This window comes from Coccinella septempunctata, chromosome 9, assembly GCF_907165205.1.
Source record: "Coccinella septempunctata chromosome 9, icCocSept1.1, whole genome shotgun sequence".
In the NCBI taxonomy this organism is placed as follows: Eukaryota; Metazoa; Arthropoda; class Insecta; order Coleoptera; family Coccinellidae; genus Coccinella; species Coccinella septempunctata.
In genome coordinates this window covers 15,496,999-15,785,356 of record NC_058197.1, presented here as the reverse complement: position 1 = coordinate 15,785,356, position 288,358 = coordinate 15,496,999, and the positions used below count along the sequence as shown (strand labels likewise).

Below are 288,358 nucleotides of genomic sequence, written 5' to 3'. Positions count from 1 at the left end.
TGAGATACATGGACCCCTTGACTGAAGCAAGTGATCCTCCATCATCATGTACGAAGTCAGAAGCTGAAAGATTCTTTGGTCCTCGAATCATCGAATTTCAGTAGGTCCCATTTGTTCTTTTGATCTTAGTCCGAAGAATCCATTTGCTGGAATCACAGGTGAATGAAGACGTCAGCGTTTTGCCATCCACGAAACTTAGGATAAGGTTTTCTGATTGATTATATCATTTATATGGATCAGCAGAGGGTGAGTGATCAAACTGAACCTTTGGTCACTTCAGCGTTGAGTTTAAGACATCTCTTGGCGCACAATTCAAATTTAGCTCTTCCAATTACTGTTGGAGATGGTGAAGAGCTGACTTCCTGCGTGTATGCAACAGATGACCTTCTCCGTATCCACGAACTAGCAGTTTATCCTCCATGAAAGAGGATGGCGGAAGGATTGATTTATAAACGGAACCTGCGGCATCAGCGGCACGCAGAACCGCTCAAACTGATGGCACGATAATAATGCCAGCTAATACACACACATTCGACCCTAACGACATAATTTAGAAGCGACATTTTATGAATTACAACTACGGCCCCTCTAGTACACCGTACGGTCGGTTACCGAGATTTATTGAAACGTGTTGGCCGATAGTGTGTGCCGTTTGTGCATTGTTGTGTTTGATATTGCATATTGGGAAGTTGGTGGACCTGCGACCTGTGCAGAAGACCATCTCTGCAGCGCGGTCAGATGATAAATAATTCACGCAGTTTGGTCCATGTTTGCGGTTTGAATACGAGAATTCGCAAAGTTCGGATAGTTTGTGACGCCAGTTCTGAGGAATTCAGGACTCTGAGGACCGATTTTGAAAGACGGTTGCCCCTCCGAAATTGCTGTCCCTAGTTGAAGTCCAACAGTTTAATCATCTTGGGGAATTCAATCTGTATTTACGTCTTCCTCTCAATATAACTGGACCTTTCTTTCGAACAATTTATTTACATGAAGCTTATGCTCCACTCTAGTGTTAAGTCTGTGGTAACTCTGTATTTCAGCTGCAAGAGGAAGGTCCCTTTTTAAGCCCTTAAACATTCATAAACCAATTTGACTGAAAGGATTCTCTGCCACTGTTGTGAGAACACAAATGTGGAGAAGTCTCTGATGATTTCTACTACGAATGAGGACAGCATCTACGCTTTGCATTATTGAAGTAGAACAATTTGTTTTGAATATTATAGTTTTATCTTTCAAACCTATCTCATTTGGAACTATAAACGTGTCTCAGTTTCCAGATTCGAGAAGAGAAGACAATAAGTATAGGCACAGAGTTGAATTGTACCAATCCACTCAGGTTTTCTGTACTAGTCTGCAGGTAGTATAAATCGCTGCCTTGGAGGTGCATATAAGAGAGACTCTGCCATTTGGTGATGATGATGTGGTTGCAGCTCTTCTTCATGTAAGACAGTAAACATTCATATATTTAAAGCTCGCCATCCAGTTCCTAAGGTCTGATGAACTCCAGCATCAGGGATGGCTCTGCAGGGATGTTCCTGCAAGTCCTTGCAAGTTTCTCTTCCAAAGCATTTCTGCGTTGGCTTAGAAGGTGAGCTATTCTGTCACCAGGTCAACTGAAGTTTTTAGGAGTAGGTACTTAGGAAACTCTCTCTTGTAGTTATTTCTACGCCACAGAAGGGTTTCTGGCCACATTCCTGTCGAATGTATCGGACTTTGGCTGGGAACTCAAACTGAACACTCTCTGTTATTCATGTCTGCTTGGTTCAGTCTCTTTTGGCACTTCCATATCATCTTAGAATCGGTGACGTATAGCTCAGTGCTTTGATCCCAGCCTGACTGTCATAATGTAGCCCTATGTCACATTTTTGATAGTTTCCTCTTCCAGGTTTACTTCCATTCAGCTCTCGATTGCAAATATTTCTGGATGAAAGATGCTTGGACAGTGGCCAAGTTAAAGTGAGCATCTGGAGCCAGCATCGAATTCTCCTGTCGTTCTTTGACCAATTTTATGATTTTTTTATGGATTTGGAGGGTATTCACTCATACTGTCACCACCTTTCCTGGATATTTCGAGGATATCCTCCTGGGCTAATCTGTTTATCAACAGATGAAGAGGTGTGAGATCTGTGATGATCTCCAATGCCATAGTTGGACACGTTCTCATAGATCCGATGATACAGACACAGGCTAGCCTGTGTATTCTATTGAAGGGTTTTCGTCGTACTGTTTTGACTTGCCTTGGCATGCCAGACTATTGCCCCATAAGCGATTATCAATCTCACAGGCATGACGTTGATCCTTTGCAGTATTTTTGGGTTAGATCCCCAAATTTTACCAACCATTACGCCATTAAGGACTTTATTGCTTCACTAGTATGAAGCTGTTTATACCACAGAAGCTCACTATGTTGAATTTCAGACTTCCATATCTCCATTTAGTTAAAGAGAAGATGTATTTCTCATCTGGAAGTTTATTTTTCGACTAAATGGGATCACTGTGGTCTTGAATGGGTTAATGTTTAGCCCCATTGACCACCACAATTGCTTAGTAACTCTGAGGACTCTGTCTAGACTCTCACTATTAGAACTATGTCATCATCATGCTCGATACATTTGTAGGCGTTGTGAGGTAGATAGAGAGATACACTCTTTAGTCCATTTGAGACACTTTTAAGCACAAATGTATACAGCTAGGATCTCTGCCTCTAAGAGGTCTTATGTTACAAGGATATAGAGGTCTTTGACTTCAGTACACATACCATAATGATGATTTCGATTCATCAGTAGGTATACCAAATGAATGACTTTTTGTCCAATTGATATGGGAGGTTCATTGTACTCAGAGAGTCCTGAACACTTTGGTGTTACATACCAGGGTTTTGCCAATCAATTTGCGAATCAATTACATGGATAAGAAGCTCCACTAATGAATGTTGTTGAATTTGCGACCCCCTCCAATTTCGTCCTGAAAACCTCTCGCTCCCTAGGGTAAAATCCCTCATTATTCAACCAAAACCAATTCGGCGCAATCCCAAGGTATTGTATCCCCCCAGAATCGAACCACCCCTTTAAAATTCCGACCGCGATTCGTCCCCAACTTATCAGATTCCATCCAGGATAATTTTTCGTTCAATATTCCGTTAAATCAAACGGGAAATTTCATTAGGCCGTCCCTCCACTCCGTCTGGAGACCGAGACCGGCCAAAAAAAAAAATCGTCCGCTTATAAATGCAAGGACCCGGATCCTGGCGGCTCCGTATACAAGTCCGGAGGAATCCGGGAGGGAGGGGGAGGAAAAAAATGGTTCCGTTCGGATTGTGGCGTTCAATAAGCGGATCCGATTGACGCCCGTGGTTTAAATATTTCTTCGGGTCTGTGGGGAGGGTTGGATGCTTTCGGTTGGGGAATTCGGGGAATTCTCAGCCTTCTTTGATTTTTCGGTTCGTCTGGGCTTCGATATTTAAAGCTCGCGAAGCAATATCCTCCATATAATCTACAAAAAATCATTTTCTATGGGCTTTGAAGACATCAAGTCAAGTGAGCCACATTCGGACACTGATAAAAGACGGGCATATTCTAAAAGAGCAACTCTTCAAGTAATAAATATCGAAATTTCATCGACCTCAGTGCAACCTTTCGGTCTTGAGGAAGTTTTAACTGACCCCATCTTTTTGGGAATTTTTCGAAGGTCAAATTTCAAAACGCGTAACTCCCAGAAAAATCAACGCAGATCTAAGTGTGATACATATTCTAAAAGAGCAACTCTTCTAGTAATAAATCTGTGAATTTCATCCATTTCGGCGCAACCGTTCGGTCTTGAGGAAGTTTTAACTGACCCCATCTTTTCGGGAATTTTTCGAAGGTCCACGTTTGAGTAGTTTTTCTTCCAGGAAAATTATCGTAAATCCAAGTGAAATACATATTCTGAAAAAGCAACTCTTCTAGTAATTAATCTGAGAGTTTCATCCATCTCGGCGCAACCGTTCGGTCTTGACGAATTTTCAAGTGAAATTCGCAATTTTTGAAAAATGTCATTTCCTAGGTGAAAATCTCAACCAAGGAATATAGAGTTTTGAAACTGCTCGCAATAGATTCACCGTGTTCGAAAACCTATATTTTCATACCAAAATTTCAAATATCTGGCCCTGTTCAGGAGAAAATAATTTTTTTTGTTTTTCCACTTTTCATTTTCGAGTTGACTTTGAAGAGCTTTCTAGAGTGCAATTCTCTATTGAATTATCAACTGTTTGGTTTTCTGAAATCTTCAGAACAAATTATATGCACTCCATATCCTAGGATAGTAATAGAACATCCTGATTTTCAGACAGAGTAGTAAATAGGTCATTTTAGGGGGGTCTAACCCCTTGCTCATTTTTGACCCAAAAAATCGAGATTTTCGAAATCGAGTTCTTGTGCTAGGGTGGAAGCCTTGCCGATGCTGATTATAAAACCAGAAATCCCAATTGGATCAGACGAATATAAATAACAAGAGATATGGCAGATTGAAAATTGAAAATTTTTGAAAAATACCATTTGCAAGATGAAAATCTAAACGAAGGGAGATAGGCTTTCAAATTTGTCGCAACAGATTCAGCGTGTTTGAAAACCTATATTTTCATACCAAAATTTCAAATATCTGGCCCTGTTTAGGAGAAAATAATTTTTTTTGTTTTTCCACTTTTCATTTTCGAGTTGACTTTGAAGAGCTCTCTAGAGTGCAATTCTCTATTGAATTATCAACTGTTTGGTTTTCTGAAATCTTCAGAACAAATTCTATGCACTCCATATCCTAGGATAGTAATAGAACATCCTGATTTTTAAACAGAGTAACAAATAGGTCATTTTAGGGGGGTCTAACCCCTTGCTCATTTTTGACCCAAAAAAATCGGAATTTTTGAAATCGAGTTTTTGTGCTAGGGTGGAGGCCTTGCCGACGCTGATTATAAAACCGGAAATCCCAATTGGATCAGACGAATATAACAAGAGATATGGCAGATTGAAAATCGAAAATTTTTGAAAAATACCATTTGCGAGATGAAAATCTAAACGAAAGGAGGTAGGCTTCAAAATTGCTCGCAACAGATTCAGCGTGTTCGAAAACCTATATTTTCATACCAATATTTCGAATATCTGGCCCTGTTCAGGAGAAAATAATTTTTTTTGTTTTTCCACTTTTCATTTTCGAGTTGACTTTGGAGAGCTCTCTCGAGTGCAATTCTCTATTGAATTATCAACTGTTTGGTTTTCTAGAATCTTCAAGACAAATTCTATGCACTCCATATGCTAAGACACTAATAGAACATCCTGATTTTCAGACAGAGTAGCAAATAGGTCATTTTAGGGGGGTCTAACCCCTTGCTCATTTTTGACCCAAAAAATCGAGATTTTCGAAATCGAGTTTTTGTGCTAGGGTGGAAGCCTAGGCAACGCTGATTATATAACTGGAAATCCCAATTGGATCAGACGAATATAACGAGAGATATGGCAGATTGAAAATTGAAAATTTTTGAAATATACCATTTGCAAGATGAAAATCTAAACGAAAGGAGATAGGCTTTCAAAATTGCTCGCAACAGATTCAGCGTGTTCGAAAACCTATATTTTCATACCAAAATTTCAAATATCTACCCCTGTTTAGGAGAAATTAATTTTTTTCGTTTTTCCACTTTTCATTTTCGAGTTGACTTCGAAGAGCTCTCTGGAGTGCAATTCTCTATTGAATCATCAAGTGTTTGGTTTTCTAGAATCTTCGAAACAAATGCTATGCACTCCATATCCTAAGACAGTAATAAAACATCCTGATTTTCAGACAGAGTAGCAAATAGTTCATTTTAGGGGGGTCTAACCCCTTGCTCATTTTTGACCCAAAAAATCGAAATTTTCGAAATCGAACTTTTGTGCTAGGATGGAAGCCTTGACGATGCTGATTATAAAACCAGAAATCCCAATTGGATCAGACGAATATAACAGGAGATATGGCAGATTGAAAATTGCAAATTTTTGAAAAATGCCATTTTTGAAATGAAAATCTTACTCGGAATAGATTCAGCGTTTTAGATAATCCATATTTTCACACCTAAATCGGTATTTTTCAGAACCAGTACGCGTGAAACTAATCATAACGAATAAACATACAACCTACAGGGAAAAAATACAAATGAATTCAGTCGAAAACCTCAGACACAGTCTTGAGGACTGCTGCAGATAAAATTACCCTTTTCAGTATTCTCAAAAATTTTTTTAATTAAAATATGGTGTTGCAAAATTCAAATGGATCACAGTTTACTTTCGGCACGTCACTTGAAGTTCACGTGTGAAATGGAAATGTTCCTCGACGGTCCCATCTGCAAGTATGGACGCACGGCCCCCCCAAGCATAAAAAAAAATGTTAATTCCTGCCGACCAACCCTCACACGCAGCCCCGCTGACTATAAAACTCCCATTTCGAAGCTGTCATCCGATGTTTTTACCGCTATAATCCTGCAGATGTTACGATTCCGATGAGAGTGACGTTGCGTTCGTTAAAAAAAAAAAAAATTGGCAACGACCGACGTATCAGCTAACTGGCGGCATGTTTGGGAGAGTCCCAACTTCGATTCCATGCTTGTACGGATAAAAAAACGTCTCTGGATTTGAAATTCGTCCATTCACACACGGAAATTAAGAGAGAGGTCTGTCTGCTCTTACAGACTGAAAAAATTCAGACAGGAGAGAAGAAATCCATTATTTTTCCGGTAGATGGCTGTAGTGATGGATATCCTGTGAAGTATCCATCGAACAGTTTTGAATCTATGCTAGTAGGAAAGATGACATTTCGAACTTAAACAATTCTCCTGCTGTTTTTTGTTTGGTCCGTTCAGTTGTGAGTTACAGAGTGTTGAAAATGGCAGTCAACAAAAAGAAAATTAGATATGTTTTACAGTTTTTTTTTTCGATAAAGGCGAAAATGCGAGGTTAGCGGTTGTAATTGTGATTGGTGTTCGAATACTGCGATAGCCAATATTAGTTTTGTCGATTCCGTTCAGGTATTTTCGATGTTATAAAGATGCACTGCACAGAGATAGGCCCATCATCAAGAATATCGATGAATCCATGGAAATAATAGTAGCCGATCAGTATGTTATCACTGGTAGTATCCCAATATCGACCATTAAACATTTTTAAACCATTTTTCCAACGCTGTGTTTAAAAGGGATCGATGTTTGGGTGTCACATCACTTGACACTTCGTGCAGAGGCTCAAACGGTGGTCAGAAAGGTTCTGATGGCCAATACGTTCCCCTACAAGAAAAAATCTCCATTCCCTCTTTATCATTCCCTTCTTTCACAGGTTTTCCTCGGTTTGGAAGATGCCTTGTTGACTGTTGCGAAATTTATCAGGCATTTCTACTTTTTACATTGTTGTTTCGAAATGTAATTTATTTTCGGAATTGATTATGAAAACATAAGCGCACTGGATCGTCCATGTCATTGACGGAGTGAATGGGAAAGCGACGGTGAATAAATAAACAGCCTGCAAAACTCCACGGAAATAACGTAACATAACCAGAGGCGCGTGAAGAGGTGAAATGTACAATTTTTACCCTCATAATATCATCATATAATTCAGCCCATTTGAATAAATGCGTTATTCATCAAGTAACGAGTTTCAGCCAATTAGAAGGGAGATCCGGGGGATTCCTATATACCATTTGCAATTCATATTAACTCCATTACAGAAGTGGATTTTATGTGTTGAAAGGAGCATGTAGCGTCATTTCACGAGAAGTTAATTTTTTCATCTGATAAGTCCTTTTTTACGATACCTTATCATATTCTCAAATGACACGTTCTAACAGATGAGTAATTAGAATTGCTGAAATCTTGTAGCATCAATATATCTTTCACCATTGAAATTTCTTGGAAAAATTGAGGTTCGAAGATTTGACATGTTGAAAAATGTTCAGTTATTCAATATTGGTGTTTATTTTTCCCTTTATAATTTGTTTACGTTATTCTCAGTTCATCGTGGTTTCATACAGCTTGAAATACACTGCTATCAGTTATGGCGCGTAAGCCCTTGGGGTACTGAAGGGAAAGTCCCGTCAACCCCCTGTCCGCGTCATAAGTGTTGAATCCGAAATCTCTTCTTTTCTATCAGTCATGGCGCGTAAGCCCTTGGGGTAGAGAATAAGAGATACCGCTCGTCGTCAGTGGAATCCCGTAGTTGCGCTAAAAATAGACTTTTTCTTCGCTATCAGTCATGGAGCGTTAACCCTTGGGGTAGCGAGTAAAAGTCTCGAGTAGATCCGCCCTGGTTGTGTTTCTTTCATTTTTGGAGAAATACAATTAATTACATACCGATACCGCATAGCAAGTCATTTCATTTCGCGAGGTCATCCTTTCACCAGTTTTAAAGTTCAATCCGCTGATATGATGAATATTGGAACTTTTCCGGAAATTTATTCGTGAGATCGTTTGACAGACTCACGTCCATCCTACAACACTTTCATGTCGGATTACCGAATACTTTGCACTCTCCTTTAGGCCCGGCCGACCGTGGCTGAAACACTTTTTGGAACGACGCAGTTCTGTGACGTTAATTGGGGACTATGGAGACAGGAGAGCTTACCGAAAGGTCTTGGAGTGAGGGGGCCCTTTGGGGTCGCTTTATGGAAATCGGACGGGGTGAAAGAAAGGAAAACGGAAGCGCGTATGAGAGAACCGTTATGGAGATGTGGTTGTTTGTGATATTGCCGCTTCAGGCAATGGATTGCGGTGGCATTTCCACGAACGATTTATATCGAATGGGGTTGGAAACAAGATTGATAAGGCTTTTTGTACAGAGTGGGCCATTGAAAAAAAACAGCGGCTCAGTAGGTCGGCAGAACCGAATGATACAGGGTGAGTCTTTGACTCGTACGAATATTTTAACAGTAGATTCTTGAGGTCAAAAGAAACACTTTTTTCCTATACCAATTTTTCCGAATAGGCTCGGTTTGAAAGATACAGGCTGTTGAAAATCCATAAAAAAAATGTTATTTTCAGTTCTATCTCACAAACGGTTTTATCGAATGGAATGAATTTCGAAATATAGTTTTTTATTCATATGATGAATCTTTCTCGAATACAAGATATCACTCATCGCTTCCAGTTTTCTCATTATGACCATTACGTACCATAAAAATACCAAAAATTCAAAGATCCCAACTCTTGAAACTAAGTTAGACGCTATCTAATGAATACTTGAACGTTTTGTAAAATAAAAGTATTCCTCATATTTTCTCGTATAATGCGCCATTTTCGAGTAATTTGTGAAATTCGAAAAATTGGGTACTTTGGCTGAATACAACTCGAAAGATCCACAGATAGAAGTAGTAACCTTCTTACCACCAGTGAGAAGGTGTGACATTTTCTTGCTAAGATCGAGATACTTAGGTCTCGCAGTGTTAAACTTCCTAAGGAATTTCATCCTCCAGATTAATTCTCTATACGATTTCTCCTTCCTCGAAACTCTTGTAAGTACATATCTATGTATATTTTACTTTACCACAGAAAGGTTCCCGACCAATGGAAGGAGTTTGTGCTCCTTTCCTTAGGCTGAACAGACCTTGTCTAATTCGTTGATACTGAAACATATCGGTCTATTGTGACCTGCAAAAAAACCCTATGAACTATGATAAAAACAATAAGAATTAATTCAGATGCATACCACCCGCCGATATGAAAATCAACAAGTGTTACGATCTGAATTGAACTAGCCAATTTGCCATCGTCAGGGCTCCATCGAAGAAAAGCCGATATGGTTTCGGTCTCATTTGACCTCGTCAGAGCAACATAGCGTTTTCTCCGATGGAGAACGTTTGGAATTGATGGACCCTTATTCAATACTGGCAAGCACTACTGAGTATTAGCTAGTTACCTATGAACTATATTTGATCCTTCAGTTTACCACTTTTGTGGGGGACATTACGCAGAAGGTTGAATAGGTGTTGTCTAGGCTGAGATTGAGCCTACAAAAGTGCTGGGGTAGAACAGTCTCAATGACTAGCTCAATAGCTTTTGTCTTCTGGGCAAAAACTGATGCAATAGCTACCTGTGTTTCGAATATATTTACCCATGTTGTAGAAAAAGTGTCTGTATATCTTCCCTTGGTTCTTATGATTGGTCTGATGGGTTTTTACAAGATTTCTTGTGTATTGCTTCAGTGTGACATTAGAAAGAAAGCCCAAATAAATCAATAATCGAAGAAGACGTCAACGGAGGAGCTATGGATGAGGCTGTAAACAACGCGCATCTATAATCATTTTTGGCGTCGAAAGGGCACAGTAAAATCCACGATTTTGCGTGAGGAAGGATCGAACGGGTTCATTCGACTAAGTAAAACGAACGATAAAATGAGACTATGAACGTCCCCTTTATCCCATGGCCGAAATGGCGTCGTTATCTGGTTTGATGGTTGAAGTCCATAATTGGCGGTTATATTTGATCGCCGTGATTTATCATCATCGCAGCCTTTCTGCGGCCCTTTCACAACTTAAAGCTATTGTCCATCAAAGAGATGAATGGCCTTCTGAATTCGGCCGATGAATTGCCAGCAGATGAATCGCTGAAGTCGGTCTTGGGAATTTCGGGCTCGATGATGTGTGATTATTTTATAACCAATTACCTGAACAAATTGGATGGGCGATGTTTGCCCACTGGATTAGCTAGGATATGAAGAGATCGGAAAATAGAATAGTTCTCATAATGACTGTCCCACCTGACTCTTCACCAATCAGAAAATTCCTCCCAACTTGGGAGGATACTTAAAGAGCCCATATTAATGAAGAAGGAATGAGCCCACCTTAACAAGGAGGCAATGAATACAATAATATGGGAGAAGGAGCTTTGTTGCTCTGACGAGGTTAAATGAGAACGAAACCATGGTCAGCGGTGGACCTTTCTCCATTTAGTTATCCTGACGATGGCAAATTGTCTAGATCAATTCAGATCGAAACACTTGTTGATATTCAATTCGGCGGGTGGTATGCATCTGAATTAATTCTTATTATGATATTTGATATTAACTAATCTACATAATTTGCTGTAGGTTAACTGATCTACCAGAATGGCAAACCTATTAGTTGAACTATCTAACTGAAATCCAAATACTTTTAACTGACACACCCATTTCATTAGAAAAGCTGATGAGTCTTTAACTGAGATGGATATCTGTAGATATTTTGCACAAACTATTCAAACTGAAGATCGTCTATATTTAAATTCATTGAACTGTGCTTTTAAGGATCAACCCAATGAAAAATCTACTGATATATACCTCATAGATAAATAAGTGGGTTAACTGATCTACCTTAATTGCAGCACAGACTAAATTGACTGATCTGAGTAAAAATTATTAGGATAGCTGGGTGAACTATTTTTTGGCTTGAAGGGGTATATGAAATCTGTAGATTAGATGGACCTATTTATACTGATCAACCTTAAAAAAAAAATCATGTGGGTTTACTGAATTGCACAAAGGTCAAATCTTAGTTAACCAATCCACCTAAAGAGAGAATTGTTGCACCAAAAAATTGTCCAACATTCTTATGTATTCGAAAGGAGTATCTGTTCAAAAACCTTATACTAGGTTTGAAGAAGAGTCTCATGACTCTCCTCCTACCAGACACCTAGCAATAATTCCATTTGGGATTCGAAATTGGGTTTTCATTCAATTCAAACATTTTCCTAAATTCCCTTTATCAAATTGCCATTCATCATATCATTCCAACTAAATATAGGTCGCGTTTATGTCAATATTAAGTCACAACCTTTGAAAGACTTCTTTGTAACGTCAAATAATAACGGGGCATGTTCTTCGAAGGGGTTTTTCGTATGAGGCTTCCATCCTGACTGAATGAGGAAAATGGGAGATGGATTTGAGCCTGGGTTATCTCAAATTCCTACGAGAAAACGAACGCTGGAATTCGCTGGTTTTTAGGGCAGCCACAAAAATGGGGCCAGAGATAGCGAATGCTTGCGACGTTAGCAGACGGGGAATTATTGTTATCCGCTGAATTCTTCTTAATTGAATTCTTGATTTTTCCCATTTGTTGGCGAAAGGAAACACTGAACGCCATAAATACGTTTATTCGTACATCGGAAGTTCCATGTAGATTCTCTGGGGAAGAATTGATTTGATTGTGGTCTCCAATGTGGATTTTTGATAATCAAATGGATTGTATATGATCAAGTAGGTACAGTTGAAGAGCTATAGAGCAGCAACTAATAGAAATTCACATTTTTCTCGCTTCGGTGGACTTTCCATATGCCCTTTTCAATGTTAGCAGACACAAATTGTGGGATATAACGTATGTATTTGATAGTTCGTGAAGTCAAACGATTTTATACTGTCATACTCCCCTCAGTATGGCGTCGTTTAATCCGGATTCAAAGTATGATGTGTGATTCCACGGGTATTCAAGGGATAGCTGCTGGCGCTGCCACGAAGATTATATTCGTAATCCGTATGAAGGGATAGAGGTTGAGGGAAAGAAAAATGAGTGTGACAGTATGGTTATTTCGAAAAGTGTTCAGCTCGCTTTTCCTTGCTCGGGAGGATTTAACGTGAATAAATCCTTACGGATTTCTTTTTTTTTCTTACATACAAAGTGCTTGAGCCATATACAGGGTATAAATAAATAGAGGCAAAAACAGTCAAAGGGGTGATCTCTTTTGAAAAAGTAGTTTGGGTCTTTTATATGCTCAGATCCAGATACAGCATCTTGAAGATAGCACCGGATTATTATCATTACTATTTGAACCTGGGTTGTGTTGGCTCCATTAGCCTTTCGGGAACTGCTACCATGTAGATCTTTTGTTCCCTACTCTACTCCTTCATAGGAACCCAAGGAGGTCGTCAATGGTGTTGGTAAAACCGACAACATCCCAAGGAGCCTTGGACGTTACCTCGTGAGTATCCAGGACCAGTTTCCCCATTTGAGTGGTTTTTAAGCCAGCCAGCTCTGAACACTTGTACACCATGTGTTCAGCTGTTTCTGCTTCTGATCCACAGAGCCTACAAATCTCATCTGCTGACTCTCCCATACGGTACAAGTGATATTTGTACCGACAGTGCCCTGTCATCAGTCCCACCATCACCCGAAGCTCAGTGACAGGTTTAACAGTTTTCTGGTGTAGGTCAGTGGAATCATCTCGAATTTCTTTGACTGAGTAAGTCCAGGAGTGTTTCTCCAGAGGGTTATTCTGTTGTTCAAACTCCCATTGTTGGAACGCTGCCTCATATTGGTATTTCCCAAGACCACAGAAAGCCTCAGGTCCAGCAGGTGTTAACCTTGATGCTCTTTTTGCAAGTTCATCGACTTTTTCATTTCCTTCAAAACCACAGAGCCGTGGTACCCATACCAGAGTCACTTTACTGCCTCTGGCCAGCTGCTTTATGGTATTATGGCACTCCTATGTCAGCAGAGATGCCTGGCAGTGCGATTCCAGGGACCTCAGCTTGGTATTCGATTAGTATAAGAGGGTTCTTCAGTTGGTCAACATGATATTCGCCTATGTGATGACAGCTGACACACTTGCCTGTACAGGCCTCGATAGAATTCGTCCCATTGTACGATAAGGGCGTCCCAACAAATGTATAGTTCAGAGTTGCACTGGCATATGACGAAGGTTGAGTTAACCTCATTGATGATTCCACCTAACCTAACCTAAGTGTTTCAAGAAGTTCTGTGACCTTCACCACAAGAATCCGGGTTCGAGATTCGTAAGGAAAAAGACTTGAGGTGAGCACCTTTTTCGAAATGAGCCGGATTACCATAAAGTATCAGAACAAACGGAATAAATAAATACAATTCACATTTCCAGCCGTTGCGAGCAGTCCCCGAATCCAATTCCGAAGACTTTCAGCGAAACTCCGCGTATTCGGGCTCTAACATTTTTCAATCAATTCTCCATCAGCGGCCGGATCCAATATGCAATCTTCCCCATCCTTCAGCGTCGCCGGCGTCGGGGCGCTTTCCAGGGAACGACTGCCGAACAAAATCAACATTTCAAATCGAGAATCGATAAGGTAAACCCTTTGGTTCCCAATTTTCGGTTACAATGGAAATTGGCCCTTACCGTATCCCGAAGGACGTCTGAAGTGTCTTTTCCCCCCCTTTATGATTTGCATAAGGAATTGAAACCTTAATTGAAATCGGTATTAAGTGGGATGAGAAGCTGAGATAAACTCTTTCGCTTCTCTTCACCTGGATGAAATGGCGAGTTTCTGTTTACGAAAGGACCATTTAAAAACATCTTCCAACAAGTAACACACCTCTGATCCTTAGCACCTTGTGGAAGTAGTGCAGGAGGACCTACAAGCAGAGATGCTGTAGCTAAAAGCAATCTTTTTCGAAAAGAGGTATCTTATATGTACATAAAACACCTATCAGTCTATCAGTGAGGATATGCCTCTTATGAGAAAAATCCTCCATACCATGCTAAGTAAGAAGGCTGGTCACCGCAGAAACTTCCAAAAGAAATACCATTAAATGATATACTGATGCTTCGATAGGTGCTGGAGTATCATCATAAAGAGTATGGAAATTTCTTCTCATTCGAGAATCGTTCCCAAAGTTGCCGAATTCTTTTCGTACCCAATACAAAACGTTTTTCAGATGATTCAATTAGCGCAAACTGAACATAAACTCCAGGAGTATATATGGCGTCAAATTGCCATTTCCATTTAGACTGGGAAACTTTGTGAACGGTCACGTATAGCAGTTGAATTATTCGGGAATTGGTGAAATACGTTGATAAAGTGGAGCAATAATGCGAGTTGGGAGTTGAAAGAGCAACGTTGTCGGCAACAATCGAGAATTGGAACTTGCGAGGCTGTTTTCGAGAAAAGCGTATATTTAAAGTCAGAACTGTGCTGAAATTTAATTTTCGGAATGAATGGATTTTTCGAGGGGCTCTCCAAATTATGGAAATGCAGGTTCTTGAAAATTCCAATGGTCGATGCAAGAGGCCTTTCAGATTTCATTAAATGTATGGGGTTGAATGCGAGCAAAACACAAACAAAACATTTCGAAATTTCGTGAAAGCGAATCTTCTTGAAGAAGACTCTCTGAACTTTTAGAGGATATGTTAACTGGACTCAAAGGAAGATACTTCTCGAGAGACTGACAATTCGGACGTGATGCAAGGTTACAGCGGTTCTTTGAAAACGCAAAAAAAATCGTTACTACATACACGAGCGTGTCAGATTTTCATACATATGGTTGATTTCAGTGTTACAGACTTGTTGATCCATTAATCTGACAGTAATCAGGGGAGTGTTCTTGATCTGACAGTTTGAAGATGATAACAAGCTATTTTTTTTAAATATCTCCCTTCCTGTACATCTTAACGTTTCTGTATTCATAATGAAAGTTGTAGATAATAAAATTCTATACAACTTTTGTGTGAAGCAATTTTACATACTCTCAACCGTTTTTGAGTTAGAGGGCCATAAGTGCGAGGAGCTTAGCCACACATGCGAAAGGCCAAGGTCATTTTATCTAATGTACATTCATCGCCATATATCTCGAAAACGTTCAAACGTAGAAAAAATTGCTTCGGACGAAATTTGTAGAAAATGTTATACTCTACAACATTTATTATGAATGTGAAAACAATTTGAAGCCCAGGAGAGGAGATAATTCAAAAAAACTGATTCTTGTGACCTTTATGGCCAATTTCTATCGTTTCGACTTGCTGAAACTGTCAGATTATATTTTTTCAGTTATTCTTGAATCATTAACTATAAAGCTAGTATTTGGTTGATTCCCCACGACAAAAGTTGGATCTATCGATGAGGTAGATCTCCTGGCCTACCAGTTAATGTTCCAATGAAACAAAACAGCCTAACAGTCCAATCTGCAGGCCAATTCCCGAAGCAAGCCGAATAGCTGCGGCCTCAGTTACCATGCGGATTTGCCGAAAGTTTTTCATACGATATGGAATTCCGGGAGGTCTAAAATCGCGGAGAATTAAATTCCACGAGCCCGCTTCTCCTCGCCTCCGCTTACGGATATAATGAACTTCAGAAAAACAATGACTGCGACCGAGCCACTGTCGAACAGACTGATATATGAACTTCTATCCGTTTCTGCGGCCGGAAGCGGTCCACTCGAAAGCAGAAATAATATGAATTACGGCCTCCGTTGTCTTTCGGTTCCGTAATTGGACTAGATGATATATATATATATATTTTTTTGGTCTCGCGATTCACTACGAATCGGATTCGAATCGTCCAATCCTTCGAGCCTGATGATTTTCAGAGGTGGGCGCCTATCATCCGCACAAGTCCAATGCGATTCCCTGAAATTTCAAGTACGGATCTGGAAGTGAAAGAACGACCGCGTGGCAGACGAGCCAGGAGTGCCAGGACTCAACATGACTTGCCGACGGTTGGGCTTCATTTGAAAGATGAGAAATCGGGGAAAATTTTCTGGAATGAATCGAACTAACGTTGAGAACCAAATCCAGAGCAGTATCAAAAGGAATTAGATACAATAAATTTGGAAGACATTAAGGTGTAGGTGAACAAATTAACCTCTACAGACTCTACAGTCTGGTGCTTTTGTTGGATTCAACTTTAATTCGTTGTATAATCGTTATTTTCACCTTTGAAGGATGGAAACATTTCCCATCGATATTGCTAGAGTTGAAATGTCTCTCGTAGTGAAATACGTACATCGATGCTAGTGCAATTCATCATAATAATTCGCGCGAGAGATAATACGCGAAGCCTGATAATCAGTTTGTTAATCAATAAACCCCCAACAAACTCTTCGTACATATCATCTATCACGTTTCAGCATGGAAATCAACCGGATTTCGAGCGATGTACAGTCTGGATGACAGTATTCGATGAACGTCGAAATCACTATAGTTAAATGCATCGTCAAATACACGACTGAGTGTCTCTCTGATGGAAATGACGAGGGCAGTCACAACGAAATAACAGATTCAATTCCCAATGAAATAATATCTGCTTGATTCATGTCGATGAATCAAAAGGCGCCCATTTTCCACATAGAGCATTTGGATCCAAGAAGATATCTTCTAGGATGAATCGTTTAAACATTAACTCTGAGAATACAAGGCTGAAGAAAAACCTGCACTGTTAGAAAGTAGGAGAAAACAGCAAGTCTGCCATTGTAAGAGGGTGATTTCTCCCTAAAAATAAGCAACAACATCAACACAAAACCTGAGATTTCTCTAGAAACGGTCCTAATATAACAAATTTTTCAATTTCTCTTCTGAAAACCGCCAAAGGCGTGGGCGTCCTGTAATCACAGCAGGAAAAATGGGCGTGAGGCCTTTCGTCTTTGCAGATCCACCGGTTGAGAGAAGAGTGCCGCTTCCCATTCCGTTGTTGCATAATTCAGGCTTGGGAATTAGGGATTCCGGGATTTTCTACGACTGCAATGCAGCTTCGCGAAAGGATGTGCAAATAATTCGGTTTACCCATCCCGAAAAGGACTGATTGGGATGAGTCTAGCACAAAAAACTGTAATTCGTGAGTTTTTTCCGTTTCCTCGCTCTGTTTTGTAAATATTCATTGAGAATTAATGTTGGTAGAAGTAATAACAAATAGTCCTTGTCCCCAAGTGCATACATATTGTAGCAAGTCATCAGGTTTCTCATTGATATTGGCGCCCAATATCTAGGCAACTAATCAGTGAGGAATTGATGGATAGATGCGGTGAGAACTGTTCTCTCAACAATACAAAATTGGCGCCCAATAAAGAGAGCCAATAATTGGCTACAATCTTAGAGGATGGAAATGATCAAATTTTCTGATGGAAAATCGGTTCGAAACAGTTCTTCGGGAATATTCCAGTTAAACAAACAATATCACTTAACTGGCGCCCATTTTTCATGAAAAAATAGAGAAATAGTGGGCGCCAGTTTTGTGCACTACTTCACTCATCTGCGAGCAGGTAAAAGAAAGACAGTCGTCACAGTTTCATCGAAAAAAATTGATCTACTGTTGAAATTGGCGCCCAGACAGTTAATGGAAACGTGGCATTGAACTGCACTGACACCCTTACAAAATTGGTACACAATAAAGAGGGCCAATAATTGGCTACAATCTTAGAGGATGGAAATGATCAAATTTTCTGATGGAAAATCGGTTCAAAGCAGCTCTTCAGGAATATTCCAGTTAAACAAACAATATCGCTTTACTGGTACCCATTTTTCATGAAGAAAGAGTGAACTGGTGGGCGCCAGTTTCGTGTACTACTTCACTCATCTGCGAGCAAGTAAAAGAAAGACAGTCGTCACAGTTTCATCGAAAAAAGTGGATCTACTGTTGAAATTGGCGCCCAGACAGTTAATGGAAACGTGGTATTGAACTGCACAGACAACCTTACAAAATTGGTACCCAAAAAGGGGCGCCAATATTGGGCTCAACTTCGTTCTCTCATAAAAAAACCGCTTGAGAAGCAACTTCTTCTATCACAAACAGTTTTTCAGTGATGTGAAGCACCCAAGATAACATAACTGGCGCCCAATTACAATGGTCAATTGTTGGGCGCCAATTCTAAAATTGACCATCTTGTCTGTCAGTAAATGAAGAATTTAAATTTAAGTGAAACGATTGATGGGCGCCATCTTCACTCATCTGCGAGTAGGTAAAAGAAAAATTGGATCTACTGTTGAAAATAGCACTATTGGCTCCCACAAAGTTAATGGAAACTTGCCATTGAACTGCACTGGCAACATTACAAAACTGTTACGCAATAAATGGCGCTAATATTGGGCTCGATATCGTTCTCTTATAAAAAATTGCCTTAGAAGCCACTTCTTCTATCACAACAGTTCTTCAGTGATGTGAAGCAGCCACTATAATATAACTGGCGCCCATTTTCCATAGTCAATTGTGTAAATTTCAGTGAAACGATTGATGGGCGCCAATTCGGTTGTGAACTACTTCACCCATCCACAAGTAGAAAGAAGAAAGAGAACCATCACACTTGCACTAGCAGAAGGTTAACTGTTCAAAATAACCATCTTTAGATTAATGGCGCCCTATTTAGAAAGCCAATTATATAGTGATAGATAGTGATTATATAGTGAAACAATGAGCAAATAGAAAATTATTAATATCTTTCATCAGTTGTAGTGAATATTATTTCACGTTAAAGAATTTAGGCCTATAGGGCGCCAGCTTTGATACGTCTCCATAAAGAGGATTTTGTTCCACTACGAGGGCGGAACCGGGTTCGAACACAGGGTTGAAAATAAACCGACACGTTCCTCCGAAACAGCAGAAGTGAATAGGCCTTTTGAGGCCGCATCGAAACCGCAAAAAGGTCTCGAATGCGAAAAGACCGGAATATACGCCCTAATCACCTGCCATCGGGACGGCATTCGCAACGCCCGCCGACCTGTTTAGCGCCCGGCGGGATGCAGGCTGCATCCGGCCAATATTTGAATTACCGGTATGCCGTATGGGTGGACTGCCGACGGCGTCGAAAATTCCGTTTTGTTCGTGGCTACGTGACTTGGACGCAGCAAACCGGAAGTGTTGCGGCAATTTTGCTAATTCCGTGCTATATCAACCGGACTACGTGGCAGAAACGGCCGTAGAATAAAATGTTAATTTTGGGGATTTTGATGGTGGGGAAATGGGAGCAACGAGAATTTGATGGAATCCTTAGGGTAGCTCAGGGAAATGTTATGGAGACCGTTAAGAATTTCCATTTCCCATCTCCTGATGGAGTTGGAATCTTATCAAATTATCAAAAACTTCTTTCACTATCTAACGTCCTGGTGTGTGAAAGAAATATCTGGATTGCTGGCCTTCGAACCCATTCAGTTGGAACGATCTACTTCATCAATCCAGCGCACCTCCTTCTCCTAAACCATGAGATGGGTTCGCCGCAAGTCGATATCTGTCCGTTCGGAGTTCGACGCCCGTGCAAATCGGAATGACGTTACTTGTCACCGTAGTTGTCGATTCCTTATCCAGCCTTCGAAATCCGGACACGTTCTCTCAGTACGAGGGATCGCCCACGGAAACGTCACAAATCCAGAAATCAGCACCTAAGGGAGCGTGTTCCTTCGGACGATAGATGGTCCTGTCATCAGATTTTGAGATGAAGCCACCGGCGGACTGGAAGGGGCAGTCTTGAACTCCGAATTGGCAGATAATCCCGGTATGAATCGGATAGGGCGACAGACGGAGTTGCGAGATCCCCTCGTAGATACGTGTAGTAATTCTTGGATTATTGATGCGCGGATTTATCCGGCTCGAAGGACCAAAAGTGTCTTGGAGGGATTTCAGAGTTACTGAACCATAGGGCCAAATATTCCTCCACAAATGAGCGATGAGGATATTCAAATGACGCTTGATTTCGAGGGAGGTTACACTCCGAGGTACTGAGGAGAATGAGGCAAGTTCTGTTGTTATATTGAAGGAGATGCTAGATGTCCTATTACATACATTTGAAGAGCTACAATTTCTTTAAGTGAGTGGCAATCTCGAAATGTTTTTATTTACTGGATCCAAGTGAGCCTTAGCAATTTCACGTCTTTTGCATGTTCTCATTATAATATAACTGGCGCCCATTTTCTCCTATCACAAAAGTACTGCATTTTAACATAATTGTCACCCATTTTCAATGACCAATTGTTGGGTGCCACTGCTACAATCAACTATCTGACGATCAGCTTATGAAGAATCAGATATCTACTGAAATGAAAGGGCCTGTCATTGTCAATTGGCGCCCATCAAATTGATGGGCGCCAATTTTGTTGAGCAGCCATTTAAAAGTAGGAAAAAGAAAGAGAGCGATTTTGCTGTGACTTATCCCATAGACTTTGACTAAAACCACTGTTATTTGAGAGGAAAATCATCTCTCTACCTCAAAAATAGTTGCTGATCTGATCACATGTTCAAGAAAATTTAGAAAAAGATGGGGTCATATAAAAAATCGTCAAGAACGAACGGTTGCGTTGAGGTCGATGAAATTTCCAGATTTTTTACTGGAAGAGTTACTCTTTCAGAATGTGTATCACTTTAAGATCTGCGATACGAGATACGAGTGTCGAAGTTTGACCTAACTTGAAAATTCGTCAAGATCGAACGGGTACACTATGAGGTCGATGCAATTGGCACCCATTTTCAATGACCAGTTGTTGGGTGCCACTGCTACAATCAACTATCTGTCTATCAGCTTATGAAGAATCAGAAATCTACTGAGATGAAAGGGCCTGTCATTGGCGCCCATCAATTTGATGGGCGCCAATTTTGTTGAGCAGCCATTTAAAAGTTGGAAAAAGAAAGAGAGCGATTTTGCTGTGACTTATCCCATGGACTTCGACTAAAACCACTGTTATTTGAAAAGAAAATTATCTCTCTACCTTAAAAATAGTTGCTGATCTGATCATACGTTCCATACTTTCAACAAAATTTAGAAAAAGATGGGATCATATAGAAAACCGTCAAGAACGAACGGTTGCACTTAGGTCGATGAAATTTCCAGATTTTTTACTAGAAGAGTTACTCTTTCAGAATGTGTATCACTTTAAGATCTGCGATTATCTTTTTGGGAGATACGAGTGTCGAAGTTTGACCTAACTTGAAAATTCGTCAAGATCGAAAGGGTGCACTGAAAGGACTGTGTGTTCAGATACCGTATCGTCCAAAATCTTCAATCATAGGCCTGATATCTTTTGTGGATACACTTCAACTTCCAACTCGGTTAAAACAGCGTCTTTCGCTGAAGCAGGACCTTATCATTCGGTATAAAATTGTGCGTTCTTGAATTTCCATCAAGGATAATAATTCCGAACCAGTGCGCTCGAAAGCTTGGAATCATTAGGGATCAGTATCCCATTCCAGCTATCTCCAGTGGGGACTGAGAGCACCTTTTGCCTCATTTGACATCGTTGTGACAGATGTTCCAGCGGGTATGCAGAGCCGCTGTCAGCATTTCTGGGGTTTTGTTTCGAGATTCATAACTAATTGGATGTATAGAATTCGCGAGAGGGGGAATGAATATCAGGATTTAAGATCGTCCTGGATTTCCAGTCTTTTGTCTGATGGGGGACCCTCAGATATGCTTATTTATTCGAGGGTTGCTTTTTGATAGGTAGGAAAATTAAAATGAGGCCATGCTTGACGGAAGCTTTGGTTATCTGAATATAGGCCCTAAAATATTGAAAAAGACCTGAAAACATCACTTTACCACAGAAATCTTGATGGGGTCATTTTTGTATCTCAGACGTTTCATTAGGAGGATTCGTATAATGATTTATTCTGCATCTCTGATGTTTATATCTTTATGTGAGTGTTTGAAATCCTAAGAATTCGTTCAGTACTTTGTCTACAGATTAACGACGACGTATTCCCCCAAAAATTCCCATTATTTCCATCGTCATTGAAAGAATACGATCGAATAGACCGAAAGAAAGAGGAGAAGAGGTCCCATTTTTTGTTCGGAAATCAAACTCCAAAGCCATTTCATCAGCCCTTCCAACTAACGAGCCGACCCTACATGGCAACATTCCAAATGTGGAAAAAAACACTTCCCTCTAGGCTAACACAATATCAAATTTATATTTTCCCCGGGAAGTCAGGGAGTAATACCCTCAATAAAAAGGACAAACACAATGCGCCAGAGAGCCGAGGGCTTGTAATCTCAGAATTCTCGTAGGGACGTTCGAAAAGACACTTTCCAGAGTCATAATTTCACATTAATGGGCCCTAAAGTGTCTAAGAGTATGACGCACGTCAGAAATAACGAAAGTGTAGAGGTATATATGTATGGTCTGTACACTTTAAGACGCTGAATTTTTTTCAAAATGAGAAAACTGGAAGACGTGAAGAATAATTTTTTTTGAGGTTTTTGTCAGTTTTTCTTTCGATCTCAATAGCCTACTGTAAAATATATACGAATCGAAGACTCATCCTGTATATTGAATAGGGAAGAAGGCTTTTCATTCTATTCATCAAAAATAACCAGTAAAAGAACCGTGTTGCAGATTTTTCATCGTTATTGTTGAAACAATGAATCAAATTCGGTTGATTCACACAGCATGCTTGAAGAATTTTTTTTTAAATAATCAAGACTAAGCTATTAATGAAATAAAATACATATAAAAGATGAGATCTTTAAGCGCCCCCAACGTATCTCTGTTTCTGGTATACAATGAAAAATAATGGAAGAATAAATCATCCGCAAACGACGAGGCCTGCGGAGGGTTAGAACTCCTTCATCCCCAACAAGTAACATTTCATAAGTAGGTCTTCACGAGCGGCTCACTTGATGATATTGCCGTTGGCCCTGATAGAATTTATCGGCCATCATTTAAGGTTTATGCTCCTTTTTGAGCGCCAACATCTTGCGGTGGAACGTTCGAAGGCTCACTTTTGTTGGCCCCAGTGAGGGATGATTTTTCCGCGGGGTGGACCATTGAATTTTTTACGAGGAGATTGATTGGCTGGCTTGATTGATTTTCCCTCCTATTGCCTGGGATCTTGAGGGTGACTCTTGAAGTGTGAGATTATAAGGACAGGTGGAGTCGGACATGATGGATTGGGATATTTTTTCTCGTTTGGGAGAGACCTAAGTGAGCAGGGCCTGATTAAGATGTGGAAAAGTAAATATACACTAATAAATCAATTCCTTATTCTCCTCCTCTCCTGAAACCAAATTGCCTTTCCGAAAATAAATTATTGCTCTCGAAATATTCCACAAGCTGATTGCAGATCAACCTCTCCAGAATCTTCTAAAAGACTGGCACCAGGGATATAGGTCGGTAGTGATCCATGTCATCCATGTCACCCTTCTTATGAACAGGAACGACCCTAGAAAACTTAAGGCTATCCGGAAAGACACCTTGAGTGAGACATTTGTTAATTAATTTCGTTAGAGGATACAAGATGGTATTTATATTTTTTTTTTACTAATGCCACAGAGAGACCATAGTAATCTCTTGAACGGCTGTCCTTCATATTCTCGAAATACTTACATCAAATCCTTGTACCAATCATTCGATAAACTCATTTTTAAGGCTTATTTATTTCAAATGAAAAAGTCACGAATATTCACAAACCACTGATAATTATTGAAAAGGCACAGGGTTATTTGTAGGACTATCCACCTCGTCTGGAGAACGCACGAAACAAAACTGAATATGAATTGGAAAGTAGACGTTATATCGAATTGAATGGTAGGGGTGAGGTATTTCGTGGCAACGTAATCATTATCTATAAAGTTTTACCTAAGACTTCGAAAACATTCTGAGTAACTCTTCAAAGGGCTAATATTTCAGGAAATATCTATATTCTTGGATGACTTTATTTGTTCTAGTTATTTCAATTCCATCTCTGATTCTGAAAGCATGAAGTAAGTTTAAAGAGGAAACTAACGACGAAACTAATCATAGGAAAAAAATCATCATAAAGAGCATGCTATATGATATGAATAATGATTTAAATATTAGAACCTTCAGGAATATTGAATTAAAAGTATCGATCTTCACCTCAAGTTGCGATCAGTATGAGTAGAAATAATTAATTAAAAATATTGGAATTGTATAGAATGCAGCCACGCATTGAAATAACGATAATGTATTGAAGTAGGCATCGAAATAGTTACAGCAAATCCTTTTACAAATCGTTCGATGAACTCATATTCGAAGTTCATTCAACTCCAATGAAAGAATCACGAATGTTTACGAAACTCTGGTGACGATTGAAAAGACAAAGGCTCATTCGTAAAAATATTCACCCAAGCCTGGGAAAGAAAAAAGGAAGAACTGCATCCACCCCTGGATAAATCACACAACAATATGTCTTCCCTCAATTTCCACCCTTCATCTTGTAAAGAAAAGCTCCGATCCCCTTACCGAAACTGTCAAAATTCTTGCGTATCATCCAAATCGTACGTCAAAAGAGAAATCACCCCTACCACCACTCTACGTAGACATTCCCAGCAGCCACCTATCGCAGCCAATATCCCCTTTTACTCCTCCGGCGTTTCTCGCAAAACCGGATCCCTTTTGCATATTTACCGTCCCGGCGAAAATCGACGATGAAATGACATGGGTTCCTCCGAATTTCTTTCAAGATACCCGGACCGCTCGGAAGAATGAGCTGCTAAGATGTTTACCAGATGGGACAATCCTTTGAGATGATGGGGAGAGAGAGTAAACGTCTGGAATCATTCAATCTTGTCAGCAAGGCGGGCTTCCTCGTGAAAGGGACTTTTCTTTATTGTTCGTCGCTTTGATGGAGATTCCGAAAGAATTAGGGTCTCCCATGTTGTCTTGTTTAATAAACTGATAGGATCAGGGATGATGGCATAATTTTTTCGACGTGTAGACCCATTTGTTCGACTTCGCACGCTTCCCACTAGATTTCAATTGAAAATAGTCACAGGAGAAGGAATTAGGACAATCCTCTGCATGAAGTTCTCAACACATAAGGGGCGTAGTCTCTCATAATGATTTCAGTTAGACTTGGAGGGAGATTTCGTTGACTTTCTCAATAATTTCGCCTTCAACCTTATCTTTTTGAATGTACACATAGGTCAACCTTCTCTGAGTACTTGGTCAATCAGGGGTACATGGTGATGAAATGGCAGATCAGCTGGCAAGAGAAGGAGGAACAAATCCCTTTATTGGATCTATTTTGTCGTTTCCTAGCCAGCCATCAAGCAAAAGAGGAAGCTGGTTTTCTGGTTGGCACAGGTCAGAAAACTCTCCCCAATAAATATCATTGTGGCACATCTCACATCGAAAGACTCAGTATAAGCACTGAAGTTTTATAGGCTGACGTTCATCGATTAATCCCAATTAAATCATAACTTAAACTAAGCTCCACTTAATATGCATTTCTAGATTTACACAAAAAGATGGAGACGCAGAAGCCACCTCATTATCTGCCTAGGAGTTAGTCAACAGCAATATTCATCGGCACCAATTAGTATATTATACAACTCCATTCTCATGCGTTAACACTGTACCCGACTCATTGTTCAAAGCGCATAAACTCTTTGTACAGCATCCTCTTATGCATACGATCAACACCGGTCTTCACAAACCCCTTTGTTATCCATCATATGCAAATGAGACAGCTGTATTAATGCTGTTCATAACGCCATTGCGTACCCCTGTAATAACTCCGTTAATTATATTTTGCGATCGCTCCCAATGGAATCGAATTATTAACAACGATTTTAATACAATGATGAGCCTCGTGAGCGTTAGCGGAAGGAGAACTTTCCAACATGGCGACCGGTTCGGAATTGATACATGGGATTAGTTTCGCCATCATTGATTGTACGTATCAAAACGTTGTTTTGGGTGCATTGAATCAGGGTAATACGGGCAGTTTATCTACGATTTGATTTGCCGTATCGTGTCGTGTTCTGTTTGACGTTGTGCTTAAAGGAGGATTCGAAACGAGCTCAAAACAGGCGTACCACAAACTCAACAGAACGTGATACTTTAACTATAAACAGAAACTTTTTAATTCAGTAAGATTGACTCAGGAAATTGAATACAACCTAAAGATCTCTAGCAGAAGTGTAGAGGAAATGTAAAGCCATAACAATTTGACCCCTACAATTATCAGATGGCATATGTATAACACTAGAACAATCTGGATCTGTTTACCGATGCAGCTCTTCCTGATCCACGTACACAGTCTACTTGTTTGGACACCATTGTGAATTGTGGCATCTTTTGCCTTCTTTCGCCAGTGACAAACTTTTCAGCTTACAACAGTCTCATCTGGCATTGAAATACAATGACTTTCTCTAGTGAGACCCAATTCTATTCACCATACTTGATGATGGAGGAGGAGGAGCAACGGCTATGGGCAGAAGTCCCAATGTATCTTCTTGGCGTTACTGTTAACTTGTTCAATTCTTGGGAAAAATATTGCAAAAGGCTAGGAAACAACTCCAAATCGTGTATTTTTATAAAAAAATTCATACTTGAATGATCTACACTTTATTCAAGACAAGGCAGCAGAGCTGCAACATCTGTAGCTCACCCTCTAGCTCTTTCTTGTAGGTTCCTGGCTAATCAGAGGAGTTTGAGTTCTTTTCCTCCTTGACAACTTCATTTCCTCTGGTTTCCGAGTGACCAGGAACCGAGACCAAAGAGACTTTCTTATTTCAAACAAATTAACTACAAGGAAAAGTGTTACTCTGGAGTAATATTCTTCTTTTGAATGAATGACTTCTCCTATTCCAAGATTCCAGGACAATAAGAGGTATGTAACTCAAGGAATAATGTAACAAAAACAAAGAAACAAACGGAGATCGTATTTCATCATATTCCTTCAACGTGTTCATGGCTGAAAAGTCTGTCACATATCGAAGGATGGAAAAACCACAGGGATATGGGGACTAGTGGGTGTTTTATGCGTTAAAGCAGGCACAAGGACGACCCTCAACCCTTATCCTTACCCACATCGTAATATCCACATCAACCGGTATCTTCGAGTGGAAATTTCCCGGTTTAGAGAACTGTGATGCTGCACTCGAGTCGAGTAGCCACTCCAAGATACGTCGCCAAGTCTGCAACGTGGTTGTATCGATTAGGGGAATCATGTCTCATTATGTATGGTAATGAGAAGTGAGGAAGATGCACGCCAGTCGGAAATGGAGTCGGTAATGATGATTCGAGCTGATGCTGGAACAATGGGATTCTCACCGTCGACGTTCCAGATTTTCTTCGTGGAAGTTGGATGAGTTCGGAATAGTTATGATGTTGGGAATGGTGGAGCAGCGGTTGCCAAGCTGACGCTTCCGATTTGAGTAACGATATTCTTCGGGGTAGTTTTCGTATGCATTGGAGTTCGATATCAACAGGGAATAATCTTGATCCAGGCTTAAGTTGAAGTAAAGCTCTATGTTATATGTTACTTGAATGAAGCTTCATGAAGAGTTGATGGCTGGACTACTTAGAAACTCAATACTTCACTGAGCTGCTTGACTCTGCTCAGAAGAACTCAAACCTTCTAATTCTTTTCGATGTACAAGGTCTGGAGACCAACTGGAGAACATTTCACCGAAGAAGAGCAGATGTTGACCATGGTTTCTATCTCATTCGACCTCGTCAGAACAACACATCAATAATCATAATCATATCTGGGGAGATTGAACACTTTCAGACTTTGAGTTGTGGTTTCATCGATTTCGCCGACTTATGCTAAAATGGTCTTCCATCATCATGACCCCATAACCCAAATCTGCTGATTGAACCTTCGAATCTCAAGTATATACGTCTATTCAAGTCACAAAACTATCACGTGGAAATTAAATCCAAACATCCCCTACGAAGTCATCCGCCATTCGATTACCCGAAAGAAATTCCAAGGGGCAAAGGTTTCCCCATTATTTCTAGACACCCTAACTGCAGAGCAAACAGCCCCAGGCGCTCCAGCCTTTCTCCACCCCTTCGAAACACCTCACCCCCGAAATCTCTTGTTAATCATCATCACACTTTCCATTATTCCACCAAGAATAGTCCTCCAGGTGTTTTTTACGAAAGGGATGCACAGACGTAAGCGGCTCAACGCGGAGATCCCCATTCGGGACCACTTTGATGTTCATTACCACCCAGAATCTTCACTTAAGGCATCCAATTAGTGAATAAACTGAAAGGAGAGAGGGGACGGGCGAAAGAAAGGAGGTATTTTCGGCTTCAACGGCGATGTCCGTCAAAATAAATAGGATGCCGCGAAGGGCTTAAGATGAAGCCGGGGAGATTCCTTGCCGTGAAATTCCGCAGAAATTGAATACTGCTCGTGTTCAGAATTTGGAGCAGACGTTGTTTTGACGGAAGCCGGGGTTTTTCCGGGGGCTAGTCTGATGCCGGAAATTAACTGTGGATAAGTTTGGATCGTACCGGGTCGATCAAGATGAAGTGAATTGACTTTAAAGGATGCTCCAATAGATAAAGAATCGAACTGCATCAGTGGAGCTATGGAATGTGCCCACTTGTGATCATTATAGATCTGCTCACACCTCTTCATCTTTTTATAGATAGAAAAGCCCATGGAGCCATTCTAAGAATACCCAGGGAAGGAACATGTGATAAGATAAGAGAGATGGGCCTGTCTGACCAAGTTTATCCCATCAGAGAATCTTCCCAGTGACAAGATAATGAAGAAACCAGCATCTAGGAAACATTCACTACGTCATCATCATCATCATCATCATTATTGCTGTATCCCGTTACCGCGAATAAGTCTATAAAAAGACACAAAACAAAGGAAAAAAACGGTGCGAACAGATTTATAATTCCTTAGGGCTAATTGCAACTGTGTGCCCTCCTGTGACTGCAGAGACCCAACCGTGACCTACAGATCTTTCCACACTCAGGGCATGGACAGTCACCAACCAGATCTGGCCGCCGCTGTATCCTCATTATAACTGTGTGATCTGTCCAACGCTAGTTGTTTCCAGTTATGATTGGCGTAAACTGATTTTAAGGATTGATGTAGTATATCCTTAAACCGCTTATACTGGCCTCCTGGTTTCCGGGCTCCTGGTTTCAATTGTTGTACAACTCGCTCGTTGCAAGTCTTCTGCATTCGAAACTTTGTGGAACCATCTAATGTGCATTATCTGTCTAAGATGACGTTGCGTTTGTTCAAGCTGTTCAATATGTCGCCTGTAAGGCGTCCAGCTTTCGCTTTCATAAAGAAGCGTTGTGAGGACCACTGCTTTGTTAATAGCTGTCTTGGTCTTCAGATTGAGGTCGTGATTTTGAAACACTCTGCCCTTTAGCTTCCAGAATGTCCGTGATGCTGAATACGGTTGTGTATTTCCGTGTCTAGGTTAGCCCTAGTATTTATTAAGCTTCCCAAGTATTTCAACTGCTCGACATGTTCTAGAGTTTCATTCTTCAGGCTGATATCTGTTTGAACGCTTTCTGGCGGACTAACCAGGATTTTGGTTTTGTCGATATTGAGTCTAAGGCCTAAAGCTTCGTATATATGTTTATAGATGTCCAACATTATCTGTAGATCCTCTGAGCTGCTAGAGATAAGTGTGCAGTATAAAAAAGTTTGGGTTTCTGGTCACTGAAGAATCAAATTTGGTAATGAAGAGGCCAACACACTATCCAAAAAGTAGATACAAACTCCTTTTATCAGCTCAGCTTTGTGTAGTATAGGAAATGTACCTACATACGAGGAACAGCTTCAAGAGAAGGATAAGCCTGGAATAGTAATACTCTTTCCTTGAAAACATTTACATTGCGAGATTTAAGAAGTATCTGGATCTTATCAAGAATATGCAGCACCTCCCGACTTGATTCCTCACAGGTAATTGATGCCTCAGCCATCACCTAATGAGAATTCGTCCAGCAGACTCTGACGAGTACAGATTCTATGAGGGAGAGAAAACTTTTGATCAGCTGGTGACGCAAGAAATGCTTGGACAATAAACTTGCAGGAGCCAAGAAGTAACCTCCTTGAAGCCATCCCACATACTGGAGTTCATTAGAACTCTGGAACTGGACAGCGAGGTGGCATGATTTGGAACCATTCGGGAAAATTAACATTCTGTCGAAGACCTGGGTAGTTTGAGATAAGAAGTCGATTATCTTAGTCAGCAATTTCTTGAGCACCACACCGTTATTCCCTAAGTGAAGTATGGCTATAAAATGAGGAAACAAAGTAACAAATATTGTAGTCTAGCGCCTATCTGTTTCCTCAGAAAAGAATGAACATCCTTCAGTCTGAGCTATCATCACAAATAGAGATTAATTTTACGTTCCAAATACTAATTACAATCCATCCCAACCAATCACCAACCTCTATCAAGCGGCAGTCAATTAATATGACATACAGCAGTCATCAAACTGTCATTATTGAGATTTCCTCCTCCAGACTTGAATCCACTAATCCCAACGAAACTTGGCGGCAAGATATCGATTAAGGAATTGGATGGAACTTGCCATTGATTCCAACAGTTTCCCGGATGCAAATATGCTAATTGCACCCTTGAATTATTACATTATTGATCTCGGCCATCGACTGAACATTAATGGATAGGGCGACTCGTGAAATTGGTGGAATATAAGGTTACTCGATTGTTTTTGTCTCCCCCGAGTTCTGCTGGAGCCTATTCGTGGATATTGAACGAAGTTTAGAGTGGAATTAGTCATGTAGATAAGATGGAGGGTCTCTGGGTGGAATTGGCGTATATTCTCTGGTGGTGGATATATGCTGTGATTTATATGGTATATATGGAAATTCGGTTCGAGTAGTTTGTGGATCTATGTATACTGTTATGATTAAATTAAGACGTTGTAATTGAGTAACTTCGACTTGTGGTGTATCAAAGCAGCGAGCTCAATTTAACCATTAATGTGCTCACACAGACTGATATGATTTTTTCTTCTCCTAAGAAACACTAAAATCATATATCTCTACATATACACATATAATAGGTTGGGAAACAAGAAATCCATTATTTTTAGGTAGATGGCTGTAGAAAGATATCTTGTTAAGTATCTATCAAACAATTGGAAACCTATGATCGTTGGAAAGATGTTATTTAACACTAAACTCATGTTTTTCGTCTATAGAAAAATACAGTGCCATTTTAATCAACACAAATCCCACCTAGATGAGAATGGCCTCTTTATTCTATTACAATAGTGAAGTTGGACTTCGTTTCCTGTCAGATGGCGCTAGAGTGTATTCCTTCACCGTACCGACTATCGACAACGAGTATATACATTTTTAACAAGGAACGATTCAGTTTGGAAGATGGTGCTGCTGGGCTTGGACTTTGTCACCACCCTGTATTGTCATTGACTCATCACAAAGGTCGAATAAATATTAATAATTGAGAGAACGTTATGTTGTTTGTTTGTGATGAAGATGCAAGTTCCATATACTCTCCCCCCCCCTATTAGTTGATGCTAACGAGCATCTATCCTTTCAAGGTGCTGTAGGAAACTTTTAATTCGAGTTGAGACTAACTTAGTGCAAAGAATTAGGGGTTCACTTAACGTTCGCTGTACTAGAGAAGTCTAGGAAGTTAGACAGAAATTACCCTCATAAATATGAAATTGTTATTTTCGTCTGTTTATACTTTGCGAAAAGTTTCCAGAATGAGGATATCGCATTCAAGTGACTTGGGAGCTATTAGTATTCGTTTTACTATAGTTTGAAATGGAGCTTGACATCGTATCCAGGTGATTGATTGATATTTCAATCGGAAGTTCTGTCAGTTGACTTCAAAGAGGACAAAATGACAAAGCTTTCAGATAGAAAACAGGGCAGTTTGTGACGTTCACATGTAGTTGAATTCTGAAGAGAATATGTGCAGCTAGAATGTAAACTACTCTTAAAAATCCCAATGTTAGACTGTTGACAACTTGTGAAACTATCTAACTAATAAATCTAATATTCAACCTTTGAAATTATTGGCATTTGCCATATAAATCGAATCTTTCTTGAATATTCCTTGGTGATCGTAAATGCATGGATATAACTTGATGAAAGATGATAATATTCAATCTTTGCTTTTATTGGAACCCACTTCATCGTTTTTGCGAGGTGCGAGGCCATTTCCTTCGTGGAAACTAGACCACTTTTATCGCTTTTCCACGTGAAAAATGAACTTGCTCGTAATTCTTCCAACTCGCCACAATAGATGTCGTTAAAATTGCACCCTATTCTTCGTTGTGACAACTGGAACGTCTTGATGGTTTTTCATTTAGGAGAACATACATCCTGTGGCGAACAGCGTGAAATTAGCTTGTTTTCAACCGGAGATTACAGGAAGTTCACGAATTGGGATAATTTTTTTGGGTCAGGAATTCACAGACATGAAAATTCGCCATTGTCCATTTGTATCAAATCCAGTCTTCTCATTAATCAATTATATATAGTTCATATACGTTGACGTAATATGAAATTCATTGAAAAGTTGAGCAGTACATAGTTCGTTCAGTAAAAAAAGATTATAAGATTATCCCTCTAAAAAGATTGCTTCTCTAGTTTATTTCCTCATCAAGGAGTTGATTTATGGGCGAGGAAACAGAAAAATTCAAAAGAATTATCTAGATGAGAATAAATTGCAAGGAGTAATTAGGAATGACTTCGAAATGAATTGTTGAATGAAGACATGGCTTCCAATTTAGTCTTTGAGCCATGAATTTCTAGAGTATTAAAAGGAAAGATTTGTCTTATGAATTTATTAGCTACAGGATTTGAATGAGAAAAAATGGAAGGGTAATTCTTTTTATAATTTGAGATTTCATAATCCATAATTATTTTTCATGGCGAAAGTACGCCCTTTTGCAATATAGGTATAGATTTTGATGTTTTGCATTCTTATACAGCCTTCAACTTTCTACCTAACGAAGGAAAAAGACCTCTTCATTACTTTCGTCAAATTTTGTCGAAATAAATACAGGTTTTTCTGACTAATCGTAAAAAGGCTGTAACTCCCTGGTGGGGTAGGTTGTTATGGAAAATTTTCCACATTTTGACGTTTGAAATTACGTTATGTGATACATGGTTTCCTGTACAGAATCAGATTCTTTTTCAGTCAGTCCAGTTTTGGTACCCTAAAAATCAGGCCTGTCGGTTTCATACTGTCCAGATGGCTCTGGAATCTTCACCACCTTTCGAATAGAAAACAGGTCTCTGAAGAATTCTTTCTGTTTCAAGGTTCCATTTTCAGACTGTTTAAAAAAATTGGGAGGGTTCAGGCAGAATGTTTTTGGGAATATGCTGTGTTTATTTGCGACTTATTTATAATCATAAACCCATTAAGAAAATCAATTTTGGAGTTCCAAATCCTCCTGAACAGTAAACCATAACAAACAAGCTTTTAAATCCAACTTCTTCTAGATAGTTGATCGGTAAGTCCAGAGTGCCAAGGGTTCTTGATCCAAGCCGAAATAGGATTAAACAACTTGTTACTTTGTGATATTAGTCGTTGGATAATTTGCATCTCTCAAGATTAAGAAAGTCGGTTTATGCCCCACGTCTAATCCTATAGGCGAATTTCGAACTTCAGAAATGCACTTAAAAGATAATTCAACTAATTGAGTTTTCTTCTCGCTGTGTAATTAGTTGGTAACTCCAGATGGCGACTCAGGATGGCTGTCATCTCTGCTTGGTACGTTGGAGAGATTTCGTTTGATAACTTGAGATTCACTCTTTGATGGAGGAGGAGTACTAAGTTTGCAATCAATACTCAGTTACATGGCAGCAAAACCAAATAGGAATAGAAACCGAAATTGCTGACTATCAAAGTAGTAATGAAAGCCTCAAGGCTCATATAATTTCAGCACTGGTGTTTCTGAAAGAAAACGGCGATTTTTTAAGAAAGGAAGGGAGAAATGTATTTCTTACTTATATAATGAATTGGAGACACAAATACACTCTTCACTATTTGTCGTAGCACTGATTCTAGCAGATGGTTGATTGTCTCCTACACTGTTCATCACACCAGCATTTGTTCTGTATAATCAGTATTCTACACAATTCTATTCAAGTTTGCTGTAGGACGATCTTACTCATATCTCCGAGGATATGAGTTCTTAGTTTCATCAGTCGCAGTCTTGCAGTTTGCCCTTTCTGAACCCCTGGGTATTATAGGATGGAGGGAGAAATGGCTTTGTGAGGATGTAATTTAGAACGCCAAAATTGTATGAAATGATTATGATTCAGTTGACGATACATGGAAGAAGGTATTCCACGTGGGTAAACCATGATTCCAAGAAACTTTTGATTGAGGAACGCAAAGTTTTCGAGCTTCTTAGACGGTCATCAGTGTCGGGTAGTTCTCCTCATTTGATACATCTTTCCTCCCAGCAGAATTACAGTTCCTTTGGCAATACTTGATCGATTCCAAACATAATGGAACGTCAAAAAGGCTATGAAACTCGAAATCAATATTTTTTCCTGGACTGAAAGAGAAAGCGCATTGTCCTCTAGGACTAGAAAAGGTATCCATCATTTAAAATACAATATTGTGACGTTTTTGGTTCATTGAATAGTTCAATTCATCACCTACACACTAATTTATTCTCGCTAATGATATATGTAACGATATGATATATTATAACCCCAGAAATAATTTCATGAAGCCCATACCAGAACATTGAATATTATACAGGGCGAGACTTTGACCCGTACAAATATTTAGATACTAGTTTCTCCTCAAGAATCTACAGTTGAAGTATTCGTACGATTCAAAGACTCACCCTGCATAAAATTCACTGGGATTTTCAGGAACCTTTGACAGAGGAAGATTTTCTAATAAATGTTGAATGGATCTCCTGGAGAGGGTTATAAATCATAATTCAGACGAGATTAGTGTTTGCAATATTCACAAGGCTTAGGATGCAATAAAGCACCAAGAAACTTACCGCAAACAACGTGTTGTGCTCCCTACTGGGGAGCATCATTGAGTTCAGAGAAAGGGGTAGGTTAGGTGACAATTAAGGAATTCCTCGATCTCACGAAAGCTGTCTGCAGTGACATCCAATTAATCATCCTATTTCATAATTGAATATGCCTCGAGGGAGGGAGAAATATTTCACTCTGGGAACTTGATTCGGTTTCCTGCGTTGAATTCATTGTGTTTTTCATGGTTGGCGTGTATTGTAGTGTAGAAATTGCAGATTTCTTTACGTATAAGGTATGATGCAGACGACTGCGCACTTATAGCTAGCAGCCCAGAGGATCTACAGATAATGCTGCACACCTATAAACATATATACGAAGCTTCAGGCCTTAGAGTCAATATCGACAAAACCAAAACCCTGGTAGGTCCGCCAGAAAGCCTTCAAACACATATCAGCCTGGAGAATGAAACTCTAGAACAGGTCGAGCAGTTCAAATACTTGGGAAGCTTCATAAAGACTAGGGCTAACCTAGACATGGAAATAGACAACCGTATCAAATCGGCATCACGGGCATTCTGGAAGCTAAAGGATTTAAAATCACCTTAATCTGAAGACCAAGACAGCTGTTTACAAAGCAGTAGTCCTCCGAACGCTTCTTTACGGAAGCGAAAGCTGGACGCCCTACAAGCGACATATTAAACAGCTTGAACAAACGAAACAACGTCATCTAAGACAGATAAGGCACAACAGATGGTTCCACAAAGTTTCGAATGCAGAAGTCTTGCAACGCTCGAGTTGTACAACAATTGAGACTCAAGTAACGAGGGCCCGACTCAGATGGAGCGGCCGCATTCCTAGGATGCAAGACAAAAAACTTCCCAAAATAGCTGTATGGCGAATTCACAGAGGGAGCTCGGAAACCAGGAGGCCAGTATGAGCTGTTCAAGGATATACTGCATCAATCCCTAAAATCAGTTAATGCCAATCATAACTGGGAACAACTAGCGTTAGATAGATCACAGTGGAGGTCTTTGGTCCACAGTTATAGTGGAGACTCGAGAAGAATACAGGGGTGGCCAGATCTGGTTGGTGACTATCCATGCCCGGAGTGTGGAAGGATCTGCAGGTCACGGTTGGGTCTCTTCAGTCACAGGAGGGCACACAGTCGCAATTAGCCCTGTTCGCACCTTTAATTTTTTTTGTCTTTCTGTAGATTTATTCCCGGTTACGGGATACAGCAATGAATGATGAAATGAAATGATGGAGACGAGTGGTTTCAACAAAATAGTTTTATGTTCCGAGCATTCAGTATAAGACGAAAGCAGAAGTTTAGTTGTGCTTGAATATTGAGAATTTTGCAAAAAGTTCCACTAAAGGAGTAGTTGGAGCAAATAACTCAAAGGAAATCACGTTTTGAAACTGCCATCTCAACATTCTGCCTAAATTGAACGATTTTCAAGAAATGGTCTGATGTTTTCGATGAGAATGGATGCAGAATGAATCGAATTTGTACCTTCCACCCACTTGATGCATTTCTTGCCCTTGCCCGCGGGTTCGTGAGGGGTGAGAGGAATGAAACCGCCAATTTCCTATCGGAAAGGGATACCCCCAATCGCCCCCGGCGAAATAGCCACCTGACTCCAACATTGTCAAGGGACAAACGCATCATCACGCACCAGCTTCCTTGAATTCCAATATCCTCGACTCGGAGGTGTCTTGTATCAGATCTCACGTCTCCGGGCTGTGTGCATCGGGCAAACATTGTCTGTCTGTCTGTAGACGAACACCACGCGTCGCCCGAGGGGTGGTTTGCACCTTTTACAGCCCCGTCTTCCATAACCGATGTCCTTAATTGAGGCCCTGTATCGGGTTTGAAGAAGATCCCTCGGGGTTAGTTGGAAATTTCGTGTATCGTGGTTAGTTGGGGAAACGTTCAGGTGAAAATAATGAGGGTTGAATGTAAGGGTGGCGCCCCACTCACGTATCGGCTGTTGCTGGGGAAAAGAATTGAGGGTATGGGTTTTTTTTATTTTCTGATCATCACGTACTTATAATGAAGGCACACAGTCTTCTTGATATACTGTAATGTAGAAGGAGATTCACTGTTGACTTCGAACTGGATGTTTTTTTTACACCACACACAGGGAAAATGTATTTTTTACAGAGGTTTTTCCCTGAGCTCTTGTGTCATACGCTGAATTGTATGCAATCACGTTACTAACCCCGAAAGATACGTGGACAAAACATGGAAAGAAACTATCAAGGATGTGGCACTCAAGGTCACTTTAGTCTTTGTTCCTGGTCACTCTGGAATCAAAGGAAGCTAAGAGGCCAACACACTAGCCAGAAAGTGAGGACAAACGCCACTTACTAGCCCAGAGAGAGGTACCAGGGCACTGTGGTGTTGAAAGAAACGAGAAACCCGATGAACTTGTAAAAAGAGCATCAAAGTTAACACCTGTTGGACCTGAACCTTTCTGTGGGCTTGGAAAATACCAATACAAGGCAGCGGTCCAACAATGGGAGTTGAACAACAGAAGAACTCTCTGAAAAAATACTCCTGGACTTACACAGTCAAAGAAATTCTTGATGATTTCACCCACCTACACCAGAAAACTGCTGAAGCTGCCATGACCTGAGCTTTGGGTGATGGTGGAACTGCTGACAGGGCACTGTCGGTAAATATATCATTTGTATCGTATGGGAGAGACAGCAGATGAGATTTGTAGACTTTGTGGATCAGAAGCAGATACAGCTGAACACATGGTAAGCAACTGTCCAGAACTGGCGGACCTAAGAACCACTCATATGGGGAAACCGGTCCTGGATACTCACGAGGTAACGGCTAAGGGCTAAGTTTCATCAACACCATTGACGACCTCTTTGTGTTCCTATGAATGAGTAGGACAGAGACCAAAGATCTACATGTCTACAGACCCCAGTTCAAACAATAATAATAATAATGAAAAATACTGGGAAAAGTGCAAATTCCTGTGAATTTTTCTGAGAATGTGATGATTCTCAGATAATCATAAGTTTTAACAGTTGAATATAGTTTCCTTTTGGTTTCAAGTGGCTGCCAGTCTCTGCACCAGCTCTTCTTCTCAAATTCACGTTCTCAGCCTTCAGTTCATCCTATCGATCAGTGTATCATCGCACTAAATCACGAATTTTTGTTGCCAACATCCCAAACATCCCCGATAATGCGTAGCCCCAGCAGCGATCCCTCTGGGACAAATATTGTTCAGCTTCGGTTTACGAAATGGACATATGTCTTCTAACGTAGGCATGTTTGAAGATAATCAATCTCGAGTTTAACCGTCATCCATCTCCGTCTCCCAGATCTCCGGCATTATGGATTTAAGGAAGTCGAGCTGCGAATGCCCCATAAGGACACGTATTTCAGGAAGTGGTAGCGGGAGACACAGAAACGCGCTGGACAGATTTTGGATGCAGTGAAATCATCAATTAGTTGTTCCCAAGCGAAAAAATTCGTAGGTTGTTAAGAAATAATTGATTTGTGAAATCTAACTCTCAGCAAAGGATAATGTCTCAAAAGAAAAGAGCGTTTCAAACTACATTGTGGTTGCCTTGATATCTATGGCACATGTCGGAGTATAGGACATATCATTTAAGTGTAGGATATATCACAGTAGTATGGGATATTTCGATTAAGTATACGACATGTCACATGCAGTTTAAGCACATGTATGACACATGTCGGAGTATAGGACATATCACATTTAAGTGTAGGATATATCACAGTAGTATGGGATATCTCGATTAAGTATAGGACATGTCACATGCAGTTTAAGCACATGTATGGCACATGTCGGAGTATAGGACATATCACATTTAAGTGTAGGATATATCACAGTAGTATGGCATATTTCGATTAAGTATACGACAAGTCACATGCAGTTTAAGCACATGTATGGCACATGTCGGAGTATAGGACATATCACATTTGAGTGTAGGATATATCACAGTAGTATGGGATATTTCGATTAAGTTTACGACATTTCACATGCAGTTTAAGCACATGTATGGCACATGTCGGAGTATAGGACATATCACATTCAAGTGTAGGATATTTCACAGTAGTATGGGATATCTCGATTAAGTATAGGACATGTCACATGCAGTTTAAGCACATGTATGGCACATGTCGGAGTATAGGATATATCACATTTAAGTGTAGGATATATCACAGTAGTATGGTATATTTTGATTAAGTATACGACATGTCACATGCAGTTTAAGCACATGTATGGCACATGTCGGAGTATAGGACATATCACATTTAAGTGTAAGATATATCACAGTAGTATGGGATATCTCAATTAAGTATAGGACATGTCAAATGCAGTTTAAGCTGCCTAGATGTTATACGAGTATGGAACTATCCAAATTAGAATGGGGAGAGTCAAATGATTCAAAAGATTATAGAACATATAAGTGTAGGATATATCGCAATGGTATAAGACCTGTCACATGAGTGTAGAACATTTAAAATGAGTATGGGACATGTCATATTAGTGCACATAAGTATGTGTCATGCCAAATCAGTATGAGACATATCAGGTGGTGAGAAGAAGGTGGAATTAGTAAACATGACATGCTCTGGAGTGTTCTTAGAGCTGTCAATACAAATTAGGCAGTGAAAAGCTATTATTTTGATCCGATGAGGTTTCAGCAGAATGTAAAGGACGAATCTTCTTGAATTCTACCAAATGAATCTTATTATCTCGACGTTGTAGGAAAGACTCAGCCGAATGTGCTTTTCGTTTGATTAGTCGAAAGAGACACAGTGAAAATCGATCAGTTTCTGCCGTGGGAGACCATTCCTGCAGCATATTCTCGCCCTTTTGAGCGGGGATGTATTCCATTAGAGGAAATATCACGTACATTGTACCTGATCTGAAATGTGGACGAGACGTTCGTTTTTTTTCTTACACGGGAAATATAGGGTTAGGATAGAGTCGCCGTATCCTGTTTAGGATGCGGAGTACAAAGGGCCGTTATTGATATCGGAAAAAAATGACATAAAAAGCATCCCGATGTATTTTCATTCGGGTGGAATTGAATGAATGTTGTTCCCTTCGGGCGTATTGGATGTGTAACACTGAAAATAATTACGGAAACCTCAAATGAAAACGAAGGCCGCGTTACCAGTATTTTTGCGTTGAGTAGTCTTTCACGTTGTCATTTATTCAATACATTTAACGTGTGAAACATCCCTTGAGATGTTCCTTCCACTGTTCGCTCCAGTTTCTGCAGCTACTTCTCGAAATCATGCTACAGTGGATGTCTCCATCCCTTACAGAAAAGATTCTTTTTAATAGAATCTAAAGGTCGTTATTCAACATTGGACCTTACCTAACAAAGTGCTCGAAGACAAGAGAATAAGAAGCTTGCTTTTGATCTGAATTCCGATACCCAGCAAGATCCTTCAAAGGTTGTTCCTTTTCGTAATAACGTCACAGATGAGTTGTCTCCTCAACAAAGACTCGAAAAATAAACTGTTTCTACAGGTTGTATCACAGCGTTGCCAATTCCAAGGGCGTTGACACGAACCTGAACAGAATTGCTGCTGCACGTCAGTTGGAAAATTACCGAATGCCAACATTCCACCGAAAAATTACTGTATAAATCTGGGAGGTTTGCGAGACACGAGATCGGAAACGGGACATATCCGTTCTGCTGGTGTATATTTCACCGTTAGAGCGTGTACCAACTGCACCACTGTAAATTATGCTGTCCGAGTTGCGCTGACATTGCCGCAAAATGATGTATATGTTCATGTATATAGATCGTCATGCAGATAGCAGATCTGCCAATGTCGTGCCTGAATAAGCCAATCCTTATATCCTACGATGATTTTTTTGCATCAAGCTCTGCAAGATAAGAAATTCAATAATTTATGTTTTCATTGCCAATCAACGAATTGGTTATTGGATGTTCAGTTTTTCAGAAGATCCTGAGTGCAGAAACACTTTGCTTCGAATGAAGGAGAAAGTTTTTCATCTAGAATTCCAGGTCAAATGAGTTTTGAGAAAATCAGTGAGCCACAGATGATTGTTGATGGATTCTCTAGTTTATTCAAAAGTGTTTATTCCAGTTCCGATGAGCCCTCTGTTCCAGGTGATGCACCCAAGCTATGCCTACTACTGCTTTCAAAAACCTAGATGAGAATGTTATCTCTAGAGTCACTGACAGTTTGAAAAATAAGTTGACCTCTGGTGTGGATGGAGTTTCTGATCTTATTTTCAATCAAACTTTCCAGTATCGCCTGGAAAGTTTCCTGACCATTGGAAGAAGACTTAAGTATGTCCTATACACCAATCTGGTTCTAGATATGTTGTTGAAAATTACAGGCCTATATGGATATTGAGTAACTTTTCCAAGGTTTTCGAGATTGTCCGATATACAATAGAACAATTGGTTCTTTGCAATCCTTTATATCACCCTTTCATCATGGTTTTGTTCGTAAAAGATCAACAATAATCAACCCTGTGGCTTTCACACAGTTTGTTTCAGAAGTATTGGATGACAATGGCCAAGTTGATGTTATTTATAGTGATTTTGCTAAAGCTTTCTACATAATTGATGATATTTTCCTGCACAAGTTGTACAATCTTGGTTTGGATGATGCAGCAGTTAGACTCTTGGATTCATATCCGTCCACACAGTATCATTTTGGCAGTTATGATGGTTATACTTCCTTCAGTTACTTTCCAGTGTCAGGTATACCGCAAGGTTCTAATCTTGGCCCACTTTTGTTCATTTTAATCATGAATGATCTTCTTGAGTTGATATTTTGTATTTTGAATTTTCTTAGTGTGCCTATCTAGAAGATTATTATCGTCTAACTCTCAGGGCTTCCAAATCTCATGGATTTCTCCCTCATTCATTTAAGGCATGTAAACCAACGCTTGGGGTAGAGAAACCACATTGTCCTAAACGAATCTACTCCCCTTTTCAAAGTCTTCCTTTCCAAACGCTTTATTCTCTTTCATAATTCATAGTGTGTAAATCTATGGTTAGATGAGGGAGACCTGAATACCCTTAATAGTTGTACATTCTTCTTGAAAGCTCCCTCGTGTCGTTATCACTCAAGACTGGTAAAACCTGTCATTTTCCTAATCTTCTATTCGATTCACAAAATCTACTATGGTGCAGGCCTAGATTCATGTAAATTGTTAAGTGATTGTTAAGTTCTTCTTGAGTTTCTCAAGGCTTGACATGTGTTGAATGACACGCAGAACATTAGAATCCCATTTGAAGTTTTGGGTTGTTCAAACCGAATAGGAACTATCGATTCAATCTCAACAAATTGGAGTATCCCAATATAGTTCGTTAGCAACAAATTTGTACCACTTTCTAGGGTGTCCGAATTTCCAACATACTCCGTCTTCAATTATGGGCCTAAGGCTACATCTAGAAGACGGATCCCATTTACCCAATTCAATCTTGACATGTGTTGAAACTTCTTCACCCCTCAAGTAGGCACATGTTTCTCCAAACTTCCAGACATAAACAGAAACGAGTAAACTTTTCTCGGCCGACATGGACGCTTGTATATGAGATATTCGGATACTTCCGAAACTGGGAAATATTGGCAGTTCTCCTGGTTTCCACTTATACGAATCGGGGATGCAGTTGTTGTTGTCTGGTCCTGATGCCCGTCTGCCCTTTTTATATCCGCGGAGGGATGGTGAGACAATTGAGATATATTCTTCGGGAAGTTTCATAGCTAATGCTCCTTTCGATATCCACTTGAATATTTACGAGTAGTCGATGTGCTTGTTGCACTGGATTGGAATGAACGTAGTTTTCCAGTTGAATACGATGCATCCATCCATCTGGAAAGATATTATTGGGTTGGGAAGCTTGTTGCTCTTTATATTTTAGTTTGAAAGGCTTCATTTCAATACTGTTTTTCCTATAGGGTCTACGGTGTTTTAGACTCTCTCAGAGGTGAGGGGTCAGAGCAGGGGGAAAATCTGCAAGACAGACAAAGACACCCTGTCCTGAGGGGGAACAGTTTGGGGATTCTCACTCTCTTGAGCTCGAGACCCACTAAAAACCCTAAACTGCTTCTTCATAGGTTCCGGGCATTTTTCCTATTAACCAGTTGACTCTTATGGTTTCTGGACTCTCACACGATCATAGTCGTGTTGATAGTTGTATGCTGCCTACATCTTATATAGGTTAAGCTCTTCTTTGGTTACATTTAAATCCTTAACTGATCTCTCGGTCTTCGGTGGTAGGTGAGACCTTCTAGCTTCTTCTGTTGGATCGTAGTCGACTAATCTTCGTAGTTCCTCATTTGGATGTTGTTTGGCTTTGTCGAATATCCTTTCCGCCTTTCTCTTCATAAATTCTGTAATTGGTTCCCATTTCAAGTCTATGTAGATTTGTTTGTTGTAACAAACCAGGGTACATCCATAGCCATTCTAAGGAGTTTATTCTCAGTGGCCTGTATTCTCTTGATGTGGGTCTTGGCTGCGAAGCCCCATGCCGCCGATCCATATGTGAGTTGTGGTCGCGCGATAGTTTTAATCATCGTCAACTTGATGTTCTTATTCATATGACTTCTTCTGCCTATGAGTGGATAAAGTCTACTCATTGTGGCTTTTGTTTTATCAACTGCACATTTCATGAGGTTTTTCCATGTAAGTCCTCTGTCAAGCTTCACTCCTAGGTATGTTGCTTCATTTTTCCACTCAACCTCTTCTCCATCAACTTCAAGGTTTTCTTCTATCCTCAATCTTCTCTTTTGCAGTAATATTGCTTGAGTCTTTCTTCCATTAGATTTTCCATTTGATACACCATTTGAGTAATTCATCTATGGGTTTCTGCAGTCTCTGGTGTATGAACTCTGGGCGTCGATGTTTGAACGCTATTCCTGTGTCATCTGCGTACAATGTGAGCATATTTCTAGCATTCCTTGGGATATCATAAACGTATATCACGTAAAGCAGAGGTCCAAGTACCGATCCTTGAGGCACTCCCGCTTCCAATTGTCTGGTTTGAGAGGTTGCTCCATCTATCTTCACATAAAAATTTTTATTCCTCAGGTGTTTTACACTGTCTCAGAGGATGAACGACTCAGGGGACGTTAGTCAAACAAGTTAAACCAATTGGGTTTTTACCTATTCTAGACGAAGAACCCAGCCAAAAGCGAGAGCACTTTGCGTTGCGCGAAACGTAGCTGACTGAAAAGAAGAATATACATGGTATCTGACAGCAAAGCAGCTTGATTCCCCTTTAGGTCAACCAGGTCCACATTCTGTGGGTATCTGGTCTTTTCGGAGTGGAATGGCAAATCAGCAAGAAAAAGAAGAGGGGGGAAAACACTCGTCATCGGACAAGAGCTATTTTGTGGTTTCGTAAGAATCGTATGATGAGAATGGGCTTATCAGGAACTCATGAGCCTAGTTTTTATGGGGAAGGAGAGGAAACACCAGTTAAGAATTCATCAAGACCGAACGGTTGCACCTAGATGAGTGAAATTCTCAGATTTATCACTAGAAGAGTTGCTCTTTCAGAATGAGTATCATATATCCATCTACAGTTACTTTTATTCGGAGATGAATGACTCGAAAGCTGACCTTCGAAAAATCCTGAAAAAGCTGGGTTCAGTTAAAAATTCGTCAAAACCTGGACAAATGAAAAAAATACTGACGCTTGAAGCATTGCTGGAAAAAGAGTGCAAGAATTTAACTGAGGTGAGATGGAGACAAAATTCATTATTGTAGTCCTTATACGTAGAAATGAACCAGAAAGTTGGGTGATAGCCTCATATAAAATGAAGTAAACCAATTTTCGAGTGGAAGGAAACAGAAAAACGAGCAGTTCGGAATTATGTTCATCCCCCTTGCATATATGAATGCCATCTGAGAGGAGAGTGAAAAAGCTGAAGCTATTTAGTATAATAAACCACCATGTTGAATTTTTCGCGTCAGGAATCGGTTCAAGGAACCTAATTATTCATCTGACGCGACCTATGAATAACGAACGAACGAGGATTCTCGTCTGGCGCAAGGAACTTCAAGGGAATAATTCATTTCAGTGCAGGCCCGCCTTTTTTGCCGCCATCTGAGGTCCCGCAAGAGCGACAGATCGCCTCGGCTACCATCGATCCTCTCTCCGCCGTTATCCTCTTTCAGGTTGCGCTCGGCCCTGTCTAGTTCCGCGGCTGTTTTTTTCCTCCCGTGCTCCAGACAGACTGTTATGAGCCAACTTTGTCCTGGAAGCGGGTGGTGCGTTTTCAGTTCGTTCCTATTGTTGATAGTCGACGGCGTTTAACGTCGCGTGGTTTTGTTGGGAAGTCTTTCTGTTTTTCTGGCAGGGGATTTCTATGTGCAGAGGCCCTCTGCCAGAGGGAAGATGCTGGAGGGTTTTAACTCGAACTCCAAAGTCCTACAATCCTCCAAACTGAGATTTGAACTGATTTTATTATAGTCAGAAGACTCAAGACGAGATGGTGATGAGAATAGTCAAGCTACAATAAGACCACTTCTCACTGAAGATAGTGCAGGAATATCAACATGAAAGAAATGCTCTTATTCCAATAGATAACAGGTAATAGGGATGATATTTGAAACACTTGAAATCTTTGTTTCTGGCAGTTTTCGAAGGTTTTTTTCTCCAAGATCTGATATAGTTATTCCTCTTCAGCTTCCCTACTATCTCTAGCACATGATGCAGCTTTGTATTCAATAATTATTTGGTATGTAGCCTTCTTCTAGTCATGGCTTCTTCATAGCTGAAGGTGCCCATACGTTTTTTAGTAAAACGGGGACTTTGAACATCAAGACTTCATTTGATATACCTTGGATTGTGTGATTTAGGACAATGATGCACCGTATTGTTCTATAATTTCTTGTCTTTAGGATGGTAGCTTCATAATGCCTCCCTCATGTAAGTCTTCATCCCTATAGGCGGAAAACTCTTGAAATAGATTTTCACAATCTTCTCTTGATTCCAATTCCAATTGGATTTCTTGAGCTGCTTCAAGCTCGTCAAAGCCTTCACTTGATTCTAGGGAATCTCAGCAACTAAGATGGCTCATCCATCTCCACTACAATTTCATAGGCAAAAGATTTCTTGACGTGGCTTCACATGGCCACAGAGCTCTATAGAGCTTTAGGAGCTGTGACATGGCGAAGTATTCTGTAACTAGGTGTCTTAGGGTTTTATCCTCCTCCTCACAGAATCTACATTCATTATTTCCTGTCCCCTGAAGCTTGAAGGACCCACCAGAGTATCTCTCTGTCAAATACTATATTCCTGTTGAACTCGGCTCCATTGGTGTGTTTACCTACACCCCAAAAGAAGTCTGGTCCAACTAAGGGGAAAATCCAGCCTTTTTCCTTGCCTCATATATTGACTTTCTGGTTTTCTCCGATTCCATAGTATGTGGGAACCTCTAACAACCCCTTATTTTTGTCAAAACTGGAAATCAAGACTTTATTTGACATGTTTTGGATTGTGCGAGTTAGGTCAGTGATGTACCTGTTTGTCCAATAACTTGTTTTTATGTTTCTTTCATGTAAGTCCTTGTCCCTATTCGCGAAAAACTGTAAAAGATTTTCACAATCTCTTGATTCCACTAAGAAAGTTTTCGAATGCAAAAAATCATGGTGAAGGCTTTGTTCAAGGTCCAGACTCATTATTTATAAGCTGTTCGTCAATCAGGATAGAAACAATGTGCAGATATTGCTCAAAGTATGATCAATGTGTACAGTGTTGGTTCAAGATGGGCTACCAATAATTGGGTCATTTTTCTGTATAAATATGCCGAGAAAACCAATTTAATAAGCAGGACTGAGGAAGAACAAGGTATTTTCAGTTTGGTTTGCCGCTTACTCGAGAACCAAATTAATCCAAGAGAACTAAACACTTGCCAGAAAATGAACTAACGCCCCTTAGAGTAGTTTACACAATCATCTTCAGGGTCCCTTCCATTTGAAGCTTCCTTTGGTCATTGTCTTTTATGACCAAAGTTGCTTCAGATTTGAAGAGACTTGACTGATTATGAATGTGGCTGTCACTGGCCCAAAATCTTCCTGTTACAGAAGAGTGAGCTTTATGTGAAAAAAATTAAGAGAAACCGAGAAAAAATACACTGGACGAATTTTTCAGGGCCAGATCATTCAAGTTTCTTCGAAATTTTGATACTGTGGGATCTGGAAACCATCTGGATATCAGTGGCTTCCTTACTTGCTTAATTGCTGCCTTAGGAAGCATTGGTCTAGCAGCAGCTGACGATTGCATATGTCGTGAGGAAGATTAAGAAATTACAGATCATTCGATTGCAGAATTCAATGGTAGCAAACGCAAAAAAAAAGTTCTGGAAGAGTATCTTTGGACCCAGATACTGTACATCAGAACTCTGGAACTGCGGGATAAACTGTAGAAGACGTACAGTTTAGAATAGCTCTGATGGAGGACACAATACAAGGGATATGTAGGCCCTCAAAATCTGCTTCCAATAAGGTTTGATACGTTGAGCATATCTAGTACAAATTGTGAAAAAGTAGTGCATTTGGTCATTCTCTTTTAGGACCAAAGTTGCTTCAGATTTGAAGAGACTTGACTGATTATGAATGTGGCTGTCACTGGCCCAAAATCTTCCTGTTACAGAAGAGTGGGCCTTATGGGAAAAAAATCAAGAGAAACCGAGAAAAAATACACTGGACGAATTTTTCAGGGCCAGATCATTCAAGTTTCTTCGAAATTTCGATACTATGGGATCTGGAAACCATCTGGATCTCAGTGGCTTCCTTACTTGCTTAATTGCTGCCTTAGGAATCATTGGTCTAGCAGAAGCTGACGAGTGCATATGTCGTGAGGAAGAGTAAGAAATTCCAGATCATTTGATTGCAGAATTCAATGGTAGCAAACGCAAAAAAAAGTTCTGGAAGAGGAACTTTGGACCCAGATACTGTACATCAGAACTCTGGAACTGCGAGATAAACTGTAGATTGCGTACAGTTTAGAATAGCTCTGATGGAGGACACAATACAGGGGATATGTGGGCCCTCAAAATCTGCTTCCAATAAGGCTTGATACATTGAGCATATCTAGTAGAAATTATGGAAAAGTAGTGCATCCTTGGTACAAGATAAGCCTATAGTAGTCCTGCATTAATTTGCTTGTAATTAATCTCAAAGCACTCAGAATTCCATTGTATTTGAGGAACATATCACCCTTTGCTGGCTTTGACTGTGTTAAAAGGTCTTAGCAACATGAAATTCCTTCGAGCTGAGAGAAATGATTGACAGCAACGTTATCCTCTTTAATTATTCGAAATTATCCTGAAGGAGCGTCCTTTCCTTTCTGTGTCACCAGGATTGAAAGAAACACCACAGTAAAATTCAATTGGTTCACCCTGCAACAAGTTCCCCAAGTCTCCTCAACTTCACAAAGTGATACGAGCGATTGGGTTAATGTTTGGTGGCAGGTTACAACTACGTCACTTCGAAATGGGGTTTGTAACTCATTAAAATGGATGCCGTGGATGTTCTGTCGCTTTGGTGAGGGAAGGCCTCAAGTTTCCGGATTTTATGAAAGTAATATTAATAGGAGAGCTCGTGCAGGTTCCATTCATTCCGTCCTGGAAATATACTGAGTGACACAGAGAACAGAACATCAGTTTTTCAACCATATCAACAGGATTTTCGCATATAAAGACTTTATTACTGGAAAATTCGAGGAATAACTAAGATGTGGCATCGACCTGCTCCTTGCGGCGCCCCAAAACATCCCCTACGAATTGCCACCTCCGAAATAAGGCCCGCGTCCAAGACGCGAACCGACAACTTTGAAAAACGCAGTCAAAGTGAATTTCCTTGTAGCGAACCGGGGCTTTTATCTCGATAAGTACCGATCTGAATATCGCGGAATTCATTTCGAACGACGCTAATTCATTGCGGTGACGGAAAATTCTTCTCTCCACCCGGAAACTCTTTATGGTCGTGGACGCTGAATGGGGCGCGCTCCAACAATTTCCGTCTGGTTTTTCTCAAGGCTTTCAACTTACAATTCATGACGTCTGAGAGTAATTACTACTTCTGCAGCGTATTTCCCTTTGAGGGAAATGCATGAATTTTTATGTTTTCCTACGGTAAATACACGTGCTTGTAGGAGACGAGAGGGTTCTTCTGACGAATTTTCTTGGAAATTTCTTTGGGTTTCTCCGAAGTAATTCATTCGAGCTATTCGACGCGAAATAGAGCAGAGATTACTCATGCCATTTCAAAACTTATTATTTCCTCTCAGCCATAACCTTGGGATTCCAAGGAGTCAGTATTCTCTGTAGATTGGTCGAATTATTATGAACTATTAATATTTTCAGTAGCTTTTGCCCAAATACTAAGTGTTGCTACAGCTGGGTATCTCCTATTTGACTTCTAGACATTCCAAAATTGTTGTTCCAGTCTCCTCCAAGCACAATATGCACTCTTGATTGTCAACCAGGCATATCCACATGAGTGAACAACCTGTATGAGCTGTAAAAGGCAATTATTAGATACTCAATTGGGGTATATTGGAATTTGGTGTGGAATGCTTCCGAAAAATAGTATTTAGGAACTGAAGGGCTTTGTCAGAATGAGTTCAGTACGCCCTTCATTCCTTTTTTGTGATTGCAAATGCTCCAGATTCGTGTGAGATGGTTATGTGACAATCTATCATCATTTATCTTCATTTACTGAGAAGCCTCAAGGACTTGGTGTTCAGGAAAGGTGGGTTTATCGTTAACAGGTTTACACCAACCTTCTGTAGGTAGTTTTGTTGTTTCAAACGCTTTTAGTGTAGAGCAGCTGGGTTTAATTGCCTCAAAAGCGATGTGTATGGACAAACAGAATCCTGGAACTACTCATATCAATGACCTTTAGAATGTTTCGGACCTCACTCAAAGATTGGAATGATCTAGCTATAAAAGATTCTGCCAGAGTGTTTCTGATTGACCTTTTCCTTCTTTTGATAACCTACCCCGAAGTTGATTTCCTTTCCAGACTGAAGAAACCTTGTCATTCTTGCCTATTCCATTGGAAATAGTTTGAGGTCAAAAAAGCACTGAATATTTCATACGAACGCGTTCATCACATAGTTCACGTCAATTTGGACATGAGAAAAATTGCTGCCAAATGGATCCCTATATGTTTGAATGTTGACCAAAAGCGTGCAAGAGTAGAAGCATCGCGTTCGATCTGTGCTCCATTTGAAAACGATGTAGACTTCTCAAATCGAATTGTTACTATGGATGAGACTTGGGTAGAACGAAGCAACAATCGATGGAATGGCGACACTCTGGTTCTCCAAGATCTAAGAAGTTTCGTATCCAAAAATCTCCTGGGAAAGTTCTTTTTCAGTTTCTTGGGATTGCCATGGAGTTATCATGATTGATTTTTTGGATAAGGGTAGAACAATTGGAGATTACTATTGGACATTACTGTTTACTCTACGGGAAAAAATTGAAGAGAAAAGACTCAGAAAGCTACCCAAAGCTGTTTTGTTTTTGCACACAAATCTCATGTTGCCATGCAAAAAATTCGTGATGTAGGGTTTGAATTACTAGAACACCCCCCTTATTCACCAGATTTGGCACCATCCGACTATCATCTTTGTCCCCAATTAAAAAAAAGTTTAAAAGGTCGTAAATTTTCTTCCAACGAGGAGGTAATAAAAGCTGTGGAAGTCTGGTTTGCAGGGCGAGAAGAAACATTTTATTTGATAGGTCTAGAGACGTTGCAGGTTCGCTGCAATAAATGTATCCAATCCAGAGGGGAATATGTTGAGTAATAAAATATTTTGACATTGACATTGGTTCTATAGTAGGCTAAGAATTTCTCAATATATCCTCGTATTATACTGGAATCGAAGACATGATGTCATTTCTTCAATCGCAGCCTGGCTATATGTGAATGTATCGCCATTCTACATCTCTGATAGTTTTTGCTAGGTTTATTTCACCTCGTTTTTAAATTGCCAGTATTTCTGCCTGAATGGTGCTCGAAAAAGAGCCTAAGGGCAGTGGGCATTTGATGCCTGGTCTAAACACTCCTGCTCCAGCACTTTCGATAGTTTGAAGGGTGGATTTCCTTTTCCAATATGCCTCTTTACTAAGCATAGGAGATAAGGTCTTTTTTGAGCTCATATTCTTGATCTTTTCCCCATTGAGAGGATTCGCTGATAAGATGGACTCTGTGAGAGACGACTAGGTTCCATTATTTTTACTGTGCATATACTATAGCAGCTCATTCAAGGTTTTCAGCTTTTCCAAAGCGTCCAAAGCTTGAAGTTTAAAAAGCAGCCTCTAGAGGAATACAATTTTCGATAAGAATTCCATCAAGACAATATTTCATTGCAACATATCCTTGCTCCTAGATTTCAAGTAGATCACAAGTCTATCTTGTATTGATATCAACCTTTGAAGAAACGTCTTGCCGGAGAAGCAATATATATTTAAAAATTTTCATCGAATGAACTTTGCTATTGGTTCCTAATGGCCTTTCTCTTCCCGAACAACATCCTTAGAATATCGGTCTCTGAAGATCAACAGAGTCCCATATGAAAACTTCCTAGCTCCCACTTCAGTTCCGAACTTGTGCGAAAGTTCACAAAGGAATAGTCTGAATGGTATCTGAACAGTTGGCAAAGTCGTGGGTCATGATGTGAAGGCTCCTTAAGCGGTCCCATACCCTTCGGATATCCTAACGTCGAACAATTCATCGATATGATACGTATCGCCTTGAATTTCTTGTCTAGTTTCACCATCCTGAGGTTTGGGTGGCAACTTCAACTATTCGGAAATAGCGGAGGGCTGTAATGTTACTTGATGGATCTGATAAAGGGAGAAACTTGTTGGTTTGTGTGGAAGAATCTAGTTTGAATTCTTATCTGTGAGTTGATTCGTTTGACCTATATGTTTGTGGTTTTGAACTCGCCTATATCTGACCTATTATCTGATCCAACGTAGATAGTACAACAGCCTGCCAATGCTTTGATGGCAAAACGTTCCTCAAACTTTGATTGATAAGCTCGTTAAGCGATATCAAACCTGGATTTCAAAGTGTATCTTTCATTATTCTACTAGTGCATCAAGTTTGTACTTTATGCCGATCATTAGTGTGGTTAAAAATCCAACAATTCTGTGATTATGGGTGAGAGATATTCATTTTGGTAATAATGAACTACCGAGTTGAATTGACAGCTTTTTTCAATCGATGGAATCATGAAATCAAGTCACTCATGGAATCCATAATCGATAACAAAACGGACCATAAAAATCGCACCCCTAAAAATACTTCCGACCAAGTTTTTTCATCTGGAGGGCCAGATAGACATCAGCGTTTCCCCCTAAGGAACAATAGCCTCTCCCTCCATAATAAAAAGGGTCATTTAGGCATCTCCAGACACCCGGGCAGTGGAAAATATCGAAACGCCATATCCGTAAAACCAAACCGTCGTAAAATAGGATTCCCTCAGAACGAATAGTGTTTTCTTCATAACTTCCGAGCGTGGGGATGAATTGAAACTCGTCAAATTAGAGTGGAAGTTTACGAAATGAGTTTCCGGATAGTTTCTGGTGCGATTGTTGTTAAATTGCTGCTCGAACTGAATTGCTAACGGGGGCACTTCGAACGAGTGCACGTTTCGAATGTTTACTATTTTCAGGGCATTATTCAACTGGACCTGTATCGAATTTATATCGTGGGAGAAACGGGCAATTTTCCGAGTAATTGAAATTGTTGTTGGTTCGTTTTCAACCAAATGAACGCGACACAACTTGAAGGTTCATACAGTTCGTTAGATGAAGTTATACAGACACTATTGTTCGTTGGAATTTGCAGGTATACATGGTGAGTCTTTGACTCGAACAAATATTTTAACAGCAGATTCTTGAGGTCAAAAGAAACACTTTTTTCCTATTCAATTTTTTCCAAATCGGCTCGGTTTAAAAGATACAGGCTGTTGAAACACGATAAAAAAATTTATACTCCATTTACTTTTATTTTAGCACTCGGTTGGCCATGGAAATTTGACACATTTCACTCTGTATAGTACGGAAATGTGTGGTTATGACGCTTGTCAAAACATTTTTGGGTTTTAAATCAACGCTATGTTGCCCGTTCTACGTAAAAGTTTCTGTTATTACGTATTTCTTCACAATGTCGAATCTCTTCGGAAAATATGTGACGAACATAATTGAAGTTTATACAAACTGATTGAAGGCATACCACTTCCAGTTATTTGCATGGAAAATACAAGAGATCAGTATAATATCATAATATGCACTAGCTTGAGGAGAGTTAATGTTCGTTATCTTCTTTGGCTAAATTTGAATACGTTACATCAGTTGTAGGTTTCAAAAATATTAACCCGAAGATGAAATGCATATGATGCAGTTGTTGGGAATGGTTATCTCCCGAAGGAATTAACAGATAATTACAAGAATGTTAAATTCTTCAACAAAAATCATCTTGCATCAATATAAGTGAAAAGAATTGAAGAAAGTTTCAAGGCAAGATGAACTTCACCTTTGAACAAAAATTTCACATGAATAAACAATTATCAGGACAACTGGCGAGTATTTGTGGCTGTTCATCTTAATACATTGATATAATAATAATAATTAGGTATTTATTGGTACCTTAAGACATTTTCAATGTATAGGACAAGTCAAATGAAAAATGGAAAAATCAGTTTTCGAGAACTTATTCTACGATGACATTCATCGAAAATCCTGTAGTAAACTTTTCGCATTAATTGACTCAAACATAAAATTCTCAAATGCCACCACTTTTTTGGGTCTCCCAATAGAAGGAAATTCTTTGTCATCCTCTTCATTCACAATCTTTCTGATTGTGGAAATATTCAGCTGAAATATAAGTCTTTTAGATCCAGATTAAACAATTCTCTTACATTGAATATGTTCGCTACCGTCTGACGTATTGTGGATTTTAGAATAACAGGGTATAACTATTTGGATGAGAGGACCTGAATTCTAAATAGCACTTCCTGAAACCCTGTCTCTTTTTTCAATCACTTTCAGCGTTTTCGTAATAAAAATTGATATTAGTTGTGACAACGGCGTTACGACATTAACGACATTTCATGTGTGCCAACCTTACTCCGTTCTAGTTACAAAAACTTGATAAAATTATTTCATGGCCAACCGACTGCTACAATAAATGTGAATGCAGTATACGTGTCCATGTCAATCTGACAGTTTGTTATTCTAAAGGGGATTTTGTTTCACCAGGGGTGGCATAGCACATTAAGGAAACCTTGAATGACTATATCTTTTTATCTAGACCTCAAGAATCAACTGACTCCTAAAATGTATGTACAATTCGAAGACTCACCCTGTATAGATTTCCTGCTTCCGCTAGTATCTTTTCTCCTCTCGAGGTATCTCTTATCGAGAATTATAGACCCCACCTAACAATGAACACAGCCCCGGATACAAATCTCGAAATCATCCTATGCAGATTAATCATGCTTTCGAACCGAATTGGTTCCGCCAACACGTTGGAACAAGTGATAGATAAAGGCAGACACCATTGCTTCCGTGTTGTATATCGTCGATTCATGCCTAGCATAGCCCACATAATATAGCTTAATCGCATAACAACGACGCTATTCTGCTCCCATATTCAAATTATGGCGTTTGGTGCCTAGGCAGCCATAGACTGTTAGGTTCTGTTAGAAATTTCCGATAGTTTCACTTGATAGTTAAAGGATAACACGAGTGAGTTAAAATTTACCTATTAATAGCATGAGTCGTGAGTATCAGATACCCTGAGATGCTAAAGGTAGATCCAATGTTCCAATATTCGTATAAAAAGGTAATATGTGAATGTTATGAATGTTTCCTACCTTACAGGAGAAGGTGATCTGGAGTACGCCATGCAAATGTTTCGTTTATCTGTTGTACAGAAAGGTGGAATCAGGCAGGAGTAAAAATGGTGCTTTTGAGTATATGATATGTGGAAAAATCTATGCACGAGACTTCTGCCATACAGGAAACTTTTGAATGCTGAAAATATCCACGTGCTCTGATATACAGACAGATCAAAACTAATCAACAAATAGGACAAACAAAGAGCCACTAAAGGTCACTGAAAAATACATTAACACTTTGCTACTTAGAGCACATATGATGTAAAAAACGTATTCTTAAATCATAGTTAACAAGATCGTGGACTGTCCCAGAGGAAGCACCAGTTTTGATTGATGGCTGAGAAAATTTCATTCAAGTTTCCTTCTGAGATGGGATAGTTCAAAGCTAAGAAATATTTCTTGCCAAATCACTCTACAGTACCTTTATCAGACCAGGACTCGAATACAGTTCTCGTGCTTGTGGCTCACCACCCAAACATTCATTGAAACCCTTGGGATTACAACCTTAAAAGAGACTACCCAACAGCCAGTCCACTGGAAGAATGTTTGAAGGTTGTGCCCATTTCTCATACTAGCTACACCACATCGTGATCATCCTTATGCTGTTCAATTCATAACTCTAACAATGCCTCATCTGTCAACAACTTCTTCATAAGATGGCTAATAGACAAAAAACTTTCCTCTGAATGGAGCGCGAAGACTTCTCAACAAGAGACCGTGCTCTGAGTTTGAGGTCAAAAACTCCTGGCCTTTGAGGAGAAACAGCTGAGTGTGAGACTGGTACAGTGGCTGGCCACCAATTCAATAAACATTTGAAGGAAATGGGACCTCCTGGTTGTTCCTCGTGTCACTTGTGCAGGAGCTCGTATGAAACATATTCTGTTCATATGTCTTAGAGAACAAAGTTAAGGAAAACACACCTAGGAAACGCAACATACACTATTCTAATTGTGTGAGGGACTTTTGTCTGGTGACTTATGGCATTTTTGCCCCAGGGTGTGGGGATAAACAATGAGCCAGAGGGCCTCAGTCAGCTTTTGAGGGACTTATCATTATTATTATTATTATTTGAACCGTGGTCATTGTGGCTCGGTTAGCCTTTCGGGAACTGCGATCATGTAGATCTTTTGTTCTCTACCCTACTCATTCGTAGGAACCCAAAGAGGTCTTCAATGGTGTTGATAAAACCAACAACATCCTTAAGGGCATTGGCCGTTACCTCGAGAGTATCCAGGACCGGTTTCCCCATATGAATGGTTCTTAGGCCAGCCAGCTCTGGACACTTGCATACCACGTGTTCACCTGTTTCTGCTTTTGATCCACTGAGCCTACAAATCTCACCTGCTGCCTTTTTATTTGGTACAAATGGTATTTGTGAAGACAGTGCCCTGTCAGCAGTCCCACCATCACCCGAAGCTCAACTCGTGACAGCTTCAGCAGTTTTCTGGTGTAGGTCGGTGAAATCATCACAAATTTCTTCCACTGAGTAAGTTCAGGAGTGTTTCTCCAGAGGGTTATTCTGTTGTTCAACTCCCATTGTTGGACCTCTGTCTTATATTGGTATCTTCCAAGCCCACAGAAAGACTCAGGTCCAGCAGGTGTTAACCTTGATGCTATTTCTGTAACATCACAATGCCCTGGTACCCATAGTAGAGTCACTTTATTGCCTCTTTCCAGTTACTTTATGGTATTACGGCTCTACCATGTCAGCAGAGATCATTGGCAGTATGATTCCAGGGACATCAGAGTGGCCTGGTTGTCCGTGGTGGTGTAGACATGCGCCCCTCTTAGGTTCACTTCAAAACACTCCTGAGCGCATACGTAAACAGCCAGTGTCTCGATCTGTAAATTGCAGGGTTCACTTCCCAGGGCTTTAGAGATCCTCAGTTTAGCTAGAAACTGGTCTTGAGGAAAAGGATCACTGCGCACTGCTGTAGACTGGGTCAGATTTAGGAGTCTGACCCCAGAGGAGCTCAGAAGATGTTCACCCTACTTAGTCAGAAGTCTTCATTTTTTGAGTTCCGGAGTTTTCAACTCCAGTATCTCAAAATGGGTTTGAGGAGGCTTCGTCCTAGATCCTACAAGTTTATGCTTCAAAGCTTCATTTCGTTTAGCTAGCAATGAGGAGGAATTCTGTGACCAGGTGATACTCCTCCACAGAATCACTCCAAATCTGTTATGTTTATTGTTGTTGACCACGTTTCATTCCCGAATATTTTGTAGTATGTATACGAAACTACTTTTTTTACGACCTTACATTTCAATCTGAACAAGTTGCTCATTTCGCTAGATTGAACATAAAAAATTATTGTTATCGATTATTCTTCCCGATTTATATCCTACATTCGATACGTCATAAAATAAAAAAACGTTGATTGGAACAACCCACCGTTGTTTATGAATCGCAATTTCCGCACAGCTCCCGAAAACCAATCCACGAAATCGTCATCGGTAATTTCAATACAAAATATACTGTAAAATCTATCCAGACAATAAAACCGCCCCCGTATGGTCAATCCCGCAGGGTACAATATCACAAAAGCGACCGGACCGTCGAGGCGCAAAAATAAAACAGTTGATGAAGATCGTCTGTACGGCTTTATTTCCAGCACGGACACAGAATCCGGTAATATACGTGGCGTAAAGTGCAGGTGGAACATTTTAAAACAGCAGGAAATGTACGTTGTCCGCAGGGGTAACGACCGTAAACAGCGTACGACACATAAAGTTAACACACGTACGGATTCACGTGATCTCACTACTAGTCGTGAATTTTTCAAGAGGCCTAATACCTACAGGAATTGAAAAATTGAAAATACAGTACGTCACGAACTATTTCAAGAGCTCACACAATATCTAATTGGCCTGCTGTGCATATTCCCACTTCCTATACTTCTACCTCTTGGGGGTGTGTTACAAACCCAATCGACCTTGAATGTCTCAAGAGAAAAAATCTAGGGGTGTCAAATCTGGAGAGCGTGGACCTCTTCCACCCATCTATTCATCTTGGAAATGATCTGTAAGCTATTGCTTCATTGAAAAACACCTTTCTGGTGTTATTCATTTGAATCTGCTCGAAGAACTAATGGATGCATTAATAAAAGCCGGTTCAGAGAATTGACTTGATGAGGATGAGGATGAGAAGACCTCATTTCCTTCCAACTAGATGGAGCTCCACCTCATTACTTTAATCCAGTGAGGCAATGGGTAACTGTGGTCAATTCCAAGAGAAATGGATTGCTAGAAGAGTGTTAATTGGCTCCCCAGACTTGACACCTTTAGATTCATTTCTCTAGGGACATTTCAAGTTGGTTGTGTACAGGGAAGGCAAAATTCGTTGTCTACTGAGGACATCTCGAGAACTATAGCAGCTAGAAGAAAAAGGATGTTTAATCCAAATCTGAGAACAGAACCGACTTCACATTCCTATATTTCGAGTTATGAACAGACATTTCTGGACCATGATGGCACACACTGGCCCATAACCACTCATTACCCTTTGTAACTGAATGGAAAAGGAACAAAATATCAGGCGGATGGAACTTAGGTCCATGAGCACCATGGTAACCAGTTACTAGGAGGCTCTGACAGCTCTTAGAGGCTGGAAACAAGGACAAGGCTGTGATAATGGATTGTTTAGGGGTAACGCGAGTGTTCTCAAGATGGTGGAGAATGCCAATGCGTACATTCTCCATAGAGAGGCTGCCTCTGATTTGAAGAACCCTACAGAGTTCTTCCTAGTGATAGAGATCATGTTCAACACCAAACAGGCTTCTAGTGCCTGAAGGTTCCACTTGGATCACTCATGGGGAACTGGAGTGATGATTGTGGGGTCTCGTTTCAACTAGTTCATCCCCCTGCTTCATAGTACAGGCTGAACTGTGCGCTGTTTTTTTCTTCACGCAGGGGATACTTCCAAAACACATCTTTACCCAAATGAATGTTTTAACAGTGAATACTTGAGGTCAAAAGAAATACTTGTTTCCCTTACCATTTATTCAGAATCGTCTCGGTTAAAAGGTACAAGCTGTTGAAAAACCATAAAAAATTTAATTTTCAGTTCTATCTCACAAACGTTTCATCGAATGAAATGAATTTCGGGATATAGTTTTTCTTTTATTTAATTAATCTTTTTCGAATACAAGATATCACCCACTTCTTTCAGTTTTCTCATTATGACCATTACGTACCATAAAAATACCAAGAATTCAAAAAAACCCAAGTGTTGAAACTAAATTGGAAGCTATCTAATGAATATTTGAATCGTTTTCGAGTAATTTGATGTTCAAAAATTAAAAAGGATCTGTGATTTTTGATAAATAGGGTACTTTGGTTGAAAACAAGTCTGTTTAAAAGATCCATAGATGTGTAGTGTTACAGATTTAACCAGTTATTCTGAAGGAAACTTTGTTTTGCTAGGGGTGGCACAGCTCATTATGAAAAATCAAAATGGCTTTATATTTTTATCAGGGCCGAATCAGAAAAAATGGTTTAGGAAAAAAGTGTTTCTTTTGACCTCAAGCTTCTACTGTTAAAATATCTGTACGAGTCAAAGACTCACCCTGCATAGGTATGCTATGACAGTTAGGAAACACTGAAATTCCTATCTAGACAGACATACTGGCCATACATTTGGTGTCCAGAACGAAACCTAACCTAACCTAACCTGAGTTGAGTTGTTTCATTCTAGCATATAAATTCCAGAGGATCGTCATTGAAAATGAAGGGTAAAAACTGATATCATCACCCCAAACCCAGTTCCCAGCATGCCAGCCGAGGGAATGCACCGGTCCATACCCAATCAGAATTCCAGGCAACGTAACAGAAATTGCATTTCCAACCATCGCAGGATCTCTGGATCGGGTCGTTACGATATCACTTCCTCCACGGAAATACTCGGTAGTCAATTCCGTTAAATTACCGAATTATTATCGTTACAGAGCTAGATGCGCTTCCTGAATTCAAAACGTTACGTTATACGTTTTTATTAGATACCGATCCGGTATAAAATTAGTTGGTATTCCGTATTCCTCTTCTACGAGACAAGTTTGCCTTTCCTCTCGCTGTTCGCAGATTAGGATCAGCTTGTTATCTTGGAGTAATTTTGCCTTGTACTGAGGGGAATTTGGTTGGTGTTTTCCTAGGATCGTAATGAATATTATGTTACTTCTGATACGTTGGGGAAGTTGAGAATTGTTGGGGAAGTAACTGGAATTGAACAATTATCATAAGTGGTTATTACATATATCTTTCCATAGTTCTGATGGCAATTATATGTCTAGGACACTTCAGACATTCAACTCGAATGGGTCTAATGAACAGTCTAATCCTTACTGAAATCATAGATGTTGAAGTCAGTTCGTTTGTTGGTTCGTCCATTTCATTCCTTCGTTATTCTTACCTCTTTTTAGTTTCTTTTTCTGTTTTTTTTTTTTGAGAAGAACACCCAAGCTAAGGAAGCTGGATGGCCTATTAGACTATCTGGAGAACGGATGATAGGATGTCCGTTCTTCTCCTACGCCATTTTTTCCTATTCCACCCTGATAAAAAGATTAAGACATTTTAAGTTTGCATAATGAGCTGTGCCACCCCTGGAAATACAAAATTTTCTTCAGAATAACTTGCTAAATCTGTGACACTACACAACTATGGATCTTTTAAACAGAGTTGAATTCAGCCAAAGTACCCAAGTTTTCTAATATCACAGATATATTTTTTGATCATCAAATAACTCGAAAACGGCGCATTATACAAGAAAATATGAGAATTTTATTTCACAAAACGTTCAAATATTCATTAGATAGCATCACTCTGTTTCAAGACTTGGGTTCTTTGGATTTTTGGTATTTTTATGGTACGTAATTGTCATAATGAGAAAACTGGAAGACGAAGGTGATATCTTGTGTTCGAAAAAGATTCATCAAATAAATGAAAAACTATATTCCGAAATTCATTTCATTCGATAAAACCGTTTGTGTGGTATAACTACAAATACCTATCATGTTTTTATGGTTTTACGACAGTCTGTATCTTTTGAGTCGTACCGATTCGGGAAAAATGGTAAAGAAAAAAACTGTTTCTTTCCACCTCAAGAGTCTACTGTTAAAATATTTGTACGAATCAAGACTCATCCTTTTTTATGAAAAATGAAAATGCTCAGAGAATCGCTCTCAGCATTCAACCGTACAAAAGTATCAAATTGATTGAAAATTATAGCCAGTTGATGCAACGCACGAAAATACACGCCTGAAATACGCCATACACGTGCTATAATATTTATTCGATAGTTTATAATCAAAATGCTACCATTTAATCTATTTGGGCATAAATTATCGACGTTTCATTTTGTCCTCTTCTAATATGGTTATTTCATAGAGTCCTTTATTTGCTTTTTCGATCAAAATAAAATATTCACGATATCATTTTCGAAATTATGTAGACCACGCTTGACTTGTTTTCGCAAATTGGTTTTTCGTCGATTAAAGCGTCCATTTCAGATTTCACCCTGTACAAGTCATGATGTTTCATTTACTTGTTGAAAAAGCATCAAAAATTTCCATACCTACTGAAAACTAAGGATTCTTTTCGTATGAAAGGGAAAACATTAAAACTGCTGTGTAATTTCGCTTTATTGATAGAACAATGTAAGAACAGATCTAGGATCCTGTCATGTAAAATGAAGATTGAAGCAGAAGTCTGGATCTCTACCTCCCAGAAATGTGGAATGAAAATATGCAGGTAAAATGAAGAAAGTTTCAAGGTAACAAGAGGATAAGTTGAAAACATGAAATATTGTAGCCTAGAGTGTATTTCCAATCTAGATCTGGAAGAAAACAATTGAAGAGAAAATGTTTATGAGGAGAATGTTGAAAACACAGAGCCAGGACTCCCAAAATGAATCAAAGGATTCATGATGCATACAATCGTAAAATGGATGCCGAAGCTTTCATCTTAACCGATGATAAAATGTGCACAATGGATTCCGGAGATGAAAAACCTAATCTATTCTTAGTTCCGATAAACTATCTACCCATACGCTGATGTAGTATTTCCATATCTACTCGCAGCAGCAATTTCTTCCCACATAAGAATTTTACTGCTGCTGCTGCAATGTGACGTTCAGTTCAATGGTTTCATGAAGATCGTAAATACGATATTATGTTGTTACATCCTCCAAATACACTGTCGCCGGTTTGAAAGATATAAAATTTCGTGGCAATAAAATATTTGGTCAACATTGTAAGGGATTATGTCTGATGTATGATAATATTCACTGGAGACAATCAGAATGAAGATGAAATGCTTGTTTACATTGTCTCCATATAGCAAATGCCTTGATAAATTATTGATATTATAATAAATTACTGTAACCTCTATATTCTTTCTGAGATATATGATGACCATATGCAGAATCATAGTCTAACGTACATTCATCGCCATATAACTCAAGAACGTTTGAATGTAGAAAAAATTGCTTGGAACGAAATTTGTAGGAAATGTTATGCTCTACAACTTTAATACTGACTGCGAGAACGATTTGAAGCCCAGGAGAGGAGATAAATCAAAAAAACTTATTTTTCTGACCCTTAAAGCCAATTTTTATTCTTTTGGCTCGCTGAAACTATCAGATTAAACTTTTTCGGTTATTCTTGAATCATTAGCTCTTGGGTTCCCCAACTAATAATGATTGATGAATGGAATTCACTCTATCATCATCAATGAGAATGAAAACAGGCCAGTAAGTGCAATGATTCTCTTTCAATGCAGTGAGGAATTTCCTCTAGATACCTCAGCGTAACGAGCCACGAATGGGAGTTTCCTCCGCATAATTCAATTTTGCGAAAAACTCCCCTTGAGGTGAATAAACCGAAGTATATAAAAGAGAAATTGAGACCAGGCTTCAACTCCCATAAGCCCCTCGTAAATCATCAGGACCCTGTTAGCTTGTAATATTGGCCTATAACCAGGACAATGTCTCCATAAATATTTTCGAAAGTATGGTTATCGAAAGGGGGAGGAACGCTTCGATGATTTATATATTCGATATTATATGAGGGTGAGTGGGGGTGTTGAAAGCTCATGATTAACCTTTTTTTCAGTTATCATTTTCATCCTGATAATCGCGAATTTTCACCTTTACAAGGATCAAGCTGCGTTTCTCTTTATCGATTGAATTCTATACAGGGTATATTTGAAGGTGGGGCTTTTTTTTCAACAGAAGGTAGAACTGGTCAAAATGGAGCCTTTCACCAAAAATCACCTGTACAAAACTTTCAAAATGACAAAGTTGAAAAAAAATTGAAAATGATTACTGAAATAGATCCTTATACGACCCTAGACCGTTTGTTAGCTGAATTGCACAGCAGTGGGCAAAAACTTATATCCTGATTCGATCATGTGGTTTCGTTTAGGATGTTGGCTCGTTCGATATTTACCTGGTAATGAAAATGGAAACACTTTTTCAACAGAACTAACATAAGCACATTCAAGCCTCATTTTTTTTCACCCTAAATTGCACGATACAACATGATTCTCTCAAAAGTGACCTGATGCGTCTAATCCGATGAACTTGGTACTGAACCATTCATTGTCCAGCCATATGTTTAAGTTTTGTTTCGTCACCTTGAGCCGTCACGTACTTGCAATTCAATGAAATTTTGTCGAACTTCTCAGTCATCTTGGATATTTTATAAAGACAATTTTTGGTTAAGCGACTTATTTTGATGAGTTCTACATTCTGTCGAAAAAAAATAATTTTGAAGGGTTGTCTGGAGATATTTGAAAGAATATTTTTCCACCTAATAAATCCAAGAACTCATCTTTCAACTGTCGTAGGTGATGTTCAATGGCACACCTACTTGTCATTCGTATAACCACAATGATTAAACTCATTTGTATGATTCCACCTTACAAAATATCCAGTGGAATTTACTTATTATGAATTCCATTCATTAATTTCTAGCTTCACTGAAATTAAACTTAGTTTTCCTCACAGCATCTTCAGGAATAACTGGAAGGATGCAACTAGAACGAAACTCAACAATACGAATCAGACCATTCAGCTGCGTATGATTTCCCAATAAATTCTTCATCTGGAACTCGCTGTTAACATTAAACTCCATGAAATTTCCATTCGAATGAAATAGAACAATGAAACTTTACCCGTTTTTTCCGTTGAAACTTTGAATTCATTGGTCAGAACTTCCGGAAGCGAACAACATCGATCTATGGACTAGCTCGTGAGTGCAACTGCGGCCTGTTTCTCCTCAGGAACTTTCCTGTTACTGTTTCCACCCCGGGCAAACTGAGAACTTGAAAGCTTTCAACTCAGATTTTTCGGTTAGAGTTCCTGCATTAACGTAAGTTTGGGGGCGACAGCACAGCCAACTGCAGCGCTAGCAAATTGAAATATCGTAGTAATTAGGTGGGGTCAGGGTTGCCTGGTTTCAGATCGCTGCAGATTTAAGTTTTGGCGAGTTGAAACGAGATACCCTTGAAGCTGAAAGGAGCTCGACAACATTTTAAGGCCTGTTTTGCCATAAATCAGATTGGGAAAAGCGTGCAGGAAGTTTTCTTCAAGTTTTTTTTATTCTCCATTGGTGTTTGTTAATTGGAATCTTATATTACCCTTCAAGCCCAGTATTATAACGTCTGCCAATCTGTCTAGGTAGAGATAGACAGAGGGCTCCACAAAAATGTGCTTTCCGGATAAAAAAATTGATATGAACACTTCTGATGAAACTTCCAAAGTTTCGTTGTTGGAACATGGTCCTTAACTCTGTGTACGGAGCGATTCATATTCACGAAACTGGGAAAACTTCGTCTTTGCTCCAAGCGTTCAGCCATACTTGCTTCGATAAATATCGGAATTACCAATACATCTTCAGGTATCGCGGTTTACCAACCCAGTGCAAATATTTCAAGTTGAGCTATTACAGCTTGAAGGTGGAAAGAAAGACGATAAATCAGATGGTAACACCGCGAAGCTATATATGCTAATCGGATTGAGGCACGGTGAAAATCCCTGGTTGTTTGTGAAACTACTTTCCTAAGATTCCGGATTGCTACGTTCCTCAAGTTCAGCGTCGAAGAGATTGGGTTTTTTCGGATGCAAATGTCGATAGTTCGAAAGTTGTGTGCGATAACATGCCGGTTTTGGTGTGAAATACTATTTTCTGTTCGGTAATCTCTCCTATTATCATATAGAGAAGGGTCTGTTGTTCGAAACCCAGGCAAATCCATGGATTAAATGAATTTCGGAAAGTTCAAATGATCACTGATAATAGTATACATTGAATCAGAACTTACCATCAAAAAACTTCTGAATATATCGATGAAATTGTGGGTACATTATCAAGATCAAGATTTAAACTTCATTTCAGCAAACTTCCATATCTATATGAATCGACAGCTGGTTCAATATATAATATTGAAAAATTCTCAGTCTACTATAGAACAAGACCTCCACAGCTTTTATTACCTCCTCGTTGGAAGGAAATTTACGTCCTTTTAAACTTTTTTTCAGTTCAGGAAAGAGATTATAGTCGGATGGAGCCAAATCTGGTGAATAAGGAGGGTGTTCTAGTAATTCAAACTCTAAATCACGAATTTTTTGCATGGCAACATGAGATTTGTGTGCAGGGGCGTTGTCCTGCAAAAATAAAACACCTTTGGATAGCTTTCCGCGTCTTTTCTCTTTAATTTTTTCCCGTAGAGTGGTCAGTTATGTCGAATAGTAATCTTCAGTTATTGTTCCACCCTCATCCAAAAAATCAATCATGATTACTCCATGGCAATCCCAATAAACTGAAGCAAGAACTTTTCCAGCAGATTTTTGGACACGAAACTTCTTAGGTCTTAGAGAACCAGAGTGTCGCCATTCCATCGATTGTTGCTTTGTTTCTGGATCGTAGAAATGTAGCCAAGTCTCATCCATAGTAACAATTGGGTTTAAGAAGTCTACATCGTTTTTGAATCGAGCACAGATCGAACGCGATGATTCTACCCTTGCACGCTTTTGGTCAACATTCAAACATTTGGGGATCCATTTTTCAGCAATTTTTCTCATGTCCAAATTGACGTGAACTATATGATGAACGCGTTCGTATGAAATATTCAGTGCTTCAGTTATCCGTTTCAGCCCAATTCGACGGCCTGATAAAATCATGTCATGAACTGCATCGATATTTTCGGGGTCTGACACAGAAACTGTCCTTCCCGATCGGTCATCATCTTCAATGAAAAATTCACCTCTTTTGAAGCTTGCAGTCCAATTTTTCACGGTCGCATATGAAGGACATTGATCACCAAGTGTATTGAGCATATCTTCGTAAATCTGTCTACCTCTTATCCCTTTTAAATACAGGTACTTGATGATGGCTCGATTTTCACAATTTCGGTGGACATCTTCTTTCTTTTAATTCATTGCGTAACTCTGGTTTACTTTTTTGACCTCAAACTTCACACTGACACTTCTAACGAGTTACTGTTCGTTGCTATGGTAACGCAAAAATTTTTTCATGCATGGAACTGGTCTAGGCTAACTAGATATCATTACATCCTCGTTATCTTCTTTTCATCCTTAGTCCATCTTTCTGCTCAAACTAACATAAAAAAGAAATAAAAGACTCAACTCAAAATATCCCAGTTGTTCTCAATATAACACATGGATAACAGATAAATAAATGCAACAATTGAGTAAACAAATACAACCCTCATTTCTTTTCCAGGACCATCAAGACGATGAGGAAATTATCTTGACGAACAAAAACCACAAATAAAGATGATCAGGGGTGCCCAATCGACTCCCCTCTACTCCGGCTACCTCCCCCATTCCCCCTACCTAAAACGACCATCCCCTACCGGCAGCCCTGTATCGAAACGACCATGCTACGACCACGAGGAATACCAGAGAGACACCATCTTCTGCTGTTGTTACACCTGCCCGGACAAAAACAAGAGCACGTCTCTCCTGGTCACCTTTGGCGTCTGCTGTCTCGTCCTCATGTACACGCTGTTTGGCGCCGTGGTGTTCATGGCGCTTGAGGGGGGGTTCCGGGAGGAGTCTGTTCTTGGCACCTCAAAATCCGCGCAGAATGAGGATAGTTTGGTGGGCGTGTTGAGGACTCAGACGGTCGAACGGTTGTGGAGTATAACGGAGAATTTGAACATCCTGTATAAGGAGAACTGGACTAGGTTGGCGGCGGAGGAAGTGATGATGTTTCAGGAGTCGTTGTTTAAAGTGTTGAACGACTACGAGGGGAATCTCAACCATCTGGGGTATCCACAGGCGCACAAATGGAGTTTCAGCTCTTCGTTCCTGTATTCTCTCACTCTTATAACAACAATAGGTGAGTACACTAGTATTTAAATCAATTATTTAGATCTGGGAATTACAGAGAAGATGTCAATTTAACATTGTATCAGATTAGGTCGTTGCATAGAAAACTATTTTTCTCAGCAATCTCTTGTGAAAAATCTGTACAATGCATTTTTGTACATACGCACGCTTTGTATATCACTATGTTTAATAACCTCCATACTTCTAATTACCAAGTGAGTCTATGATCTGCGTATTTGAAATGATAATAATAGGAAAATCTGCATCATACGTGAGTTCTCATTTTCCTGGATGCTTTCAGCATCAATGATGTACTCGTAGAATAATGGCAAATGTTGCATGCCTTCAATATCAGTTACAGTGGAATGAAATTCGTCTTTATGGAGACCTTCATTCCGAATATATACCCCTACTCACCAGTACATATATCATAAAATAGATTCTACCTTCAGTAATCATATTATCCTTGAGAGCTCACAGTAGGAACTCATTTAGCATAATAGAATTGAGTGTGGGAGACAACGAAGTCCTTGAGATATCGATGAAAATGGGGGATAAACATGCCCTGAGATGTACAAAATAAGCAGGATAAGGCACATTGACTAATTCTCTCATTATTCGTGCACTTTTTAGATATTCTGACTAAGACCTGAATTAGGAAAGTCAATTGTTCGACAAGTTACTATAGAATATAATTCATCCATGTCGCTTTTTTAACAAATGAGAAGAAATAGTGTCAAAAAGAAACCAATATTGAAAAACCTGATGCACCTATAAATGTTTCAATTGAAACCAATACACCAGAAGCGTTTCCATGATTCGATGAGCTCTCAAAGGCTCTCCACAGGTAGACACATTCAAAAACCGATCTTGTGTGGGAGTGATAGATCTTGGGCGTCTCATTCTTGGTTTTCTTTTATAATAAATGCCGTAAATTTATAGCGTACCATACGAATTAAGTTTTGATGGCGTCTAGCCGCTTAAATCCAGGACCTTCTAGGTCCAGATGTAACATAATTCTTGTCTGATAGAATTTACCGTTCCAAAGTAATGCAGCGCTGGGGTATGCCCGGGATTGAAACTCCCAGAAGCACTATAATGACATTAGGGCACGTTTTGCGGCAAGTTGTCAGGAGGGATTTTCATGAGCCAATTGTAACTGCGTTAGAGAATATTGAATTTCATGATGTTATTCGGTATATACGAAATTTCCCGGAGTTTACTTCCTCTTGCTGCATGGGAGTTAGGTTGTTTCTAGCAAAGAAATGATAGTAGATGCAATCGTGATACACACTCTGAAAAAGCAACCTTCTAAGTGATGAAACTCGATATTTCATCCACCCCGTTCGGTCTTCGGCAATTTCATAGAGTTTTTGCGCTAGGGTGGAAGCCTAGGCAACGCTGATTATATAACCGAAAATCCCAATTGGATCAGACGAATATAACAGGAGATATCGCAGATTGAAAATTGCAAATTTGCAATTACCCAGTACATCACATAGTAGGTGTAAAAAAAGCACCCTAGACAGCAACTTTGCGACTTCTCATTTTGGAGGTTTTTGGAACGATTATTTTGACAGAATAAACTACCAAAGTGTATCCTCTATTGAAGTTATATTCATGTTCAATTTGATAATTACCATCGTGGCAATCAATTTGCACTCTATATTCGAGGCGTTCCGAGGAAAAGTGACCCAAGCTACAATTTTTCTGAGATTGAATTAACAGTAAGAACTGCCTGAAAATGAATCAAAATTTTATATACTCGTAAACTCAATTTCAGAAAAAATGTAGCTTGGGCCTCTTCAGCTCTGAACGCCTCATTTGTACCCTGTGTTTACTCTTTACTCTTACCTACATATATTTCGCATTCTGCTTTCATCCTCAAAAGGGAAATTGAACAACTATATGAATTACTGATATCTTTTTATTCAAGATTAATATGTTTCATACAAATCCAAATATATAAAATAAAGAACATATATCTTGTTATAAATCTTCATTCCACTTCAGGAACGGCATGGTCCAGCTGAAGAAGAAAAAATCAGAGCTGTATTGATAGTAATAAATTGAGTGTCATGAAAAATCTAACAACAGTAGAAGGTGATTTTTTCCAGCACAGTATCTTAAATAATAATTTGAAGTTCTCTCGATGATTCAAATCAATTCCAAGTTTGATTTTGAAGGTTGTGAATGTTACTTATCACCTAAATTCATATGAGGTATGTTGAAAGTTGAATGTTACAAAGGTGCAAAAATAGGGAGGATAAGAGGGCCAAGAAGTGATCATGATGTAGTCATTATTTCTATAGGTTATAACTACTCACCTTTTACTGCACGTTTATTAATCAATCAACGTCAAGTAACACTTAACTAAAACGAAATTTAATAATAGAACAGCTCGGTTAAAAAAATTATTCTAAAAATTCATTCATGAAGATTTTGTTTGTTCATTCTCTCAACACAACGCAGTCACAGAACGAAACACGTCACACCACGTTTTGCATAGCGGGATTTAGGTTATGAGTTAACCTCGAGACCACGTGCTGATAAATAGAACATTTCAGACAGTTACTGAAAGTTTTTCTTAGAGAAGTCGCTGGGTAGAGTTCATCGAAATTTATTCACAACACATCATTTCATGTTCTAAAAATATCACAGATTCAATATTTCAAAAATATCAACAGAGAGAAGTCGCATAATAGTAGCTATGTTCACTTCATCGGAACATCTCGATATGATGTTACATGCAACCACTAGGGATCTAAAGTTGAGGAATTCGCAAACTTAACAATATGCGGACGTTAATGTCCTCAATGTTAAATCTTAGGTACATCCATGAAACTTCTCAAAGAAGCGCATCAATGCGATATTTTTGGGTACTCCCTGCGACTTACTGTTACATTTCTGGTTGACTGGGTCAATCTTTGTAAATGCCATTTCCAAGATGAAAATCTAAACGAACAGAGATAGGCTTTCGAAATTGCTTGCAATAGATTCAGCGTGTTCGAAAACCTATATTTTCATACCAAACTCTTCAATATCTGACACTGTTTAGGAGAAAATAATGTTTTTTGTTTTTCCACTTTTCATTTTCGAGTTGACTTCGAAGAGCTCTCTGAAGTGCAATTCTCTATTGAATCATCAAGTGTTTGGTTTTCTAGAATCTTCGAAACAGATTCTATGCACTCCATATCCTAGGACAGTAATAGAACATCCTGATTTTTAGACAGAGTAGCAAATAAGTGATTTTACTGGGGTCTAACCCCTTGCTCATTTTTGACCCAAAAAATCGAAATTTTCGAAATCGAGTGTTCGTACTAGGGTGGAAGCCTAGGCAACGCTGATTATATAACCGAAAATCCCAATTGGATCAGACGAATATAACAGGAGATATCGCAGATTGAAAATTGCAAATTTTTGAAAAATGCCATTTCGAAGATGAAAATCTAAACGAACGGAGAAAGGCTTTCGAAATTGCTTGCAATAGATTCAGCGTGTTCGAAAACCTATATTTTCATACCAAACTTTTCAATATCTGACACTGTTTAGGAGAAAATAATGTTTTTTGTTTTTCCACTTTTCATTTTCGAGTTGACTTCGAAGAGCTCTCTGGAGTGCAATTCTCTATTGAATCATCAAGTGTTTGGTTTTCTAGAATCTTCGAAACAGATTCTATGCACTCCATATCCTAGGACAGTAATAGAACATCCTGATTTTTAGACAGAGTAGCAAATAAGTGATTTTAGGGGGGTCTAACCCCTTGCTCATTTTTGACCCAAAAAATCGAAATTTTCGAAATCGAGTTTTCGTGCTAGGGTGGAAGCCTAGGCAACTCTGATTATATAACCGAAAATCCCAATTGGATCAGACGAATATAACAGGAGATATCGCAGATTGAAAATTGCAAATTTTTGAAAAATGCCCTTTCGAAGATGAAAATCTAAACGAACGGACATAGACTTTCGAAATTGCTTGCAATAGATTCAGCGTGTTCGAAAACCTATATTTTCATACCAAACTTTTCAATATCTGACACTGTTTAGGAGAAAATATTGTTTTTTGTTTTTCCACTTTTCATTTTCGAGTTGACTTCGAAGAGCTCTCTGGAGTGCAATTCTCTATTGAATCATCAAGTGTTTGGTTTTCTAGAATCTTCGAAACAGATTCTATGCACTCCATATCCTAGGACAGTAATAGAACATCCTGATTTTCAGACAGAGTAGCAAATAAGTGATTTTAGGGGGGTCTAACCCCTTGCTCATTTTTGACCCAAAAAATCGAAATTTTCGAAATCGAGTTTTCGTGCTAGGGTGGAAGCCTAGGCAACGCTGATTATATAACCGAAAATCATAATTGGATCAGACGAATATAACAGGAGATATCGCAGATTGAAAATTGCAAATTTTTGAAAAATGCCATTTCGAAGATGAAAATCTAAACGAACGGAGATAGGCTTTCGAAATTGCTTGCAATAGGTTCAGCGTGTTCGAAAACCTATATTTTCATACCAAACTCTTCAATATCTGACACTGTTTAGGAGAAAATAATGTTTTTTGTTTTTCCACTTTTCATTTTCGAGTTGACTTCGAAGAGCTCTCTGGAGTGCAATTCTCTATTGAATCATCAAGTGTTTGGTTTTCTAGAATCTTCGAAACAGATTCTATGCACTCCATATCCTAGGACAGTAATAGAACATCCTGATTTTTAGACAGAGTAGCAAATAAGTGATTTTAGGGGGGTCTAACCCGTTGCTCATTTTTGACCCAAAAAATCGAAATTTTCGAAATCGAGTTTTCGTACTAGGGTGGAAGCCTAGGCAACGCTGATTATATAACCGAAAATCCCAATTGGATCAGACGAATATAACAGGAGATATCGCAGATTGAAAATTGCAAATTTTTGAAAAATGCCATTTCGAAGATGAAAATCTAAACGAACGAAGATAGGCTTTCGAAATTGCTTGCAATAGATTCAGCGTGTTCGAAAACCTATATTTTCATACCAAACTTTTCAATATCTGACACTGTTTAGGAGAAAATAATGTTTTTTGTTTTTCCACTTTTCATTTTCGAGTTGACTTCGAAGAGCTCTCTGGAGTGCAATTCTCTATTGAATCATCAAGTGTTTGGTTTTCTAGAATCTTCGAAACAGATTCTATGCACTCCATATCCTAGGACAGTAATAGAACATCCTGATTTTTAGACAGAGTAGCAAATAAGTGATTTTAGGGGGGTCTAACCCCTTGCTCATTTTTGACCCAAAAAATCGAAATTTTCGAAATCGAGTTTTTGTGCTAGGGTGGAAGCCTAGCCAACGCTGATTATATAACCGAAAATCCCAGTTGGATCAGACGAATATAACAGGAGATATCGCAGATTGAAAATTGCAAATTTTTGAAAAATGCCATTTCGAAGATGAAAATCTAAACGAACGGACATAGACTTTCGAAATTGCTTGCAATAGATTCAGCGTATTTGAAAACCTATATTTTCATACCAAAATTTCAAATATCTGGCCCTGTTTAGGAGAAAATATTGTTTTTTGTTTTTCCACTTTTCATTTTCGAGTTGACTTCGAAGAGCTCTCTGGAGTGCAATTCTCTATTGAATCATTAAGTGTTTGGTTTTCTAGAATCTTCGAAACAGATTCTATGCACTCCATATCCTAGGACAGTAATAGAACATCCTGATTTTTAGACAGAGTAGCGAATAAGTGATTTTAGGGGGGTCTAACCCCTTGCTCATTTTTGACCCAAAAAATCGAAATTTTCGAAATCGAGTTTTTGTGCTAGGGTGGAAGCCTAGGTAATGCCTAGACAGACTAGAAAATAGGTCATTTTATGGGGGTATAACAACAACAGTGAATAGTTAGAGCCTGAGGAAGAAGATGTTGGAAAAGATCGATAGAGATTGGCACTTTCGGGTCTCCTGAAGAAGACCTGCACACTGGGAGAGGGAATATTTAAATGGACAAATTCCTTTACCACAATTAGGATTCATGACCCAAATGTAATATTTCGATGAAATCATCTCCATTGTTCCTCCACGCCCTACACCAACTGGATCTGAATAAAGTATCCAGAATAAAGAGCAAACGCTCTCAAAACACTGGCATGAAAGGGCAAGGGTACGAAATCTAATATTTCCATATTTCACCAACATATATTAACGTTCATTCATGAGCAACTTTTAATCACTTCCCAGCAGACCATGAAATACCTTTTTCTACCCTTCTTGCTAATCTGGCCTGACCTCTGGATGCAATAAATATGTACAAACTGCGTCGAATAAAACAAATTCTCCCTTTTGGACGGAACGTAGTGCTGCCAGAAATGAATTGGACCGCTTATTCTGAATTAGAGCAAGGTCTGGAGGATTTGGTGCTTTCATTGCGGCTGGAGAGATTTCAGATCCCCATTTATACGCGAGTTTATGTATTTCGTGTTTGAATAACGCTCGACGGTCGGATTTTGTGTTGGGGAGATCATTGGCTTGAAGGGTATTTGTTTCTCTTAAGTAACGTATGCTAGTTAATGTGGTGGGTCCAAACCAGAACGCATTCACGAGTGGCAGAACTCCGGCCAGGATTTCAGATCCTGCACTGGGAATCTGTTGAAATTAAAATTGAAGCGCATGACCCATTGGTATAAAGATACTTACTGCATTTATACAGGGTATGTTCAAAGGTAAGGCTTTCTTTCCTTCACAAATAGCTATGAATACGAGGATGAATTGATATCTAGTAAGCCTAGACCAGTTCCATGCATAAAAAATACTGTGTTACCATAGCAACGAACAATAACTCATTAGAAGTGTCAGGGTAAAGTTTGAGGTTAAAAAAGTAAAGCAGAGTCACGAAATAAATTAAAAAAAAGAATATGTCCACCGAAATTGTGAAAATTGGAAAATTGGAGTATCGAGCCATCATCAAGTACCTGTATTTAAAAGGGTTAAGCGGTAAGCAGATTTACGAAGCCATGCTTGATTCCCTTGGTGATCAATGTCCTTCGTATGCGACTGTGAAAAATTGGACTGCAAGCTTCAAAAGAAGTAAATTTTCCATTGAAGATGATGACCGATCGGGAAGGCCAGTTTCTGTGTCAGTCCCCTAAAATATCGATGCAGTTTATGACATGATTTTATCAGACCGTCGAATTGGGTTAAAACGGATATCTGAAGCACTGAATATTTCATACGAACGCGTTCATCATATAGTTCACGTCTATTTGGTCATGAGAACTGACGAAATGGATACTAAGGACCACCTCGCGAAGTGAAATGACTTGCTATACGGTATCGGGATGTAATTAATTGTATTTCTCCAATGAAAAGAAACACAACCAGGGCGGATCTATTCGAGACTTTTATTCGCTACCCCAAGGGCTAACGCTCCATGACTGATAGCGAAGAAAAGGTCTATTTTGAGCGCAACTACGGGATTTCACTGACGACGAGCGCTATCTCTCATTCTCTACCCCAAGGGCTTACGCACCATGACTGATAGAAAAGAAGAGATTTCTATCTCAACTTTTATGACGCGGAACGCGAACAGGGGGTTGACGGGACTTTCTCTTCACGACCCCAAGGGCTTACGCACCATGACTGATAGCGAAGGGAAAAGTCAGACTCGCGAAACAGGGTAAAGTACGATAAAAGATAACAGAAAGCGATACAGTACAGCAGTGTCAAAGAAGTAACCGGTGTAGGTCTAATGAAGAAACTGAACGGTAAAGACGGGGACCTACCTCCTTTATTTCAGGCACTCGCGGAAAACAAACGAAAACTAAAAATTAATTCCTAAGAGCACCATCCCTCGCAACACAAAATTATTTCTAAATTCGTTGAACGGCTTGTCGTGCACACAATTAAAGTCGAATCGCAGAGAAAAGAGAGTACGCAGCGTAAAAGTGACTAAAGAGTAAAAGAGTCAAAGTAAAAGAGACCGTCGCGGGGGAAAATCTGCTTTTATAGGCAAATCCCCCACACGTTAAAATCTGAAAATTCCATAATGCGACAAGAGTGAAAAACGTCGTCAGCTCCGGTTTATCGCATATCAACATCAGAAAAACGTCAAAATCTTCAACGGCATGCAAGAAAAACAACGTTAAACACAGATAAACGGTTTTTTTTACATTTCATTTGCAGCTGCTTTCTAGCTGTATGAACCAATCTGCCCTCGACTTCCAACCAAAGTAAGTATGAACGAATCCACACCATCTCTCCTCGAAAATATTCGAAAAACTAATCACATTTGGCGGATATCCCTCTGTCCATCGATCTCTTCCCATTCATCCAGTGCCAACCCAGGCCCTTTGAAGCCTGATGCATAAATACAACAGGAGAAGTTTCAGCGCCAATACCTCCGCCCAAGTTCGAGCGGAAAATGGGCACACCTGGCTCCGAAACATTAACTGAATACGTTTATGTATGTATTCGCAGCCAGGGGAAAATCGTGAGCGGCAAATTGGAAAAATTCGAATCGGCGTGCGATAAGTGTTTCCCGCTCGGGTTACGATTCATAATGAAACGGATCGAAAGCAGCCTGCTCCACGATACGTGCCTAGCTGGAGGCCTGTGCCGTGTTTCGAATTTTCTAATTAGGGAGGAATTTGCTCCGACGAAACCTGCCAAATATCATCGGGAAGAAACTTCAGCCTATCCCGATGCTATAGCACGTCATGGGAGAGTCATTTCAACAATAGATTCTTCGATTGATCTAGGATCAATCTGCTACCACCATCGTCATGCAATCGTCTTGTAAAACTGAAGAGGTATTACTCCAGGTGCTTTAGCAAAGTTCCAATTTGCTCCACTGATTTAACGAAGAACTGGCTTACGCTTTTCCCACTCTCCATCCTTAACTCAATTTCTGTCTCCCTTCCTAGTCGGGGACAGTCCCCGCCTCAGCGGAAACGTTTGAATTTCTGTCATGTCGAAGATTTCGCTTTTTAAGGGTTCTTCTTCATTGCAGCCACGTTTTCGCCATCGCCTCATTCGCTGTGCGATTGGAGACGTCGAGAGTTCTTAAGGAGGGTGCATTAAGATAATGATATCGTTTCAATTTCGTTTTCGGAATATTTATAGATCGAGATGGAATGGAGCTCTGGGCCAGGGTCTTAACTGTAGCAGTGGGAGGGTTGAATTTCACTTTATTCCCACATATTATACGAGTCCCTCTCTTGATATCGAATAAATGAAAAGTTGCTGGATGGAAAAACGTTTTTAAGCTGAAAATAATGCGATACCAAGAAAGCAATGGTGATATCATTGACAGGCAGTATCACCAGAACTACAGAATTGGCACTGATGGATAATTATCAGAAATGGGCACCATTATTGTTGTATGTGGACCTAAACTGAGGATCTCTGAAGCCCTGGGAAGTGAACCCTCTATTTAACAGACCGAGACATTGAATGTTTACGTTTGTGCTCAGGAGTGTCATAAAATGGACCTCAAAGGGGCGCATATATATCACCATATCACCATATATATCACCACGGACAGCTAGGCCACGTTGAGGTGCCTGGAATCATACTGCCAGGGGTCTTTGCTGACATGGGAGTGCCGTAATACCATAAAGCAACTGGCCAGAGGCAATAAAGTGACTCTACTATGGGTACCAGGGCATTGTGGTGTTGAAGGAGTCGGTGCAAAAAGAGCATCAAGGTTAACACCTGCTGGACCTGAGCATTTCTGTGGGCTTGGAAAATACCAATGTGAGGCAGCTGTCCAACAATGGGAGTTGAACAACAGAATAATCCTCTGGAGAAACACTCCTATTCAGTCAAAGGAATTCTTGATGATTTCACCGACCTTCTCCAGAAATCTGGTAAAGCTGTCACGAGTTGAGCTTCGGGTGATGTGGGACTGCTGACAGGGCAAGTACGGTACAAATATCATTTGTACCGTATGGGAAAGTCAGCAGATGAGATTTGATGGCTGTATGGATCAGAAGAAGAAACAGCTGCAAGTATCCAGAGCTGGCTGGCCTAAGAACCATTCGTATGGGGAAATCGGTCCTGGATACTCAAGAGGTAACGGCCAAGGCCCCTAAGGATGTTGTCGGTTTTATCAACATCATTGACGACCTCCTTGTGTTCCCATGAATGAGTAGGGTAGAGAACAGGAGTAGTTTTCCTTTGGTTTTCTCTTTCTCCTGGAACTCTTTCTTGTTGATACATTTTTCTATGTCACAGAAAGGTTTCAGGTGCACGAAAGGAGTTTGTGGTAAATTCCTAGCATATGTATTAGCCTCTTCATTTCGTTCGATTCCAGAATCACTGGGAACTCAGTCTAAATAGATCTATAATAGTATAGTATCCTTTAGCATCATGGGATAATCTATCTATGACAAGATGAATTGCTGTAATGATCATCAGTGCCCTAGTTGGGCACGTTTTCATAGCCCCAATGATCCACAGAGGCTAACATTTGTATTCCACCGAGAGTTTTACTCTTACTATTCTGACCTATGCTAGACTCTTGCCCCATAAGTGATGACTGGTCTCAAAATCATGATCATCGCAGAATTTTTGAGCTGTATCTCCAAGGATAAGCAGCCAGATTCCTTCACGTCATCAAGGCACAGAAGTTTACTAGCTGTGGTTGCTCTCAGATATCCAAATTCAGACCTCCAATGCTGTCTCCAATTAGAGAAGAAACCTCTCAGTCCTTGCATCAAGTATCAATAAAGAAACTCTGTCATGGGTGCCAGAAAACAGGAGAATTATGGAAAACGCGAGACCAGATAACCTTCTGAACAAAGCTCACAAACCTCGTGTACTGGTTCAGGCCCAGCAATTGGTGTAACCAAAACCATGGCTAGGGCGAAGTTGTAGAGTGGAATCGAAAAAAACATCGAAACTATTGTGCAACCAAATGGCTGGTTTGATTCACAGTAAGCTTCTACTGAGGAATAATACAGTGTCTCTAGTTAAAACCTTTCAAAGCCTGTAATAGCCGGTCACAGTAATCTTAGAAAACACCCGATACGATGGGCGTTTTTTAGGGTGAACCATCATGCAGAATTTGAGGAGATCCCTTTCCTCTTTATCTCTAAGTGCCCGATGGAGGCAGAACAACCTCTACTAGGTCTCCTGGAAGGCGAAGAAAGTTGTAAACGCAGTTTCTAGCAGTTGTCATCCTTTCAGAGACATTTCTAGATTCCAGAAAGACCCCCAGACAACCTTCAACCACCTCTGACGTCACAGAATTACGAACGAGATAACAAACACGATATATTACTCTCATAATAGAATTTCTGAGGAAAACCAAACTGAGTATTGTATGACGATCGAAAGGTCTCGAGCTTAACGTTTATTGATTGAAACAGGAGGCCGCTAGTCAAACTAAAGAGTGCTTTCTGTCGGCATAAAACTCCAGATATTCCATTAAATCTTGCGAGATGTGGGGGAGGAGAGGGAACCTTCGGTGGAATATGAACTTACGGCAGTTGCGTCATAAAATTGATTCTCCGGCGGGCTTTGAATGCACCACCGAGTCTAATCTCATTCAAACGAATGAATTGGAAGGGAATATTAGATGTTCGTTTACAGCATTGAGTCCTGAATGGGATGATTTATGTATTATGTATCACTTCTAAACGGGAAACACGTGATGGTTTCCGGAATGTCCAGTAACGATTTCTGTTATGTAGGGTATACACGGTGAGTCTTTGATTCGTACAAATATTTTAACAGTAGATTCTTGAGGTTAAAAGAAACACTTTTTTTCTTTACCATTTTTTCCGATTCTGCCCAGATAAAAAGGTATATCAATGGTGCTTCCTGATGCCACAATGCCCTGAAAAGATTCCAATAAGGAGATGTAGGATGTAGCATACTCTTGCTCAGTTAAAGTTTCTATGGAAGACTTCTCCAGAGTAATCTCTCTCGTTTTTTTCTCCATGCCACTCTTTCTTGTAGGATTATTTTTTTATACCACAAAAAGGTTTCAAGTGCTCGTAAGAACCTTTCATTTCCTAAGTTATACTCCGTTTTTTCCAGTTTGGAATTCTTGCTGGTGTCACTTAATCTTTTCCAACATCACACGAAGAAAGATGATTATTTTCAGATAGAAAACCATGAGGTATGGATTCATTCGGTCTCTGCAATGAAAAAGAGGAGCATTTTCATGATATCCTCGCAAATGCAGAATGTACGGGGCACACTTTACACTTTTTATGGACAATAATATTTCTCCGATTTTTATGCGCCCCTATTCTCGATCCACCACCCGGTTTTAATTGAAATAGCGCCATCAGGAGGTGCCCTGTTACGACTAAAATGTGAGCATGCAATAAAAACTTCGTTTGGATCCAATTTCCGGTATACGTTTTTCCCGAATATAAAATGCAATAACTCCTGAGCATATAGCTAGCGGAGGGTGTATTAGGGTATATTTCATCGCCATTTTTCGATCTTTCAATTTATTATTCCGTTTCGTAGAAACGATGTTGATATCCTGAACAAGGATATCGTACAAAGAATCATTGTCGGCATATATCACATACAGGGGTTCTTAGAAATTGAGTGGAAGAATTGGAAATTACAAAAATGACATGTATCAGTTCTGCTCCTGCTGTCATCAAGATTATACGATATGATTGTTTTAAATAGATCAAGTGAGGGCTGAGTGTCAATATCATCGATGTTTAAATGAAACTTCTTGAGTAAATGGTTCTTCCAGTAAAAGGAAGAACTCTCGAAGAAGGAAGTCGTCGAAATCCATCCCAAATTTAAGCCAGCAGTATATATATTGTATAGAACACCTTCGCAGTTGTTCTCACTTATTGATAAGGGTTGGTCGTCCACTAAATCTTCGAACTCATCCCCGAACCTTAACAAATGTGGGGTCTGCCCGAGAAAAGGTGAATCCAACCGTTTTCTTGTCGTAAAATTACGCGGATCCCGGGTTTGAATTTTTGAGGAACTCTTGACAATGTGGGAATGGAAGCGAAATGGGTTGTGAGGCATTCGCTTGTAGAATTTGGAATTTTTTATTGGAGGGATCGCTGCAAGGCCGGATAAAGCTAGCGTTGGTTTTATTCACGGGGTTTTTCATGCTTCAATATAAATTTCCGGAGAAAACAGGAATTTGTTGTCAGAGAAGTTCTTTGTAATCTTTTAAGATTCTAGTCCGCTGAACGATGAGCAATTATTATTGATATTAAGCCCAACCAAACAATAGCTTTACAGGGACATTTTTTTTGTTATTCAAGTATAAAATTTCTTATACTGTCAATTAGAGATTTTCATTCTTTTCAGAAAGAAACAAAAATATCAATTGAACATACTATTATACTATCGTTGCCCCTTTGGGTTAATAGTGCTTATGTGCAGAAAACTGATCCACAGCTGAATCTTTCTATGTCTCCTCTTGGTCTCTTGGCAAAACCATGGGATGTTATGCCAATCATCTGCGATTTCGATGCTCTTTGATACGGTCATAGCTGACCGTCCTAGTGCAATAAGTTTCGTGAATCATTTGGACAGAAAGTCATCCGTGGTTTACTGATGGAACAAAATCAGGAAGGGGCACTGGCATTGGCGTATATGGACCTAAACTGAAGGTCTTTAAAGCCCTGGGAAGTGAACCCTCTATTTTACAGACCGAGACACTGGCTGTTTACGTATGCGCTCAGGAGTGTCTCAAAATGAACCTCAATGCGCACGCATATCTATATCACGGACAGCCAGGCCACGCTGAGGTCCCTGAAATCACACTGCCAAGGATCTCTGCTGACATGGGAGTGCCGTAATACCATAAAGAAACTGGCTAGACGCAATGAAGTGACTCTTCTATGGGTACCAGGGCACTGTAGTGCTAAAGGAAATGAAAAAGCCGATGAACTTGCAAAGAAAGCATCAAGGTTGACACCTGTTTGACCTGAGCCTTTCTGTAGGCTTGGAAAATACCAATATGAGGCAGCGGTCCAACAATGAGAGTTGAACAACAGAATAACCCTCTGGAGGGTTTGTGTTAATAGTTCTTTTCTGCAGAAATTTGATGCACAGCATAATATTTCTATGAGAATTATAAATGAAACTATTAGATCTTCACCTATTCAGTGGTTACCAGTCCTTTCAAACATTCTACCGCTTTATATTCGTAGACAGGCTGTAGTTATGAATTCTTGAAATAAATTTTACTCCTTTTCCCAATCATTTCCAATTCTGTACTTTATGCCACAAAATACAAATCCAAGACTGAAGTTGAGTGGACCCTTCTGGTCCAACTTTCTTCTTAATTCGAAAGTAAGGGACAAGGCAGTCTGAAGGGAATACGTGCACTATTTTCAGCCAAGAATTAGTAAGTGATCCCTCGAATAGAGTTCCTGGTTTTGATCCTCCCAAGAAAATAACCTTAGCAAGTGTAACCGAGAATATTCATCAGTTCCCATAAACCGAGGAACAGCCGACATAAGTTCAACTTCCCATCGACAACCCCCATCGCTAAATCTCCCCCGCGATCCTCCACGATCTCCGAAACATCCGGAAACTTTTTCCTCCCCGCAGCAGCAGCTTTGTCTGTCGCCATACCCATTCCAATCAATCACCGGAAATCTGGACTGTTAATCCTCCATATCCCTGTTCCGGACCTAGCGGGGGCTATTAACAACTTCGGGCCTTTTGTGAACCGTCCATCTTCTGCCGGATCGTGGTCGTATATTACAGTTAGTGTCAAAGCCAAATATTTTCAATTTCATTGAAGGGATCCCGGAGGTATTCCGGCGGTGTATTCCATGATTCAATCTCGATAACACGCCGGATTACGAGGAGCGACTATTGGAGCTTTCCGTAACGGTATCTGAGCATTGTCGCAGTTTGCGGATGAGTTATGGCAGCGTCCGTTGCAGTACCTGTCATATCGGAGATGGAAGGGAGGTTTTTCCGGGGTGCGGAAAATGTATTTGCTAGAATATGCCTCGGACGGAGAGACATCGTAATTCTATGATAGCAACACCCTTCGAAACGATCATTGATGACTGTTTCACTGCAACAAACTTTGTGAAAAGACAGCAGGGTGCGTCAGAACCGATTGACCAGTTTAGAAGGGTCATTGCTTGGCTGTGGTGGGGTCGGTGGGTAGAAAGGGCTCTTTGTCTTCCATAGGGTCTGTAGTTTTGATGTTTTGAACCCTCAGCCTGAAATGGGAAACCTTGCTGATCTGAGAGACATTCGATTTCTGCAGAATGGGGCTACAGCCCCCACACTGCTCGAATTTCATTGCCTGTTTTGAGACAGGCTGGTCTGACAGATAAAAGATGTGGGACGGCTAGTGCGCTCACTTGATTTCAATTATTCGAATAAATAAAACAGTTTCTCTTCAACTTTAACTTTTTTTATAGCCTAGTCGATCGGATCTGCCAAATCCTCTATAGTTATGGATGAAAATCCGAAAGAGGTGTAGGCATTGAGGTATGTGAACTAAAATTGGGTATCTATCTAACAGGCAGAGACATAAGCTGTACACAGATGTGCTCAATCCACATCACAACAGAGAGCTCAGCAGAGCTTAGAGCTCTGGATTCACACAGCCAGGATTCTTTTGTCCAATACCATAAAGCAACTAGTTATAGCTAGTTGCTCTATAGAGGCAAAAAGTTAACTCTCTTATGGATGCCAGGACATATTGCAGGAAATGAAAGAGCCAACTTGTGAAAATACACATGTGCTCAATCCACATCACAACAGAGAGCTCAATAGAGCTGAGAGTTCTGGATTCACACAGCCAGGATTCTTTTGCCCAATACCATAAAGCAACTAGCTATAGCTAGTTGCTCTAACGAGGCAAAAAGGTAACTCTCTTATGGATGCCAGGACATATTGCAGGAAATGAAAGAGCCAACTTGTGAAAATACACATGTACTCAATCCACATCACAACAGAGAGCTCAGCAGAGCTGAGAGTTCTGGATTCACACAGCCAGGATTCTTTTGCCCAATACCATAAAGCAACTAGCTATAGCTGGTTGCTCTAACGAGGCAAAAAGGTGACTCTCTTATGGATGCCAGGACATATTGCAGGAAATGAAAGAGCCAACTTGTGAAAATAAACATGTGCTCAATCCACATCACAACAGAGAGCTCAGCAGAGCTGAGAGTTCTGGATTCACGCAGCCAGGATTCTTTTGCCCAATACCATAAAGCAACTAGCTATAGCTAGTTGCTCTAACGAGGCAAAAAGGTGACTCTCTTATGAATGCCAGGACATATTGAAGGAAATGAAAGAGCCAACTTGTGAAAATACATATAATTGGACCAGAACTCTTCAGTGGGCTTGAGAAGGACCAATGAAAGACGTATTAGGAGGCTAAGAGAAGACTTTTCTGCATTTGATTCCAAATAAATACCACTTTCTATAGGGCGAACGTATAGGTAAGTGATTGACTGAGAAAAGTTGACTCCAAACATCACCCTGCTCGATTCAAAGTTATTCTGAAGGTAATTTTGTTTTTCTTGAGGTGGCGCAGCTCAGTATAAAAAGTTAAAATGGCTATATCTTTCTATCAGGGCCAAATCGAAAGAAATGGTAAAGGAAAAAAGTGTTTATTTTGACCTCAAGAATCGTTTTTTGAAATATGGAACCATTGCACCAGAAAAAGATGTCCTCAGATTCAATCCATCCACCTTCGCCATTCCAGTTGCAGAATCTAATCCCATCAATAAAACGACGTCACTATTGGCGGTGCATTCCGAGCAAAACAATATCCTCGAATAATTAAAACTTCCTCTCATCTGGCGCTGACGCCCGAGACAAGAAACGCCTAAATTTCCCGCCTAATCGCTAATCTCTCCTATACCGAAACCCGTCACCATTTCCGTGCCCGGCCGACCCTCCAGAGTTTCCCATCTTTTTCATCGGAAAATTCGGCGTTTTCACAAAGGCACAACTTTGCCTTCTGCTGGTGACAGCCTGCTCCGCGTTAAATGGAACCGGATATAAAAATTTTAATGACAAATCGTCGAAGAATGCTCTTGATTGACGATCAAAAAAGGTGGAAAACCTCGATATGCCTCATCCGCTGGGGCTCGAATGTTTCGATTTTCTTTTGCGCCCAACACACAACTCCAGTTGGGTCGCAGAACGGTTTTAAGCATAGAGCAATCGGAGTTTTCAGTTTTTAATTGAACTGATAGAGATTAGCATGATTTGGAGCCCTAGTGATGCTTGAGGATCTGGCAGCAGATGGCTGAGAGCAGCCTATCTATAGTGATAACATCTGTAGAACAGAGACAAGAATGAGAATCTTCTCTAATGCTCGAAGTGCTGTTAAAATTGAGAAATGTATCAGTCTAAATGATCCAAGAGTTGCAATGAGTGTTTGGGTTAGAGAGCAGTACCCATATTGGAAAACCTGATCAGCACTGATGTCTTCATTAAACTGTGAAACAGCTTTGAGCCAAATTAGTTCCATAAATTCCCACATCTGCTCCATCCTTGCCAAAGATGAGCTATTCTTCCTCTGGACAGGGTCAATTATTTCAGCCGATTATAGCTATATTGGATAGGAAAGCACAAACGGCCAGCGAGCTCCATCTAAACCCCAAGCTTCGTTATTATTCACAACTGACATTGACCCCTGCACAGACGGTTTGCATACCGTTGTAACCCGAACCCTTTGGCATATAATATAGGGGTGATTCCTGGATGGCGATCTCAGATTTCAATAATTTCAGATTTGCGGGTGGTCGTATTTCAATTAGAGAGCATGATGGCTGACATCACTCGTTGATATTGTTCGTTAATTAATGACAGGGGATGTTGATCTGTCGATTCATCTGATACCATTGGGTTGATCTTCTTACTGTTTCTCGTGGGTAGGTGAGTTATATGATTATTTTATTGGAATCGAATTGAATTCTCGAACTCTACTGTATACTCATCTGGATTTTTATCCTTGTCTTTCCCTTCGAGGAGAAGATCAATTTTTGCAGTGTGAGATGCCCTTCAATATCGAATATTTCAGGTTGGTGAGTTCAGAATGGAGTTTTTGCCTGAGCTCTTGCCAGAGCTTAGATTTGGTACAATGCTTAGCTGTGGTACAAGTTGGTACAATATCAAATTGTATGGTACTCCTTTACGATAACCTCTGGTGAAACTGTATCTCATACATATACTATATAATGATTATTGTTTGATGTTAAAAATTGTTATGCTCTTTTTTCAAAAGAATATATACCAGCCAGATTTCTGCAAGCGATCATGGCTTTCATTGGTTTAGCAGCAATCTCAATTTGCTTGCCATCAAAAGTTTTTACCAAATATTTAACGATTTACACTCTGACGTCGTCATTTAGAGAGATATATTTCATGTTTTGAAGTTTTTCTCCGGTTAAATGGGAATACTGTGGTTTTGGTTCTGTTAATGATTGGACCCACTGACAAGCACCATTAGTCAATAATTCTAAGGCCCTTTTGCATTGAATTACATAAGGTGCTCTTGAATTATCTTCTTTCTATCAGAACTATGTGGTCAGCTTTCACTATACATGTAATAACCTGACCAAAACGAGTATTAAATCAATTATTCGTTACAACTTCAACAGTTTTCTCTAGAGTTCACTTCAAAATCCCGGATTTTGTCCCTTTTTACGAGCAGGTTAATTATTCACAGAACTCGAACGCTTCGCTGTTTCAGCTTCGAAAAATCCTAAGCTCCTGGAATATTACGAAACCACGATGAATTCACCGTGTCCCTGCTAAAACACGAACATATAAAAACGGATTTTAGGGTCTTAATAGACGTTGCAAAACCCCAATAATAGTCCGATGTTAATTAAACACAATCGGAAGGAAACAGCGACCATATATCAGCAAACCTCTCCTTTCCTTTTAGAAGGCGCGCTTTGTCGCTCCCTTCGAGGTCCGCTTCTTCTCAATGCAGCCGTTCCTAAAGGGCATCCTTGCAATTACAAGGTGAAATGGCCTTCATGAATTCATCTATTAACGAGTGGAATTCGAGAAAGCCGAGTGCCGCGCGACACCTACAGAATCGTCCTGGGTGAAGGACAATTCAATTAGTTGGAATAATTGATCTTAATGCTCTTGCAATTTTCCACCGGGGCTTTTTCGTTCCTGATCCTACCGAGGGTGGTTTCGTGCGTTATTTTGGACGGAATTGCCTGGAATTTTTCGACTTCGTGAATCCGTTGGAACATTTTCAATCTGGTGAAGAAAAGGAAACAAATTTTGAAGGTTGTTGTTCTCCAGAACAAGAACCATGAAATTCCCTCGATCAGTTGGAATTGATGCTTCATGATCAACTTCACTGAGGTTCTACAAAATGAAATTTCCTCTAGGGCTCTCCAACTATCACCACTACTGTGGAGTTTTGTCCTGGATAGGGTCCTGGCTGAGTTGGCAAGGGTTGGGTTTTTTGTTGTGGCCTATGTAGGTGACCTTGTCCTACTCCTTATCAGTTTCATTTTCGATCTGATCCAAAACGACCTTCGAAGGATTGAGAGATAGTGCTTGGAAAAGAACTCTCAGTGAATCCTGTTGAAACAGGGATTTTGGTTGGTTGTTCAAAAACAGAGGAAGGAATATTTTATTTTCATAGAAATACATCATCATTTTCAGGATAAAAACTGGTGAAATGTTCGCAAATGAAATGCATAATTTTCAATGAGGATATTCGAAAACAGGGTCGTTGATTTCACCCCTCTCTAGATATGAGGGATGAAAGTTAGTTTCAGGTGCATCGAAATTCCTCTGCAAAATTTCATTTGTTCGTCTTGGTCCTACATTGAAAACATTGAATAAATCCATAACCTAGAGTTCATCTTTGAAGTAACGTCAGTATTCAAAGAAGCCTCTCCAGCCATACCTCCATTGAAACTTTTCGTCTTATTTTGAGGTTCTGACCCTATATCCAACTTTATTCCTATTAATCCTAGGATAATCTGCAAAGTCTACAATAAACAGGCTTCTTGTGCCTGATGGTCCCACTGCGTGCGGATGAACAATGGACTCGGGTACTGATGGTTCAAAAACCACTACAGGGGAAAGCACCAAGCACCTAACTATCGTTAGGCTTTTGTTCGAGTCTTGCAATCGAAAGATACGTAGACATAAACCTGGAAATATACTATCAAGGAAGTGGCATAATGTTCCATTCTGATATTCAAGATGCTATCAGAGCACTGATCTATATCATTGACTTAAAGCTGATATGGCAGTGCCAAAGAAAACTCAGTTACATAAATAGGCAAGAACAACAAGGTTTCTTTAGTCTGGGTTCCAGGTAACTCTGGAATCTATGGACACGAGGAAGCCAACACTCTAGCCAGAAAGGAAGCACCAAGGCCACTTACTGGCCCAGAGTCTTTCTGTGCTATAGGAAAATGCACCTTCAAGAAAGATTTTCTGGAGAAGGAAGAAACCAAACGAGAAATACTCTGGAGGAATCTCCCAGGAATAGATCATAGGATTTTGAATCTTTAGGTTCCAAGAAGTTGCGTCTCCTCAGTGGCTTCATCACAGAATAATGTAGCCTTAGAAGGCATATGATGAGGATAAGCTTATCAAATACTGACTAGTAGATTCTGTGGAGAAGAGGTTCCTCCTCTTCTGTTTACCTGGTAACAGAATGCCTCACCATTGCAAGCCTGTGTAAGGGAGGAAATTATAGGAGGAATGAGGACTTAGCCTCTTTGAAGCCCTCTCAGATACTGGAGTTCATTGGTACTCTGGAGCGGGAGGACGAGCTGTAGAGGATTCATTTGTGTGAACAGCTCTGATGAAGGCACAATAGACCTTGAGGTCGCATTGAAAAAAAAACCCTTACTAAACTATAAGTCCTTGATTCAGACCAGTGGAGGCACTGCACGTAAAAGATTGGCCCCTCCAAATAGTCTATTTCCACCTGTTTCTTCAAATGAACCCAAATTCAACCCTGCCATCCTCGAATCTCCCTCCATACCACTCACTATTCCAGAACTTTGCACCAACTGTATCATTTTTCCATCCGACTACACAGCTCGAACCGTTTCCGCGTTAATTTTTGTTTTGCGGTAGCGTCGCGACGCTCCCATGAGTATTTCCCCGTTTCCCTTGGAAGAGGCCCGAGCGTAAATCCGGGTAATTTAACTTTGCAGAACAGGTGAAGGAAGAACTGCGCGTAATCTCGGACAAGCCGCAACTATTCCTTGATTTGTTGGATGCCGAAGTTCGGGATAGGGCGGGTTTTAGGGTTGGAAATTCCATCTCGCCGGTAGTTGGTTTGTTTTTGTTTCGAACTGACATTCGGAATGAGCATGCAGAAACGGTATTTGTTCGGGATAAGGCCTTAGTTCAATTTCAGGTCTCATGTTTGACTGCTGAGTAATGGATCGGTTGATGAGCTGACTTGCTCCAGGTAATCGATACAACAAACTGTTGTTGTTACTTCGAACTAGCTAACCAAACCAACAGAATGTTCATTTCATCGAGAAGAGTACATACTGACCGTGGTTTTAGTGTCGTTTGACCTCGTCTTCTCACCCTAGGCATAATAAACAAATTAAACTCATTGTAAGACAATATTACATTAGGCCTTAAGTGGCCTATTCAAATGGAAATAAATAAACCATAATCTCAAGAATATTCAACGACATCTTCAACTTCATTGTCGTCAAGCTCCTCGTCAGATTTCTATATCAAAACTCTTCCAGAACATCAAATTCTTCGTTACCTGAAACCTCTTCGACAATATCGAACATATCGCTGAGCATTTAATGACAGCTTCTTGCAGATGGAGCAGATGTTGTTGAGTGGATCATCTGAGACTGGAAAAAGATCAGTGGCCACTAGATTGAGAACAGTTTAGATTGTATAATGTATACCAGCCCCAGTTCTTTGGATATGATATTTTGGATTTCCACATCAGCACTTGTAGAGAGTCAATAACGGTTACTGAATATTGAATCTAGAGTGGAATGAAGATAACTAGTGATCAACCTGCAAGTATGCCCTTTGAGAGTTCTTTTGTGAAGCTGCTTCTGTTTGTGGCATACATGCCAGGTTGAATTTGGGTCTGAAGAGGGGCTTCTCAAGCAGTTGCAGCCGAATGTTGTTCAATCTTTTGTTGCTGGCTCCTGAGTAGATAGTAGCAATGCATTGTACCCCTCAGTAACTTTCTCAGCTGTGGCGTTGGGTCCATGAAAATAGAAAGTGTTACTAACTGAAAAAGGCTGACAGTGTTGCACCCACCGAAGGCTTGGACAATCATAATAATTGATTTCTTGCGCTTTTGACAACCTACAGTCGTTCGAACTATGAATACATGTGCTCTGCTGTCCTTTTCCTGGCCCTTTTTTCTGATTAGAATCATGTTTATTCCATCTTTCTTTCAAACTGAGTTGGAAAAAACTACGAAATTTTGGCGATTGATTGTGGCTGAACCACTTGTATGATTCAAATAATTTTGATGTCATTTGAAAGGCTATTTCCTCTTCAACGAAAGAAGCACCAACAAATTCATCAAAAATTGGCCAAAAACAAAAAAAACTGTGGATTTTTGGCCCTCAAAAGTTAAGCCCTTGTAGAAAATTGTCGCAAACTTCACTTTTCCCCTATTCTAGATGCCAATTTCGAAGAATCACAGCTCTTCTTCGACCTAATTTGCCTAGGCTATTAATACTGGGTGTGTCATTTAACAACCCCTAATATTATTTGCATAATTTAGAGGAAAACCTATGTATTGGACCATGGAAAGGAAGCTATATTTTGAAAAGAAAGTATAGGATAATAATTGAAAGTCCTAGAATGAATCTCAGAGCGCAGTATGTCGATATCATGAACCCGTTCCGTAAATCTTTCAAGGATCTGTAGAAGACGTAGCAGAAACTGCGGTATGTCTATAGCAAATCGAATCGTTCATCTTCCTTCAGGACCCAGGCTGTGTGCCAAACCCAAATATGTTGGTCTGATTGTGTTCGAAGGGGAGATATCCAGCGATAAAATGAACAAAACCTTTGGGGGAATCTATAAATTATTGACAAGGGTTTCCATCCGAACACCCGGTGTAATTCCAAAATGAAAAGAAAAGGAAGAAACGAAAGAGGAGCCTTCAATATAAATATGTCAGCTCATTGTGTAATCAAATCGAATATAGGCAGCTACACTTACACGTTAAAACAGAGTTTTGCTTCCCGGAAACGTAATGTTATTGAAAGAATGCAATATGTACAACTTCTCAAGTGGTTCCTTCCATATTTCGGCTTCAAAGGGGGCATATTTGCCATTCAACATACGTTCAATAAGCGGGATGAGTTACCTGCTAGGATTCCATTTCGACGTCAAATTTCCTCGAATGTATTCGGTTGAAACTGGAGTAGAGTTTGTATATTTCCATTCCTTTACGATTTTCCCTGAAAGGAATTGAAATGTTTGCTGGCAGTTTTCGTAAAGTGGAAGTTGGTACACGGTTTTTATCCTATTTCTGACTCTAACCCAATTTAATGGCGATATGTTTTCAGGAATGATCATTATGTTGACTGCGTGGTTTCACTGGATAAGAATACATTACTCAAAACTTCAATGGTATGGTATACATTATGGTTAGGCTTCTGCTTGAGTGTTTTTCAGGCAGCAATGCTTACAATCGATGCGTAAACATAAACCTGGAAATAATCTATCAAGGATGTGACATAGTGATACATTCTGATAGTCAAACGGCTATCCAAGCATCGAACTGCTATGTCATCGACTCAGAGCTTATCTGAGCGTGCCGAAGGATACCTAAAGAAATAGGAAGAAACGACAAGGTCTCTCTGAAATCAAAGGCCAACACACTCACCAGAAAAGGAGCACAAATGCCACTCACTGGCCCAGAGCCTTTCTGTGTAATAGGAAAATGCACCTGTAAGAAAGAGAGTTTCTGGAGAAGGAAGAAACACTCTGGAGGAATCTTCCAGGAATGGATCATTCCAAAAAATTCCGTCGGGATTTTGAAACTGCAAGATCCAAGAAGTATTTGGATCTCAATAAGGATAAGTTACGTCTTCTTACTGGCTTCCTCACAAGATATAGTCGCCTTAGGAAGCATATGATGAGGTTGGGCTTATCAAAAACTGACGAGTTTAGATTCTGTGGAAACTCCTGTTTACAGAATGCCTCGCTATTGCAATCCTACACAAGGAATGTCTTGGACTAGAAAAGTTTAGGAGGAATGAGCCTCCTTGAAGCCCTTCCAGATACTGAACTTCATCGGAACTCTGGAGATAGAGGGCGAGCTGCAGAGGGCATAGTTGTGAGAACAACAGATCTTATGGTCGCAGTGGAATCTAACCCCCTCACTACACTATAAACTAAACATGTAACCAACATTGTCGAGTCCACTGCAAATAGACAGATTCTTCTAAGAATCTCTGAGGCTCAGGTCAAACCAGCACCCAACACTCATCGGAACAGAAAGAATCAGTGCGATTGTTTCATTTCCCAACATCAATACTACGACTTTTGATGCTTTAAAGGCGTTTACTCTGTTGGCATTTGATAGAGCAAATCTGGAAAGAGAACACGGGGATTTCACCTCACGATAACCCAACATATCACGTTAGCAACGTTCTCAAAAACGAAGACCATCAAGAAAACGTGAATATTCCTATCGGTAGTGGAACTGTCACCAATTAAGAGCCTCCAAAACATCCCAACGCTCGATTTCCAGCCCGTGCTCCACGTCGTTCTCTTCCCGCCACTCGGCGTAAACAGTAATAATCACAGCCATCCGATTCCCTTGTTTCAATTTCAGGAATTACGTGGCGATCTGGCCGTCGCTAATCAAGTCATTTTCGATGAGAATGTCGACGCGACGCTTTCACGTTAAATTCACGTCGTCTGTGCCTAATGTCCGCTAACTTGGGCGGTTTGCGCTGAGAGCATTAGGCGGCCATTTTGGACGTGGCGGCGGAACGACCAAAGGCCCGATTGATGTCGATTCGATATTGATGGTGCTTCAGGCCTTTTCTGATGGGAACACCGAAGGACGTCGAGGATCGGTCTGGGGGAATGCGGATAAAGAGAAGTGAACAGTGGCTAATGCCATTTTGTTGCTGGTGGGGAAATAGTTGGAGGTTGTGTGTCATGGATTGGGAAGCATCCTTCTGTCGGCAATCAAGATTAACGAGCGCCTTGTATGCAGAAGTATATGGTGCTCCAAGCTATTTCCCAGCTTAAGATGCATGAGATATACTTTCACACAATATTCTCTCTCAATAATAAAGTATTATGCAGGTTTCATTCTTTCTAATATGATTCATAGTTGATAGTTTGGTAAAGGGGTTACATTTAACTAAGGCTTAAAGGTTCATTGTGCCCCCATCAGATCTGTTTTCATAACTGTATCGTCTACAGCTCGCACTCCATCACCAGAGTTCCAATAAAGTCCAGTATCTAAGAAGGCTTCAAGAAGTCCTGATAATTTCCTCGTCCAAGACATTCCAGTGGCTAAGCAGTCCGTAACCAGATGAACAGGAGTTTGATCCTCTTCCCCACAGAATCTACACTCGTCAGTTTCTCATAAGCCCATTCTCATCATATGTTTTCTAAGGCGACAATGTCCTATGAGGAAGTCAGTGAGGAGATTCAAATACTTCTTGGATCTTGCAGTTTTGAAAACCCGAAGGAATCTTTGGAATGATCCATTCCTGGAAGAATCCTACAGAGTGTTTCACTTCTGGTTCCTTTCTTCTTCTGAAACTCTCCCTTATAGGAGCATTTTCCTATGCCACAGAAAGGTTTTGGGCCAGTTTATGCTCCCTTCCTAGCGAGTGTGTTGGTTTCCTGGGTTCCTTTGATTCCAGAGTGACCTGGAACCCAGACTAAAGAGACCTTGTGATTCTTGGCTATTTCATTGAGTTTCATTCAGCATTCCCATTGCATCTGAGTCGATGTCATTGGAGTTCAGTGATAGCAGCAGAATTGCTAACTGTGTTACATCCTTGATAGTTTATTTCCATCTTTATGTTTACGCATCTTTCGATTGCAAGCATTTCTGCATGAAAAACACTCGAGCATGAGTTTAACGATATTGTACACTTGTTGCTGGCCCCGTATTCATTCATTCATTGCTATATACTGTTTTACCGGGATGAATCTACAAAAAGACAAAAAAAAACAGATTAAAGGTGCGAACAGACTTGTGATTTCTTAGGGCTAATTCCGACTGTGTGCCCTCCTGTGACTGAAGAGACCCAACCGTGACCTGCTGAACCATCTATATATTATCAACTCTGAAATTTTGGGTGGTGTATTTTTCTGTTCTTGCTTCAAAAAAAGCACTAGATGATTCTTTTATATTTTAAAAAGAGGAACCATAACATCATCTTTTCATAATCATGAATACAGATCTCTTATATTTATAATAATTAAGTCAGGATGTAAACATCTATAGTTAGCACTGCGGAGACCGTCCCAAACAATATTTAATTCATCATTACAACTAACTTCTGACAGTGGATGATAAAAGACGATTATATAGAACAAATTAATCGTTCAAGGAAAACGTTGGAATACCCTTTACGTAGAAATAGAGTCCTCATAATCAACCTAACCATCCAAGAGATGTAATCAACATCATCAAATGGACCATTCAATTAATATAAGTGTAATAGTACGGGGTTTACTGCTAGCAGAGTGGACGTTATGCTTTATGTCCTTGCATATTACGAGAGCCATTTGAAGACACGAATGTTTATGTGGACAATGTATTCCACCCTCTAGAGCCCTACGAGTATATGCTCCTATTTATAATTGGATGACTAATGTCCAGAGAGATGACTGGAATTATAAAATTATACGTGCATTCCACACGTCTCTGCATACAAAATATATACAGACTACTGAACAGCAGAACTTTTCCATATTTCCACGTACGAAAATAGGTTAATGTAGTTTTAACACAACTAGGAGTAACTCCAAGGTTTTCAGCTATAAATTTGCATCTTACAGGAAGTAGAAGGGTGCTTTCAACAGGTATTAACCCCTGAAACAAAATGTATGGGAGTGGTCTTATTTTTTTGTTTGGAATAACTGAAGATTATTCACATGAGTATATTGAGCATCTTTAGAGAACACCCTGTAAAGGGTTGCTTTTATCATGTTGTTTCACATTGTCTCAGTTATTTTGCTAGAATGTGTTCATCAGAATGGTTTCCTCTTCATCAATATCATCCACATCGTACAAAGTATTATCCTTCGATAATAATAATCAAATTCATTAGGGAACTAATAACCGGCAGTAATAAACCGCTGCATTCGGCTTTCAAGAAACCTCACCGCTGAATATTCGAATCTCGTAATCTCACAATTAGTATTCGGTGCTCCTTTGGTGATTAGGAAGATATATGCATCTGGGTGAATACATCTTCGTTTTATTGCGATGATCAAGGGGTCTCTTTGATATATCCCTCGCTCTGATAGCGATTCAATAGTTTGTTCCTGAACACATTGAGGTTTCCGTTTCCAATGAGGGATCCAGTCGTATATAGGGTGAATCTGCTCATACAAATATTTAACAGTAGATTCTCGAGGACAGAAGAAACACTTTTATTCTATACTATTATATCAACTAGAGAATGAAACTCTAGAACAGGTCGAGCAGTTCAAATACTTGGGAAGCTTCATAAATACTAGGGCTAACCTAGACACGGAAATACACAACCGTTTCAATTCGATATCACGGACATTCTGGAAGTTAAAGGACAGAGTGTTTCAAAATCACGACCTCAATCTGCAGACCAAGACAGCTGTTCACAAAGCAGTCGTCCTCCCAACGCTTCTTTACGGAAGCAAAATCTGGACGCCCTACAGGCGACATATTAAACAGCTTGAACAAACGCAACAACGTCATCTAAGACAAATAATGCACATCAGATGGTTCCACAAAGTTTCGAATGCAGAAGTCTTGCAACGCGCGAGTTGTACAACAATTGAGACTCAAGTAACGAGGGCCCGACTCAGATGGAGCGCCCACATTCTGAGGATGCAAGACACAAGACTCCCCAAAATAGCTCTGTATGGCGAATTGACAGAGGGAGCCCGAAAACCAGGAGGCCAATACAAGCAGTTTAAGGATACACTACATCAATCCCTAAAATCAGTTAATGCCAACCATAACTGGGAACAACTAGCGTTAGACAGGACACAGTGGAGGTCTATGGTGCACAGTTATAATGGAGACTCGAGAAGGATACAGCGGCGGCCAGATCTGGTTGGTGACTATCCATGCCCTGAGTGTGGAAGGATCTGTAGATCGCGGCTGGGTCTCTTCAGTCACAGGAGGGCACACAGTCGCAATTAGCCCTGAGAAATTATAAGTCTGTTCTTTGTTTTCTTATGTCTTTTTGTAGATTTATTCTTTATTCTTTATCTGCACTTTTCAGTTTCCAGTAACAAGGTAAAGCATGTTCTTGCTGAGATCTAGATGCTTCTTATATCTCGCAGTGTTGGAGTTTCCAAGGAACTTTCTGTAGTTTTCTAGTCTCGATTCTAGATTCCCTAGAATAATTCTCTCTTAGTTTTTGCTCCTACTGAAACTCTTCCCATACCACAGAAAGATTAAGGTCTGATGCAAGGGGTTTGTGTTCCTTTTTTGGCAAGTGTATTGTTCTGTTCATTTCCTTCGATTCCTGGATGATCAGGTGCCTAAGTCTGGATCGGGCATTAGGCTCAAATGTCCTGAATTCATCAGTTTTATCTCAGAAAACATTGCGTAGATTACAACAATGTTATTTCACTTATACTGTCTTAATTATGTGGTTCGACTGAGAGCTAATGAAGACAAGAACCCAATTATTCTATTCTGATCTAGAGTCTCGATACAATGAAAACAACTAGTCTACATCAGCTCTATTATTCCACTCAGACTTGCTTAACCCTTAATAACCTGAGTTATGATCACTATTCTAATTGAATAAATATTCTTTATAGAGTGTACAAGACAAAAACAACTCAATTTCTGTTTGAAAATTGTATAGTTTGTGTTTGAGAAAAATGGTGTTACGTATATGTAACGCTAATAGCTACAGTTACTGAGAAATAAAATAGATTTGCCAGTGAAATCTGCGTTACATATGTGTAACACTAGGTTATTATGGGTTAATTATGCAGTACTAATGAGTATATAGCACCCAATTATTTCGATGTAGAGCTCATTTCGGTGAAAACAAACATTTTTTTCCAGACTTAATCAAATCCGAACATTTTCATGCAATATAAAAACAATATACACACGCCCACCAAATATACACACGTTTCAGTATAATTATGGATGTTCCTTAAAGTGAACTGAAGAAATAATCAATATTTCTATTGATTCATATCGGAAACTCATAATCGCATCAAGTAGACAAGGTAGTTAATGTCTGGTGAATTTTCACTTGGAGGAAAAGTTCGAAATTACGCCTGAGGAGCGTTTCTGATTTGATGAGTTCAGAGTTCATTTCATAGAACAATTGAGTCAGAGGCAGTTAGGGTAGGGGTGTAGGCATACTTAGCTGAAACTTTTGACGTGAGTCGAGATGATTTTACGCAAAATTAATATTGCTAGCTGAGGTAGCTTGCCTTCATGGCTCCTATATTTTCCTTGATCATCAAGTGTTCGTTAGTTGACACTAAACCACCCACGGTCTTGTTGAATAATGGAACTGTGGAGGGTTTATATTGAAATATAAAACGTGAAAAGTCCATGACAATGTTTGGTTATCTTAAAGAGTTGGCAGATTATGAGGATATAGTGTATTCAGTCTGAAATACCCAAAAATTACACTATTCTTGAAACATCTGCTATGCAGGTTGTTCCTGAATTGGAGGTACAAACGAAAAAGGAAGGTTCCTCAAGTAATTTTAAGAAATTCAAGAACACCTTGTGCATATGTTTTTCAAGGGATGACTGTGATATTTCCAGTTGTTTTCAACATATTCCTTCTTGAAAAGAAGAATGCTCGAGTCAAGTTGAAGGGTCTACTAAGCATATTCTAGCATCTGATCAGAATAAACATCTTCTAGCAAGAAAAGAAGCCAGTGAAAAACGCCAATTACATAAAGTGAAGTATCATTAGATTATTGATATTTTGAAGGGATTTTTTCACTAAATCACACGCAGGTTAGATCTTAATGCTGGCAGTTATATGGATTATTGGAGTAAAGAGAGATGAACCCTATTTTAGTCATTGAAGTGAACTTGGGAGTCGTTGAAGGTCTCATCTATGTTATGGGCACTTCATTCACATTACAAGCAATGCCATCAACTTAATTGAGAGCAATGTTGAACCAAGGTGATCACGCTGTAAATAAGCCTATAATCTAATCTCTTGGGAGTGCATCACGCCCAAGCATCCGTTCCAAACTTTCCAGAACAGAGACAACTCTTTCCACGGCTGCTCCTTTATCATAGTTTCGAACAGAATACCCCCGGAAGTTCATATATATTTCACATCCAGTTTATAAGACTCCTTGCACCTCCTTTGAGCCCAGAAATCCGACATGGAACAAAGTTGTAATTTCAACGAGGACCAAGACGCAGTTCCTTACCATCCAGCGTCAGACGGAAACGCTGAAGAAAAGAATAAGACGAACAATGCGGCCTCAGTCGAAGTTCCTGCGTCGCCTTATTTGTACTTCAATTATTTAACAACTTCGAAAAACGGAGACTTATGTAAATTGTAGGGTTTTGTTGAATAATTCAGACGTTTTCCGAGTCGGCGAGGCCGTGGAGTTTTACGTGAATAGTTCTTCGTACGGCTGAGGTATTTGAAGATGGGACATGGGTATCCGACGACGAGGCTGCTTTGGATACATTTATATTTCAGTTTTCCGGACGGTTCTTGCCTCGTTGTCGTTTCAGCAAGGCCATTTCCTTTCCGTATGATCTACGTAAAGAATTCACGAAGAAAAACGGCTTTTGGGTCTCCAAATCTATAATCTTCCTCACATTCTACCTCTATTTCGGATATATGTGCTCTAGACTTTTGCAGAATTACTCAGGGGTGGTAAATATACTCGAATACATATCAATTTACCACTAGAAGAACTGGAGTAGGGTAGGTTGGAACCCGATGCTCAATATCGAAGGTTTCTCCTTTGAAGCTTCTTTGGAGCAAAAATATCTGCTGAAAAATCAACAGAAGTGAACCTAGAAAGAAACTATAAGGACATGATGGTCCATTCTGATAGTTAAGCTTCTATCAAAGTTTAAAGCTCAAAAAAATAGAGTAGACTTTCAATCTGAGTCCTGCTTCCTCAGATGATGAAGAGTCTAATATTCTGACAGATATTTATATTATCCTCCTCTTAATTGGATACATTTATTACAGCAAACCTGCAACGTCTCTAAACCTTTCAAAAAAAATGTTTCTTCTTTCTCTACGAACCAGACCTCCAAATATTTTATTAACTCCTCGTTGAAAGAAAATTCTTTCAACCTTTTAAACTTTTTTTTAGTTGAGGAAAGAGATGATAGTCGGATGGAGCCAAATCTGGTGGATAAGGGGGGTGTTCTAGTGATTCAAACCCTAAATCACGCATGTTGCATTCTTTTAAGTATTAAAGTATTATTTTCCAATCAATTATAACAATTTCCAGTATACATAAACCGAAGAAGCCATGAAAACGTTAATCCTGGAAAATCCTCAGATAGTAATCGAAAAAGCATACATGTAACAACATGAATAAGTCTCTACATATGAAGTTCGGCATCCAATATCCGGTAAAAATAACGAGAAATCAAATCGCTATCTGGAATTGGAAACTGGATACAAGAATATTACCTTTCCATCCAACGACGTTGTCTTTATCAGTTGGAAATGTCATCAAGTTTCGAAATGAATAAGAGGGTGGTAGCGAATAAGGAAAATACTGAAATAATGATTTCAGCGCCAATCAAATGGGGAAAATCCTCAGGGTCCTGAAAAACCAACGTATGCTTATTCATTTCTCTTTGTCAATATTCTATGGCATTCTCTATTTTCTTCCAATTTCAAAAATACGTACTGGCTCTTTCCTACCTGATTATCGAACGATCGAGGAAAAATAAAAAATCACAAATTAACACTTAGCACTAGTCATACAAGAAACAAGAAAAGAGTGAGAATTTTTAATGTCTACCAGTACTTCGAATTGAAGGCCAGAATATCTTCCATATAAATCTCGCTTGACTGATTTTAATCTTTCCCTATCCATTCACGAAAAGCTGTGAGGAAAATTCGGTTTCTTGCCTCCACCACAACACAATCAACCTCATTTTCTAAATTTCCCATTATTTAAACAATAAATTGGCCTTCACTAGGATCGGAATTCAAATTGGATCACCGCAGAATTGGGATCTGAATTCTCCGGATGTCTAGAGCAGTATATCCATAATGAATATGGCAAGATTGTTTCACTTTGGAATTAATTTGGCGTTGTAGAGATTTACCAAATATTTTGTGGGGAAATTCGAACACTCGCCTTAAACTATGTGTATTAATAAGCTTAGAAAAAGAAATGTTTGAAACATCAATCTTTATTGAGACCAAAAGCCTTCCAGATCTAGAGTTATCAAACCATCAGCTTTTATGCTAGTAATATGAAGTAGGTACTACACGTAGGTATTTCTATATCTTTCCTTGATTTTATATCGAGTAGTTCTTTGGGAAAAATGAAGAAGTTATTTAAAATATATATTTCCAACATATCTGAGAATTTCATCGTATATTGGCGGTCCTAGGACGCTTTAATGATCAGATATGTCACTTGGTATATGTGGAATCTTGTCTCATTAGTTTTATCTGCCTGTCAGCTATTCTTGCTGCATATCTGAGGGTTGATATCGACAGTATTCACCGAAAATTGACAACTTATACAGTAGATCCTGGATAAGGAGTTTCCAGATATGAAGTATACATATTCCAATACGTGATCTTAGAAGTGGAAAAATGTAGAAAACTCCAATTTTATATTCACCCTTTTAGAGTCAGTTCATCAGAAACTTATATTTTACCATTGTTCTATCAAAATTTTGATTACTAACTCTGTTTCGTGTCTGTGAAAATTTTTATTGAATAATTTCTTGAGAGGAGCAAGTATTATCTCTGTGTTTATATTTGATGATTTATTTGATTGAAATCTGGGAAAGGATAATATTATGGAAACATGAATGGAAGTTAAAAAAAAGTGTGAAAACTTCATATCTTTATTAACATCGTACATATGCAGACGAAACAAAAAATATACAAACACAATAATCACAATTGAATTAATCGAAATAGTTCAGAAATCTTAAAACAATTTATACCATTGTTTGAAATTATCTATGAATAAAAATGTTGAATAATGATAGCATATTGCGTCAGTGTTAAGTTTAATATATAGTCTGTCAATTATTCCAACCATTTATGAGGATTCATAGTTCGAAGTAAAGTATCAAAAACAAACATTGTGTAGACATCACATGCAAGAAGAACATTTCATATACTTTTCCAAATGAGCCAGTGTTTCCTTTTTATAGCTTGCTCGCCATTTGAAATTCACAAAAACTTACCATCCTAGAAATAAATCTGATTTGAAATATCAAATTCTAGTTTCTAAAAGATGTCAGTTTTTCGAATATCTCACAGGTCTCTCACTGCTCTCTGTATGGTTTAAAAAGGGGTGGTGGTACCACGGTTCCATTTCCCAAGATAGTAAAGACGATATTATGTGTCAAGCCAATCATTAAACCGATCAACATGAATATTGGCCTGATGAATAAAAAAAATAAAAATTGTAGGAACATAGTGAACTTTGAATGCGAAATTATTGGAAATTAAAACTATTGTTGAGGAAATACCGAGTACTGTACTACCACTAATGGCTCGACAATGACAGTATGAGAGGACCTATTCCACACGCAGTCGCAGTACATGTAAAAGTAGTAGTTCTTTTCAATTCATTGAAGATTTTTCTTTGTCATGGTACTTATTTGATAATCGAATCGATCACTTTACTTACACAATTCTTCCTTAAATTTACTGAGATCTTATCGATTGAAACTATCTTTGAGATTTAGGAATCGAAATTCGAAAATTATTTGCCTTTGTTTTCATTTTGGACAGTTGATTATAATAGTTCTTTGATGAAACTGGATGAAATACTAATTGAATATCATAATATACCAAAACCCATGTATTTCTGGAAATAACTGCAACAATCTTCTATACAAAACTTAGAAGTAGAAGAAATAAAAAAAGAATAAGAGTTAGGTTTTTATTCTGAAATGAATAAATTGTCAATTACCTCTAAAATTCGCGGATGAGAGTGTCAATAGGTTAAAATCTTGATGAAAATTTAAAACAGTAATTACAGAATAGAAATATGAACATAGGCAAGCATTAAAATAAAATATCACAATATAAACAACTCAAAAAGAACATCTGACGAAAACAGCAATCAGCTAACCTAACTTTGAAGAGGTTTGAACATTTCACTTTCATCAAGACGTGTAGTCTCATTACTGCTTAATATGTATATTCTATATGTCGATAATAACTATTCCAAGGTAGTTGATCGTCATTTATCAATTTCATTTTCTTCTAATTTATTATGCTGGAAACTCATCAGTACTACACACAGTGTACAGTCATTAATTCTTCTGGAATTTTTTATTGTTTTTAAGTTTTCTCAAATTATTGTTATGATTTTTATCATTACCTTGTTCGTGTATTTCGTATTGAACAAGAACACTCAAAGTCATCCAAATTTGGGGAATATCCGAAATAATCCATGCACTTTTGGACCTTTTCAAATATCCAAAGCATTGTGTATCGCATTACAACCGTAATACAATAGATCAAAGTCTGAAAAATAAGGGCGTATAATGTATACGTTAAAAAACTTAGAAAAAGCCTCAAAAACATCGTGAATGTTATTCTGTTAACAAGACAAGAAAGCGAAACTTCATACGAAACGAATATATATTACACGCAGAATCATTTCTTATTATTTTGAAGAGGGGATTGAGTTAATTTATACAGGGTGAGTCTTTGACTCGTACAAATATCTCAACAGTAGATTTTTGAGGTCAAAAGAATTAGTTTTTTTGATATAGTATCAGATTGTTGGCACCATTTCATTTTTCTTTCACAGGTTCTGATATTTCGACTTATATGCATATCGAAAATAATATATTATTGTGACTATATTTAATCTCATCGTTATTTCAAATGGTTGAAAGGTTGTATACAAAAATTTCTTGAAGGGTCGAAATATCGATGTTGAAAAAACATCGACTGTCTTCGCCCATCCCTCGGCCTCACTGATTTTGTAGGTCGCGAGTTCATTCAGCGTGTTTTCAGTCCGTATTTTGTTTAGAATAGCAAACAGATCCTTTCTGCCGTTATTCACAATCGTTATTTACAAGTCAATGAGAGGCAACACAAAGGAGCCCGAACTGGAAAGGAAAGCACTTTTCAAGGGAAGGAAGGGAGGCACGAATTTTACTTTCATAGCGTGGAATTGTACAGAAAATACACTTAAATAGAATGTTCGTTTGGGATGCTGTCCGGGAGATGGCCAATCTATGGGGAGCACGCCAGCACGCCAATATTCTGAAGAATCTGGAAGTTCCTCACAATTGTTCATATTTTTTATGGACTACAGACTTGAAGTTCTCAACTACCTCCAATCACTCCTCTAAGCACTGCTGGACCTTGTTTAAAATAATAAAACGTGTTCCCAGACTTCTCAATTCGTCATACGTCTGTTGTTCGCAAAGCGAATCGGCGTACTGAATTAGGGAAAATATGGGACATATTATTCGTCTTGGTTTCTATCTGGAGGGGATTGAATCGGACACTGTTTCATATTGGGTGGCGCTCTGGGTAAATGTATAGTACCCAGTAGCACTTGCCAATATTAAATAAAGTTCCATCAATTCCAAACGTTCTCCATCGTAGAAAAATGCTATGTTGCTATGATGAGGTCAAATGAGACCGAAACCATGGTCAGCATCTGCTTTTCTTCGATGGAGCGTACTCCATTTGGGGCCTTGACGATGGCAAATTGGCTAGTTCAATTCAGATCGTAACACTTGTTGATATTCATATCGGCGGGTGGTATGCATCTGAATTCATCCTTATTCTTGTTTAAAATTTTTACATAGAGTTAACTCTTTAATCTTTGGTTATATAGTCAGAGATAACAAGATCGACTTAAAATCAAGCAGAGCTCTTGAAAAATCGAGCGTGGAGATAAGCTCCAAATTCCTTCTTTCACAGAACTACAAAATTGGTCAACACCTTTGCATCTCAAATGTTTCTGATGGTATAAAATCCCCAGTAGTTCGAAATGAAAAGAAACATCCTCAAAAACAAGGTGAAATAAGTCCTTCTTTCCCTAATATAAAAAAAAAATTGAAAAGACAAGATTTTGTTGACTGGTGTCAGTGTCAGTGTGTTGTATTCTGGATTTGAATTCGAAGGATTGTGTTCCTTAGGGACCAACGATCGGATGCTGACCTCCCGTAGAAGGGAAATATTCGGAAAACTGGAAGGCTTTCGCTGAAAAGCATTTCAAACGATTTAATGGAAAAACCGTGAATGGAAATTGTATGGAATTCGAATATTGTGGGCAAACATGGCACGGACTTGTTTTTCAGATGAAAATCAATGAATAAACAACTTTGCATTTTCCGTACAGAATGAAGCGGAAAATCCAATCAGCAATGTCGTATACACAGTGATGTAATCTTGTTTTCACTTCTCAATGTAGCACAATGCCTTCTGGCCATTGGATATTTTGATGTTTATGTTTTTTACCAAATTCTGTCAGAATTGGCGGTGCTTGAATGTATGTTTGCCTTTATGGAGCACAATGGGACCCTCCATAAACAAAATTCTCAAAATATTATCAGTTGTAGGAAAACTGCTGAGCCACGTTTGGTATTAGTGTACGACTGAAGCTTACATAGACTAAATACCTGATTTTGAGGGACACAATTTTGATTTTCATTGAGAATTCTCCACATATTGGGTGTACAAATAAGTTTGGTCCATTTTTCTTGGACCAAAAACATTTATTTCAGAAAAAAATTTATAGATAGGGTGAGTCTTTGACTAGTACAAATATTTTCACAGTAGATTCTTGAGGTCAAAAGAAAAACTTTTTTCCTTTACCATTTTTTACGAATCAGCTCGGTTTGAAAGATACAGGCTGTTGAAAAACCATAAGAAATGTTAATTTTAGTTCTAACTCACAAACAGTTTTATCAGATGAAATGAATTGTGGAATATACTCTTTCATTTATTTGATGTATACTTATGAGGCACTCACATCTTCCAATTTTCTCATTATGACCATTACGTTCCATAAAAATACCACAAATTCAAAGAACCCAACTCAACCTCAACTAAACTACATAAGTGCTATCCAATAAATGTTTAAACGTTTTGTTAAATAAAAGTATTCTTCATATTTTTCCGCATCATGTGCTGTTTCGAGTGATTTGGTAATAAAAAATAAAGAATATCTGTGGAATTTGATAAATTGGCTACTTTGGCTGAATGCAACTCTATTGAAAAGATCCATAGATGTGAAGTATAAAACATTTTGCTCGTTATTGTGAAGGAAATCTTATTTTTCAAGGGTATGGCAAAGCTCATTATGGAAATTCAAAAAATGCTATATCTTTTCATAAGGGCCTAATCTGAGAAAATAGTTTAGGAAACAAGTGTTTCTTTTGTCCTCAAGAATCTACTGTTGAAATAAAACTCTTTTGTTGACTGATGTGTACAAATGTAACCAATAAATTGAACGTCATCCTTCTTCCCCTTCAGTTATTGAGCTCTTTGCTGGTGTGCAAGCCCGGGAGGAGCCGTAAACATCCTGTAACTTTTGAGGCTAAGTGACTTTTTCGTTGACTGATGTGTACAAATGTAACCAATAACTTCTTCCATCATCGTTAGTCTCGGTACACATTGGCTACGTTCTCATGCATTCTCTAGGTTCCCAGAAGAGAACCTTGTGGTACACCGTACGAATCCACTCCCACTACAACTACTTTTCTTGCTTTCCATGTTAATCTATCGCATTCCTCCCCAAGACCTCCAATTGAGTGCGAAAACAATGCCGTCTCATCTTGGAGCACTTTTGCCCTGCGCAAATTCCAACAAGTCCCCAAGTATTTTACGTTTTCGCTTCATCGGAGCGTGCTCAGGTTGTTAAAGTTCGAAAGTTCGTCGCAGAAGGCGCCAAGTTATTTCTCGTATTACATAAAGAGGCGAAAAGTTGGGCAACTAATTAACCCATATTCACTGCAGCTAATCCTGTTTGCGAAAAGGTTTGTATTGTTGCGCGTTTATATTACTCCCGGAGTTTTCCCGCATTGTGAGCCTTATCGACGCGTTGTTCGTGTGAGCGACAATGGAAATGGCGCTCGTTGGAAGTATTCGATTTAATTTTGGGAGCCGGAGTTGTTAAAAATACTCGGAGATATTCAACTCTGCTTCTTGTTTGTCTGGAGAATCATATAGGAGGTAAATACGCAAAGAAAACAAGAATCTGGAAATGAGTTTAGCAGAATCCCAGACATCAACTTTGTGGGGATTCAGCCAAAAAGTCGATCTAAGAGAGACGTAAAGAAATATTGCGAATTTCTTTCAAGTTATTGAAAGCGTACTTTCCGTGACTGAAAGACCGAAAATTGGACGCTCAAGGAACAAGATCTAACCATCCTGAACAAGATCGGTTTCTGACTGTGTAGAGTACCTTTTAGTACTTGTCGAATAGTCAGCGTATGGACCCAACGATTCAGGAAGTTCAGAGGTGACACATTTACTGTTTGGGAAGGCGTTTATTTCAATTGAGGTACATTTCTTAACCAACTCTCGAATAAAAAAAGGCTGCGTGTTAGCGCCTTCACTGTTCAATATTTTCGCCATAGCTGTCTCGCTAATTGCTGACATGAGTATGCCTGTGAGAGGTGTTGGAATAAGATTCAGATTTGATGGAGGCCTATTTAACCTGAAGCCCCTCAGAGCAAAAACCCTCTCAAAGTTTATCACGGAACTTCAATATGCAGATAACTGTGCACTTATCGCTAGCAGCCCAGAGGATCTACAGATAATGATGGACACCTATAAACATATATACGAAGCTTTAGGCCTTAGACTCAATATCGACAAAACCAAAAACCTGGTAAGTCCGCCAGAAAGCCTTCAAACACATATCAGCCTGGACAATAAAACTCTAGAACAGGTCGAGCAGTTCGAATACTTGGGAAGCTTCATAAATACTAGTGCAACCTAGACGGAAATACACAACCGTATCAATTCGGCATCACGGGCATTCTGGAAGCTAAAGGTCAGAGTGTTTCAAAATCACGACCTCAATATGAAGATCAAGACAGCTGTTTACAAAGCAGTGGTCCTTCCAACGCTCCTTTACGGCAGCGAAAGCCTGACGCCCTACAGGCGACATATTAAACAGCTTGAATGAACGAAACAACGTCATTGTATTCTATAAAATTGTTTGGTTACTCTGCAATAAATCTATTATTATTATTATTATTATAATCTAAGACAAATAATGCACATCAGATGGTTCCACAAAGTTTCGAATGCGGAAGTCTTGCAACGCACGAGTTGTACAACAATTGAGACTCAAGTATCGAGAGCCCCACTCAGATGGAGCGGCCACATTATGAGGATGCAAGACACAAGACTCCCCAAAATAGCTCTGTATGGCGAATTCACACAGGGAGCCCGAAAACCAGGAGGCCAGTATAAGCGGTTTAAGGATATACTGCATCAATCCCTAAAATCAGTTAATGCCAATCATAACTGGGAACAACTAGCGTTAGACAGGTCACAGTGGAGGTCTTTGGTACACAGCTATAGTGGAGACTCGAGGAGAATACAGCGGCGGCCAGATCTGGTTGGTGACTATCCATGCCCGTAGTGTGGAAGGATCTGTAGGTCACGGTTGGGTCTCTTAAGTCACAGGAGGGCACACAGTCGCAACTAGCCCTAAGAAATTACGAGTCTGTTCACACCTTTAAATTTTTTTTTGTCTTTTTGTAGATTTATTCCCGTTAACGGGATACAGCAATGAATGAATGAATGAGGTACAGAATTGATGGCGCTTGATGCCACAGAAACTCCGCACCTTCACTGTATTGCATCAGAAGATTCGAAAAGAGGCTTCAAAGGAGGAAGTTTCATTAATTTCTATTGTGGAGACGAAGTATGAGAATATCTGAACCACTGCATTTCGAATTGCACCTTGATTGAATCGAAGCATCAAAAATAAACTTCATACTTACCAAGTGTACACTAAGAAAACTTCGGAGTGCAATCATAATTCCTCCTTCTGAGAGAAATACCGCCATCGTGGGACATTTTCTTAATAGAATGAAGAACTCACCAAGGTCCCAAAGGAATAATCCGAGAGTCCATACCTCTTCATATTTAATGAAACTGGTCCGTAATGCAAAGACTGTATGACTTTCATAAAAATAAATTTCGATTCAGCTTCCAGCGGATTTCATCTGGCTGGGACGAGCATTTTTGGTGGGAATTGGCCTCAGAGATGCTGGGGAGAAATGGCACGAAAGAGATCACTATCATTTCCAAGCACTAGGGGATGCTGGTAGATCGGATAATTATGCAGAATGAGGTACGTGAAAAATGAATCGAGCTAACGAAGAATATTCTTATTATGGCTCTTATGGAAATTCGTTGAGTCCCACTGGCACTGAATTTTGATGCCGGGATTCTCCAATGCAGATTATCAATCTGCAGTTTCCTCAGTTCTTAAGATCTTAAGAAAAACTATGTGGAGTCTAATAACTGTTGAGGGGACAGAGAACTTAGCTTAGATAAAAATAGATATTCTCTTCGATCCTGTTATTTCAGGACACCATCCCAATGGGGCCCTGAATTCTAACTGAAAATATTATTTATTCTTTCACCTAGTTGAACGCTTCTTGAAGAGACGACATTTTCCGATATTTCTCGCCTGAGTACGTGAAAGGAATATATTCAAGACATCACACTGAGTTTATGCATGCACGGTTGTTCTATATCGTGTCTAAACATTTCATTCCATGTCATCTGTAACTGCATGACGATGTTTGCTGAACACAAAGTCCCCTAGAGACCCTTCTGTCTGATTTTTATTCCACCGATGTCCAACTGGTCCAGGGTACTGATTGTGAGTTTCTTCATCGTTAGATACGAAAAGAATGGGGAATTCTCCTCAACTTGGGTTATCAGAGCATATGCAAGTTTAAACTAAAGAATTATGAGTTTCATTCATGAATTTTTCAAACGCACCGCGAAAACTATTCAAATCATTCTTCAAATAAGAGGTTTTAAAATTTACTCTTTGGCAACAGCGCCTACTAGAAAATAAAAAGAATAATGGCTTGTTTATAAAATAACAGCTGTTGATTTATAGCCAACATAAGGCGCGTACTCACTGGCGAGCCTCAACCGCAACCGGCCATAAAAATCCCATAAAATTTTACGACCTTCCTCGTCGCAGACTTCATACATAGCCATTCTTGTCTATCTCATCAAGATAGTGTATTTGTTGTCCTTTATTATCAATGCATATTTCAGTCGATGTTGTCAACTTGTGCAATAGAAACACTCACTCTGTGTATTCAAAGGATGATACAGAAAACCTATCTTATGTAAGCTATGACCATGTGGTCATAGCTCAAGAATTTCATCCAATCCTCTCTCTTAGGGTGGCATAATCAACTTCAAATGATCTATTCCCTGAATGATGGACAGATATCTGAACGAGGCAAAAACAAAGTCATGTAAAATCGAGAATAGTTTTTGCATACGTTCCACTCACTTCGAACAGATGACTGGAACTGTTCTGCATTGTAAGCTCTTGCTACATAGGGAATTGTTTGCGAATAACTGACATAAAAAGGTTCAATTGTTGAACAAGTAGAATAGAAGTTCGTTGTTGTTTCAGAACAATGATTACTTTCAAGCAACAATGCAGCGTTTCAACATTTCGGTCGAACCGTTCGAAACAACCTATTACATGAACAAATATGTGCGAGCCAGGACGTCCCAGAATATTTGATATTGATATTTGCTAACCGTTTCACCTTTCAGGCTGACAAACGAATATCATCGCGCCAAATTTGATCTTTTCAACTCCGTGACCTGAAATTATTCTTCGTTCAAACAGGTCTCCACGTCATAGGCTCATGATTGATCACTTTGCTTTATCGCATCACTCACACTGCTCTGACGATCGTCGTTCACCTCATTTGAGTCGTATTCGTCATATGGAAGAGGGTTAAACTTTATAATACATCACCATGACAAATTCCCGACTCCGCGTGTCAGGAAAAAGCAGAGAATGAAGCGATTTGTTGAAGCTCCCTGGTGTCTTGAAGGAATTTTATTCTCCATCGGGATTTTCAGCCTTCAAATCCACACATATCCTAGCCTCTATTCATTCTGTATCAAGCATTCGTCCAGCCTTGCTTTTCGAGTAATTAGTGTTCGATTCTAGAGTACATTGTCTTGCTCAATTCATTTATTGGTTCCTACTGTCTATTCATCCCATTTTGGGTATTTGACGCTTTCAGACTCTTTTCATTGCCTTTTTCTAGTGGTGTAACAAGATAAACCACCATTCTGTACTGTTAACTTGGAACCTCAACCGTGGAACCTCGCCCTGTCCTTTTCCTCAAACTGCGATTAAGCTATTTGCTGGTGTGCGAGCCCGTGGGGAGCCGAAAGCGTTATAGGAGAGACAAACTCATCCTTATATACATCTTGAAGTATCGAAACAATGGAAAAAAGAATCTCTTGTGTTGATTAAACATTGCTTTTCGAAAGGAAGAATACCGTTGAAGCAAAAGCATGGCTTGATGACCAACGTTGGCGCTCGAGAAATCCGAGGAGTCGCCGTTACAGATTTAATTTGTAAAAGTAGAACATACGAGCCGAGCCCTCTTGCAATCGGAGTGGTGGGCGGTACGTCAAAATATGCAAAAATATCTGCATTCCCGTGGATTCCCCAGGGATAAGTTATGTACCGCTATCCGAACAGCGGCAAAGACTACGCCTTGGCCCAGGGCTTTTTGAGCTGCTGACAAATATCGGTGCACGACCTGCAATTTATCTTCCACGTAATATACCGCCTAGCGAGGCTTCGGAAAGATTAGTCATGACTTTGATCTCTGCCGCTTTGTCGCCGAGGAGGTGTTCGGAGCAGGGTCGGTATTCCCGACGGTGGCGCTAACCGACAACGGGAAATGATGGATGAGGGACGGAGACGGATCCTTCTGGGCCATTTCTAATTTGAACGTTGATTGAACAGAGACTCGTCTGCGTTTTTTCAGTCCGAATCGGATTTCTTTCAGGGATTTGCTGAATCTGATAAAGAGGATTATTGATTTGTTATTTTCCGAAGGCGTAGTGATTAGGTGTTACACGAAAAGGTACTGCCACGTTCGATGGACAGTTGATGAACGAGATTAGGTTAGATTCTGCACATTTTCTTCAGCTGGGCATACAAATTGCGTCTGATGACAGGCCTAGATGGTACTTGCATCGAGAATGCCTAGTCAGCAGTCCCACAATGGCACTGAATCTCGCACCTCACCATCTGGTGATAGATAGATGAGGCTATGAGGCCATCCTAAGTATATCCAAGGGTGATGGAGGAGCTAGGAATCAGAGATCCTGGGAAGTGAACCCACACATTAGATCCTCAAAACCTTCAATCAGAAAGAGGCGCCGGCATTGGCGTATATGGACCTAAACTGAGGATCTCTAAAGCCCTGGGAAGTGAACCCTCTATTTTACAGACCGAGACACTGGCTGTTTACGTATGCGCTCAGGAGTGTCTCAAAATGAACCTCAAAGGTGCTCATATCTATATCACCACAGACGGCAAGGCCACGCTGAGGTCCCTGAAATCACACTGCCAGAGATCTCTGCTGACATGAGAGTGCCGTAATACCAATAAAGCAACTTGCCAGAGACAACAAAGTGACTCTACTATGGGTACCAGGGCACTGTGGTGTTGACAGAAACGAGCAGTGGTCCAACAATAGGAGTTGAACAACAGATTAACCCTCTGGAGAAATAGTCCTTGACTTACACAGTCAAAAAAATTCGTGATGATTTCACCGACCTACACCAGAAAACTGCTAAAGCTGTCACGAACTGAGCTTCGGGTGATGGTGGGACTGCTGACAGGGCACTGCCGGTACAAATATCATTTGCACCGTTTGGGAAGTCAGCAGATGAGATTTGTAGGCTCTGTGGAACAGAAGCAGAAACAGCTGAACTTATGGTATGCAAGTGTGCAGAGCTGGCGGACCTAAGAACCATTCATATGGGGAAATCGGTCCTGGATTATGGGTTTCTGTCGAAATGTTTTTCGGGCGATATTTATGTTCCAAAGATATGTGGGAATGAACCTAGAAAAGAATTATTATAAAAGTGACCTAGTCTGTAGATGATCGTTTGGTAAGGCGGTTACATTCCACCTCCACCTTAAGATTTATTTTGCACCCTATCCGAGCTGTTCTCACAACTGCACCATCTTCAGCTCACTCTCCATCTTCAGAGTTCCGATGACCTCCAGTATCTTAGTCCAGGAGCTCATTCCTCCTCTAATTTTCTTGTCCAAGACATTCCTTGCATAGGCCTGCATTGTCGAGATATACTATAACCAAGTGAACAGGAGTTTCCTCCTCTTTCCTACAAAATCGTCAGTTTCTGATGAACCCATTCTCATAATATGCTTCCTAAGGCGACAATGTCTTGTGAGGAAGCCAGTGAAGAGGCAAAACTTATTCTTACTCAGATCCAAATACTTCTTGGATCTTGCAGTTTCAAGATACCTTAGGATTTTTGGAATGATCCATTTCTGGGAGATTTCTGAAGGCTGTTTCTCTTTTGGTTTTATCCTTCTCCAGAAATTCTTTCTTGTAGGTGCATTCCTCTATACCACAGAAAGGCTCTTGGCCAGTAAGTGGAGTTTGTGCTCTCTTTCTGGTTAGTTTGTTGGCTTCCTTGTTTCCTTTGATTTCAGAATGACCTGGAACTCAGACTAAAAAGACCTTGTTGTTCTTGCCTCAGGAAGCACCTGATGAGAATTGGTCTAGCAGAAGCTTACGAGTGTGAATGCTGTGAGGAATAAAATGAAAGTCCATAGATATCACCTGGTGACAGAAAGCCTCGCAATTTCAAATTTGAAGCGAAAGAAACTTGCGGAAGCGAGATGGTAATCTTCTTGAATCCATCCCAGACACAATAGTTCATAAGAACTCTGGAATTGGAAGGGCACGATAGATCTTAAGGTAGCAGTGCAACGTAAACCCCTTTGAAATCTACAAATGTACCTCCATTGGCCTAAATGCATTCAACACTGTTGTTTTCGATGCCCAATGTGAATTTAATCAAGTCTCCCATGTTCTTGAAGCAACTGTAGAATACCTACCGAAGCATAATCTGAAAAATCTGAAATGATGGTAATTGCCCAAGAAATCCTACACAACCCCTTTTTCGAACGCTAAAATAAATCCCTCGGAGCCTTAACAAAACGAACCTCAACGCAGACTGTTGAAATAACTGTAAAAAATCCATTTGGAACATTTCCTAAGTACTAAGTTCAACACCAGACCCACAAAATCTTCCATATCTTCTTAGCTTTAATTTTCTTCCACTCCACCGAACGTTAACCCCCCTGGGACCCTCTCTATTTTTCCGCTAAATGACTTCCAGTTGGACCTGTAGGAATTAGATCCTCCATTTATGGCGAGGCCGCTATGACCGACTTGATCAATATACCTTATGATGGAGATGCTACGTGACCCCCATTGAAAATCGACCTCAGGTTTACCCACTCTCGCCCCCACGTGTCCCAAATTGATTGAACACACTCGTGCAAAAGTGAAAACACACCTCTGTTATTAGTTATAACTGGAACTTGTTCGGCAGTCCGGCGAATTTAATTTGACGAGCAAAAAGTTGAGAGTTTCGGTAATTGGAAAAAGGGCAATCGTTCTTTTCCCGGCTCATCTACCCTCCGTTGTTCGACAAGGGATGTTGGTGAATTTGAAACTTCGCGATATGTGGGAAAGGGTGTCATGCAATGTTGTCCTTCGGAGTCGGTTCATAATGCAGATTTTCTTTATGTTTCTTCTTGCTCTGCAGTGCAGACCTTCACAGCTATTATAACCTCCTCGTTGGAAGGAAATTTGCGACCTTTTAAACTTTTTTCAGTTGAGGAAAGAGATGATAGTCGGATGGAGCCAAATCTGGTGAATAAGGGGGGTGTTCCAGTAATTCAAACCCTAAATCACGAAATTTTTGCATGGCAACATGAGATTTGTGTGCTGGGGCGTTGTCCTGCAAAAACAAAACACCTTTGGAGAGCTTTCCGCTTCTTTTCTCTCAAATTTTTTTTCCGTAGAGTGGTCAGTAATGTCGAATAGAAATCTCCGGTTATTGTTCTACCCTTATCCTAAAAATCAATCATGATTACTCCATGGCAATCCCAAAAAACTGAAGAAAGAACTTTTCCAGAGGTCTATCAAGTTAGCCCGGAAGTTCTGGCATTTCGAAGAGAAAATTTTTTCAATGAAAATGCTAGCAAAGTGCTGGCGAATGCTGAAGAAAAAACTGAAAAATCTCATATAGATTTGGAAAAATTGGGAATTGAATTTTCCGGGCCAACTTATGTGCAGCCCGGAAAACCCAGCATTTTTCATCGATATTTCGAAAATAGTAAATGCTAGCGAAATGCTGGCGAATGCTGAAAAAAAAACTGAAAAATCTCATATAGATTTGGAAAAATTTAAGTTTGAATTTTCCGGGCCAACTTATGTGCAGCCCGGAAAACCCAGCATTTTTCATCGATATTTCGAAAATAGTAAATGCTAGCGAAATGCTGGCGAATGCTGAAGAAAAAACTGAAAAATCTTATATAGATTTGGAAAAATTGAAGTTTAAATTTTCCGGGCAACTTATGTACAGCCCGGAAAACTCAGCATTTTTCATCGATATTTCGAAAATAGTAAATGCTAGCGAAATGCTGGCGAATGCTGAAGAAAAAACTGAAAAATCTCATATAGATTTGTAAAAATTGGAAATTGAATTTTCCGGTCCAACTTATGTGTAACCCAGGAAAGCCAGCATTTTTCATCGATATTTTGAAAAAATGCAATGCTAGCGAAGTTCTGTCAAGTGCTGAAGAGAAAACTGAAAAATCTCATATATGTTTGGAAAAATTGAAAATTGAATTTTCTTGGCCCCTAATGTCAAACATGTAAAAGTCAGCAATTTTCATTGATTTCTAGCTATGTGCGGGCGAATGACCAGTACCACTAGAAAAATGGGTGATTAAATTTGCCAGGGCATTTCGTTGAAACAAAAAACCATTTTGATGAACAGCTTTATTGTTCCAACGCAGTAAGACAATCCGTCCTTTAGTTATTAGTTGGCCGTGACTAAACAAAATGATAAATTTTTCCGCTATTGATGTTGTTTCTGTTGACTCCAAAATAAGACATTTTAAGTCATCATGCATATGCATGAGTTCCAACAGAGGTTAGTGTAACGGGGTACCATAACATTGGGCGTATGATACAGGAGCTTAGGGAACAACCACCGTAAAAAATCCTGTCTCCACATGAATAGTGTAGTGATGACAGATTTGTTCACAGAATAAGCTTTCAATACTGAAGGGTTTCTTATCCATTGACATAATAATTTCTTTTTTCTTCGACTGTCGCAAAATACCTTCATTGTATATTCAATGATGATTTCTAAATATAGTATACTCCATTCACATTTATTTTAGCACTTGGTTGGCCATGAAATAATTTTCTCAAGTTTTTGTAACTAGAACGGAGTAAGGTTGGCACTCATGAAATGTGGTTAATGTCATAACGCCGTTGCCACAACTAATATCAATTTTTATTACGAAAATGCCGAAAGTGATTTAAAAAAGAGAGAAGGCAGGGTTTCAGGAAGTGCTATATAGAATTCAGGTCCGCTCATTCAAATAGTTATCCCTGCGATATTCTAAAATCCACAATACGTCAGACGGTAGCGAACATATTCTATGTAAGAAAATTTATATGATGTTTCATCTGAATCTAAACGACTTATATTTCAGCTGAATATTTCCACAATCAGAAAGATTGTGAATGAAGAGGATGACAAAGAATTTCCTTCTATTGGGAGACCCAATTGAGCATTTGAGAATTTTATGTTTGAGTGAATTAAGGGGTTACATGGGTTTCGTGGGTTCAAAAAATCAATTTTTCTTTTTGGCTCATTACTTTGTACAACATCTTTGTTGTAATTCACTCAAACATAAAATTCTCAAATGCTCAATTGGGTCTCCCAATAGAAGGAAATTCTTTGTCATCCTCTTCATTCACAATCTTTCTGATTGTGGAAATATTCAGCTGAAATATAAGTCGTTTAGATTCAGATGAAACATCATATAAATTTCCTTACATAGAATATGTTCGCTACCGTCTGACGTATTGTGGATTTTAGAATATCGCAGGGATAACTATTTGAATGAGCGGACCTGAATTCTATATATCACTTCCTGAAACCCTGCCTTCTCTCTTTTTTAAATCACTTTCGGCATTTTCGTAATAAAAATTGATATTAGTTGTGGCAACGGCGTTATGACATTAACCACATTTCATGAGTGCCAACCTTACTCCGTTCTAGTTACAAAAACTTGAGAAAATTATTTCATGGCCAACCAAGTGCTAAAATAAATGTGAATGGAGTATACTATATTTAGAAATCATCATTGAATATACAATGAAGGTATTTTGCGACAGTCGAAGAAAAAAGAAATTATTATGTCAATGGATAAGAAACCCTTCAGTATTGAAAGCTTATTCTGTGAACAAATCTGTCATCACTACACTATTCATGTGGAGACAGGATTTTTTACGGTGGTTGTTCCCTAAGCTCCTGTATCATACGCCCAATGTTATGGTACCCCGTTACACTAACCTCTGTTGGAACTCATGCATATGCATGATGACTTAAAATGTCTTATTTTGGAGTCAACAGAAACAACATCAATAGCGGAAAAATTTATCATTTTGTTTAGTCACGGCCAACTAATAACTAAAGGACGGATTGTCTTACTGCGTTGGAACAATAAAGCTGTTCATCAAAATGGTTTTTTGTTTCAACGAAATGCCCTGGCAAATTTAATCACCCATTTTTCTAGTGGTACTGGTCATTCGCCAGCACATAGCTAGAAATCAATGAAAATTGCTGACTTTTACATGTTTGACATTAGGGGCCAAGAAAATTCAATTTTCAATTTTTCCAAACATATATGAGATTTTTCAGTTTTCTCTTCAGCACTTGACAGAACTTCGCTAGCATTGCATTTTTTCAAAATATCGATGAAAAATGCTGGCTTTCCTGGGTTACACATAAGTTGGACCGGAAAATTCAATTTCCAATTTTTACAAATCTATATGAGATTTTTCAGTTTTTTCTTCAGCATTCGCCAGCATTTCGCTAGCATTTACTATTTTCGAAATATCGATGAAAAATGCTGAGTTTTCCGGGCTGTACATAAGTTGCCCGGAAAATTTAAACTTCAATTTTTCCAAATCTATATAAGATTTTTCAGTTTTTTCTTCAGCATTCGCCAGCATTTCGCTAGCATTTACTATTTTCGAAATATCGATGAAAAATGCTGGGTTTTCCGGGCTGCACATAAGTTGGCCCGGAAAATTCAAACTTAAATTTTTCCAAATCTATATGAGATTTTTCAGTTTTTTTTTCAGCATTCGCCAGCATTTCGCTAGCATTTACTATTTTCGAAATATCGATGAAAAATGCTGGGTTTTCCGGGCTGCACATAAGTTGGCCCGGAAAATTCAATTCCCAATTTTTCCAAATCTATATGAGATTTTTCAGTTTTTTCTTCAGCATTCGCCAGCACTTTGCTAGCATTTTCATTGAAAAAATTTTCTCTTCGAAATGCCAGAACTTCCGGGCTAACTTGATAGACCTCTTTTCCAGCAGATTGTTGGACACTAAACTTCTTAGGTCTTGGAGAACCAGAGTGCGGCCATTCCATCGATTGTTGCTTTGTTTCTGGACCGTAGAAATGTACCCAAGTCTCATCCATAGTAACAATTCCGTTTAAGAAGTCTACATCGTTTTCAAATCGAGCACAGATCGAACGCGATGCTTCTACCCTTGCACGCTTTTGGTCAACATTCAAACATTTGGAGGTCCATTTTGCAGAAATTTTTCTGCCTAACACCCACTACAAATTTAAAACCATTTATGAAGATCTATCTGGTCTCAATTGAAAAAATAAACATTCCCACTTCACTACGAGCTGATATTTATTGACGAGACAAATGAACAGTATATTTTTCATATCAAACGTTTAGTATCGTGAAAATAGGTCTGCTTTTTATAGATATCCAATTCATATTTGCCTGGAGGTTATTTTATTCAATGGAATTCACCTAGTGAATGCAATATCAATACATTTGGGCCATTATTTGTTTCGGAAAACAAAATACGGATTTATGAAAACTATGGAGGGTATAATCTCTCTTTCATGCACCAAATTGACAAATATTGGAAACATTCAATGAGTTTCATCAGAATTAAAGCTGCTTTGATTATTTGTAATAATCGGTTCAATTTATGCCCAGGAAACGTTTCCACACACAACAAACGTCATGGGGAATTCACAGTAAATATGGATACATAAAGTGGACAAACATCCACATGAATTGAACTTATAAGTCGATGTATTTTCAGAATGGAATTCTGTTTTTATTGATTAGCTCTCATTGATTTTAATAATGAAACTTTGGAATTGACCACAAAAATCATTCTGATGGAAAACACATTTTGTAATTTGTAACAAATCACAAATAATTTCAGTAAAAATATGAAAAATCTACCCACATTTTCCAGTTATGCAGTTATTCACTATTTTAATCGTTATTTTTGCACATTTGACTAAAAATTTTCAAGATAGTCTTTGACTACGAAGTCTTTGACGAGTCTTTGACTCGTACAAATATTTGAGGTCCAATGAACACTTTTTTTCTGTATCATTTTACCGATTGTTTCACAACAATTTAACACATTTATCAATTGAAAATTGATTGACCAATCTACGGGAAAAACTTAAAGAGAAAAAACGCCGAAAGCTATCTAAAGGTGTTTTGTTTTTGCAGGACAACGCCCCTGAATTCAAATCTCATGTTGCCATGCAAAAAATTCGTGATTTAGGGTTTGAATTACTAGAACACCCCCGTTATTCACCAGATTTGGCTCCATTCGACTATCATCTCTTTCCTCAATTGAAAAAAAAGTTTAAAAGGTCGTAAATTTTCTTCCAACGAGGAGGTAATAAAAGCTGTGGAGGTCTGGTTTGCAGAGTAAGAAGAAACATTTTTTTTTGAAAGGTCTAGAGACGTTGCAGGTTCGCTGTAATAAATGTATCCAAGTAAGAAGGGAATATATGTTGAGTAATAAAATATTTCGATATTGAAATTCTGTTTGGTTCGATAGTAGGCTAAGAATTTTTCAATATATCCTTGTAAAATGAACTGGCGTTGGGTGCAACAAAATTAATCGGACTGGCAGAAAACTACGCCTTCACTATACAATGGACAAATCGAAGGTTAGTAGCGATAGACCAATTTCGCTCTTATTTGAGCTCGTCAGTATGGCATAACGCAACCAGCAGAGGACCTTTTGTTGAAACCCAGCGGTGGCATCGAAGTGTTAATCAATCGATGCGACATCTGGCGCTCAACGGCCTAGCTTTCTCATACATAGCCATTCAAAAGTAGATTTCTTCACTCCCATCGCAGTGTCATGAACTGCTCCAGTCTGGAGTCTGATGCTGGCTGACTGGGGGAAATTGAAATAGGTCCGGTTTAAGCGAGGTTCGCAAATACGGTCGTTAGATGCAGATATTTAAACCTCTCGGACGAAAACCGAAAACCAATGAAACAGAGTACTGATAATACCCTCCACGTGCAATAATCCGCCTAAATAATTTAACTGCTGCATCGTCCACTGTTGACGCTGTAGCGTGTGGGAAGTCAATCGTACGTTTACCGTTTTTTTCCACTCCCTTTTTCCTATTCCCCTTCTGTCGGGTTGAAACTAATTCCGTGTTCAACACAAAGAGCAGCTCTCTTTGACGTTTTTTGTTTTTTGAATAGCGAACAGGTGAATTTCAAGCCTCCGAATCGAAAGTAAATTGCTGCCGTCGAATATCAGGACATTGATCAGCGATACCTTGTTTTACATTTTTGCATTCACGTGTGCAAACTAGTCAGGGTTTTTAACTGTAGACTCCACAAGATAGAGCCTTGTAGTTGTGGCTAGATGAGCCTTTCTGGAACTGCGACCATGTAAATATTTTGTTTTCTACCCTACTGATGATGTTGATAAGACCCACAACATTCTTAGGGGCCTTGGCCGTGACCTTGTTAGTATCCAGGACCGGTTTCCCCATTGGAATGGTTCTTAAGCCAGCCAGCTCTGAACATTTGAATACCATGTGTTCAGCTGTTTCTGCTTCTGATCCACAGAGCGTACAAATCTCATCTGCTAACTTTCCAATACGGTACAAGTGATATTTGTACCGATAGTGGCCTGTTAGCAGTCCCACCATCACCCGAAGCTTAGCTCGTGACAGCTTTAGCAGCTTTCTGGTGTAGTTCGGTGAAATCATCACGAATTTCTTTGACTGAGTAAGTCTAGGAGTGTTTCTCCAGAGGTTTATTCTGTTGTTCAACTCCCATTGTTGGACCGCTGACTTATATTGGTATTTTCCAAGCTCAAAGGAAGGCTCAGGTCCAGCAGGTATTAACCTTGATGCTCTTTTTACAAGTTTATCGGCATTCTCGTTTCCTTCAACACCACAGTGCTCTGGTACCCATAGTAGAGTCACCTTGTTGTCTCTGGCAGTGTGATTCCAGGGACCTCAACGTGGCTTGGCTGACCGTGGTGATATAGATATGTCCAGCCAGCTCTGAATACTTGCATACCATGTGCTTGGCTGTTTCTGCTTCTGATCCACAGAGTCTACAAATCTCATCTGCTGACTCTGCCATATTTGTACCGACATTGCCCTGCCAGCAGTCCCAGCATCACCCGAAGCTCAGCTCGTCAAGCATCGCTTACTTCTTGATGTCCAATGCTTTGCAACTTCTCAATGTTGGCTTCAAATTTCCTTCAACAGACCGAGGATTCAAAAGCCACACCAAGGAGAAGTCAAACATTGTTTTTTACGAGAATATTGTTGGGGACACTTAAATCTGCTCACGACAAACTTGACATCGAGTTGCTTCAGGTGGATTCAATGTTATAATTAATATTTCTGCTCGACTCTCAGAGGAAGGCATTAAAGGCCAGTAAAAGGAGACTGAGCAGTAATCGAAATCGATCCCGGAGTAATCACTCGATTCCAGCTACGAAGGCAAGCAGAAGAATATCGGGTACGTCATAAATCTGGGAATAAATGAGCCGTGAGACGTAAAACGCGAGAAAAAAGAACGCCGACTGCTATCCTGGATGATCTGGAGAGATTCAATCTCTGGAAATCTGCATATAAATGCGAGAAACCAATATTATTCTTCACATCCGGATGTCATTTCGAATTTACGCCGCGCTGACTTGACATCGACGTGCACAGGGCAAATGGAAATCGCGGGATATCGTATTTTTTCGATTATGAATGCACAAGAAGTCGCTGATGAGTTTCCGCGAGCTGAAACTTGCGTTTCGGGTTCATCCACGGTGAGGATCCGGTGGTTGATTAGATTTTTCCGGATTACTCCATCTACAGATTATACAGGAAAGATGATATGGTAATAATTTGGTGAGGGGTTACATTCCTCTCCGAGCTGTGTCCCCAGTCAGAGCTGTTCTCAAAACTGCGCCCTCTACAGCTCACTCTCCAGCTCCAGAGTTCAAATGAACTCTGATAGGGCTTCAAAGAGGCTAAGTCCTCATTCCTTACGCAGGCTTGCAATGGCGAGGCATTCTTTGACCAGTTCTTCTTCTCCACAGACTCTACACTCAGTTTCTGAGAACTCTCATCGTTCCTCTGTGAGGAAGACAGTGAGAAGGTGTAACTTATTTCTACTGATATTCAAATACTTCTTGGATTACAGTTTCAAAATTCTCAAGCAACTGCTTGCAATGAGCCATGCCTGGAAGATTGGTTGCTTCTTTCACCAGAAACTTCTTGTAGGTACATTTTCATATGGCACAGAAAGTTCTGAACCAGTAAATGGCGATTTGCACTTTTTCTGGCTATTCTGTTGGCCTCTTCGTTCCAGAGGGTTCCAGAGTGACTAGCAACAGGGGAGATTATAGAGAAACAATAACACCTTGTAGAGGAGTAGACCAATCAAATATTTCACCTGTCTATGATCCACAGAAGGACACTCTACTAAGAGTGAATCTTGGCAGACGTCGTTGAAGGAATTCTCAACATAATAAAACAACTTCGTAGGAAACTAGGTAAAATTTATTGCTTGTGGTCATTTCTTGTCACATTTTCATGGGAATTTCAAGCATTTACATGAGTTCTTGTCACCATTGAAATAAACCTTAGGAGATCCCTTAGATCTTATCGTTGGTAGGTTGTTGTAAACAACAGGATCCCCAACTTCGTTGTAGATATCGCTTAGGAAGAAAAGCTGTGAAAAAACATCCTCTGTTAAAAAAAACACTTGACTTTAGGTCAGGAAGTTAATACACCGCGACATTGAGGTTCACCGTACCCCTCTATCAGTTCATGAGTTCTGATTGACTCCAGTTTATGGTATGGAACTTCCTCACTCTTACAAAATTCTCGTTAGGGGCATTGTTGCGTTGGTGTTAGCCCCACTCGTCAGTATCTTCTTAGCATGTGCTCATTAAATTCTTCCTGAGGCGGTAATACCCAAGACTTGGAGTCAATGAGGAGGTGGAGAAGGTTTTTACAGAGTTACAGGTAATTTTGAATCTTGCAATATCCAAGTTCACAGTGCTCTAGTTAGTATGTCTCTATGGCTGCATCAGTCATATCAACATGCTTATCCATAGAAGCTTACAAGGAATACATTCAGGAGAAGGGCAAACCCTGAAGGAATCTTACGAGTCTGGAACATTCCATAAGAATCCTTGGGAACTTTAACACTGCAAGATCTGAGAAGTATCTGGATGTTAACAAGAAGGTGCTACACCCTCACACAGGGTATTGTCGCCTTAGAAAGCACCTTATGAGAATGGGTCTTGCAGAAACTGTCGAGTGCAGATTCTGTGGGAAGAGATGACTGAATACCAACGAGCAAAATGCTTTGGATGAGGAACTTGCAGAAGTGAGGAGACAGCCTTGAAGCTATTCCAGATACTTGAGTTCATCAGATCCTCTGGAACTCGACGAGTCATTTTTCTCACCTGCTTTCTGGTCAAATGTGCCCTGTCAGCGAACACCGTGTAGGTGTTTTTGTAGAATGGTGGAAAAGTGATGGATCCTTCGTACCGGAAGTAGTTCTGGGTGTTCTCTGGGATCAGTTGGGATATGACGATGGGGAGTTCTGCCAAACAGGGAATTTTCGGATTCTTCGATATGGCATCGTGCGATGCTAGTACGGTGTTGATGGAGGGGTTTTCGACCTCTGAAAACTGAAATCAGTCGGTGAATATCTAATACAACTGAGAATTCCTGTGAACTCCAAAATTAAGGGACACTTCATGTAGAAATCTCCACATTCTTCTTCGGAGGCACTCCTGTCGATCAGTAACAGTTTCAAGATCAATCAGAATCATTACTAAGCTAACTTTTGGTGCTCCATAATTGGAAGAATAAACACTCACCCTCCAAACGGACGCCAAAATTGCCAGGCCCTTCTTTTCTGCCGCTTCCTTGAACGTTTTGAAGTCGCTCGCTATCAGCTGTATGTGACACTCCAGCATGAACCTGTGGGACGTCCAATACGTGAAATGGGTCGTTTATCTGGATCAAAAAGTCTGACGTCGCTTTGAAACTAACCTAGGTCATCAGATATACTGAAACTATTGAGCGTTTCACAATGCAATATGAATTTGGATTGAGGTAACAGCTGGTGAAAATGAAGAAATAAAGTATAATGAAATAAGGATGGTTGAGCATCGAAACTGATACATTGCCACTGGAAATGTTCGTCAAAGACTAATAAAGTGGTAGACCACATACTAACATATGTTGATGAGGTCATCAAGTGAGTAGACCTACAATTTCAGGAAGCTATTGGGGAAAATTCGGTCTTCACCACATAGATTCCACTAGGACCTAGGTTATTACTGCTAGAAAAACCAGAATATTCCACAAGCATTACCTACAAGATCCCCTGAACTCAACCCACAAGAGCTTTATCAGTAACTTATAGAAAAGCATGCAGGGAAGGATGGGCACGTGGGGGTCATACTTTTTTAATTGGAAGTGAATTTTAGACATTTTTAACAAGATCAGAATTTTTTACAGGCCCAGGTCATACTAAGATTCAAATAAGTCTCCTACATTTGAAGCCCAATATCCAAACATTCATTGCCACTCTGGTATTTGCTTCAGGTAAGAGCAGTACGACTAATTGACTGGCCAAATCAATGGAATGAGCAAAAACAACAAGGTCTATGTAGTCTATTCAAGAAAAGAAGGGGCCAGCACACTCTCTAGAAAGAGAGCCTTTCTGTGGTATAAGAAAATGCAGAGATAAGGAAGTGTTTCTGGAGAAGGATGAAGAAAGAAACCAAAAGTGAAACAATGTGGAGGATTTTTTCAGGAATGGATCATTCCAAGAAATTCCTCCAAGACTTTGAGACCACAAGATCCTAGAAGTATTGCAAGCCTACGCAGTAAAGGATTCAGCCTCCTTGAAGCTCCCTCAGATACTTCAGAGTTGGTGGGCGAGCTGTAGATGGGGTAGTTGGGAGAACAGCTCTGATGGAGCCACGACATGCTTTAAGGTCGCAGTGGAATGTAACCCCCTTATAAAACGACAGTTCACCAGAAAACCTTCTTTTGACAAATTTCATCTGTTTACCCATCCGAAGGCTTCTTCTGGAGATGATATTCCAATTTTCTCATTATAGGCGTGAAAAATTGAAGAACAATGTAATGAATGAATTCGTCGATAACTTATTGGTTTCGTTCGAGGGAACACAGACAACCTCAAGGTACTTTAATTTGAAAAATCGCCCTCCCTTCAAGATTCCCGTCGGCCTATATTGTGCCTGATGCCACGGGGGCGGAAAACCCTTCAATTAAATCCGCAAACTCGCTCCGTTAAGCAACCCATTTATCTTTTTTGCCGAAAAGCATTGATCCGATGTTCGGGGAATTATTACGCAACCTGATTGAGGGCAATTCCGAGCAGATACACCATTTTTCTTCACAATGCGAATTGGTCCTTGCGTTCTGTCGATGACCCCGTTCCTTTGTCGTGACGAATCGATTCAGTTATTGGATAAATAAAAAGGCTTTTCGATGGAAATCTCATTGTAGCGTGGAAGAAGTCGCCAACTTTGAACTTTGAAAATTTACCAACAGGTTATGGGCCCAGAAACGCTAAAATCCCCAAATCTGACAATATATCACCTTATACAAACTCCCATTCACCTTTAAGTCCTTTGTTAGCGAGCAAAGAAGGTAAAACACTACAGCAAAAGGCCGAGACCTCAAATTACATCCATTTTATCATAGAATACTTTGCGGCCGCACTCGGTTCCGGTCATGAACCCGCAAATTCGCTCAAGAGTCACCGGATGGCCCGCACTAGCCCAGGCTCCCCTCCCAGGAGTCTGGGAGAAGGTTGGATCTGGCCAAAATCGGATAATCAAATTGTTTACTTTATTTTCCGGTCCTTCAAGAAGATGCAGATCGGATCTTGATGGGGAGTTAAAGGGGGATTTGCGTGGGGTTGTGAGGAGTTTTGATGTATCTCGTTTGGGGATCAGAGAGGCACTCGAAACGCCAACGAATTAGCATTTTGGGGTCGGGAAGGGTTGAATACCGTTGATGTATGGATGGTTACCATAACATGTACGAGGATTTATTGAAAAATTCCTAGCGTTCTTTAGAATCCTATGCTTAGCAAAGAGAAAAACTGGAAAAGGAAATCCACAATTCAAACTTTCGAAAGTAAAACCCTCAAACAGTAGACAGAGGGTTTAAAACCACCATAAGTGCTGGAGCAGGAGTGTTTAGGCCAGGCGTCAAATGCCTACTGTCCTTAGGCTCTTTTCCGATCACCATTGAGGAAGAAACACTGGCAATTGAAAAATGAGGTGAAATTAACCTAGCAAAAACTGTGAGAGATGTGATATGACGATACATTCACATATAGTCATGCTACGATTGAAGAAATGACATGTCTTCGATTCAAGTATAATACGAGGATAGCCTACTTAGCCTACTATAGAACCAAACAAAATTACAATGACAATATTCTATTACTCAACTTATTGTCCTCTTAATTGGCTACATTTATTACAGCGAACCTGCAACGTCTCTAGACCTTTCTTAAAAAATGTTTCTTCTTGCTCTGCAAACCAGACCTCCACAAAAAATTTACGACCTTTTAAACTTTTTTTCAGTTGAGGAAAGAGATGATAGTCGGATGGAGCCAAATCTGGTGAATAGGGGAGTTGTTCTTGTAATTCAAACCCTAAATCACGAATTTTTTACATGGCAGCATGAGATTTGTATGCAGGAGCGTTGTCCTGCAAAAACAGAACACCTTTGGATAGCTTTCAGCGTCTTTTCTCTTTAATTTTTTCCCGTTGAGTGGTCAGTAATGTCGAATAGGAATCTCCGCTTATTGTTCTACCCTTATCCAAAAAATCAATCATGATTACACCATGGCAATCCCAAAAAACTGAAGAAATAACTTTTCCAGCAGATTTTCGGACACGAAACTTCTTAGGTCTTCGAGAACCAGAGTGTCGCCATTCCATCGATTGTTGCTTTGTTTCTGGATCATAGAAATGTACCATAGTAACAATTTGGTTTAAGAAGTCTACATAGTTTTCAAATCGAGCACAGATCGAACGCGATGCTTCTACCCTTGCACGCTTCTGGTCAACATTCAAACATTTGGGGATCCATTTTTAGCCCAATTCGACGGTCTGATAAAATCATGTCATGAACTGCATCGATATTTTCGGGGACTGACAAAGAAACTGGCCTTCCCGATCGGTCATCATCTTCAATGGAAAATTTACCTCTTTTAAAGCTTGCAGTCCAATTTTTCACTGTCACAGACGAAGGACATTATCACCAAGGATATTAAGCATATCTTCGTAAATCTGCTTACCTCTTAACCCTTTTAAATACAGGTACTTGATGATGGCTCGATACTCCAATTTTTCGATTTTCACACTGTAGGTGGACATCTTCTTTCTTTTAATTTATTGCGTAACTCTGCTTTACTTTTTGACCTCAAATTTCACACTTACACTTCTAATGAGTTATTGTTCGTTACAATGGTAACGCAATATTCTTTTATGCATGGAACTGGTCTAGGCTAACCAGATATCAATACATCCTCGTAGTTTTCTACTCTCGTGCAAGTGAAATCAGTGAAGCAAGGTAAACATATGACTAGTATACAGCTAGGGAGTAAAATCTTTTTTCCTGAGGTGCACTTGTAGCCTTACCTGACTCCATTTATGGTATGCTCAGAATCCCAGTGGAAATGGACGTTATGCACGGTATACTCTGGATAACGCAAACCACCTCCTATGACCCTGGGCCTCAAGTCACCTCTGGCGTTCACCTGAACTAGAACAGAACTTCTGATTCAATATTGGCATGGCTTATAACGTATTAATTTCAGCATGAGTTAACGCGACCTGTTACAGCTTCTGGCTAGTCTATCGACGTCGATGTGTCGATAGAAAAAGCAAGAGAAATTCGATACAAACATCCTGTTTTATGCAACAACTCATCGAATGATGCGGAGGGGTGAAATTTGAGAAGGGTAGCACAAGCATATTCTATTATCGATGCAGGCTACCCATATGAAAATTAGGTTTTAACGCGATTTTACTGAAAATAATACCTTGAGTGCAACTCAGCAGCCCATTAGCTTAGTGGAAATTGAAGATTCAAATTTAAATATACCAAAATACGTAATTGATATTATGTATTTTATGGAGCAGCTAGAAAAAGATTTAGAGGATATTCACGCTAAAGTATAGATGAGTTTTTTGAGCGTATGTTCATTAATTAATAATTGGAAAAAATAGTTAGGTATATCTTGAAAGTTATTCAGCTTATATTATACATGAAAAATTTGTAATTTCAGGTGAGGTGTGTGAAAAAATGAGTTACCTCGTTATTTATTGAGTATCCCTTGATAGTTACCTCAGTAAAATCTGCAAATATGTCAATCATGAGGTAGTGAACTGGATATCAAACATGAATAACTGTTGAAACCCGATCATACAGCAGATGAGCCTAGCTCGACCTCGCGAAAAACCCAACGAAAATTGCGGAAAAACTGTTGCATCTGCTATCCAATACACTGCTCTATAAATTCCGACCAATCCCTGGCAAAATGGCCAATACATGCAAAATATAAATCAATCGTTATCGTATCGTGGGACACAACGATCTCTATTGAATTGTGGAGGCAGAACATTTCAATTCAGTATATTTTATTAGTGGGGTGTATGTCACCGCCAAAACTTATTACACTCCAACATCGATCCATTATACATTTTCAATTGATTGGGGTGCGTAGGTGTACAAATTCATTTTTTATATTTGGCGTTGTTTACCAACAATTTCAGATCGAATAAATATTTCGTGAAACTGGTAGTGCCTTAGGGTGTATCAATTTTTGTTATGGACGATGCGGTCTCGAAATAACACTCACTTGTGTATCCATTGTTCACTATTTCGGGGAAAAACTCCCTGTTGAAACCGACGAATTGGAAGGGTTCGTTCAGGATGATTTCAGCTTTGTGCGTGTAAAGGTCTATTGGGGACAAGATCTTCAGTGTTTCTTCAGCATCTCCTACCACTGAAAAAATCCATTCAGTTTATCTAGTACCTATTTTTTTGCATTACATGATCTACCTATTTATCAGATTAATTCTCAATTTTCATTACAGTCAATACAAGATTAATGTGAGAAGAGAATTTAGTACGTAATATATCGACATCTACAGGGCGAGTCAAAGACTCAACCTGTATATGATTTTGAAAAGCTATTTTTTTTTGTATAACATGAAATCAAAAAAAAGATACCATCCGTATTTAAAATAAAGAAGTTTTTTTCTACCCTTAGTCCAAGAAATAAATAGAGGAGGTAGAATATAGAATCGTATTCTCTGTGAAAAAAGGGCCTGTAGAAAGTTATGGCACATTTTCGGAATCGACAAAATATCAATATTTGGTTATATCTTCAAGATGAATGAAGATATCGTGAAGCGGTTTCCACCAATGGACTTTTCAGGAAAATCGAGCCAAGAACTCATTCTCTCATCGTTTTCACCCCTAGTCTCTACTTGATCTGCCTCCCCTACACTTACATGTGAGGAAATGTAGCCTGCTAGAAGCAATAAGAATGTCCCTTAACGGGAATTTCCTACCCCGTAACTGGGTTGGACATATGAGGATATTGAATCAATTGGACTCAAACCTATTGGCAAAACCATCTGATATTATGCCAATTATCTTCGATTTCGAGACGCCCTTTGAAACGGTCATAGCTGACCTTCCTAGTGCTATAAGTTTCGTAAATCCTTTGGACAAAAAGTCATTCACGTGGTTTACTGATGGATCAAAATCAGAAAGGGGCACCGGCATTGGCGTATATGGACCCAAACTGAGGATCCCTAAAGCCCTGGGAAGTGAACACTCTATTTTACAGACTGAGACACTGATTGTTCATGTATGCGCTCAGGAGTGTCTTGAAATGAACCTCAAAGGGTATCTATATCACCACAGACAGCCAGGCCACGCTGAGGTCTCTGGACTCACACTGCCAGAGATCTCTGCTGACATGGCAACTGGCCAGAGACAACAAAGTGACTTTACTATGGGAACCAGGGCACTGTGGTGTTGAAGGAAACGAGAAAGCTGATGAACTTGCATAAAAGGATCAAGGTTCACACCTGCTGGACCTGAGCTTTTCTGTGAGCTTGGAAAATACCAATACAAGGCAGCGGTCCAACAATATGGCAGTTGAACAACAGATTAACCCTCTGAAGAAACACTCTTGGACTTACTCAGTCAAAGAAATTCGTCATGCTTTCACCGACCTACATCAGAAAACTGCTAAAGCTGCCACGAGCTGAGCTTCAGGTGATGGTGGAACTGCTGATCGGGCACTGTCGGTACAAATATCATTTGCACCGTATGGGAAAGTCAGCAGATGAGATTTGTACGCTCTGTGGATCAGAAGCAGAAGCATCTGAACACATGGTATGCAAGTGTTCAGAGCTGGCGGACTTAAGAACCACTAATATGGGGAAACCGGTCCTGGATACTCACGGGGTAACGGCTAAGGTCCCTGAGGATGTTGTCAGTTTTATCAACACCATTGACGACCTCCTTGGATTCCCATGAATGTGTAGGGTAGAGAACAAAAGATCTACATGATGGCAGTTCCCGAAGAGGTAATACTGCCACAACGATGCGGTTCAAATAATAATAATAATAATAATACATGAATAATTACATGAAATACATCGCCAAGGATGCCTCAGTGGCGGACGATAGCTATCGTTATGGCTGTGCGACACATGAAACTATCCAGCACATGACCGGGGGATGTCAGAAGTTCGCGGGCACGGAGTACAAAAATAGACATGATGCCGTTGCGAAGATTCTTCACCAAGAATTGGCACTAAAACACTAAAACACCAACTTCTAAGTTCGAAAAAGGTTCCTTATTACAATTACCATCCAGATGCTGTGCTGGAAAACGAACATCACAAGCTCTACTGGGATCGCACTGTTCTCACAGACCGGAAAAAAACCCACAATAGACCAGACCTCATATTGCTCAATAAGGATGAGGACACAGCACTATTCATCGACGTGGCAATTCCAAATAATAACAATCTTCTAGCCCGAAAACCTGGAAAGGGCTCCAACAGAGCTTAATCCTTTTGATATCTGAGATATCTGGGATAAGTGAATTTTTCTCTGGAGAGGAGTGTGAAAGCCGCAAGGCTAAAGTCATACCTCTAGTCTAGAAGTTACAGACACAATCGAAATCAAGCAATTCAGGATACCCTGTATTTTCTCCTCGAAGTATTCACCTTTCAATAAAAATGGAAGGTTTGCCCTGTAAATAGGTGGTTTGAAGGAAACTCTTTCTCTAAACCTTAGAACATAAATACATGGAATGGACATGGACGTGCTATGAATGTGACGCCATAAATTCATATGGCTCCTACCTTTTTGTACGGAAAATTGACGTGACAATGATGTCAGATCTCAATTATGATTGGCGACACCCTAGCCTTCGAACAACAACAAATGTTTATTTTCCATTCCTTGTATCTATGTTCCGAGCCCTAAACAAGGTCTCATACTTTTCCTTCCAAGTTTGTGACGTCTATAACTCTCCTGTGTACCTAGCAACCTTCGATGGATTACCTGAGGCACGTGGCCCATAAGCCAGAGCGTGCAGACGTAAAAAATCCAAAAACATCGGACGTCGCTCTAAGAGCCTTCCGTATCTCCAAGCGGAGCGCAAATATTTAAACAGGGACATTCGAAACATCCGGATCAGGAAACCTCCGGCGCTTTTCCCCCGGTAACTCGACTGGGAAATCCGAGGAGGAATTTTCAACTTTTCCCTTTGACGTCCGTTCGCAGCTCGGACACGACGACACGCAGTGCGTGCCTCGCTCTGATGCGTGTCGCAAGTTGGGGATTTTGTTTACTTCCCCCCGAACCCCGGTCCAGGTTTTCCGCACCGTATTCGACTCCCAGAGTCGCATCACGTGTTAGTAGTCACTCTCGACCGATGAGATCTGGGAGATGTCCCGAAGTTTCGGAATGCGAACGGTGGCAATTTCGTATAATCTACGTTCTGTTCCAGTTTGAGGGTTCTTGTGGTGGTTGCACTTGGGTGGTTTGTTTCCGACGATCATTAATCATTCTGGAATTGATCCCACACTATCCGGAACTATGAAACAAAATTGGTTGTCGAATAATGAATTCTTGAATGAACGAGTCTCTTGAGAAGTAGCTTCCTTTGGATCTAATTTTCAACACTGTACGGCCAGCCCCACCACGCAAACTGTCAGATTACAATCGAGTATGTACAACTGACGTTTTTTTTTACGTCTTTAAGAACCTGAAGAGGCTTTCCCCACCGCAGGAAGAGAATACATCATAAAACCTTTTTTTCTTTCTACCATCGAACCTTCAAAATCCAACCCCAATTTAGTATCGTGGGCTCCCCAACTACTCTATTATGCCCCCATCAGAGCTATTTGGCCTCTATATCCTCTACAGTTCTCCATCCAGTTCCAAAGTTTCGAGGAATTCCAGTATCCGTGGTGGCTTCTCATCCAAAGCATTTTTTACGTTGTCTATCAATGATCAGTCATTTTATCACCAAGTTATCTAGAGTTTCAACCCCCTCCCCAAAGAATCTGCTAGACCCATTCTCATTAAATGCTTCCTGAGGGCAAAAATGCCCTGTGAGGAATCCAGTAAGGAGGTGTAGGTATCATATTGTTGCTAAGATACACAACTTCTTAGCTCTTGCAGTGTTGAAGTTCCAGTGTTAAAGTCTCGAAAGATTCCTCCAGGGTAATTTTATTTCCGTTTTTCCTCGTCCCCTTCTTGTACATATATTATCTTATACCTCAGGAAAGGATTTTGTGCTCTTTTCCTGACAAGTGCATTTTCCACATCATTTACTTCAATTCCCGAGTGACCCAGGCTAAACAGACTAATAATTCTTGCCTAATTCGTTGTGTTTCCTTCGGCAATCCCTGCAGTGGCTTAAGAACCATCCCTATACCATTCCATAGTCGTTTTTTTGAGGATTTGTGGGTTGTCCTCTCTACTTAGCATCGGAGTGAATGTTTTCTCGATCCTTATTTTTATGATCATCTCATCACTGGGATGATTAGCCAATGAAGATGTTGTAAGTCGGAGAAGCACATGCTCTCTGATCCCTCATTGTCCCATTACCCTTACCTACTCTGGATATTCATAGTATGGCCTTATGGGTGAATCTATCTTTCACAAGATGAAGGGGTGTGACATCTGTAGTGATGTCCAGTACCCTAGTTGGGCATCTTCTCATAACTCCAATGATGCCACCACAGCCTGGCCTTTGTATTCTATCTAGGATTTCCTCGAACTGATCTGACTTTCCTTGGCTCACTCTAGGATGGCTCAATTTGGAGAGAAGGATTTTATAGCTGGAAGCTGGTTGCTTGAGTCATAGCTTTGGCCTTATTGAAACCATCTCAATTGCTAAGGTTCATCGAGTAAGAGCAAGAGTAGCCATGAAATCGTTATCAATCCACTTTGGCGAAGCTCGTCAAGAATTTTTGTCTTTTCTGGAAGAATATCTAAGGAGTTTGCTCTGAGAGTTCGTGCTCCTGAACAACCATTGTGGATTGCATTACAAAATGATTCCAGAATTCCCTTACCAAACAGAACTGATAAAAATGGATTGTTCCGGAAATTTACCAAGTTTCCTCAACTATCATCACGTCTTGTTGGATCTAGTCCATATTAAACATTTAAAAATGACTCCAGATAAATTCCTAGTGCCTAATCTGTTCGATCACAACAACGAAATAGCTATAATTTCCTTCGATCTATCAACAACTTACGGTTTTCAGGTTGGACCACCTCTTTACTGGTCATATTGGGTTATCGCACACTGAATTTGAATTGAGGACTGAACACAACGACTGAATCTGAATGGTTTGATTGTGATTCAAAATGCCATTTCAGTTTTGAGTGACGTCCACTGTTTCGATGTCAAAATCGAACGAAGAAGGTTACCTTATCAAAGAAATGGTTCATTCTTCTACAACTCTGAGCTTCGCATCGAAATTTGAAACAATCGTGGGTTTATACAAGCAGACAGTCTTTTTGTAAGCTGCAACTTGTCGCGCATACTAATAATATAATGATAGTAGATTCCAGATAATTTTGGACACCTGTAAACATATATACGAAGCTTTAGGTTTAACACTCGATATAGACAAAACCAAAATCCTGCTAAGTCCACTAGAAAGCCTTCAAACAAGTATCACCCTGGAGGATGGAACTCTAGAACAGCTCCAGCAGTTCAAATACTTGGGAAACTTCATAAATACTAGGGCTAACCTAGACACGGAAATACACAACCGTATCAATGCGGCATCACGGGCATTCTGGAAGCTAAAGGACAGAGTATTTCAAAATCATGACCTCAAACTGAATACCAAGACAGCTGTTTACAAAGCGGTGGTCCTCCCAAGGCTTCTTTACGGAAGCGAAAGCTGGACGCCATACAGGCGACATATTAAACAGCTTAAAGAAACGCAACAACGTCATCTAAGACAGATAATGCACATCAGATGGTTCCACAAAGTTTCGAATGCAGAAGTCTTGCAACGCGCGAGTTGTACAACAATTGAGACTCAAGTAACGAGGGCCCCACTCTGATGGAGCGGCCACATTATGAGGATGCAAGACACAAGACTCCCCAAAATAGCTCTGTATGGCGAATTCACAGAGGAAGCCCGAATACCACGAGGCCAGTATAAGCTGTTTAAGGATATACTACAGCAATCCCTAAAATCAGTTAATGCCAATCATAACTGGGAACAACTAGCGTTAGACAGGTGACAGTGGAGGTCTTTGGTGCACAGTTATAATGGAGAATCGAGAAGGATACAGCGGCGGCCAGATCTAGTTGGTGGCTATCCAGCCCGGAGTGTGGAAGGATCTGTAGGTCACGGTTGGGTCTCTTCAGTCACAGAAGGACAAACAGTTGCAATTAGCCCTAAGAAAGTCTGTTCGCACCGTTTTTTTCAGTCTGGATACAGCAATGACTGAACGAAAGAGTAGATTCCAATGGCACTTCTCCAAAAGCAGCCCTCATTCCCATGAAAACCGTTCACCTTAACATCCAAATCTCTCACTGGAAACTCGACCAGACAATTTCCATCGGAAACTTATTTTTCCGCCTCTCCAAATAATTCAACAATATCCGAATGATTTCCCATTCGATATTCCAAACTCCACATCCGATATTCCGAATCCATATTCCCACTTGGGCATAAAAGGTTCGGCCGACGGTAAATCGCAGTAAAATTCTTGGGGACATCCTGAAAAATCCGGGTTACATCTGCACGAGTTTGAATAAGGTCCAGCGACGCAACTTGGGAATATTCCGATGGGGGACGAGAGGAATAGAGAGAGAGGACTGATGATACGGTGACCCAAACAACCTTGGAGGATCCTCTGCAACCGATGTTGACCGCTATTTCGGATGTGGAAAAATCATGGAGTTAGGAGACCGTGAAGAAGCCACTTAGGCGAAAAAGAGATCTGATGGGACTAAAAGAGATGAGCAGGGATGGGATGTTTTTCCTAAGTTTTCTTTTCTACATCTTTTTCACCAGCACTTCTACTGAAAAACGCTGTTAACGTAGTATTTATAACAAAGCTATGAATGCTGCTTTCGGACTTCAAGATCTGAGAATCCTTCAGGTCACAAATCTGATCTAATTGTATCGAATTTCTTATTGAATTTCATTCATTTCGACAAAGATTTGAAAAGTTCCCAATAACTATCGAATATGTGATTGTTGGGTATACTTTCCAGTCCCAGTTAATGATCAGGGACAATTTATAGCCAATTCCCCTCTTGGACAGGAGAAGAAGATCAGTTTGAGTTGAATTATCGATGAGACAGTTCTCCTAGGACTATTTCTGTACTACTATGATAGGCATGAGGTTGAAGGAAGTTAATATAAATGCAACAAATAAGGATGGCTTATCCATAACTCCAAGTGAAAAATCCACCAGCAGATGGAGGAGAAGGTCTACGGTAGCAGCAAGGGCGGTTCCAGTGGAATGGCCTAGGGTTATGCCTGAGATGGATGAAATCTCAGATTTATTACTAGAAGAGTTGCTCTTTCAGAATATGAATCACGTTTAGATCTACGATAATTTTCCTGGAAGAAAAACTACTCGAACGTTGACCTTCGAAAAATTCCCAAAAAGATGGGGTCAGTTGAAACTTCCTCAAGACCGAACGGTTGAGCCGAGATAGATGAAATTATCAGATTTATGACTAGAAGAGTTGCTCTTTCAGAATATGTATCACATTTGGATCTACGAATATTTTCCTGGAAGAAAAACTACTCGCAAGTTGGCCTTCGAAAAATTCCCAAAAAGATGGGGTCAGTTAAAACTTCCTCAAGACCGAACGGTTATGCTGAGATAGATGGAATTCTCAGATTTATTACTAGAAGACTTGTTCTTTCAGAATATGTATCACATTTAGATCTACAATTATTTTCCTAGGAGAAAAACTACTCGAACATTGAGCTTCGAAAAATTCCCAAAAAGATGCGGTCAGTTAAAACTTTCTCAAGACTGAACGGTTAAGCCGAGACGGATGAATCTCTCAGATTTATTACTAGAAGAGATGCTCTTTCAGAATATGTATCACAATCAGATTTATAATGATTTTTCTGGGAGATACGCGACTCGAAAGTTGACCTTCGAAAAATTCTCAAAAAGATGGGTTCAGCTAAAACTTGAACTACGAAAGTCACACTTAGATATCCTTTTCAATGTGTTATTTCGAGTTTCCATCATTCCACTAGTTCAGTTTTGTCAAGAATCGATTCCATGCAGTCTCTTCGAACTTTCTCGATGCTTATAAATGAATCCACCCCCAAGACCCCCACTGTTCGAAAAGGCCAATAAATTACGAGGAGAAATACGTTCAGTCACACACAAGTCTACTTGATAAATCGGCTCGAATCAACCGCGTTAAACCAAAAAAAAATTCGGAGGCATATACGTGCCGACCCTGCAGTGGCGCTGATTTTCCTAAGGTACCAGAATTATCTTACACTGAAGCAATTTAACAAATACGAAAAGAAGTTGGAAAAGTTAAGACCTATGAAAATCCTATTCGTGGGTATTGGCACGGAAAGTTTCCCTGTTTTCTTTGCGCACTTTGTTCGCCCAGATATTCGGCAAGTTTCGAATCCAATAGAAAGCAGTTCGGAAGTTGAGCGGAATTTTAAACCCGGGTTTTTTGGGGATGTGTGGTATGGGAACCGCAGAGCGCAGCAATTTTTTCGCTGATAAATATTCAACCTGGCTTATTTTGAAAGGAGTAAAAGTGCCCCTATTGTCTTTTATGTGAATATGTGTACGAAACAAGATATTTTCGTCAAAATCATTTTTAGCATATGGCTCTTCATCCATTCAAAGTTGTTGCCCTTAGTTGGAAGTCCACACCGTCTTGGTCGAAATAAAACAGGATATTATAACTTTAGCCTTTCGGCTTCCACACTCCTCTCCAGGGGAACATTCACTTATCCTAGATATCTCAGATATCAAAAGGATTAAGTCAATGGTGTTGATAAAACCGACAACATCCTTAGGAGCCTTGGTTGTTACCTTGTTAGTACCCAGGTCCTGTTTCCCCATATGAATGGTTCTTAGGTCAGCCAGCTCTGGACACTTGCATCCCAAGTGTTCAACTGTCTCTGCTTCTGATCTGCAGAGGCTACAAATATCATCTGCTGACTTCCTCATACGGTACAAATGGTATTTGTACCGACACTGCTCTGTCAGCAGTCCCACCATCACCCAGAGCTCAACTCGTGACAGCTTCAGCAGTTTTCGGGTGTAGGTCTGTGAAATCATGACGAATTTCTGTGACTGAGTTAGTCCAAGAGTGTTTCTCCAGAGGGTTAATCTGTTGTTCGACTGCCATTGTTGGATCGCTGCCTTTATTGGTATTTTCCAAGCTCACAGAAAGGCTCAGGTCCAGAAGGTGTTAACCTTGATGCCCTTTTTGCCAGTACATCGGCTTTCTCATTTCCTTTAACACCAAAATGCCCTGGTACCCATAGTAGAGTCACTGTGTTGTCTCTAGCCAGCTGCTTTATAGTATTACTGCACTCCCAAGTCAGCAGAGATTCCTGGCAGTGTGATTCCAGGGACCTGAGCGTGGTCTGGCTGTCCGTGGTGATATAGATATGCGCACCTTTGAGATTCATTTCAAGACACTCCTGAGCGCATACGTAAACAGCCAGTGTCTCGGTCTGTAAAATAGAGGGTTCACTTCCCAGGGCTTTAGAGATCCTCAGCTTAGGTCCATATACGCCAATGCCGGTGCCCCTAAAATAGGATAAAATACGGAATCAATAATATCAATTTGACCACAAAACATTTCACTAGCAAACTACCATCGCTCGAAGTATTACCAGAATAAAAAGAGCCGGCAATTCATAGCATTTCGTTGACAATTGAGTTTTGTTTCTCTGACGAGGTCAAATAAGACCGAAACCATGGTCAGCATCTACTCTTTGTCGACGAAATGAAAATTCTGGTAATACTTCGAGCGATGGTAGTTTGTTAGTTCGATTTAGATCGTAACATTCGTTGATTTAATTATCTGCGGATGTTATACATCTGAATTAATTTGTTTATTATTTACCTGCCTTACTGTTGAAGGCGTGATCCATTTCTTATTTCACTAGCACTTTCAATACCGCGTCTCCATGCTTTTTTGTTTAGGACTTCATATTATCGATTCTATTGAGATGATATCCGATGCTTCATACTGGGGTTGGTTGGCGATTTCTATAGAAATGTTTGTTGCTTTCAACGAACAAAAGGAGCATATTATCGAATTCGGCATATTGTTCTGACGAATCGTTTTTGTTCAGCGATGATAAAGGTGGATATTAACAGAAGCAGAATTACATATTATGAGATTATAATTATTCAATTTATATGCGTAATGATAACTGAGGAATCAAAATATGTCCATAATGCTCATGAAATCAACTCGATTGATAAAAGTAGCTTGTGTTATAGAAATCTGTTATGGTTTCTATACAAATCATCCAACTATAGTTCGATCAGTGAATATTCGATTTATTTTCATGAGAATTGGAGCATTAACTTTGTGTACCTAATGTGAAGCAGCTATTTTCTCACTGATAAAAATTCAATTTTCAAGGATTGCACTGCTAGATTTCTGCAGAAGTATAATTCAACAGAGCGTCGTTAATTGAAATACAAACTCCACCAACTTAATCTGACATCCACAATAGAAATAAGCCCCACTTTCTATAGCTGGAAACTATTCCATTTTCCGAAACTACCAGATTTCTTCGGAGATATTGAATGTAATTCAGACTATTCCTATGGAGATTCTGTTCCCTCAGAGATCGGGAACTCAGAGGGGAAATTACTTTCGGATAAAACAGTTTCGGGAACTGTTTCTAAGCGAATACAAAGTTGAATAGATCTAATAATAATTTTCGGAAAGGAGGATTCGTGTGTTTTTCCATTTTCAATCATCCAGTGGGAATGGAAAATCGCATTTCCGCTTTTCAGCAGATTTCGTTCTGAAAAGGGACGGATCATCTTCTGCAAGAAATGCTGTTAGAAATTCGTTAATATAATGTGAATCGGACTTTTTTGGTGGAAAATTGGAACAGTAAATGCGTTCTTGAATTGATTGAAATTTATTGATTCCTTTACCGTTTGCCATTTCATCCAACAAATCAGCAGGTACCTCATATTGAGAAGAATATTTTTATCAACAAAGAGAAAATCAATCCAGATTCATAGCATCCACTGATGGATAATCAATAAATGTTAAGATCTAAATCGAACTAGCAAACCAATGTATAATTGACCTCACTCAATTGAAATTCTAGAATTCTCAACATATATTTGTTTCAGGTGAGTCCTTCTGATCCTGATCCTTGTACGGGGTAAGTTATGATTTCAGTGAACAAAATAATGATTAGTTAGTCTGGACAAATATTAATTAGAGCTTGGGTAAAATATACAGTTTTAGCAGAGGTTAGCGTAAAGGGGTACATACACTTTTGCGTATGATACAAGAATTTACGGAAAACCGCAGTGAAAAACCCCTTCTCCCCGTGAGTGTAGTAAGAGATGAAACTGTTTACAAAATAAGCTAAAATATTTGAGTTCTTATTTTTAGTTCTTCATTGAAACCAGCTTCAATGAAAGTGCTCAAAACTACTGATCACGACAATCCCTATTTTTCCTCATCCCCTTGACAGCAGTCTCTTGAAGAGTCGATTCAATCCTAAAAAAACTGAGCCTTTCTAACATTCTGAAGGAAATACTCAATAAACTAAAGGATTGATAACTACTAGGATCAGAAGAATCCCTATGACTTGGAATGTTATTATAAAATTATAACAACCAAGACAACGACCTTTTGCCTTTTTATTAGGATAAATTCCGTCGAAACCAGCAGCTTTTTTCAATTTGGTGTATTCAGTTGAAGGTGTAGAATCATTGTTACTATTATACGGATGTTTGTTTTGGTTGAAAGGAATTCGGTAAAGAGGCCTTTCAAAAGTGCCTTACGATGATCGGTTTTTCCTAAATAACCACTGGAATATGTTTCAAGCAATAACACAACCTTACTAAAGACTCAACGAATCTGATATCCTAGAGTACCTACCTACTACAAGACTTATTACGAGGATGTATTGATATCTAGTTAGCCTAGACCAGTTCCATGCATAAAAATATCGCGTTACCATAGCAACGAACAATAACTCATTAGAAGTGTCGGTGTAAAATTTGAGGTCGAAAAAGTTAACCAGAGTTACGCAATAAATTAAAAGAAAGAAGATGTCCACCGAAATTGTGAAAATCGAAAAATTGGAGTATCGAGCCATCATCAAGTACCTGTATTTAAAAGGGTTAAGAGGTAACAGATTTACGAAGATATGCTTAATACCCTTGGTGATCAATGTCCTCCGTATGCGACTGTGAAAAATTGGACTGCAGGCCTCAAAAGAGGTAAATTTTCCATTAAAGATGATGACTGATCGGGAAGGCCAGTTTCTGTATCAGTCCCCGAAAATATTGATGTAGTTCATGACATGATTTTATCAGACCGTCGAATTGGGCTAAAACGTATATCTGAAACACTGAATATTTCATACGAACACGTTCATCATAATAGTTCACGTCAATTTGGACATGAGAAAAATGTTTGAATGTTGACCAAAAGCTTGCAAGGGTAGAAGCATCGCGTTCGATCTGTGCTCGATTTGAAAACGATGTTGACTTCTCAAACCAAATTGTTACTATGGATGAGACTTGAGTACATTTCTACGATCCAGAATCAAAACAACAATCGATGGAATGGCGACACTCTGGTTATCCAAGACCTCAGAAGTTTAGTGTCCAAAAATCTGCTGGAAAAGTTCTTGCTTCATTTGCTTTGGGATTGCCATGGAGTAATCATGATTGATTTTTTGGATAAGGGTAGAACAATAACCAGAGATTACTATTCGACATTACTGACCACCCTACGGGAAAAAACCAAGGAGAAAAGGAGCGGAAAGCTATCCAAAGATGTTTTGGTTTTGCAGGACAAAGCCCCTGCACACAAATCTCATGTTGTCATGCAAAAAAAAAAATTCGTGATTTAGGGTTTGAATTACTAGAACATCCCCTATCATCGGATGGCTCCATCCGACTATCATCTCTTTCCTCAACTGAAAAAAAGTTTAAAAGGTCGTAAATTTTCTTCCAACGAGGAGGTTATAAAAGCAGTGGAGGTCTGGTTTGCAGAGCAAGAAGAAACATTTTTTTTTGCAAGGTCTAGAGACGTTGCAGGTTCGCTGTAACAAATGTATCCAAGTAAGAGGGGAATATATGTTGAGTAATAAAATATTTCGACATTGAAATTTTGTTTGGTTTTATAGCAGGCTGAGAATTCTTCAATATATCCTAGTATATTGACCCACAACTCGTGGAGAACCAAGAAGCAATCATCCGCTTCCCACCAGCATACGAACAACACCAATAAAAGAAATTCCTTGACGAATTTACGACAGAAAATCCCCAACCTCAACCTCGATCTCGTCATCCTCCCTTTCTTGCAGAAGGCCGCACATACCTCATTGTCAGATCAGATTGATGGCGCTAATACCGAGAGGAAACACACCCAAACATCCGTTATCCAGAGACGTGCCGTGACATCAGCAGCCTCAGTATGCAAAATGTGTCCGTAGTCCATATAGGGCAAAGCTGGAATTTCCCATTACGCTTCAAAAAGTCCCCTCCGTCGATATTTCAAGTTCCCATTGGCTCTTCATTTGTCACTCCGGCCGGAGAGAGTCTGATTCTGGAAGATCCTGAAATTTTTGCGGAGCAGGCACGCACCAAGCGTCGTTGGATTTAACCATGAATTATTCAACGGCATCTCATTTGGTCAATCTGGGATTTCCATACGTTTCCGGTGGCTTTGCTTCGAGCTTTATCGGTCGGAAATATCGATGCGATTTTATCCAAATGGAAATGAGGCGAGGGAGGTCCTTTTTCCACCAGACTCTTGTTTGGGGGCGGTTTGACAACAAGTGGGATAATGTGTACCGGGTGGCCAGCATAAACATTCCAGTCTGTGTGAGTTTTTCTCTAAAACGCCGAGAAACATCAAGTTTCATTTGGGAAGGATCTTGATTGATGATCCTTTCAAAAGAAAATGTTTCTTCTTGCTCTGCAAACCTGCGATCTCCACAGCTTTTATTACCTCCTCGTTGGAAGAAAATTTACCACCTTTTAAACGTTTTTTCAGTTGAGGAAAGAGATGATAGTCGGATGGAGCCAAATGTGGTGAAGGGGGTGTTCTAGTGATTCGAATCCTAAATCACGAATTTTTTGCATGGCAACATGAGATTTGTGTGCAAAGGCGTTGTCCTGCAAAATCAAAACACCTTTGTATAGCTTTCCGCGTCTTTTCTCTTTAATTTTTTCCCGTAGAGTGGTCAGTAATATCGAACAGTAATCTCCGGTTATTGTTCTACCCTTATTCAAAAAATCAATCATGATTACTCCATGGCAATCCCGAAAAACTGAAGCAAGAACTTTTCCAGCAGATTTTTGGACACGAAACTTCTTAGGTCTTGGATAACCAGAGTGTCGCCATTCCATCGATTGTTGCTTTGTTTCTGGATCGTAGAAGTGTACCCAAGTCTCATCGATAGTAACAATTCGGTTTAAAAAGTCTACATCGTTTTCAAATCGAGCACAGATCGAATGCGATGCTTCTACCCTTGTACGCTTGTTGTCAACATTCAAACATTTGGGAGTCCATTTTGCAGCAATTTTTCTCATGTCCAAAATTGACGTGAACTATATGATGAACGCGTTCGTATGAAATATTCAGTGCTTCAGATATCCGTTTTAGCCCAATTCGACGGTCTGATAAAATCATGTCATGAATTGCATCGATATTTTAGGGGACTGACACAGAAACTGGCCTTCCCGATCGGTCATCATCTTCAATGGAAAATTTACCTCTTTTGAAGCTAGCAGTCCAATTTTTCACGGTCGCATACGAAGGGCATTGATCACCAAGGGTATTAAGCATATCTTCGTAAATCTGCTCACATCTTAACCCTTCCAAATAAAGGTACTTGATGCTGGCTCGATACTCCAATTTTTCGATTTTCAAAATTTCGGTGGACATCTTCTTTCTTTCAATTTATTGCGTACCTCTGGTTTACTTTTTTGACCTCAAACTTCACACTGACACTTCGAATGAGTTATTGTTCGTTGCTGTGGTAACGCAATATTTTTTATATACATGGAACTGGTCTAGGCTAACTAGATATCAGTACATCCTTCGTATTATCAAAAAACTAAACCGTTTTCGTAGGGTACCAGTATCAATGGATGAAAGGTTCGAATAACATGAAAAGTAAGGCAATGTTTTCGATTTTCTCTTTGTCTTCAAAACTGATAATTGTTATTATCGCATACCCTTATTCTCTGGTAACATCTTATAGATCATGTGCCTGAATAAGAAACCAATTCTCTTCGATTAAAGGAAAACCTCCCTCCCTCCCAATTCCATAAATATTTCCCAATTTTCAGGTACTCATAACTCACGAACGCCAACTCGTAAATCCATCGTTTTTCGCTATGCATTTCTCGGTAGCCTAATTGGGTTCCCCACAGGGCCATTTGTTACCAAACACACCCCAAGAAAGACACCCCGGTGACACGTTATTCTTCCGTTATATATTTCGCACGTCACAAAACTAACGAGATGACCAAAATACAAGTGAATAGAAATGTTGTTTGAGGTTTGAGTCCAGCGCCATATTATTCGGTTCCTTCCCTTTATTCGGCCGTCAAAACGACCCCTAGAAATAAAAGAAAACGGCCATTTTTTCCCATTCGGCGAAGCCAATTGTTTGTTTCGAGAAACGACGCATTGTTTATCGTCAGAGTCGTCGAAATCCATGAAAATGGAGGGTTTATGACGGTGTTTTGATGTTCGAACCCTGGTGGAAATGTTGTAAGGGCAGTTATCAGTGAAATTTGTATTCGGTAAAACCAAATCATACCCTGAAGTGATTCTCTTTTATTTACAATCTAGTTTTATCATGTATTTCAAGCCAAGATGTTGGGGGATGGATTCGTCACGTTCTGTAAACATGCTGATACTGGAAGATCAGGTTTTGAGTGGTATTTTAGACGTGATGTGACCTGAAGAACAACAGCTTTCGAGATATTGTTTAAGGATCCATTTTATGTTCTCTAATTCCTACTTTCAAGCCTGATACTGTTAACTAACCATTGGTCCAAAAGAAAACCTGAAAATCGAAAAGTAGGCAGATAATAAAATAGGATGTTTTTTCTCTAGAAAAGGGGTAAATAGTCAGGATACTATTGGAGCATGCAGTCTAGTTCTTAAAAGTTTAGAGGAAGGTTTTTGGACACTCCAGGAGGGATTCATCATTTCCAAAGAAGCAATCTTCTATGTATTATGTATTAATGTATTTTGCAGAGTAACGTCGTCCAAGACGTTCTTCAGGGCTGATCTGAGTGGGAGAGACCCAGAACCTGAGGCAGACATAAAAAAAATGTCACGAATTGACAGAGAGCAGTCTCTTTCACCCTTCTATCCATAAGAATAGTGGGTGTTGTGTTTCTCAGGTGTGTTGTCCTTAATTCTGTAAGGTTACTACAGGTGAACAGAATATGGTCAACAGTTCCACCAGTGCTCCTGCACCAGTGATACATCTAAACTTCTTTGAGGGTTCATTGACACCAGACTCAGCTATTTTCCCTCAAGTGCCTCGAGGTTAATGACCTAAAGCTCAGTAGACAGTCTACCTTGAAGAATCCTCGACTGCCTGAGACCACTTCCCGTGCTGATAGATCAGCAGCGTAGGTCCAAGACCACCAAAAGCTGAGAGGGCTCCCTGCTTAGCCAGTAAGTAAGGCAGACATAAAAAAATGCCACGAGTTGACAGAAATCAGTCTCTTTCACCCTTCTAACCATAAGAATGATGGGTGTTGTGTTTCTCAGGTGTGTTGTCCTTAATTCTGTAAGGTTACTACAGGTGAACAGAATATGGTCAACAGTTTCACCAGTGCTCCTGCACCAGTGATACATGTAAACTTCTTTGAAGGTTTATTGACACCAGACTCAGCTATTTTCCCTCAAGGGCCTCGAGGTTAATGACCTAAAGCTCAGTAGGCAGTCTGCCTTGAAGAATCCTCGACTGCCTGAGACCACTTCGCGTGCTGACAGATCAGCAGCGTAGGTCCAAGACCACCAAAAGCTGAGAGAGCTCCCTGCTTAGCCAATAAGTAAGACAGAAATAAAAAAATGCCACGAGTTGACAGAGAGCAGTCTCTTTCACCCTTCTATCCATAAGAATAGTGGGTATTGTGTTTCTCAGGTGTGTTGTCCTTAATTCTGTAAGGTTACTACAGGTGAACAGAATATGGGCAACAGTTTCACCAGTGCTCCTGCACCAGTGATACATGTAAAGTTCTTTGAGGGTTCATTGACACCAGACTCAGCTATTTTCCCTCAAGGGCCTCGAGGTTAATGACCTAAAGCTCAGTAGACAGTCTACCTTGAAGAATCCTCGACTGCCTGAGACCACTTCCCGTGCAGACAGATTAGCAGCGTTGGTCCAAGACCACCAAAAGCTGAGAGGGCTCCCTTACTTAGCCAGTAAGTAAGGCAGACATGAAAAAATGCCACGAGTTGACAGAGATCAGTCTCTTTCACCCTTCTAACCATAAGAATAGTGGGTGTTGTGTTTCTCAGGTGTATTGTCCTTAATTCTGTAAGGTTACTACAGGTGAACAGAATATGGTCAACAGTTCCACCAGTGCTCCTGCACCAGTGATACATGTAAACTTCTTTGAGGGTTCATTGACACCAGACTCAGCTATTTTCCCTCAAGGGCCTCGAGGTTAATGACCTAAAGCTCAGTAGACAGTCTACCTTGAAGAATCCTCGACTGCCTGAGACCACTTCCCGTGCTGACAGATCAGCAGCGTAGGTCCAAGACCACCAAAAGCTGAGAGAGCTCCCTGCTTAGCCAATAAGTAAGACAGAAATAAAAAAATGCCACGAGTTGACAGAGAGCAGTCTCTTTCACCCTTCTATCCATAAGAATAGTGGGTTTTGTGTTTCTCAGGTGTTTTGTCCTTAATTCTATAAGGTTACTACAGGTGAACAGAATATGGTCAACAGTTTCACCAGTGCTCCTGCACCAGTGATACATATAAACTTCTTTGAAGGTTTATTGACACCAGACTCAGCTATTTTCCCTCAAGGGCCTCGAGGTTAATGACCTAAAGCTCAGTAGGCAGTCTGCCTTGAAGAATCCTCGACTGCCTGAGACCACTTCGCGTGCTGACAGATCAGCAGCGTAGGTCCAAGACCACCAAAAACTGAGAGGGCTCCCTGCTTAGCCAGTAAGTAAGGCAGACATGAAAAAATGCCACGAGTTGACAGAGATCAGTCTCTTTCACCCTTCTAACCATAAGAATGATGGGTATTGTGTTTCTCAGGTGTGTTGTCCTTAATTCTGTAAGGTTACTACAGGTGAACAGAATATGGTCAACAGTTTCATCAGTGCTCCTGCACCAAAGATTAATGTAAACTTCTTTGAAGGTTTATTGACACCAGACTCAGCTATTTTCCCTCAAAGGCCCCGAGGTTAATGACCTAAAGCTCAGTAAACAGTCTGCCTTGAAGAATCCTCGACTGCCTGAGACCACTTCGCGTGCTGACAGATCAGCAGCGTAGGTCCACAACCACCAAAAGCTGAGAGAGCTCCCTGCTCACCAAGTAAGTTTGCCTTCTCAAAATGTTGTCAAAACTTGAAACTCCTTATGAAGTCTTTTGGGTGATTTCCAAACAGACTACATCCTGCAGTTATTACAGAGCAATCTGTATAGGATAACCCAAAGTTTCTCCTTCCTCTTCAAAGAATCTACAGGACCAATTCTCAGCATGTTCTTCCTTGGGCAGTGTCCTGTAAGAAAACCATCTAAGATTTTACCTAGATCCAAATAGTTTTTAGATCTCGATGTATCAAACCTCCGTAGGAAGTTTGTGGAGAGATCCAGCTCTGACACCTCTTCTCACTCACTCTTATGAATCTTGAGCCACAACCCTGCGTCAAATTGAGTATAATCAGTGTGGAATCAGGCTTGATAACTCAGTAAAACGATATGAGATCGACTTGAGTCGCTCTGTACCTTAGAATAATGTTACACCAAGTGGATCTGACACCTTAACATGTTTTATATCAAAACCTTCACGAAAATTTCGATCGATTTCAATGCATCCGCTGTCATTCTTCAACAGCCACTATAAATACAGGTTTTTCCCATACAATCTTCAGGAACATACTCTGCCATACAAGTGTTGAAAGCCCTCACATTCCCTCTGGTGGACTTATTCGGTTGCGTTGCTTGCTATCCTTTGAGGAAACATTCAGGACGTGATATGAAGGGAAATTTTAGATTAATGTTAGATCAAAGCAGAGCATACTCTCCTAGTCGACTTGGATTTTTCGGGAAGAAAACTCGCATATAATCCAAATTAGCATGCCTTCAACTTGGATATTTACCACAATTTCCCTGAAGATTTGAAATTTGTGCGGTATGTCATGAATAATGGAAGAACTTCCTAGAGTTTAAGAAGGATCCGAAGAATTTCACGATAGAAAGCCATCACGTCTCGCAATTTTTTACAACAAATACGTATAGCTCTCATTTTCTCCTTTTATTAATATTGAAACAGAAAATAGCCTGCTGAAATTCCTGCTTCAATGTTGAAAATATACAAATGATAATTGTCGCTTTCAGGATTTGGAGAAACTCCGGAATGTATGAAAGATATGATAATTTTCATGATAATATGTTAATTTGCAATTCCAGATTTGAAATGCTAATGGTCATGTGGTTTATGTCTCGCAGTAAAGATTAGAACAAAAGTGAAACTCTCATGATAAGGGATGTTTAACTGGAACATTCAACCCATTAATTGTACCATGGAATTAAAAAGATTAAACTACAAGAAGAACGTGCAAGTATTACCCCTTTGCATGAAGCCATTAGCATATACAGGGTGACAAAGAAGTGATTCCAAATTTTGGTTTCACCTTTCACGAGAGAAATAGGTTGGTTGAGTTTATTTAAATGATGCCAATCAAGAAATTGATAGACCTCCCATTGCTGGTGATGATTTGGGCAATGAGGAATTTCTTATCCTAATGAACTCCATCTGGAGAGCCTAGAATGAACTATGTTTTCCTAAGAAGATCAAAACCAGGAATTCTATCAAAAGGAGCAGTAACTAGATCTTCGTTGAATTGAATGTTTTCAATTCAGACTGCCAAATGTATTCGAAAAATTGGGTTCTTCGCCGAATGCAACTCTTTTTGAAAGTTCCACAGATGTGTAGTGTCACATATTTGGCTTCCTGAAGGTATTTTGTTTCTCCAGGGATGGTACAGCTCATTATGAAAACTTCAAATGGCTATATCTTTTTATCAGGGCCGCATCGAAAAAAAAGGTATAGGAAAAAGGTGTTTCTTTTGGCCTCAAGAATCTAATGTTGAAATATTTGTACGAGGCAAAGACCCACCCTGATTGAGATATAAGAAAATGAGTCAGGAGAGGAGTGGAGTCTTTTCCAAGAACTCCTAACTGGAAATATGAGGCAACGAATAAACCCATCTAATTTGGATTTTCATTATTTTTATGTATTTCGACGTCGATGACATAGAATTCGAGTGTCATGTTTTTGGATTGTTATCGAAAACATGTCTTCTGGAAGGATAATCATTCTTGTAAATGACCTGCTCATTCTTGATCACATCACAGCCTAGATTTGGATAAAAAGGCCACAAAACAACAAATACACAGTTGAGACCTACTCTTCAACATTTTATCCTTCATAGCTAGCTCTGACTGCAACACTTCACTGGATAAACTTCGCAGAGTTCCAATGACCTCCGGCATACTTCACCAGGGCATTCCAGAGGTTGTCCTAAGTGTTTTTTCCGCCATAAAATTCTCGCATCGTCCGATTGGTTCGTATCCCCGAAGGACCACAATTCAGCTTTATCTCACGGCCAACTTCGACTCCTGACAGGAGATAAGAACGTGTAGTTTGACGTAGTCGGCAATTATACTAATACCGACATCCGTGGTAACTTTCCGAGCTCTCCACTCGGCTAATTTCACCTTGGCAAAGGTTGCCGAAACGATGGAACTTTCCAACAGATTACAGTTGAAGACAGGGCATCAATAAGATGAAGAACTTACGGTTCGAGTGATTAAAGGGGTGTGATTCGAAGTTGAGGGGGTTAGATCGGAGTTGATTCAATCTGGGTGAAATATTTCATTGTATCGTCGACTATTGTCCGTCTTTAACATTTCTGGATCATTATCGAGAATATAATGAAACTATAACTCTCTATCTACTCGTTATACAATTAATTTTATTCAGTATCAATGGCAGAGTGTCCTGAGACAAAATGAACGAGGGGGTCTTAAGAAATCTGATGCTTCGAAGACCTTAACAACAATTCCGGATTGGTTGATATGGAGGATCTAATGGTCCAGCTCAGGGAGTCCATGGATGTTCAAGATATCTAAATAATTTCGATGTTTTGAATGTAGTGGAATTTTACTAAAACAAAACCCAATTTCTGTCCTTTATTCAGAAAAAATCTACATAATACAGTCTTCAACAATAAAACGTTCTGTAATGAATCAATTTCCTTCCAAAAAATTCCCAACTCCAAAAAAAAAACAACAAATAATTCCTTCACTATTTCGTTTTCTACTTGGTACCATTCAAATTGAGTCTTTTGACCAATCTCAACATTTCAATGAAGGGGAGAGCTTTCGATGCAGGTTTACAACCAGGTCTTGTCACAACACAGCCGAAGTCGATCATATCTTCTGGTGTAGGCTTCCTGAAGATCTTGGGAACCTCTGGAAGTGACTTTGGTATTGGCTCGTCCATTAGTGAGATTGGCGTTTGGTTGACAGCGGAAATGTCAGTTTGTTCTGTTCGGTTCGTCGCTGATTTGTAGTCAACAGCAACGATTTTCTTGGTTTCCGATTGCACCTCTTCTATGCTCGGAATATTATTCGAGTTTTTTGTGAAACTTCCAGTATTCTTGACACCTGAGGACACGAACTTCAATCAAGAATAATCTCAGAATTTATCTCGAAATTCTGGTGTGTTGAAAATGATACATCATTGTATGTCAATGTATCCACAAATTTGTGTTTGATCACATTTTTATTTGATAGTCTGCAGGATGATTGCTTGTCAATAAATTGTGTGGGTCTTTCATATAAATTTTTTGTGAGCAGCGTCTTCTTAGATACTTTTACCTAGGTAAAATAGGTGTGTTGTGTGAGTCGTATAGGCTGGAACTCTCTTCGGACTCAAATCTACCTATTAGACGGATATCACGCTGACATTATAAGGGGACACAACCAATTTTTTTATCGTCTTCTCACTCCTATACAGGGTGAGGTACTAGTACAATTATTTCAACAGTAGATTCTTGTGGTCAAAAGAAACACTTTTTTTCCTTACCATTTCTTTGGAATCAGCTCGGTTTAAAAGATACAGGTTGTTGAAAAACCATTAAAAAAATGTATTTTCAGTTCTATCTCACACACGATTTTATCGAATGAAATTAGTTTCGGAATATGGTTTTTCATCTAGTTGATTAAACTTTTCCGAACACAAGATATCACCCACTTCTTCCAGTTTTCTCATAATGACCATAACGTACCATGAAAATACCAAAAATTCAATAAACCCAACACTTGAAACAAAGTTGAACACTATCTAATGAATATTTGAACGTTTTTTTAAATGAAAGTATTCCTGATATTTTCTCTTATAATGCGCCGTTTTCGAGTATGTAATTTGATGTCCAAAACTTCTGTGAAATTTGAAAAATTGGGTACTTTGACTCAATACAACTCTGTTTGAAAGATCCACAGATGTATAGTGTCACAGATTCAGTTAGTTATTCTGAAGGTATTTTGTTCTTCCAGAGATGGCACAGCTCATTATGAAAACGTAAAACGACTGTATCTTTTTAACACTTTCGAGTCAGAAAAAATGATATAGGAAAAAAGCGTTTCTTTTGACCTCAAGAATCTTCTGTTAAAATATCTGTAGAAGTCAAAGAATCCCCTGCATAATGTCAGCCCAACAAGCTGTATCTTTAAAAAAAAACGATTCATAAGAAAGACTCACACTCTTTTTGACAAGGAATCACCTCTTGAATCTTAATCTTTTCACAACCATTCATTTACATCCTGTATACCTAATGCTTCACTCTACACTCACATTGCATTATTGTAGCAGAGATGTAATTCTCTTCGAAATTGAGTTTTTTTTCGATCTTCCCAGATTGTGGATTAATCTTGATTCTCTCACCATTCTGTAACAAATTTAAATACAAGTTATATAGTCTTCAACAGTAGATAAATCATGTAGATCCTTCAACGTATTAAAAAAATATTCAAGTAAGAGTACAAGAATCATATAAGACTGAAAAAGTGTTTATTTTGTGCCAGGATCTTCGAAATGATATGTCATTCGACTAATATCTCACCTTCTCTATCGTTATCTCCGATTTGGGGTAGCGCAGCTGTTTTTTCTCCTCCGTTTGCATCCCTTGCTCCCTTTTTTCGAGTTCCCTCATCAACTGTCCCCTATTGATGGCTGCTAGTCTACCGTAATCAATTTCTGCAGCGAATTGCAATTTTTCCTTTCTGTAGTCGATATGCATATCGACGTTTACTCCTAAAGGATTCGAAATGTGGGAAAGGATTCCATCTTGGGTGATCCTTTGGAAACAGCCGGGCGTGTTGCTGGTCAGGAGAAATACTTCATCTTGCCTCTGATGTACTGGTGTCGTTCTCAATGCTATCTGATCGCTGAAAAACATCAGAAAAAGAAGAATAGGAAAAAAGTGATTAAATGAATACAATGAATAACTTTCATAAAGTACGAATATTTATCTGAAAATAGAGTTCGTTTTAAAACTGTTATTCTACTCAGAATTTTGATCTTGAAAACGAGTTGATTGAGGCACAAACTACAAACTACAATCAGCTGTTCTCACAAAAATAATGAAAATTGAACTCTACTTACTTACGAGTGTCTGAAAAGGATTTCTTCTTTTTCTTCTTTCGTCTCTTAGTGTGCGTTATTCTGTTAGAGAGAACGTCGACTGTACAAAATACATCGTCGCCTTTCACAGAGAGGATGTCAGACAAACTTTTCAAGAACCCAACCAAATCACTGTAACCGAATTTTCCGAACGGTATGTTGCTACCGACAATTGCCTTGTATTCCAGATTCAGCTCGTAGACTTTCAGTTTTTTCGGGGTGGAAACAAGAATGCTCTTCAGAATTTTTTTCACATCTTCCATCGTGAATCAGTAAACTAATTAGATAGTTTACAATGTAAATCAAACATTTATTCCGACTAAACCCAAATTCTCAATTATAAAACAGAATAGGTACTTCGAGTAAACAGATGTAATGCAGATGTTTACCTGAAGTTTCAGATCGACAGACATGTTTCTTGTTCTTGAATCAATGGAAAATATGTCCATCACTCATCTGCCAATTACCCAGTTTTATTATTTTATTCAGATATCAACTACACTGCTCAAAAACTAATGTGGATAAATTATGTACATATGATAATATGCAGGGTGAGTCTTTTACTCGTAAAAATATTTTAACTGTAGATTCTTGAGGTCAAAAGATACACTTTTCTCCTATACCATTTTTTTCCAATTCAGTCCTGATAAAAAGGTACAGCAATTTTAAGTTTCCATAATGAGCTGTGTCACCCCTGGTCCTGGTAAAAGAATATTACTTTCTGAATATCTAGCTAAATCTATGGCACTACACATCTGAGGATCTTTTTAACATTGTTGCATTGTATCAAAGTACCCAATTTTCCGAATATTACCTACAGATATTTTTCATTTTTGAACATTAAATTACTCGAAATACGAGAAATTATGAAAAAAACTTTATTTTACAAAACGTTCAAATATTAATTAGATAGCGTCCAGCTCAGTTTCAAGATTTGGTTTCTTTGAATTTCTAGTATTTTTACGGTACGTGATGGTCATAATGAGAAAACTGGAAGACGTGGGTGATATCTTGTATTCGATAAAGGTGAATCCAATAAATTAAAACCTATATTTCGAAATTCATTTCATTCGATCAAGCCGTTTGTGAGATTGAACTAAAAGTAACATTCTTCATGGTTTTACAACAACTTGTATGTTTGAAACCGGAGCCGATTCGGAAGAAATGATGAAGGAAAAAAGTGTTTCTTTTGACCTCAAGAATCTTCTGTTGAGATATTTGTAGGAGTCAAAGACTCACTCTGTATAAAAAGAAATGAAAAAAATATTTGTTCGTCGACCTGAACAAAATATAACATTTTACATACTAATTTCCTAACGAATAGTCAACTATATGTGAAGGCAAGTACTTTTCGTCCGCAGACACTTTTCGTCCGCCCCTTCGTCACTAAGCAATATTAGATCGCAGGGCGATTGAATCTGTTTAATGAATACAGAATTTGATATAAACATGAGTGCCTGTGACAAATACTGTCATTTGCTATTATCAAATTCATTCCTTAGGAAATTGGCTAGATTTAGGCACATGGTTTGAATCTTAGTGTTCAGCCTAGAGCCTTCTCTAGCTCTTCGCAGTGCTCTTACACTATTCCGCATTTTGTCAATGAGATCGACAATGAAAATTTCAGAAATGTTTTGCCAAAAGTCTGTCAAAGCATTGGCGAACTGTTGTAATGTCTGCGGTGGGTCAAGTAGGCGATGTAATTGCTGTGACATTGCAGACCAGATATGTTCGATACAATTTCGGTGTGCAAAGGTAGCAGTCCAGACCAATCGATTCGGTTAATGCATTCCTGTGCAGTCGTTGACTGTTCCTGCTCGTCGTGGACGAGTATTAAGATTGTTTAACATAAAATTGTGGACGATGGCTATAGTGAAGGGAACAATAGTAGGTTCTACAATCAAATCACGATAGCTTGCGTTAATGGGGAAAATTAGACCTGTGCTTCGATTGAAACAAATGCCTCCTCAGATGAATACTTAGCTACCACCGAAAATAATCACTGGCGTTACGAAATGTTCATTATACCTTGGACCCCGTCCTCGCCACACCTGTTGGAAAACCTTTATATGTATCAAAGTCTAGATTGTTTTCTCATTTCCGTCCGAAAAATATGTTCTGTATTCCAATAATACCTTAATTATTATTTGAATGACGAAACTACTCTATTATCAGAAAGGGCTTAGTTCATCAACGTAAAATTTTCATTTGGCGTTCGTGAAATTTTCATTTGGCGTTCGTGAAACCATCAAAGGTACCTGGCAAAACGCGAATTTGCAGCACATCCGGTAATTCCACGTCATAATGTGTTTTTAAATTTTAATTTTTGAATTTCGTCTTCGCAAAGCCGAGGCCCTTTCAACCCTCTACAGCTTCGGGCACGTAAAAATTCGGGGCGGGATGAATATAACCACGGCTGGCTGGAAACGAATAGCGGAAAATCATTTTCTTTTGCGGCGTATGGAGATGGAAGGGTTGTACTTGCGGAAAATTCGCCAGAATAACTAGGCAGTCCTCGGTTTTCGAGCAACAAGCGAGCACCATCAAGGATGAAAGGATTTCTCTGGAGCTCCCTGGAATCTCATATCGAAGTGGGACCTATTCCAAGCTGCATATTTTCAAAAAACACATGAGCAAACAGCCATTTGCTTTTCACAACACAACAACGTTGAAAATATTAATTCCAGAATCTTCATTTTTGGGAAAAAATTATTTCACACCACATGCTAGGTCTAGAAAATTATAAATAAGATCCAAACCAAAAAATACCAAATTCCTTGAATTTGATAAGATATTCGAAAAACGCAGAAAAGAAATTAGTCGTTGTTCAGCTCAGTGCATTATGCTTTTCAGGATTTCCATTCTTCTATCTCATTTGATATCACTGTCAAATAAAATATCACATGACAAATATTCCTCGTATTTCCATCGTAAATCAACTGCCCTTGGCGGTATCGAAATGCGAAAAAAACAATCTACATCCCTTCATTCCGGTCATCCCCTTGAGCGCATCTCTCCAGTAGTATATAAATCAGAGTTTTATGCATTCATCCAATGTTCATTCCTATGCAGAATACGAAAGATGAGATTTGATGGGAGATCGGATAATTCTCCATTCTTTTTAAGAAAAACTGTTCAAAGCTCTGCCTATCTATGGCTTCTGGCAGTTGGGATTGAGAGAAAGGATGAGCCGTATGAAAGGTTTCTTTCAGAATATTAAAAACAACCAGTTGCACATGTGATATGTATACTCGGAGACAGAATAAACGGAAAATCAAGAAAGGGTGCCAATTTTTTTATCCATTGTGGATGGTATTGTCAAGTAATCAGGGGGATCTTCTAAATCTGACTGTTTGAAGATGATAACAATGAATTTTTTCAAAATATCTCACTTCCTGTACCTCCAATCCTTTTTGTACTGATTATGAAAGTTGCAGATAATGAAATTCTATAAAACTTTTGTCTGAACCAATTTTTCATGCTCTCAACCGTTATCGAGCTAGAGGGTGATGAGTGCGAGGAGCTTAGCCATACAAGGATGTACTGATATCTAGTTAGCTTAGACCAGTTCTATGCATAAAAAAAATATTGCGTTACCAAAGCAACGAACAATAACTCATTAGAAGTGTCAGTGTGAAGTTTGAGGTCAAAAAAGTAAACCAGAATTACGCAATGAATCGAAAGAAAGAAGATGTCCACCGAAATTGTGAAAATCGAAAAATTGGAGTATCGAGCCATCATCAAGTACCTGAGTACCTGAGTACCATCAAGGGTTAAGAGGTGATGAAAAATTGGACTGCAAGCTTCAAAAGAGGTAAATTTTCCATTGAAGATGATGACCGATCGGGAAGGCCAGTTTCTGTGTCAGTCCCCTAAAATATCGATGCAGTTCATGACATGATTTTATCAGACCGTCGAATTGGGCTAAAACGGATATCTGAAGCACTGAATATTTCATACGAACGCTGTATGTAGACTGTAGACTTTCTGTAGACTGTAGACTCTCTGTAGACTGTAGACTTTCTGTAGACTGTAGACTCTCTGTAGACTGTAGACTTTCTGTAGACTGTAGACTCTCTGTAGACTGTAGACTCTCTGTAGACTGTAGACTCTCTGTAGACTGTAGACTTTATGTAGACTGTACACTCTCTGTAGACTGTAGACTTTCTGTAGACTGTAGACTCTCTGTAGACTGTAGACTTTCTGTAGACTGTAGACTCTCTGTAGACTGTAGACTCTCTGTAGACTGTAGACTCTCTGTAGACTGTAGACTTTCTGTAGACTGTAGACTCTCTGTAGACTGTAGACTCTCTGTAGACTGTAGACTCTCTGTACACTGTAGACTCTCTGTAGACTGCAGACTCTCTGTAGACAGATTCCAAGGTATATCTCCTTTTATATTAATCTGGCGCGCCCGAGTGAATCCCGAATTACCCTCTTGGGCTCTCCAACTAAAGGAGAATCATATTCGAACACACCCCCGATATGGCAAACATTTTAATCGCACCTGAATCGGAATTTTCATCCAGAAATGATAACGTTAAACTGCGATGAATTCCCGATATCAATCAAACTCCAACTCATCGCCGGGATCAATCCGGGAACGTCTCAATCCCGTCGTCCTCCGCAACCGGAACTCTCCCAGCCGGAAACTGGATACATCGGAACGCCATCTCGACTCAGACGAACTTCCGAGAGAGCTTGGCAATTATCCGAGATTAATGGAGGCCCTTTTTTTCGACTCGCAGATCCCAATCCCTGACCAAAGGCATCAGAATGCAGATCTTGCGTAATTCTCTCGCTAACCGGATTTTTAATTACGATTGGCCCCCGCTTAATTGATGGAGGGGAAGCGATTGTAAATGAGAAATAGATAGGGGTGGTTCCTCCTTCTTTTCTCGGATATGGGCGACGATAATCTGTACTGGAAATGGAGAAAAAAGGTGTCGTTGAATATAATCCTGTAGGTATAGCTCAAGCCTCTATTATTCCTAACCAGAATTGTATAATCCGGGAATTTTTCGAAGGTCAACTTGCGAGTGGTTTTTCTTCCAGGAAAATCATCGTAGATCTAAATGTGATACATATTCTGGAAGAGTATTTCTTCTTATGATAAATATGAGAATTTCATCTATTTCGGCGCAACCGTTCGGTCTTGAGAAATTTTCAACTGACCCCTTCTTTTTGGGACTTTTTCGAAGGTCAACTTGAGAGTGGTTTTTCTTCCAGGAAAATCATCGTAGATCTAAATGTGAAACATAATCTGATGGAGCAACTCTTCTAGTAATAAATCTGAGGATTTCATCTATTTCGGTACCACCGTTCCGTCTTGACCAATTCTCAAGTGAAATTCGCAGTTTTTGAAAGATGCCATTTCCTAAATGAAAATCTAAACGAAGGGAGATAGGCTTTCGAAATTGCTTGCAATAGATTCAGCGTTTTCGAAAACCTATATTTTCATACCAAAATTTTCAATATCTGACACTGTTCAGGAGAAAATAATTTTTTTTGTTTTTCCACTTTTCATTTTCGAGTTGACTTCGAAGAGCTCTCTGGAGTGCAATTCTATATTGCAAACTGTTTGGTTTTCTAGAATCTTCAAAACAGATTCTATGCACTCCATATCCCGAGACAATAGTAAAACATCCTGATTTTCAGACAGCGTAGCAAATAAGTGATTTTAGGGGGGTCTAACCCCTTGCTCATTTTTGACCCAAAAAATCGAAATTTTCGAAATCGAGTTTTTGTGCTAGGATGGAAGCCTAGGCAACGCTGATTATATAACCGAAAATCCCAATTGGATCAGACGAATATAACAGGAGATATCGCAGATTGAAAATTGCAAATTTTTGAAAAATGCCATTTCGAAGATGAAAATCTAAATAAACGGAGATAGGCTTTCGAAATTGCTTGCAATAGATTCAGCGTGTTCGAAAACCTATATTTTCATAACAAACTTTTCAATATCTAACACTGTTTGGGAGAAAATATTTTTTTTTGTTTTTCCACTTTTCATTTTCGAGTTGACTTCGAAGAGCTCTTTGGAGTGCAATTCTCTATTGAATCATCAACTGTTTAGTTTTCTAGAATCTTCAAAACAGATTCTATGCACTCCATATCCTAGGACAGTAATAGGACATCCTGATTTTTAGACAGAGTAGCAAATAAGTGATTTTAGGGGGGTCTAACCCCTTGCTCATTTTTGACCCAAAAAATCGAAATTTTCGAAATCGAGTTTTTGTGCTAGGGTGGAAGCCTAGGCAACGCTGATTATATAACCGAAAATCCCAATTGGATCAAACGAATATAACAGGAGATATCGCAGATTGAAAATTGCAAATTTTTGAAAAATGCAATTTCGAAGATGAAAATCTAAACAAACGGAGATAGGCTTTCGAAATTGCTTGCAATAGTTTCAGCGTGTTCGAAAACCTATATTTTCATACCAAACTTTTCAATATCTGACACTGTTTAGGAGAAAATAATTTTTTTTGTTTTTCCACTTTTCATTTTCGAGTTGACTTCGGAGAGCTCTCTGGAGTGCAATTCTCTATTGAATCATCAACTGTTTGGTTTTCTAGAATCTTTCAAACAGATTCTATGCACTCCATATCCTAGGACCGTAATAGAACATCCTGATTTTTAGACAGAGTAGCAAATAAGTGATTTTAGGGGGGTCTAACCCCTTGCTCATTTTTGACCCAAAATATCGAAATTTTCGAAATCGAGTTTTTGTGCTAGGGTGGAAGCCTAGGCAACGCTGATTATATAACCGAAAATCCCAATTGGATCAGACGAATATAACAGGAGATATCGCAGATTGAAAATTGCAAATTTTTGAAAAATGCCATTTCGCCCCTTATCAAGGTTTTTGAACCATCTCAGTACCATTTGAAGGTATTAATTCAAAAATTTTCTGCAGTGCAACTATTCCTTTCCCCATTCCCCCATTTTATTATCTCAAGCCTCGTGTTGGACCAAATGGAACAAGAAGATGAATGGAATCCTCACACAGTTGTCCAACAATGGAAGGATTCATCAGAAAGCTCCTAGTTTCTGCCATGCGATGAGCTTTGGGTAATGGTAGACAAATATCATTCGTTACTCATGAGAAAATCAGCAGATGAGACGTGCAAGCTCTGTGGGTGGAAAAAAAAAACAGCTGAACACCTAGAATGCCAGTCCTAGCCCCCCATGAGGTTCTCGAGTTATGAATTTTACAGATCGTTGTTACGTCGTCTAAAAACCGCCCCAATACCAGCAACCTCTAACTGCTCACGTAGGTGAAGGGTGGCAGGACACACTGTCCTAATTTCCCCAGATATAGACAAGTTCAGTCGACAAAAACCGGATATTACTTCGGATTGCCAGCCCGCTCCCGCTCGCCCGTGAGTTACCCGCTTAAATGTAATACCTTCGAGAGGGTTGTAACATCCCTTGCTAACGAGATCCGTTTCGAACGGCCATTATCGCGAACTTAGTTAATCCATCCGACCGCCGTGTTGGCCACCTGATGTCAACTTCAATATCCATATCCATATCGGAGGTAATAAGGACGTGATTGCCACTTGAACAGTGGTCCTGGACTCAGAAAACGTTACAGAGGATAATGTGAATTTGTCAATTTTCAAAAACAAGGGTAGTTTCACAGAAAAAGAAGATGGAAGGTTTATGGAACTACTCAATCCACTCTGTTGCACAAATATCTACTTGAGAATTACATTGATGTAGCAAAATATATGTAGCACAAGTTTTAAAATTCGATAATGTGGCTTATGTTAAAAGAACTTATAGAAAAACCCCAGTTAAGAAACCCTTTCCCCCTGTGATTGTACTGGATTATAAAAGATGAAATTGTTCACGAAATAAGTTGAAATATTTCATATTGAAGGGCATCTCGCACTGCAAAAATTGATCCTTACCTCGAAGAGAAAGAAAATCCAGAGTATTCTCCAAGATGAAGGAAAATTTTATCTGAAATAGAGAAAAAACCGAAGCAGAAACATAATAAAATTATTTTCTAAATGTCAGATTGACCAAAAATTCACAACCCAATTCCAAAAAGATTCGGAAACTGCATTTATAGCCCTACAACCATCCACAAATTTATGAATGGGACAATGATTAACCAGGTTATTTATGGTTTCTTCTGGTTCCCAGCATTCACAACTAAAGCTTTCAACTGAGTTCCAGCAGAAAAGCATACTTTTGAAACTAAGAAAAGAGTTGGGTCATAGGGGTTTACGCTACTTCAGTCTGGGTATCGTATTTTGTGGAATATTGGACAGAATTAGAAATGAGTTGGTAAAGGAGTGAAATTCATTCCAAAAACTCACTGCAGTCTATCTACGAATATGGAACGGTACAATGTTCGAAAGAACTGTTGAATAGGTGAAGATCCAATAGTTCCAGTTATAATTCTCATAGAAAGATTCAGCTGTACATCAATTTTGCACATGATCACTATTACCACAAACGGGGCAACAATATTCAGCAGCGGAAAAAACCAAAGCTAGGGCTGCCATTTGAAGAGTAGTTGCATCAGCACCCCATGAAGTACCAGCTAGTTTATGGGGGATATTATTCCAATAGTTTTCAACTTCAGACGCAAATTTTCCAAGTGGGCTTTGAAATTCAGCGAGAGATCAAGCTTAACTCCTGGATATTTTGGATTGAAGTTATGTTCCAAGAGAGAATTACCGAAAACTGCTCTCAATTTTCTATATTTTTGATGATTATTCAAATGGAAACAAAAAACTTCGGTTTTATTTGGGTTGGGACGCATTTCTCAGAAGAAGTCGTGGGGATATCACACAGATATAAATTGAAAATAAGAGGTGCTAAAACTGATCCTTGTGGAAGACCCTTATTCAAAGTTTTGGAATTACTTCTATTATCATCAACAAAAACACTAAACCTTCTATCTGACAGCATGTTTTCCAGTAAGTGAACCATCTTTCCACACTTCAGATGTATATAAACTCTGAAGATCAAACTATCCTTCCATACCGTGTCATATGCTGCAGATAAATCCACATTGAATCATTGAAACCTGCTCCAATACCATAACTTGGCAAATTCACTATTAAAGGCATATTTATACTTGATTGGAACTAAAGTTCCAAGACTGAACACTCTTTACTGGACCTATAACACTGGTATCTTCAGCGAAATGGACTTGCCAATCATTCAACCCATCTCATTTCCATACGCATTGGGAACACTAATCAGTCCTCCATTGTAACGATGACTTTGGTAATGCTGCACTGCGGTTTCAGTAAATTCCTCCCTAATCACTGAAATAAACCATCATTGGGTGTGAATAGTTGGAGAACGTTTCCTCCAGAGGGCAGATCCAAATAGATCGTTTATGGTGGAATTCTTCGGCATAGAGACAATCAGATCATTGGAAAATCCTCAAATATTCAATGAAAAAACATCCATCTTATTTCTGGACAAACTTTTCTCAACTTGAGCCATGTTTACTGAGGTGCAAGAAGTCTGAAACTATTGCAAGGGGATGAAATTTTATTGCTTCTCTTTGAACATTTCTCATGCGAATAATAAGCACATCTCTGATGCTTAAGGATAAACTCAAAAGCTTAGACTGAAGATGATCCATAACAGTGCAAACAGAACAGTTTCCGTTTCACACTCAGAGGTGAAGAAGGAAAATTTTGCTGGTAATCCTAGAGACTGGAAGTGCTTTCGTGTGTTCACAAAATTCTCTTGGAAATGTCGAAGAGGATTCGTGTTTTCGCTGGTTTATTCGAACTGCTATCTGCACCTTCAGAAAACAGGTTTGTTTTCGGATAAACAGTCCAAAGCTTTCTTCGAAAAATACGTGAACTTCGTGAATACGAAGATTGTTAGAGTGAATTGAATACTCATCTTTCGATGGCCAGTTCTCGATGAATTTTTCAAGAGTTATGTCTACAGGTAAATTGCCTGGATTAGCAGGATAACAGCACTTGAGTGATTCAAGGACTTCGCCTATCTTTCAGAAAAAGATCTAGTTCTGGATAGAATTATGCCAGGTATTCTCAAATCTTGTATAACATTATAACGTATAGACAAATTATCGTCAATTTCATCTCAGTAAAAATCAGCCATGCCCAGCCATGCCAAATCGAACTTCATTTAATTTTTAGGATAATATCACAGTTTTTTTGAAATAAACGATATTTTTGGGGAAAGTGGTGTCAAACTTTTGATTTCTATTAAACCAATGGAATTATAAGTCAAAGGAATACCTATTTCTGAAATTATGTTATGAAAGTCACTCGAGAAACCACAGTAAGGAAAGGAAAATTTAAGAAAATAGTTAACTGAAAAAAGCCTCATTTTCAAAAATACAGGGTGTCTGACTCGTACAAATATTTTAACAGTAGATTATTTAGGTCAAAAGAAACACTTCTGTCCTTTACCATTTATTCCGAGTCAGCTCGGCTTAAGAGATACAGGCTGTTGAAAAACTATAAAAAATGTTATTTTGAGTTCTATCTCACAGACGGTTTTATCGAATGAAATGAATTTAGGAATATAGTTTTTCATTTATTTGATGAATCTTCTTGAAACACAAGATATCACCCACGTCTTCCAGTTTTCTCATTATGACCATTACATACCATAAAATACCAAAAATTTAAAGAACCCAACTCTTGAAACTAAGTTGGATGCTAGGTAATGAATACTTGAACTTTTTGTAAATGAAAAGTATTTCTTATATTTTCTCGTATAATGCGCCATTTTCGAGTAATTTGATATTCAAAAATTGAAAAATATCTGTGAAATTAGAAAAATTTTGCACATTGGCTGAATACAACTCTATTTAAAAGATCCACAGATATGTAATGTCACAGATTTAGCTAGTTATTCTGAAGGTAATTTTGTTTTTCCAGGGGTGGCACAGCTCATTATGAAACCTTAAAATGGCTGTAACTTTTTATCAGGGCCGAATCGAAAAAAATAGTATAGAAAAGAAGTGTTTCTTTTGACCTCAAGAATCTACTGTTAAAATATTTGTACGAGTCAAAGACTCACCATGTATAAATGGTATTTCTCGAGAAATAAAGAACTCTTGGAATGGCAATTTTCAACGGACACCCTGTGTATCCAGTCTTTCCAACATGCTTTCATGTCGATTACCGTGAATTGTCGCCGATTCACTCGGTTCCATCCATCGTCAAATATTAATTTATTCCTCTGCCTCTGCTGATTCATATTTTCGATCAAAATTTCATTCAGAACTCATTCACAGTGTTCCACTTGACTTGAACGCCCCCGGCGCAGCTCGTTAAAAACTTCGCCTTGCCTCATTTACATCAAGAGAAAGTAAATTGATTTTTAACTCTTCAGGTATAAAAACTTAATTTCGTTGCGTTCGTGAATTATTTCATATTTTGATGTTTCCTTCCACTGAGATGTTTCAGCTCCTCTTTAGGTTCAAGTTAGAGGTGGCAGTTTATCGTTCAGTTCACAATCTTAGTGATATAATGCAGAATACCTATCTGTTTTCAAATATTCTTGAAGATACATCGACGGAAACAATTCATTCTTTCTTCTTTTCGACATCTTGTACCTCAAAAATGATAATTTGAGAATGAAAAAACAACTTTTAATGATCTGAACCATACTCTTGTGAATTCAGATCTGGGATAGAAAGTTTGACGTTCCTTTGACTGGAAAATTTCGAGCATTCTGGGCATCAACTTTTTCAGTTCATTATCCAGCCGATTTCCTCCTAATCGTATCGATCTCCTGAGCAAACTCAGAACGTAAAAACAGCTTTAACGAGAGCCATCGATGAAGGGCGTAATCAGCTGTAGGGCCAGATCTGCATCTGGACTCAAAGAAACTGAAAACGGAACCTAGACAGGGACCCCTTCATCCGTTTCTATGTACCCTTTCGGATTATTTTGTCGTCCTCAGCCAACTACGTCATTAGCTCCAATTAACGTTGAACTAATAACGCTACTGTCTAACAAAGGGGGTCACGTGGCCTTTTGCTGATTAACGCAATTGTCAAAGGCGGCTTGGGGAGACCTGCAGAACATACGAAAGCAAAGGGACTTGTAACGGTTGAGGGGGATGAGGGAGAGGAATTGCATTCAAAATAGAGTCTGCAAAGATAATATAAACCGTTCTTTTTTTTTTGCGACAATTTACAACAGATTTGGTTTTGACGAACACAATCAGTTAGAGTAATTGGCTCAACAGCACAGAAAATCTTCTGACATTGGACTGCAAGTTTAGGAGGAGCTGGGGTAGTCTTTTGGTGTTACCGATGGTCAATAACTGTCTTCAAAACAGCATCTTTCAAAGGTCCTAGGTGAAACTTTGGCCAGGGAAAAGTAAAGTGGATTCTTCTTTAGTCAATCGGAAGTATTGGGAATTTTGTTTGCGACATAGAGCATCGGTTGTCATTGGAAGAGGCTGAAAAATACCACAGCCATTCGTAAGAAACGATCAGACTAAGGAGCACAAAGCACAACTCCTGTTCATCTAGTTACAGAATGCCTCTTCATTGTAGTCTTGGGCAAGAAAATTATACGAGGATATATTGAAAAATTCTAAGCCTACTATAGTACCAAACAAAATTTCAATGTCAAAATATTTTATTACTCAACATATTTTCCTCTTAATTGGATACATTTATAAGAGCGAATCCGCAACGTCTCTAGACCTTAAAAAAATGTTTCTTCTTGCTCTGCAAACCAGACCTCCACAGCTTTTATTACTTCTTCATTGGAAGAAAATTCACGACCTTTTAAAATTTTTTTTCAGTTGAGGAAGGAGATGATAGCTAAATCTGGTGAATAAGGGGGTGTTCTAGTATTTCAAACACTAAATCATGAACTTTTTGCATGGCAACATGAGATTTATGTGCAGGGGCGTTATCCTGCAAAAACGAAACACCTTTGAATAGTTTTCCGCGTCTTTTCTCTTTAATTTTTTCCCATAAAGTGGTCAGTAATGTCGAATACTAATCTCCGGTTATTGTTGTACGCTTATCCAACAAGCAATCATGATTACTCCATGGTAATCCCAAAAAAAATGAAGCAAGAACTTTCCCAGCAGATTTTTGGACACGCAACTTCTTCAAGACTTCAAGGTCTTGGAGGACCAGAGTGTCGCCATTCCATCGATTGTTACTTTGTTTCTGGATCGTAGAAATGTACCCAAGTCTCATCCATAGTAACAATGAATCGAACAAATCGAAGTAGCATAATATGGACATAACGTGTCTCAATATCCCCAAATAATTCATAACATTTCGATGTATTATGGCACACAACTCGGTAAAATGGAAAAAAACTGAAGTGATCAATCGATTGAGATTTCAAAAAAGCCCCATTTCGAAAACTCCCCTGATCAATGGATCGACAAAAAAGGAATTCCATTAGCAAGACTCGATTCGACACATTTATCACGACTTTCGTCAATTTTTTCGGACACAGATCGATATAGATAGACAAAAACTGACACAGCACTGCCATCATCGTCCACCCCATTCAAATCCCATGCTGCCGTTTCTGACAAATGCGCCTATGCGTTCATGGAAATACGAAAAAATTTATAACCTTCACACAGAGAGGCCAGGCCGAAAAATCGGAAAAAAAAACAATCGTAATGGGTCAATAAAAAACCTTCGAACTCACCGACACAGTCATACAACGAAATAAACGGTCTAGAATAAATTTGTCCTACCAACCGAATGGCCGATTGGGTTTGAGGACTTGGATTTGTTTTCTGTTCGATAATTGGATAGTTAGAAGAAGGGGTCACCTCTGTTAACCCTCCGATTGCTTATTGATTCTGCCGCGAGAGTTGGAGTTGAAGAGAATTTGCATTATCCATCGGAGAGGGACCAGAACTTCACCATTTTCCATTCAGTGTAGGTTCTAGGAGTAATTTTATATTTGAAGTCCTTTTTTTGTTGATATAAAATAGGTTAGATCAAACTTCCATGAATGGATTTGGGGAAAATTAATTGTTTCAGTTAGATTACAAATACTCAAGTCTCCATGAGATGAATCATGAATCAACTTGGACACATGACTAGGCATTTAGTCCTTAGCAGTGAATAGTCCCAGAAACATGAATTTGTAATGTACGTCAATATTAGGAACAGTTTCGGAAATATATGGTGAGGAAATATTATCCATACTGGCACGACAACGTTCACACTAACTGAATTGAACATCCCCTGTGGTTTCACGTTCTCAACATGAATATTACATGAAGTTATCCTAAGCCAATGAATGGGATACCATTAGATTTGGTTGGGTATTCATTAGAAAATCGAACAGTGTGGATCAGTATCGAAGACATTATATTTGAAGTTTATTTCAACGGTAGAACTCGAATTCAGAAAGTTAATTTGGTTCGGAATTAGGAATCGAAGGACCAATACGAAAAATAAGCGATGGCACCTCATCAGTGTTGCTACGAAATGGATTCCTCCAGAAGAGCGTGTCGAACATGTCCCGTTTTACACAAATGCGCATTTGAATTCTTCATTCGAGTGGAAATAGATTAACAAACCATTCGCTATGACAAACATGAATAATTCAGTTGATGTTATGTGTTGGAGGCCCGGCGTGTAGGGGCTTCATTGAATTATTCAAGAATCATGCAGAAAACTGTGAACCCTTATGTTAACAATATAATATCCGCAACTGATGATTTATGACTGAGAAGGGGATTTGCTAGGGAAATCCTCCCAAATATTGGATGAAATCAGATTTGAATATTTCTACTTTAACGCATTTATTCGTTGGAGTTTCAGCAGTTTTCAAACTTCATAAGGGTGGTTTCTTTATTAGACCTATACCGGCTTTAACACTGCTGTACTGTATCGCTTTCTGTTATCTTTGCCGTACTTTACCCTGTTTCGCGAGTCTGACTTTTCCCTTCGCTATCAGTCATGCTGCGTAAGCCCTTGGGGTAGTGAAGAGAAAGTCCCGTCAACCCCCTGTTCGCGTTCCCGCGTCATAAGTGTTGAAATCGAAATCTCTTCTTTTCTATCAGTCATGGTGCGTAAGCCCTTGGGGTAGAGAATAAGAGATACCGCTCGTCGTCAGTGAAATCCCGTAGTTGCGCTAAAAATAGACCTTTTCTTCGCTATCAGTCATGGAGCGTAGCCCTTGGGGTAGCGAATAAAAGTCTCGAATAGATCCGCCCTGGTTGTGTTTCTTTTCATTTCTGGAGAAATATAATTAATTACATCCCGATACCGTATAGCAAGTCATTTCACTTCGCGAGGTCATCCTTAGTATCCATTTCGTCAGTTCTGGTTGGCGCATTTTATTGAACAACCTTTGATTTTTCACTGTACCCGGTATAAACTTTACAAAGTGCTCGTGACCGGAAAGAATTTCCCGAATGTATGTTTGCTGATCGATTCGCTCATATTTCATACCTACACATATTTCTTCTTCTTCTTCTTCTACTTTACGAAAGCTTGCTAGCTTGTTTCACCCATTTTCCTCCTCTCGTTCTTGAGATATTGAGGTCCAGCTGTCCTTCCACCTTTTTGGGGGTCTCCCTACAGGTCTTTTGGATGCTGGTCTTCCGTTTCTCGCGATTTTCGCTATTCTGTCGCTTGACATACGTGAGACATGTTCATTCCAGAACCTTCTTCTCGCGCGGGTCCATCTAACTACGTCCTCCGTCTGGCATTCTTTTCTGATCTCGTCGCTTCTTCTCTGGTCTCTCAATGTGTTCCCTGTGATTGCCCTCAAAACTCGCATCTCGTTTGTTCGTGCCATTCTTTTAGTTTCAGCTGTTTCTGCTCTTGTTTCCGCCGCGTATGTCATTATGGGTCTGACACATGCTTTGTAAATTCTCACTTTACTGGTTGTTGTCATGCAATTGTTCTTCCAGATGATATTCCTTAGGGCCCCCGATATTCTGGCTGCCTTATTCATCTGATGTCTTACACTATCTTTTAAGCTTCCATATGGCGATATCGTTACGCCCAGATAGTTAAAGGAGAATACTTGTTCGATGATTTTGTTATTTATCTCCAGCTTACATCGGCGGGGTTCCCTGGCGATCACCATGCTCTTAGTTTTAGGGATTGATATTACCATATTGAGCTCCAGAGCCTCCCTGTAAAATGCCTGTATTAACCATTGCAGCCCGTCTTCACTATCTGCAAATAGTACTGCGTCATCTGCATAACACAAGATCTTCAATAGTTCGTTCCCCATTCTGTATCCTTGGTTCACCCTTCGTACTTTGTGTATTATCCTGTCCATTATCAGATTAAATAACAGTGGACTAAGACTATCTCCCTGTCTCACTCCTAGGTTGATCTTTACTTTATCGGTTGTGGTTGCTCTTGTCTTGACTGTGGTAGTGTTGCCTGTGTTTAGTTGTTTTATCGTCTCTACAATGTTTGGATGTATTCCTCTGTGCTTCAGTTCGTCCACAACATCCGTCAGTTGTATTCTGTCGAATGCCTTACTCAAGTCTATGAAGCACAAGTACGCAGGTTTGTCATATTCAATGGATTTCTCTATTACTTGTCTAACAACGAATACAGCGTCGACCGTGGAACGATTTTTGCGGAAGCCCTGTTGTTCTTCACATAGCTTGGTATGTTGCAATATGTGTTGTCCCAGTATGCGAGTGAACAGTTTCATGGAGGTGTTCAACAATGATATTCCTCTGTAGTTTGCTGGATCTGATGTTTTTCCCTTTTTGAATAAAGGTATTGTTATGCTCTCTTTCCATTCGTCTGGTATTACTGCGCTCCCTAGAATCTTATTGAATAGTTTGGTGAGCTGTTCAGCCAATCTTACTCCTCCTTGTTTCAACAGTTCATTAGGAATGTTGTCTGGACCGGGAGCTTTTCCGTTTTTGAGATGTTTCATCTCGTCCATCACTTCTTCTGTTGTAACCCGCTTGTCCTCTTCCAAGCTTATTGCATATTCTCGCCGCAGTTTTTGTCTCCTTTCTAGTGGCTGGTCATTATCCTGGGAGTGCAGATTTGTGAAGTACTCTTTCCATTTATCCGCGGTGATGTTATGTATTTGCACTGTCTCATTTACCTCTTTTTTCGCGGCTCTGAGCATCTTCCATATGCGTTTTTGAGTTCCATATAGGTCATTTTCCATCTCTCGACTAAAGTTCTCCCAGTGTTCTTTCTTTATCTCTCTAATTCTTTTATTGACTCTGTTCCTAATTTCAGTATACTTTAGAAAGTTTCTCGGCGTCTTGTTATTTATGTAGGTTAGATGTGCCTCCTTCTTTTCTTGTGCCAGATCTTTTACTTCCGATGTGAACCAGGGCTTCTCTCTCCGCTGATGTGAGGTTGCCTTGATTGTTCTCTTCCCCAGCGCTTCTTCGGCTGCTTCATTTATGTTCTTTAGGAGTATTTTCCACGCCTCGTTCACCGTATGTTGGTCACCGATTGTTGTTTCCTCTATTTTGTTTGTCAAACGTCTCCTATATAAGTCGAGTATGCTCTCTGTTTTTAGGGACTCGATGTTGAACTTTGTTACTGGATCGTGTTGTTTGTCCGCTTTTGTTGGTCTTCTCATTCCAGATATCACACCTAGCACCAAATTGTGGTCAGACCCTATGTTTGCCGATGTTAATGATCTAATATCTAACACTTGTTCTGGTACAATTGCTCTATTCGTAAGGATGTAGTCTATTGTAGAAGTTACACCCCTGCTCCCACGGAAAGTAATCTTATGTTGAGGTTTGTGACGAAAGTATGTGTTGTTGATTCTTAGCTCGTTGTAGGTGCAGAATTCGATGAGCATCTCTCCCCGGTCATTTATGATTTCTTCGTTGAATACGTTCTTAATTCCTGGAATTACCTCGTTACCCACTCTCCCGTTCATATCTCCCATGATAATAATTTGGTCTTGCTTGGGTATCTTGTCAACTGTTAATTGCAATTGCTCATAGAAGTCGAGGGCCTCCTGTGTTGGCCTTCCAGTATCCGGTGCATAAACTGATATTATGTGTGTGAAGTGGTTTTCCAGTTTCAGACTGATTTTTAGTATTCGATCGCTCCGATATTCGATGTCACTGATGATGTTCTGATATTTGTAATCTATGAGTACTCCCACTCCCGACGTCGCTCTAGTTTCTTTTGGCCTCCCGGAGTATATCAAGATGTAGTCGCCATACTGTTCGGTTCCTTTCCCTCTCTTCTTCGTCTCGGAGATTGCGCAGATGTCTATTTTCTTGTTTCGCAGTTCTAGAATGATTTCCTGGTCTCTTCCACTAAAAGATCTTACGTTCCAGCATCCTATCCTCAGTTGTGTCCTCTTCCTCTTCCTTCTCATCTTCGTGTTACCTCTCGTGTTCCTTACTCTCGCTTGGTCCGTCATCAGTAAATCCGTCGTGTTCCGAGGCTCGGTTTGGGTTCTGTGAGCAGTGTTTCTTTTGATTACGTAGGGTAGGTCGCTAGCCTCACCCTACAACCCTCCTCCTTTATCCGGGCTTGGGACCGGCAGTGGCAGCTATTGGGCTACTCAATCCACCCAACACCCACCACAGGCGGAGTTTACACATATTTCCGTTGTATATATAATCAGTTTCCGAAGGTGTGAATAAACTGATACACAATTTGATTTTGACTACTTCGTTATCGCTACCACCCTAGATAACAGCGAACTCTGTCTCCGACTAGCAGCTACGCTGGTAGGTTTGCTATTCTTCCTAGTGAAAAGAATAGCTGGCGCTCGAGATAAGTTTCTCCGAGGAAACCACGTTACAAGGTTGTCTGAGGAGAATGAAGAAGCGGCCTTGCATATTCTCTTCGACTATGATGCTCTTCACATAACTGAAGCTTAAATCTCGAGCTGGAACCTTCAATCCGTATCATCCAAATCCAAAAAGACGAAAACTTCGTGTTATTCCTGTATCTCTGGATACCAGCTGTTTAAATGATGCAGAACGAAGTAATCCCCAATCTCAGGCCCCAAATTCGACTGAGAAGAACCACTACACAGAAGATAAGAAGAACTGTTCGCGGTTTTGCATCATTAGATTCGAATAGGAGCGCAAACCTGGCAGTTTCCCCTGGCTACAGACCGTCTCGGACACAGGAGTAATGACGCTCTTAAAATTCGTTTTGGCGCTTATCTCGATGAAATATGATTCTAATATAAAACACGAGTAAGACGGCTGTCTGAATGAAAACTCAACCGGGCGGACTAAACAGTTCCTGGGAGATAATGACGATACCTTGCGTAGGGCGTAGGGGTTTTTTCGAGGTGGGTTGGGGCCATGTTTCTTTCTCCCGTTCAATTTCAAATAATTAATGGGGTTCTGCAAGAATTATAAGCGTCAGATGCTGCGGATCCAACGTTCGCAGTTTTGTTCTTTCGGAATTTCGGCTTGTTGGGAGGTAACTCGAGTACGCAGATGGAGAGCATGAAAATCTAAGCTGACAATTGATTTGATCTTCAATTTTTTGTTCTGGTTCTGGAGCTCCTTAATGGTTCAGTTTATAGTTGGTAAGGAGGTCACATTTTACTGCGAGCTTAAGGTCTTTTCTGCCCCCTATCAGAGCTGTTCTTACAAAACCCTCCTCTACAGCTCCAGAGTTCCAATGAACTCCAATATTTGAGAGGGCTTCAAGTAGGCTAAGTCCTCATTTCTCCTACGAGGATGTATTGATATATAGTTAGCCCTTGATCAAAGACAAGGGTGTCATATCCCAGGTGCATAAGGATCCTTTATTTAACAGGTACATAACTTTCCACTTCGAACATTCATTTCTGTACAAGCGTAGTGTTTGATTTGACCACATACCCCTGTTCATAAATACTTCCTCGAGTGAACATCAAAAGCGCGGCATATGTGTATCGATATAAAGTTCGCGAAGTAGGAAGTTTGCCGAGCTCCATCCAGCTTTCTTTCGCCTTGTCTTCCATAACCGCACCACGGAACTAATAAGTTCCAACAAGACCGAATATTTTCAAGATTGCAAACATACTTTAGCTTATTTCGTAACCCAGCAAATTTCAACTTCGTTGAATGAATATTTCCTGCAGAGTTACTCCCCTCCTTCGAGTAAACAGGGGGAATAATCATAACGTAGCATAACAATAATGTAACATCCCAAAGGGTACTCCCTAATTCTCAGAGAAAACACGAAAATCCCTGCATTCTCTTATTGTTCGTGAGAGGAATATTGTACGATTATGAAAATTTCTACCCCCATTTGCAACAATTTAATCTTTAAGACCGCGTAAGCAGGAAAAACGCCCTGAATATTTCATACAACAGTTAGTTAGGAGGAAGATGAAGTGAGTAGCAGGTGCCCCGGAGTTCAACTTTAAAGAGAAATGGGGGAAACTTCACGTTCCAGTTCTTTCCTCGAGGAATCTCCAGAGGTATAACGGTCCGGTTAATGCTATAATCTCTGGCATCAATTTTCCGCAGAGCTCATCCAACCAGTTTCTTTACCCTTTGGAAGTTGTTACGCTCATTTTCTTCCAGACTTGGATTCCAGGAACTCTCAGATGAAAGATTTGAATTCTCAGAAACACAATCGATGAATTGATCATCAATATTAATCTGTGTCCATCTTCTACTTCTTTTCTATAATGATTCAAGCATCTCTTTTAAGAAGAACTCATTCATTTCTGTATCCCGTTACCTAAAATAAATCTACAAAAAAACACAAAAAAAAGATCAAAGGTGCGAACAGACTTGTAATGTCTTAGTGCTAATTGCGACTGTGTGCCCTCCTGTGACTGAAGAGACCCAACCGTGACCTACAGATCCTTCCACGCTCCGGGCATGGATAGTCACCAACCAGATCTGGCCGCCGCTGCATCCTTCTCGAGTCTCCATTATAACTGTGTACCAAAGATCGCCACTGTGACCTGTCCAACGCTAGTTGTTCCTAGTTATGATTGGCATTAACTGATTTTAGGGATTCATGTAGTATATCCTTAAACCGCATATACTGGCCTCCTGGTTTCCGAGCTCCCTCTGTGAATTCGAAATACAGAGCTATTTAGGGAAAGTCTTGTGTCTTGCATCCTCAGAATGTGGCCGCTCCATCTGAGTCGGCCCTCGTTACTTGAGTCTCAATTGTTGTACAACTCGCGCGTTGCAAGACTTCTTGCATTATCTGTCTTAGATGACGTTGTTGCGTTTGTTCAAGCTGTTTCATATGTCGCCTGTAGAACGTCCAGCTTTCGCTTCCGTAAAAAAACGTTGGGAGGACGACTGCTTTGTAAACAGCTATCTTAGTCTTAAGATTGAGCTCGTGATTTTGAAACACTCTGACCTTTAGCTTCTAGAATGCCCGTGATGCCGAATTGATAAGGTTGTGTATTTCAGTGTCTAGGTTAGCTCTAGTATTTATGAAGCTTCCGAAGTATTTGAATTGCTCGACCTGTTCTAGAGGTTCATCCTGCAGGCGGATATCTGTTTGAAGGCTTTCAGGCGGACTTACCAAGATTTTGGGTTTGTCGATATTGAGTCTAAGGCCTAAAGCTTCTTATATATGTTTATAGGTATCCAGCATAATCTGCAGATCCTCTGGCCTAACTTAATTCGATGTAGGCTGTATAGATCCTTGATTGTTGTTCACGGGCCTTCTCTTGCAACTGTCGCAGTGTGAAAATTAGGTCCACCGTACCTCGATTTGGTCGAAAGCCGCACTGGGATTCAGGTAAAAGCTTGTCTAAGAGTGGAATCAGACGATTAGCCATAATCTTCTAGAGAACTTTGCCAGCCTCGCTAAGCAACGATATGCCCCTGTAATTGTTGCAATTTGACGTATCGCCTTTGAGAAGAACTGAGGAAGTTCCGTATAGATGTCAAGAAAATTTTCTTGGCATTCCACAAGAAACAGTAAACTCCGACAGAAATAGGTCCACACTACTTTGTTGTTCGTTTCTACTCTGTTATTACCGCGGTCGTTTCTTGCGCAGACTCGTATCTCCACGTTACACTCAACAAGGCTTAATTTCACGCAAGCGTGGAGCCTCAATCTCCATAAATCGGTTCGATTTGCCATATTTAGACCAGCCTCATTCTACCCCGAATCAGGATCGTCAGATAACGAATTCCGAACCGCCATATCCAGGGAAACGACAATTATCTACGGAACACAGAATATCAGAAGAATGCGCTCTGTTGATTCGAATTGTTTTGGCCCCCAAAGGGATTCGCTTTTTCAATGGAGCATCACGTAACTAATGGATACCGTAATTGGGGATTTTTTGATCCGGGAAATAACAAATAAGCAGCAGTCTGGAAAATGTCATTAATGAATTTAACAGGACGGCAAATATCTATGTCGAATACACGATTTGCACAATGAAGGTGTGACAGGGATGTATTTGGGCTGTTTCAGGACGGAAGGTCCATTATTTTTCCGCTTGGGAATCGGGGAAATTATCGAGTTGAGTGGGAAATTTTTCTATTTCTTGACGGTATACTTAATTTGCTTCATGGAAATGAATGGCTGCCAATACAGAAGAGTTATTGTTCCACTTTTTTCCAGTATCTGCAAGGATAAAGCTTTGTTTTCGAGCATGAAGGAGCATTTGAAAATAATCATTGATTTCTGAAAGACTTGTTCAATGTATCATCTCACAGAGTTAGGTTTAGAAGCAGTTCAAATACTTGGGAAGCTTCATAAATACTAGGGCTAACCTAGACACGGAAATATACAACCGTATCAATTTCTGGAATCTAAAGAACAGAGTGTTTCAAAATCACGACCTCAATCTGAAGACCAAGACAGCTGTTTACAAAGCAGTCGTCCTCCAAACGCTTCTTTACGGAAGCGAAAGGTGGACACCCTACAGGGGACATATTAAACAGCTTGAACAAACGCAACAACGTTATCTAAGACAGATAATGCAAACCAGATGATTCCACAAAGTTTCGAATGCAGAATTCTTGCAACGCGCGAGTTGTACAACATTTGAGACTCAAGTAACGAAGGCCCGACTCAGATGTAGCGGCCACATTCTGAGGAAGCAAGACACAAGACTCCCCAAAATAGCTCTGTATGGCGAATTGACAGAGGGTGCCCGGAAACCAGGAGGCCAGTATAAGCGGTTTAAGGATACACTACCAAATACCAATATAAAGCAACTGTCCCACAATGAGAGTTGAACAACAAAATAACCCTCTGGAGAAACACTCCTGGACTTACTCAGTCAAAGAAATTCGTGATTATTTCACCGACCTACATCAGAAAACTGCTAAATCTGTCAAGAGCTGAGATTCGGGTGATGGTGGAACTGCTGACATGGCACTGTCGGTACAAATATCATTTGTATCGTATGGGAAAGTCAGCAGATGAGATTTGTAGGCTCAGTGGATCAGAAGCAGAAACAGCTGAACACTTGGCATGCAAGTGTCCAGAGCTGGCTGGCCTAAGAACCATTTGTATGGGGAAACCAGTCCTGGATATTCCTGAATTCACAGCCCAGAAATGCCGTGGCTTTTTTGATCTCCAACCATCGGATCCAGTCCTGGCTTTTAAACGCGTCCAACGCAACATTTTCCGACACCGTCACGTCGAGAGGACAGAAACCGACGTATGTTCATGTGTTGATGTGGAAAATTAATCGTTTCCACGATTTCGATATCAGACAAATTAATTTTGACGTAATTTCGCCGTCATTTGGGTTTTTAACGAGGGCCCATCCCCCGTGCACCATCATTAGTACTGATGAGAAAGAAATGGTGGGACATGATTAGTGTCGAAAATTTCAATTTCATTCGATGATTTCGAACGTGAAAACAATCGCGATTTTGGACGAGGTGTGGGTTCGGAATTTATTGGACTAATTAGGGTTTTGGCGGATGGGTTGATCGACTTTTATTCATATTTGAATTGCGAGAGATCTGATGCGGATTTTTTCTACTGATTCCTCGAGCATGAATTGAATCGATGGGATCGCTATTTGAAAACTACCCTTGTGCATTGTAGATTTTGAAGGGGGTCGCTACTTTAAGATCTGTTGTGCCTCCAAACTGTATACAGAGTGGGCCATTGAAAACGAAACAGACGAGGTTACAGACGAAATAATTTTTTTCGATAGAAATGCTCGGACAGGTCGATTTCTGTTTCCAGGGGGACAACTTAAGATGTAGGTTACGGACGCATAGCGCTTCAACCCTTGCTACTACAACCCTCACCCCCAATTTTTGAATAGGGAAGATGGGGTGAGTGATACCTCATTTGAAAGGTATTTTTATACTGATTTCAGCATAGTAATTGTTTTTTCTCTTTATGCATTAGTTCTCGAAATATTCTTAACGAAGTATTTGAAAATGAATTGGTGTTTTCATGGCACTTGTAGTGTTTTTTTGTGAAAAATCGACATTTTGAGCTTCAAAACAACCATGACTGTGACTTCCTTCCTCCAATGATTTGATTTTCTCACCTGGTAATCTGATTAGAGATATGTACGTATTTGGACTTTTTGGAGATTTCTATCGATCAAGTGTTACCGCATGTTATTGGAAATACTGCAAATTATATCGAAGATAATTTAGATTGAGTTTCAGCAAGATTGAGCTCCTTCGCAATACGCTTTGTTTGTTCGACATCTTGAATAAAGATTTCTATGTCAGTGGATTGGAGGAAGGAAGTCACAGTCATGGTTGTTTTGAAGCTCAAAATGTCGATTTTTCACAAAAAAACACTACAAGTGCCAAATACTTCGTTAAGAAATTTTCGAGAACTAATGCATGAAATGAAAAAACAATTACTATGCTGAAATCAGTATAAAAATACCTTTCAAATGAGGTATCACTCACCCCATCTTCCCTATTCAAAAATTGGGGGTGAGGGTTGTAGTAGCAAGGGTTGAAGCGCTATGCGTCCGTAACCTACATCTTAAGTTGTCCTCCTCGAAACAGAAATCGACCTGTCCGAGCATTTCTATCGAAAAAATTTATTTCGTCTGTAATCTCGTCTGTTTCGTTTTCAATGGCCCACTCTGTATATTGAACAATTCTTAGCCTACTATAGAACCAAACAAAATTTCAATGTCAAAATATTTTATTACTCAACATATTCTCCTCTTAATTTGATACATTTATTGCAGCGAACCTGCAGCGTCTCTAGACCTTTCAAAAAAATTTTTTCTTCTTGCTCTGCAAACCAGACCTCCACAGCTTTCATTACCTCCTCGTTGGAAGAAAATTTACGACCTTTCAAACTTTCTTTCAGTTGAGGAAAGAGATTAATGTCGGATGGAGCCAAATCTGGTGAATAAGGGGGGTGTTCTAGTAATTCAAACCCTAAATCACGAATTTTTTGCATGGCAACATGAGATTTGTGTGCAGGGGCGTTGTCTTGCAGAAACAAACCACCTTTGGATAGCTTTCCGCGTCTTTTCTATTAAGTTTTTTCCCGTATAGTCGTCAGTGATGTCCAGTTATTGTTTTACCCTTACCCAAAAAATCAATCATGATTACCCCATGGCAATCCCAAAAAATTTAAGCACACGAAACTTCTTAGGTCTTGGAGAACCAGAATGTCGCCATTCCATCGATTGTTACTCTGTTTCTGTATCGTAGAAATGTACCCAAGTCTCATTCATAGTAACAATTCGCCAGAACCATTGGAAGTAGTTCAAGATTGGAAAATCGAAAAGTTATACAGAAATACCCAACTAGGACGCTTGGAATTAGTTTCATATTCCACATTTCATTGAATCGAATTGAACTTGAAGAGTACATAAGGAAAAATCCGTTGAAACTCCTTCTCTATGCTTTCATGTGATGAAAACACATAGCTGAATCAGTCAGCCAATCAGGAAGTCGTTTCTTGGTCAGAGATAGCCTCGCGTTCAGATAGCGCATCCAGCTAAACTGTATCGGCGAAGGACCAAATATTTTATTCATATCGACAACTTCCTGCTCGAAATTCGTGTGGGTTATGCAGCACCTCCTTTCATACATTCTCCGTAAGAAACGGAAGCCACGAAGAAACTCGCCGATATATCCGCAAAGTTTCGATGCCCTCCCTCGGTGAAAATCCACGGTGACCCCTTCAAATTTCCAGACACATTCTCGCCCCGCATAAATTTAATTCGCCGTGGTGCAGGATGCATTCCTAATGTCCGAGGAAACCGATGAATTTCCTCGAAACTCGGACTCGTATCCGAAGTTTGGACCGGTTGGTGGAAGTGGATGAAGAAAGTTTCTATATCTTTCTGTTACACGTTCGCGCGTTATGAAGGCTGAGTTCTCCTGGAGAATTGTGTTGAATCGTGAAGTTACCCTTGTATGAAGTAGGGAACGTTCCTCATGGAAGTTGGCATTAAAAGTAAGCAATCAATCCATTCGTATATTTGCTACTCGAAATGAGGCTATCTACATTCAACATTTGGTCATTGGTGGATACCTTTTGTAATAATAAATCATATTCTTGATGCCAGCTTCTGCTTCAAGGAACCCTACAAGGAAACTGTTCTTGATCGAGATCAATGGTTCACACCAAATGGGCTTCATATAAGGCTCTGCATACTCCATAGGAATCGTAGATTATGAGGAGCAAAGAGAAGGTTAGGTTTGTTACTCGCAAAACCACAGTCTTGGAGATCCATGATCTGATGAGGATGAGCTTCATCAAGTTTTACTTTCATAGGGTCTTAGTCGGTGTTATAGTTTATGGTTTGGTAAGGGGGTTATAGTTTACTGCGATCCTAAGGTCCATTGTGCCCCTCCTTCAGAGCTGTTCTCACAACTGCGCCCTCTACAGTTCGCCCTCTAGCTCCAGAGTTTCAATTAACTCCACTATATGAGAAGACTTCAAGGAGGCCTCATTACTCCTATAATTTCCTCGTCCAAAATACTCTTTACGCAGGCTTGCAATGGCGAGATATTCTGTCCCCTGATGGAAATAAGTTTTCTCCTCTTCCCCAGTTCAGTTTCTGATAAAACCCCATTCTCGTCATATGCTTTCTAAGGCGAAAATGTCCGCTAAGGAAGCCAGTGAATCCCTGCTGACATGGAAGTGGCGTTATACTATAAAGCAACTATCTAGAAGCAATAAAGATACTCTTCTATAGGTACCAGAGCATTGTGGTGTTGTAGCAAAAGAAAAAGCCGATGAACTTGCAAAAAACATCAAGTTTAACACCTGCTGGACCTAAACCTTTCTGCCAATATAGGCAGTGATCCAACAATAGGAGTTGAACAACAGAATAACCCTCTGGAGAAACACTCCTGGACTTACTCAAGTCAAAGAAATTCGTGATGATTTCACCGATCTACACCACAAAACTGCTAAAGCTGTCACGAGCTGAGCTTCGGGTGATGGTGGGACTGCTGACAGGGCACTGTTGGTATAAATATCATTTCTACCATATGGGAGAGTCAGTAGATGAGATTTGTAGGCTCGGTGGATCAGAAGCAGAAACAGCTGCACACATGGTATGCAAGTGTCCAGAGCTAGCTGGCCTGAGAACCAATATAAGGCACCGGTCCAACAATGGGGGTTGAACAACAGAATAACCCTCTGGAGAAGCACTCCTGGACTTACTCAGTCAAAGAAATTCGTGATGATTTCATCGACCTACACCAGAAAACTGCTGAAACTGTCGCGAGCTAAGCTTCAGGTAATGGTTGGACTGCTGACAGGCATGGTCACGTATGGGAAAGTCAGCAGATGAGATTTGAAGGCTCTGTGGATCAGAAGCAGGAACAGATGAACGCATGGTATGCAAGTGTCCGAAGCTGGCTGGTATAAGAACCATTAATATGGGGAAACTGGTACTGGATACTCACGAGGTAACGGCCAAGGTCTCTAAGGATGTTGTAGGTTTTATCAACACCATTGACGACCTCCTTGGGTTACTATGAATGAGTAGGGTAGAGAACAAAAGATCTTCATGGTCGCAGTTCCTGAATGGCTAACCGAGCCACAACGACCCCTGTTCAAATAATAATAATAATAAGCCGGTGAGGAAGCCTATAACTTACTCTTACTCACATCCGAATACTTCTTGGATCTTGCAGTTTTCAAATTCCGGAGAAATTTTTGGAATGATGCATTCCTAGTAGAAGATTCCTCCTGAGTGTTTTCCTTTTAGTTACTTCCCTCTGCAGAAACTTCTTCTTATAGGTGCATTTTCCTATACGATAAGAAGGATCTGAGTAAGTCAGTAGCGTTTTTGCTTCCTGTGTTGACTTCCTCGTTTTCTTTGATTCAAAAGTGACCTGAAACCCATCTGCCTCCTTCGGGATAGAACATGAAGATGATATAAAAGGAGGCCCCTTGCCTTCATAACACATCTTGCATGATGGTTCTCTGTCTTGACCTATTGAAATGTAGGTCATTCTTAGCATCTCCAAGATTCTTCTTCCAGCCCTGAATAGGAAGGCTCCTTGGTTCCTGACTTCATGATGGGCTACCATCCAGAAAAGTGGGTCACTGTTATTCCCAACGTTCGTTGATTTTGTTGGTACTTCAAATTTCGCAAACCTCTTCAACCCTGCATTCGAGAAAGGTATATCTTTTGTATTGAAGGGTTAGCATGCTACGATTCATGTCAATAACTTTTTCGTTGGACTGTCGAGCTCGAGAGTTTCATTCACGATCCAGTTAGTTACCCTGGAAGAAATATTAGGGCTGCCAAGCTGTCGTAGCTAAAACTCTACTTTCTCCACACAACCTTGATCTCCAAATATCCCTGAGCGTCTTTTTATAGCTGGCTGTTAAGGAATCCTGTCTCATATCAAGAATTTTTTAGTTTTCTTCATTATCGATGTGTCGAATGATATTTTCTTCTTCTAGTTCGATGTTGTCACCTCTTTGCCCAAATAAAAACAGCACACTTGTACAAACCACATATTATTCCTTTTGCTGAGGAGTATTCAGCATCTTTATTCAGTAATTTTTATTTATGCCCCGACTTGGCTCAGCTTTACAAAACTGTGACCACTTGGATCTTTGTTAATTGCTCAAGTCACTAACAATACTCATCTCTCTTTCACCATTCACCAAGTGTTTCAAATGACCCCTAACATTTTGTTCAGATAGCCTCAAAACGAATTGTTTTGAAGTAAATCTTTAGCTGCACACTGCAGTACAAGATAAAGCCAGACGTAAGATCCCACTTTATCATTATCCGAAATCGAAACTGCATTTGAGAGGTTCCCATGTTTGCCCGAAAATCTATTAATAACTTCCACAAACTTCGTTTCGAAAAATGTTTTCATATTTCTTACTCCCAGCGATCTCCCGATGAATCCATACGGTTCCAAACAATGAAAACGAGGGTTTCACCCCTTATTCCGAAACTCGCGTTAAACTTTATCCATTACCGTATTGACGCAATTCCGCTCTTCCTGTAACTAACTGGAAGAGGAAGTTCTCTATCTCGAATCAGAAACAAATAAGGGATTGTAAATTTGTTATTCTTCCTCCTCACGTAGCGCCCCACATCAATCGCTAACACAAAAAGGATGCTCGTTCATATTTATCGCGCATCCTTCGAACTTATGAAGGCAATAAAGTATCTCAGTCTGAACCACCCACCCATCAATCTTCATAATTTCAGCGGTGTTTCAGCTAACGCCTAACATGAACGCAATGAAAAAGGATGGAACTATCGAATTATCCTGCCTGGCTGAGACATGAGGAATCCTCCTTCGTTCAAACCAAAACGAATGATATATCCTTGAGATGGTCCTAGAAATATGAGTGTAACTGTAGCTGTAGTTTTTCAAATTCAACGCAAATTTTCTGGAGATTGCCTAGATAATGACCTGGCATCTCATGCTACTTCGTCTCTGGATCGTTGAATGACCCCAAGTTCTAACCACAGTTACAACACAGTTTGAGAAGAGTCCTCCATATTTAACTCGAATTCTGGTACCAATTATTGCAGAAAAACTTGGAAGGAAGCAGCACAAAGTCCTGTTGTTGACCAAAAACTCTTCTGGACGAGGAGAAAGAAAAAACTGGAAGAGGATCACTCTGGAATAATCTTCCCAGACTGGAACACAAAAGAACTTCATCACTGTGAGATCTAAGAAGTATCTGGATCAATAATAAACCTTCTACTAGATTCTCTACAGGGCATTATCGTCTCAGGAATCACCTAATGACACTGGGTCAAGCAGAAACTGACGAGCATAGATTCCGTGAGGAGGAGGATAAAACACCAGATCATTTGGTGACAGAATGCCTTGCCTTTGCTCCGAGACAACGTAAACTTGCAGGAGCGTAACCTCCTTGAAACTATTCCAGATACTAGAGTTCATTATAACTCTAGAACTGGACGGCGAATTGTAGGCAACATACTCCAGTCGTTGACCAAAAACCCTTCTGTGGTATTTGATGATTTACCACAAGAAACAGTTTCAGGAGAAAAAATAACTGGAAGAGGATTGCTATGCAGTAATCTTCCCAAACTGGATCACAGAAGAACTTCAGTACTGTGAGAGCTAAGGAGTATCTGGATGTTACCTTCTCCCTTCTACTGGATACTCTACAGGGCCTTATCACCTCAGGAATCACCTTATGACACTGGGTCAAGCAGAAATTGACGAGCATAGATTCTGTGAGGGGGAGGATAAAACACCAGATCATTTGGTGACAGAATGCCTTGCCTCTGCTAGACAACGTAAACTTGCAGAAGCGTAACCTCCTTGAAACCATTCCAGATACTGGTGTTCATTATAACTCTAGAACTGGACGGCGAATTGTAGGCAACATACTCCAGTCGTTGACCAAGAACCCTTCTGTGGTATTTGATGATTTACCACAAGAAACAGTTTCTGGAGGAAAAAAAACTGGAAGAGGATTGTTATGGAGTAATCTTCCCAAACTGGATCACAGAAGAACTTCAGTACTGTGAGATCTAAGGAGTATCTGGATGTTACCTTCTACCTTCTACTGGATACTCTACAGGGTCTTATCAACTCAGGAATCACCTAATGACACTGGGTCAAGCAGAAATTGACGAGCATAGATTCTGTGAGGGGGAGGATAAAACACCAGATCATTTGGTGACAGAATGCCTTGACTTTGCTAGACAACGTAAACTTGCAGAAGCGTAACCTCCTTGAAACTATTCCAGATACTGGAGTTCATTATAACTCTAGAACTGGACGGCGAATTGTAGGCAAGATACTCCAGTCTTTGACCAAAAACCCTTCTGTGGTATTTGATAATTTACCACAAGAAACAGTTTCAGGAGAAAAAAAAACTGGAAGAGGATTGCTATGCAGTAATCTTCCCAAACTGGATCACAGAAGAACTTCAGTACTGTGAGATCTAAGGAGTATCTGGATGTTACCTTCTACCTTCTACTGGATACTCTACAGGGCCTTATCACCTCAGGAATCACCTTCTGATACTGGGTCAAGGAGAAACTGACGAGCATAGATTCTTTGAGGAGAAGGATAAAACTCCAGATCATTTAGTGACAGAATGCCTTGCCTTTGCTTGACAACGTAAACTTGCAGAAGCGAGGAGGTAACCTCCTTGAAACCATTCCAGATACTGGAGTTCATTATAGCTCTAGAATTGGAGGGCGAGCTGTAGGCAGCAAAGAGGCAAAACAGCTCAGATGGAGGGCACAACAGATACTACAGCTTTCTGAAATCATTGAAGTGATTAATAAACTATTCGAATTTACCAATATGAAATAATCCTATGTTATTTAATTCTGACACCAATATACTTTTCGCACTTTCTTCGATAGTTACATGTATATGCTTGACCATCAAGGGTGAAGCAATTGCCTAGTCCAGAAATTGCAAAGATTCAAAATGGAAATATGCAAGCAACCTTGGAAATCGTTGTCCATTTCCAGGCAAATTCAGTGGGGGAAACTGTGTCAATCTAGATTATAGAATGAATTATTATTATCGGATATATTGTTAGGACAGCTTTCATCTGTGTATAGGTTACTTGAGGTTAACCGAGTTTCAGCGTTTTGGCAGTAGATGAGGCGAAAAGCCTGGCATTAGCACTATTCGCAGAGTGCCATTCATCATTCCCGAGACTGAGCTGGATATAATTCATATTTTGAAAACTTAATCCTGCATCTGTTAGTGAGGCAGCTCCACTGTATTTCATGAATACGCCGTAGACGATATCATTCAACGAAAGGAGTCCTGTGGGGGAAATCCTAATCATCCATATCTACCATAAGAAGGCACAAAGTCTATTAATTTTGGATGATTTGATTTTTCGAATATGCATTTTAAACCACTTGTATACAGACCATTAAAAACTTGAACTAGAGGAGGCCCCACCCCTTATTAAACCTTGATTTCAAGCTGTTAATATAAGGGGAGAGCCTTGTTGAGCCTTTGTGTCGTCCATTTCTCTACAATGTTTTCGCTCTGAAGCATTCTTGTTCTGTTATCATTTTAGGCAGAATAACGGTACCTAACTTAACACATCAGCAGACGACATACAAAATCTTTTTTATTTCTATTATCCACTTTGTCAAAATTCAAAATCAATGAGTAAAACTCATTCTCAGCACCAATACTCCTGGCATAAAAAAGTTCCATTTAAAAACCCAACTACCTGTCCATAACCCCAATTGAGAACTTGAGAGGAATATTTTTACTAATATCCACTTCAAGAAGAGGTTGATCTTTCAGAATATGTATCCCATTTTGGTCTAGGATGATTTTTCTGGGATATACGAGTGTCGAAAAATGACCGAAAAAGATTGGGTCATTTAAAAATTCGTCAAGATTGCTCCAATTTGTTTCTCAAATAATTTTTTTTATTTCAGTCCTAACCTTGTTTTTTCTGTCACACCTTGTGTACCAACATCAGTTTCCCAAGGTGGACTAGTGAAAACAACGTCTTATCAGACTCGGACACAGCATGTGACCCTCCGATAAAAAAAAATCGCGTAGGATTTGCAGGAAAAACGACAGGTATCGGATTAGGTCTGACATTAACAGTCGCATTTTTATATGGCCCCCAGGCCCCATCGATTCCTGTTTTTCCTTGAGGCGAAACAGTCGGCTCTCATTATTTTTCCGAAAACAATGGGCAAATCAACATGAATGCTCGGAAAATACAGGCAGGTTCGACAGAAACGCTCATTATGGCTCTTCACTCCAACTTTTAACACTTCCATTCTTACGGACCGTGCCCTCATTAACTTTATTCTTTCGTCCATCCTGGCCGTTTGTATTTGGAATTTCATCCTGAAAAATGAAAAAATTCACCGCTTTTTCGTGATGTGAAATATTTTAGGAGAGACTGCTTTGAGTGTGTCGTTAATGCAAATTCTGAAGATCCCATTTTTTGCATTAAGGGAGCGAGTATGGAATTTCAAAAGTATTTCGTCTCTGACCTTTTAATCCCTAAACCATCTTTACATACAGATTCCCTTCAATATCCATCTTTTTTCATTCGGTAGGTCACAATAATTAAAAAGATTAGAAGCCAAATTATGCCTGGGAAATATTAGATGGCCAAAGCAAATTTCACTTTTTTTCTTTTGAACCAGAAAACTGACAGAAATGAAATTGGGCAAACATTCCAAAAGAGCACGAAGGCAATAAGAAAAAATTTGCTGGGAACGTTTTTCTTATTCATATTTTACATGCCAGATTAATATAAGGAGAGATACCTTGGACACTAGAATATCTCTACCAAAAATCAGACTTGTATATAGGGGGAATTGTCTAGGGACATTCTGTCAGAATAGGGGAAAAAAACGATCATTGTACATTGAAAACCTTCTGATGCTTTCCAACATTGAAAGTACATATACTTCATTCACATTTATTTTAGCAGTCGGTTGGCCATGAAATAATTTTCTCAAGTTTTTGTAACTAGAACAGAGTAAGGTTGGCATAAAAATATCAATTTTTATTACGAAAATGCCGAAAGTGATTGAAAAAAGAGACAGGATTTCAGGAAGTGCTATTTAGAATTCAGGTCCGCTCATTCAAATAGTTATACCCTGATATTCTAAAATCCACAATACGTCAGACGTATTCTTTCATCAGAATCTAAACGACTTATATTTCAGCTGAATATCTCCACAGTCAGAAAGATTGTGAATGAAGAGGATGACAAAGAATTTCCTTCTATTGGGAGACCCAAAAAAGTGGTGGCATTTGAGAATTTTATGTTTGAGTGAATTAATGCGAAAAGTTTACTACAGGATTTTCGATGAATGTCATCGTAGAATAAGTTCCCGAAAATTGATTTTTCTATTTTTCATTTGAGTTGTCCTTTATACTGTCAATGTCTTAAAGTATCAATAAATACCTAATTATTATTATTATTATATCAATGTATTATGAACAGCCACAAATACGCGCCAGTTGTCCTGTTAAGTTTATTCATGTGAAATTTTTGTTCATCTTGACTTGAAACGTCCTTCATTTTTTTTCACTTATATTGATGCCAGATGATTCTTCTTGAAGAATTTAACATTCTTGTAATTATCTGTTAATTCCTTCGGGAGATACCCATTCCCAACCACTGCATCATATGCATTTCATCTTCGGGTTAATATTTTTTAAATCTACAACTGATGTAACGTATTCAAACTTTAGCCAAAGAAGATAACGAACATTAACTCTCCTCAAGCTACTGCATATTATGATATTATACTGATCTCTAGTATTTTCCATGCAAATAACTGGATTTGGTATGCCTTCAATCAGTTTATATAAACTTCAATTATGTTCGTCACATATTTTCCGAAGAAATTCGACATTGTAATAAAATACGTAATAACAGAAACTTTTACGGAGAACGGGCAACATAGTGTTGATTTAAAACCCAAAAATGTTTTGACAAGCTTCATAACCACACATTTTCGTACTATACAGAGTGAAATGTGTCAAATTTCCATGGCCAACCGAGTGCTAAAATAAAAGTATGCATTTTAGAACAATTTTTCCTTTCTGTCATCAAATCTTCAAAATCCACATATATTGTTTGATAAGGAATCACCCCTTCGCTTCTATACATTTACACCCCCTATATTATAATCATAAAATACTCCCTTCCATTTCAAAACTGAAACTCACATTAGGTATGAGGTTCAGCCATCACGGTAATAGAATATTTTCCAGAATTTGAACTGTTTCATACAACAGGAATATTACTGTGAATTTTGCAGGCCATATTCAAATGACCTGAACTCATGTGGACAGAATTTTACTAAATTGAAATTAACTAGTCAAAGTTGACATGCAGAATGAGCCACATATATTACACGATGCCATTTATTTCATAATTATCAACTGTTTTCCTGTGAATAATTAACAATATTTGTAGTTGGTAGGAATATTGTACAATATTCGTATCGTAAATTTATAATATGCGATCGATAGATAGTCATCAAACATGCTGGGGGCATCATTTGACAAATTATCATGTCATATTTACGATCGACAAAGATATTTTCAATGAAGGTCAAATAGAGACTTCTTTGTAGAAATATCCAGATTACAATAAAATAATTGGAAAGAACTATTTTAGTCATTTCAATCATCAGGAAATATAGAAAAATCTACCTCCACCACCTGCAGAATATGCATAACAAATTCCTCAATTATACATCAAAAACTGTGAAATTTAAAATGGAAATCATCCTTTTCGAGCACGTATCACTCACCTTGTTCGAACAATTTTCATTCGATTGATTGAGAGGATGGAAAATCGAGAACAGTAAAATCGATATGTATGCTCTCAAATCTGCAATCACTAAGATTGTAGGATGGTGATGCAGTAGCCTGGAAAATCCATAAAAGCCCATATATACGAATGCATCAGTCTTCTACATAAATATTTTCTCAACTAACAAACGGATAGATAGGAATTTCCACTCTGAAATTTTCCGACGAGAACATCGTCGATATTAAACTATGCCTTCTTTTTTCCTCGCAAATATTTCCCATACTCGCTGAATAGTTTGATTGATGACGCATTATGGCCGCTTTTAATTTCACCTTGTCTTGTTTTCACAAAGCTTTATGGCACGCTGTTGTGTAGAATGTTTGCCGGGAAATTGGACGCGCAGTTTGAAGGAAAACAAGTACAAAACTAACCGCAAATTGTTCGTGTGGAAAAACTACCCTCATAGAGCGGTCGGAGCGTACTTTTTAAATTCCTGTTGCTAATTGAAAGCTGCTGATATGAAACCTTGTCGCAAAAATTTGAGACAGAGTGGTTGAACCTTCAGTGGGTGGAAAAAGATCAATGCTGAAATTATTCTTGTTCAGTTATGACCAGAATTAATAAAATACTTGCTTCGAAGTAGGATTATCGCCAATGAAAACTATATCATCTCGATTTATCATTTGTTTAGCATGAAAAGACGCTCAAAGAAAAACCCCCGGAAAAACTGCTCAATCTCTTTTGATCCGACGAACTCAATCAACCGAAACTTTGCTAATTCGATCCCCAGAAACTTCTCTATTCACAGAACCGCCCCGACTGCTACGCAAGTACAATAACCTCCAAAGATTCGAACTTCACCATCGATCAACTTTTGTTATCCGCGTAAGGGCCAATTTTCACTGGGGTCCGATCATTAATAAGGCATCAATTTAATTCCCGACCGCTCGGATTCATCATGAAGTGGAAAACAAGGACTAAGGGCCCGTTTCAACAAGTAGCTTTCCTCGAGGGCGGAACAACGGGAAAACTTGGTGAAGGCCGGGAAATTAAAGCTTTAGTTCGACTTTTCAATAACGAACCATGCTAATTTGAAGATTTCTATAGCCTGAATTGGTGCTGGATGAAAGCTGATGCAGGTCAAGTTAGTGGGTTCTATCACAGATCGTGAAAATGAATGAAATGATAAGAGGAAAGGAAGTTTCATGGTTCAGCAAGAGCTGTATGCTGTTCTTGTCTCCAAGTTGGAAAATATTCTTGAAGGATACTCCGGCAAACACCTACAAATGCTGTTCCAGTCAGGGATAACTGGTATCCCCTCTGATGTCATGATCCAATGGATTGTAATGCCAGAATATCTGGGCAGAAGTCAACTCACTTCATGTGAAAATATAGAGGTAAAAGAAACCTCATATTCACTGACAGCCAAACTACCCTTCAAACTGTTGGGAGCATGGAACTCAAGTCAAAGCAGAACTGGAAAGGACAAAAACACCACTGAGTCCTTGTAAGTATGAATAAAGTAACTCATGTGTGATTTGCTGAAGGGTGATGACTCTATTACCTTGCTTGGAGCGAGGATGAGCAGTTGGGGTCAACCTTGATTGCACACTTCACTAGGAAGAGAAAGCTATGACAAGTCAATTCCTCTTGTAGAAGAAGCCAAATATCTGGGCATTACTGTGGATAGGAAGCTTTACTGGAACTTCCATCTGGTCAAAATTATTAACAAAGACAGACATTCCCTTTGGGCCTGTCAAAGAAGTTGTGGTAAAACTTGGTGGATCACGCTGAAGCAGCTTCGCTGGCTGTATCATGTCGCAGTGATTAGACCAATAATCACTTACGGCAGCATTGCCTGGTGTCCCTGCAAAGAACGCAAACAAACTTTCGAAACTCCAGATAACGGCTTGCCTCATGATTTCAGGTATTTTCCAACCGCATCAGGAGAGATGCTATTAGTCCTTCCCCCCTAACTGTTTTTGCGATAGACTAGCAACTCACAGGCTGTGCAACCTAACCGTGAATGATCCTGACTTATTTTTACGCCCAATCAGCTCTCAGACTAACTGGAGACTGACGAGGTGCTAGGCATTAGAACTGACCTTATAGTCTAAAAAACCAGAACAGACGGAACCTTTAGTGGTGTGATTCCTAGAAGAAACAACTGGGTCTGTCACAAGGAACTCTACTCACAAGGACCTTGTTGGTTTACTGATGACTTCAGAGCCAAACAGAGCTCTGGAGCTGAAGTCTACAGCCGAATATCGCTGACCAAGCTCTATACTAGTCTGGACAGGTTAGCGACAGCATTTCAGGCCGAAGTTTTTGCCAATACGAGTAACCTATGCGCCAACCACCTGCACACAACATAAGGATAATAAGTCACACAGACTTGCTGGTCCAGAACTAGTAGTGCGAATAACAAAAACCACGGTCAAGGGTGAAGTAGTAGAGTGGCCTAGATTCTAGATTCTAAAGATGGTTACGTTGCACTGCTACTTTAAGATCTATTGTGACCACTATCAGAGCTGTTAGAGTTTTAATGAACTCCAGTATCTAGAATAGCTCCAAGAGGTTACTTCCTCGCAAGGCATTCTGCCTTGAGTCAGTCTGTGATCTAGAGTTTCATCCACCTACTCACAGACTCTCCTCTCGTCAGTTTCTGCTAGACTCATTCTCATAAGCTGCTGTATGGTGTCCAGTGTAGCATATTCTTGCTAAGATTCAGATACAACTTATATCTGGCAGTGTTCAAACCCCCAAGGAACTTTTTGGAATATTCCACTCTCGGGAGATTCCTCTAGAGTCCTCAGTTATTGTCGTTTCCTGGCAAGTGCATTGGCCTCTTAGATTCCTGAGTGAGCAGGAACCCAGACTAAACAGCACTTTTTATACTTTGGTTGAGTTTCCTTCAGCTCTGCCATGTCATCGATGACGATGGACTGAAGGTCAAGGAAGAGCTCTCCTGCGGGGAGAACCGAATAGAATAAGAGAAAAGGGCACAATTGTTCATCACTGTGGTTTCTGCTCCCACCGGGTTTTCACGCCGGCCAGGAAATCGTACTCCCAGCAGTGGGGAACTGAATAAGATAGGGGGTTGAAACTGAGGTTCCCAGTTAAAAGTACTGTGTGCTGTCTAACCTATGGACTAACGATTGAATCTATCAAGGCGATTGTCAAGTAACTTCCACAGATCGATCAATAGATTTCGAGTGAAGATAAAGCTGCTCGAGCGAGAAGTCATATTCGAGACATTAAACCACTTCACAAAACCGCCTCCCAGCAGTAAACGTGGACACCTACATAGAGAACACAATTTCCATACAGAACGCCCTCAATACTGCAAAACACGTAATTCTGGAGAGCAAGCGAGAGCAGATAAATAAAATTGGGTTACGCGATCCGAGAGGGAGAGGAGGGAATTGAATTTTGCCGACCTTCAGCGATATTATTTCCAGCTGAATTTCAAGAAGTGACGGTCCGGATCCGGAATTTGCATAGCCGTCTTCGACGTTTCGTTGGACTTCCGGAGTGAATTTTAGCGATATGGGACGCCTATTGTTGAGAGGGACGTTTATCTTGAGGAGGGATACATGGTCTTTTTCGTTTTATACAATTTTTTATTGATGTGCATGTTCCTGTCGTCCCAAAAGAATAATTTGCATTCTCCTCTCGATGGGGCTTATATGGGTTCGTTTGACAGCTGACAGTAATGGATGGATATAGTTAATAACCTTGTAAATTTGACATTTGGGCTGGATGTGGTGTCATCATGGTCTTTGTGAAGGAATATATTAAAAAATTATTCAAATATCGATAAGGGGTTGTATTGTCGGTTCAGTATTACAGGACCTCTTGACCTGGAATTGAGAACCAAAAAAAATCACAGCACCCTTTGAAAATGTTGACTAAGGATTCGATTGAGATGCAAGGATCACCTTCTACATTTTTGGATCTTTGGTAAACACCCTGCATAGTCTTCAAATCATCGAACGTTGTTGGAAACGCCCTGGAGATGAGAAGGGAACCAGGTTTTCATTATCCGTGAGCTGAGAACTTTCTGATTCGTATCCCCATAAGTTTTTCCTCACTTTTAACGAGAGATGAATTAATTCTTTTTTGAAGAGATTAATCTCGTTGTTATCCTGTTCTTCACGTCAATGTTTTGCACCCGGAAAGTTTGGGAATTCTTTGACGTTCGAAAATACCGAGATAGTATCAACACAATATAAGTTAATCGATTTTGTTCCATGGGAGTTGGGAAAACTTGGAAACGAGCGGTATATTGAACTACACTGCTCAAAAATTGAAGTAGATGCCGAGAGAAAACTCATTTTTTGCAGTCAAATTTTTCATTTTGCTTTACAAACCATTCGAAGAGGCGTATGGTTGCGTTTACACACACACAAAATATGGTCCTCATGACACTTACTGGCCTAATAAAAAAAAAATAACAAGAATCTCATTCCTTATATGTTTATGATATTTTTTGTGGTTCGTATGTGGTATAATGGGCTATTGCAACTCTCCTGATATTGTGTAGTTGTTGGTATTGTGGATTAATTTTCACTAGTCAGCTTAGAAGCCTTCCAACTTCAACAATAAGTGTGTTGGTTACTGGCCAGAGGCAATAAAGTGACACTATTATGGGTACCAGGACACTGTGGTGTTGAAGGAAATGAAAAAGCCGATGTTCATCGGCTTCTGCAAAAAGAGCATCAAGGTTAACACCTACAGGACCTGAGGCTTTCTGTGGGCTTGGAAAATACCAATATAAGGCGATAGTCCAACAATGGGAGTTGAACAACAGAATAACCCTCTGGAGAAACACTCCTGGACTTACTCAGTCAAAGAAATTCGTGATGATTTCACCTACCTACATCAAAAAACTGCTAAATCTATCAAGAGCTGAGCTTCGGGTTAAGGTGTGACTGCTGGCAGGGCACCAGGTATGGGAAAGTCAGCAGATGAGATTTTAAAGCTCTGTGGATCAGAAGCAGAAACAGCTGAGCACATGGTATGCAAGTTTCCAGAGCTGGCTGGCCTAAAAACCATTCATATGGGGAAATTGGTCCTGGATACTTCTGAATTCATAGCTCAGAAATGCTATGGCCTCCTGATCTCCAACCATGGGATCCAGTCCTGCCCCCAGCAGTCTAACAATAGGAGTTGAACAAAAGACTAATGCTCTGGAGAAACACTCCTGGACTTACTCAGTCATGAAATTCGTGATTATTTCACCGACCTACACCAGAAAACTGCTGAAGCTGTCACGAGTTGAGCTCCGGGTGATAGTGGGACTGCTGACGGGGCACTCTCAGTACAAATATGATTTGTATCGTATGGGAGAGTCAGCAGATGATATTTGTAGGCTCTGTGGATCAGAAGCAGAAACAGCTGAACACATGGTATGCAAGTGTCCAGAGCTGGCTGGCCTAAGAACCATTCATGTGGGGGAAACCAGTCCTGGATACTCACGAATTAACATCTAAGGCCCCTAAGGATGTTGTCGGTTTTATCAACACCAGTGACGACCTCCTTGGGTTCCTATGAATGAGAGGGGTACTAGAGAACAAAAGATCTACATGGTCACAGTTCCCGAAAGGCTAACCGAGCCACAACGACCCCAATTCACATAATAATAATAGAAAAAAATCAAAACTTCTTCCTCTTCCATTCATTCATTCATTGCTGTGACCCGTTACCGGGAATTAATCTACAAAAAGACATAAAAAATAACAGACTTATAATTTCTTGGGGCCAATTACGACTGTATGCCCTCCTGTGACTGAAGAGATCCAACCGTGACCTACAGATCCTTCCACACTCCGGGCATGGATGGTCACCAACCAGATCTGGCCGCCGCTGAATTCTTCTCGAGTCTTCATTATAACTGTGCACCATAGATCTCCACTGTGACCTGTCTAACGCTAATTATTCCCAGTTTTGATTGGCATTAACTGATTTTAGGGATTGATGTAGTGTATCCTTAAACCCTTCATACTGGCCTCCTGGTTTCCGGGCTCCCTCTGCCAATTCGCCATACAGAGCTATCTTGGGGAGTCTTGTGTCTTGCATCCTCAGAATGTGGCCGCTCCATCTGAGTTCGACCCTCGTTACTTGAGTCTCAATTGTTGTACAACTCGCGCGTTGCAAGACTTCTGCATTCGAAACTTTGTGGAACCATCTGATGCGCATTATCTGTCTTAGATGACGTTGTTGCGTTTGTTCAAGCTGTTTAATATGTCGCCTGTAGGGCGTCCAGCTTTCGCTTCCGTAAAGAAGCGTTGGGAGGACGACTGCTGTCTTGGTCTTCAGACTGAGATCGTGATTTTGAAACATTCTGACCTTAAGCTTCCTGAATGCCCGTGATGCCGAATTGATACGGTTGTGTATTTCCGTGTCTAGGTCAGCCCTAGTATTTATGAAGCTTCCCAAGTATTTGAACTGCTCGACCTGTTCTAGGGTTTCATTATCTAGGCTGATATGTGTTTTAAGGCTTTCTGGGGGACTTACCAGGATTTTGGTTTTGTCGATATTGAGTCTAAGGCCTAAAGCTTCGTTCTTCCATAACTCAAGATTGTCCTGCTGATTATTCCTGAATTATTCCTTCCCCTTCTGTCGCTAACTCGATGTTGACTGATCCTGCATCGGCTGTCAACCTCTCCTCATGAAAAAAATATTTTCCCCCGAACACAACCCACGTTTGATTTCCCTACAAAACGGCAGCAATCCCATCAAGCTACGATGGAGCTGCGAAATGTAATACAATTTCATCCCCGCGAAACTATCCCCATCCAGCGACGTGTCTCATCCACATAGACGTTCGTAAAATCGGGGTCACATAAATATAAATTGAGCCCAGAGCTCGAGACTCGGCGACGGGCTGAAGAGGGTCGAAAAAACGTCTGACAGAAAAGTGAGAGCGCTCCTTTTGTCGTTTAACAGCTTCCAGCCTCCGTTCCCGCGGAGAGAATAATGGGGGGCATTCTGAACAGTTCCATTGGGTTCGAATTTGTTGGATTGTTGAATGCAACGGGTAAATGAGTTCCATGTCGCGTTGAATTAAACAAGATTGCTGGCAGACGTTCATAACGACCATGATATGGTATCTGGAGGAATTTTCCTCCGACTGCCTTTGTCGGGTTTCGTGTGGAGTTGGAAATGCGAAGCGAAGATTCAATTACAGTATGGAACAATGAACTAGGTATCCATATCATCAATATATTTGCTGAACAATGTTTCTATAATGACCACAGCCAATTACTCTTGAATCTTTCACAAAAAGCCATTTGCATTTCCACCAAAACATCGATTTTCCAGTATTACGAGAGTCTATTATTGTTGGAGGACAATTTGTTGCACTTTTCTGGCAAGGCTCTTGAAGCTGTACCTCCCATTAGAGCTGATCTTTCCACTTAGTTGTCTGAAGGAGTCTCAAGGAGGTTAGGTTTGGTTAGGTTAGATTAGGTTAGGTTAGGTTAGGTTAGGTTAGGTTAGGACGAGTTGAGACGAGTCTCAAGGAGGTTAGGTTAGCTCATTTCTTCCTGAAAGACATTTGGACACCAGTCTATCCATTCTGTAAACCATTGTAAGATATTTCTTTCGAGAATAATCACTCTCACCTGTCATGGACATTCTTAGGCTTCATGGGCTGATATATCTATCACAAGATGTGTTGGTGCAAACTTAAAACTGGTCAGATTAGGTTATATTCATACTGGAGTCGATTGTTCACAATTCAGCCTTTCAAAACTGTAACCATTTCTGATATTTGGTTCTTATGCTCCAGTCAGGCTTCAAGACATCTTATATAGTGTGTGACAAATCTGACAAGGTCCTTGAGGACGCACTTCTATAAGCTGTTTCTTTCTTATACACAGTGAGTCTTCGACTTCCATTGCTTTAGTCCAGATGCAGGGGTACCAAAAGTAATCCCTAGCTCATAGCTTCTGCAAGAGCTCATTGATGAAGAGTAAACTCTACACACATTCACCACTGCTGCCAGTTGCTGAATAGCAGCATTTTTCTTCTATGCCAGGAAAAGGTTCCAGCAGATGCTAACCTTGATGCCTTTTCACAGGTTCGTCAGCTTTTCCATTTCGTTTGATTCCACAATGCCTTCGTGTTGTAAATGGGAAAGATGTTGCCTTGGCCAGTTGATTCGTGGTATAAAATTGGTATTTCTGCTAAACTTGTTAGCCTAGCTTTGGGATTTCAGGTTCACCAATGAACATCTGTGAATCTGGTCCTGTTTTTGATGGAACCTGATCGTGGTGAATATATTCTACGCCACTGGAGATGAAAATATCTTCCAAAGTTAGTATATGAACTGAGTCTACGCAGCAGTGAATATAAACACAATAGGCACCATTGCAACTTTCTACCCATACAGCACCCAAGATTAAACTACCATATTTCATATATCGTTCAATATAAACTCCGAAAACTAACGACCTCTGGAAATATTCGTTATAAATCTTCCACCTCGTGTTTCATTACATGCTATAGTACACAACATGCCAGTACATAATGCAATTCTTCGCAGTTTCCATTCAGCCTTTCACCTAGAGCATTATGGAAATTTATGTATTTTCTCATAAACAACCAGATAGAATGCATATACGTTCGTTTTATTGCAGAAACTACTGTTATTATAAGACGTACATTAACATAGGGAAAAGCAGTATCTCCAACAGTTATATGTTGAAAATTCTTCATATAGGATTTTCGTCGGCCAATTTTTCGCTTGTTGGAAAGAAGGATCAAGAAGACTTTGAATGTCGATAAGAGTCTCAATTTTGGATGTTGAAGAATTGATTTACTGTTTCGAATTGATCTTGAATCTTGCAGAAATTTTTTGCAATGATCCATTCCTGGAATCCTTCTAGATTATAGGTGCATCTTCCTCTACCAGAAGGGCTATGAAAGGCTCTAGGCCAGTAAGTGAGATTTGTGTGATTTTTCAGCTGTAGATACCTCAGATTTCATTCAAAGATATGAAGCAATCTTGCTGAAAATCGAAAATCGAGTACGTAGAAACCACCACAAGCATGTTTCCTCCTTCCCTCCTCCATAGCATCTCGCAGACACATCAGATTAACAGCTCTGCATATTCGGAACAAACTGACACACACGTGAGCGTTCGTTGCTCAACCAATTTCCGCCAAAATATTTCCATCCATTTCAAAGCTCGCATTTAAGAATATGCCCCCCCGTCTGGCGCTTCCCTTCGTGGAAACATGTATGTCGGGGAGTTGAAATTCAATTTGCCAAAATCCACGTAGCTCGGAGTCCGTTTACAATCGCTTTTTCAACCGTTTTCGTTCGATAATAGCCGATATGGTCTTTTCGGAATATAAAGGAAAGGGTGCTAGACGTTTTGAGGTGTGATGGGAAATTTAAACGAGGGTTGGAAACTGATGCTAGCCAGTTTGAGGTTCAGACGATTACTCTCATGAATAAACGTTTATTCAGGAAAATATTCTTTACCCCCTTATTATTCAGAAAACCTTCTGTTATCTTGGGAGATCCTGACATCCTGACTGTTCGCAATGAAGATAAACTACTTATAAACAAGTTTTTGTCCCTAAATGATCTTTTTTTGCAGGTTATGGTCCAGTATCACCAAAAACCTCATGGGGAAAGATGGTAACCATAATCTACGCCTTAGTGGGCATCCCCCTGATGCTTCTCTACCTCTCTACCACCGGGGATGTTCTAGCTAAAAGCTTCAGGCGTCTCTACGGAAAACTGTGTGGTAGAAGCCTGAGGAAGTTGCCTTGTTCCTGTGCAGATATGGTTAGAGTTCCTGTGAGCTTATGCGTGGTCATACTGTTAGCCTACATCTGTACTGGAGCCTTACTCTTCAGTAGGCTGGAGGACTGGAGCCTATTGGAAGGAAGTTACTTCTGTTTCGTATCGTTAGGTACCATTGGATTTGGTGACTTGTTACCAGGAAGAAACGCCGATGAGATATCTTTATGTGCCTGTTCTGCCTATATACTGACAGGAATGGCGTTGGTTGCCATGTGTTTCAGTTTGGTACAAGATGAAGTTATCGCTCTTTTTCGGTGAGTATTCACTTTAGTGATCCCAAAGCTTCTCTGTCCCAATATTAGGAAGAAACAAAGTCATCAGCTTCAATATATCTCTGATAATCAGAGCTGTCTTTCTGAGGCATTTATACCATTCAGTACACACGATAGTTGAAGTCAAATAATTCATTTCTAATAGCGTGTGCTAGCCTAAATTTCAATGAAAGAATGACATCCTTTCTTTGGCATAGATGCATAATTCAGAATTGAGTTTTCAGTGGATTCCTAAACAAATAATGTATATGCTACCTCACATTGAAAATGATGACAAATTAAGTGAAGGAATGAAAGAAATTACCAATTTAAAACATTAAATGGTTGAAAAAATAGGGAAACTCTTTAGGTGAGTCTCCTTCAGATGAAAACCTCCTTGAAACCATTTCCAGGATTCAATCTCATGCCTTCTTTCGTCAGATTAACTAATTGTATTCTTCCTTCAAGTTCCATTCGAGTTCGTATTCAAATATTTTCATTTCCATGCTTATTTTGTACATTAAACTTTCCTCCTATCAGAATATGAGGTGTTGAGGAGAATTTTCAGCTCTCGCTGTAACGAAATTTCACGTTAATGTAATAAGAAATATTTAATGAATGCCTTCCCCAGTTTCTGTCCCGAAGTGGATGTTGGACTAATGAGAAACTCGAAATTAAGACTCCGGAGGCGTTATGTTAGTCGTTGCCTCATTCGATGGAGATTCCCTTTACTGCAGCAAAATTATTTATTGTTTTAAACGTGACTTATCAACAGGTTACGTAAGATTCTGGATGAAGATGAGGATTGAATTTGGAGTTTCACTGTTGATTTGCATGCCCCTTCCCTTACCTTTACTAGGAATAGCTTTCCCTTCAGTTCCAGAGTTCTGGCTAGACCTGAGATGGTTTCAGACAGATTATTTCTCCATCATAGGTATTCAGAAGATTTTTCTCAAAGAATCTTCATCAGCCTCTGAACAAGTGGTGGTTATATCCTTGAAGAGAACGAGTTAGGACAGATTTTCTTACATTTCTCAGTGCACCAGATGTACAGGGTGTTTCATAATCATTGTAGGATATTAATCTATTTGGAGTCGAAAAGATTCTTTAGACCTTTGTCCGGAAATGCTTCGCTGCCAAGATTTCCTAGAAGACAACCCTGTTCGGCAATTCATGAGGATCTAAACTAGTCTCCTCTTCTAGAAGGCAGGATCTCATAACTCCTTCACTAATCCCAACCAGAGGTGAAATGATCTCTAGAAGATCCAGCGATTTTACCAGCCTGACTCCTCCAAAATCTATTAGTACGAGGATATAATAAAAAATTCTTAGCCTACTCTAGAACCAAACAAAATTTCAATGTCAAAATATTTTATTACTCAACATATTCTCCTCTTAATTGGATACATTCATTACAGCGAACCTGCAACGTCTTTAGACCTTTGAAAAACAATGTTTCTTCTTGCTCTGCAAACCAGACCTACACAGCTATTATTACCTCCTCATTGGAAGAAAATTTACGACCATTTGAACTTATTTTCAGTGGAGAAAAGAGATGATAGTCGGATGAAGCCAAATCTGGTGAACAAGGGGGGTGTTCTAGTAATTCAAACCCTAAATCACGAATCTTTGCATGGCAACATGAGATTTGTGTGCAGGGGCGTTGTCTCGCAAAAACAAAACACCTTTGGATAGCTTTCCGAGTCTTTTCTCTTCAATTTTTTCCCGTAGGGTGGTCAGTAATGTCGAATAGTAATCTCCGGTTATTGTTCTACCCTTTTCCAAAAATCAATCATGATTACTCCATGGCAATCCCAAAAAACTGAAGCAAGAACTTTTCCAGCAGATTTTTGGACACGAAACTTCTTAGGTCGTGTGAAACCAGAGTGTCACCATTCTGTCGATTGTTGCTTTGTTTCAGGATAGTAGAAATGTACCTAAGTCTCATCCATAGTAACAATTCGGTTTAAGAAGTCTATATCGTTTTCAAATCACCACAGATCTAACGCGATGCTTCTACCTCTGCACGCTTTTGTTCAACATTCAAACTTTTGGGGATCCATTTTGCAGCAATCTCTTGTCCAAATTGACGTGAACTATATGATGAACTCGTTCGTTTGAAATATTCAGTGCTTCAGATATCTGTTTCAACCCAATTCGACGGTCTGATAAAATCATGTCATGAACTGCATCGATATTTTCGGGGACTGATACAGAAACTGGCCTTCCCATCATCCTCAATGGAAAATTTACCTCTTTTGAAGCTTGCAGTCCAATTTGTCACGATCGCATACGAAGGACATTGATCACCAAGGGTATCAAGCATATCTTCATTAATCTGCTCACCCCTTAACCCTTTCAAATACAGGTAATTGATGATGGCTCAATACTCCAATTTTTCTTCATCTTCTTTCTTTTAATTTATTGCGTAACTCTGGTTTACTTTTTTGACCTCAAACTTCACACTGACACTTCTAATGAGTTATTGTTCGTTGCTATGGTAACGCAATATTTTTGTTATGCATGGAACTGTTCTAGACTAACTAGATATCAATACATCATCGTATTCTATAATTTCTTGAATCTACAATATGTTTTTGGCCTCTACGGGCAGGTAGACCAGTTGTGTTTTATGATACTATGGATTTGGGATACAGATTTTAGGGGTGGCTTCATATACCCCTACAATTATAGAGGAACGCCACTAAAAATTGTTTATTACCTCCTCGCTCCTAAGGAATGCTGCTTCATTCAATTCAACTCAGTTTTCTTGGTCCTTATTAAAAATTGAAAAGAACTTTTCAGGTACCAACTTCAGGAAGCTGTATCTAAGCTTGGGCTGTTCGAAAAAATATATAAATAACTCCCACACTATTTTTTGACAAGGAACAATATAACCTTCTAAATTCTTCCACACCCAATATGTGATCTGGGTGAATCAAGCAAATTTTCACCTCCCCCGCACCCCAACGAGCGTTTTCTGCGTCTGAATATTCATCGAAGTCGCTAGTTTCACACCGTCGACGAGCCTGAGAAACCCAATTACCGTCCTATCTGTTCTTTATTCCCAGATTCATCGGCGCTTCGTGCTCGAGGGCTAACTCGGCGTCTCAGCGCAAAGACGCCGAGGCGTCTGGCGAGGGCTCCTGACAGAGACCGTTGACGGAGGGAGGAGCGGCGCCCATAAAAACTCCCCCGATGATGAAGAAAATACCGCCGATGTACCAGCACAACAGCCTGCCGCGAAAGAGCAATTTCAACAGGAATGCCCCTGCCAGGAGGTCTGCAGGTGAGACAGGATAATTTGGGAGAATTGTTCAATTTTCGCCGATTTTGGCCACGTTCTGGGAATTTAGAATATTATAGAATTTTTCCGTTGAGATTCGGGTGTCTACAGGGTGTTTAATGGAAGTGCAAGAAGGGAAACCTTCTCCGAAAACGTTTTTATGTCGAAAATAAGCAAATTTGATGTTTTTTAAAGGGTTGTGATCACTAAAAACATAAGCTGAAGTCAAGTGACCTTATTTTTAAGTTGAGAAGAAGAAAAACTATTAAAGTATCAAAGATTTCAACAGATTATTTGTTCCTTTAAATTTTATCAAGCAACGATGAAAAATTCAACATTTTTTATACCCCATATCTCAAAAGATATGTATTCCTTCACGAAATACAATGCTCAAAAATTTACAGGGATCCAGTGTGAGTTTCTCTTTTTTCGTAGTCTTTTCAAGTTATCTGGAACATCTGTTACCTATACATGTGTTCAAGGGAAAACTGGGATATTTTAAGTTGTTTTTATCATATTCTTTTTTTTTTCTTTCATCATGCTACTGCACTCTGAAATCGTTTAATTGTAGTAGGTTCCAAATGGTGACCTAAGTAATCATGTGTTATTTGTTGCTCATCCTGTTTTTCCTCATTTGAATGAAGTTCTATTCCAATTGATGATAAAGTTGAAGAAATGGAAGCAATATTGATGCATCTTAAGTTAACACCCTGTACACATTTCGTGATACTCGATTCTTCTGACTAATAGTAAGCTGCATACTATGGAGGTTAGAGGGAAGGATAACAAACAAGTGTTTACGAAAAGTGTCCGCAAAAAACTCGAAAAAGTCCAGATGGCTGTGTCAAGCAATGAAAAATATAAGAATAGAAGATGTAATGACAAAGTGTGAATATTGTGTTAGCGTCTTTTTCAAATAGAAGATAAATGAGACATCTTTTTTAATATTATGCATTCAACTTAAGTAATTTTCAACCAAAGATGAATTTGAAGATTTTGGAGATCAATCTTATACAAACCATTAATCAAAAACGAATATGTATAACTTTCAATGGGTTTTTTTCCCAACATCTGAAACAAAAGGAATGCAATATTGTTGTTGGATAAAAACTGCTGCTCTCTCTCTAGTAGTTTTCATTTTTCTTTTCAAACAATTTTGTGTAACAATTAATATCGAATGAAATACAGGGTGAGACGTTGGCTCGTATGAATATTTGAATAGTAGATTCTTGAGGTGAAAAGAAACACTTTTTTCCTTTGCCATTTTTTTGAAATAGGATCGGTTTAAAAAATACATTCTGCTGAAAAGCCATAAAAAAGGTTATTTTTAGTTCTATCTCACAAACGGTTTTATCGAATGAAATGAATTTTGGGATATAGTTTTTCATTTATCTGATGAATCTTTTTCGAATACAAGATATCACCCACGTCTTCCATTTTTCTCATTATGACCATTACGTACCATAAAAATACCAAAAATTCAAAGGATCCAACTCTATAAACTAAGTTGGACGCTATCCAATGAATATTTGAACGTTTTGTAAAATAAAAGTATTCTTCATATTTTCTTGTATAATGCGACGTTTTCACGTAATTTGATGTTCAAAAATTAGAAAAAATCTCTGTTAAATATGAGAAATTTGGTCATTTGGCTGAATACAACTCTTTTTAAAAGATCCACAGATGTGTAGTGTCACAGATTTAGCTAGTTATTCTGAAGGTAATTCTGTTTTTCCAGGGGTGGCACAGCTCATAATGAAAACTTAAGATGGCCATGTCTTTTTATCTGGACCGAATCGAAAAAAATGGTATAGGAAAAAAGTGTTTCTTTCGACCTCGAAAATTCACTGTTAAAATATTTTTACAAGTCAAAGACTCACCCTGTATTGTTCAATGGTTCATTTTTGTTGTTTGCCAGCTCCACCTGGTCAATTTCAAGTTTTTTACGGATACTTTTTGGGCCAAAAAGCCTCGAAATTTGGGCTCCTTTTCTCTACCCTTCACACTTCAAACTCTCGGTCTGAAGGCGAGCTAGGTTAAAGGTTTTTTTCAGTTTTGATTCGAAAAATTGGAAGAGAGTATTTCGAAAAATTTATAGTGAGAAAAAACTACCCTCAAATTGCGAAAAAAAAGTGACAGACAACTTAAACTATCCTACTTTGAAAGAAATTACTGGAAACATACAAATTTCACCATATTAGGCATAAAGAACTTCCTAAGTAGGGGCATAAACTGATAATACCGCCAACACGCCATTTTAAAATCAACCCAAGTAATCCCTGCCCGCAAAATTAGGAATAATGTAACCCGATATTTCCCTAATGAAAACATACCACAATTTCCACACGTAGCGCGGCCATAAAACCAACTCAAATCTTAATTAAACCCCCATAATATGCCCGAAATATAACGTACGGAAATATGCAGATCCAACCCCTTCCCGTCCATTTTTTCCCGATGATTTTCGCTAATAAATTATCGGCAATTAAGGCGAACTTGAAATAAGTTCGTCGAAAACAACTTCCTAATTAGTATTCCAGAAGTTTGGGCAATCGCCATTAGTTTAATTGGAGATGTGGTTTGGGGAAATCTACCAACAGACAATATTCATTATTGAAAATGAATGATGCTCCAGACAGGCCCCCGAGGGAGAAGGTCTTGAAGGTATTATATATTCTTCTTCTTTCTGAATAATAAGGACGGAATGAGAGCATCGAGAAGAGTTCCTTGGAACAATGCAGAGTCACCGTGGAAAACGGTTGAAAGAACTATGAGTGGATGGAGGTTGGGGTTTTAATAAATTTTATATTTACCTCCGGTGTAAGACTTCAAACGGGCTAAATTAAAGCTACAGCCGGTAAATGAATTAGAGTTTCATATCTTTGATGGGTCTTTATGGTTGTTAAAAGCTGCAACTGAAAATCTGCAGCTTAAGATTAAATTTTCAACGTCAGAAATGGAAGATGCAACTTTTTCGAGTATGGAGCAAACGATTTCAGCCCTCATACTGGCCTGGTCCTCTCTAATCGAGTGAATCTCATCGGAAAATCTTTCCAGTATGATTCCAGATTCTACAATGTAAAGAAGATTGTGTTTCACTGTGACCTCAAGGTCTATTGTACCCCTATAAGAGCCCCCGTCCAGTTGCAGAGTCCTGATGAATCCCTGTCGTGGTTTTCCAGAGCAAAGTGGTCAAGATTATTATGGAAAAACGTGCACCAAGATGCTTAGTAGGAGAAAAGACTAGGAAAGAGAATGCACCACTCAAACTTCCAGAAATACTTTCAAAAATTAGATGTGCTGAAATGCACCTAGAAAGAAACTATCAGAGATGTGACCTAATGACAGCCAAGCTGAGGTCTCATGTCACCGATGATTAAAGATGATGCGGGATTATCATAAGACAGGCATAGCCCAGGAAAATTAGGTCAAAAAATTGCTAACAAGCTGGACATGGTTTCAAAAGACGAAGGGCATCTCGAAGATGGGAAAACTGAAGTTTGATAGACAATTTTCTGCCAGAAAATAGCCTATCAAATGAGATCAAAATCGTTTGAATCATACAAGCGGTTCAGCCACAATCAGCAACAGCTTCAACTTTGAGAAGGCCCTCTCCAAAGAGAACTTCAACTTAACACCAACAGAAGCAGCTGCAGAAAAGCTCTACCTATGGACGTACTTGCAGGTAGATCACTTATTGTCTTCAATCCTTTCTAGATTCAATATTGAAGTACTCGTGTATTATATCCTATGAATCCTATAGGATATAGGTCATACGACAATTCATCCACCATTATTGATTCTCTACAGGTGCAGATGTGGTCCAAAGTATCAGATCCAAAAAACTGTGGCTGGTATACAATCAAAACTGGTCTTTATCCAGTTGATTGACGTGTTTCCAGCTCCAGAAGATCTACTGAGCAACACCTTCTGTACCTTCAGGTAGGGTTGTTCAGCCAGCATGCTCCTGCAAGAAAGCTGCCCTAAAAGCTCAGAGAAAGCAACAAACTCAATCTGGTTTGAAAGATAGTGTGTCGATAGGCATTCATCCCACCAAAATACTTTTGTGGTGTTGGGGACCAGGAGTCATAGATAGGAGCACTCTAATTGCAAGAATTACAGGGGCATATCGTTGCTTAGCTTGACCGGCAAAATTCTCTCGAAGATTATGGCTGATCGTCTGATTCCACTCTTAGACAAGCTTTTACCTGAATCTCAGTGCGGCTTTCGACCAAATCGAGCAACGGTGGACCTAATTTTCACACTGCGACAGCTGCAAGAGAAGGCCCGTGAACAACAATCAAGGATCTATACAGCCTACATCGATTTGAGTAAGGCCTTCGACTCGGTGAATCGGAGAACGCTGTGGAAAATCATGAGACGCCTTGGAGTACCCGAAAAATTCTTAGCAGTGTGTAAAAGCCTTCATACCAACAACTCCGCTGGAATACAGCATAATGGCTCTACAACCGACCATTTCTCAACCAACTCTGGAATAAAACAAGGCTGCGTATTAACGCCTTTACTGTTCAATATTTTCGCCATAGCTGTCTCGATAATTGCTGAGATGAGTATGCCTGTAAAAGGTGTTGGAATAAGATTCAGATTTGATGGAGGCCTATTTAACCTGAAGCGCCTCAGAGCAAAAACCCGTTCAAAGTTCATCACGGAACTTCAATATGCAGACGACTGAGCACTTATCGCTAGTAGCCCATAGGATCTACAGATAATGCTGGACACCTACAAACATATAGACGAATCTTTAAGGCTTAGACTCAATATTGACAAAACCAAAATCCTGGTAAGTCCACCAGAAAGCCTTCAAACGGATATCAGCCTTGAGAATGAAACTCCAGAACAGGTTGAGCAGTTCAAATACTTGAGAAGCTTCATAAATACTAGGGCTAACCTAGACACGGAAATACACAACCGTATGTATTCGGTATCACGAGCATTCTGGAAGCTAAAGGCCAGAGTGTTTCAAAATCACGACCTCAGTCTGAAGACCAAGACAGCTGTTTACAAAGCAGTCGTCCTCCCAACGCTTCTTTACGGAAGCGAAAGCTGGACGCCCTACAGGCGACATATTTAACAGCTTGAACAAACTCAACAACGTCATCTAAGACAGATAATGCTCATCAGATGGTTCCACAAAGTTTCGAATGCTGAAGTCTTGCAACGCGCGAGTTGTACAACAATTGAGACTCCACTAACGAGGGCCCGACTCAGATGGAGCGGCCACATTCTGAGGATGCAAGACACAAGACTCCCCAAAATAGCTCTGTATGACGAACTGACAGAGGGAGCCCGGAAACCAGGAGGCCAGCATAAGAGGTTCAAGGATACACTACATCAATCCCTAAAATCAGATGGTGCCAATCATAACTGGGAACAACTAGCGTTAGACAGATCACAGTGGAGGTCTTTGGTCCACAGTTATAATGGAGACTCGAGAAGAATACAAGGGTGGCCAGATCTGGTTGGTGATTATCCATGCCCGGAGTGTGGAAGGTTCTGTAGGTCACGGTTGGGTCTCTTCAGTCACAGGAGGGCACACAGTCGCAATTAGTCTTAAGAAATTATAAGTCTGTATTTTTTATGTCTTTTTGTAGATTTATTCCCGGTAACGGGATACAGCAATGAATAAATGAATGAATGAACGATAGGCATTCATCCCACCAAAATACTTTTGTGGTATTGGGGACCAGGAGTCATAGATAGGAGCACTCAAAGATAATAGATATGGAAGTGTTTCCAGGTATAATCCAGCGATTTCAAGGCAATCATTCTTTTACTGAAGAATGACTTTGTCATCCTTCCTTTTGGAGTGGCCTTTCTGCTTAATCCCAGTTCCACTGTACCTTCCCAAACATCCAGATATCGTTAAGACAACGATACATTTATTGTTTCGAGATTCCCAAACCTTTTACCATAGTTTTCTCATGAAGCAATGTCTCCGACTCTTCACTGTATACTTCTACAATAAAACAATTACTTTGGAAGCACCTGTCAGCTTGTTTTCCTAAAAAACTATTACTATTTGCGACATAAGCAATCAAACAAAGTAATTCTTTATCTTTCAACCAAATTACAACTGTACATCTCCCTCTAGACCAATAAGCTTACCATTAGCTGAAGAATTCGTTATTTCCAGGTGCTGAACCGCTGGTAGAATACTTCGTGCCGAGAAGCATAAGCGAATTCGACCTCTCCATGGCCTCTGAGGACGCCGCAACCGCCGGCAACTTCCTCCCGCTCACCGTAAGGGTGCCAAGGAGGGTCATCTCCAAGCAGAAGGAGAAGATGGTCACCTTCGAGGACGAGTTGGCCATCAGGGCGGACAACCCGAACTTCAACGACGTGTTCATGTGACAGAAGGGATAGCATAACGAGAAGAAAGTCGAAGACATGGTCGACGACTTCAACCTAGTGAAGAAGGAACTGAAACAATTCAAAAATTTCAGGTTGTGCGAGGATCTGAAGAAGTGCGAGGAGGGTTGTTCTTGCAACACGGAAGCGGATTGTGACATTTGTAAAGTTATAGATTTCACCATGAAGAAAGACAAGTTATAGCTGAGAGAGGGGTGTGGAAATGACGGTGATTTATAGGGTCTGTGTAGTGAAGGGGACTCAGGAGAGAGCCATGGGGGAGCCCTGTTGCTACTGTATAGTATCTAATACGTTCTTGACGATTACTGAAGGGTATTGATAGAATAACCAGCCACCTCTTTCAGTACAAATTACCAGTCAAACTAATGTTAACCTCAATTTGACATCGATTGTCAATCATCGAAGTCTATCAAGAAGTAAATTAGTAAAGAGTCCCAAAGCCTAGCCTTCTTCAACCATCCATGGTCCTTATGTATTTTTTTTTATACAGAGTTCAGACAACTCCCCTTTAAATTTTGTGGCTCACCAAATTTTTTTCAGGAATCCCTCTATATTTTGGGGTCTTAGGATCAAGTAAGTCTACCAATTTAGCAGCCTGAGTTCGAATCACAACAGCGTGAAGGCAAAGATAGCTTCATTTTATGACTCATAAGTGTACAACTGCATGGGGTAATAACTGTTGAAGTTTACAGCACACTTAAAACTGACATAAAATTGCTATCTGACCTCTCGTAAAAAAGGAGGGAAATGAACTGGATTGGCTGTTACTGCAGACTGGAGTCTTTCTAATTAAATCTGAGGATGAAGTGGTATAAGAATCAGGAGGCTCAGTCCTGAGGGAATAATTTAAGAATCCTAATTGTTCGAATCAATTATTCCTTTTTTCTTAGTCTTATCCTCAGTTCCTTTTCGAATTGTCTTGGAGAAGACAATTCTTCTGGGTATATTCTATTCTGTGGAATATCTATTTCCTTCCATTCGGGGTGTATTCTCTTGGCAGAACTCCTGCCTGAGATAGTTCAGGACGAAACAGTCCTGAATATTTCTCTTCATAACTGTTGTTTTCGAGGTGCAACAATAAGTCAGTTTTATGACTAGTCGTAGCTTATTTTTCACCTCAATCTTGATGTTTACCATATAGAGTTGTAGACATCGAGACACAAGAGTTTGAAACAAAAACGCTGAATACCTTTTTACCACGAATTTTTCGAGGGAGGCTGGTTATTCGCAAATGATTTTTTACGACGAGAATTTTTATAAATATGTATAAAGGCTAGCTGGATTCAGCCGAAATGGAAATAATATGTGTACAAAATTGGAATGTATGTGAAATATTGTAAATATTATTTGAAGTAATCGACATTCATCATTATTCGATTGTTATGAGATCCATAATCTGTTAAAAATTACCTACTTTTGAAATATATTATTCGAATATTCTACCCTGATTTTATTTCCCAAATATGGAATCCCAAAATGTAAAACAAATGAATTATTGGAATAGAGAATTGTGAATTCCAGAATTCCTCACACATATCAACCGTTCTTTCGTGTAAATGAAATCTTTCAATTAATTCCATGAAACTTGATCACATTAGATAGACAAAAGCGTTGTTTTTTCTCTAGTCTAACAGTTCATTCATTCAATTGAAGTTGAAAAGTGGCTGTTTCTATCTAAAAATCTCAATAAAAAATGCTACATAAAGTATTGCTCTTCATGATAGCTCATATCATTGAACCCAAAACAATTTTACCCCAACTGTCTGCGGTTATTTAATAAATATGCAGGTTAATGCTTCTTGATTTCTTATGATGATTCCAAAATACTATATTTTTCTATGAAAATAAAAGATATTCAGTTAATAACCAATGGAAATAATTCTCCTTGTGAAGGAATAAAGGAAGTATTTCAATCATTATTCCCTACAGACAAGAAGGAAGAACTCATTCGCCAATTTGCAACATTTTTTTTAATATTCCATAACTCTGGAATATTTTTTTGCTTATTAGTAACAGTTACTGAAATAAAAAAATAAAATCTCATAAGCTTTGATCCACGAGCAATTCTACTCTGTAAACACTGCAAAAACCTCATATTTTCAAGTTTTCATATCAGAATATTCAATTTTCATGAAGCTCCTCTGAAAATAAACATGATCACCCCTCTGAACCAATGCAGTCGTGTCAGGGGTTAATTTTTACTTTTGCAGTGAAATAAAGGTCGGAAAATGTAAGCGAAGATCAGCTGTCGCGATTTTGTGAAATCGATACATCGACCCCTAAAGTTGGCGGGCTTTTACAACAGACTTAGTTTTGGTTTCAGTGTTTCACCGACTTTCGAAGAAAACACTCGGTAAACGGCTTGAAAATGGACGATCGTGTGGTAGATTTGATTTTCGCAGGTTCTCTGGAGAACCTGCCGCCTGTCAGTTCGAAAATCGTCAGGATTTTCACCAGTTCCACCTTTACCGGTATGTGTATTTTCGTCTGTATCATCTTCATTCTTCACTCTAATTTTTTTTGATAAAAAGTTTTATCATTTATTCTATTTTTTTCTGATTCTGTTTTTCCTTAATGGCAAGAAAAATGTCAAAGGATAACCCTGCACTCTGAAACACAGAACTCATATATTCGAAGCATTGACCCAGACCATGTACAGGATGTGCCGAAATTAAGTCCACAATATTTTTGGAACCACTAAACATTAACTACGTATTTGAATTCCATGAAAATTTTCAAACCATTATAAAGCCCTTTCAGTCGGGAAACGTTTTGTCTCTTGCAATTATTTCATGAAACGCTAGTTTTTTAGAAAAACCTAAAAAGAGACGAGAAAGTTTTCTAATTAAATGGGCCTGATCGTCTGAATTACATCCAGATTCTTGATCTCTCTTCAGTTTCAATCACCCTGAATGAATTAGGCTTCCTTATGAATTCATTTCTACCGAATTTAAGCTTTTCTCAATTTCGTGTAGATACAACAATGGAAAGAAACACTTTGATGGCAAAATGTTATCCTAGGATAAAGGACTATTGTCGAGAGAAACACGGGCTTGAATTCCAGGTGAGTATTTTCGAAAAAAAGAGGAAAATTCGTATTAAAACTGGGGTATTTCTAATGAAATTCTAGAGAAAAATTCATTCGTGATTTCATTCATTTAATTTCCAAATATTCACCCTCGCATTTCCTCCCTCAACTCTCTTCTATATTTAGTCCTGAAATTAACCCTATTTTGATTAATTATTATACCTTTCAACATTCGAATTAACCACTGTCCTTTGTTGGGTGGTTCTCCTTTGTGAACTTTCCACGTGCTGGTAGAGTTTTAGTTAAATGCTGAAATTTCGGTGATTTGGATGGAAATTGATGATTATAACATCTGCATTTTACCGTGACTTGGTTCCATTTGCGCTTATTTATTTTATAAAAGCCATAAAAGTAACCGTGCCTTGGCATTTTTCCTAATTCGTATTCAAGTAGATTTTTTTCAATTTATATGTCCTTATTCTAATTCAAGAGGAATTTCAAAAATTCTAGATAAATCTTTGGAATTTATGTCGATCTAGAACTTTGATACGATCAAATTGCATGCAAAAAATGAAAGTCATTGAAAGTTCATGCAGATATCGATTTTCCCCCTGTATGAGTTCATAGTCGTACCATCTTGTGCCCCTCTGGAAAGGGTAACAAGGTCAGATGAATGCGTTCGTTATCAGGCCATGAAATAAGAACACGGAATGGAATGGTGTTAAAAAAAATACTCCTAAAACGATAAAAAAAACTTTTTTCGTAAAAAGTGTTCAGGTTGAAGCTTCAAGAAGGAGCTGGTAAAGAATCAGTAAGTTCTTCTTGTAGGTTTGAGATAGGCGTATTCACCATCGTAATCATCATAATCTCAAGGTATTTTTCAGGTTGTAGATATGCGATGGGGTGTGAGGGATGAAGCTACAGACGATCACATGACAACTGAACTTTGTATGAAGGAAATTCAAAATTGCCAGAGGCTCTCTATGGGCCCTAATTTCGTGGTGAGTTTTCAGTGAAATTTGAGATATATCAGGAAGATAAAGGATCGTGATTCAATAAAAGATTCTTCCATTCTCACTGGGAGGTTAAAGAAGTAATTTTTCTCAAACCTTTACTCAGTGTCATTGAATAGAAATACCAAAAACTGGAAGGAAACATTTCTTCAACAACGTTTCTGTCGATTTTCCTACCTCTTTCTGATGTTGTGTTATCCTTTTATTTCTTCTAGGTTTTTCTGGGACAGAAATATGGATATAGACCTATACCAACCTACATCCTTTCGTCTGAGCTTCAAATGATAAGGGATGAACTTGCAAACACCGGTTGTGACCCTACAATAATTGACACTTGGTACAGAAAGGACAGCAATGCTGTGCCACCAATCTCAGTTCTGCAGCCGATATCTTCCATCCTCATCAACTTTAACAACAAGGTGGATATAAAAAAAAATATAGGGAAAAGAAAATGACAGTAATTGACTGAAATATTCAATATTCAATAATTTTTTCCATTTTTACTCCCTTTGGTTCATCTGAACCCCAATATTTAAATTTCAGAGAGTTCCGAAACTTCAAGCAGAAGATCAAGCTAAATGGTGGGCCACTTTGGAAAAATTTCAGAAGCTCTTTCGAAAGGCAGCTTCGTCCTTGCACCAGCAAGGAAAGATGGATGATGATGCCAAGCACAACTATTTCATGTCAGGTATATGAGAAATAAGGACAACAGGGTCAGAATTGCACAATTATAATTTTCAGTTACTGAAAGAGAAGTTATCAATGGAATCTTGAATGTGAAGAACACCAAAAACCATTGTTTAGCTTACGTCAGATATATCAATAATATAAATTTGCAAAACTTGAAAAAGGCATCCCTTTTTGTTGATATCATTAACAGAAGTCTAGACACAGAGTCTGCAAAATTACTGGGTAATTTGAGAGATGAAAGACTGCCCAATAAGATTGAAACAAGCAACTATCAAAAGTGAGTTCTTTCAGGCTTTGGTGCTGAGTGAAAATATTTATCTACAAATCCATATTTCCTCGTATCAATTGGCAATGTTAAATGAAGTGAATCTGCTCCTATCAGAAACTGCAATCGGTTCTTCTTCAAGTGAATTATTTTTCTTGTTATGCCCTTTTGAAGCTACCAAAGTTGCGGCCCTTCAAAGGGGCGTAAAACGAAAAATAATTCACTTGAACTATATTTTGAATTTCAAGACGATACGAAAAAAAAAGCATTTTCGGCCAAAATTTTTCATGATGTATATAGCCTTGCGTTTTTTTCGATCGGAATCAAAAATCCAACTTTCAGATATTGAAGTGCCGTACATGTTTTCTGGATAATTCGAGGTCACTGATACCAAATCTGTACTCAGTTTTGACGAAAAAAATTTATTTTGGCTGTTTTTGCTCAATAATTTGTCAGCCCCTGACAACCCCGACCTGCAACTGAACATACACGGTTAGTATGGCATAGGTGTATGATGTGTTGCCTAGGTGAGTGTTTTCAAGGCGCTTGACAACAACTTTTATATTTTTGTTAAAAATGAGAGAACCTGTCTTCATATTGAAGTGCTGTATATATTTTCTGCATAATTCGAGGTCCCTGATGCCAAATCTGAGCTCAGTTTTGACGAAAAAAATTTATTTCGGCTGCTATGGCCTACCAAAGTTGCAGTCCTTCAAAGGGGCGTAAAACGAAAAATAATTCACTTGAAGAAGAACCGAAGGCAGTTTCTGATAGAGAAGAGCCTAATTAAACTATATTTCGAATTTCAAGACGATACGAAAAAGAAAGCATTTTCGGGCAAAATTTTTCATGATGTATAGTCTTGCGTTTTTTTCGATCGGAATCAAAAATCCAAGTTTCAGATATTGAAGTGCCGTACAGTTTTTCTGGATAATTCGAGGTTTCTGATTCCAAATCTGAGCTCAGTTCAGACGAAAAAAAATTATTTCGGCTGCTAGGGCCTACCAAAGTTTCAGCCCTTCGAAGGGGCGTTAAACGAAAAATAATTCACTTGAAGAAGAACCGCTTGCAGTTTCGGGTAGAGAAGAGCCTAATTGAATTATATTTCGAATTTCAAGACGATACGAAAAAAAAAGCATTTTCAGTCAAAAATTTTCATGATGTATAGCCTTGCGTTTTTTTCGATCGGAATCAAAAATCCAACTTTCAGATATTGAAGTGCCGTACATGTTTTCTGGATAATTCGAGGTCACTGATTCCAAATCTGTACTCAGTTTTGACGAAAAAAATTTATTTCGGCTGTTTTTGTTCAATAATTTGTCAGCCCCTGACAACCCCAACCTGCAACTGAACATACATGGGTAGTATGGCATAAGTGTATGATGTGTTGCCTGGGTGAGTGTTTTCAAGGCGCTCGACAACAACTTTTATATTTTCGTTAAAAATGAGAGAACCTGTCTTAATATTGAAGTGCTGTATATATTTTCTGCATAATTCGAGGTCCCTGATTCCAAATCTGAGCTCAGTTTTGACGAAAAAAATTTATTTCGGCTGCTATGGCCTACCAAATTTGCAGCCCTTCAAAGGGGCGTAAAACGAAAAATAATTCTTTTGAAGGAGAACCGAAGGCAGTTTCTGATAGAGAAGAGCCTAATTGAATTATATTTCGAATTTCACGACGATACGAAAAAAAAAGCATTTTCGGCCAAAATTTTTCATGATGTATAGTCTTGCGTTTTTTTCGATCGGAATCAAAAATCCAACTTTCAGATATTGAAATGCCGTACATGTTTTCTGCATAATTCGAGGTCCCTGATTCCAAATCTGAGCTCAGTTTTGACGAAAAAAATTTATTTCGGCTGCTATGGCCTACCAAATTTGCAGCCCTTCAAAGGGGCGTAAAACGAAAAATAATTCTTTTGAAGGAGAACCGAAGGCAGTTTCTGATAGAGAAGAGCCTAATTGAATTATATTTCGAATTTCACGACGATACGAAAAAAAAAGCATTTTCGGCCAAAATTTTTCATGATGTAGTCTTGCGTTTTTTTCGATCGGAATCAAAAATCCAACTTTCAGATATTGAAATGCCGTACATGTTTTCTGCATAATTCGAGGTCCCTGATTCCAAATCTGAGCTCAGTTTTGAAGAAAAAAATTCATTTCGGCTGCTATGGCCCTTCAAAGTTGAAGCCCTTCAAAGGGGCGTAAAACGAAAAATAATTCACTTGAAGAAGAACCGATTGCAGTTTCGGATAGAGAAGAGCCTAATTGAACTATATTTTCAATTCCAAGACGATACGAAGAAAAAAGCATTTTCGGCCAAAAATTTTCATGATGGATTGAAGATCATAATAACAGGTAGTTTCTAGTCATGTTGGAATATTTTCAAAAATGTCTGAAGAAAAATGTGCTTTTAATCCTTGATCCATATTGCGTTGGATTGAAGATCGAGTTGTCCAAAATGTCTCTAGTCATGGAGCAATATTTTCAAGAATGTCTAAAGAAGAACCTTCTCTTTTCATCTTTGCGTCTTGTGTTTTTTTTCGAGTGGAATCAAAAATCCAACTTTTAGATATTGAACTGCCGTACATGTTTTCTGGATAATTCGAGGTCCCTGATTCCAAATCTAAGCTCAGTTTTGACGAAAAAAATTTATTTCGGCTGCTATGGCCTACCAAAGTTTCAGCCCTTCAAAGGGGCATAAAACGAAAAATAATGCACTTGAAGAAGAACCGATTGCAGTTTCTGATAGAGCAAAGCTTAATTAAACTATATTTGCAATTTCGAGACGATACGAAAAAAAAGCATTTTCGGCCAAAATTTCTCATGATGTATAAGCTCTTCAAAGGGGCGTAAAACGAAAAATAATTCACTTGAAGAAGAACCGATTGCAGTTTCGGGTAGAGAATTGCCTAATTAAACTATATTTTGAATTTCAAGACGATACGAAAAAAAAAGCATTTTAGGCCAAAAATTTTCATGATGTATAGTCTTGCGTTTTTTTCGATAGGAATCAAAAATCCAACTTTTAGATATTGAAGTGCCGTACATGTTTTCTGGATAATTCGAGGTCCCTGATTCCAAATCTGAGCTCATTTTTGACGAAAAAAATTTATTTCGGCTGCTATGGCCCTTCAAAATTGTGGCCCTTCAAAGGGGCGTAAAACGAAAAATAATGCACTTGAAGAAGAACCGATTGCAGTTTCGGATAGAGAAGAGCCTAATTGAACTATATTTTCAATTCCAAGACGATACGAAGAAAAAAGCATTTTCTACCAAAATTTCTCATGATGGATTGAAGATCATAATAACATGTAGTTTCTAGTCATGTTGGAATATTTTCAAAAATGTCTGAAGAAAAATGTGCTTTTAATCCTTGATCCATATTGCGTTGGATTGAAGATCGAGTTGTCCAAAATGTCTCTAGTCATGGAGCAATATTTTCAAGAATGTCTAAAGAAGAACCTTCTCTTTTCATCTTTGCGTCTTGCGTTTTTTCGATCGGAATTAAAAATCCAACTTTTGGATATTGAGGTGCCGTACATGTTTTCTGGATAATTCGAGGTCCCTGATTCCAAATCTGAGCTCAGTTTTGACGAAAAAAATTTATTTCGGCTGCTAGGGCCTACTGAAGTTTCAGCCCTTCAAAGGGGCGTAAAACGAAAAATAATGCACTTGAAGAAGAACCGATTGCAGTTTCGGGTAGAGAATAGCCTAATTGAACTATATTTTGAATTTCAAGACGATACGAAAAAAAAAGCATTTCAGGCCAAAAATTTTCATGATGTATATATATATATATATATGCCTTGCGTTTTTTTCGATCGGAATCAAAAATCCAACTTTTAGATATTGAAGTGCCGTACATGTTTTCTGGATAATTCGAGGTCCCTGATTCCAAATCTGAGCTCAGTTTTGACGAAAAAAAATAATTCCGGCTGCTAGGGCCTACCAAAGTTTCAGCCCTTCGAAGGGGCGTAAAACGAAAAATAATTCACTTAAAGAAGAACCGCTTGCAGTTTCGGGTAGAGAATAGCCTAATTGAACTATATTTTGAATTTCAAGACGATACGAAAAAAAAAGCATTTTCAGTCAAAAATTTTCATGATGTATAGCCTTGCGTTTTTTTCGATCGGAATCAAAAATCCAACTTTCAGATATTGAAATGCCGTACATGTTTTCTGCATAATTCGAGGTCCCTGATTCCAAATCTGAGCTCAGTTTCGACGAAAAAAATTTATTTCGGCTGCTATGGCCTACCAAAGTTTCAGCCCTTCGAAGGGGCGTAAAACGAAAAATAATTCACTTTAAGAAGAACCGCTTGCGGTTTCGGGTAGAGAATAGCCTAATTGAACTATATTTTGAATTTCAAGACGATACGAAAAAAAAAGCATTTTCGGGCAAAATTTTTCATGATGTATTATAGTCTTGCGTTTTTTTCGATCGGAATCAAAAATCCAACTTTCAGATATTGAAGTGCCGTACATGTTTTCTGCATAATTCGAGGTCCCTGATTACAAATCTGAGCTCAGTTTTGACGAAAAAAATTTATTTCTGCTGCTATGGCCTACCAAAGTTGCAGCCCTTCAAAGGGGCATAAAACGAAAAATAATTCACTTGAAGAAGAACCGAAGGCAGTTTCTGATAGAGAAGAGCCTAATCAAACTATATTTGGAATTTCGAAAATATCGGAAGAGGCAACAGTTCATATGCAAACCCCTGTAATTTCTATTTTTGCGCCACCTAGTGAGAGTATAGCGAACATAATCCTACTCATTGCAGTTTTCTCTTCAGCCCCAGAAGAAAACTGTTCTATTGGACAGACAGGGATCTACTATAAACAGAACAGTTTTCTTCTGGGGCTGAAGAGAAAACTGTAAAGAGTTGGATTATGTTCGCGATATTCTCACTAGGTGGCGCAAAAATAGAAATTACAGGGGTTTGCATATGAATTGTTGCCTCTCCCGATATTTTCGAAATTCGAAATATAGTTTAATGAGGCTCTTCTCTATCAGAAACTGCCTTCGGTTCTTCTTCAAATGAATTATTTTTCGTTTTACGCCCCTTTGAAGGACTGCTACTTTGGTAGGCCATAGCAGCCGAAATAAATTTTTTTCGTCAAAACTGAGCACAGATTTGGAATCAGGGACCTCGAATTATGCAGAAAACATGTACGGCATTTCAATATCTGAAAGTAGGATTTTTGATTCCGATCGAAAAAAACGCAAGACTATACATCATGAAAAATTTTGGCCGAAAATGCTTTTTTTTTCGTATCGTCTTGAAATTCGAAATATAGTTTAATGAGGCTCTTCTCTATCAGAAACTGCCTTCGGTTCTTCTTCAAGTGTATTATTTTTCGTTTTACGCCCCTTTGAAGGACTGCAACTTCGGTAGGCCATAGCAGCCAAAATAATTTTTTTTCGTCGAAACTGAGCTCAGATTTGGAATCAGGGACCTCGAATTATGCAGAAAACATGTACGGCATTTCAATATCTGAAAGTTGGATTTTTGATTCCGATCGAAAAAAACGCAAGGCTATACATCATGAAAATTTTTGACTGAAAATGCTTTTTTTTTCGTATCGTCTTGAAATTCAAAATATAGTTCAATTAGGCTATTCCCTACCCGAAACTGCAAGCGTTTCTTCTTCAAGTGAATTATTTTTCGTTTTACGCCCCTTCGAAGGGCTGAAACTTTGGTAGGCCCTAGCAGCCGGAATTATTTTTTTTCGTCAAAACTGAGCTCAGATTTGGAATCAGGGACCTCGAATTATCCAGAAAACATGTACGGCACTTCAATATCTAAAAGTTGGATTTTTGATTCCGATCGAAAAAAACGCAAGGCTATACATCATGAAAATTTTTGGCCTAAAATGCTTTTTTTTTCGTATCGTCTTGAAATTGAAAATATAGGTTAATTAGGCTATTCTCTACCCGAAACTGCCTTCGGTTCTTCTTCAAGTGCATTATTTTTCGTTTTACGCCCCTTTGAAGGGCTGAAATTTCAGTAGGCCCTAGCAGCCGAAATAAATTTTTTTCGTCAAAACTGAGCTCAGATTTGGAATCAGAGACTTCGAAATATTTAGAAAACATGTACGGCACCTCAATATCTAAAAGTTGGATTTTTAATTCCGATCGAAAAAACGCAAGACGCAAAGATGAAAAGAGAAGGTTCTTCTTTAGACATTCTTGAAAATATTGCTCGATGACTAGAGACATTTTGGACAACTCGATCTTCAATCCAACGCAATATGGATCAAGGATTAAAAGCACATTTTTCTTCAGACATTTTTGAAAATATTCCAACATGACTAGAAACTACATGTTATTATGATCTTCAATCCATCATGAGAAATTCTGGTAGAAAATGCTTTTTTCTTCGTATCGTCTTGGAATTGAAAATAAAGTTCAATTAGGCTCTTCTCTATCCGAAACTGCAATCGGTTCTTCTTCAAGTGCATTATTTTTCGTTTTACGCCCCTTTGAAGGGCCTCAACTTTGAAGGGCCATAGCAGCCGAAATAAATTTTTTTCGTCAAAAATGAGCTCAGATTTGGAATCAGGGACCTCGAATTATCCAGAAAACATGTACGGCACTTCAATATCTAAAAGTTGGATTTTTGATTCCGATCGAAAAAAACGCAAGACTATACATCATGAAAATTTTTGGCCTAAAATGCTTTTTTTTTCGTATCGTCTTGAAATTCAAAATATAGTTTAATTAGGCAATTCTCTACCCGAAACTGCAATCGGTTCTTCTTCAAGTGAATTATTTTTCGTTTTACGCCCCTTTGAAGGGCTTATACATCATGAGAAATTTTGGCCGAAAATGCTTTTTTTTCGTATCGTCTCGAAATTGCAAATATAGTTTAATTAGGCTTTGCTCTATCAGAAACTGCAATCGGTTCTTCTTCAAGTGCATTATTTTTCGTTTTACGCCCCTTTGAAGGGCTGAAACTTTGGTAGGCCATAGCAGCCGAAATAAATTTTTTTTTTCAAAACTGAGCTTAGATTTGGAATCAGGGACCTCGAATTATCCAGAAAACATGTACGGCAGTTCAATATCTAAAAGTTGGATTTTTGATTCCACTCGAAAAAAAACACAAGACGCAAAGATGAAAAGAGAAGGTTCTTCTTTAGACATTCTTGAAAATATTGCTCCATGACTAGAGACATTTTGGACAACTCGATCTTCAATCCAACGCAATATGGATCAAGGATTAAAAGCACATTTTTCTTCAGACATTTTTGAAAATATTCCAACATGACTAGAAACTACCTGTTATTATGATCTTCAATCCATCATGAAAATTTTTGGCCGAAAATGCTTTTTTCTTCGTATCGTCTTGGAATTGAAAATATAGTTCAATTAGGCTCTTCTCTATCCGAAACTGCAATCGGTTCTTCTTCAAGTGAATTATTTTTCGTTTTACGCCCCTTTGAAGGGCTTCAACTTTGAAGGGCCATAGCAGCCGAAATGAATTTTTTTCTTCAAAACTGAGCTCAGATTTGGAATCAGGGACCTCGAATTATGCAGAAAACATGTACGGCATTTCAATATCTGAAAGTTGGATTTTTGATTCCGATCGAAAAAAACGCAAGACTATACATCATGAAAAATTTTGGCCGAAAATGCTTTTTTTTTCGTATCGTCTTGAAATTCGAAATATAATTGAATTAGGCTCTTCTCTATCAGAAACTGCCTTCGGTTCTTCTTCAAGTGAATTATTTTTCGTTTTACGCCCCTTTGAAGGACTGAAACTTTGGTACGCCATAGCAGCCGAAATTATTTTTTTTCGTCAAAACTGAGCTCAGATTTGGAATCAGGGACCTCGAATTATGCAGAAAACATGTACGGCATTTCAATATCTGAAAGTTGGATTTTTGATTCCGATCGAAAAAAACGCAAGACTATACATCATGAAAAATTTTGGCCGAAAATGCTTTTTTTTTCGTATCGTCTTGAAATTCGAAATATAATTGAATTAGGCTCTTCTCTATCAGAAACTGCCTTCGGTTCTTCTTAAAGTGAATTATTTTTCGTTTTACGCCCCTTCGAAGGGCTGAAACTTTGGTAGGCCATAGCAGCCGAAATAAATTTTTTTCGTCAAAACTGAGCTCAGATTTGGAATCAGGGACCTCGAATTATGCAGAAAACATGTACGGCACTTCAATATGAAGACAGGTTCTCCCATTTTGAACGAAAATATAAAAGTTGTTGTCGACCGCCTTGAAAACATTCACCCAGGCAACACATCATATACCTATGCTATACTAAGCATGTATGTTCAGTTGCAGGTCGGGGTTGTCAGGGGCTGACAAATTATTGAGCAAAAACAGCCAAAATAAATTTTTTTCGTCATAACTGAGTACAGATTTGGAATCAGGGACCGAATTATGCAGAAAACATGTACGGCACTACAATATCTGAAAGTTGGATTTTTGATTCCGATCGAAAAAAACGCAAGGCTATTATACATCATGAAAATTTTTGACTGAAAATGCTTTTTTTTTCGTATCGTCTTGAAATTCAAAATATAGTTCAATTAGGCTATTCTCTACCCGAAACTGCAAGCGGTTCTTCTTCAAGTGAATTATTTTTCGTTTTACGCCCCTTCGAAGGGCTGAAACTTTGGTAGGCCCTAGCAGCCGAAATAAATTTTTTTCGTCGAAACTGAGATCAGATTTGGAATTAGTGACCTCGAATTATCTAGAAAAGATGTATGGCATTTCAATATTCAATATGAAGACAGGTTCTTCCATTTTGATCAAAAAACTCCTAGTAAGTAAAGAGCACCCTGAAAATATCGATGTAGGCAACACATAATACGTAGCCGTCATACTAACCTTGTATGTACAGTTGCAGGTTAGCGAACAAAGAGAAAATATAGACCTACTTTAAGACAATCACTAATGACAATGTTTCAGGCAAAGATTATAGAGTTAAGTGTTAGGCTATAATCTTTGGTTTCAGGTACAATGTCGAGTGGATAGGAAGGGAAGGCCTTGATCCTGAAACACATGATGAATATTTGAAACATTTCATATCCCATTTCTACAAGAACATAGTGAAGCTTGTGGATAGAGCAATGAGAAAGGAGGATTCTAGTGCCCAGGGGCAGATAGTTACAGAAATATTGCAGCACTTACATGCTTGCAATAATTCTGTCAGAGTGAGTTTGTGTTTTTGCGATTATTGGGGGAAATATAGATATAGATCACCAGCACACGCAAGCAAACTCACTTTGAATCACCCAGTATTTCGAGAAAAATCGATGAGAATTGACAAAATCAAATGCATTTTATATCAGAAGAAAACTAAATTTAGATAGGAGTTTCCACTGAAACAGAACTAGAATCATCTTTTCACAAATAGATGAATTTATTATTCTTATATTGGAAATTTTCATCCAGTAGCTATTTTTCTGCCAAGTTAGACCTTGGGTATATTCTCATGTTACTGAGTTCATAGCTTTTAATTGCCTTCGGCCTCTAGAACTTCCAAAAAATCCAGCAGTAGAAGCATTTTTTTCACTTTCTATTGTGACAATCCAAGTAGTCAACAACTCTGTATAAAGTTATATCCATTTTTGATTTCATAACTTAGGTATTTTATGGGAGAGAAGATACGCTAGAACTGATACATCAGTATATGGTTCAAGATTCAGATTCTCTTTTGATATTGTACGGGGAAGGAGGCTGTGGGAAAACATCTCTACTCGCCAAAGCTGCCAGTATGTGTACTGGTAAAGACTGGTTTAAGAAAGCAAAACCAATAAGCATAATAAGATTCCTAGGAACAACACCAGATTCTTCAGCATTGACCCCTACTTTGATAAGCATTTGCCAGCAGGTAAAGTATACTATCAATTCATTAACCATTCATTCAACTTTCTATGTGTATCAAGAAAATAATAAAGCTCTGAATAACAACATTTATCACTTCACAATCAGGTATAATAAATGCAAAATCAAGGAGTGTTAAATTGATATTCTCATGTTTGGATAGTCAGCGATGGTTACATATATTGTTTTGGGAAATATTCAAATGTCTTCCTTCATTTTAGATATCCTACAACTTCATGCTACCCTTTGAGGGAATACCAGATGATCTTGTTCCTTTAACAGCACACTTCAAACAGTTGTTAACCTTAGCGACAAAGGAACAGCCACTTCTTCTCTTCCTAGATTCTGTAGATCAGTTAACAGGAACTCAAGATGCGAATAAAGTATCTTGGCTACCGACAAGACTACCTCCTTATTGTAAGGTAAAAATTACGACAGGGACTTATATAATTTGTGAGCGCATCCACCAAAAAACTCTAAGGAAGCATTCCCTAAAAGAATTGACTTAACACATGATTTTTCATTTCCTACCTTCTCAGGTTTCACAAAATTCATAACTTTCATGATAAATATACATTGAACTCATAAAAGAAATTGAATTCAATGTAAATATAAGACTATAAATAGTTTCAGCAGAATAGCTTTCAAACATCTTTCCTCCAAACAAAAAACTCAGTAGGCAATATAAAGAATCTCATTTATTCAAATCAGTATCACAGAAAAGCCTCATCAACAATGTTACTAAAGTTATATGACTACTAACGAGTTCTGGTCGAGCAGACTATAAATTGGATTGAAATTTGGCCTTCTTTTCTAGTGAAGCTTCAAAATTTTTTCTTCTTCGAGCAAGTCTTTCCTGCCTCAAGCATTTTACCATTAGTGTATCTTGCTGGTTACATTTCCCAAAAAACTTCAGAAAAGGGTTCTGGAATCAATTAAATCGAATAAACTCATACATGGACATTTTCCACTTTTTTTACTCACTTCCTCGTGGCATTTTTGCAATGATTCGATTAATAGATTGCATTCGTCTGTGTGTAAATGACTGGATAAATCAGGATGCATCTCAAATATAACAAAAAAATTACTAAAATAAATTAATACTGACAAAACTGGTTTGATCAATAACAAACAATTTTCGAGGTTAGAACGCAATCTGTCACGATCACCATAGAGAAATGATTTAATGTACTTTGCCAAATTGATTTAGCCAGGATCAGATACAGGCTGTGCGAACTGATTTTGATATTTTCCAGATTCTTGTTTCTTGCGCTTCAGAAGAGGATAATCCTGAAGTTTCTCAGGAATATCATATTCTGCGTAGAATGGTGGACAAAGATGAGAATTTCATCGAAGTTAATGCCTTGGGCGAAGATCTAGCCATGCAAGTGATTAAGTAAGATGAATGGTCATATCCATTTCCAGAGTGTATTGGAGTTTTTCAGGATGTGGATGAGAACTTCTTGTCGTGATCTCACAAATTACCAATGGCGTTTGGTATCAAATGCTATCGATAAATGCAGTCTACCAATCTTTGTCAAACTGGTGTTTGCTGAAATCTGCAGATGGAGGAGCTACACCAAATCTGCCGATACTCACTTGGCCAACACTGTCATGGATTCCATCATGATGCTGTTCGAAAGAATTGAGAAACAAGTAAGGATCATGAAGCACCCTGGCTTTGTTGAGAAAATTTTAAATTGCAGCACGGTAGAATTTTGGTATTCCATGCCTTGGCCTACATAACCGCTGCCAAAAGCGGATTGTCAGAATCGGAACTTGAAGATCTCATATCTCTTGACGACAAAGTGCTAGACGACGTATACCAATACCATCTTCCACCAGTTAGAAGAATACCACCCTTACTATGGACAAGGATAAGGAACGACTTGCCAAATTACTTATCAGAAAGAGAAGCTGACGGTGTCAGCGTCATGAACTGGTACCACAGGTAATTTCGTGTGATTTTCCAAAAACCAAAGGTTCAATGCATTCCGATTTTAGACAATTCCGTGATTCGGCCAAGGAAAGATACTTCAAGAATATGAATATGGCGACGTACTTTCATTCGATGATCGCCGATTACTTCTTAGGTATTTGGGGTGGTGGCATACCCAAGCCTTTCAAATACACTGAAATTCAAAGACACAGGTAATTGTTACAGACTAGTTGAAGCTGTGGGTTGACCCTTTTTTTTTATTTGACTTGTTATTGTTACACTATTTCGAAACAAGATGATTCCAATACAAAACTGCTGTAGGTTCAACCTGACCGATAAAGAAGGAGTGGCAGACAGAAAAGTACCTGTCCAACCTTTGGTGTTCTATTCCAAAGATGGCAAAATATCAAGATACAACCTGAGAAAGGTAATACGATCCCAACTTATCAGAAGGAAAATAACATTTTTTCCAGTTTGGCGAGTTGCCTTTTCACCTGGTTCGCTCAAGAAGATTCAAGGATCTTTACGAAAACGTACTCTTCAACTACGAATGGTTACACGCCAAGCTCTCCAGCTGTCCACTGCAAGCAGTCCTGTCAGATTACGAAGACGCGAGTGGCAACATCGAAAACAAAGACTCCAGGAGGTATAACTCAAAAACCTTTCGTAATCACTGCTAAAGAAGGCTTTTTCCAGGGAGCTCACGTTGGTGGCTGATGCCCTACGTCTGGGTGGGGCAGTCTTGGGTCAGCATCCCAACATGTTAGCGCCGCAGTTGATTGGCAGGCTCCTGCCTGAGGTAGCCAAAAATCCGAATATAAAGATGTTGCTGAACGACTGTGACATCAAGGGTCCAGCACATTGCGCTTTGTTGCCTGTTTATCACTGTTTACACACTCCTGGAGGGCCTTTGAAGGTAAAGACCAACTTAGGATGCTGTACTTAAACACCACCCTCTGCCTCTGATGCTCAAAGATAGCTTTTTTTCAGTATTCTCTAGAAGGGCATCAATTTGCTGTATTCTCCATCTGTCTCACCAGCGATTACCGCTACATAGTGTCCATTTCTAACAGATTCATCACTTGGGATCTTTCCACCAGCGATCTCACCAGAGACGTAAATCCAAACATTGAAGGTATCATGCAGCAACTATCCCTTAGTCCAGACAACAAATGGGCTGCTGCCTACACGAATAACAACCAGGTGCTTCCTTTCACGTCAAGAGAAGAAAGACGTTGATTCTTGTTATTTTTCAGACAGTCCTGCTGAATATGCTTTCGAGTGAGTTCATAGTTTTCAATAACCCTCTGGAGGAAGGAGAGAATATTGTTGGAGTAGATTTGCTCAATTACAGCCTCTTCATTTATGGCAGTAAGAATTGGGTAAGGTTCGATATGAGGGGAGAGAAGGAAGGTGTGTTCACCAATACGGTGGATAAAAACGAGTGGACAATCCTAAGTGAGTAATTTTAATTTCATCATCGTGGCGTATTACTCTGGACCAACATTTCCAGCGATGGAATTCGACAATAAGACAACCTACAGAACGATCTATTGGAAATGTGATTTGGACGATGACAATATGCTTTTATTGTCGCATTACGATGGAGTTGATTACGAACCTTTGGAATTCCACAGGTGAGTATATATTCGTGATGAGATTCTCGTGAAGATGTTCATAATTCCCACAGTGCTTTGGTGTTCAACAAGGACAAGGATTCCATGTACGCATGCACTACTGAAGGCTCGTATTGTGTGTCCAAGTACGTCAAAAATTGCGAAACCAAAAGGTGGGAAATGGAGGAAGATCTACCCCGCTGTAAGAACGATATAAAAGAGACTCTGCTGCAGTTGAAACTAGATAAACAAGACGAGGTACTTTTCGGTGAGTAAGTTGAGGCTTAGCTTTTTGCCCTGACATAATGAGGATTCCGTTACAGCTACCACAAGTAACGGATTCGTTGTGTGGTACCTGAACAAAGACGCTGAAAATCAAAACGCACTGTTTCTTCCACTACCTTACGGCATTAGAAACATCACAACAAGAATGCTACAGTCGAACTCCATAATGCTAAGCGCCCACAAAAACTATGCCATAGCAGGAGTTAGGTATGTCGTAAACCTAACAAAAAAAATCGATTTTTCCAACCAATCGTTACAGGAAAAACCTGTACGTCTGGAGCATGGAGTCCCAGAAGCTGATGAAGGTACTGGACGCCCATTTCGCCAGAATCGTGCAGCTGGAACCTTTGACCATCGGAAACTGGAACTGCATCGTTACATCCTCCATCGACAGGACCGTCAAGGTCTGGAACATCAACAACATATTCGAACAGGTCCACGTGATCGATAGGCACGAGTTGCAAATAGACTCCATCAGGTGACGAGCGTTGATATTTGGGAAATTTTGGGTAATTTCGAATTTTGCAGCCTGTCGAACGACCTGAGCTTGGCTGTTACGGTTACCAGGAATTGCGTTGGCGTTTGGAACCTGAGGATAGGGAAGCTGATAGCGAAACTTGCAGACAGTCCTCTAGGGGCTATCGTTACCCATGCTTGCATAACTCCCGATGGAAGGTAGGAATTTTTAACGTCATCTAGAGCTCGCCTTCTAGTTCTACATTCTTTATGTAATACAGATATTCAACTTCTAACTCTACGTCTCCATTTAAGATGATCTCTAGTTCTATCTGTCTAATTCCTCCATACTTGAAGGTACATAATTTCCGCTGAATCTGGAAACATCCTCATTTGGCTGAGAATGACCGAAATGGTGACCTTCAAAGAAGAACAGCCTGGTATCAAGCAGCTAACGCTCATCGAAGACGGGGCTAAGGTATTATCAATATCCAAACCTACAAACCCAACAGGGACCGACGTTGTAAGGACAACAGCCACAGTTTGCGTCAGGGACGTCCCAAGTAAATTCCTGCATAAACTAAAGTGGGAATGGCACTCATTAACTCCTTCTAGGTGGGGAGATGGTTTACAGTTTCGAGTACCCGGTGAGAAGCTTCACCGGCGTACCATTCAGGCAAGCCATCATAACTTCCGACGGTCTACACATGGTGCTCTGCGCGGCCGACAAGACCAACAGAGATTGCATCATAGTCCACAACGCCCTGACCGGCCAATTCGAACATAAGATCACTTTGAAACAGAGTGGCATCAAAGATTGTAGCGGGCTGATAGCGATGCCACATAAGGGTCATCTAATAGCTGTTATGACACCTGACAAAGGCGCAATTTACGATATAAAAAATAAGAAATATTTGAGGTCAATACCCAAATGGGGTGGAATGGTAACTAAAGACGGTAAATACGGTTTGTACGCACCGCAGAGGTAAAAAAAAAACACTTAATTGCATTAGGAACAATTTACAATCCTCAAATTACAGGGGTGGGTTGGAATTATTGGAACTAAAGAAGGGACAGAGCGTCAGAACTTACATACCAAGAGTTGCAGAAGGAGTGTTCAGTATTATATGTCTGTTCAACAAAACTGACGAATACGTGTTGTATTATCACAATGGAAGAAAAACTTTGAGGGTTTTCAGGTGATTAAATTGAAATTCAACATTTTTCCTAGCTAAAACTACTTTTTACAGGACAAATGATGCGGAAATGATAGCTAATTATAGGGTTCAAGCTGAATTAACAGCTATTGAGAGTACGCCAGATGGTAAAGCTTTGGTTTTGGGGACCGTAGATGGTTGCATGTCTGTACAAGCCATACTTGATACCAAGAAGGGAGATGTTACAGAGTACTTAGCTGAAATGCCATCTAGAGATGAAGAGGTAATTGCTTTTCCAACATTTCACCAGCCAACAGATCACTTCCTAAGTTTTCATTTTTTTTTAGTGGGCCAAGAAAGTGGATAAAATGAGGGCGCAAACCAGATTCAAAGCTGCAACTTCTATTGTTAAACTGTCGACGCTATTTAAGCCAGATAATAATAACAGTAATAGTCGCGCAATAATTTCAGCATGATGTTTTTAGCATAGGCAATAAATGGAGAGCTTCTCGTTATCACAATGTTATTTTTATAGAAGTTGATAGGAAATAAACATCTTAAAAAAACATTCTTCTTTCAATTGGCCAAAGACTTGAATTAATACAACATATACCTACCCTTTTTGCTGTGTTTATAAAGACCTCAAGATATTTGTACGAGTCAAAGACTCACCCTGTATATTGTTTCGAAAGTCAGCAATACCTAACCTATCATTCTCTCCAACGAATTGTCAAAATCGTTCGTTACCATTGGTTGCCATAGGGCAGTTTGACAGCCGTCCTGTAACCAATGGCAACCGACGATTTTGACAATTCCTCGAGTGTCAATCCAATTTCTAACCTGAAAAAGGAGCGAAAAGCACATACAACAACATTCTTTTTTGAAACAACTTTTTATTGACAAACTGTTATATTCAGTCACATACATGAACGAATGTTGTACAATAAATTACATATAGTTGGCATACGATTAAACTTTGTTGCTGTACTTTGTCCGCGAAGGTACAAAATCAAAATTGCTATAAGATTTGTGTAAAGTGACTATTCAAAATATCTTTCTTATCCTAGCAGTCATTGCATGATTTCGTTTTCGTTTCTATTCAAAAAATAAATTAGGAAATACTAGATAATACTATAAAATTTCACACAATTTAACCTGCCTAACGGACTGTTGTTCAAAACAGAAGGGTCTACGTTCGGAATATCTCTCAGATATTTCATACCCTGATTAGGTTCCTTTCATAAAATAATCTCTAAGTGATAATATAGCCTCATACGAGTAATATGCCGAATATAGACCTTTACTGGTATCCTTGGTTGAGGTTAGTTATTGATACAGGTACTACCAACAGTTTCATGAAATGAAATAATCTATCCAATCTAAAATGAAGTGAAAAGATGGACATAAAGGCACCACACATTGTAATGGAATGTTTGGCACGCTCGAAAACATTCCATCGAAAAAAGATATTCCGATAAATTTGGATATTTTACAAACGTTCAGATTTTCACTATGTCCTAAACATTACGTACAAGATATATATTTTTTTGATGACATGTATATATTACCCCCAATTACATATAAAGTTTTCTGATGACATATTATAAATAGAATATCTCTTTTGGTTACTTTATATGAAACAGAAATTGGTCACTGATAATTCAAAAGTTTGTTATAAAAACTATAGTTTCGACAATTTTTCGACTACTTTTCCTTCAAACTCAGAACAACCCTCACTAATAAATAAATATTATATATATATTCACAGCATTTTACACGTTAGAATTCACAATTTAATCCCTTAACATGAGATGAAATTAACAACGAAACTTTCGACTTAAAGCCATATTTTTCAAGAACAACTATCAAAATAACGATAAATGTCAGTCCATTCATGTAGTTGTGTAATTCGGAGAAATTTTGATGAGATTTCATGTGATATTGGTTCGCTTGAAATATTCTAAGCGAAGAAAACTTCTCGTTCATCGAAGCGACATCAATAAATATAGATAGACATCCATAAATAGATATATTTTTTAGGTTAATCTGCTCGTCTTACCACTTTAATCTCTTGTGCGGGAAATCAAGGTATTTTTTCATCTCGACAGGTAAATTGAACTCTCTTTGTGCTCGATTTATCTCACATGGCCTTTTTCTTCTTTCTCTTGGCCATTCCTAATTGCGTCGCACCTTTGACAATTAGGAAGAACCAATATAATTGCGGTAACATCAGAATTAAAATACTTATCTTGCAGCCCCTCGGCAGGGAGTATATTGCCTGAAACGAGATCAATTTGAGCAAAATACGATCCTCAGGTTTTCAACTGAGACATATCCACACGAAAAACTCACTTCTAAATAGCCCTTGTCCACGGAATAGGCGTAGAGCAGCATGACGAGGGGCCACATCAATACTCTGAACACGAAGAACGAAATCATCATGAACAGTCCGTTAATGACATAAAACCTCGAGTTCTTGAAACCCATCTTCGATATGATCGACCTCATCGAAACGAAAGGGGTGCTTGCCTCCATCAGGAACACGAAACCGAAGAAACAGTCACCCAAACCACCCCTCAAATACTGAAAAATCAAGATCAATTCTCCAACATTATAAATAAAACATCACGACTCACAGTTATGACTAGAAATCCGAAACCTCCTACGAATACATGGTGTCCCACAATCACCGGGTTGGTCTTCACGAAATTCCAAAATTTCGATAAGGCTCCGGGGGAGTCAGCACCAACGTCCTCGGCAGTTTCGTGGGTTAGGCCATTCTTAACCTTCCCATTGGCCACTTTATCCTTGAGGTTTTCCTCGTCCACCACGATCTGGACCTTGTACATCGACCATATGTCGTATAAAAAGTAGGCCGCGCCGAACCACGCGTACGCCTCGGAAATGTAATGGGAAGTCTTGAGCATATCCCTTGTGCAGGAGTAACACGTCGATGTCAATCCGGTTATGCAGCAGAATAAGGCTTGTATGGCAGATACGTTTCTGGAAGCCAAAAAACGAATTAAATCATCAAAGGAGAGACATTAATTCAAAAAAAGCCCTAAAAGAATCTTCTTAGACCCTTCTAGGGGCTAGATTACTTGAAACAATATCATTTCGTAAAATTTTCAAACGTACTTGTTGCTAATCTCCATGACGAAACCCTGTGTCAGTCCAAACTTCTTGATCAACATCTTGCCCGTATCGGTGTAGAAGAATAAATGATTTGAGGCCTCGAAAGAGGCAGTGAAGAAGATCAGGCCGTATACGAACAGCATCAGGCCAGTTTCCAACGATATCTTGTCCTCCCATTGCAGGTTCTTCACTTGTAATATCGAGAAAACGAGAGATGACAGCGTCACGAATATCAGCAGAGGTATGAAGATGTATTTTCTGTTCTGGAAGGAAAAATTCAATCTGAATCAAACAAATATGCTTAATATACGGCAGAGACTTCAATAAGTCAGATTTGGCACTTTATATACGACCACTGGTATAAGAAACTGCAAATATTGAATTGATTTAATGGGTGCTCAAGAAAAAAAACATTTTGTCTGGGAAAAAGGATAAAATGACAAATATTCGGTCAGTTACCCCTTTAATGTCTCTATTCAACAAATAAATTTCAGTCGAGTGATGATATTGTCTTGTTCGCGTTTCAAACATGCTGCAAGATAATGTAACCAAATAGCAACTAATTCCAACCAGAATTCGTCAACAATTTATGTTTTTTCGCCAGTCACGATATCGCTTAACTAACACCCCGAAAACGACAACATTATATTCTCTATATCTGTTTTTATTGTGTCACAATTGTGCGAAATTCGAATGAATTTTATCAAACAGCCAAACGCTGTTGGTAATTAGACTTTCTCCGAAAAATTAGCTTGCAATCGCTTTGTAACGAAAAGTTAACGTGGACAGTTTCGACAAAGAGATTCCACCAATTTTAAGCCGAAACCTATAAGATTATCTGGATAAAATCATCGAGTATTGAACGTATTAAACCATTCAATGCGTTGGGCAGCGTAGAAAATTCGCTCCTATTATGCAAACGGTTCACCTCATTCCTTGAAATAACCGACAAATTAAAAACGGGTTTAGTGTATATTAACGCGCTTAAATTTTTCAAGGATGTTACCAGTCCGAAGTCGACTGTGTGTGTACCACGTGAATGCATAAATTTTTTCGATTCGATACGAGAATCAGTGGAATTTGGATAAACCCTTCAGTAAATGAAAAAGTGGAATATTCCATACAAGGATTTAGGTCGTTTCACAAACGTATCGGACATGTCGGTATTAACTAGCGATTCCACCAATTTTAACAATAAGTCAAGGATTTTTGTGAAAATGCTCTCATAATTTTAATTAATTTGAACCTTGAGTAGATACATTTACAAGAAAGTAGGGAAACAGACTGTTTTCGGTTTCAATTGCATTCAAATAAAACCAGGGAAATTCAAATATGAAACACTCTAAAGAAATTTGGAAGATACTGTTCGAAAAAAACTATAATGCAATCAAATCAGAATCAATCTATAAAGATTATTAAACAGAAGACATGATTCTTCCAACAAAACAAATATCCCACTGAATGAACCTTGTTTCAATGCATTCAAGGAGCAACTGATAGTGAGTGAGACTAAACAAATTCATGAATCAACATCACATGAAAACACAATTTATCCATAATATCAATTTCTCAATGAAGAATGGACGTGGCTTCTGCAACAACAAATAAAATGAATTGAAGCCAATTGGTAAAGTGATATCATTTTGTAATTTTCCTCTTAGGTTGTGTTGAATATTAGGTAGGAAGATGCATACTAAATATTACAGCACATGGTTCAAAACGCAGTGTTATTTTTAAACTTCAAATCTGAAAATATGCATTTTTCTTCAAATGTAATTTAAAGTAAATAATTGCACAGAATTCAATTCAGAAACCGATTAATAAGAATATAGCTCAATGTAGCCTCCTGAACTTATTCAAACAGTAATATATCAATCAAGTTTCCACATTATAGAGTAATTTCCTGTGTTATCTGTATTTACTCGAGAAACACCTATTGATAGATGAAAGGAAGGTAATTAAAACATGAAAAACATAAAGTTAGATATGAAAATATGTTGGATAATAAAACCTTATCAAGTTGTACAATATAGCCCCCATCATATCAACTCATTTAAATAGTCCAACAATCAAAATTAATTCAGTGGTGAATTGCCAGCAATACTAATTTGGAGAATCGATATTCCCAAAATTGGAACTTTTAATCTGGTTAATCATTATATAACTCAAATTCTGTTTACGTACTTTATTTGGCGTATTCAGAGGATCAGCGAATTTCTCATTTAAATGAACCATTTTGATTGAACATCCAACGATATCACTTGGAGTCCTTAGGAATATTTATTTGTGCACCCTCACTTCGGTCACTGTTTGTGAATTACGTTATCATCTCAACCAAATTGCGTTTGGTATCCGAATAAAAGTATATATTTTAAGCAAAAATTAAATATTTGACACACAGTTGTTGGATCAAGAATTGAGGTTAGGTTGGTTATGTTTTCTTCTTCTTCCTACGTAGGCACACTTGTCACATACGTGTGAAACTCTATGAGCACAGTACAGGGACGGCTCGAGGAAAATTTACCAAGGAAATTTTCTACCCATCCAAATTTGCATAATTCACGTTGCAGGGCATATTGATTACAAAAAACTTCGTTTATATAGCTGCTTTTCGAATATAATACAATATTGATCGATAAAATTCAAGGCAAAGTAAAGTATTAACCTTGATGAGTATCATACAGTGCTTGAAAGATCAAAAAAGATGCAATTGAAAGGATATCAGAAAATAGTCTACTTGAATCGAATAATTCCATATCCTAGCTATGGAAATTTAAAGGGTTATGAAATTTTCACAAGAGTTTTTAATTGATTAAACCTTTTTGTATCTCAGTACTCAAAATGCGAATAATTCGGATTAGCACAATTATTATATAATGAGTTTATTAATCGTTTCAAGCGGTAGATATATTATTAAATATTGCCAGGACCATTCTAGTTTTCAAATTCAAGAAACCAATATTACTAATATTAATTGTCCATATGAGAGCTCTGTTGAAATGAAAGTCTGACAATATACTAATTCCAATAATTAATGATTATCCCATCTTATAAAGGATCATAAACAGATAAATTCAGATTTATTTTCATGAATTTGATTCAAAAGACAGTAAAGAACAACTCGAAAGTAATTTAAATCTCAACTTTGAACTAACAATCCAAAAAGAATTCGAAGGATCTATCACACGCTGTATTTACATTATCAATAATAATACAAAAACAATATAACAGCAAAATTAACTGTTACCCTATAACACTACGCCACTGGTATGATATGTTGGTAAGTGAACAAGGCAACAGGGATCGGATACTACACACGTCGCTTTTGAATGTCAATCAATAATCAAAATCATACTTTTGTCCTTCCTTTTAAATAGGACTCATTGATATAACTATCCGTAACTCTTCAAGCAGTCCGAATTTCCCGAAAATACTCTGGAAACATCTATTTCATATTCTGATCTGACATATTTTCTCAGAAAAATCACGATGCTTAAGGGGATGACCCGTATAAAATCGAATAATTAAAGGTCTTATCACTCTACCATCAAATTATTGACGTTTATCCAAGTTCTGTTCTGTACTCTCCGTCTTCTTTTGTTTTATAGGAATTTTGACCTAGTTAACATGATACACCTTTGTTCATCTCAACACTCAAGATCGGAGTCAGATTACAATATTCAATCTTTTTATTGTTTAAACATGGCTCAAACGCCGCGGATAAATGACAAAACATCATTATCTTCAAAACATATTTACAGAACGATTACTTTCAACAAAAAGGCGGCTTCTTTACAGCCAAATCCCAAGGTGACATAAAGGCGAAAATCGGGAGTTATCGCCTTTTAACCTCACTGTTATAAAACTTATTTTTTTGTGTATCAAATGACGCTTCATCTCGACCAATCAAAACACGCATATCCCTGCTACATCTGTCTTGAACCCCGTTTTTGCTGGTGCAGTGAAAATTGTCAAAGGTATGTAGAATTTTATACATTTTAAGATGAAAAGCGTGGGGAACGCTATACTGGGATGAAAATGCCATTAAATTTATTTGAATACTACGCAAATTCAAAGGAAAAGGAGATGTCCATATCTATTTGGCTACGATTTGAACTGCTTACATTTTTATGTCACTATTTTATAACCTAAGATTTCTATTGATTTTCATAATTACATTCTTGATAATTCATCAATCAGTAGTCAATTTCCTGAATTAATTTTTTCATTGAGGAAAGGACTATATTTCACTAAATATTCGTTGTTTTGAGCTGTATTCCACAATTTCCACCATAAACTTCCCCTTCCACCTTTGACTTTCATTTGTTCTCGCCCCACTACTCGCGTTAATTCAGCAAGGTGATAAATGATTTTTTATTACATAATTCACTGATTATGTTTGGGGGCGTGGAATTTGAAATGAAAATGAAACCGGTGAAAGCTTAATAGCCCACGAACAAATTAAGGATCATAAGGGAAATATAAGGATTCAATCTTCATCTTATGCCGTTTGGACTGTTCCATTTTTAACGCCTGAGGTGGGGAAAGGTGTTGAGGGGAAGGAAGAAAAAAGGTGCATCGGAAAGATGGCGGTGCGATGATTAGTTATGTGATTGCAAATTTGCAAATTGTTTATAAACAAATAATATTGACATTCTTCACTTCCCAAGAAACTTAATAACCGTTATTTACACCTCCCCATTCATGAATTTCGATGTTTTGAGTGTTAAAAGTGCGTGTAAACTAGATAAATTTGACGTTAAGCGTAGAGGTTATGTTTGGGTACAAGTTTTTGTTCGTTTGTTTCAGGATTTACATGGGTATCTCTATACATTTATCCTAGAGAATTAAAATTAAATTCAATGAAAAATAAAGAGGAAGAGAAGCTCCTGAGGATTTCCATTCAACCACCCTTGGAAAACAGTGAAAACATGGCTACATTCTACCCTTGGAAATAATGCTTTCTTCATTGATAGTGTTTCTCGATTTTTTCAACGAAAAAATGGCCTTATTCGAGTTTGGATGAGTGATTTTCAGTGTTACAAAGGACCCTTCGAAAACTTCCTAAAGTTTCAAATATGCCTAAACAAAGACAATATCGGTGTATCCGATAACTCATACAAAGAACATTCCGTGCTAATTTATTTAAGTGAATTTAAGTTCGAATATGTCGTATTTAGATAGAAATTAACTGTGAGTGGTTTGTAATTAATTCTACAAGTGTGTTTTGGAAACATGTCTCAGACTCCATCGAAGCCTGGTCAAAAGATGTGTAAGTCCCCGAAGAATTCAACAAATTTCCACAATATCAAGCATGATAAGATCGAATACGAAAGTTTAAGTACAAATTGCACCGTAGTCGGTTCCAATAACTTGAATTTAGTGAAGAAGCCCCAGATCGTTACCAGTATGTCTCCAGCCTATTCGAATACAAATTCGAGTCCGGTTTATCCTGCGTCTCCATATTCTTCGCCTGCTAGCCTCAAGTCGCCATCGCCAAGTTTGAAGCCCCCAACACCGCAACCTCAAACGTTTCCTGTGATGCAGATTATCCACAACAACCATCAACTTCTGGCAAGGCCTATACAGCAACAACAGCAGAATATCATAAAGCTCAAACCGCATCTCAACATTTTACCGAAGCCAAGTGGCAGCCCACAACCCAGTCCTAAGGCTAGTGTCAGGTGAGTCGACTGAATTTTTTCCCTACAAATTGAAGCATTTTTCACTTGATTTGAGTTTGAATACAGAACTCATTCCGTTGACCTTGAAAGAAGCAGTTCTATCAGTCGATTATAAATACTTATTTTTATACAGTAGTTTAACCATAATATATGCAAAATTTGTTGTCATCTTGACTGTTGACGTATATTTCAAATACTTTCAAGTAAAAGTTCAGGTCCAATCTGGGAAATGAGAATGAACAAATTATTTCTAATATCACAAACAGTGGTAGGAGGACAAATCTTGGCTCTATTTATTGTTTAAAATTCATTGTCCTCCCATATTTTGGGCCCGTATAATTTTCTTGCATGTGTCATTTATATGGATCATAGAACTGTGTGAATTTATGACGGAAAAATAGTCTCATGTCCCAATTTTACAGTCCTCAAATAATGATACCGACGAATACCCATCAACAAGCAACCCTGATGCAGTCGGCTCAACCGTTACTGCTCAATCAGATGCCCATGTTGGCAGCAACCCCCGGGGTGCAATTCATCCTAAAACCGCAGTCTGGGCCGAAAATGCAAACGCACACTCCCCAGGGTTTGATACTTCAGCAAGGCAGCCAGCAGATTATCCAACTTCAACAACCACGATCTCAGCCTATGGTTAGGGTGTTGACCAACAGCGTACAGCTGGCACCTAGCAACGCAGGACCGACTACTTACGTTCAAATGAGCAATATCCCCATGAACAATTCCGGTACAGGCATGTCGGGACAGGCTGCCCAACAGCACGCTCAGAACCAGATGAAGAAGAAGCCAAAGGCTAAGGTCAAGAAGAGGTTGGATCTGGCTAACTTGATGAAATTATCCGGTGAGTGTTTCTGGACTTACTCAATTTCGGCATTTTATTCATAACTTGGGCCTTTGTAGGTATCGGGGATGAGGACGATATTCAGTTCGAGAGTGACACTTCGCAAAGCGAAAACGAGCACAATCCGGGGTCCACCACACCCCAGCCGCAGCAACAGCAGATTCAGATGCAGGCGAGCACAATCCAAGCCAACACTCTGCAAGCGCAGAATATCATGCACCAGGCGGATGGGAAGAAGTTGGGGAGTATACAGATTCAAGGGCTTGCCCAACCGACCATTAATACAGCAGCTACCCCTATGGTCCAGGTAAGAAATCAATAAAATTCGAACAATATGGTTTTTCTACTGTCATAATTATGTCATATGTCATTGTTAGGGATCATAGAACATTCAAGCTATTCTTATTTTTCTCCAGGTCCTCAACCAGAACTTTCAAGGCGGGATGATCTCGAATAACAACTCCCAAGCCTCCGGGCAGGCTGGCATACCTTTCAGCCCCTTCATAACCCCAAACTTCACGATAAACAACGGTTTGATGGTGCAGAGGAGCAGCGGGGGCTTCAAGTTGGCCATGGGGGAGGATGGGCGTTTCGTCCTACAGCACGACCCCACGATGAACCACGATCTCCAGTCGCAGCTGATCCTCCAGGGGATCATCGGTCTTAACGGCGGATTAGTCCTGCAGCCGTCCATAGATCAGCAGACTGTCCAACAAACGGTCCAGACGATACAGCAGCAAAGCGTGCAGACCATCCAACAGCAAACGGTCCAGAGCCAGACCATCCAGACGGTTCAGCAACAGACGGTGCAGCCTCAAGCTGTTCAACATTCGATACAGGCCCTCCAGCCTCAGATACAACAGCAGACGGTGCAGCAAACCATACAGCATCAGACGGTTCAGAGTCAGCCCATTGCTGCGATACAGCAACCGATGCAGATCGTTCAGCCACAACCGATACACAGCATGGCCTCGCAGGTGCAACCGACTGTTCACTCCATACAGTCCCACGTTCACAGCTTGCAGTCGCAGTTGCAGGGTCAGATTCATAATTTACTGCAACAACAACAACAGCAGCAGCAGCAGCAACAACAACAGCAGCAAAATCACATTCAGAACCACCAGCCGCAGAGCATCCAGACCGTTCAATCCACACATCAACCATCGGTGACCATGACTTCTCTACCGCAACAGTCTCCGGTTCACCACTCGCACCAGAGCCACTCTCAGCCAGTTCTGAAGGTGCAGCCGTTCCAGAAATCCCAGCTGCCGGTTCAGACTGTCCATCCGCAACCGGTCCAGTCCGTTCAGCCTCAGCCAATTCAAGCGGTGCAACCCATGCAAGCTGTGAATTCGCAGCAGGTCCACTCCCAGCTACCCATACAATCGGTGCATCAGAACCAGCAGAACATGGACGGGGGTAACCAGCAGCAACCGACTTCTTACGTTGTTAACTTGACTCCTGATCAACTTGAACAACTAAAGAGGAACGGTCAACTTACTGTCAATGGACAGACGATCTTCATGCCCAGATCCAACCAGTTGAACAAACAGACCGACAGTTCGATGTCGGAGAAGAAGTTGAGTCCGAAGATTAAACCGGTGAAGAAGGTGCACAAGATACAGGCCGTTAAGAGTTTATCACAGGATAACATCGAGTCTGTTAAACCGGTTATTACGATCAATCACCATAAGGAGGTTAAGAGTTCCATGCACAGCCCACAGAAGAACGTGATACAGCCTCAGGTTGTCCAGCCTCAACCCCAGAAACCGGCCCAGCCTTCGGCCATGGTTCAGCCTCAACCGATGGTACAGTCCCCCTCCCAGAAGCAGATGGAGAAGAACAAGATGCAGAACCAGCAGAAGGTCGAATCGAGCAGCAACCAGGAGGTGGACAAGCTGCTCGGTCAGATCCTGGAGGAGAGCAGCAACGTCAACATCGTGACCAACAACGCCCCGCCGCCCAATATGCAACACCAGAGGATACACGCCATCCAGTTGACGCCGCAGAAGCAGCAGCACCTAAAGAATATCCAGATGCAGATACAGGCGCTATCTAGTCAGCTGTCGTCGAGCGGGAACGCGGACATTCAGAACGCGCTGAAGAATCTGTTCGCCGAACAGCAGAAGATTTTGGCCACCGGGAAGCTTTTGCCCCCCGATAAGGTCTACTATCACAACAATCACTTGACGATTATCAATCCGTCCAGCATGAACTCCCCTCCGCCTGCCACCACTCCGGTCAAGATCGAGCCTCCCAGTCCGAGTCCCGTGCAGGCTATGCAGCAACACAGCAATAATAACCTCAGGAGGGGATCTACGGAGCCAGTGCCAACATATCAGGTACATATAAGTTTCGTTCTTTGAGCAACACTTATGTTGTGCACAATGATTGTGCTCATTTAATGCCTGAAATGAGATTGTGCTTGTGTTGTGCTTAAAATAAGCCTAATCTTAATTTACAGGGTGTCCCAAAACTAGTGAATCAAACGTCACACCATGATAAAGTAGATAAAATACTATCGAATGACACCAACATTAGTTCAACAAAAATGTACCGTTTCTGAAGAAACCTAACCTAAAGTTGCAGATTTTTGAACTATTTTTCCAATCACAAGGCCAGTTTGTGATCAAGGATAGCGTTTTACTCCCATATTATCACCCCTATAGAGGGGGTTTATTCTGAGTAATAAAAATCGTGTAGAAAAAAAAAATTGTTTTAATTTACATTTACTTAGTTTATCGATAAACTACTTGAAATAATTTCAATTAGGGGAGATAAAACAATCTTAGTTCAGTGTAATTTAAAATCGATGTCCTTTTTCACAAACCGGCCCTGTGATTAAGAAAAATAGTTCGAAAATCGGCAACTTTAGGTATTTTAATAAAATTCTGATTATCTTGGAAACAGTACATTTTCGTTGAACTGATGTTGGTGCCATTCGATAATATTTGTTCTACTCTATCGGGGTGTGACGTTTGATTCACTAGTTTTGGGACAGCCTGTAGAATATTCTGCATGGAATTTCAAAAAATGATTATTTCATGCATAAAATGAGATTATGCTTATTTTATACATAATATAGGCTTATGATCATTTTAAGCATCATGTTCTTCATTACCAAGGTTATGTTCATGTTATACAGGGTGAGTCTTCGACTCGTACAAGTATTTTAACAGTAGATTATTGAGGTCAAAAGAATCTTTTTCCTATACCATTTTTTCCGATTCAGCCCAGATGAAAAGATTAACTTCAGAATAACCAGCTAAATCTGTTACTTGACACATCTGTGGATCTTTAGACAGGATTGTATTCAGGATTTGTTTCCTAGGAACCAGAAAACTGGCAGAAATGAAATCAGTTTTTCTTAGGCCGGTCCTGAAGAAAAATTCAGCATAAACTAGTTATTGCAGAGAGTAATCGTACTAAATATCATAAAAATATATGGGGTGGTTCATAAATTGGCAAAATCAGTAAAACACTCTGTATCTTGATTATAAAAAGAGATAGACCCTTTGAATTTAGGTTATTCTGATCCTCTATCTACCTTTATTAGCTTCCGTCCATTTACCAATGAATCACCTAGTAGGTAAAAGACCCACACAAGTTTTTGACAAAAAATTACCACTCAAATTTTTTCACAACCCTGTCTACAGGGCGAGTCTTTCACTCGTACAAATATTGTAACAATAGATTCTTGGAGTCCAAAGAAACAGTTTCTCCTATACCATTTTTCCTGATTCGGCCCTGATAAAAATATACAGCCATTTTGAGTTCTCATAATGAGCTGTGCCACCCTCGGAAAACATAAATACCTTCAGAATAACTAGCTGAATCTGTGACACTACACATATGTGGATCTTTTAAACAGGATTGTATTCAGCCAAAGTACCCAATTTTTCAATTTTCTCAGATACTTTTTCATTTTTGAACATCAAATTACTCGAAAACGGAGCATTATATAAGAAAATATGAAGAACACTTTTATTTTACTAAACGTTCAAATATTCAGTAGATAGCGTTCAACTTAGTTTCAAGAGTTGGGTTCTTTGAATTTTTGGTATTTTATGGTACGTAATGGCCATAATGAGAAAACTGAAAGACGTGCTGATTCAGATAAAATGCTAAAGGAAAAAAGTGTTCCTTTTGACCTCAAGAATCTACTGTTAAAATATTCGTACGTGACATACACTCACTCTGTATATAAAATTATGATTATACTCAGATCAATCAGCCCCATTGCATGAATGTTTCGAAAAAAATCAGTACATCACTATTTCATTTCACTTGAAGGATGTTTCGTTCTCCGAATTTTCATTTTGTTCTTTATTCGACAGCAGGTCCCCACACCGGAATCCCTGCCCAGTCCCAGGGTGCCCAGTTCGATGCCTCCGTCGGAAACGCAACACCAACACCACCACCAGCACCAGACTAACCAACAGCAGCAGCAGCAGCAGCAATCCAACATGTCGCAGAACTTGTTACAGCACAGCCACCAAACGCACACTGTCAATTCGCAACATAACGTGATCATGTCGAATCAGCAGCAGCAGCAGCAACAACAGCACCACGGCAATCAGGCCATATTGCCCAAGACCTCCAACGTTGCCACCACAACCACCAGTATGCCACCCCCAGCTCAGCTGTCCCCGCAGCAACAGTTCAACTCGATAGCTAAAAAGGCACAACTGTGAGTAGTTTTTACCACCGATCCAGAGTGTATTTCGACTAATTCACTTGCATTTTTTTTAGTATCGAGGCTCAACTGGCTCAAGATCAAGCGGGGGCTGTCAAACCGGATGTACAAACGCCCTTCAAGGATAAGAAGGACGCTTGCATCAGATTGATAAGGTATCACTGCATGGATCAACCGGTACTCTCTCAGAAGGATCTCAACAAAGCCGATGAGATATTCGAGCATACCGCCAAGCATTTCATAGCCAAGTACGATAAGATGCAGGACAAGTACAAATATTTACTCCTAAAGGAAAGCCAGGTGAGTTTTTTCCCTAATCCAATTGGATTTGTCTTCATTAAACAAAAATATTACAGAGGCAAGTCCGAACTTCCGAGCTGATGATGTTGGATAGGCTATACCTGGCCGAAGAGCAACAGTCGCTGATGAGGCTGCGCCAGGAGGCCGAAGAGGCGCAATTCCTCGACCTCAACCCCATCCAGGAGCCGGAGACGCCGCTCAACCCTCACCAGAACCAGGCGATGCGGTACCTGCACCACCTGTCCCAGAACCACAACAACCAGCAGACTCAGGGCCAGTACGGTCATCAGATGGGGCTCGGTCAGCAGGGGTACCAATCCACACATCACGGTGCCAGAATTTCGGGGCCTCAGCCGCTCCAGCAGAATCCGCAGGGCGGCCAGCACCAGACCAACCAGGGGCAGGGTCAGAATAACCACCACCAGACGCTGTCCAGTCAGAATAACCACCACCAGCAGCCGGGACAGAGCCCTGGTTCGTACCATCACTTGTCGCAGCAGCCGGCAGACCTGCACGCGGCCTCTAGTCATCACGTGACCCTGCAGAACCAGGTGGGCTCGATGAGCAACGAGGAGTACGACGAGTGGACGTGCATCCAGCGGGAGCTAGGCTGTTTGCCCGGGGACGACCACAAGCAGAACTTCGTGGAGACCGGCAACGAGCACCCGAACAACAACGCCCATCTAACGACCAAACGTTCGGCCAGTAGCGATTCACGTCTGGAGACCCTGAAGAGGTTCAGGGTGGATAAACACCATAAAAAGACTACGGACGGTGTACATAACAGTGTTAATAGTGTTGTACAAAGTGTTAGTAATAATTTATCGCAAAATACTCATTTAACGATGGCAGGTCAGTCGTGCATGACTAGCCGTTATCAGAACATGTTCGAGGGTCAGAGTCAGCACCACGGTTACAGCAGCTTGGAGACCGAGGACGGTATAGAGGGTAAAAGTCTGGACGAGCAGGTCCAGTCGGCCATCGATTCGATTCTGAATCTTCAGCAGAATACGGCGTTGGACCTTGATAGTATACTATCATGACGGTATGTATAATATGTGGGATTCTCTATTCCGTTTGGCAGATATGTGATCTTCAATTTATTGTCGATGGGACGGTTGTTAAAATAACTAAATGATCCATGCCGGAAACAAATATGGTCCTCTAACAATCTCATTTTTCGATGATTTGTATTCGAACAGCAATAACGATATATATATCGAGATTTTTCCCAGACAAATATAACGAGTTTTAGTTTGAAACGAACACAAGGGCATTCGGCGTTATTCTAACAACCGGGCCTATGTATGGTCTATTCGAATCGAATCTGAGATTTTAATTTATTTTTTGGGTAAGGATTATCTGTCTGCTCAACAATTTTTAAATAAATGGAGATCAGTATAATCAGAGCGGTGTGTACATATTTTATGTAATAATTTACAATGGAAGATTATTTCGACTCCTACGTATTTTCTGGATTCTCCCACATCTAAAACTGGTAGATATACCTTCGGGAGTCTCACTCGTACAGAAAACTGTACTTCAAAATATCTAAGAATCACAATTTTGCTTTAAATAAGGAGCACAAAGGAAGTTACCTCAAATTTCTTCAGAAACGTTTGAAAGATGTTAATGGGAAACCTCGTGTTGGGAATTCCAGAAAGTACGGACGAGAATTCAGATGAGCATTAATTTATTGTCGGAACATACTCATTTCGAACCCCGGAACGGGGTTTGGAAGCATGTCGATCGGTAACTAGGAATCTAGTGTTTTGTTATGCCAGTAAGATTTAAATTATTCGAATATTCCAAATGAAGAAGAATGTACAGCTTTACCACTACTCTGTTTTTTTTTAAAACGATGTGATTTATTTTTGAATTATATTTCTTTTAATTATTCGGCTTTTTGCCAAAATTAACTTAATTTATTTTGTTGTTATTTGATTATTCAGGATGTGAATTTATTCGGAGATCTCTTAGTCATTGTGATTGATTTTTAGATTTAAATATTCTGATTATACTGGTGTCCTTCGCTTTTTAACAGTGTTAACATGCCATTCGTTTTTTAGAGCTAAACTTAATTGATAAAAGTGTACGTTAGGTACAAGAAATGGTAAAGTGAATTTTTAAAAATTTTTGTCATTGTTATCAGCTAGGTACCAAGTTTTACGGACACATTGTAAATAAAGCCACTCTTGATGACACTGTAAAAAGCCTCTGTTGTAAATATTTTATTTATGTACTTAGATTATTATAATTTTCTGAGGTATAATTATTATTAATTAAGACTGACTCAGAAATTTTGGTTCCTACCAGGAAAGTATTTGAAAAGAATAAAAAATGATTATTCAACTTGTGGTATTTTTATTAACCCTTCATCTTCAATTCAACAGGAATGATAAATAATATTCAGTTTTATTTTTCTAATCTTCTTTATTAACATACATCATAAACAGAAATATCCAAACAAATTTCATTGGATAAGTCGTACAGGAAAGAATTAATACAATAAATATTCTTAACTCAGTTTCCTTATGAAGAACCATGTTTAACCGTCATATCCACCATATACTTGCTGTAAAAATCCAATAAACACGTTCCGGATGTTACCAAGACTTTCAAACTTCGCGAATTTTAAGGCGTCTTCTCATTGACTACAGACTGTTCCACCTTTTCAAAGATCCATCTTTCACATAGCGTTGTGAACCCCAAAAAGAAACTCGTCCAGTTCCTTGAGGAAGTTGTCATCGGTATTCTGAAGTGGTAAATCGAACTGTGGAAGATCTAGCAGTTCGTCTTTTTTGGGGGCTGGTGGTTTGGGAACCTTCTTTATATCCTTCAGGTTTCGTCGTCTAATTCTACACTTATGGTGTTGAGCAGGAAAAGGGCAATTCAAGTCTATGCAGATTTCAACTGCTTCGTGGAAGTTTATCTGTTTCCATTCCATCGCTTTCTGACAAACGGGGCACAAGGCTGGTTGTTCCATCTTGTTTTCAACTCAAATAAATGATTTCCACTAAAAATAAAGTAAAACTGACTGAGTTCAACTGCAAATTCGTTTTATTCACTATTCACTCGTTATTATTCAAATTCTAGGTTAGTTTATAACATAACCTCAAAAATTAGTAACAACGATTCTGTGTTCATTTTTTCAGAAAATGGTCGCAGCAATATATTGATGCTAATTGTTTCGATAGTCAATATTTAGATGGCGCCACATGTAAATTCAATGTCTTTTCACGCTTTTTTTGAATTGTTCAGACTTTTCCTCTGTTTGGTTTCGAATATTGGAAGAAACCACTTTATGTTAATGATTAAAACACTTTGGTCATTGTGCATTGTGAATTTAATATTTCATTTTCATAAATTAATTCTTACAATATAATAAATTAATTCATACATCTTATACACACACACACATATAAATAAGTACAATACTTAATGGTTTTCATCTTAATTGAACTAAATGAATTCGGCGAATTCAATAAATTAATATTAATGGAATTGGTACTTATGAAAACATAAGATTCTTTACAAAAGTGATTTGACTAGATCATTGGTTCAATATGTTACTTCGAATACTTTTCCTAGGTTTGGCATGTAACTTGGGTTACGACTCCTGAAAAAAAGAAGAAATATTGAAAATATACTGAATAAATATCAAGGAAAATGCAAAATGAGTCACTCATAGTTTAGCGCATCCACCAAATGTGATCACTGTTTTGGAGGATGCGCTAACGGATAACTTGTAACTCAAGGAAGCTGAACACACTTACTTGCATCGGATACAAGAAAGTTTCCGCTGAATCCTCTCCTAAGTGATTTTTGGCAATGCAGATATACCCTCCCATGTCGGACCAAGTGACAGAGCGTATTCTCAATTCCCCGTTTGATAACATGGAAATCCTACCCTCTCCTTCTCCGATTAAACCCATAGGGCCAACCCATTGAATTTGGGGCCTTGGATTTCCCACACCCTGGCAAGGTAAGAGGATTTCACGTCCTGTAAAAATGAGAAAGCCATGTTGCATAACTGGACTGGGAAAATGGCACAATTTGGTGATATTCTCGTTGTTCTTTGACACTCACCAATAACATCCATGTAGGTTGGGGACCAGAGAGTGACCCTGGGCTTATGATGAGCGCCTAGTATGTTCTTCTGGACCAAAGTGGTGAAATTCATCTGGATATCATCCTTGTTTATCACGTAAACCCTGCTTTCTGCAACTGCTTTTTCAGACCCGCTTTCAGCTAAACATCTGAAGGTCCCATCGTGCACAGGTAGAAGGTAGTTCAGTACCAGCCTGCTTTTCACACTCGCCAACCCTTGAGAAGATACAGCGTTCACGATGTTGTTTTCGTAACGATCGATCTGAAGGAAAAAGTGAATCATATCTTTTTCAAAGGGGTGTTTTTTGATGTAACTTACGTTCACTGGTACTGTTAACAGTCTGTCTTCTTTGTACCATTGGATTGTAGGTGGAGGAGATCCCATGGCCTCGCATTCGAGCTCTAAACGTTGGCCGTGGTTTTTGGTTATGTGCCTCTTCGGCGTTTGATTTATTTTCACCCAGTCGTTGTGGGGGTTCACGTTTATCTCGTTGTCCATGTCCATCTCAAGTACGCTCCTACCCCTGGTCAGGTGGAGGCATGCAGAGAGCAAAAGCGCTGATAGAATCATCTGCAAGAAATTTTTTATGAAAGAAAACCTCTCGTTTGATATTATGATGATTTGTTCAGTCCATTCATCATTCAACCTTTTAAAACCCAGGGAATGTGTAGAAATGTGTACCCGCTATCTACCAATTAAAGGTCGTAACATCAATTAATCTGGGAGTAATGAAAAATGGCCAAAACCAGACAAAACTTTTCTATCAATTATTCAATGTAATCTTTTCCACAAGTCTTCCGCATGTAGGACATTAATCTTGAATCCAATTCCGATCTATCGGACATCTACTACGTCTTAACAATGTAGTAGAGATAAAGCGGAACAATTTGAGATAAGAGGAAACTTCCGAGAATTTCACACAGCCTCTCTTCAAGAATGAAAAAGGTTACACATAAGTAGGTAAAGTTCAGGACGACAAACGACTATAAGATAACTCACATTTTATATTTCTACACACAATTCCGAACGTTATCAAGTGTTGAAAGATAAAGAAAAAATTACGAACACCATGTTCCTTATTTTATTGGTCTCAGGGGTCAAATGGCTTTTGAGGATTTTTCGAGTGAACGGTTTATTTCGTCAATAGACCGGAAAGGAACGATAAAAATTGACAGCTTTCACTTTTCGTGTTCTCTAATGATTAGATGTCGATTTTATGCCCCAGAAGATTCGGTGAATTGTAACTCTTCGACCTACTTTGGTGGTCGTGACCACGGTTGATCATTCTACCCTCATTTAGGGTTGTTTTCAAGTGAGAAGTGTTGTGTAATCAACACTTTGTTTCACACATCTCTCCACTACAAGAAATATGATCCTCAAACCACACCATATCCAAATTTCTTTATGTACCATGGGAAATTAGCAAGTATTATCTATACCCCATTTCCTCCCCTAAAAAGCTGCATTTCTACCACAGAAGCTCTTCCTAGAAAAGCTCGTAATCGAAAATAATTCCATTTCGATACCGACTTCGAGTAGTCCAAGATATAATCACTCTACCATCGGGATTACCCGATGTGACTCATCCCCCCTGTAAGCGTTTCTCAGAAATGCCGAACATGTATTATATGTGAGGTGTGCTCATTAAAAGTTTCCGAATATCGGTGAGACGAATCGAGAGAGTGATTGGGGACTTCTAGGAAGCGCAACCATAAATTTTCAACTCGATCAAGCGATGAGAATGACTGTTAATTTGGAACGGGTTTTGGACGCAGGTGGTTAGTCCCGGTAAAGTTAATGGCCACGTCCTGCCGAGTACGAATGTGATTTTTTCAATTTCGATCGAAATATGACAAGGTTCTTCTTCATCTTCAATCTGCATGGAAATATTATATTCACAAAATGGTGAATGCGCCTGGTTCTATTGCAAAGGACAATTTCGAATATACAGAAAATTTGAGAAACGTAACTCGGGAAAACGTCAGCATTTATGCAATATCCTGCATATAAAATGTGAATAGTTGGAAAGGTCCTGACATGGATGGAGAATAATCGAGAAAATGATAATTAAACAAAATCGTTATCACTTATCTCCTGTTTTATTTCTGTTCGTGATGTCATGAATAATCTTGAAGAATTGTTGCTAGTTAATTAATACGATAAAAAACGTAGGAATAGATAAACGCGATAAAAATTCTTGTAGTTGTTAGATACCGAGCTTTTTCTATTAAAATATGAACCATTAAATTTTTTCGAAATACACTTATAGTTTTTGAGTACCGTATTTTTATTCATGCCTGAAGATGTTATATTAATATCAAAATCAACTAGTTTATGAAATACCATTTAGAAAAAATCATGATGTGTAACTTTTTCACATTTCTCCAGAATGGAAATAGGATCAGGCAAAAGAACATTGTAATAAGACCCATGGGGGACTTGAACTTGGGGAAGGCCACAATTGTTTGCATAAATACATTTCATCGAAATTAAACAAGTCTGATGCCTTGTCATGTTTCTAGGAAAAAAATTTCTGATACTAGTCGATGTATTGAGAAATGCCTGTTAAGATATCATTTACTCAATCCTCTGGCTGGTTTGTCAGATCAAACGAACGATTCCCAGAGTGCTGAAATGATAAATCAGTGGCGTACAATTTTCTCAATGGCTATCGAAGAACGGAATTGAATTTTTCATCAGTTGCTTCATGACGCGATTCATCTAATGACTTCTCATATACTTATTACTTATTACGAAATTCCAGGTTGTTAAGTTATTTGGAACCTTAGTTTAGTTCTCGGAGAATGAACAATGAAGGATTATCAGATTAGAAGTTACTGTATGTCTTTTTCCATTGTATTTGGTTGCACAAATACGAACACAAGTTGAATTACTTTCTATAAATAATTCTATAAAGTTCTCAAATAATTACTTAACAGAAGTATTACGACTCTATCCATCCTCAATAGCAAAAAATAAATTCAGGATAAAAACCAGAAAAATATTATACGTTCGTATAGTTTGAAAAAAATAAAAAACCCTTCCATGGAGAAAATAGTTTTTGTATTAAACTTTCCATACATGTATTAAATTTTTTCTTGGAAGTGGAGAATTTATTTAATTTGATTCATATATGGGAGTATATCTGATCTGATTTGATTCATATATGGGAGTATATCTAATCTTGCTCTTCAAAATCAACGAGATGAGGAAGAAAAGAAAAAATACATCATAAATTTACAATTCCCCTAGTCCATTTAGTCAGGAAGAAGACTCAGTTTACATTCAAAAAAGTTCAATATGAATCCAATCTCATAAAAGCTCCCAAATTGAGTAGGTATATTATTCTTCTCAAATGCTAATAGACTACAAGCTGAATACAATTTGTTAGATTAAATGATTGTTAGTTTGGTTGATTCAAGAAAAAATAATGTGATTTATCAAGATGAATCTGGTTTGTACTGAAACTGAACGTCGATGTATCTGAGAAGTTCATCAACTTTAGGTTGAATCTTAGGTGTTAGCAGCCCTTGCTAAGGTTTCAGCCAGTTTTCTGATTTCTAAGAAAAGATTGAAAATTTATCGAAAAAACAAGAAAACACATTTTTTTTTACAGATATTCATTCACCCCCTGTATACAAGGTGATCTTTGACTCGTACAACGTACGTATTTTAATAGTAGATACTTGAGGTCAAAAGAAACACTTTTTTCTTTTACCATTTTTTCCGAATCCGCTCGGTTCAAAAGATACAGGCTGTTGAAAAACCATAAAAAAAATGTTATTTTTAGTTCTATCTCACAAACGCTTTTATCGAATGAAATGAATTTCGGAATATGGTTTTTCATTCATTTGACGAATCTTTTCCTAACACAAGATATCACCCACGTCTTCCAGTTTTCTCATTATGGCCATTACGTACCATAAAAATACCAAAAATTGAAAGAACACAACTCTTAAGACTAAGTTGGACGCTATCTAATCAAAATTTGAACGTTTTGTAAAATAAAAGTATTCCTTTTTTTTGAAAATCCACAAATGTGTGTGTCACAGATTTAGCTTGTTATTCTGAAGGTAATTTTGTTTTTCCAGAGTTGGCACAGCTCATTATGAAAATTTAAAATGGTTATATCTTTTTATCAAGGCTGATTCGTAAAAAATGGTATAGGAAAAAGGTGTTTCTTTTGACCTCAACAATCTACTGTTGAAATATTTGTACGAATCAAAGACTCATTCCCATTTTTTCACGTGATTTCGAAAAAATCTTTGAAGTGTGCAAGGAAGAAACTTGAGACTCATATAAAATCGACTTGAATTTCTGCAAATTCTCTCTCTAATTGAAAAAATGAAATTATTTTAATGTTGGTCCACATTCAAGGAAGAATTTGAGAATGATAAGAGCCTGCTGTGAAAAATTCGAGTGATATTAATAAAAAAAACTAGATATGAAATCCGATAGAAAACTATTCGTTCATAAACCACAAAAATTATTCAGTGAATTGGTTCAGGAAAGGGCGTCCATCCATAAAATCATTGGAAGCTGGGGTCAGAATTCCTTAAGGCCCTAAATTCCACAGTGTGTGAAATATATGGCTTGGTTTTAAGGTTATGTTACGAAAAGCCGGTCCGACACTGAAAGAATCTTCAGAATTTGACAAAAATCCCAATATATATTGGAGTAAGAAAAAGGGAAAACACAGGTTAAGCTCTAATGAATATTGAAATGGAAAATTGTGAACACTTACCATTTCTACGCCCAAAAAAAATCTGGATGGGGCCTGTGAGGTACGAAAATCGTGTGGGACAGCACCACGCAACAAAATCTCGATACAGAATGGTTCGGCCAAGAACTCCACAGGACGAACGTGTGGTTACCGATGAAAGACACCGCCTGTATATGTAATATCCAACCGGCACCCGACTTTTCTACTATTTTACTCTACTACGCCTTTTTCAAGTTCCCAAGTAACCGTGCGAGACAATATTCACAAATCCAGCGAGGGCACAATTCATATATCTGGACGTGTCTGATCCTACTACGTAGTCTTGCATTTTTGTGGGCCAGGATGACGGGTCGCGGGCCTTATATACGATACGTTCATGACTTATCTGCGTACGTTTATTGCATCATCTTGTACGATGTGCAAAACGGGCCTCTCTGGTTCGCACCGTCCTCAATTTTTTTTATTGGCCGTTTACGCAGGAGGGATTCCACGAAGTTTCACGTTGGAATTCTCGTAATTGATAAGGAGGTCTTACTATGTTCATTCATTCATCAGCGGTGCTATTTTTCAAAACGTACGTCGCGTGCTGTTTATTTTCGGAGCTGTAGTAAACAGAAAATTGTCGATAGATCGGTTTATTTGGGAATTCCTCCTGGTACAGTTGATAAGAAAACACTCGGGACATTATTGTCGAGCTGGTTTCTCAGAGTTTGTTTCGAATTGAATTCGTCGAATACACGTGGGAAAAATTATAGAAAAACAGAACCTGCCACTCTGGCTTCCTCAATAGAAATCAAAGAAAGCAGTCACTTTTTCTGATATTCTAGTAGAAACATATTTACAGGGTTAGAACTATTTAGAGGGGGACTACAGGGATATCGAAAACCCTCAGAAATACAGGGTAGCTTAAATCACGAAAAAGTTGCGTTATTCAAGGATGAATGGGAGGGTGTAAACAGATCCCAAATATCTCTGATGGTTCTTGAGATATCTCGAAAAAACTGAAAATCAAGATTATCATTTTTTCATCATAACTCTTTTGTTTTTGGGGATAACTACACGAAATTCGGTGTGTAGTCATAATTCTATATAGCTATTATACTAGTCCACTACTTTTTTTAATTTAAGCCATCCTTCATTTTTAACGGTTTTCGATATTCCTATAGTCAGCCTGTAAATAGTTCTTACCCTGTTTAATCCTATAAAGCAACAATTGCTTAACATACAGAGGGTGTGGATAAATCATGGAATCACCCAATTATATCAGCTTTCAAAAGATTTTGCTATTCAGAAATAGTGCATTCTAAATTCAGTGGAAGTAATTTGAAAAATTGGGAATACATAAACACAGTTCCCTACAAACAAAACGTCCACTCATACCATGTTGATGTTTTGGTGTCAGAATTGTTGTAGAAGTGTGAGATGTGTTCTTCTACTAAATTAATTGAAATTTTTTTGTCCGATAGCTTCATTCGAATCTTTTTTGAATTGGGTTGTCAATTTTAGGTCAATCTGACATATTGAATCTAATTTTATTATTATATTTTACGTTTTTCTGCTTTTGTTTTCTCTTTATTTCAGATAAAAGTTTCTGGTATCTTGGAGAAGACTTTCTGGATTTTCCTTTTTGTTGGAGAAAGAATCAATTTTTGCAGTGCGAGATGCCCTTCAATATGGAATATTTCAGCTTATTTCGTGAACAATTACAATCCACTACACTCACGGGGAGAAAGGGTTTTTTTACTGAGGTTTTTCCCTAAGCTCTTGTATCATACACCAATTTGTATGGTACCCCGTTACGCTAACCTCTGCTAAAAGTGTATCTCATACACATGCTATAATTATTGTTTGCTGTTCAAGATTGTAATGCTCTATATCAAAAGAATATATATATATATATATATATATATATATATATTCGATGCTTTCAACAGTCCCAATTTCATTGAAACGATTTAATGTTTCAGTAACATTTCTTCCATGATACAAATCATTGTAGAAATTGTACAGGATGAGTGAATCTTTTAACAGTAAATTCTTAAGGTCACAAGGAACACTTTTTTTCTTCGCTATTTTTTCCGAATCGGTTCAGCTTAAAAGATACAGGCTGTTGAAAAACCATAAAAAACTCTTATTTTTAGTTCTATCTCGCAAACCGTTTTATCGAATGAAATGAATTTTGGAATATAGTTTTTTACTTATTCGATGAGTCTTTTTCGAGCACAAGATATCACCTACGTCTTCCAGTTTTCTCATTATGACCACTACGTACCATAAAAATACAGAAAATTCAAAGAATCCAACTCTTGAAACTAAGTTGGAAGCTATCTTGTGAATATTTGAACGTTTTGTAAAATAAAAGTATGTATTCTTCATATTTTCTCGTATAATGCGCCGTTTTCGAGTAATTTGATGTTCAAAAATAAAAAATATCTGTGAAATTCGAAGAATAAGGTACTTTGACCGAATACAACTCTTTTCAAGAGATCCTCAGATGTGTAGTATCACAGATTTAGCTACTTATTCTGAAGGTAATTTTGTTCTTCCAGGGCGCAGCTCATTCTGATAACTTAAAATGGCTATATCTTTTTATCAGGGCCAAATCGAAAAAAAAGGTATAGGAAAAAACGTTTCTTTTGACCTCAAGAATCTACTGTTTAAATATTTGAACCAGTCAATGACAAACACTGTAGAAAAAGTGGGATAAATTTAGATGTAACTATTCCATTCCAAATTTTATGTCTTTCATCGAAATCATATACAGGATGGGCAAAATTCGTTGTCTACTGAGGGGATCTCCAAGAACTATAGCAGCTAGAAACAACGAATGACACATTCTCGAGCTCTTTTTTCTGAGTAATCTAAATCTGAAAACAGAATCGGACTAACATTTTTAGATTTCGAGTTATAAACAAAAATTGAGATTTTGACGATTCCGAAAAGTTTTCCTAACTTTTTTTTCCTTGAAGTTACAGATCTGAAACTTGAACTTTCTTAGGAACTTTCATACGTAGAATCTACCGACAAAAGATGTTTTTCCAATTCAAAAATAACAAATTCAATAAAAGTTTGCATTTGAAAAAATGAAAGTTCACTTGATGATTAGAAATGAAAAAATATTTTGAGCTCATCAGTGGATTCTACGTGAAAGTAGAAGGTTCAAGTTTCAGATTTGTAGCTTCAAAGACAAAAAAGTTATGAGAACTATAGGAAATTGTCAAACTTAAAAACGAAGTATCGTAGGCAAAAAATAGTGCAGCACTTTCATCTTGCATATTTTTTGAGCAGTCCCTGCTTCAGGAAGCTGTTTTTAAGCAGGGGGTATTCAAAAAAAACATGTCATATGAAAGACCCACAATATTTTTTGAAAAGCAATCAACCCTCGAGCTTTTCCGCAACTATTCACACCCTGTATAGGTTAATATATACCTAAAAAATAGTCATGACTGAAATTCGCACAACAATCAGTCATCAGGACTTGTTACACATTCCATTGTAAACTTCCAGGAATTCCCAAGACATCCACACCAATTCAGTGGTGTCGAAAAGCCAGGTAGAGAGAGTACTAGAAACAGCCACAAATTACTGGCAGCAGACATCCGAAGGGAAGACATTTCAAAGGGACAAACCTGTTAACTTATGCCTACATTCTCTTTTTATATCCCTTATCAACCCAATAATCTTGAGTGGACCCCAGCCGGCGAAGGGATGATGGGGAAGCAAGAAAACAGCCGATTGATCTCGGAGAGGTCCTATAAAAATCAATTATCGGCGAATTTAACTACTGGCTTCCACTCAAATTAGAAGGAAGCCACCAAAGCTCTAAGTGAGGAAATGCCTGATGGAAAACGATGATGCAAGAACGGACAAACACTGTATCATCGGGATAATTTTGAGGGAGGACCATAATATATTCGGGATAACCCAGTTTCGATGGCAATTCTACTAGGCAGGGACGGATTTGCCCATATAATTCGAATTATAGCTGGAATTTTTGTCGTAGTGTTGATCCATGAGTATTGGACATTATTTTACGACAAATTTTACGAGAATGTTGGAATAACAAATTAAATGAATGAAAAAACATGCGGTAAACAATATTTCTTCAATGAATAACTCAGAATGAAAACCCCTCTGCGACAGCTTAGCAAAAATCTTGCTTGGAAATTGGTTTCTCCTTCTGGGTATTCTAAAACTAATCTTTTCATCCCAAAGTCTGGAAGGAAAGACCAAATCACTGGATATAACCTTAATGAACTATAAAAATCACATCGCTCCTATTTGATGACCCTTCTCTGGTCGTTCTATTCAATGAACAACTGAGAAAAAAATCATCCTATCTGTTACCGCCTATAAATTACCTTACTCCTGATAAATGTAATAGAAACAACTATAAATCAGCTAGTTTCGTAACCATCCACGATATAAATTAATCACTCTGTCAAGTAGAATCTTTTTTATTGAATCAATTCTTTGTCTTTTCAAAATCCAATTGGAAATGTGAGGGAATTAGCAATTAATCTAGAGAAACCGCATGTTGTTATCATTCGAACCGGCTAAAGATGTTCAACTTTTCTCGTGACGTAAATTCAGAGATAGGCGATGGACCAATCAAGCAGATCCTTTTTTATATTAATAAAAATCGACTTGGGGGCCAATAAGGGGCCTTGCTGAAGTACTTCCATTGGATTAATCAGATTCACGTGACCAAGAGCCATGGTGGTAGAGTTGAAAGGGCGAATTTTGGTGCAGAGGTCCCTCACCAACAGGTCATACCAAATTTTTTGTGAAAAGGCTTCCAAATACCCAAGGAATCATTTTTATATGGATTTCAAGAGGTAGAAGGTCCTGCACTACTGTTAATTCTTCAGAATAACTAGGTTAGACTGTGAAACTACACATCTGTAGATCTTTCAAACAGGGGTGCATTCAGCCAGAGTACCCAGTTTTTCAAATTTCACAGGTACTTTTAAATTTTTGAACATCAAATTACTCGAAAACGGCGCATTATACGAGAAAATATGAAGAATACTTTTATTTTACAAAACGTTCAAATATTCATTAGACAGCGTCCAACTTAGCTTCAAGATTTAAGTTCTTTGGATTTTTCGTATTTTTATGGTACGTTATGGTCATACTGAGAAAACTGGAAGACGTGGGTGATATCTTTTGTTCGAAAAAGATTCATCAAATAAACGAAAAACTATATTCCGAAATTCATTTCATTCGATAAAACCGTTTGTGAGATATAACTAAAAATAAAAACTTTTTATGGTTTTTCAACAGCCTGTATCTTTCAAACCGAGCCCATTCCGAAAAAATGGTAAATGAAAAAAGTGTTTCTTTTGACCTCAAGAATCCATTGTTGAAATATTTGAAAGTCAAAGAATCAGCCTATATGTAGGAACACCACCAAATTTTTTTTTACTTTCCCACACCTATTGAATTTTGATTCGCTCAGTTTTCTGGCTTCTGAGATGAAAATTGCTGCGTCTTTAGGGAAACTGTTCAAAAATATGTATGTAAATTATTATATTGATACCGAAAATCAATGTTTGAGGGTAAGTACGATTATTTTGACATGGAAAATGCAGTAAATATGTTACTTTTTCTGACATCGATATGTCTTTCCTGAAGCATCTCTCCCAAAATAGTTTGAATCTTCCAGTGCTAGTGGAAGCCTTTGAAGATATAAAAATGACAAGTTATTGGATTTAACCCTTTCTTTAAATAGAAGGGAGCTTTGCTCTGAAGCTTTTCGAACAGAAACTTTATTTCTTGGAGGTATTGGACATTTTGATCGTGATAAAACTGGCATAATAGTGAATGTTATCAATAGGGGTGGATGAGTTTCTAAAGATCATTCTAAGGATTCGCAAAGTAGTATTGTCGCATTTTGGGTTTTGTAAATTTCGAAAAACTAGATGTTTATTTAACAAAGTTGATAATATCATACACAGCTGATTTTTTCTACGATGGTATCAGAATTAAGGGAGAGAAATCTCTGAGATGTGATATCTCGATATTTTTGATCAAATATACATTCAAGGGTGTAATAATTGTTTTGCCACTATTTTTACATAGGCTAAAGATGTGTGCAATTCGAAGAGGTTGTTTTATGGATCAAATTTTCCCAAAAAATTTGTCGACTAAGCACACCGAAGATAAAGAAAAATCAACCCTTCTATGCGCCCCAAATATTCACGTATATCCGGTCTCCCAACCACCTGCTAGCTTCGTAACCTCGACAGCACTCACCTCTTCTCAGATGTCCAGCAACTATGGATAGATAACGAACGTTGATAACAAAATTCGAACTGAAACTGACGGTCCATCAACACCCCGATCTCTATTTATAACAGGATCACAGATCCGTCAATTCTGTGGTAACACCCACAGAGAATACCCCAATCGGGGCCGTGCCTCCATTCACGTCTCTCTGGTCTTTTCATTGAATAGCGAAAGACGATACTAGTTACAGTGATTAAGTAATTTTGTAATTAGTCCGCATATTATTATTTACTTATAATATTAAGGCGATATTGTATCGGGTACACGTAATTTGACGTCCAAGAATACGCTGGTGGCTTGATGAAGTTGACAGGGGGGATGTTCGGTTTTTTTTGTTTTTTTTCTGTCGTGTTGAGGTTGGAAGGACTTCCCACTCAAGGGTATGTTTCAGTTTTTTTAAATTTGATTTTATAATTGCCATGGGATTTCTAAGTAAACTTTTTCTCGAATTTTCCTGGAAAACTAATCTCACAGAGTCAAGAACTTGAATCTGGGATATTACAACTTTTTCATCTCTTCCTCAGCTTTTTTCTCGTTATTTCCATAAGTACAGGGTGTTTTTCACTGAATGAAACAGAAAAGTTGTGAGAAATTGCTTCTTAAACATTCAACTTCGAAAACTAGTAAAATTTGCAACACTTCTCATGTCTATGTTAGATTATTTTCCCAACAGCATATTTAGATAGTACATATACAGATACAGAATCTTAAACTCATATTTTCCTCTTTTTTCCTAGCATTTTCATGACCGAAAGAATCAGTTGACTAACAATTGACTGAACCATTCGATTGATTTGGTCTCATTAAGAAGATTGACCAAATTCCTTCAACTTTCGTGATTATTCTCCATTTCCTCCCCTTTATTATTATAGATATAGGTATAAATTTTTTGTTGTTGAAGAGAAATTGGTTTCATGATGATGATGACATCTATCTACCTAAGTCTATTAGAGGCTTGAACAAATTTCAAATGAGTGAAATGCATGCATCCACGCATTTAAACTGATGGTTATATATATGAACAAAAAACACCATTAACTCGTTGTTTGTTGTTTGAAAATGTTCATGCAAGATCTAACCGTATAGGTAAGTTTGAACGATAAAAACAACAAACAAAGTGAACAAAACCGTTCATTTAACATCACTGAAAAATACTTATAGCTTCCTTCATTCATTATGCCCAAAAATTCTGATACAACCTGGTCAATATGAATTCTTACATTTTGAGAATCTTTTTCTCAATCGAGAAGAGCATTTATTCATCCATATTAACTATTATCTAAGTCGCAATTCTGGAAACTATGTTATGATTTCTTTCTAGCATCAGAACGATAAAGTTCTTGAGTTTTTGAATTAATTAACGATTTATGCAATCTATTTTTATTTCGAATCAAGATTAAAATATCTATTTTCGTATTTTTCAAATAAAAAAATTTAAAATTCTTCTTTATTTTCAATAATTAATATTTGAAGTCGTGGAGCAGAGAAATTATCTTTGGTTTTCAGATGTAAAAATTTTAATCTGAACTACTATGAAATTTGGTATAAAAATGAGTATTCAAAGGACTGCTTCTAACGATAGGATACCTAGGGATAGAGGTTTATGAACACAAATATTAAATATTTATGGAACAATTTTGTTAGTTTTGAGACACTTTAGCCTTTATTACTTTTTTATTTCTTCTAACTATAGTGTTTATTTCTTGTATATGTAATATTATTAATATAATAATTTGTTTTCATCTTCATGGATAATGATTTTTCGAGAATTCCCTTTCATAGCATTGTAATCTCCCATTTAATTATGATGTAGGCGTACTTTTGTCGTATTTTCTTCTTTCCACATTTTTATTTTTATTCTGTCAATGCCTACCTAAATTTGTACTTCATAATTGTTAATATAAGTCTTCTTCCATTTCTCAATCATTTCCATTGCATTTTTTTTCGTCCTATCAATATTTGTTCAAAATGAATCGAGCTATCAAGAATAAAATAATATACAGGGTGAGTTTTTGACTCGTAAAAATGTTTCAACAGTAAATTCTTGAGGTCAAAAATAACACTTTTTTCCTTTACCATTTTTTCCGAAACGGCTCGGTTTAAAAGATACAGGCTGTTGAAAAACCATAATAAATGGTATTTTTAGTTCTATCTCACAAACAGTTTTATAAAATGAAATGAATTTCAGAATATAGCTTCTCATTAATTTGATTAATCTTCTTCGAACACAAGATACCAACCACGTGTTCCAGTTTCCTCATTATGACCATTACGTATCATAAAAATACCAAAAATTCAAAGAACCTAATTTTTTAAACTAAATTGGACACTATCTAATGAATATTTGAAACTTTTTCAGAATAAAAGTAAAATAAAAGTATAATTTTTCTAATAATTTGATGTTTAAAAATAAAAACTATTTGTGAAATTCGAAAAAGTAGAGTATTTTGACCGAAGTTTTAAAAGATCCACAGTTGTGTAGTGTCACAGTTTTAGCTAGTTATTCTGAAGGTAATTTTGTTTTTCCAGGGGTGGCACAGCTCATTATAAAAACTTAAAATGACTATATATTTTCTATCAGGGCCAATTCGAAAAAAAATGGTATAAAAAAAGTGTTTCTTTTAACCTCAAGAATCTGTTAAAATATTTGGACGAGTCAAAGAATTACCCTGTGCAATATGAACAAAGAAAAAGGTTTCTTGTGAAACAAATTTTAGGGGTGGCTTCTTCTACCCCCTGCAATCAATATACGCGAACACCATCAACAATTTGAATTGTCTATTCAAATACATATTTGTCAGTGTTTTGGTATTTAAGAAAAAATTATTAATTGTTTCTCAGGTGCCATCTTCAAGGAGCTCTTCATCGAAGAGGGGGCTGGTCAGGAAAAAAAATTTTTTGGCAACATTCACACCCTGAATTACTTTCTCGAGAGTATCCCCTGTTTGTTCTCCTTCTATGTCGATCTTCGGAATGCGATGGCAAAAACCCAAGGCAAAATGTGAATCCTGGTATCGTTGAACTTAGGTGTACGTGATGATCAGAACGTAAAACGAAAGTTTATCTTGTAAAAGGCGAAAAGGTTGCAAGAAATCGAATACCTTCCAGTTGGCTTCGTTGGTACATCCGGATCCTACTGGCTGGTTCCGAAAACAGGCACCTCTCGATGTGCCTAATCGGCATTTAAGATCTTTTATTAATTCGACAGGAGTTGACAAGGTCGTGAGGGAACCGAGAGTGTTTCCTGTATCAATCAGATGACTGAGAAATGATCGAGCTCTTTGAAAACCATGAAGGGCAAGGTCATTTCGACAAAATTTGAAGTGTTTTCGACTAGATTGTGAAGAAAATTGGTCGAAGATTGGACCTAAGCAAATTGATGAGTTTTCTACGTTTTTGGCAAGAGGATTTATATAAAAATAATATTTTTGAAAGAATAATTTATAATCGAAAGTATTATACAGGACTCGTACAAATATTTTATCAGTAGATTATTAAGATCAAAAGAGACACTTTTTTCCTATAACATTTTTTCCGGTTCGGCCCTGATAAAAAGATTTTAAGTTTTCATAATGAGCTGTGCCACTCCTGGAACAACAAAATTCCCTTCACAGAATAACTAGCTAAATCTGTGACACCACATATCTGTGGATCTTTCAAACAGAGTTGTATTCAGCCAAAGTACTCAATTTTTAAAATTTTTCAGATACTTTTTAATTTTTGAACATCAAATTACTCGAAAACGGCGCATTTTACGAGAAAATATGAGGAATACTTTTATTTTACAAAACGTTCAATTATTCTTTAGATAGCGTTAGTTTCAAGAGTTGGGTCTTTGAATTTTTGGTATCTTTATGGTACATCATGGTCATAATGAGAAAACTGGAAGACGTGGGTGACACCTTACGTTCGAAAAAGATTCATCAATTAAATGAAAAACTATATTCCAAAATTCATTTCACTCGATAAAAACCTTTGTGAGATAGAACTAAAAATAACATTTTTTATGGTTTTTCAACAGCCTGTATCTTTTTAACCGAGTCCATTCGGAAAAAATGGTAAAGGAAAAAAGTGTTCCTTTCGACTTCAAGAATCTACTGTTGAAATATTTGTAAGACTCATAAACTCACCCTGTATAAGGTCAATTCTCATTTAAAATTACGTAATCCTAATTTTTTTCCACAAATGGATGGAACTTTTCTTGCTCAACTGCTGAGTAGCTGAGGATGATTTGGTAATTGATGGCTTCCCTACAGAATAAAACAAAGGGCTGAGAAAGAAAACAGCCATAACCAAATCAACCTCAGTAACAAAAGGTCTAGTAGCCATTTTTTTGCATAATTTAAAATTGACCAATTCTAACAACTTCCTACACCGAAGATATGAATTGAGTGAGTTATTTTTTAGTCACTCTGTATACTAAAATCTAGTATCTACCAATAATTTCTTGGGAGCAATGATTAGCATCTTCGTTAATTAAGAGATCATGAAAAATATGGGCCTTGCATGATAATGCTTCAACTGCATTCTGTAGACTTGGGATGTTGTACTGTGACACCTGTGTAAACATGCACAAGAACTGTCTTGAGGTAATAAAATTGTTAACACAATCTAAGGTGTCACGTATGCACACACAAAGAAAGGTTGGTGAATTTGCATTAGCCACCACTTGTTTAAGTAGAAAACATTCTATCATTATATCCCATTGGATGAATTGAGAATTACATAGGTATTAGTTTAGGAAAACTCCATCAATTATATTTTGGCACAATATTTTTTTAATGAAAAATTATACTGGGTGTCCTTTTAGACTTTTACTATACTTAGAATTGTTCTGACAGTTTGGGTACTAGGATTTCTGGTTCTGATCCATTTGTTCTGTAATAAAAAAGAGAAGAGTTAGATTTCAGTCAACAAAAATCAACATATCTATATATAAAAAATGTCAAAGTGAACTTCAGACAGCAAAGAGAAACTAAAAAATTATATTCGTAAAAACAATTTTATTGGAAACCAATTCAGTCCAACATATCATCGACGAGGTCAATAAGTAATTCATTCTCTGTTGGAAATAACAAACTGGGGTGTAATTAAAGACTATTTTCCAGGAAATTCGTTCATGGTGTGAAGCAGAGGAGGTTGTTTTCTGACTTTTCCAATAATCCAACTAATAAACTTGTCACAATCGTATCAATTAGATTTAAATTGCTTCAATAGTCCTAGGATGTATACCTTTGGAAAAATGCAATTTATTGAGAGATCTTTTCTGTTCGATAATAATAGGTAATAGTAACATTTTTTCATCCATAAACTGAATGCCAGAAATGTATGTACCTAATGTAAATAGTAGAATACAATGATTTGGCAATTCTATCACTACTGATTTTTAATAGATTTCGCTACTAAAAATCTGGGTAGTCAATTCGTGACAAATTCATTGTTTTCTCCTGCCTTATCTCTGTTTCAAAATTGAATTCTAAGCGAGCAAGTTGGTACATTTAATCAGTTGATTAATTTTCAAGGATTTTTCGGACATTTCAATCAATCAAGTCCGGACGAACTTTTAGAGATCGCAGGACCAAAATATTGATTTCATAAGTAGGTCATTTATAGGTGCTCCCGATTTGTTATTTTTCCCTACACTTCCTCATTGTCGATTATGAATTGATTCATTGATTTCCGATATACGTATGTCAGGCCAAAAGTGCCATTGTTCAGAAGAATGCGGTAAAAAAAAATCTGGTTTGACAAGCGAAGCCATATTTATTAGGGGCCTAACAAACAAGTTGTTATTGCGATTTAGGAACCGGAAAATAATACGGAAGTAAAAAAATACAGTAATCAAGTCAACACAATTGCTCTTGATCAATGTAGGAAATTGATTGAGCTCGCATCATTCTAAATTTCGACAGAAACATTGATACACTAGGCGACAGAAGTGTAACAATTAACAATTTCTTCTTCAGCTTCCACCGGAAGTAATTGAGCAATAAATTATTTTAGGTTATTCCAGATAATGTCATCGGAATCCATTTAATTGGTATGTTACCTCTAGATAGTTCATAAAGATGTTAAAAAGGTTTCTATTTAGACATTTGGAGAAAATTTTCAATACGTCTTTATAGTCGATCAAGTGTAATAAAAGTGAATTAGTGGATATTAAAATGCAAATTTTCACTATAAATTAACCACTGAATGATAGTCGGCATCAAAAATTAAAATGGGAAACATGATTTACAATTAGATAATTCAAGGTTTCTGATGGGCTAAGAGATTGTCCGAGAAAAATTAGGACCAACAAGATGATGAAAATTCTAGGAGGGTTTTCTCATTCCATTCAAAGTGCGAGTGGTGCTCTTTGTCTTGAATACTCAAAATACGCACCTTTATGGTTCTGATCTATATTTAAAGGCAGGAGGGTCCAAATTTTACGATAATTTCATGTTAATCTTAATATATTTCATTTAAATTGGTTTAACTTGAAGGTTTTATAGATTGAAGCAATTGTGTTAGGAAGGATGGTGTTATGTTAGACACTATGTGTGATATTTGTGGAGAAAATAGAAGAAAATTCTACTAACTTGAAAAATTCTTATTAAATGGAAGTGATGGAAGATTAACTAAAAATATTGATAAGTGTATGTTAAGGCTGCTAACATATATTTAATTAACGAAGAGAACTTTCAAAATTCAACTGATTATATTACAAAAAATAAGATAATGGAAATCAAATCACAAAAGTAGCAAATCTTAAGAAAATATCCCTTTTTCTAAATCAAAATTATTATACTGCCCTCAAATAATATCAGTGAATGACAAAGTACTACGCAATTTTGGAAATAAAGGATGAGTGTTTGGCTCGTACAAATATTTTAACAGTAGATTCTTGAGGTCAAAAGAAACACTTCTTTCCTTTACCATTTTTTCGGAATGAGCTCGGTTTGAAAGATACAGGCTGTTGAAAAATCATAAAAAAATGTTATTTTTAGTTCTATCTCACAAACGGTTTTATCGAATGAAATGAATTTAGGAATATGGTTTTTCATTTATTTGATGAATCTTTTTCGAACACAAGATATCACCCACGTCTTCCAGTTTTCTCATTAAGACCATTACGTACCATAAAAATACCAAAAATTCAAAGAACCCAACTCTTGAAACTAAATTAGAAGCTATCTAATGAATATCTGAACGTTTTGTAAAATAAAAGTATTCTTCATATTTTCTCGTATAATGCGCCATTTTCGAGTAATTCGATGTTCAAAAATTAGAAAGTATGTGTGAAATTTGAAAAATTGGGTACTTTGGCTGAATACACCTCTGTTTAAAAGATCCACAGATGTGTAGTGTCACAGATTTAGCTAGTTATTCTGAAGATAATTTTGTTTTTCCAGGGGTGGCACAGCTCATTATGAAAACTTAAAATGGCTATATCTTTTTATCAGGGCCGAATCGGAAAAAATGATAAAAGAAAAAAGTGTTTCTTTTGACCTCAAGAATCTACTGTTGAAATATTTGTACAAGTCAAAGACTCAGTCTGTATACAGCTCCCTGAAGATGGCATCTGAAGAGCAATTTCAATTTTTTTTCTTAGAAAGCAGAGAACTTAAGCAATACAATTGAACAGACATTCTATGGCAGTCAGAGAGCAATAAAAAAATTTGAAGTGTTCCCCTATAATTGCAAGGGGTAGATAGTAACACCCCTCAAATTCCTTTCGCAAAAAACTTTATTTATATTACAGATTACAGAAAAGTGTGTCTTTTGACCCCATGAATCTGTTTTTGAAATATTTGTACCAGTCAAAGACTCGCCCTGTAGACATCAGGGTTGGGGTCATTTTTTGTCGAAACCTGGTGTGGGACTTTCATATTCTAGATGATTCATTGCTAAATGGACGGAACCTAATAAAATTTTGTAGGGGATCAGAATATCCTAAATTCAAAGGGTCTATCTTTCTTCATAATCAAGATATAGAGTGTTTCACTCTGATTCTGCCAATTTATGAACCACCCCATATATTTTTATAACATTTGGTACGATTATTCTCCGCAATAACTAGTTTATACTGATTTTTTTTTCAGGTCCGGCCAAGGAAAAACTGACTTCATTTCTGCCAGTTTTCTGGTTCCTAGGAAACAAATCAAAATGATCTTTTCAGCTGTCTTTTTTATGGAGCTTAAAAGAAGGGGCTACTCGGAAAAAAAAGATATGAAAGACCCACACCATTTCTTGACAAGGAACCACCCCTTAAATTTTTTCGAAACTATTCATTTACACCCTGTATGTAGACTATTTTCACAACTCTAAACTATGGTCAAACTAGAACCATCAGGTTGACAATTTACTCAAAGTGAAATTAGTTCGTCAAGTCATTCAGCAATCGATCTGAATTAAGTAATATCAATATTTTCATTGGACACTCCCTTACAATTTTTCCACTACGGTGTATCGAACTCCACAGTCAAGTGATGCAACATTAAGTAACCCAAATCTCGCCTTGTTTCTCAGAAACTCCTGCTACGCTATCTACTTCACGTCCGTGACTTAAGTGACTTGAGTGTGATTGGGGTAGTAGCTTGACGTAATCGCTGAGCCGTCCAATCAGATGAACTAGAACGGTCACACCACGATTTCTAAGTCGTCTTAACGGGCTCCTTTAGATCGAGCTGGCTATGACTCACGTATATATAACCGTCTGCTTTTGGACGAACCGGTCCCGTGATGGATATCTTATCTGGGTATATCTGGGTGATTTATCATTCTGAGGAATTTGGGATATACTCTCAGATGGTAATTACGGAATTGGAATGATTAATTTTCGCATTTTTACGTTGGTACCCGACGGAATTGACTGGTTCCTAGAAGACATTTCAGACTAGAGGCCAGTTCGTTTAACCATAAATCTTTGGGTAGATTTTATTACGTAGCCCACGCCACTGGATCTGTAGTGTCGATTTTCAGTAGGGAAAATTCATAGGAAGTCCTTCAGTTCTCGTTTCAACCAATGGGATATTGTATGAAGCCTTCTTTTTTTTATTAGAAGAGTTATTTTTGAATTACATTTTTTTCTGTTTCTGAACAGCCCATGCGAATACAGTTTTTGACTTGTCCGAATATTTTAACAGTAGTTTTTTGAGGTCAAAAGAAACACTTTTTTCTTATACCATTTTTTCCGAATCGGCTCGGTTTAAAAGATACAGGCTTTTGAAAAACCATAAAAAACTTTTATTTTTAGTTGTATCTCATAAACGGCTTTATCGAATGAAATGAATTTTGAAACATGGTTTTTCATTTATTTGATGAATCTTCTTCGAACACAACATATCACCTACGTCTTCCAGTTCTCCCATTATGACCATTACATACCATAAAGATGCCAAAAATTCAAGGGAACCAACACTTGAAACTAAATTGGACGCTATATAATGAATATTTGAACGTTTTGTAAAATAAAAGTATTCTTTATATTTCCTCGTATAATGCGCCGTTTTCGAGAAATTTGATGTTCAAAAATTAAAAAATATCTGTGAAATTTGAAAAATTTGGTACTCTGGCTGAATACACCACTGTTTGAAAGATCTACAGATGTGTAGAGTCACAGTCTTAGCTAGTTATTCTGAAGGTAATTTTGTTTTTCTAGTCAGGGGAGGCACAGCTCATTATGAAAATTTGAAATGGCTATGTCATTTTATCAGAGCTGAATTGGAAAAAATGGTTCTTTTGACTCCAAGAATCTATTGTTAAAATATTTGTACAAGTCAAAGACTCACCCTGTATACAGTTCTCTAAATATGTCATCTGAAATGCAATCTCAATTATTTTTTCTTAGAAAGCTGAAAACTAACAGCAATGAAATTGAACAGACATTATATGGCAGTGAGAAAGCAATAAAAAAAATTTGGAATTGTTCCCCTATAATTGCAACAGGTAGATAGAGCCACCCCCAAAATTTATATCGCGAGAAACTGTTTTCTTTATTTAGGTATATTACATATATCTACCATTGAGAAATTAATTTTTTTTTATTTTGAACAAACGAGACCTCTTGTAATCTCTAGCTAAAAGTATCGGTTTTTGAGAAAAAAAAATGGCGTAATTTCTGTCAGTTTTCTGGTTTCTGAGAAAAAATTTAACCTTTATAGGTGATATCTTTAGGGGGCTGTATATAAGCAGGAGCTTCAAAAAAAATGTTTATGAAAGACCCACCCTAATTTATGACACCATCTCCCCTCAAATGCTAACGCAACTATACATTCAATTGACACCCTGTATAAATTAATACTAGGCAGATTCGTATATTCCCAGGGTTTAAAAAAGCTGGGAATTCATTCTTTCCAAGAATCTTCCAGGGATATATGATCCATTTCTGAATTATTTCGACGAAATGGAAAAGATATCTGTCTGTGCAGCAGACTTGGGGAATTTCCAATCTCGTTCAGCAATTCCAAGAACTGTGAATGCTACATATTATGATTTTTAATTAGAACGTATAATGAGACGACAGACTGATTGGTGCCAAGTTGTCTGTTGGAACTTCAAATTGGTCAAGATTCCTAGAAAACCAGATGTTATAGACTTGCCAATTTTTCGCTTAACGGACATGTGATCCATCCTCTGAACTGTAATCAGAAGAAGGCTATAATTAAATGTAATTTGTGGTTATCTGGGGAAATAGTTATCTCTTGTGGCGAAGATCTGTATATATTTATCAAATCAAAGTGAAACTTGTTTATAGGTGACAAGAAGAACGAGAAATAGGGGTAACAGGAAAGAATTGTGATATTTATTATATTTCTCGAATATTCACCTCTGTGTAGTTAATATAACCTATATTAATTAACAATAAAATAAAAAAAAACGATTGAATAATAAGTAAAATGATGTTAACATTATCTGATGTTATGAAAAAAAAATTACCTACTTATTTTTTCACTTTCAATATCTAATGCTGGGTCATATATGTTAATTCTGTAATTTCCGGATTGTTTTTCAAGGATATTCTCAAAAATATTGTTCAGTAACATGATTCCCAGTCAGAATCGATAGATATCGATTGAATCTACATTATGTGATGAAAAAACTATTGAGGTACCTATATTACTCTTTCAAACGAGTATTTTTCTGAAATTGTTGCTTATTCCAAGGAAAAATGGAGAAAATCAAAATTACTCAGTTTCTGAAGATTCATAAGGAGTGAAATAGCTAGCGAAACAAAAAATTCGTTGAATTGCAGTTTTGAATAATGAATAAAATTGGATTTCATTCGGTCTGAAGAGTTTTTCTCACCATTGATCAAATTTTCTACTTTTTATATGAAAAAGATTGCGAAATGAAGGAATAAGGAGGATTTTGGAAATTTTATTTGTAACGTAAGCAGATATCTGTTGATTTCAAAATCTTTTTCTGATATTGAAATATTTTTCTTATATTCTCAACGGAGAAGTTCATAATTTACTCTAAACTTCCACGAATATTACCAAAGTTAAAGTAACCCGATGCCTTCACCAATTTGCAACCAATCTTTGAAATCTGGAAATTGTCGTACATTTTTTCTGCATAATTCGAGATCTCTGGTAGAGATGGTAGTCTCGTAGAAAAAATTTACTTTGTCGGCTTTTGAAAAATACTTTTTCTGCCCCTGACAACCGGGATCTGCAACTGCACATACAAGCTAAGTTGGTCCACCAATATGATGTGTTGCCTACATAAGTTTTAAGACTTTTTCGATCAGTATGAAAAAAACTCTTCTTCATAGAAAGGTCTTGGATAATTCGATGTCTCTGATTCTATATGAGAGCTTAGTTTTGACAAAAAGAATTTATTTCGTCTGCTTTTGCCTGATGGTTTTTCTGCCCCTGACAATCAGTATCTGCAACTATAGATACAAGGTTAGTACAGTGGAGGAATATAATGTGTTGCCTACGTCAGTATTTTAACGGCCCTGTTCGGCAACTTTGATTTTTTCGATAAGAATGAAAAACCCTGTCATCATATTGAAATACTGCACATGTCTGTTAGATAATTCGAGGTCCCTGATTTCAAATTCGAGCTCAGGCTGCTATAGCCTTCCAATTTTCCCGACCTTCAAAGGGGGGTAAAATGAAAAAGAAAAAAAGTCACTTGAGAAAGAACTGATCGCAGTCAAAATTCGACATTTAAAAAAATTTGGAGTCATTTAAAAATTCGTTAAGGCCAAACGGTTGCATTGAGGTTGCTGAAAGTTTGACATAGTTACTTTAAAAAAAAAATGTATCACATTCAGATATATTCTATATAGGTTCCACCTTTGCAGCGTTGATATATTTCATCATTATAATATTATTACTTATTGATAATGGTTAAAACTTTCTGAGTAGACCAATTAAAATAATGATTTTCATTTCTTCCAAAAAAGTAGATTGATGAAATAATTTGAGCTACCTCGATTTGTTCATTCTGGCCATGATGTTTCTGAGTGAGGCAGGGAGTATCAAAGTCCTCGATATATTCAGTGGAAAATTTTCGAATAATTAAGGGTCAAAATGACAGTTAGCTCTGCAGATGACCATTCAGCAAGCAGTGGGCGAGATGTTTAGGTATTCAGAATCATCAAGCAGTGGCGTAACCAAAGAATCATAATGGTAGTTTTCATCTCTGGTACTTTCCTGAATGAAGTTCATCATCAACAAATTCTCTACTATCTCTGCTTATTCCTTATTAATTTATGTACAATTATTGAATATCTGATTGAGCTTGAAGGAATTCATGCACTGGTGAAATGTGTGATTTAAATTGTACAGTTCGATGAGTTGGTATTTACCTACTTCCTTTTGATTATCTGATGTTACCAAACTTCTGGAGTTAATGTACTCCTCAACCTCGTCTTTCGAAGGCAAACCCCCAAGTAAATCAGTCAATGGGTCTAATCGTAAACCTCAACTCAAGTCATGAATAAATCAATGAATAATTCTGATTGTAATCGAGTTATACAGGGTGAGACTCTGGCTGGTACAAATATTATAACAGTAGATTCTTTTGAGGTCAAAAGAAACACTTTTTTCCCCATACCATTTTTTTCGATTTGTCTCTGATAAAAAGACATAGCCATTTTGAGTTTTCCTAATGAGCTGTGGCACCCCTGAAAAATCAAAATTACCTTCATAATAACTAGCTAAATCTGTGATACTACACATCTGTGGATCTTTTAAACAGAGTTGTATGCAGCAAAAGTATCCAATTTTTGAAATTTCACGGATACTTTCTGATTTTTGAACACCAAATTACTTGAAAACGACGCATTTTTCACGAGAAAATATGAATAATACTTTTATTTCAAAAAACGTTAAAATATTCATTAGATAGCGTCCAATTAATTTCAACAGTTGGGTTCTTTGAATTTATGATATTTTTATGGTACGTTATGGTCATAATGAGAAAACTGGAAGACGCGTCTGATATCTTGTGTTCGAGAAGGATTCATCAAATAAATGAAAAACTATATTTCGAAATTCAATTCATTCGATAAAACCGTTTGCGAGGGAGAGAACTAAAAATAATTTTTTTTACGGTTTTTCAACATCCTGTATCTCTTAAACCGAGCCGATTCGGAAAAAATGGGTAAGGAAAAAAGTGTTTCTTCTGACCCCAAGAATCTACTGTTGAAATATTTGTACGAGTCCAAAACTCACTGAATTGCCCCAAACTTTTTTGGTCGATGGTTTATGAATTCGGTCGTTCAATTTGAAACTCCTGTGTTCCTCACCAGTATAACTGTAAGAATATACCTGTTTATATTATTAGAATATTTATTAGCTTCGAATATCACAACATTCTTCAGTTTCAACTGGATTTGCTAGAATATTTTAAAAAGATTTTTCATCATTTTTTGATCGGAATATCAGCCAATGGTTGCAATGAAATTGACTGAATTAAGTTCTGGTTGTTTTAAAATACATATTTCTATGTTTATATATTTTAATCTTCTTCAAGATTTACGAGAAATATTCTACGATTTATACTAAAATTACAGGCTAACTAATAAAATGTGAGGCACACACCAATGAGGTTCAGTGGACATTAGATTAGTGGTTTTTACGAATTAGTCCTCTCACAATTTCTTCCAATGTAAATGTTAAAAGAAGAAATGATATAACCGAATATATCCAATACGAAAACTCACTGAAAATTAGGTAATATTTCGAGTCACCAGTTTTTTATGTAAAATAAAATTTATACCCTATAAAAGTATACATTTTTTTTTAAATATTTCCTAATGGAATCGAGTGGAATTCAGGTGATGACATAGAACGATGTAAACAGAATAATTTCATCTTTTACGATAGTTCCTCCAAACGTAGGTTACTTTTTCATACGATTTGATTATACCTAGGTACTAATTAATTGAAAAATATTGGCTATATAATGAATATATTTGTTCTGCAAGGTTGAGCTGAATGTCTTATGTATTTATATTATTTCTGGGTACTGTTTTAATCAGTTTATCATTTTGTGTCGTGGTGGAAAGTGGGTAAAATATTTTCAGGAGTTATTGAACTGTTATAAACAATGGTGAGTAATGACGTCTAATCTAGATGATAGACTTTTAAAGAATAGCAATAATTATCAATCCTAATTTCTGGAGAAGAAGTTCCATCGTAATTTTTTACTTGTTCAATTATTCATTTATTGAAAAATTGTTTTTTTTTATTTTTAGATATCGATAAAATATATGTTTCCAGTATTTCGAAAACGATTGGTTAGAGAATAAAGACAACTAATTTTATTTTATTTGGTTTGGGAGTTTTTGATTGTAATGTTGAGTAATTTGAATTTTTTGAAAATTATTCTTACGATATTTTTGTTCCTTAATCACTTTTATGATCACTGCCTACTTCATTCCAATGAATTTGATGGTGATTCAATATTCTTCTCACAATTTTTAATTATTTGAACAAAAGTCTGTTCAATTTGAGTTGTTTTGGCGCCTTATTATGTATCATCGTATTGAAAATTAATAAAAATAGCTACCTATTATGTATAGACCCTATTTTCCTGGGAAGATGGAAACCAGGAACTCTATTCGAGGGATCACTAACTAATTCTTGGTTGAAAACAGTACACGTATTCCATTCAGACTGCCAAATATCTTTGTCCCTTACATTCGAATTAAGAAAAAAATTGGACCATAAATCTTTACGCGACTTAAGTCTTGGAATTGTATTTTGTGGAATATAGGACAGAATTGGAATCGAGAATTGGGAAAGAAGTGAAATTTTTTTTCAAGAAAAAAAGTTCCAATGTCATAGGAACATTTCAGCTGTGCATAAATTTTTTGCACATGAGCACTATTAACCCAAACTGGACAAAAATATTCAGCATCTGAAAAACCAGCTAGTTTATGCAGGACATTATTCCTAGTTTTCAACACCAGACCTAAATTTTCCAAATGCACTTCGAAATGCAACTAAGAATCTAGCTTAACTCCCAAATATTTAGGATTGAAGTTATATTCAAAGAAAGAATTACCGAAATCTATACTTTCTATATTTCTAATGAATATTCAGATGGAAACAAGGAACCAATAAATAAACTGATTGTGAATACTACTTCTCTGGGTTATTGAATTCAAAATTTTGAAAATTTTCTCTTAGGTACTTCGAGGACAGAATCCAAATTGACTGCTTGATATTACCACTGATAAAAAAAGATATTCGGAATTTTTCCACTTCGTTCTTTCACTTAATATATTCGAATAAAATTGTCTTGTCGATTTCCATAAATTGCTTATCGATTTTACTCGCAATCGTTCAAAAATCATCGATCATGCGATTAAAAAATCGAATATACTATTTCCACTACTATTTCGAAGCTGAAGTACATAGTGATATAAATCTAGCTTGAGTTGAAAAATAACAAAAACCAACCAAGGTTGACAAGGACTGAATATCTTTTTCCAAGCAGAGTTCTGGCCATACTTCGAATGTTTGTCTGTGCTTCAGGTTGTTCTGTGTCTGGTTTCGAATCCATTAAGCGGAAACTGATTTTGTTTACATTTCATTTGCTGAATGCGAAATGGTGAGTTTTTGGTTTTTGAAACATCGATTTCTGGAATTAATTAAAACGTTAAAAATATAGATTTGATTCTAATAATTTTTATCATATGGGATTTTGCTCCAACACTTTTTGATTTTCCAACTTGAATCTTTCGAATTATTTAACTTCCAACTATATTTTTGTGTGTATTTCACAAACTCTCCTATTTTTGTTTTTCCCCCTTCATGACCTCCTTCAATCAACATGAAATTAATTAATTAATAATTGTTGAGAATCTCAATGTATCTTTCCAGTCGATACTGTTTGATTTGCGATCTATTCATCCCATTTTTTATTCATCACAGAGTACCACCATTTGGCTCTCATTAAAACAAAATAACATTATAACTATTAATCATTGTTTTTTGGACCAGATGATTGAGAATCAATTTGGACGTGTAATCATTAGTAACAATTAGTAAGAATTTTTTTGCACACCAATTTTCGATATTTATAATTATATCAATTTCGGTACTACCTTAAAAGATATTGTAACATCGCAGTTGGCTTGGAATTATTTGGTGTATTTCCTTAATGAAGGGTTTTGAACTGAATATGTATAATATAAGGTCTAAATTGATGCTCCCCTACGGAGTTATAGTAAAAAACTAATGTTTATTTAGTTATTAATTAGAATTCCACCTTATATCATGTGATTCTTTGGCCCGTACAAATATTTCAACAGTTGATTCTTGAGGTTAAAAGAAACACTTTTTTCCTTTACCATTTTTCCGAATTGGCTCGGTTTAAAAGATACAAGATGTTGAAAAACCATAAAAAAATGTTATTTTCAGTTCTATCTCACAAACGGATTTATCGAATGAAATGAATTTCGGAATATAGTTTTTCATTTATTTGATTAACCTTTTTCGATCACAAGATATCACCCACGTCTTCCAGTTTTCTCGTTATGACCATTACGTACCATAAAAATATCAAAAATTCGAAGAACTCATTGTAAATTAAAAGTATTCTTCATATTTTCTCTTATAATGGGCTGTTTTCGAGTAATTTGATGTTGAAAAACAAAAAAATATCTGTGAAATTTGAAAAATAGGGTATTTTGGCTTAATACAATTCTGTTCAAAAGATCCACAGATGTGTAGTGTCACAGATTTAGCTAGTTATTCTGAAGGTAATTTTGTTTTGCCAGAGTCTTTTGACCTGAAGAATCTACTGTTAAAATATTCATAGGGGTCAAAGATTCACATTGTATATTATAAATGTTTTTCTCCTTTCATTATTGATCAATATATTTTACAAAATTCATGCATACGATCCAAAAAAGAGTCATTATCGTCAATAAAATATCACGTATGAATGATAAAATTGATGTTTTGAAATATTACATTCTTTTCAGTTGAGGGATTTTATGCTGTTTATTTTATTCGAAATGAGTAATATGGGAAAGCGAAATATGTGCATAATACAATTGAGAAGCTCCTTCATTAGTATTATGTGTAATGAATACTTAAAATTCTAAAAAAATATGTGGGTATTCACCGATATAATCACTGAAGTTCCCACTTTTATTTTAATGCATTATCCAACCAACAAAGTCCAATATTATTGAAATAACGAATAGATATTCCCTTGAAGAAAAAATTCGTTGGAACTGAAACCAGTTTGACACTAAAACTAACAGAATCGAATCTACTTGAAAGAGAGCCAATACAGGATTATAAGTCTGAAATAAAATTAATATTTCTTCAACCAATAACTCAAAATGAAAACGCTGAAAACGTTAATTGATTTTTGATAGAACGTTTATCTTCAACCTAATTTGACTTCTGTTTTTCAAATAGATGATGAAGGTACATAAAATTGTCTTTCATAATTTCAATTCTTCTAGGGCTTCGAAAAAAAATTCTCCACCGTCTTGAATGCTCCGAACGAGGAAGACATCGAGAAAATCAAGAAAAAAATCGGTGAAAACGAGGATAAAATTGACAAACAGCTCCAGATATTGTACCAATGGCTGGACAGCAAACCGAAACTGCCGAAAAATTATGGTAAATTGAATTTTGAACGTCGTGTTCGATCAATCATTGTAAGAGTTTTGATTTCAGATAGAACGAAAGTGTTGAACTTTTTGAGAGTCTGCAGTTTCGACATGGAGAAGTGCAAGAGGAAGCTTCAGGCCCATTTTTATGTGAGGCACGAATACCCTTCAGTATTTTCGAATTTGAACCCCAGATCCAAGGAAATATCCGAGTTTCCAAAAATAGGGTGAGTTTTGTGATTTTGTTCGTAAGGTTGTTCACATTAAATTCTTAATTCTCAATTAACCCATAAATACTTGAGGCACTTGCCCACTTATGGGGGCAATAGTCTAGCATGTCAAGGCAAGTCAGAATAGTACAGGGAAAACCCTGTGACCTATAGAGAACTGGGAGCTATGAGAACTTGCCCAATTAGGGTACTAGAGATCATTGCAGATCTCACACCTCTAAGACCTTCTTTCTAAGAGTAATAAGACTATCCATGAAAGGTACTAGCAATGAGGAAATGGAATCAGAGGTCCTATGCCTCTCTGATACATCCCACCCCATAATCTTCCAAGTGAAGTGACCACAAAAAACAAGCATCTGTTAATACAGAGTGTTTCAACTGAAACGTGTCCATTTTTATAACCAGTCAATTTCTCCAAAGCCTCCAGACGTATTCTCTCAAAAACTGGGGTATTGGACCTTGCAAATATCCTCGACTGTTTAAAAAATTCAGATAGGAAACCTTTAAAATATGATATGATATTGATCGCAGTAGTTTGAACTTCTCAAAGGTAAACGTTGAACCTTGACTCACAAAAAACATCGTAATTAATACAGGTGCAGGTTGAAGATTAACTTAATGCTTTCACTTTTGGTAAACAAGTTCAAGTTCAAAGTTCTTTCGGATGATTCAGGAGAGTGGTACAATCTTGTTGTAATGTTTACTTAATTGCTTTGTAACTGAGGATTTAAATAGACATTCTAATGAATGAGGAAGCTGTTAGAGATGGCAAGCATTGACCTTGTTCTGCGGTGTTTTCACGCTGTCTTGGGTGATTTATTGTTGAGGTTTTATTTCTGAAAATTCAAGAAGAGGTTTTTTATTGAAACTGATCTTTTTTTTCGTGGTACCAAATGTATACTGTTGCAACTCCACGAGACATTTTAAAACGTTTTGTTTCTTATTTATGTTCTTGGTTTATCATTTACCATTCAACTATCAAGATATAACTAACGAATTTCTCTAACACCACTTTGTTCTGTCACAGAAATGCCCTTTTCCTACCAAATTTAACACCGAATGGAGAAAGAATTTTTTTTCTGAGCCTACACGAGTTCGATATCGATAAGATGGATGTCCATGCATACGTAAAATATTCTTATATGTGCTGTAAGTATATTTTGGCAGTTTTAAGGGAAATATGGTATCTCAACTTACCAGAATTGACGATATTCTTTTCGAACAGACGATGAAATCTAATAATTCAATGCCTTATTCAATTCTCAGAAAGAGATTACCAAAACTCCGGATGGAATTCTATTTTATTTCAAGTATCAAATGTAATTTGATAAGAATATAAAAAGGTTTAAGTTTATACATTTGTATAATATTGTTTCTGTTCAAAAATCCTTATTTTGCTTCGTGAGTTTTTTCCAAACTTTTCGAGTAGTAAATGAAGCCATTTTGTTACACCCATCAAGATATTTAATCTATTCGCATTTAACCTTCATATTTTCATTCATTATTTTCATAACCTCTTGAATATTGCTGAACGTATGTAGGTATAAAATAACGGTTAACCTTGTCAAGTCAATTTTATGAACCTGAGATTTCTCAATATAATCAGGTCTTCCGAAATGAGAACTAACAAGCCAGAGAGATAATTTTTACTCATGAGCAGGAAACGTTTGATATTATATTCCATTATATCATTTAATAATTTTATTTTCAATTTAAAATAGAGCTTGCGAGTGATTCTATTGAAAAAACTTTTGTAGAAGAATCAGGGAACTTTCAGATTTCAAAACAAAAAAATAAGTGAACACGAAGAAAATATCATTATGACTTATACAAAAAATAAAAAGAAATTAACCTATCAATCATTCGTTGGCCATATAAAACAGAGAAATATCTAAGGATTTGAAAATATACATCTTGTAAAACTTTTCACCATTATTACTAGTCTACTTTTCATTAATATTTCGGCCTAATTGAAATATTCTTTTGGCAATTCCCTTTTTACAGTTTTCTTATCACCTATTTGTTGATCATCTGTGATATTCAAGTCATTTACTTATTCTTCTTTCTATCTCCTCCTTAGTTTTTTCTTCTACCACGAATGAATTTGTGATTTTGTTTTCTCATTGTTATAATCAAGCTTTCTTGAATTATTTACATTTCTTTGCCTTCTTCTTTTTCATTTCTAACTTTATGCTTTTTTTTGTGAATTCCATGCTTTAGAATATCTTGATTCCGAAAATTTTTGAGAATTTGAACTTAACCAAAACCCTGCCTACAAATCGATAAAAAATTTCAGATGACCTTGTGCTACGTGAACCATTTCCAGTGAGCGGTGATGTGATAATAATGGATGGTAGTGGATTCACCATGAAACATTTCCTGAAATGCATCAACACAGCTGTGAAAGATTCGGTGGAAATAGCTTACAAAGGATATTTGGTCAGACAGAAGGCCATTTACGTTGTCAATGCCCCAGCTGCTGTTGACACGATGCTGGCCACTTGGAAATTGTTCCTGACTGAGAAAATTAGGAAAAGGGTGAGCTAAAGCTGCAATATGTAACATGTAACACCTAATTATCTTACTGATACTTGAGGAGTGAGTGATATCTCATTTGAAAAACCTTTCTATTTTGAACCATATTTGAATTTTGAACGAAAAATATGCTATTTAGAACGACCTTTCAAATGTTACCCAAACCATAGGGGTTGGGGTTGTAACGTAAGGATAGAAGCGATACAGTTTTGAATTTGAACTTGTAGATATTCAAGTAATCAGTACAAAATTAATTTTCCAGGTTGTAGTGAGCAAAAATTACGAAATATTGACGAAAACCTTCCCCCCACATTGCCTACCAGAAGAGTATGGTGGTACTTTACCAAAAGTCAACGAACTAACAAGAAAATGGCACGAAGTGATGCTAAACAACGAGGAGTGGTTCCAAGACCAAGAGAAGTGCAAGACAAACGAACCTCCTCAAAAAGAAGACAACATTTACGACGATAGATTCGGGGTAGAGGGTACTTTCAGGAAATTGACCATCGATTAAGGGTCCCTCTGGAAGAAGACTGTTTTCTCTTCTTTGCCTTCGGGATGATGTGAATGACTCTGTGTTCTTGACATTTTGATTTAGGAGGCTGTGAATCGAATATTATATGCCAAGTATGTTAGGTATTGTGACTTATTTAAGGTTGAATTTAGGTGTTAGGTAGTTTCATGTTATAAGTCTCATATTTTCAGTTTTTATGATAATATTTGAATAGAAATAAATCAGAAGTTTGAGTGTTTTTGTCGCTGAATGACATTCGTACCTGCAATACTGGTATTTTGAGTATAAATGTGTATACTCCATTCACAGTTATTTTAGCAGTCGGTTGGCCATGAAATAATTTCCTCAAGTTTTGTAACTAGAACAAAGAAATGTCGTTGATGTCATAACGCCATTGCCACAACTAATATCAATTTTTATAACGAAAATGCCGAAAGTGATTGAAAAAAGAGACAGGGTTTCAGGAAGTGCTATTTAGAATTCAGGTCCACTGATTCAAATAGTTATACCCAGATATTCTAAAATCCACAATACGTCAGACGGTAGCGAACATATTCAATGTAAGAGAATTTATATAATGTTTCATCTGAGTCTAAACGACTTATATTTCAGCTGAATATTTCCACAATCAGAAAGATTGCGAATGAAGAGCATGACAAAGAATTTCCTTCTATTGGAAGACCCAAAAAACTGGTGGGATTTGAGAATTTTATGTTTGAGTGAATTAATGCGAAAAGTTTACTACAGGATTTTCGATGAATGTCATTGTAGAATAAGTTCCCAAAAATTGATTTTTCTATTTTTCATTTAACTTGTCCTGTACATTGTAAATGTCTTAAGGTACCAGTAAATACCTAATTATTTATTATTATATCAATGCATTAAGATGAACAGCCACAAATACGCGCCAGTTGTCCTGTTAATTGCTCATTCATGTGAAATTTTTGCTCAAAAGTTCATCTTGACCTGAAACTTTCTTCAATTCCTTTCACTTATATTGATGCAAGATGATTTTTGTTGAAGAATTGAACATTCTTGCAATTATCTGTTAATTCCTTCGGGAGATACCCATTCCCAACCACTGTATTATGTGCATTTCATCTTCGGGTTAATATTTTTGAATTCTACAACTGAACGTATTCAAACTTTAGCCAAAGAAGATAACGAACATTAACTCTCCTCAAGCTAGTGCATATTATGATATTATACTGATCTCTTGTATTTTCCACACAAATAACTTTATTTGGTATGCCTTCAATCAGTTTGTATAAACTTCAATTACGTTCGTCACATATTTTCCGAAGAGATTCGACATTGTGATAAAATACGTAATAACAGAAACTTTTACGTAAAACGGGCAACATAGCTTTGATTTAAAACCCAAAAATGTTTTGACAAGCTTCATAACCCCACATTTTCGTACTATACAGAGTGAAATGTGTCAAATTTCCATGGCCAACCGAGTGCTAAAATAAAAGTGAATGGAGTATATCTGTATGAAGATGAGGTGGAGAAATCTCAGTTTTTTTTCATTAAAAAATATATTACATTCAGTTTTATTTACATAGTCTACAAACGTATAGTCTTTCATCACTGTACAATTATTAATTAGTCCAGATCATCGTCGGATATGAGAACTGTCACGAAAAACATGAACAGAAACCCGCCCAATATCGCCAAATACTTGACGATTCCATTTCCCTCAGATTCGTGCTTTTTCAATATTTCGAAAAAAATAACGTAGACCAAGGTCCCGGTCGCGAAACCTTGCAAAATGACCGATGGTACTTCAGATGAGGCAACCCCTTCTGAACTGATGGCTATACCCATCGCTATGCCCAACGGACTGACCACCGCGTATGTGAACACGTAAACGAAGATCAGTCTATTCTTTATGCCACTTGACAGCAGCTCCACGCCCACGCAGAAGGCTATGATGAACTTGTGAGCGCCCACGGCACCGAACATGTACCAAACGTTCTTCGGTTTACTCTCCAGCCCCACAGAAAGACCTTCCAGTACTTCGTGGACTGAAAGGGCTAAGACTACGAGGAGACCACGCATGCTTCCTAGGAAGTTTTGGTCGCCGACCAGGTGGTTGTGGTCGCCTTGATGCGCAGACTCATCGTGGTGGTGATGGTGATGGTGGTTGTGCTGGTCCATACTCTGCGGACGCCAGTAATCGATACTCTTCTTGATCCTGATGAAATCGTGAGATTCTAGTCGATTCTCTCTACTCGCCCTGATCTGATTCTCCAGGTCGAAGATGGAAAAGACAAAATCTCCATCCTCTTTTCTTTGAGGGTTAACCTCCCCTCTCAATATGGACACGCTCTTCCTTATTATATCAACTTCAGGTGCTCTATTATGCTTGTGGAGATACAGATGCACAGCCTCCTCCACCAAATAGATCAGGAAGAAGCCAATACAGGTTAGGGTCTCCGCGAGGGGAAATTTGAGGTCCTTGAATTCCTCCATCTTCTCCACGTTCTCGCTGACCTCGGGGAGGAGATGGATGAAGGTGGTGGACATGAGGACACCCCCACCAACGGATAGAAGAATCTGGGCGAATTTGTTGTTTTTCACGTTCTCCTCCATGTTGAATTTTTTAGCTATGGTCATGGGGAGGGCGCCTAAGATGACTGAGATGGTGAATAGGGTCACCATGGCTACCAGTTTGGCCAATAGGGGGCTCTGAGGCTCGGAAGACTCGATCATTTTGTCTGGAAATAAAAAAATGTGTCAGCATTTGGAATCGCAGCTCTCCAGACTCTCAGAAATCGGGTCAGAGTAATTTTGAAGTTGTCGATCATAGATAAACATAAACATGTGATTGAATGCTTGATGGTCGTGGAGAGCGAACACGTTATCGAAGTTTTTGAGTGTTTGTTCTCCCACATTCCACCTTGGAGGCCTCGTAAATGAGCTGAATTTTTTTGCATTTGGTATCGAAAGTCCCAAACAGGATTCTTGATAAATCTGTCTAACCACAAAATGTTGTGTTGCTGTTTCTTTAGGCAGTAGAGGTCCACGAGCCCTATTCTTTCGAAAAAGAAGCTGCAAGTATCAGTTTTGGAGAGGGTATTATGTTATCCAGCCATGATTTTCTAGTTTTTCTAGTTTTTATGGTCAGAATTTGAAGAGTTGAAGATATTTAGTTGTGATTTACTATAAACTTTTTCATTTTGGGGGAAATGTGAAAGATGAGAATGAAGATTCAAAAGTTCATAACAATATCGACAAAATACAGCTGCAATAATAGAAAATGTTTTCATCATTTTTTGGCAAACCTTTTTCTGTTGAGAGAAAGACGGTCTTTAACCACAAACTGTAACTGTTGTGGTTTCTTTGCACAGAAGATGTCCATGAGCCCTATTTTTTTTGGAAAAGAAGCTGCAAGTTTCAGTTTTGGAGAGGGTATTATGTTATCCAGCCATGATTTTCTAGTTTTTATGGTCAGAATTTGAAGATTTAAAGGTATTAAGTTGTGATTTACTGTAAACTTCTTCATTTTGGGTGAAATGTGAAAGATGATAATGAAGATTCAAAAGTTCATAACAATATCGACAAAATACAGCTGCAATAATAGAAAATGTTTTCATCATTTTTTGGCAAACGTTTTTCTGTTGAGAAAAAGACGGTCTTTAACCACAAACTGTAACTGTTGTGGTTTCTTTGCACAGAAGATGTCCATGAGCCCTATTTTTTTTGGAAAAGAAGCTGCAAGTTTCAGTTTTGGAGAGGGTATTATGTTATCCAGCCATGATTTTCTAGTTTTTATGGTCAGAATTTGAAGATTTGAAGGTATTAAGTTGTGATTTACTGTAAACTTCTTCATTTTGGGTGAAATGTGAAAGATGATAATGAAGATTCAAAAGTTCATAACAATATCGACAAAATACAGCTGCAATAATAGAAAATGTTTTCATCATTTTTTGGCAAACCTTTTTCTGTTGAGAGAAAGACGGTCTTTAACCACAAACTGCAACTGTTGTGGTTTCTTTGCACAGAAGATGTCCATGAGCCCTATTTTTTTTGGAAAAGAAGCTGCAAGTTTCAGTTTTGGAGAGGGTATTATGTTATCCAGCCATGATTTTCTAGTTTTTATGGTCAGAATTTGAAGATTTGAAGGTATTAAGTTGTGATTTACTGTAAACTTCTTCATTTTGGGGGAAATGTGAGAGATGATAATGAAGATTCAAAAGTTCATAACAATATCGACAAAATACAGCTGCAATAATAGAAAATGTTTTCATCATTTTTTGGCAAACCTTTTTCTGTTGAGAGAAAGACGGTCTTTAACCACAAACTGCAACTGTTGTGGTTTCTTTGCACAGAAGATGTCCATGAGCCCTATTTTTTTTGGAAAAGAAGCTGCAAATTTCAGTTTTGGAGAGGGTATTATGTTATCCAGCCATGATTTTCTAGTTTTTATGGTCAGAATTTGAAGATTTGAAGGTATTAAGTTGTGATTTACTGTAAACTTCTTCATTTTGGGGGAAATGTGAGAGATGATAATGAAGATTCAAAATTTCATAACAATATCGACAAAATACAGCTGCAATAATAGAAAATGTTTTCATCATTTTTTGGCAAACCTTTTTCTGTTCAGAGAAAGACGGTCTTTAACCACAAACTGTAACTGTTGTGGTTTCTTTGCACAGAAGATGTCCATGAGCCCTATTTTTTTTGGAAAAGAAGCTGCAAGTTTCAGTTTTGGAGAGGGTATTATGTTATCCAGCCATGATTTTCTAGTTTTTATGGTCAGAATTTGAAGATTTGAAGGTATTTAGTTGTGATTTACTATAAACTTTTTCATTTTGGGGGAAATGTGAAAGATGAGAATGAAGATTCAAAAGTTCATAACAATATCGACAAAATACAGCTGCAATAATAGAAAATGTTTTCATCATTTTTTGGCAAACCTTTTTCTGTTGAGAGAAAGACGGTCTTTAACCACAAACTGTAACTGTTGTGGTTTCTTTGCACAGAAGATGTCCATGAGCCCTATTTTTTTTGGAAAAGAAGCTGCAAGTTTCAGTTTTGGAGAGGGTATTATGTTATCCAGCCATGATTTTCTAGTTTTTATGGTCAGAATTTGAAGATTTGAAGGTATTAAGTTGTGATTTACTGTAAACTTCTTCATTTTGGGTGAAATGTGAAAGATGATAATGAAGATTCAAAAGTTCATAACAATATCGACAAAATACAGCTGCAATAATAGAAAATGTTTTCATCATTTTTTGGCAAACGTTTTTCTGTTGAGAAAAAGACGGTCTTTAACCACAAACTGTAACTGTTGTGGTTTCTTTGCACAGAAGATGTCCATGAGCCCTATTTTTTTTGGAAAAGAAGCTGCAAGTTTCAGTTTTGGAGAGGGTATTATGTTATCCAGCCATGATTTTCTAGTTTTTATGGTCAGAATTTGAAGATTTGAAGGTATTAAGTTGTGATTTACTGTAAACTTCTTCATTTTGGGTGAAATGTGAAAGATGATAATGAAGATTCAAAAGTTCATAACAATATCGACAAAATACAGCTGCAATAATAGAAAATGTTTTCATCATTTTTTGGCAAACCTTTTTCTGTTGAGAGAAAGATGGTCTTTAACCACAAACTGCAACTGTTGTGGTTTCTTTGCACAGAAGATGTCCATGAGCCCTATTTTTTTTGGAAAAGAAGCTGCAAGTTTCAGTTTTGGAGAGGGTATTATGTTATCCAGCCATGATTTTCTAGTTTTTATGGTCAGAATTTGAAGATTTGAAGGTATTAAGTTGTGATTTACTGTAAACTTCTTCATTTTGGGGGAAATGTGAGAGATGATAATGAAGATTCAAAAGTTCATAACAATATCGACAAAATACAGCTGCAATAATAGAAAATGTTTTCATCATTTTTTGGCAAACCTTTTTCTGTTGAGAGAAAGACGGTCTTTAACCACAAACTGCAACTGTTGTGGTTTCTTTGCACAGAAGATGTCCATGAGCCCTATTTTTTTTGGAAAAGAAGCTGCAAATTTCAGTTTTGGAGAGGGTATTATGTTATCCAGCCATGATTTTCTAGTTTTTATGGTCAGAATTTGAAGATTTGAAGGTATTAAGTTGTGATTTACTGTAAACTTCTTCATTTTGGGGGAAATGTGAGAGATGATAATGAAGATTCAAAATTTCATAACAATATCGACAAAATACAGCTGCAATAATAGAAAATGTTTTCATCATTTTTTGGCAAACCTTTTTCTGTTCAGAGAAAGACGGTCTTTAACCACAAACTGTAACTGTTGTGGTTTCTTTGCACAGAAGATGTCCATGAGCCCTATTTTTTTTGGAAAAGAAGCTGCAAGTTTCAGTTTTGGAGAGGGTATTATGTTATCCAGCCATGATTTTCTAGTTTTTATGGTCAGAATTTGAAGATTTGAAGGTATTAAGTTGTGATTTACTGTAAACTTCTTCATTTTGGGGGAAATGTGAGAGATGATAATGAAGATTCAAAATTTCATAACAATATCGACAAAATACAGCTGCAATAATGGAAAATGTTTTCATCATTTTTTGGCAAACCTTTTTCTGGTCAGAGAAAGACGGTCCTTAACCACAAACTGTAACTGTTGTGGTTTCTTTGCACAGGAGATGTCCATGAGCCCTATTTTTTTTTGAAAAAGAAGCTGCAAGTTTCAGGTTTGGTGAAGGTATTGTGCTACTGAGCAATGATTGACTAGTGGCCAGATATCAAGTTGTGATTTCTCGAAAAGATTACTCTGGACTTAATGAGAAAGATGAGAATGAAGTTTTAAAGATTTATCGTTATCGACAAAATACAGCTGCAATAATAGAAAAATTCTCATCACTATTGGCAAACCTTTTTCTGTTGAGAGAAAGACGGTCTTTAACCACAGACTGTAACTATTGTGGTTTCTTTGCACAAGAGATGTCCATGAGCCCTATTTTTTTTGGAAAAGAAGCAGCAAGTTTCAGTTCTGGTGAAGGTATTTTGCTACTGAGCAATGATTAACTAGTTGCCATATATCAAGTTGTGATTTGTCGAAAAGATTACTCTGGACTTAATGAGAAAGATGAGAATGAATTTTTAAAGATTTATCGTTATCGACAAAATACAGCTGCAATAATAGAAGATTTCTCATCATTATTGGCAAACCTTTCTTTATCGAAAGAAACAAAAATCAAATGATATTCCACAAAAAAAGTCTATTATTAATTATTCTTAGCAAAATAATAAGTTGATTGTTATTAGAGAATAAATTATGGAAGGAGGAACAATTTCTTTATTTTGTCGCAGAACAAATATTCTTTTCAACCTTTATCTTGACAGATATTGTCCTGTACATGATCATATTTTGATAACTTACCTGTAAAAAATGCTATGATACCATATTCTTCTCAATCCAGCTCTAGTACCAGTGAAATCCACTTTTTGTAATTAATAACTATCACTTCTTCCACAAAAACTGACTGCTACATGTTCCATTATTGTTTTGGTGACTGATAAAAAGTGTATTAGAAACAGGTACATCTATGAAGTTACGTTATATTCCATTAAAATAAGATAAGAAGACAATTCGATTTTTCTTTATCCTCGACAATCTCTTTTAATTCCACATTATGATGGTATCGTTCATTATACTTTGCATCTGTTACAATCTTTGGTGTTCCGATTACTTTTGATAATCTGAAAGTAGATTAGGAGGAATATTTATTGATTGTCTGCTTCCGAATAGCCACCGGCTTTTATCTTGAAATGAGAAATAGGCATTTTAATCGCAATTTTCATCGTAGGATTTCACATGATTGTGAGATGTTTGAACCTTGACCATAAGTAGATACTAAAAAAAGTTACAGATTCATTTTTCATTATACGATGCTCCAAAAAAATCTTTTGTTGATGAAGATCAGAGAATATTGGTATGAAATTTGGGAAAGTTTCATAACAAGTGGACATGACAGAAGCTTGAAAACACGCTGATCAAAAATTGAACTGGATATTCAAGAGAAACTTACTTTTTGCCCTCCAATCAAAATTACAGTACTGCTACTACACACATCATGTGGAACAAACACATTACAAAATATGGTCCTCATGACAATATACAAGATTAAAAAAAAAAACATATTTCTTGTAGGTATGGTTTTTTGGTTGTCTGCACTACTATCTTGTCGCTCTAAAGCAGTCTTGCTTTTTCTTCTGTTGCCATTTTAGTCAGGTTAACCTTATGTAGACACCTAACTTAGTACCTACATATACAAAATCGATGTTTTATATCCCATTATAAGGTATTAGGTTACCCACTTCGATTTTTGAGCAGTGTATCTCTGATAACACACTTAAAATGAATTTCATGAGAATATCTTTTTTTTTTCTAGTTGGACTCTACTCTAGTATAAATTTGCGTAAGGTTAAGAAAGAATGATACTGTATAAATGAAATCTGAGGATACAATTCACGTCCTACTTAGATCAATGATAAAGTAACTCCGAATCGGTCTCAAGATATTGCATGAATAATAATCTGAATCAGAACATCTCTGATAAAATCGGGAATATTTCACAAGGTTTTAATTTAAAAATGGAATATCAAGGGAAAAAAATACATTGCTCAAAATTTTTACCAGGCAAGCCTTAACTAATTTTGGACGAAAATTAACAGATACCTACTAGTGACATGAGTGAAATTAATGGAATTTAAAATTTATCAGATTTCTCCTACCTATTGAAATAGTGAAACTTGCTGAAAAAATTTTGAAACAATAACTATGCATTCATTTTCGAATATCTTCAATGTTTTCTCAGTTATGGAATCATGTCGAATAATATTCAATGTTTCATTTAGTTTAATTAAAATCATCAATTACCTGAGTCTCGATAGTATGATAGTAGAACTAAAGATTATTGAGAGAATACCGAATAAAAAACTCAAAAAAGGATTTATATCCAAAAAAAAGTGAATAAAACCTTATCAAGAACACGATAAGATCAACGAGGTTCTGTATTATTGAGAGCTGAATCTATTGAGATTTGAGAATATTTGCATTGTCTCAATTTTATTTACGCCATTTTTAATTCACTGTTCCATTCTTGTTTGAAGTACCTTTATTTTGTTGGGTATTGTATACAGAGTTTGAATGATATGTTCTTATCTGAGTACTCCAGATATTAAATTCTCCATATTCATCGTCCATCGAATACCAATGTATC

General features: G+C 38.5%; 13 protein-coding genes across 18 annotated transcripts; 6 read left to right on the top strand and 7 right to left on the bottom strand.

Annotated features, from left to right (window-relative positions):
• The first annotated feature begins 52,424 nt into the window (after positions 1–52,424).
• LOC123320069 (TWiK family of potassium channels protein 7-like) lies at positions 52,425–201,232 on the top strand. 2 transcript variants are annotated; one of them, XM_044907235.1, is made up of 4 exons: positions 52,425–52,545; positions 67,018–67,638; positions 197,564–198,026; positions 201,095–201,232. In XM_044907235.1, exons 2-4 carry the CDS (start codon positions 67,071–67,073, stop codon positions 201,171–201,173), a joined length of 1,110 nt encoding a protein of 369 aa, XP_044763170.1. In that variant the 5' UTR covers positions 52,425–52,545; positions 67,018–67,070; the 3' UTR covers positions 201,174–201,232. The 2 variants fall into 2 exon arrangements, with proteins under 2 accessions (XP_044763170.1, XP_044763169.1); XM_044907234.1 differs by lacking the exon at positions 52,425–52,545 and adding an exon at positions 64,475–64,527.
• On the bottom strand, positions 122,120–133,596 carry LOC123320071 (carbonic anhydrase 9-like). Its single transcript, XM_044907237.1, has 6 exons — positions 133,456–133,596; positions 128,514–128,660; positions 127,291–127,414; positions 123,472–123,574; positions 123,052–123,279; positions 122,120–122,309 (listed from the first exon to the last, which is right to left on the bottom strand). The coding sequence occupies exons 1-6, from the start codon at positions 133,487–133,489 to the stop codon at positions 122,169–122,171; spliced, it is 777 nt and encodes a 258-aa protein (XP_044763172.1). The 5' UTR covers positions 133,490–133,596; the 3' UTR covers positions 122,120–122,168.
• LOC123320070 lies at positions 149,852–152,735 on the bottom strand. Its single transcript, XM_044907236.1, has 4 exons — positions 152,343–152,735; positions 151,801–152,125; positions 151,533–151,626; positions 149,852–150,343 (listed from the first exon to the last, which is right to left on the bottom strand). Exons 1-4 carry the CDS (start codon positions 152,621–152,623, stop codon positions 149,994–149,996), a joined length of 1,050 nt encoding a protein of 349 aa, XP_044763171.1. The 5' UTR covers positions 152,624–152,735; the 3' UTR covers positions 149,852–149,993.
• LOC123320072 lies at positions 201,194–209,139 on the top strand. The gene is made up of 2 exons (XM_044907238.1): positions 201,194–201,312; positions 207,464–209,139. The coding sequence occupies exons 1-2, from the start codon at positions 201,222–201,224 to the stop codon at positions 207,679–207,681; spliced, it is 309 nt and encodes a 102-aa protein (XP_044763173.1). The 5' UTR covers positions 201,194–201,221; the 3' UTR covers positions 207,682–209,139.
• A 905-nt stretch (positions 209,140–210,044) lies between these two features.
• LOC123320082 (NACHT and WD repeat domain-containing protein 2) lies at positions 210,045–229,444 on the top strand. The gene is made up of 28 exons (XM_044907250.1): positions 210,045–210,170; positions 210,675–210,763; positions 211,612–211,728; positions 211,956–212,159; positions 212,284–212,428; positions 212,482–212,707; positions 221,671–221,869; positions 222,304–222,549; positions 222,764–222,964; positions 223,799–223,938; positions 223,988–224,198; positions 224,249–224,493; positions 224,547–224,693; positions 224,803–224,908; positions 224,955–225,127; positions 225,178–225,397; positions 225,472–225,684; positions 225,738–225,939; positions 225,995–226,118; positions 226,172–226,365; positions 226,421–226,589; positions 226,642–226,860; positions 226,911–227,057; positions 227,196–227,401; positions 227,454–227,823; positions 227,879–228,037; positions 228,089–228,278; positions 228,343–229,444. The coding sequence occupies exons 1-28, from the start codon at positions 210,068–210,070 to the stop codon at positions 228,469–228,471; spliced, it is 5,094 nt and encodes a 1,697-aa protein (XP_044763185.1). The 5' UTR covers positions 210,045–210,067; the 3' UTR covers positions 228,472–229,444.
• Positions 223,223–223,711, bottom strand: LOC123320081 (COX assembly mitochondrial protein 2 homolog). The gene is made up of 2 exons (XM_044907248.1): positions 223,527–223,711; positions 223,223–223,467 (listed from the first exon to the last, which is right to left on the bottom strand). The coding sequence occupies exons 1-2, from the start codon at positions 223,605–223,607 to the stop codon at positions 223,324–223,326; spliced, it is 225 nt and encodes a 74-aa protein (XP_044763183.1). The 5' UTR covers positions 223,608–223,711; the 3' UTR covers positions 223,223–223,323.
• LOC123320080 (TLC domain-containing protein 3A) lies at positions 228,869–233,564 on the bottom strand. The gene is made up of 5 exons (XM_044907247.1): positions 233,315–233,564; positions 231,134–231,393; positions 230,632–230,998; positions 230,348–230,578; positions 228,869–230,273 (listed from the first exon to the last, which is right to left on the bottom strand). The coding sequence occupies exons 1-5, from the start codon at positions 233,363–233,365 to the stop codon at positions 230,136–230,138; spliced, it is 1,047 nt and encodes a 348-aa protein (XP_044763182.1). The 5' UTR covers positions 233,366–233,564; the 3' UTR covers positions 228,869–230,135.
• Positions 233,565–234,291: 727 nt separating this feature from the next.
• On the top strand, positions 234,292–238,003 carry LOC123320618 (probable basic-leucine zipper transcription factor N). Of its 2 annotated transcripts, none has more exons than XM_044907980.1 (4): positions 234,292–235,107; positions 235,940–236,814; positions 237,237–237,673; positions 237,733–238,003. In XM_044907980.1, exons 2-4 carry the CDS (start codon positions 236,366–236,368, stop codon positions 237,993–237,995), a joined length of 1,149 nt encoding a protein of 382 aa, XP_044763915.1. In that variant the 5' UTR covers positions 234,292–235,107; positions 235,940–236,365; the 3' UTR covers positions 237,996–238,003. The 2 variants fall into 2 exon arrangements, with proteins under 2 accessions (XP_044763915.1, XP_044763917.1); XM_044907982.1 differs by lacking the exon at positions 234,292–235,107 and adding an exon at positions 235,442–235,862.
• Positions 238,004–238,090: 87 nt separating this feature from the next.
• On the top strand, positions 238,091–245,021 carry LOC123320020 (putative mediator of RNA polymerase II transcription subunit 12). 2 transcript variants are annotated; one of them, XM_044907158.1, is made up of 4 exons: positions 238,091–240,015; positions 242,014–242,363; positions 242,426–242,669; positions 242,726–245,021. In XM_044907158.1, the coding sequence occupies exons 1-4, from the start codon at positions 238,117–238,119 to the stop codon at positions 243,710–243,712; spliced, it is 3,480 nt and encodes a 1,159-aa protein (XP_044763093.1). In that variant the 5' UTR covers positions 238,091–238,116; the 3' UTR covers positions 243,713–245,021. The 2 variants fall into 2 exon arrangements, with proteins under 2 accessions (XP_044763093.1, XP_044763092.1); XM_044907157.1 differs by having other exon boundaries at positions 242,011–242,363.
• Positions 245,022–245,105: 84 nt separating this feature from the next.
• Positions 245,106–245,753, bottom strand: LOC123320424. The gene has a single exon (XM_044907743.1). The coding sequence runs from the start codon at positions 245,653–245,655 to the stop codon at positions 245,359–245,361; it is 297 nt and encodes a 98-aa protein (XP_044763678.1). The 5' UTR covers positions 245,656–245,753; the 3' UTR covers positions 245,106–245,358.
• A 156-nt stretch (positions 245,754–245,909) lies between these two features.
• Positions 245,910–257,879, bottom strand: LOC123320781 (neural/ectodermal development factor IMP-L2). Of its 2 annotated transcripts, none has more exons than XM_044908208.1 (5): positions 257,762–257,879; positions 247,099–247,350; positions 246,759–247,041; positions 246,446–246,672; positions 245,910–246,288 (listed from the first exon to the last, which is right to left on the bottom strand). In XM_044908208.1, the coding sequence occupies exons 2-5, from the start codon at positions 247,348–247,350 to the stop codon at positions 246,280–246,282; spliced, it is 771 nt and encodes a 256-aa protein (XP_044764143.1). In that variant the 5' UTR covers positions 257,762–257,879; the 3' UTR covers positions 245,910–246,279. The 2 variants fall into 2 exon arrangements, with proteins under 2 accessions (XP_044764143.1, XP_044764142.1); XM_044908207.1 differs by lacking the exon at positions 257,762–257,879 and adding an exon at positions 251,525–251,854.
• Positions 257,880–272,222: 14,343 nt separating this feature from the next.
• Positions 272,223–279,376, top strand: LOC123320789 (retinol-binding protein pinta-like). 2 transcript variants are annotated; one of them, XM_044908221.1, is made up of 6 exons: positions 272,223–272,344; positions 275,721–275,880; positions 275,938–276,097; positions 277,128–277,249; positions 278,397–278,638; positions 278,898–279,376. In XM_044908221.1, exons 1-6 carry the CDS (start codon positions 272,342–272,344, stop codon positions 279,147–279,149), a joined length of 939 nt encoding a protein of 312 aa, XP_044764156.1. In that variant the 5' UTR covers positions 272,223–272,341; the 3' UTR covers positions 279,150–279,376. The 2 variants fall into 2 exon arrangements, with proteins under 2 accessions (XP_044764156.1, XP_044764157.1); XM_044908222.1 differs by lacking the exon at positions 272,223–272,344 and adding an exon at positions 273,700–273,850.
• A 1,295-nt stretch (positions 279,377–280,671) lies between these two features.
• LOC123320796 (zinc transporter ZIP1-like) lies at positions 280,672–286,789 on the bottom strand. The gene is made up of 2 exons (XM_044908232.1): positions 286,516–286,789; positions 280,672–281,872 (listed from the first exon to the last, which is right to left on the bottom strand). The coding sequence occupies exon 2, from the start codon at positions 281,865–281,867 to the stop codon at positions 280,758–280,760; it is 1,110 nt and encodes a 369-aa protein (XP_044764167.1). The 5' UTR covers positions 281,868–281,872; positions 286,516–286,789; the 3' UTR covers positions 280,672–280,757.
• Between the last annotated feature and the right edge of the window lie 1,569 nt (positions 286,790–288,358).

Excerpts from the sequence above, each read along its gene's own strand:
- LOC123320080 (XM_044907247.1), bottom strand. The coding sequence starts at position 233,365 with ATGGTTCATTTAAATGAGAAATTCGCTGATCCTCTGAATACGCCAAAT. Across the intron at positions 230,579-230,631 it reads TCGGATTTCTAGTCATAACT|TATTTGAGGGGTGGTTTGGG; the intron begins GTGAGTCGTGAT and ends TTGATTTTTCAG. Across the intron at positions 230,274-230,347 it reads TGGACAAGGGCTATTTAGAA|GCAATATACTCCCTGCCGAG; the intron begins GTGAGTTTTTCG and ends ATCTCGTTTCAG.
- LOC123320424 (XM_044907743.1), bottom strand. The coding sequence starts at position 245,655 with ATGGAACAACCAGCCTTGTGCCCCGTTTGTCAGAAAGCGATGGAATGG.
- LOC123320618 (XM_044907980.1), top strand. The coding sequence starts at position 236,366 with ATGTCTCAGACTCCATCGAAGCCTGGTCAAAAGATGTGTAAGTCCCCG. Across the intron at positions 236,815-237,236 it reads AGTCCTAAGGCTAGTGTCAG|TCCTCAAATAATGATACCGA; the intron begins GTGAGTCGACTG and ends CCAATTTTACAG. Across the intron at positions 237,674-237,732 it reads TAACTTGATGAAATTATCCG|GTATCGGGGATGAGGACGAT; the intron begins GTGAGTGTTTCT and ends GGGCCTTTGTAG.
- LOC123320796 (XM_044908232.1), bottom strand. The coding sequence starts at position 281,867 with ATGATCGAGTCTTCCGAGCCTCAGAGCCCCCTATTGGCCAAACTGGTA.
- LOC123320072 (XM_044907238.1), top strand. The coding sequence starts at position 201,222 with ATGATGAAGAAAATACCGCCGATGTACCAGCACAACAGCCTGCCGCGA. Across the intron at positions 201,313-207,463 it reads CCCTGCCAGGAGGTCTGCAG|GTGCTGAACCGCTGGTAGAA; the intron begins GTGAGACAGGAT and ends CGTTATTTCCAG.
- LOC123320070 (XM_044907236.1), bottom strand. The coding sequence starts at position 152,623 with ATGGAAGATGTGAAAAAAATTCTGAAGAGCATTCTTGTTTCCACCCCG. Across the intron at positions 152,126-152,342 it reads TCCTTTTCAGACACTCGTAA|CGATCAGATAGCATTGAGAA; the intron begins GTAAGTAGAGTT and ends GATGTTTTTCAG. Across the intron at positions 150,344-151,532 it reads CTCTGCTACAATAATGCAAT|GTGTCAAGAATACTGGAAGT; the intron begins GTGAGTGTAGAG and ends TCGTGTCCTCAG.
- LOC123320020 (XM_044907157.1), top strand. The coding sequence starts at position 238,117 with ATGATCTCGAATAACAACTCCCAAGCCTCCGGGCAGGCTGGCATACCT. Across the intron at positions 240,016-242,010 it reads AGCCAGTGCCAACATATCAG|CAGGTCCCCACACCGGAATC; the intron begins GTACATATAAGT and ends TTTATTCGACAG. Across the intron at positions 242,670-242,725 it reads TACTCCTAAAGGAAAGCCAG|AGGCAAGTCCGAACTTCCGA; the intron begins GTGAGTTTTTTC and ends AAAATATTACAG.
- LOC123320781 (XM_044908207.1), bottom strand. Across the intron at positions 247,042-247,098 it reads TGTTAACAGTACCAGTGAAC|ATCGATCGTTACGAAAACAA; the intron begins GTAAGTTACATC and ends TTTTTCCTTCAG. Across the intron at positions 246,673-246,758 it reads AACCTACATGGATGTTATTG|GACGTGAAATCCTCTTACCT; the intron begins GTGAGTGTCAAA and ends TCATTTTTACAG.
- LOC123320071 (XM_044907237.1), bottom strand. The coding sequence starts at position 133,489 with ATGACCAGTAAAGAGGTGGTCCAACCTGAAAACC. Across the intron at positions 128,661-133,455 it reads GGTGGTCCAACCTGAAAACC|TGGTAGGAGATGCTGAAGAA; the intron begins GTAAGTTGTTGA and ends GGATTTTTTCAG. Across the intron at positions 122,310-123,051 it reads CACATTTGACCAGAAAGCAG|CTTTTCTTCCTAAGCGATAT; the intron begins GTGAGAAAAATG and ends GTTTTTTCACAG.
- LOC123320069 (XM_044907235.1), top strand. The coding sequence starts at position 67,071 with ATGATCAGGGGTGCCCAATCGACTCCCCTCTACTCCGGCTACCTCCCC. Across the intron at positions 67,639-197,563 it reads CACTCTTATAACAACAATAG|GTTATGGTCCAGTATCACCA; the intron begins GTGAGTACACTA and ends CTTTTTTTGCAG. Across the intron at positions 198,027-201,094 it reads GAAGTTATCGCTCTTTTTCG|ATTCATCGGCGCTTCGTGCT; the intron begins GTGAGTATTCAC and ends CTTTATTCCCAG.
- LOC123320082 (XM_044907250.1), top strand. The coding sequence starts at position 210,068 with ATGGACGATCGTGTGGTAGATTTGATTTTCGCAGGTTCTCTGGAGAAC. Across the intron at positions 223,939-223,987 it reads CTAGCCATGCAAGTGATTAA|GATGTGGATGAGAACTTCTT; the intron begins GTAAGATGAATG and ends GGAGTTTTTCAG. Across the intron at positions 224,199-224,248 it reads TCGAAAGAATTGAGAAACAA|CACGGTAGAATTTTGGTATT; the intron begins GTAAGGATCATG and ends TTTAAATTGCAG.
- LOC123320789 (XM_044908221.1), top strand. Across the intron at positions 276,098-277,127 it reads TCCGAGTTTCCAAAAATAGG|AAATGCCCTTTTCCTACCAA; the intron begins GTGAGTTTTGTG and ends GTTCTGTCACAG. Across the intron at positions 277,250-278,396 it reads AAAATATTCTTATATGTGCT|ATGACCTTGTGCTACGTGAA; the intron begins GTAAGTATATTT and ends AAAAAATTTCAG.
- LOC123320081 (XM_044907248.1), bottom strand. The coding sequence starts at position 223,607 with ATGCATCCTGATTTATCCAGTCATTTACACACAGACGAATGCAATCTA. Across the intron at positions 223,468-223,526 it reads TGCAAAAATGCCACGAGGAA|AACCCTTTTCTGAAGTTTTT; the intron begins GTGAGTAAAAAA and ends AATTGATTCCAG.